The sequence below is a fragment of the Dendropsophus ebraccatus genome, chromosome 2, assembly GCF_027789765.1.
Source record: "Dendropsophus ebraccatus isolate aDenEbr1 chromosome 2, aDenEbr1.pat, whole genome shotgun sequence".
Classification (NCBI taxonomy): Eukaryota; Metazoa; Chordata; class Amphibia; order Anura; family Hylidae; genus Dendropsophus; species Dendropsophus ebraccatus.
Genome location: NC_091455.1, coordinates 96,785,960 through 97,074,317, shown reverse-complemented (window position 1 = coordinate 97,074,317; position 288,358 = coordinate 96,785,960).

Below are 288,358 nucleotides of genomic sequence, written 5' to 3'. Positions count from 1 at the left end.
TCTCGACGTCAGTGAACTAGCCAGACCTTCCCTCCGGGAAGGAACAACCAAGCCAAAGGCGTTCTCCAGTTAAGGAAAACACCTCAGCAAGGTATCCATCCACAGACAGCTGTTTCGGGGTTTTTGCCCCTTATCAGTGTGGAGTAGGTTTCTGGCTAGTGGGAGCAATGACTAGTAAGTGCATGCAAAAGGACACTGGTTGACCTCAGGGAGATCAACCAAAACACCGCAGAGACACCATCACGTGTCTCAACATCAGTGTATTCTAGAACATTGCCCCCTGGGAAATCAAATATGCATATTACAGCACAGGTATGCATATATTCGCTGTGATTGGCTAAGCAGGCTGTCACTACCAAAATGAGTTTGTTTCAGAAGTGGAGGCTCTGCAGTCAGCAGGGAACCACTGTAACATTGCAAGTGGACACTGGACAGGACAGGAGCAATAGGCTCTTTGTAGTTTTCTATATGCCAGCAGCAATATTCTAAAAAGGTATCTAATGCCAGAAAACCCCTTTTTAATAATTTTTTCTAACATAGTATACAGTATGTCTCTAATGGTAGGACTGACTCCAGAATTCAGCCTGAAAGAACTGCTAAAACACTCCCTGAACAAGCTGAAATAGAACTAGCTGATATGACTGAAAATCAGTTGAGGTTAAACCCAGGTTCTGGTCAGTAGAACCCTCAAGGAATCGGCAAGCCACCTTCAAAAGCTTCTAATGTCATTGGTGCCACGCCCCCAGAGTATTGCTAGCTGCCCAATTAATCAGGGTAGACGTAGTGGTGAAAAAGAAGAAATGCAGCAATTGCAAGAACAAATTGACAATGACCGGGAACATGAAATGCAGGAAAGGAGGCAATGAAAGAAGTTTTTTAAGAGCTTGGCCTTTCAGATATGTTATTTTGCAGGAGGCATACCTTATTTGAAGGAATTGCCGCATGTCCACATAGCGCCTAATCATGCACAAACAGGCTCTTCTACAAACAACCTTAGGTAGACAGATAGACCACTCCCACATTAGTCGCATGATTACATCAAATTTTAAGGTGGAATGCATGAAACCTGTAGAAATGTTCTTTAGTTCCCATAGCAACCAACTGCATGTAAAGTTGAAAGGAGTACCTGCTGCAATATGCATTATGCTATCGGCATAAAAGGCACCACAGAACAGAGAGAGTAGATGACATATGTATTCCATGCTTCTGTACAAGAATGAGTGTGGACACATACATCCAGTGTCTGTCTGGGATACTTGGGGCCTACCATTTGATCTGATTCCTGGGACTCAACTACGAACACAAACAGTGAAAAGCAACATGATAAACTTGTTCAGTTCTGTGTTGATGTGTGTTACACAACTCCAAGTATTAATAAGCTTTTCATACAATATTTTTGAAGCTCTGAGTTGTAGTTCTCATTTAATTAACCCCTTCCACCAATATGAAAAGCAGGTCAATACTGCATTATGATTTACCCAGACGTCATGCTGTTCCTGCCCCCCCTCTGCTGTACCTATCCGGAGTTTGGGTGGTGGGAGAAGGCTGCTGCACATTTCCTCCTCCGAACGCTACTGCCTGGAGAGGAGCCACATTCCCTCTGGACAGATAACCCCATAAACGCCACAGTTGGTTGCGACCGCAGCCACTATGGGGAATCTGAAGGAAGATTTGCTCCCTCTTCCCCCACCTCGCGTGAGTGATTGCACAGCTTTTTTTTTATTTAAAGTAGTCAAATAAAACAAATATTATATATAGCTGTAGGTTTACTGGCCCAAAGAATACAGACAACAGTTTTGCTGTAACGTGCATGGCTTAAAAAACATTGCATTGTATTGCTTATTTTTTTCAATTTCACATTACAATTTTTTTGTTTCTGTTTTCTTGTACATTTTATGCTAAAATGAATGGTGTCATTAGAAAGAACAATTTGTCCAGCAGAAAAAAAAACATATAGCTCAGTGAATAGAAAAGAAATTGACATAAGTTTTCAGTAAATTTTCTTGATCACTTTACAATGGTTCTATTAAAGGTTAGTTTTCTGCCTTATTAGTCTTTCATTTACCTCATCAGTAGTGCTTTTCTTTCGGCACTGGCCTTAGACCGCGAATGTTTTATTTGGCCAGATGTGGACATGCAGTATGGGCCATATAATAGCTCAGTATACCATAACTTTAAATATTTCCAGGGCTGCAGTATACCCATGTTCCTATGGTGTACTCCTTTAGATTTAAGCATTTGGCCTATTTGGCCTAAAATCTTTCCTATTTTCTTTCAATATATGCATTTTTTTCCTTTTTCCTTTTTTGTGGTGTTGATTACATTAATGGGCAGTTGTTTAAGATCACAAAACAACACCATCCTTATGCGTGGCCTTTTTCTAGAACTGGAGTTCAACCATTTTTACTTCATTTGACTTGGAGCTGGTGTAGATTTCAATAAAGGTGCATGGGCAGCTCAGATGTGCCCGGATTTATGCACTTCTAAATAAGTCCAACGTGCCTTTGTACTGGGAATGGGCTAATTAAGACCGGTGTGTGAGATACTGGTCCTAATAATTCCTCCACAATATATTAGTTGCTATGTATCCCCACTTAACCTCCTGGAGGCCAGACAGTGAGCAGCTATCTGTATAGATGCTGCATACTGTAAAGGAGCAGAACACCTTTCAAAATGATAGGTGTTCTGCTCCTGTCTTTTTATTTTTCAGATATCGGTATCCTGAGGACTGTCGGATTTGATGGAATTCGTTGATAAGATGAAGATTTTTTTTTTTTTATTAAAATAAAATTGCCAGTGATGGGTGTAAAAAAAAATTCAAGTGTGCAATTTTTTAAAGCACTTTACAGGCTTAGTAGTGGAAGCCATATCATTTACAGCATCCTTTTCTAAGCAAGGACCTAGTGTTAGCCCATAAAATGGCTAATACTAACTCCCACATTATTACTCCAGTACCCACTGCCACAGTAGTACTGGAAAGAGTCGTTATCAGTAGTCCCGGAGCTTCAAGAAATTACTTTCCTGGACTGCGTGGTAGTAGGCTGTTATTATTAGGCTGGAAAGGAACAGAATAAATGGCTCTTCCCACCCTGGTATTACTAGGCTGCGGCTTATTTTTTAACCTTTATTCTGTTTCCTTAAAAGGAAACTCTGGTCAATAAAGTTTAAACTCTGTTCAATCCCCACAACTCTATAAGTTTGTTTGTAATAGGTCTATTACATTAAATGGGCTGTTTGTCTGTATCACATGCTAACTCACACCCTGAAACTGCTGAAAATCCTCACTTCCTGGTTAACTCGGTCTCAACTCCCCTGTCCTTCCCCTCCCTTCTGGGACAGAGGTCACATGTCTCTTCTGATAGACAAGCTGTTACAAGTTTTCTGTAACCCCGCCTACCACCGACATCACACCTATCAGTGATCACCTGGCCAAGGGTCAGGGAAACTATAGCCTTTCCTGAGTAGTATAGGACAAAGGAAACACTGCAGTTTTTTATTTCTCTCTCAAACAATCGTGAATGTTCGATGAGTGCACCAATATGTTTTTTCTTCCTTTTTTTAATGGGATTGCTAGAGTTCCCCTTTAATTGTTGCATTGTCTGTTTTGCATACATTTAACATACGGGAAACAGATAACTGATCTCAGGGAGACCAAAGATAACACTGTTGGCTGCCAGTTAAAGCTCCCAATACGGTGAAATCCTAGGTGCATTGCTCCCTGGGAAATGCAAATATGCAAAAAAAATTGAGCCCATGGAGCCTCATTTGTATGGTACCCTTGTGAGTTTTAATGCATACAGTACAGTATATCTGTTAATGCTCCCTTACACTTGTCTAGATCAGACTTGCTTGGTTCTATCAGGTTCTGTGGGGGGTGTAAATACAGTGAAGTACACTCATTATGGTGGATGGGATCTGTATCTTTTCTTTTTTTTAAACTTAAGGGTAAAGGCAAGGGCCAATTATTTGTAACGAGCTTTGCTAGAAATTCTCATTTGTACAATAATCAGTCTATGTAAAAGTTTCACTGATCAACCAAAGAGTGGGAAAACACCCACTTTTTGCCTTTTTTTTTTTTTCACAGCCCCCAAAATAATTGTTTATCAGTGGCATTCTTCGCTGTGTAGACAGCAATGTATTTAAATAGCTGCATAAATGACACAGGGATTGTTTGTGTGACCCAGTCACTCAATTATTGTGCTGTGTAAAGGCACAGCAAGCGAGTGCCAATCTCCCTTGTCGGCGCTCATTTGCACCTGCGGATGGCTGAAGATTGCCAGGTGAAAAAGGACCCTTAGTTGTACATTTCATTTTCAGGTTGCATTTGGGAGACACATGTATAACACATGTAGGAATATACTGAGCCATGAGAGTATTTAAAGGGGTATAACAAGCACCTGTCTGTTCACGGCCAGAAAATGTGGCTGGGAATTGAAAACAGGAGATGGAAATTTGTGTAACTCTCATTGAGTTTAATGTGGCTATCAATACACAGTGGCCTCAATTTATCAATCTGTCTGTCATGTATGTGCCTGTTCAGACCTCATCACAGTCCTCTTGTCATAAAATATATCAGACTACGTTTTTAGCCATGTGTAGTGCCTGAATTGTTTAAGTCTGAACTCTGTCTTATTCCAGCACTTGCTGTGTGGTGATTGACAGGTTTCCACCACACTGGTCTGGGTTTGTGCTAGCCTAGTCCTTGGCTGCAGATAGTTTAGCCTGAGTTGTGATGGACTGCTGCCTTTGCCACTCATCTCTATTCCATGTCAATCTGTGTTCTGTGTGACTGGTCCAATCACACCAGGACTATGACATCCTATGAGAAGTCCACTTGTGCTCTGGGACCTTGCTTGTTATAGTGTCTTGTAGCTAGGCTGGCTTTTCATGTTGGATTGTCTTCCTTGGACTTCTGACCTCTTTGCCTGCTGTTCTTGTACCGTTCTGCTGCCTTACTATTCTTTGTGTTTTCCCGTCTTGTCTCATTCTGTGTTTCACATACCTAGCATAGGGACTGCCACCAAGTTGTCGCTTGTGGCCTAGTGCAAGACCAGCCAGTAGGTAGGGACAGTACTGGGGGGCCAAACATGTGGTCTGTCTGTCCCTGTCTTCTATCTAGATCCCGGGGTCCCTTACACTTACACTGATAGCATCTTTTCCACAGACTATCATATAACAAATTATTATATTACAAAAACACAGTTTGTTAGATTTATTTTATGTTCCTTTTGGGATTTTTATTTTTGTGTGTCAACCCAGCCTCGGGTGGCAAATTTTAAACAAATTAATTCTTTACAATTTTTTTTCACGTTAGTTTATATTTGATCTCTTACTTGTCTATACAAATAAATATGGGTTATTTTTGAAAGGGTAGAAGAGTTTTTGTTTTCTTGATATGTTTTATCTTACTTTTTTTTTTTCCCTTGTTGGCAGTGGTGAAAATGGAAATAAGGGGCATGGGTGTCATTACAAAGAAACATGAAAATTGAACAAAAGGGGCTAATTATTTAATTAGCAAATGTCTGCCTGGTTAATGACATATTAATGAGTTTTTGAAATGGTCATATAATTTAACATGAAAGACCCATGTGTGTAGCGCAACATTCAATGAATGATTTTGTAATGTGTCTCGGGAGACCTCCATACACCATTTAAAATTCCTCTCAGCTATCATACTTTCTTTTCCATCAACATGGTATGGTATCAGTATGGTAATGTCTTTAAAGGCAATACGTTCAAGTACTGATGATTGCTAATAATAGCTTGTATAAATGTGATTCTTTGTGTGTTCTGTGATTTGTACAATACATAGTTATTTAGCCTTAATTAGGTCAGAAGAATGATATAATGTTATTCGCCTAATATAAGTATCCATATTTCAAAGATAAAACTTATGACTGGTCAAAACTCACTAGGACATTAAATATTGCTGAACAAAAAGGTTAGAAAGGTTTTCTTATAAACACAAACCCTGTCCTTATTGCATATTAGTACAATATGGTATGGGATGGCACTTTGTTTAATGGTGGTGCTCGTGGCAGGGAAACCCAACAGGTATATAAGAAGAAATCACGACACTCACCAATGTAGTTTCTGCAATTTATTTACATTCCAGTAATATAGTCACAAAGTCACAATAGGATTTATTGTGGCTTGATGACCTTCATCAACTAGCTAGTTGATAGAGTAAATTGAGCCAAAACACATCCTATTGTGACTTCTGTATTACTGGAATGTGAATAAATTGCAAAAACTACAGTACTGTCAGGAATGTGCAGTAGCCTGGTGCGAACTGGGCCTGTTTTTTTTGCTTTTGTGTGACACACCCGATTGCTTTTCAGCTTCCTGCAATGCAAGAGTTACACTGAACTCTGCTAGCCTTGATTGCCGAACCTGAGCAAGTCTATTTGATTGACGTTCTTCTCTATCTGTCTGCAACCTGGAGGATCAGAGCACCGGTCCAATGGGGATCCGGACCGGGCTCTTGATCCTCATAAAAGAAAGCTAAACCAGTCTCACAGCGCTGGCTATTAAAGGGGTTATCCAGCGCTACAAAAACATGGCCACTTTTCCCCCTACTGTTGTCTCCAGTTCAGGTGCAGTTTGCAATTAAGCTCCATTTACTTCAATGGAACTGAGTTTCAAAACCCCACCCAAACTGGAGACAACAGTAGGGGGAAAGTGGCCATGTTTTTGTAGCGCTGGATAACCCCTTTAAGGTTCATACCCTGATCCCAGCTCCCCCTGTCTAATTCTGCGATCCCCGTACCTAATCCCTCTGCTCGATTTACCTGTTATCTGATCTCCCGCCTGACCTTTGACTATCCAACTGTTTACTGATTTTGTACTGCGTTGCCTGTTTGGTTTGGACTTTGGCTTGTTTGACTCTCCCTATACCAGAGCAGGGGCCGCCTTTGTGGTTGTCTGCGGCTACCTAGGGCCGTTTAAGGGAAGTAGGTAGGGACAGTCAGTGGGCTCAGTTGTAGGGCTCTCTGTTGTGTCTTGTCCCTACCTCCCCTGTCCTGACAAGTACATTGATGAGTAACAGGATTTCTTCTTTTTTCATATTAGGATATATGGACACCATAGATAAATTTTTCTAGAATTAATATTTGCTCTCTATGGGTACGTGCACACTACGGAATGGCGACGGAAAACCGGTAGCACATTCCGCGCATCTCCGCCCGTGTACAGACTCCATTTTATACACGGGCAGATTCCTGTTCATTCGATGAAATACAATGGAATCCGCCCCGTGCATAGAATGGAGTCTTTGACACGGGTGGAGATGCGCACGCCCACGACAGTCCGCAAGCGGGTGCGAGCTGCGGAATGCGCAACGGGTTTTCCATTCCTATTTAGCCGATTTAAGCAGTCGATGGACTACAGTGGTCCTGCAACCAAATATTTTATTGGCAAAGGCAAATTCAGCTGTGTGCCAGGAGGAAAAACTTGAAGTAGTGAAATTGTAATGCAAAAGATTAAATTTGCAGTATACTAATAAAGGTTTACTCCAGTGGTAAAAATCTTTTTTTAGATCAACTAGTGGCAGAAGTCCTCCAGTACTTATCAGCTGCTGTAGTCGCTACAGGAAGTGGTGTTTTCATTTCAGTCTGAGAAGGTGCTTTTTGCTGCCTCCCGTTTTTCCTGCCTCCCCTGAGATGAGTGAACCGGTTCGGCCAGTATGGGATCCAGTTAGGATTTTCCCAAAAATCTGAGTCTGATCGGATTCGGATTTTTGGAAATCCGCTCCAATTTGTTTTTTCTTCTTGCTTTCTAAAATGGCAGCCGCCATTCTAGAAAGCAGGAAGAGTTCCGGGCGGGAAAAGCGCTTTCCTATGATGCTCGGAACACATCCAATCAGCAGGGATCTTGCACTAGCCCACCCCCTGTGTGACGTCGGTATTGCTTTAAAAGGAGCGGTCACATGACCGCACCATGCAGTGTGTAGAGAGAGAGGAAGCAAGCTGCTACTGAGACTACTGAGAAGATATTGTGGAAAAGGAAGGATTAGAAAAGCGGAAAGGAGAAACATCTAGTGATTGAGAGAGAAATATAGAGAGAGCGAAAGATAGATAGATTAGGCATTGGACAGAAAAGGGTGCATGGAACCAAAACGTGCTGTACTCAACTGGCATTCATGTTGACTAGGCCTCCATGTTGGCTACTGCTGCTCCTGCCTGGCCTCCATGTTGGCTACTGCTGCTCCTGCCTGGCTTCATATTGACTACTGCTGTTCTTGTACTGGCCTCAAATGACTATTGCTGGACTTCCACTGGCCTCCAATGACTACTGCTGCTCCTTCACTGCATTTGTGACCTTTTTCCTGCATAGACCCTGTAATGGTGAATTTCCTGCATAGACCCTGTAATGGTGAATTTCCTGCATAGACCCTGTAATGGTGAATTTCCTGCATAGACCCTGTCATAGTGAGTTTCCTGCATAGACCCTGTCATAGTGAGTTTCCTGCATAGACCCTGTAATGGTGAATATTGAAGTCTAAAAAAAAAAAAAATGACTTTGAGATATGGAAAAGATAATGATGACATGTAGAGCCCTAAATTCAACCAAATACACTACCCCTGTATCATATAGATGCTTTAAACTATGAAATCTGAAGAAATCCGAAATTCGGTCGAACAGAACTTTCCAAAAAAATCTAAAAGTCCGGTCGGACCGAACTTTTGAAAAGTTAGCTCATCTCTATCTGTGACAGGAACTGTCCACAGCAGAAGAGTTTTTTTGGACTGTTCTAGTGACAAACGTGAGCAGAGAGCCCCTTCTCCGACTGTGAAACCAATGACAGAGGGAATAAGATAAAAAATAACTTTTATTGGTATGCGATAAAACAGTAGATCATATTTACAGTGCAATAGACAGAGATAAAATAATCAATATGCTGGTAGCACTATGTGGTATTTACAGTGTGCATAAAGCACTATGACTCCTCTTCAGGAAAATCAATGACAATGCAACAAAGTCAATCGTAGAAACTGAGTAGGCTGTAGCAAAGTCCCCAGTGGTCCTCAGTCGAGGGAAGGGTGAATATGCCAGTCAACAAGATCCACTACTTTGATATAACGCTATTGTCCAAGTTAAGTCGGGTGCAGGTCACTATCTGTTTAAGGGAGAAGCAATCCCAATATGTCACAGTGTGTCCTGTTACCGTCAGTACCGTCACCTTTATCCTACGCGTTTCTGTCATCAGGGGTCAAGAGGTGCATCAAAAGGAGGTACAAGTATAAACAATAAACAGAGTTATGGTCATCAGAGCCGTAAATATATTATCGCCGTGATAGGGTACAATATAGGCATCTGAATGACAGTCAGAGCCAAATACTAGTTCTAGCAATGATAAAATGCTCAGAATATGGCATCTGTAGGATGAGGATGAGGAGATGATGGAAGCGTGTTACTCACTGTGTCCATACATCTGGACCCATAAGCAGTATGTCCTGTAGCGGCAGTGGCCAATTTTTGGACCTTAATGTGGTGTAAATATATCCTGTCAGTGAATGCCCGTACATGTGACACATACCAGGAAACTGTAATAAGGTAGAGTACTTACAATTCTGCTGGGTCAAAGGGAATAACAGTGAGTGGTGCCGTGTTCCCAGTATAGCCTCCCTATAAAGAACAATACTGTGCTTAATTTATTTGGCAGGGGCATGATTGCCAAAGGTGAAGGCTAGAGGCGTTGAGAAACACTCACCCGTGTTCTCCTGTATACCGGAGATGTCCTCCAGTCAGGCTGCAGTGGCAGACTAACGTGAGGGGAGCGTCCGCAGCCTATTTACCGGCTGTGCAGAAGCCGCGCGTGTTACGTCACAGAACGTGGGAGAAGCGCGCCAAGACATCCGTACGTCCCCCCCACACGCCCAGGGGTGTGGCGTCCCGAAATAGTGAGTGTACGGAAATCTGATGCTAGGCAGGATCGCTGTCCAAGGAATGAGCAGCACCTACAATGTAGTGAGGGCGCTCAAGGTTCTTTAAGGCTATGAAGGATATAAAGCCGGTTTAAAGATAAGTAGCTGATGTAAAGATTGATAAATCCCAGCTGGGGAAACGGAGGCATAGAAGTATAAGTATGGATGACAGGCTATTGTGTAAGCATAACTACCATGGACCATGGGAGGGAGGACGCCAGGTTTTGGAATGTAGGAGTAGGGGTGGGAACAAGGCTCCTGCTGTCTATGTACACTAAGGAATGTAGGGATGCATAGAAGCAAAAGACTAATGCTGTCTACAAATTATGTAAGTTGTAGGTTAGGGTAGAGGGGCTATCCTGTCCCTGACATACCCTGCACTAGGGGCCCTGTGCCTAGGTGGGGTGGCTGTCCTAATAAGGACAGTTGTGCCCTCCAGTTCCCTAATTGTAGAGATGAGAGGGGGGGAAACAGCCAGTCTGATCTGACTAGAAAAAGGGTCCACTAGGACCCCACTGTCTAACTAGTACCACTGGCTCGGATGGGGTAGGTTCATAGCAAAGGTGTGTGTGTGTGTGTGTGTGTGTGTGGAAGGGTATACGAATGTATGTCCCAATGTAGTGTTAAATGAAACATGAGAAATTCAGAATCTCATTGAGTCCTTTTGGGGATACCGTCTGCAGGGTAAACATCCATCTGGTTTCTTTTTGCAAGAGTATTTGGTCCAAATCCCCTCCCCTGGGTGAGGGTTTGACATGCTCAAGTGCCGTAAAGGTCAGGCCCTCCGGGTTCCCACCCCAACATTCACTGAAATGTTTGGCTAGAGGTGTATTCCTGTTATTTCTGATGTCGCCCACGTGTTCTAAGATCCTCCTGCGCCATTCTCTGATGGTTTTCCCTACATACTGGAGGGAGCATGGGCAGGTTGCCAGATAGATGACTCCTCTGCTGCTACAGTTAATAAAAGAATTTATTTTAAAGGTACGATCCATGTCCTTGCCTCTAAAAGTCTTGGTTTTACAGACAAATTGGCAAGCCCTACAGTGTCCACATTTGTAGCAGCCTTGGCCTTGTGAGGTGTCTAACCACGTGGGAGGTCGTTGTTCCGGTGCCAGGTGACTGCGTGTTACCTTGTCCCCTATGCTTTGTACTTTTCTATAAGTCACTAGGGGGTAGTCGCTAAGAGCTTCTTTCAGGTCCGGATCAAGTAATAATATCCCCCGATGTTTTTGTAGGACCTCCCTGACTTGTTCAGCTTGGTTGTCAAAAGTCCCAATAATGCGGAAAGGTCCTGTCTTGTCATCCCTGGGTTGAGTGTCTAATATGTGCAAAAAAGAATCCGTCTTCAGTAAAAAGTATATGCAAACTTTATTTAAGGCATCATATAAAAAATGGTAACTTTAAAAACACGCCGATGCGTTGCGAGGTAGGCACCTCTTAATCATGGCAAAGATAGACAGAGTTTGCAAGGTATAAATACATACACACTACAAGGAATGAGGCTTCCTGCGGGAAACACCCACAGGTGTAGGAACCACCTGGATGGGAAAGGTCACGTGACTTAATCACATAATGTAAACGAAACATATGTAAAACAAATGTATATAATTATGAAAACTGTGTGAAACAAAAATACAAACTTAAATACAAAATTAATAAACATAGAATAAATCATTTTTATAATTTAAACCATACGGAAACCTAGTATTAAACTTAAGAATCCAAAAAACTTCACGTTTCCTCAACAGACTCTCCTTGTCTCCTCCCCTCCTCGGGTTGGGGACTCTTTCTATAGCACTTAAACATAAAGTATCCAAGTTGCCACCATGGCAATCAATAAAGTGCTTAGAGAGGCCCGATACAGATCTTTTTCAGTTTTCTGACACTTTTTATTTACAATTGGTGGGCTGCCCGATGGGAGCCAGTTTTTCCCCGTCATTAGCTAACATCTATATGGCATACTGGGAGGAGGTCGTCCTGTACAGCACCCATAACCCCTATTTAGGGGTTATTGGGTGGTACGGGAGGTACATAGACGACCTCCTCCTGGTATGGCTGGGAACAGAAACACAAGCACAAGATTTTTTACATTACATCAATTCCAACACTCTTAATTTAAAGTTCACATTTGAAAAATGTCCTTTTTGGACATCACTCTGAGTTTATCAGAAGGGAGAATTCACACTAGCCTTTATCGAAAACTCAGTTCAGGCAATGGTCTTTTACATGCGAAAAGTAGTCATCCCCCACACGTCACCCATAATCTCCCTATTGGAGAATTTATCAGAATACAACATAATTGCTCTGAACCAGATAAATATAGGAATAGTGCACAAGACTTATATTGGACTATACGGGATACGGCCCGCAATACTCAGTCTCTCGTGCTCTAAACCTGGAGAGCCTTACGTATCACATGAGAAAATATGGTAAGCTGACTTATTTCTGTTCCTGTTTGAGGAGTGTCTCCCTACTCATATTCATTGCTGCCTGGTATGCCCTTCGCAATGTGTAGTCCGGGTATCCTCTTGTCTGGAATCGTAGTCTTAAGTCACTAGCCTGTATTTGGAAATCAGAGTTTTTGGAGCAATTCCTCCTGAGACGGAGATATTGTCCCTTGGGTATACCACGTTTAAGTGGTTTAGTGTGACAGCTCTCCCATCTCAGGAGACTATTGGTCGCAGTTTCCTTCCTGAAGTCAGTAGTCTCCAGAGTACCGTCTGAGGTTTTAGTAATCCTAACGTCATCCTATGTATGTATGACCATGATAGGACCTTGTCAGAGAAGTGCTCACATTCGTCACTTAAAGCAATGGTAGCCTCCCACCAACCCAGGAGCAAATTTGTCGTAGGTGGGTGCACAAGGGCTACCCATGGCCGTGCCCCTGAGTTGGTGGTAGTACCTTCCATTAAAAAGAAAAAAGTTCTTGGTATGTCTGAACTCCAGAAGTTTGAGTATGAATGTATTGTGGGCTAGCATGTGTGTACCCCTTGTTGATAAGTAGTGGGCGGTGGCTTCCAAACCCCATTTATGGGGAATGGAGGAGTACAACGCCTCCACATCTATGCTGCCCAATAGGACCTCGGGTTCTACTGTGAGGTCTTCTAATTTCTTTAGGAGATCCATAGTATCGCGGGTATACGATGGTAATGTGAGCACAAATTCCCGTAGTTCTTTGTCCACGTATATACCGATGTTGTGGGAGATGCTACCTATGCCAGATACTATTGGGCGCCCTTTAAGGGGAGTTGTTTCCTTGTGTATCTTTGGCAGTGAGTAAAATGTAGCTGTGGTAGGTGTCTTAGGATAGAGGAAAAGAAATTCATTATCATCTATGAGTCCCTCCCCCTTCGCTTGCAGTAGAATTCCCTTCTCCGACTGGAAAGAAAACACAACTTCCTGCAGGATGTACAGCAGCTAATACTAGAAGACATAAGATAGAATAGAAATTGAAAAATAAAAAATATAAAATAGAAGCAATTAAAAATCTCTTTAACTTGCTGACACAGCTGATTTGCAAACATTTTCTTTTTCCAGAGTACCCCTTTAAATTATATTTAGAGTTCAGTAGGATTAAGAATTTGTCTGGATTTCCATAGTCTTAAAGCTTGTTGATTTGCTGTTTAGGAGCATTTCAACAAGCTCCAATGTTTACTGGGCACCTGAACACCATGAGGTGCTCAGTCGAAAATCAAGCTCTTTCGAGCAGCCCGATGCTTGACCAAGCTTGCTCGCTCAACACTTATCCCGACTGATTAAAACTTTTGACATATCTCTGTGATGTAAAAACAAAGAGCAAAAAATGTCCAGCACTCAAAATTGACTGTTCCCACTGTGCAGGATGCACACTGCTGTGGCTTATATATGGACAAAAACATAAAAATGCTACAATAACCTGCAAGTGACAGAACTTACCATATACTTTCCCTCTGCCATACATGCAATAGAAAAGCAGTTAGCAAACCATTTGATCAAACAGAGAGTACCATCTCACCATGTTAAGGTGACCTCAGATCAATGGTTCTTAACACCGGCCCCTCTTGGGCTAATAGTTATCTTTTATTTCATGTCCATTAAAAGTGTATACAAACAATTAAAAAAGCACACTTTTTTCATTGTATTTGCTTTTAATGGACATGAAATAAAGTTTCTACGATTTTTCAACTGCATGAAGCTGTGGACCCTATCCTGCTTTATTACTACTTGTTCCCTGTGGAAGGTCCGGGTTGATTATCCACCTGCTCTGTACACTCCTGGGAGTCACCACTAACAATACCCCAAGCATGGGAGGCGGATGTTGGTCCCATAGAGGAAGGTCAATGGAAGGAGATTCTAGAAATGACTCCTAAACTATCCCTGGGGGAGCAACACCGCCTTTCACATCTCTATCTATTACACCGGGTGTATTGCACACCACAGTTTCTCTTCCGTATTAATTTCCGGGACACACCCACGTGTCCGAGATGTCACATCCATGAAGGGGGTCTCTTACATATGTTCTGGCGATGTCCCAAGCTGTTCTGCTACTGGAGAGGGGTGGCGTCAGCTATACATAGAGCATATTCGGTGGAGCTGCAGCAATCTCCGCTGGTTTATATATTACGATACGTAGATGACTTAGCTTTAAATGTAGTGGAACAAACTGCAGTGGTCCCCATTTTGTTTATGGCACAAAAACTTATTGCCCAACACTGGCTTGATGAGGCCCCCCACTTGGTGTCAGAATTTGTGGGAAAGGTTAATTGGTTGATCGGTATAGAGAAGTATGCATATGCGAAACGAAAAGCTACTAAGAAATTTGAGAAGCTTTGGGGTAAATGGATGGCTACTCCTGAACTTGCATCCCCAGGTTCTAGCCTGCCAGTAGACACTATGCAGCCTTTGGCCTGGTCCTTCTCAGTCGGTTGTCAGACCATACATATACTGCACAGAGACTTCATGATTCCCAAAAAGTTGCTCTTTATGTTTGTTTGCATAAATTGTAGAGCTGGTAGGGTTGGGAAGGGATTGGGATGGAGGGTATGCCCTCTTGGGGTGTTCTGTTTGTAATGGGAGAAAACTTGTTTTGGAAATTTTTTTTTTAAAAAAAACCTTGATTAAAAAAAAAAATACCCCAAGCACACGGTAAGCTCGAACGTACCTTTTTTTAGACTTGCTAATAGTGATCCTACAAAACTGGACATCAAGGATTTAACTTGAACATTGTAACATATTCCCCCCCCACACACACACACACAAAATGCATCAAAACCAGCACCAGAAAAGCCTGCTAAACACCAATAGAAAGCTGCACCTACACCCCTGTGTTTCCACCCCTGTGGAGCTGGGTTCCTGCCCCTGTGTTTCCAGCCCTGGATGAAAGTTAAACCACAGTAGAGAAAAGTATGACAGGAGGTTGCCAATATGGTACAGGTGGTCGGAGCAAGGTGCTTACTCAGAGTCTGGCTGTCCATAGGTGTTTATGGGATCACCTGAAGAGAATGAGGAGCCCTGGCCCCCACTGGAGGATGAGGAGCCCTGACATCCATGAGTCCTTATGGGGTGGCCTGAGGAGAAGGAAGACATGACGTCACTGCAAGTGTTTCCCTTGACACCACCAACCAGCTACTGAGAGGCTATCCAGTTTGGATGGGATGAGCAGCCAGTTCCACTCACTCCACCACCACCATCCTAAAGGGAAGGTGTATTGGGTCCGGAGTCCAGAAGTCCCTGAGAGGCCATCAAGCTATACTGAGTGTTCAGCTGTCCCAGACAGGCCGTCAAGTGCACCTGAGTGCCAATGAGGCCGTAAAGCCATACTGAGCATACAGCTGTTCCAGTAAGGCCGTGCATGCCTTACCGTGTACCAGACTCACTGAGGCCTTAAAGCTATGCTGGGTGTGCAGTAGTCCCACCGAGGCTGACAAGCCATACTGAATGTACAGCTGTCCCAGACAGGCCATCAAGCCATACTCAGTGTGCAGCAGTCCCAATGAGGCTGTCAAGCTATACTGAGCGTACAGCTGTCCCAGAGAGGCTGTCAACCTTGCCCTATCCACCTCCAAGGGGCTTAGGCCAAGAAAGCTGTCAGAGACACGGACAGCCCCTCTGACCCCCACCACAGAAGTATAGGAGCTGGTTCAGAGGAAAGAGAACGCAGAAGTGAGCAGTGCAAGGCTTCTGGAATGGCTGAAACCAGGAGAACAGTTTCCTGTACAGAGATAAGCCGCAGCCCCAGAATTTGATAAAGTATAAGGATACAGCTTTGTCAGGGATCACAAAAATAGACATTCTTTTTCTTAGGATCTGCTGTACTGTGCTACTGCGCCACAATGATAACGTCGGCACACTGATGTGATGGAGGGCTTGCTTCTTTATGACCTCATGTTAGCACAGCATTTTGAATCAAACCCAGAGGGTTCAGATCTGACATGCCCAGGGGATGGTGACTACTTGCTAAAAGAACAACGTCCAGGTGACTAGTTGGGGCTCATTTACATAGAATGTATAAGTTTACATGTTTGGGAAGTGTGCTGGGTGATGCATCAGCACATTTCCCTAGTGTTAGGCATTTTAAAGTTTAAGCTGTGGTAACTTGTGCTCACCTATACCCAAGGGGTAAAATACAAGCCTGACTATAACAATGCCCTGAGTCTGGTGGTGTGAGGTCATAGATGTGGGGCCTAGCGCATCCCTGTCATTGGCCTGCAGCACCTCTCTCTTCTTGCTATCCACCGTTGTTCTTTTAGCTATGCCTAAGGGCTTGGGATCTTGGAACAGATTTGCTTTAACCCCTTCGTGCTGCAGCTAGTTTGGGCCTTAATGACCAAGCTAATTTTTCAAAATCTGACCTGTCTCACTTTATGCTCTTATAACTCAGTGATGCTTTAACGTATGCTAGCGATTCTGAGATAGTTTTTTTGTCACAAATGGCACTTTATGTTAGTAGCAAAATTTGTTCACTACCTTGTGTGTTTTTTGTGAAAAACATCAAAATATCATGAAAAATGTAAAAAATTTGCATTTTATGAACTTTGAAATTCTCTGCTTCTAAAAAAAGAAAGTTGTAGCACATAAATTAGTTACTAAGTCATATTACCAATATGTCTTCTTTATTCTGGCATAATTTGGTAAACATATTTTACTTTTTTAGGGTGTTATGGGGCTTAGAAATTTATCAGCAAATTAGCACATTTTCGTGAAAGTTTCCAAAACTGATTTTTTTAGGGACCAGTTCTTTTTTTTTAATGGATTTAGAAGTCTGGTATCCTGAAAACCCCCATAAGTGACCCCATTTTGGAAACTACACACCTAAAAGAATTAATCTAGGGGTATAATGAGCATTTTAACCCTACAGGGGCTTGAGGAAAGTATTCACAATTAGGCAGTAAAAAAATGGAAAATTAAAAATTTCCAGTAATATATATGTTTAGATTAAAGTTTCTCATTTTCAAAAGGAACATGAGAGAAAAAGCACCCCAAAATTTGTAACGCAGGTTCTCTTGAGTACAACAGTACGCCATATGGGGGCGTAAACCACTGTATGGGCACACAGCCGGGCTCAGAAGGAAGGGAGCGCCAATTAGCTTTTCCATTGCAGATTTTGCTGAAGAAGTTTCTGAGCACTAGGTGCGTTTGCAGTGCCCCTGTAGTGTCAGCAGAGAGAAAACCCCCCATAAGTCACCCCATTTTTGAAAGTGAACCCCTCAAAGAATACATCTTGGTGTGTTGACTATTTTGACCCCACAGGTATTACAGGAAAGTATTCAAAAGAAGACAGTAAAAAGGAAAAACTCGAATTCTTCCAATAATATGTTTGTTTAGTTTCAAATTTCTCAATTTCACGAGGAACAAGAGAAAAAAAGTACCCCAAAATTTGTAACACAGGTTCTCCTGAGTAGAACGGTACCCCATATGTGGGCATAAACCACTATATGGGCACACAGGAGGGCTCAGAAGGGAAGGAGCGCCAATTAGCTTTTTCAATGCAGATTTTGCTGAAGAAGTTTCTGAGCACTAGGTGTGTTTGCAGTGCCCCTGTAGTGCCAGCAGAGTAAAATCTCGCCATAAGTCACCCCATTTTGGAAAGTGCACCCCTCAAAGAATTCATTTTGGGGTTTGGTGAGTATTTTGAACCCACAGGTATTAGAGGAAAGTATTCAAAATTAGACAGTAAAAATGAAAAACTCAAATTTTTCCAATATTTTGTTCTTTTAGTTTGAAATTTCTCAACTTTACTATGAACAAGAGAAAAAAAGTACCCCAAAATCTGTAACACAGGTTCTCCTGAGTAAAAAGGTACCTCATATGTCAGTATAAACCACTGTATGGGCACACAGCAGGGCTCAGAAGGAAGGGAGCGCCAATTAGCTTTTTCAGTGCAGATTTTGCTGAAGAAGTTTAAGCACCAGGTGCGTTTGCAGAGCCTCTGTAGTGCCAGCGGAGTAAAATCTCCCAATAAGTCACCCCGTTTTGGAATGTACACCCCTCAAAAAATAAATTTTGGGGTGCTGTGAGCATTTTGACTTCACAAGTATTAGAGGAAAGTATTCAAAAGTAGACAGTAAAAATGAAAAACTCGAATTTTTCCAATAATATGTTCCTTTAGTTTGAAATTTCTCAATTTCACGAGGAACAGGAGAGAAAATTCACCCCAAAATCTGTAACGAAGGTTCTCCTGAGTAGAATGGTACCCCATATGTGGGCATAAACCACTGTATGGGCACACAGCGGGACTCAGAAGGAAGGGAGTGCTAATTAGCATTTTCAGTGCAGATTTTTCTGAAGAAGTTTCTGAGCGCCAGGTGCGTTTGCAGTGCCCCTGTAGTGTCAGCAGAATAGAATCCCCCCAAAAGACACCCCATTTTGGAAAGTACACCCCTCAAAGAATTCATCTTGGGGTGTGGTGACCATTTTGACCCCACAGGTATTAGAGGAAAGTATTCAAAATTGGCTAGTAAAAATGAAAAACTTGAATTTTTCCAATAATATGTTGGTTTAGTTTGAAATTTCTCAATTTCACGAGGAACAGGAGAGAAAACGTACCCCAAAATCTGTAACGCAGGTTATCCTGAGTAAAAAGGTACCTCATATGTGGGCATAAACCACTGTATGGGCACACAGCGGGGCTCAGAAGGAAGAGAGTGCCAATTTACTGGATCAAAACCGCAGCTAGTAAAAGTTATTAGAATAGCGCAGTTACTAAAATACAATAAAAAAAATGAGATTACAGGTAATGCGGGGTGTTTCCAGACAGTCTGGGGTGGTTATGGGCAACCTGAGGTGGTTACAGGTAATCTGGGGTGGATACGGACAACATGGGGTGGTCACGGGCAACCTGCTGTGGTTACGGCAACCTGGGGTGGTTACAGGCAACGTGGGGTGGTTACGGGCAACGTGCGGTGCTTATGGACAATCTGGGGTGGTTACGGGCAACGTGTGGTGGTTAAGGGCAATGTGGGGTGGTTACGGATAAACTGAAGTGCTTATAGCATGGCATGGTTACCGCAATCTGGAGGGGGTCATTGGCAAATTTGGGGTGGTCAGAGGCGACGTGCGGTGGTCAGAGGCAAAGTGCTGTGGTTACGTGCAATCTGGGGGGTTACATGTAATCTGGCGTGATTACGGGCAACCTGGGGGGGGGGGTATGTGCAACCTGGAGGGATTACAGACAATCTGGGATTGTTACTGATAAACTGAAGTGCTTATAGGTAATCTGGGGTGGGTACATGTAATTTGGGGTGTTTACGGGCAATCTGGGGTGATTACAGACAATCTGCAGGGGGTCACTGGCAATTTGGGGTGGTTACGGGCAAATTTCGGTGGTTACGGGCAAAGTTCGGTGGTTACGGGCAAAGTTCGGTGGTTACGGGCAACGTGCGGTGGTTACAGGCAACGTGCAGTTGTTACGGGCAACGTGCGGTGGTTACGGGTAATCTGGGAGTAAACTGCAATTATTACTATAATATAAAGTGTGTTTTATTTTTTTTGTGTGTTTTTCACTTTTTGTACTTTTACACAGTCATTTTCTCTATATTACTATGATTACTGTGATATTTTCTATCACAGTAATCATAGTTCAGTGACAGAGACCAAATTGGTCTCTGTCACTTTAAATTTTCAGAGATGACTGGTTCTGGAGCGCATGCGCACTTCAGAAGCAGCCGGGACGCCGAGGAGGAAGGACCTCCCTAGATCCGGTGAGTATATGGGGCAGGGGGGGTGACTGGGGGACGGGGGGTGACTGGGGTGGTGGAGGGCGACTTTGGGGGGACGGACACATCACTTTTTATCCCCTGTCATCAATCATTTATGGTGACAGGGGATAAAAAGTGCCGGCAGCACATGGTACAAGGGATCAGCGGTATATAGTATATACTGCTGATCACTTGTACCGGAACCCTGCAGGGGGGTCCCCGATCACTGCCCCATGCTCTCCGCTACCTCCGGTGGCGGAGAGCATGGGACTTAGATTTATTTTCACTTTTCCATCGCTGTGATAAGACAGTCTGTTCACAGCAATGGCGGCGGCCATCTATGAAATGATGGCCGCCGGGGGAGGGGGGTAAGTGACTTCCCTACTAGGGGGGGCTGATCTGGGGTCTGAGGGGACACTTATTTTATCTCCCCCCGCCGTGGATTCACGGCGGGGGGAGATGAAAGGCAGAGGCAATGCCCGTTACCGATGGCCGCCGCTATAACGTCAATAGCGACGATCGTCGGTAAGGGGGGCGGCTGGGACAGACCCCACACACTGCCCCAACCCCTCAGCTACCTCCGGTAGCTGGGGGGATGGGGTGGGGGCCTTCCCGGCCCCGCAATCTTATTCTGTGCCATCGCCGTAAAAAGCTGATGGCAGCAGAATAAGGCCCATTAGTGACCGCCGTAAAAAGCCGTAAAAAGCCGTATTGGCGGTCACTAAGGTGTTAATGTAACCATTTAATATAAGGGGTCATTATGGACGCAGTGATACCAAATATGTGTATCTTATTTATAGGGGATCATTTATAAAGGGGGGATGGGCAATGTGTATATTTATTTATATTTATTTATAAATATAAGCTCCGGGCGGGGGGGGGATCTGGGGGAGGCTGAAAGCTCCGGGCTGTGTGACACAGCCTCCTTCTGCTGCCCAATCTCAGTCAGGGACAGAGGGGGGAGGCAGGGAAAGCATGACGTCCAGGGACGTCATGATGCATTCTGGCACTGCTTTTCATGACGTCCCTGGACGTCATATTGGGGGAAGGGGTTAAATCCTTAGCAGTTACATGCAATAATGTGTTTTTTTACAAGAAGAATTTGCTCTTACACTACTTATTATGCTACATAATTTGTAGTAAAAGTAAGATTGATGTTTAGTATATCTAAGTATTTTTAGATGAATGTTTTATTTCAATTATACGAGGGGCTGCTGATAAGTCTTTGGCTTTACCCAGAAAGAAATGAGATAGGATGATGAAACTTTACATTTATGCAACATACTTTCCACTAATGTCAAAACACTTCTTACTCTTACATCAGTATTCCAAATTCTGTAAAACTGAAAGGATTTCAGTTGTGTCCAAAACCAGTCATCTGTAGCAGTCATGGCATCAGAAATTGTGTGAAATTTGATGCCCTTGAGGTGTTTCTTGAGGTTTGGAACAAGATGATAGTCGAAAGGAGCTAGATCAGGTTAATATAAGGTGTGTGGTAAACCAGCTAGAAGACTAGCTCCTAGCTTTTGCCGTGGTCGCTTGTGCAGTGTGAGCGGAGGCGTTGTCTTGCAGGAACAAGGTTCCTTTGGACAGCTTGCTGCATCTTTTGGCCTTCAGAGCTGCCTTCAATTGGTCCAAAAGTTCAGTGTAGTACCTTGCTTTGGTGGTGGAACCATTTGGAAGGTAGTTCACTAGCAGTACACCCTCCTTATACCAGAACACAGATGCCATCACCCTAATGGCTGATTTTTGCACTCTGACCTCTTTGGATCAGGAGAATCACTTTTCCTGCACTCCTTTGACTGCTCCTTGGTTTCAGGGTCATACAAATAAATTCAGGTCTCATCCCTAGTGACCAGTCAATCCAGGAAGTTCTTTTCAGTCCATAAATGCTGACAAATGGAACATGAAATCTTCGCTGACATGCTTTTCCGATCTGTTGTCAAACATTTGGGGACCCACTTTGCAGATAGCTTCTTTATGTTTAAATGTTCATGGATAATGACACAAACACCTTCCCTTCATAAGAAATCCCCATGATGTCTGCTATTCTTTTAGCTGAAATTCGCTGATTCTCCAGTATGAGTTTGTGCACAGCATTGACGATCTCCGGAACAACAACCACTCTTGGTTGTCCAGGACGTTCCTCATTATTGGTGCTGAAGTGGCCTGTTTTAAATTTGGCAACCCAGCTCTTACCTGTAGAATATGAAGGACATTGATCCCCCAATGTCTGCGACAAATGAATATCCTCCACGGACTTTCCTTGCAGAAAGAAGAATTATATCACTCCTCTGCTCTCATTTGCTGTGAATATCGCCTTAGACTCCGCCATTTTGTTTTCCTGCGCGCCCAGATCACTGTTGCCATAAGCTACAAATGCACAACTTTGAAAACATATATTAGACACATAAGGCTTTCATGTGATGTACCATTTTTTTTTTACCATAGAACCCCCCCCCCCCCACAAAGCCAAAGACTTATCAGCAGCCCCTGGTATATGCCTTTTAATATCATAAGTTGAGTTAAAGCTGTATATTATCTTAAATATAGCTTCTTCAGTGTTTCCACTCATAAATGCCCATAAATAGGGGTTAAGATATAATAATTCACCGACCATCCCTCAGGATATCATTTTACCATATTCTGTATTTGTAAATGAATCTGTGCCATGTGCCCTTCTGACTTCTACATATATGTTCACCAATGGGCCTAGCTTTTTGATACAGATGTATTACTTATATCATAGATACAAGAACATATTCTGGCGTTCTTTTCATTTGCTAAAAGTTTCCCTTTACAATGATATATTTACCTTCTGCATTGGCCAAACTTGTTTTTTTTGCAATGTAATTAGTAATAGTTGAAAAACAGCCCATGTTCATTGGCACTAATGTGTTTTCTATAGATTTTGGTGACAAAACACGGGATATAAATGTTGTCAAGCTGTACCACTGCTGGAAGGCACATTGTACACTAAAAGGTTGCATTTAAAATTATGAAAAACGGTTTTAACAAATGTTTCTTATTCTCTTGATTTTGTTTTTTTTCTAGTGTAAAACCAAATTGGCAGAAAAGGACAGCACCTCTAGGGCTTGCGTGGTTGTCAGCTGATTCAGATGCATGGCTTTGTTCTAAGCAAAATAGAGTAAGGGTCTACTTGACATTTTAATTACAAAAAATTATACATTTGATTGTGTTTGCAGCAGTAAATTTTACCTGAAAACATTCTGTCATTGGTTTTCTTGAATGATTCATAGGTGTAGATCATTGCATATATATTATATCGGAATACCTTTGGGGCAAATATGTCTCACTTATTATTGTGTATGTAGGCACAGATATTTACAAATAATTGCTGTGTGCTTACTATGCCATATACATAAGTGATAAATATATAAAATTGAAAATGTATGAAATGATATAGTCGTATAGTGTTAATGGCCATTGTTGTAAATGAGTCATCAGCTTTACTAATTGATACAAAATGAAATAGAAATGATCTTCTTATCATTAGTTTCTGCTCACCATAACAGATGTATAATTATTGAAAACCACTTATTACCAACATTTAAAATGAAGAGAAAGTTGGTTGTTTAAAATGGTATAAATATAGCTAGGGTAAGAACAATGTAAATTTTATATAACAATTTAAATATAGTTCTGTATATCTGGCTCTACACAATAAATACTTGACAACATCCTTACATTCCCATATGAGCTCTGGTCACACTAGTTTCATGACTTCTATCCATAATAGAGACTTGACAGCAATTCCTGGTTCATTTTCTAATGCGTTAAGCCTGATAGTTCCCATTACCTTAGTTTACTGTGGGGGTTCTGAAATTTTCAGCTAAATAAATTGTACTGCAGACTGAACTATTCTTCCTGTCAAATATACCATAACCCCTGAATAATAGGGGAAATGTAACGGTAAACCTAACCCTCAGAAACATGTACTCCTTTGTTTTATTCCCAATAGTTATATATTTTAATGTGTCAATCCTTAGTTGAAATATTCCTTAGATGCTGTGGAGACATTTAACAGGTATCAGTCCTTCTCATATTGGCTGAAGCTGGGCATTATCTGAGTGGGGCAGTGCCTACAGGGATGACGCATCCCCAGGAACCAGGGGACACCAGTGACCACTGGGGACTGGAAGCATTAGTTTAGGGCTCGCATAGGGGGATATTACTACTTTATTGTTTATTGTTACACCACCCCCAGACCTATATATATATATATATATATATATATACAGTACATAGGGATGCCTGTATTTCTTACAGCATTCAACATTCAGGATAGCATAGTATTGTATTAGTCTGAACTTTTATGGACTTGACATTACCAATTACAGATGTGTCAGGGCATTACCACCTATTTGCAGCAGTATGCTCTCCAGACACTCTGGCCCAGATTTATCAGTCTGTCTGAGGCACAGATGTGTCTGATTTTGGTCTCACACAGACTAGCTTATTTTGAGAAACAAACGCTGAGCTGTGATTGGTTGCTATGTGTCTGGAAAAAAAAAATCTGACACATTTTTGTCTCGGACAGATGCGAGCCAAACTTTCAGAAATTTCCACACTCTAAAATCTTGTGAAAACCTGTGAAAGTCCAAACTGATATTGAAGTCAATAACCAGTATTAGAAAAACATAGTTGCCACTCTTAACCTTATTTTGTGGTTTTGTTGATGTGAAATAGGTCAGATTTAAAGATGAGCAAACCTCAAGCGTGCTAGGGTTTGTTCAAAACCTAGCAAGCAGTATTTGATTATGGTGGGTAAAGAAGGTGGATGCAGCCCTAAGGCGGTTCTTAAAAAACATGGATACCGCCATAGACTGTGTCCATGTTTTCCAGCACACCCTAGGGCTGCATCCAACTTCAGCCACTGGTAATCAAATGCAGCACACGTCCTCGAGGTTCGCTCATCTCTAGTCAGATTGTAATACTGCACACAACCTGTGTGATGATCATAATTAGAAATATATATATATATACACACACACACACACACACACACACTAAATAACACCCATAAATGCATTGATATATCTTATGCTATGTGTGTTTCTTGTTCTGAAACATAGCTGCTAAAATTTTGGTCTATGCCTGTTAAATTCATAATTTTTAATAATATTATTGTTACTTCTATAGGTATTATGCTCAAACATTTATACCTATTGTTTTTATTATAGTGTTTTCCATTTGTAATTACTGTATGCAAAACCTTGTGCTGCTGTAGTAAGTGCTGTAGAATACAGTGGGCCATATATGTAGGTATGTAGCTATAACATTAATCCCTATCCTATAGTTAGCAGTCCTTGCCAGATAGCAACAGGAGATAATGTATTTCTACTACAGGTGCAAATCAATAAAACATCAGTTGTGTATGTAATGTTAAATGAAATAAGTGAAGGTTTCCTTGGGCTATTTAATTCTTTTATCCATGTTTCAATAGTTCAAACCTTCAATTAAAACTGATATTGTTAGAAACCAGAAATATATGCCACATCTCCTCACTAGCTACAGGCTCAGCAGTATAGTGTTGGTACAAAATACCCTTACATGAGCAGAGTTCTGTTTGCTTTATGTTTACAATTATTACACAAAGCAGAAAACTAGATAGAAAATATGGTAGTGCCATAGTATAGTAAATGTTTCAGCACTTTCCTTTTTCAGATTGAATTTATTTATTTATTTATTTTTTTCACCTTTAAAATTTTGTATTGTGATTCTGCGCTTAACATAATCTGATTTCTGTTAATTGTCCTATGCAGCCTATGGTTTTTTTTATTCGTTCTTTAAATTGTTTCTGTCATTTAATTTTTTAATAGTACAAGCGATTTTAGAAAACTCTGTAATAGTTATTAGACAAAAAAAAAAATCTTTCTTTACTCAGAAAGCTGTTTTCCCCCCTCCCCCCCTCACTTATCTGTTCATTATCAGGCAAAGCCATCTTCATTATAGAGGAGCAAAGGGAAGACGGTTTTGTTGTGTCCAGTGTAACCTATGGACAGAGGAGATAGCTAGGGGGATAAGTGAGCAGGGAGAGAAGACAAGCAGCCATTCAGGCCTATTGACTCCTATTGGTGATAGCAGCCGGTCATGAAGAGAGCTCATGAGGTTGTTTCATAGACTATTTGGAGCCCTGTAAAGTATGTGGAAACAAAAAAGCGATCTACAAAACAGAGCAACAAAGAAATAATAAGAAGATGCGTAGCTTGACAAAGTGCTGGAAGGGCACGAAAAAGGGCCGTTGCTGCTTGATGCGCTCGCATGTGCTTTCCATCCCATGCAGTGATTTTAAAGATTGAATAAAGGATACTTCCCACCAGAAGAAGTGGTGAGTGCCACTTCTCATTATTTCTTTGTTGTTCTGTTTTAAATAACTTCCTTTATTTTGAGTATCAAATAACAGCTGTTAAAAACTGTTGTGTGGACATAGCCAGAGAGTCTTTTTAGTGACTAAGGGTTCTTTTCAACACACAGATTTATCGGACAGATTTTTGAAGCCAAAACCAGAAATGGATTTAAAAAGAGGAGAAATCTCAGTCTTTCCTTCATTACCTGTTTCCTGTAAGAACTAATTATACAGGTGACGCAGCACCAACAAGTGATTGAGGAGCAGCAGAGGGCTCATCTAGAGGCAATGTATGCTTAACCACAAGAGATGTTGGAACAGCAGAGAGTGTTTATATGGGGAAATGGAGGCTCGTCAAGATGATTCAACCGCAGATATAAAAAAAAATAGAAACAATTACTAAATAATTTGAAGCCTTCAAAAGATCCCCAGCACCAGGGAGGAATTTAGAGTACTGTGGGCCCTGTGCTGTTCATTAACCCCTTAAGGACAGAGCCTGAAATGGCCTTAATGACAGAGACAAATTTTATGAATATGACCAGTGTCACTTTAGTCATTAATAACTTCGGGATGCTTTTACCTATCCGGCTGATTCTGAGATTGTTTTCTCGTGACATATTGTACTTTACATTTCTGGTAAATTGGAGTCGATACTCATAACAAATCTTTATGAAAAAAACCCAAATAATGTGAAAAAATGTGAAAAAATGCATTTTTCCAACTTTGAAACTTCTTTGCGTATACAGAAAGTGGTTATACCACATAAATTATATATTAAATAGCATTAGCAACATGTCTACTTTATGTTGGCGGCATTTATTAAACTATCTTTCATTTTTTTTAGACGATGGGAAGCTTAAAACATTAGCAGCAAATTTCCAAATTTTCAGTAAAATTTCAAAATCAGATATTTTTAGGGACCTGTTCAGATTTAAAGTGTATTTGAGGGGCCTGTATGTTAGAAAGCCCCACAAAGCACCCCATTTCAGAAACTGCACCCCCCAAACTCTGCAAAAGCACATCCAGAAAGTGTTTTAACCCTTTAGGGGAGTCACAGAAATAAAAGCTAAGTGTGTAAGGAATTTGAAAATTTAAATTTTCTGTGCAGAGATTTTATTGTAATCCAATATTTTTCATAATTATAAACCTATTACCAGAGAAATGCACCCCAATAATTATTGCCCCGTTTCTGCAGTTTATAGAAATACCCCATATGTGGCCCTATTTGACACAACCACAAGCCTCAGATATAAGGGAGCGCCTAGTGAATTTCAACGCCTCCGTTATATTTGGTCATTTTTGACTGTACCACTTCAGGTTGGCAGAGGCTCTGGGGTGTCAAAACCTAAAAAACACCCCTAAAGGGACACCATTTAGAAAACTACACCCCTCAAGGAATGTAACAAGGGGTGCGGTGAGCATCTGGACCCCACAGGTGCTTCACAGATTTTCCGAACAATATGGCGTGAAAAAAGAAAAATTTATTTTTTACACTAAAACGTTGTTCTAGCCTTCAATTTTTCATTTTCTTAAAGGGATAAGAGGCAAAAAAAGACAAAAAATGTGTAGCGCAGTTTCTCCCGAGTACAGAAATACCCCACATGTGGCGATAGAGTGCCAAGGGGGCGCAGGACGAGCCTCCAAAGGGAAGGAGCGCCAATTGGCTTTTGGAAGATGAATTTCACTGAAAAGGATTTCAAGGGCCATGTCGCATTTACAGAGCCCTCGTGCTGCCAAGACACTGGAAACCCCCCACAAGTGATTTCATTCTGGAAACTACACCCCTCAAGGAATCTAACAAGGGGTGCAGTGAGCATATGGACCCCACTGGTGACGGGCACAAATGTGGAACAATGTGACGTGAAAGGGAAAAATTTCATTTTTTCACTTTCATGGCACAAATGTGCCCGTCATCAAGGGGTCCATATCCTCACTGCACCCCTTGTTAGATTCCTTGAGGGGTGCAGTTTCCAGAATGGGGTCACTTGTGGGGGGTTTCCAGTGTTTTGGCAGCACGAGGGCTCTGTAAATGCGACATGGCGTTCATCATCCATTCTAGCCAAATCCAACCTCCAAAATCCAAATGGCGCTCCTTCCCTTCGGAGGCTTGCCCTGCGCCCACATGGCGCTTTATGTCCACATGTGGGGTATTTACGGACTCGGGGGAAATTTCTCTACACATATTGTGTGTTTTTTTCTCTTTTAACCCCTTGTGAAAATGATAAATTCAAGGCTAAACCAACATTATAGTGTAAAAAATGTAATATTTCATTTTTACGCCACATTGTTCCACATTTGTGCCCGTCACCAGTGGGGTCCATATGCTCACTACACCCCTTGTTACATTCCCTGAGGGGTGTAGTTTCCATAATGGGGTCACTTGTGGGGGGTTTCAACTGTCTTGGCAACACAGAGGCCTTTTGAATGCAACATGGCCCCTCAAAATCCATTCCATCCAAATCCAGCCTTCAAAAACGAAATGGTGCTCCTTCCCTTCGGAGGCTTACCCTGCACCCGCATGGTGCTTTATGTCCACATGTGGGGTATTTACGGACTCGGGGGAAATTGCGCTACACATTTTGTTTTTTTTCTCCTCTTTTAACCCCTTGTGAAAATGATATATTCAAGGCTAAACCAACATTATAGTGTAAAAAATGTAATATTTCATTTTCACGCCACATTGTTCCACATTTGTGTCCGTCACCAGTGGGGTCCATATGCTTACTACACCCCTTGTTACATTCCTTGAGGGGTGCAGTTTCCATAATGGGGTCACTTGTGGGGGGTTTCAACTGTCTTGGCAACAAAGGGGCCTTTTGAATGCAACATGGCCCCTCGAAATTCATGCCATCCAAATCCAGCCTTCAAAAACCAAATGGCGCTTCTTCCCTTCGGAGGCTTACCCTGCACCCGCATGGTGCTTTATGTACACATGTGGGGTATTTCCGTACTCAGGGGAAATTGCTCTACACATTAAATGTTTTTTTTATCTTTTAACCCCTTTTGAAAATGAAAAAACATGACAAGATTAATGATTTAGAGTAAAACTTTTACAAAAATTACACTAAATGTTGGTCTAGCCTTGATTTTTTTCCATTTCCACAAGGGGTTAAAAAAGAAAATGAACACAAAATGTGTAGGGTAGTGTCCCCTGAGTACGAAAATACCCCACATGTGGGCATAATGTGCCATATGGGCACAGGGCAAGTAACCAAAGGGACAGAGCGCCATTTAGAGGCTGGAATGGAGGATGGAGGCCATGTCGCAATTACAAAGCTCCTGTGCTGCCAGGACAGTAGAAACCCCTGACAAGTGACCCCATTCTGGAAACTACACCCCATAAGGAATCTAACAAGGGGTGCAGTGAGCATATGGACCCCACTGGTGACGGGCACTTACGTAGAACATGTGCCGAGAAAATAAAAAATACAATTTTTTTCATTTTCACGTCCCAAATGTGGCCGTCACCAGGGGGCCATATCCCCGCTGCCCCCCTTCTTAGATTCCTTATGGGGTGTAGTTTCCAGAATGGGGTCACTTGTGGGGGGTTTCTACTGTCCTGGCCGCACAGAAGCTTTGTAATTGCATCATGGCATCCTCTAATGGGAATGGCGGCCATACCTACTTAGCTGGGGAAAAGGGACAATTCTAATTTATTTGGGGGTATTAGGCCAATTATTAGTTTATAAGGTTGAAAATGACAGGTGTCCATCAAACTCAACCTGTGTTGATCCAGAGGAAGGCAAAAAAAAACCCTCGTAAGGCAGACGACAGTAGCCTCATCACAGGGGAAAATTCCTTCCCGACTCCATAATGGCGATCAGAATAATCCCCGGATCAAAGTGACCCCTGAAATAGGAATAAGGGACAGAATTTAGATAATGTAGAACCCCAATGACGTGTGGTACGCCTTGATGCGGTCCTGTATGCAGAGGCCGGGGTTATCAGGACAGGTGTCACACTGGAAAATGGCGTCCTTCCTGATCCCCCTGTTACGCCACACTCTGCACTTCTTCTGGGGTCTCCCTTTCTCCAGTGTGGGGGGCGTCACCTGGAAAATGTTGTCCTGGTGCGATACGGGGTCCCTCATATCCAGAAGCGCTGGATCCTCTCCATGGCTGCTAAATATTAGGGCGCTATTACTACTTCTGATATGTTCGGATCGTGCCGCAAGCTACAGGGCAGCGAGGGACTGGAAGAGGGGGCGCTGGTATAAAAGTTATCCCCGTACAGGTGGTAACCTTTATCCAGCAGTGGGAAGATCAGTTCCCAAACGATCTTCCCACTAACTCCGAGGATGGGGGGGGAGGGGGCATCTGGGGGCTGCATTCGGGTGTCCCTTCCTACATACACTCTAAGGGTACATGCACACTGCGGAATCGCGACAGATAACCCTTCGTGCATTCCACAGCTGGCACCCACCGGCGGACTGATGCAGGCGCACGTCTCCACACGTGTCATAGACTCCATTCTATGCACGGGCGGATTCCGCTCTCCGTCCAACGTATTCATTCTTTGGATGGATGATGGAATCCGCTCGTGCATAACATGGAGTCTATGACACAGGGGGAGACGCGCGCCTCCATCAGTCCGCCGGTGGGTGCCAGCTGCGGAATGCACAAAGGGTTATCCTTCGCCATTCCGCAGTGTGTACGTACCCTAAATCTGTAAGTGTACCCTGAGGTACTGTCACAGAGTGTGTAGAATTTCACACCATACCGCCATCTCTTATTGGGACGGTACTGGCGGAAAAGACGTGTCTGGGGGGTAGCGTAGCATACGACACGTCACTGGATGATGAGGATGATGAGGATGAATGGTGGAAAGAAGGATCCCCCCATTCATCCTCACTGGCTGTTTCGGTGTCGGAGGCAATAATAACGTATTCCTCTGACGCCGAAAACACCCTGGGGGCCATTTGTATACGGGGATTGGTATATGGGGTATGTAGTGGTGTAGTGTCAAACTTTATTCAATGTAGTGTGGTGTAATGTAGTGTTTTTTACGTGTTTTTTTACAGTAAGTATAAAAAAAAAAACTACGCCAACAAAGGAGTTGCTGATAAATGCCGCACTTATGTGCGGCACTGATCAGCAGACCGTGGCAGTAGAATATAGAAAAAAAACACCCTACGCCAAAAAGGAGGAGTTGCTGATTAGCAGCGCACTTTCGTGCGATGCTGATCAACACTCAGCGGTGATAGGGTGCGGAAAATAGAAAAAAAAAATTTGAAAAAAAAAAAAAAAAATTTCTACATTCTGAACATCCCTGTAGCTGCTGATAAGTGTATTACACATATCAGCCGCTAGAGGGCAGCAGAGCGCAAAATACGGAAAGAGCCGACGCTGGAGCCGAAAATAGCCGAGAGAAGCCGAACGTGACGTCACGGAAGAAGCCGAAGACCCGAACGAAGACGAGGATGCCGCGAACCCGGAAGACGCCGATCAGGAGCCCGGGACAGGTGAGTAATGTACAAATACCTGCCCTGGACCCCTCAGCTAGGTAGCCGAGGGGTCCAGGGCAGGTATTTACTATTTTGTGGGACTCTGATCGCCGTGCCACCGGCCCGATCGCTGTGAACGGCCGGCCGGCCGTTCACGGCGATCGGGCCGGTGGCACGGCGATCACCATTACTTTTTACAGTAATGGCGGTCGGTGCCGTCCTCGGACAGCACCGACCGCCATTTTTTTCCGGGTCATCGGGTCGCCGATGACCCGGAAAGGTTCCGATCGCCGCTATTGGCTGATCTGAATTGATCAGCCTATAGCGGCGATCGTAAGCACGGGGGGTGTTAACCACCCCCCGTGCCGTGAAGCTAAGATGGCCTGCTATGATTTATAGCAGGCCATCTTCCCCGACCGCTGTGTGTGAACACGCAGCGATCGGGGAAACATCGGGCGTAAATTTACGCCCTGATGCGCCAAGTACCAGGGCACGAGGGCGTAAGTTTACGCCCGATGTCGTTAAGGGGTTAAAGGGGTTGGCCACTTAATAGTAAATTTGCTCAGTGTACAGTATTAGTAAGTGTACTCACTGTATATACAGACAGCAGCCCCCTGTGTACCTCATAGAGCTAATAGACATTCCTCCTCCAGGCTGGGCTGCCCTGCTCTGTGGGGTTTTGGTCCCTAAGATGGCCGACATGGAGGAGCATGTGACCATGCCCCGCCCCCCAGTGTCCACCACTGAGCCTGTATATGTCTATGGAGGACACAGGGGACAGGGCATGGTCACATGCTCCTCCATGTCAGCCATTTTATGGACTGAAACAAAACAGAGCAGGGCAGCACAGCCTGGAGGAGGGGAGTCTGATTTTAGCTCTATGAGGTACACAGGGAGCTGCTGTCAGTATATACAATGAGTACACTTACTAATACTTTGTACTGACCTATTTTACTATAAAGGGGCCAACCCCTTTAAGCTTTCAACCCTTTCGCCCCTCTTACAGTTCCTGGACAGATGTGGCGGCAGAAAGCACTGTATTGTTGTTGTTGTTGTTGTTATTATGGACTAACTATTCATTGACTGAGAATTTGGGGGGTAGGTCTGCACCCGATAGAAAGGGATTCCATGATTAGTGGTTAGATGGCCTAGGGTTTTTGTAATCCTCTTTTATTGTTGATTCAAATTTCTTTGTCTGGATAAGAAAAAAAAAGTTTTAGGCCACTTTAGAAAAAAAAATGTGCTTTGTACTAAAATTAACTTGTAAAATGGTGTAATGATGAGCATACATAATCCAGTAATCCACAATCCCAAAAACTGTTCCCCATGAGTGTCACAACATGTATAAAAACATAAAGGCAGTTGTGGCCATGATTGTGTCATTTGTCCTTTAATGTCTATTCTGAGTGTTAGGGTAGCTTCACACATATCGGAGTTTGCAGCGAAATCCACTGCGAATCCTGGTATAGTGAAGTTGAATGGGTCACATACCCACAGAGGAATTTTCATTCCGCTGCCAGTATGTGACCCGGTGGCCTTGGGCTGTGTTCACACAACGTATATTTTCATAATTATTATTATGAAAATATACATTACCTTGCCATCTATGGGATCCTGCCTAGAGTGTATACACATAGTATACCCTCCGACCGGGATCCCTAGTGGCGCCGCAAACAACCGACATGTCAGTTTTCTGCGGCCGCTATTCATTGAATAGCGGCCGCAGAAAACCATGTCAGTGCACACTATGTAGAGAGCAGCTCCAGCCGCACGCTCCATAGTGTGCTTTGGGGAAATCTGATGCGGGCGCACACAGATGCCCCTGCATCAGAACTCTGCGGGGCTAAAGATCATCTGGACTGTACTGCACGGGTCACGGAATGGCTGGTCTCTTACATAATGTGAACATAGCTTTAATCAGTATAAGGAAATCTAGCCTCTAGCCCCATTTAAAACTCTTACTTTGTTTCCTAATGTAGCAATGCCCTCATGGTCTGCAGGACGAGACTGCTTATCATGATGTGGATACTGCCTGCTGCTCATGATGAGCATATTCTGCTGTCTGTTAGTTTCATTTGGAATATTCATTTGGCTACTGTAGTTTGATATGAGCAGTTAATGCATGGTATGCCATGTGCCGGGATAGCAATGCTGTGTTGTAGCAGCTAGGAGGGTGTTGGGTCACTTGGGCACTTGTCACGGTGGCCAGGAGGGGTATTGGAACCCACCCACCCCCGACAAATGGGCACTGCGCTGGTAGGAAAGGATAACCTAAGTGTAGGTGCAGGTGCGACAAAAATATGACAGAGTCCAGCACTTAACCAGATGAATAGTTTACTTGAAATCTTCAGTGCAATAAAATACAGTACCAGTATAACTTTAAGAGCAGGTGCAGGAAAGAAGTAGTAAGGAGTAGTGGTGCAGAGCAGAGAGTTGGAATGCGTCTTGGGGGCCTTTTCCAGGTAGTTGTGTACTCTGCCGGGATACTGTGTAGAAGAAGTATAGAAAAGAATACTCGTACTCACATTTAGTACAACTGGGTATAGCAGACTTTCCAAGACTTTCCAGAAGAGCCATGCAGACAGTAGGATACGTCAACTTTCCCGTTATTTGTCCTTCTTGGGGCAGTACCTATCTGTGGTGGTTACTGCCCTTAGGTTAGGAGAGATCCCAGGCATGGCCAAGGTTTCTTTAGAGGACGGCGACCCCTCCCAATGGTTAAGTACTGCATGTTAATGCAGGTTACTTTGTAAGTCTCTATGGTCCCAGACAAGGGTCCAGGCTTCACTGCAGTAGGGTCTCTCTGTCTGTGTCCCCCCCCCCCCACTGACAAAAGACCTCCCACCAGGAACTAACCTCCCTTTTATAGGGGTAAACTAAGCTGTGTGATATTTGGTAGGCTATGGACAGAGGAGAAAGAAGTGTAGTAGGTAAATTGGAGCTTTAATTGGACAGAACAGAACATGTGACAAACAACATATAACCCATTATACCTTCAGTTGTGTTTAATACATAACATACAACAAGAAGGAGAGTGACATCTAGTGGGGAAAACACATAACATCTCTTTCATCCCCTTTGTACAATACTTGACAGGGATACTTTGCTCAGGTGTAATAAAACTTACATGTAGCTATTCTTTCTCACCTAGATGGGAAGCTCAAAGGACAGAGATGACATAGAGGACAGACATAAGAGATCATTTCTGAATGCCCCTAGAACAGTTACCTCACCTAGTGTGAGGTAACAGAACATATTCCTAGAGGAACATGGTCAGTAAAAACATGTCAGCTATGTGTACGCAACATTTTTTTTTTTGTTGAAAATATGGCCATATTTGGATTATTACTGATGTAAATAATGATCATGCTCTTTATTTACTAACCATAAATATAAAAAATGGCCAAATTTTTGCCTCACAAAAACATGTTAACATAGCCTTTCTATAGCCTATACACTAATTATAGAAGCAGGACAGTAGTATTGTTCAGACAATGTGGATTAAAGGGACTCTATCACCTCCAAACCATCCTCCTCAAAACCTTAAACTAAAGTCATCTGTATATAGGATAAAGGATGCTGATTCCAAATTTGTAATTTGTAGCTTTCTACTCATTTGTATTTCACTGTTGTAAGCCTACAAACTGGGCATGTAGATGCACTTAGCTCAAGAATATAATGGGGAGGACTCCTTCAGTTGTGGACTTATAGAAAAGAAATGCAAGAACATAGAAAGATAAAAATGGCAGATATAGAATCAGCGTTGTATACTCTAAGGCTGGGTTCACACTACGTATATTTCAGTCAGTATTGTGGTCCTCATATTGCAACCAAAACCAGGAGTGGATTAAAAACACAGAAAGGCTCTGTTCACACAATGTTGAAATTAAGTGGATGGCCGCCATATAATGGCAAATATTTGCTGTTATTTTAAAACAACGGCTGTTATATTGAAATAATGGCAGTTATTTACTGTTATATGGCGGCCATCCACTCAATTTCATCATTGTGTGAACAGAGCCTTTCTGTGTTTTTAATCCACTCCTGGTTTTGGTTGCAATATGAGGACCACAATACTGACTGAAATATACGTAGTGTGAACCCAGCCAAATAATTATGTATAATCTATTTATAACTTAAGTTTAGCGGGTGTTTTGGAAGTGACAGAGCCCCTTTTGAGTCAAGAGATTTTGGTCAAAATCCATGTCAAGCTGAATTCCACTGAATGTCTGAACCTAGCCCAAACTCCACCCCTACCAGAACAATAAATCATTTTGATAGTTGATGTTTCACTAAATTAGGAATACAACCCATACCTCAAGAGCCACACAGGAATGGTTGTGAGGAAGAAATGGTTGTCTTTTAACCAAACTGCACACTGAATCTGTATTTAATTCTAACAATATCAAGAATCTGGATAATATTCTTGTTAGAAATAAATAAAGGCAGCTCTATGCATATTCTTTTCAGGAAGGGCTTTACTAAATCTTATTAATAGTGGTGCTGTGTTATGTGTTACTAATGAAAAAGATATAGAATATTTACATACATGATTTTTAGTTTTTGTTTAAAGTGCAAAGAGTTGCCAATCAGGTCCTAATTATTTTATTTTTTTTTTTTACACAATGAGAAATATAAAAAAGATATATATTTTTTTTTTTTGATTATTTTTTTTAAAAAGGAATTTTAAAACTTATTAGGACCTGATTGGGAAATTTTAGCATTTTTAAAAAAGATACAAGAATGAGAAAAATTAAAAAATAAATAACTACATTTCATTTCCATCAGAGGAATCAAACCAAAGAAAAAAAACGTTACTACCATGTTTCCCCGAAATAAGACAGTGCCTTATATTAATTTTCTTTCCCAATGAGGCACTCTGCCTAATTTTTGGGGATGTCTAATTTCTTGGGAGCGGCACCAGACAAGCATGTTGAGGGAGATTGATGAGTGGCATGGGAGGGAGAGGGGTGGGCAGCACGGGAGAGAGAGGGGTGAGCGACATGGGACAATCACGGGAAGGGATGGGGTGAGAGGCGGCTGGTGGTGGATGGCCTTACTTTTAGGGAGCGCCTTACTTTTGGAGTAGGGGTGCCTTTTTTTCGGGGGGTGCCTTAGTTTTGGCTACTTTGTAGATTTGTTGGGGTCTCTTATTTAAGGAGCCCACAACTCCCACACTAGCTAGGAGATTCAACTATATCTGATTGCAAATCAGTCCTTTGTTGGCAGATACTGACTGATAGCTAAGTTAGCTGGAGGCCGGGCAGCATTGATTATTCACGAGGAAGGAGGGTAAGGCGTACCAGAGTGCAGTATAAAGGCTGAGCCACAACTTCTTTTTGACTCTTTATTACAGTAGGAGACCTGAGATTGTGCGTAATCCACTCCACTGACAAATCACCAAAAGGTAACCTGCCACACCTGAGAGGACTCTGAGAGGACTGCAGCACTGTAGCAAGGATTTTGCCCATGTGCCTTAAGGGTACAAACCCACTTGACGTATTTGCTGCGTTAATCAGTCTTAAAAATAAGCAGGCAAAACGCAGGTTGGCTTTATACAATTGTTCTGCGTTAAAATACGCAATTGTGTATTTTTGAAGCGTGAAGCTTGTTGTTAGCAAAGCATCAGTTGTTAACAACCTGTGCGAAAAACGCATGTAGCTTCACGCTTCAAAAATACGCAATTGCGTATTTTAACGCAGAACAATGGTATAAAGCCAACCTGCGTTTTGCCTGCTTATTTTTAAGGGTGCAAACACACACACCGTATATGCAGCAGATACGCAGCAGATCTGATGCTGTGTTCAGTTATTTAGATCTAATCTGCTGCGTATCGCAGCAGTAAATACGCTGCATATACGGTGTGTGTGTTTGTACCCTGAGACTGATTCACGCAGCAAATACGTCAAGTGGGTTTGTACCCTAAGAGATTAAATCTTCTACCATTCTTTATTGGTTTAATGTTGATCGACATTTGCTCTAGTTACTATATAGGCTGGATGAGAACTGCAACCTTTAAACCAGGCACTGTAAAATTATCAGATGTAGTGTAAAGCTGTAATTGCACGCTAGGAGCTTAGCTAATGTGTTAGGCCTGAATTATTTATTATACATAGATTACACTATACTCCTAGGAAATTAATATGAGAGCTCGTAGTACAGATAATTGTAGTAGATGTCAAGGGGCAAACAAGGATTTGATTCACTTGTTGTGGAGATACCCTAAATTGTCAAGATATTGGAAGTTATTACTGTAGGTCAAAGAGTGGGGCAATAGCTAAAAACAAAAATTGGGCTTTAACTAAAATTGGCATTATTGGGCGATTTTTTTAAATACATTTTCTCCCCATGTTTTAAATGTACAAGGTTACATAAGGGGATATTGGGCAAACTGTTCTTTGCCGCAAGGAACTGTATTTTAAGTAAATGGATATCAATGCAGGGACCAACAGTAGAGCAGGGGAAGAAAGAATTAAATAAGCTAAAAACCGTTGACTCTATAAAGGTGGTACAAACAAGTGGGGTTCAGGAGTTTAAAGAAAAAATGTTGGAATGGTGTGTTGGCAATATGATTCAACTCTGTGGAGCTGGGGAGAGAATAGAGAGAGGGGTAAAAAAAAAAAAGATGGTAGGGCTCACAGTGACAGGCTTGTTGACTGTTGCCAATGCTGACCAGTAGAACTGTTAATCATGAAACATTTGCAATTATTGGTTATTCATATGAATTCAACAGAACATATACTGCACAGGAATTTAAATCTCATGGTTTCAACAAAACATTATTTAATCTGGGCTTGCTTTGAATTTCTTTGAAAGTTTTCTATTGATTAACTTAGCTATAAAGTAGACTTACCTACGTGTATACAGTTATACTTCCCCCCAGCTGTTTTTCCATTGTTATCAAAGTCTAAGAATGTTAATAGCATGAGAAATAAGTTGTGGCCAGTAGATGGCAGTACATGAGTGAGGAATAGACAGCCAACAGTCTTGCAGATTAAATTATTTGGACAAGGATATTTTCACTTCAGTCAGTTCATTGTTAGTTAGCTTAGTCCCAGAAAAATATCCAACAAACCACAGGTGCTGCTCTGCAAGTGCTTTATCTAAAACACAACTGCTGCTGCTCTTACAGCAAAGAAGGGGAACATGTGTTTGTTATTCATTTATTCAAAGCTATAGTTTCTGTCAATCATCCTTTAAATCACTGCATGCCGCAGGAAAGGCTCCTCGTAAGAAAACAATTGCTGGTACACAGGAGATTCTAACATGTGCTTCCTTGGTGTCATACTGACAAAGTATGAAACATTTTTACTGGAGATCTCAGTATGTATAAATCAATTTGCAAGCGAGCTGAGACTTCTGCCTTTCTAGAGACCTTTTTGGCCGAGAGGGAAAAAGTGTAACGTGATAAACACAACTCTAGTACTTGGAGTTTATTCATCACTTTTGTTGATATATTGCCGGATTTGACACGGAATGGACAACTAAGGTCCTTTGAAAGTATGGTACCTTTTTTTCATTACTATGTATTTTTGATCACTTGCTCATAGTCTTGTGTAAATTGTGTTTTTGATGTTTATTATATTCATATTTATGACATTTTATGTAAACAAATTTGGCCACCATATTTGGGCAGGAGTGAGTTGAGATTGGAGACAATGAGGATTGTAGGGAGTGTATGAGTTGGTAAAAAAATGTCTATACCACACAGATTTCTGTATATGTATGGGGAAGGAATGTCAAGAGGGGCACGGATGTTAACATTGATTGTGAAGATACCTATGAGCAATCAGGAGAATAATATATATTATATTTATTAAAAAATCCTATCCCGTATTAAGTTTTAAAATCATCCCCTTTTCCCATTTTATATATAAGAAAAAAAACCATAATTGCTATTGCCACATGCGGAATGGCCCAAATGATTAAGTTATCACATTCCTGATCTCTTACGGTAAATGGCATAAGCGCCAAAACATGCAAAATTGAAGGTTTTTGGTCACATCTAGAGATGAGCGAACCTCGAGCATGCTCGAGTCCATCCGAACCCGAACTTTCGGCATTTGATTAGCAGTGGCTGCTGAACTTGGATAAAGCCCTAAGGCTATGTGGAAAACATGGATATAGTCATTGGCTGTATCCATGTTTTCCAGACAACCTTAGAGCTTTATCCAACTTCAGCAGCCCTAGCTAATCAAATACCGAACGTTCGGGTTCGGATCGACTCGATCACGAACCCAGTTCGCTGATCTCTGGTCACATCATATCCAGGAAAATTTTAATAAAAAGTGATCAAAAAGTCACATACACAAGCAAGCTACCAAGAGAAAGAACAGATCATGGCACAAAACATGATGACTCAAATAGCCCCATAGACCAAAAATAAAAGCGTTATAAGGATAGAAATAGAGCAATTTTAAACAATTAGGCCTTATTCACACGTTCAGTATTGTTTTCAAATCTGTAGTGTCCTCCGCTTAAAATTACAGATTGGGCATCTGTATTGCATTTGTATTTCTGTAAATCCGTTTTTTCCCCCTACTGCTTGTAAACAATTTAAACATTTTTAAAAAAAAACTAAGGCCTTATTCGCACGTTCCGTAATTTACGGATCCGTATTTCCTTATTCGAGTTAGTGCACATTTTTGTGTATTGGGCTATTCACACTATCAGTGGCTTACAAGGATGCAAACCAATGCTGAGAAAAAAAGGACATGTCCTAGTGCGGACCCAGATTTTTTTTTTACATATCCTCTCATAGAAAACAATGGGATCCCCTATTTTTTACAGATTGTAACCTGTTTGGCATTTTGTATTTCCGTAAAAAAATACGGATAACTCATAGGTCATAAGGTTGTGTTTCTAAGCAACCACAACCAGGAAGAAGGATCTGCAGAACATGTACCTGCAAACAGAAAGAGAGAGTTAATTAACAGAATTGTCCCACAGTAAAACAAACCAGAAATGGCAAAGTAAAATGGCTGACAAACGATCATGTGACTTTTATTTAGGGGTTGGGCATACTGGTACTAGCTTTTTAACCTACTCAATTTTATTAACTAGTATTGTGCAGTCAGTAAAAAAAGTTTTTTATCTTTCTAATTGTACTGACTTGATAAACAAGGAAAACATGTCAGTTTTACCACAGGTCGAAATACGTAAAAAAATGAAATAGTACAGAAAAATGAAACATGTCAATGTAAAGTACAATTGGTGTTGCAAAAAACAAGTGCTGATTGAGGTCTGTAGTTTAAAAAATGCTAGTGCTATTGCCTTTTAACCCCTTAAGGACAGAGCCCAAAATGCCCTAAAGGTCTGCGCCAATTTTTATTTTTGCGTTTTCATTTTCCTCCTCGCCTTCTAAAAGTTATAACTCTTATTTTTCCATCTACAGGGCCATGGGAGTACTTTGTAATGCAGCCTTTCAATCTACCATAAAATTAATGACGGAACCCCCAAAATATAATTTATGGGGGTTCAGTGTTTACGTAATGCACTTAACGGTAAAACTGACAATTTATCTTTATTCTATAGGTCAGTCTGAGTACAGAGATATGCTTGTTTACATAGCTTTTCCAATGTTTCACTACAGTTATTAACAATAAAACTTTAAAAAAAAAAAAATAGGTATATTTAAAATGGCCCTATTGTAACTCCTATAGCGCATTTATTTTTTCACCTACGGGGCTTTATGGGGTGCCATTTTTTGCACCATGATCTCTAGTTTTATTAGTACCATATCTGTATAAATTGGATGTATTGATCACTTTTTATAATTTTTTATATATAAAATATCAGGGGTGTAGTCATACACCCCTATCCCTATGTGCCCCCTGTATAGTCATACACCTCTATGCCTATGTACCCCCTGTATAGTCATATACTTTTTTTCCTATGTGCCCCCGGTATAGTCATACACCTCTATGCCTATGTGCCAGGGTCTGTGCCCCCTGTACAGTCATACACCCAGTCCCTATGTGCCCCCTGTATAGTCATACACTCCTATCCCCATGTGCCCCCACCTGTATAGTCATACACCTCTATCCCTATGTGCCCCCTGTATAGTCATACACTTCTATTTCTATGTGCCCCATGTATAGTCTACACCTCTATGCCAATGTTCCAGGGTCTGGGCCCCTGTATAGTCATACACCCCTGTCCCTATGTGCCCCCTGTATAGTCATACACTCCTATACCTATGTGCCCCCTGTTTAGTCATACAGCCCTATCCCTACGTGCCTCTCTGTATAGTCATACACCCCTATCCTTATGTGCCCCCTGTATAGTCATACACACTTTATCCCTATGTGCGTGTGCAGCTTTTCTTGTGGAAAACCCCATGCGGCCCAGATTCATCCAGACCTCCAGTGGCCCCTGGGTAAATTGAGTTTGAGACCCCTGCTCACAGACACAGCAAATCTTCTTGCTCGCATTGATGTGCCATCCTGGACGAGCTGCACTACCATAATTTAAATCTGGAATAGTCATAAATTATTTACTATACACTTGGATTTTACAGTTAACTGGAGGTAGTAAGCATAGTATTTATAGTAAGTAGTAAGTAGTAAGTATATATATATATATATATATATATATATAATTTTTTTTCTGGTAATACATTAACAACATTAATAAGCTCATAGCAAAACTCATTCTGTTCCAGAGTATGATCACAGTATGGAATCGGCTAGGAATTGACGTGTCAATTCTTTGGAGGGATCGCACTTGAGTCAATAGGAACTTTGCTTCAAATTCTTCACTGATTCCGTAGTGTGAACATACTTTTAGTCCCCAAACTACTTCTCTGTTCACTTGCTCAGCCCTATTTCCCGATGAGCTTGTATAAGACATGGCTATTACTCAGCCAAACCTAGATTACTCATAAAGAAAACACTAAAAAGGTTTTAATCGAATATTATGGTGCATGTAAATGATTTCAGAATAGACCGGGTATACTGGCGTTTCCTCTTAATGAGAACATTTGTGCTGTTATTCTAAATAGTCCTGTGGGAAAAATATGCTAACTTGATGCCAAATTGAATACAAGGACTCTACGCCTTTGCTGACTCTACTCTATACCTTTACTGCTCAAACAATGGTATGTTCTCATATGAAAATCCGCTATAGAATCACTGTTTTTTTATTCATGTATTCCAAACCACAACTCTTGTAATAATTAAACTTTAGTAAATGGTTATTACAGGACTTTCTGTGTTCTAGATATATGGATAGCTATTTTCTCACGGTGTTTTAATCAACTTCAATGTTAGTAATTAATATTATGTTATTAATATTATCTTAATTGTAGTAATTGTAAAAAAAAATCCTTGAGACTTTGAAGGAGTGCAAAATATAATGTTATGGAACTATTCTAAACATGTATACAGTATGTACAGTATGAAACAAATTCCAAATACAATTTTACAATATAAGACTTCCCTAAGACCAAATGTAATGCTAAAATGTTAACAAAGAAAAAGTGATAAAAGCGGTGGCTTTCCTGACGCAGTCCGTCAGCACCAGGAGTCTGATGTCTGGATTACTGGGTTTTTTCAATGCTACCACACACTGACTCCACGTTCTGGTGAAAAAAGTTCTTTATTTGCATTCAGCTACACATTTCGAGGAAGCCACCCTCCTCTTAATCAGGCATCAACAAAGAAAACAAATATGGCAACAATACTCTGCATTCTGTCATTACCAAATGAGAAGAAACCTCTGTGTGCTTGTGAGAAAACTGTAAGAATTCATTACTACTCTGAGAACCTCCACTGTTTGTTGTATTCTGTTACTGTATGTTGTATTTGTAAATTGCACAGATGATGCACTGTGTTGGGAGACTTGTGGATCTGTGGATGACACACTGTTATGGGGGGCATCTGTGGATTATGTGCATTATGGGTATCTCTGAATGATGCACTGTTAGGCTATGTTCACACAACGTCTTTTCATCTCCGTTTAAAAATTACGTCCGTCATTTTTAAAGAGTCTAAAATAACGGACGTTATTTAGCAGCCTGACCTCCCCTTAATGCACTGACTGGTGTTTGTACATTATTCTAGTTTGGAATTACTAATTGGACTTTGGATGAGGCTTATTTGAAAAGTCCATTGAATTTAACAGTAAAAACGAAGACAGAACGGTGACAAAAGGAAAACTGTGTGTGAACTACAAATAAAAAACGTCCGCTGTTTGCAAAAGCCGTCCGAAAATAAAGATTATGTTCATTATTTTGACGCCCCCAGCAAAAACGTCCGTTATTCAATACGCTGTGTGCATTGGACGTCCGTCTTCCCATTGACTTCAATGCATTGCATTGCAGTCAGTTAAATCTCGGCAAAAACGGACGTTATTTTAAATATGAAAATCGGCCGCCTTTTTAACATTTTTGACGTTGTGTAAACATAGCCAGAGGCTATGTTCACACAACATTTTTTCAGCTCCATTTAAAATGAAGTCCGTTATTTTGAGTCTAAAATAACGGACGTCATTTAGCTGTCTGGCCCCCCCTTAGTGTAATGACTCTTGTTTGCACATTATTTTAGTTTGGAAATACTAATTGGCCTTTGGGTGTGGCTTAATTGAAAGGTCCATTGAATTTAAAGGGGTTGTTCACCAATTTTTTTTTTTCTTTCAAATCAACTGGTGCCATAAAGTGCCAGAGATTTGTAATTCACTTCTATTAAAAAATCTTAAGTCTTCCAGTACTTATCAGCTGCTGTGCGTCCTGCAGGAAGTGGTGTTTTCTTTCCTGTCTGACACAGTGCTCTCTGTTGCCTCCTCTGTCCATGTCAGGAACTGTCCAGAGCAGCAGCAAATCCCCATAGAAAACCTCTCCTGCTCTCCAGACTGGAAATAATACAACTTCCTGATGGGCATACAGCAGCTGATAAGTACTGGAAGGCTGAGATTTTTTAATAGAAGTAAATTACAAATCTCTGGCACTTTATGGCAGCAGCTGATTTGAAAGAAAAAAATTTTTGGTCTACAACCCCTTTAATAGTAAAAACGGATAAAGAACGGAGACAAAATGAAAACTGTGTGGGAACAACTAATTAAAAACGTCCGCTGTTTGCAAAAAAAGTCTGAAAATAATGATGATGTTCATTATTTTGATGTCCGCGGCAAAAACGTTTGTTATTTAATGCATTGTGTGCATTGGACGTCGGTCTTCCCACTGACTTCAATGCATTGCCATTGCAGTCAGTTAAATCGCGGCAAAAACTGAGGTTTTTTTAAATAGCAAAATCGGACGTCTTTTCTCTATTTTTGATGTTGTGTGCTCATAGCCTTATGGTAACATCTGTACTAAGGTTTAATAGGTTTAATTAAAGCAGCACTATCAGCAGGTTCTTCCCAGAGAACCTGCTGATATGCCACAGTAGCTATGTTCCCAGGAGCAGATCGCTGATAATTAGGTGCCTCTGCTCCCCCTCACTGTTTAGTAAATTGGTAATTGCTCTTATGCAAATTGATTGCTTAAGAGCATTTGGGGCCTTGCTGACTGGCTCCGAGCACTGCCGCATCCTGCCCAGCCTGTCCCCTTCCCTCCCGCCCACTTTTTTTGATTGAAAATATCTTTATTACAATCAGTCGTCGTCAGGCATACATAAACTGTGACGCAGCACAGTTCAATAAATAAGACACTACATACTCAGCACCATGGTACAACATACAGCACAGGCTCCCTACGCTATACATCATACCACCCGCTACACTAGCATTCCCGCATACCTTAACAATCCTAAAACAACAAGCAATAAAGCAATACAGACAAGTGATGGGGTAAGGGGGGTGGGAAAGAGGGGGGTAGGGAGGGGAAATCACAGGCCCGAAGCTTTATTGAAAGACAACACAACACAAGGGGAGAGGGGGAAGGAGAGGGGTATCAATCCTCTTCTTCCTGGTCCGATCTGTCCCTCCCGCCCACTATGTATATCCATATATGCATAGTGGGCTCTATGTAGGGCACTGCCGCAGGAAAGCAGTCTGGTCTGGACCTGCTGATAGTTCCTCTTTAAGCTAAAGAGGTTTTTTTCTGTACTCAAAAAGCCCCCCCTCACTTATCTGTGCATTATCAAGGCAAAGTTATCTACATTACAGAGGAGCAAAGTGAAGACTGGTTTGCTGTGTCCTTTATAACCTAGGAAGGGGCCAAGGGGGATGAATGAGCAGGAAGAGCAAACAACTTGTGCAGTTTGGAAACTCTCTGGATTCACAGGTCAGACTGTGCTGGTCTGGTAACTTGATGAGATAAGATTGCAGGGTGTTGTGCTGCCTTCTCCTCTCCATGCTCACTCATCCCCCCTCGGCTGCTCCCCCTCGAACCCTCCACCTTCCATAGACCATAATGGACACAGACAACCAAAAATAAACATTTGACCTATCAGAGATGTGTGACACAGAGCAAGGAGAGGACTACGCTGAGCTGAACACTCAGACCCTAATTGATCAAAACTTTTGACATGTCTCTCTGACATGGCTAAAGTTTATTTTTGTGACAGTGTCTCCTTACATCGTGGATCATACAGTATGCTATTATTAGAGAATAATGTACAGGTTCTCGTATATGCCTTGTCCTCAACTGTTTTAGCTGATGTGACAGGCTGTGTTTTTCTTCCATTCTAATTCCAAATTCATCACTGAAATGATTTCATAATGCAGGCTACATTTCTAACAAATCCTCTGGCCTTGCAGAGAGTAGGGATGGAGTCTCATCACTGCAGCGCATTAGCTTATTAGATGATACATCGACCACATTTTGATTGTTTGGTTGGGCGATGTGTCGTCCATACCACCTTTAATGGACATAATAAACAACGATACATACAACTTTAAGTTTACCTTCGAGGTGGGGGAGAGGAGTTTGTCATTTTTGGCCCTAAAACTAGAAGGAAATTTGACTAAGGGTTGTGTGAGCACATCTCTTTATAGAAAACTGCCTGCAGGGAATACTGTAATACATGCAAACAGTGAGCATCCAAAACATACTACCAGAGCCATCCCTGTAGGGGAATTCATCAGAACTATCAGGGCTTGCTCAGAGCCAGAGGTAACAGTGCGACAATTGGAAGAGACTGAGAACAGATTGAGGGAAAAGGGAAATACACCCAACATACTAACAATTACAAAAACTAGAAAAGAACTATTAGAAAAGAAGAACAAACAAACTAGAACGACAAGTAAGAGAACAGGGAGTGTATTTTTTGCTCTCCCTATAACAAGGACTACATTGCCATAAAAACATCATACAAGAACCCTAGGGATATAGTATCTGTGTTAGATGAGGGCTGTCATTTTATATCTAGGAGGAGCCCATCCCTGGGTATGATGTTGTCCCCGAATCTGTATAAGAGCACTAAAGTAGAAAGACATACTAGATCAGTAAAAACAGGGGTTTTTCGACCATGTAATGTGGAATGTGTAAATATACAGGTATACATACCTCCTTCAGATCCAGTGATGGGTAACCTTTAACATTAAGCAAAATATAACCTGTGATTCGGACCATCCTACCTAACAGGATGCAGGAGCTGTCATTTAATGTATGTAGGATGCTCCATTAGGAAGCTGAAAACCAGAATATCGGTACATATTTATGGGATAAAAAAAGAACGGTACACAGCTCTTCGGGACATTGAAACATTTTATTACAGAACATGATTGTAAACTTGACACATTCCTGTTATGGAATAGATAAATTAGATAGACCGATAAGAAGAGGCAACTGGAGGAAAAAAATGCTAATTAGAGAGGCCAAATGAATCTTCAAATTAGGGATGAGATCCCCAAAAGGATTGAACATAAAAAACTATCTGATGTATCTATACTAAACTCGGCCTCCTAGCGATAGAGAACCAATAGAATATAGTAACCACTTTGTATTATTTTTCCTCTGGTTTTGCTTTCTTGTCTCCTTTTTTCTTTTTTCTCCCCCTCCCTCTTGTTTCCTTCCCTCTTTGTGGTTGTTTTTGTTTGTTTTTGCTTTTATTAATCATAGATATGAGGTTTTTTTATACAGCAGTTATTGTGGACAATCCCTGTACAGTCAACATAGATAATCGTTAGATTAAATTTTTTCCTGTGATCATCTTGTTCAGTTTGGATATGCAATAGACATAGATTTCATTTCCCTATGTTTCTGTATTATATAGTATATCTGCATTAATATTGGTATACTAGATTGGAGGAGCTGGAATGCAAGAAGGTCATGTGATTCAGGGGAGACATGCGCTCTGGATAGAACGCATGGATCTATATTCAGATGGATGAGTTCCAGTGAGGAACATATACAGTCATGGCCAAAAGTTTTGAGAATGACACAAATATTATATTTTCACATGTTCTGCTGTCCTCTGGTTTTTATGTGTGTTTGTCAGATGTTTTTATCTTATACAGAAATATAATTGCAACCATATTATGAGTAACAAAAGCTTATGACAGTTAGAATGAGTTAATGCAGCAAGTCAATATTTGCAATATTTGTCCCTGATGTTTTTTCTGGAGAGAAGTGGCTTCTTTGCTGCCCTCCTTGATGCCAGGCCTTGCTCCAAGAGTCTCCTCCTCACAGTGCGTGCAGATGCACTCACACCTGCCTGCTGCTATTCCTGAGCAAGCTCTGCACTGCTGGTAGCCCGATCCCGCAGCTGAAACACTTTTAAAAGACGGTCCTGGCGCTTGCTGGTCTTTCTTGGGCGCCCTGGAGCCTTTTTGGCAACAATGGAACCTCTCTCCATGAAGTTCTTGATGATGCAATAGATTGTTGACTGAGGTGCAATCTTTCTAGCTGCGATACTCTTCCCTGTTAGGCCATTTTTGTGCAGTGCAATGATGACTGCATGTGTTTCTTTAGAGATAACCATGGTTAGCAGAAGAGAAACAATGATGCCAAGCACCAGCCTCCTTTTAAAGTGTCCAGTGGTGTCATTCTTACTTAATCATGACAGATGGATCTCCAGCCCTGTCCTCATCAACACCTGTGTTAATGGAGCAATCACTGAAACGATGTTTGCTGGTCCTTTTAAGGCAGGTCTGCAATGATGTTGAAATATGTTTTGGGGGATAAAGTTCATTTTCTAGGCAAATATTGACTTTGCAAGTAATTGCTGTTAAGCTGATCACTCTTTATAACATTCTGGAGTATATGCAAATTGCCATTTTAAAAACTGAAGGAGTAGATTTTGTAAAAATTAATATTTGTATCATTCTCAAAACTTTTGGCCATGACTGTACGTAGTAACACTTCCGAAGGAAGTTCAACACAGCATTATTCGGATCTTTGATGCATTTGGATGTGCCAGGCGTCACACACATATCCCGTACAGGATGCTGATTTAGGTATGTACCCTTATTATCTCACCCACTATATGGGACGGCTAGCTAGCAATAAATATTAAATATAAAGATTAGAGATGAGCGAATACGATTAGACCGAGTAGGTATTTGATCGAATATTGCGGTATTCGAAAGATTCAAATACAATCAAGTAGTGTGTCAAATTCGCGGCAAACATTCAAAAGCCCTCTTATCGCACTTGGTGCTTTTTTTAATCCAATCACCATGCAGGGAGGCCGTGAGGGACCCTGGGAGTACGCACGCAGCACGAAAATGGCGTCTACCCTGATTGGATGGCTGAACCACATGACCTCGAATATTTAAGACTTGACTTCTGCCTCATCACCGCAGATGCGCTTTCAACCTAGTCAGGAAGAGTTCTTTGAGCAGGGAGAGATTATAGAGGTTTTAATAGCGTTTTGGTTAGGCAGGCTTACTACTGGTCCCAAAAGTCCTTTTCAGGGCTAATATCCAGCAAAAAAAGTCATCTGTGGAGTCTGCATCCAAAGCACTTCGATGATATAACAGAAGCAGCATCAGCTGTATTTATTCCAGTAGCCTGTGTGTACAAGTGACTTATAGTGTCCCTGGTTTAGCCAACTAAGGGCGCGTTTTGTGCCAGTAGCCCAGTAAAAGGCACGTGACACCTATTGTGCCAGTTGCCCAGTAAAAGGCAAGTGATACCTATTGTGCCAGTAGCCCAGTAAAAGGCACGTGATACATATTGTTCCAGTAGCCCACATAAAGGCATTTCATACATACTGTTCCAGTAACGTTTGTACAGCATGATGCGTGATACGCGCGAAAAACATGACGCTCTACAGACGCACATTGGAATCATGTATGTAACAAGAAATACAAACGAAATATGTAAACATTACCGTAAAGTGTTTGCAAATATTTTTCCTTTGCAACTGCGGAGAGTGGCATTATACCGCGATTTTGAGGTGTTGGGTGCATCCAGTCATGCTCCCCCTAATGTCCCAGTGTCATTCCGGAGGTGTTCGCTTTGTTTAGGGAGGTTTCATGGGGGACTTGGTGACCTCCAAGTGGTCGAATTTTGATTTCCAAGTGGCGAGAATTTTTTTCCCCATAGACTATAATAGGATCGAATGTTCGTTCAAAAAGTCGAATCTCGGTGCCTATTCGATTCGAATTCTCGAAAGTCGAATATTTCACTACTTGCTCATCTCTTATAAAGATATGTATGCTTAACATATAGAACGATACTTAACAAATAATGCTGTCTTCATAACATTTTTTTTAGACGCCATCTTGCCGTTCTATGTTATACAGTATATGGACTGGCTTGAGAGGACATTAATATTAAAAGGTAAATTAATTTCCTATATTCATTTCATACCTAAAATTGCTAACCAATTCACATTGCTGTATGGATATAACAAAGGTATACACTTTTTTGGGAGTAAACCGATTATTTCTCTGTATAATGAATAATTAGGGAGATAATTGATTTACATAAACATAACATCATGGGAGATGCAAAAGATATCTATTGTCAATGGTTATAATGCATCTGTGGAACTGGTGTATAAAGTTTTATTAATGTATTTGTATATACACACATGTATATGTATTTTTTTTTATGTTTCTTATGTCACTAATTTATGTATAACACGTGTCACTAACTTATGATGGAGGTAATCACTGTTGTCTATGTCTGTTTGGTAAGAAAACCATGACTAAGGACCCAGTGGGGTCTGAAACACGTCGGTGTTGTATGAATACTGAATAAGGCATTGAAAATTTCTAGATCTGGAGAGAATTTTCCTGTTTTCTTCATTGTGAATTACCCCGGAGTCCAGGGGTGTCTCTCACGTGCTCTACCTGAAAGCAATTCAGGTGTGCTGACCTTGATTATACCATTTGACTTTTTTCATTAGCTAATTAGGCTACAGGTGCTAGTGTGCGGGCAAGTGACTTGCTCAGACTTGCTCAAGTGGGTTTATGAAAAGGCATAAAAAAGAAAAATTGGGGAGCGATCTTTTCTCTAGCAACCAACATTTAACCTTGATATCCTTGAAGTAAGTGGGTTACTCACGTCTCGGAGGGGAGATTGGTCAAACTCCCCCCCCGCCGCCAGGAAATCTCGTAGCCGCAATACAGCCAGTCGATGTTGCACTTCGCAGTGAAGGACAGGATTTCTCCCCAGATCTTCAATGTGCAGCCTATTGAGTCTTCTGTTGAGCTTTACCGCTTGGACCGGACAACAAATTTATTCTTTGTCCAACGCGTATTGGAATACCCAATTCCTTCATCAGGGACATAGTAGCAAATAACTAGAAGTGCAACATCGACTGGCTGTATTGCGGCTACGAGATTTCCTGGCAGCGGGGGGGAGTTTGACCAATCTCCCCTCCGAGACGTGAGTAACCCACTTACTTCAAGGATATCAAGGTTAAATGTTGGTTGCTAGAGAATAGATCACTCCCCAATTTTTCATTTTTTTTATGCCTTTCCATGTTGGACCGGTGACTTGGATCCTCCGGAGGGTGTAGCGATCCCGACAGAATTTTGTTAATAATCTCTTGGGCGTTGGTCTGCAGTGAGTGGTGAAGCTTCACCACTCACCAATTGTAAGTGTTTTATTTCCTAGAGTCCTGTTCCAACCATAGGAACGTTACCGCTCCCAAAGTGCATTTTTTCTTTTTCTTTTTACTCAAGTGGGTTTATGTCAGTTCACATCATGTGCAGTTTTTATGTGTTTTCTTACTATAAGGGTCTTTTTCTAAAGGAAATAGGCATGAGGCAAAGTGACTTGACCCATAATCACAACTAAGCAGTTTTATAAAGATTTGAACGATTTAGGCTATGTTCAGACATTGATTTATTTATTTTTTTAATCCAGGATTTTAAAAACATAGTTGCTTTCTTCAGAAAACAGCTCTACACCTGCCCTTAGGTACTTGGGTTGTATGTGGTACCATTTACTTATTTACTTCAATGGAATAGAGCAGCAATACCATACATAAACTGAGGATAAGAGTGGTGCTCTTCTGAAAAAAGCAGCTATATTTTTATAATCCCTAAGCACTGAGATTTTTTTTTTTGTGAGTCAGATTGGCAAGCACCTGACCTACAGTAATGAAATGCATGCACTATATACTAAAAAAAAGGACTATTGATGGTGAGTATGCTTAACCCCTTAATGACCGCGGGCGTAACTGTACGCCCCCAAAACCTGTGCCTTAACGCAAACGGGCGTACATTTACGCCCGCGGTTTCCCCAATCGCTGCGTGTACACACGCAGCGATCGGGGAAGATGGCCTGCTATAATGTATAGCAGGCCATCCCTGCTTGTCGGCACGGGGGGTAATTAACCCCTCCCGTGCTGATGATCGCCGCTATTGGCTGATCAATTCAGATCAGCCAATGGCGGCGATCTGCAGCTTTCCGGGTCATCGGTGACCCGCTGGCCCGGAAAACAATGGCGGTCGGTGCTGTCCTAGGACGATATAAGTACCACATAAAAGGGTTAAATACCTGCTGTGGACACCTCAGCTAGGTAGCTGATGTGTCCAGAGCAGGTATTGACCCATACTCACCGGATCCAGCGTCCCGATCGCGTCTTCCGGGTTTCGATCGTGTCCTCTTCTTCGTCGGCGTCTTCGTCTTTTTCCGGCGGTCCCCATCGGCAATCATCGGCTCCAGCGTCGTCAAACTTCGGCTTTTTTCGGAACGTGCGTTCTACTGCCGCCTAGCGGCTGATAAGTGTATATAATACACATATCAGTAGCTATAGGGTTGAAGAAAGGTTTTTTTTTTTTTTTTTTAATTTTTTTTTTCCGCACCCTATCACCGCTGAGTGCTGATCAGCATCGCACGTAAGTGCGCCGCTGATCAGCAACTCCTCCTTTTTGGCGTAGGGTGTTTTTTTTCCTATATCCTACAGCAGGCATGTCCAAAGTCCGGCCGGAGGGCCATTTGCGGCCCGCGTTCCGAACTTTTACGGTCCCCCAGGTATCCAGCTTGCTATTATCTGCCTGTGTTATAAAGCATATAGCATGTAGCATGTAAAATGGTCGGCCCTCGCACATGTTCACTTTATCAAATTTGGCACTCTTCGAAAAAAGTTTGGACATGCCTGTCCTACAGCCATGGTCTGCTTATAAGTGCCGCACATAAGTGCGGCATTTATCGGCAACTCCTTTCTTGGCGTAGTTTTTTTTTTTTTTTTATACTTAATGTTAAAAAAACATGTAAAAAACACCATTACACTACACGGAATAAAGTTTTACACTACACCACTACACATTTATATACCCCATATACCATTCCCCGTATAAAGATGGCCCCCAGGGTGTTTTCGGTGTCGGACGCATACGCTATTATTGCCTCCGACACCGAAACAGCCAGTGAGGATGAATGGGGGGAAATTTTCATTTTCACGTCACATTGTTCCACATTTGTGCCCGTCACCAGTGGGGTCCATATGCTCACTGCACCCCTTGTTAGATTCCTTGAGGGGTGTAGTTTCCAGAATGTGGTCACTTGTGGGGGTTTCCAATGTTTTGGCAGCACGAGGCCTCTGTAAATGTGACGTGGCCCTTGAAATCCATTCCAGTGAAATCCAGCTTCCAAAAGCCAATTGGCGCTCCTTCCCTTTGGAGGCTCGTCCTGTGCCCGCTTGGCGCTTTATGTCCACATGTGGGGTATTTCTGTACTCAAGAGAAACTGCGCTACATGCTTTGTGATTTTTTTTCCTTTTAGCCCTTTGTGAAAATGAAAAATTGAAGTCTAGAACAAAGTTTTAGTGTAAAAAATACTTTTGTCTTTTTTCACGCCATATTGTTGGGAAAATCTGTGAAGCACCTGTGGGGTCCAGATGCTCACCGCACCCCTAGTTACATTCCTTGAGGGGTCTAGTTTTCTGAATAGTGTCCCTTTAGGGGTGTTTTTAGGTTTTGGCAGCCCAGAGCCTCTGCCAAGCTGAAGTGGTACAGTCAGAAATGATCAAATATAACGGAGCCATTAAAATGCACTAGGCGCTCCTTTATATCTGAGGCTTGTGGTTGCGTCAAATAGCGCAATAGGGCCACATATGGGGTATTTATATAAACTGCAGAAACGGGGCAATAAATATTGGGGTGCATTTCTCTGGTAATAAGTTAATAATTATGAAAAGTATTGGATTACAATAAAATCTCTGCACAGAAAATTAAAATTTTCTAATTTCTTACACACTTAGCTTTTATTTCTGTGACTCCCCTAAAGGGTTAAAAAACTTTCTGGATGTGCTTTTGCAGAGTTTTGGGGGTGCAGTTTCTGAAATGGGGTGCTTTGTGGGGCTTTCTAACATACAGTCCCCTCAAATACACTTTGAGGCCAGGTTCAGACTATGTAACTGTGCGGCTGTATTTGCGGCTGTAATTGTGCGGCGGTATTTTTGGTGGTTCATGCGTACGCTGGAAAGTATAGGATATACGGCTGCACAGTGCACACTATGTATGAATCTACGGCCCGATCGTAAACGGACCCGTAAAAAATGAACAAGACCATTGTTTGCGGCTGGACATGCGGCCGAGGATTGACAGGCGGCCCGTACGGAGTACTTCAAAAATAGCCGGCAATGATGCCGAATGCCGATGCCTCTAATAGTTAATATATTAAATTAATAAAACACATTCTCTTTGTAATAAAGTCCCTTTCGTTGGTCAATAATTTAATTCTAACGAATCCATCATTTTGCAATTAAATATACTGTTAAAATAAATAGATATATAAATAAATGTATATTTATATATATATGTATTTTTTGACAGTATATTTAATTGCACAATGATGGATTCGTTAGAATTAAATTATTGACCAACGAAACTGAATTTATGTCAACGAAATTGTGTTTTATTAATTAAATATTAATTAGTACAGGAAGCTCCTTAAGCCGTTAATTCATATTGCCGGCAATAGAGCATTCTGTACTAATCATCACTTTACTTTAATGAAAACATCAAATGTTTCTTCTAATTATGTTATCACAATATCATTATTAGAAGAAACATTTAGAATTATATGTGCGCTCAGCTGATTGGCTTATCGGCTCAGCGCACATATAATGAGCGGGTCCGCAGCACAGTGACTTCATTGTGCTGCGGACCAGCGAAGAGACAACATCGGGGCAGGGCCGGTTTTAGACTAAATGTGGCCCCGGGCAAAGTTGAAAGTGGGACCCCAAATGCTGAAATATTGTAGCAGCAATTTAAGGTTCCCATACACTTTACACTTTTGTTAGTAGTATCTGCTGCTCGTGGTGGGTTCGGCCATCAGTGTAAGCAGTATGAGGCTCTCTGGACAGTCCTCTGACAGATGATATCAGTGGACATAGGGGGTTAGGCTTGATGAAAAATCAATGCCCAACCTCTTTGTTCTCAGAGAGACAAGCCGCCATCAGATCTCTATCACATTAGTGATGTGTGTGCAGCCCTTGCTGTATATAGTGAACAATAAAGATATATACTACCTGATCACGTTCCCCGGTGTCCTTGTCTGTGCGATCCCCCAGTCCTAGCTCTCACTTCTGGTCCTCTCTCTGAAGTGGGGCCTCTGGGCCAGGTTCACTTTACACCATGTTTGCTAAATCTCCCCCAATGACTCTATATACACTATATACAGACCAATATTACTGCCATAGAGTGACCGCCACATAATGACTATATACACTATATACAGACCAATATTATGTGGCGGTCAGTCTATGGCGGTTATAATGGTTTGTATATAGTGTATATATAGAGTCATTATGCATTATGTGGCAGTCAGTCTATGGTGGTAATATTGGTCTGTATATAGTGTATATGGAGTCATTATGTGGCAGTCACTCTATGGTGGTAATAACTCTATATATACACTATATACAGACCAATATTACCACCATAGACTGACCACCGCATAATGACTTTATATACACTATATACGGACCAATATTACCACCATACAGTGACCACCACCTTATTTTTTTCTCAATAAAATACACCGTATTACCTTAGTGACATCATCATACACTATACATAGGAGCTGCAGCCAATCACCGATCACCTGCAGCAATTACATAGGACTGATGAGGCCAGAGAACGGCTGCAGCTCCTATATACAGTGTATTTACCTCAACACTTCTAATGCACAGTGGAGTCAGCAGGGGTGATACACACACTAATTATATTATATATATACACACACACACACACACTATATATGCACACATATACTATATATATATATATATATATATATATATATATACACACACACACACACACATCCATGAAAACATTATACAGATCCAAACCATCCAGTCCACACACTACACACATGACATGTAACACACACTACAGTCATCCATTATACACATAGCATTCATACACACACTACATGTACAGTATACTTACCCCCTCTAACAGCATGCTGGGTGTAGTTGTCCTTGTCCATGGAAGCAGCAGCAGCAGGAGGCTGTGCTCCTCACCCTGCAGCCCTCTCCTCTATCGTCCCGACTGCCACACCAGCCTCACCAGGAAGACCAGGTCACATGGTGCAGAAGGGAGGGGGAGGGGGAAGCTACACACTCCGGTGCAGAGCGTCCTGTAGCCTCTGTGTGACCCCTGATAGCAGCCATCAGCTGCAGCCAGGGATCACTGAGAGAGGCTGCAGGACGCTGTCTGTGCGCTCCTGCACCTAACACTCACTGTAACTGGGGCAGGGGGCCCCTGGGGGATGGGGGCCCTGGGCAACTGCCCTCTTTGCCCCCCCCTAACGCCGGCCCTGCATCGGGGTGAGTATAGAGCTCTCCCCACCCCCTCCCCAGCACTGCACCCCTCCCAGCAAGGAAGGGGGGGTCAGTTAACCCCTTCCTTGCTGGGATGGGTGCAGTGTGACATCAGTCTGGCCCCCAAGGGGTTAAGGGGGATGCAATACACCCTCCCTTAACCCCTTGGGGGCCAGACTGTAAGCAGCGATCTGTAAAGATGCTGCATACTGTAAGGAGCACAACACCACTCACAATGATGGGTGTTGTGCTCCTGTTTGTGTGTTTTTTGTGTGTTTTTTGTGTGTTTCTCCCTTTTTGTTTTTCAGATATCGGTATCCTGTGGATTACGTCGGATTCCGTGGACTACGTCGATGACCAGCGTTTTTTTAATGTTTTTTTTAAATAAAATGGTCAATGAGGGGTGTGGGGGTGTTTTTATTTGAATAAAATTTTTTTTTAACTTGTGCGTTGTCTTTATTTTGTTACTTTATAGACTTAGTAGTGGAAGCTGTCTAATAGACGGAATCCATTACTAAGTTGGGGCCTAGTGTTAGCCGGTATAAAATGGCTAACACTAAGCCCCTATTATTACCCCAGTACCCAATGCCACCAGGGGTACTGGGAAGAGCCAGGTGCCAGTGGTCCCGGAGCGTCAAAATTGGCGCTCCTGGACCGGGCGGCAGCAGGCTGGTAAGATTTAGGCTGGGGAGGGCCTAAACCAATGGCTCTTCCCACCCTGGTGTTACCAGGCTGCTGTCGTTTGGTTTTTAACCCGGCTGGTTATAAAAAATAGGGGGGACCCTATGCGGTTTTTTTAAAATAAATAATAAAAAAAAAACGCATAGGGTCCCCCCTATTTTTATAACCAGCCGGGTTAAAAACCAAACGACAGCAGCCTGGTAACACCAGGGTTGGAAGAGCCATTGTTTTAGGCCCTCCCCAGCCTAAATCTTACCAGCCTGCTCCTGCACCACTGGCACCCGGCTCTTCCCAGTACCCCTGGTGGCATTGGGTATTTGGATAATAATAGGGGGTTAGTGTTAGCCATTTTATACCGGCTAACACTAGGCCCCAACTTAGTAATGGATTCCGTCTATTAGACGGCTTCCACTACTAAGTCTATAAAGTAAAGAAATAAAGACAACACACAATTTAAAAATTTTTTTTATTCAAATAAAAACACCCCCACACCCCTCATTGACCATTTTATAAAAAAAAAAATAAAAAAAAAACGCTGGTCATCGACATAGTCCACGGAATCCGACGTAATCCACAGGATACCGATATCTGAAAAACAAAAAGGGAGAAACACACAAAAAACACACAAACAGGAGCACAACACCCATCATTGTGAGCGGTGTTGTGCTCTTTACAGTATGCAGCATCTTTACAGATCGCTGCTTACAGTCTGGCCCCCAAGGCGTTAAGGGAGGATGTATTGCATCCCCCTTAACCCCTTGGGGGCCAGACTGATGTCACACTGCACCCATCCCAGCAAGGAAGGGGTTAACTGACCCCCCCTTCCTTGCTGGGAGGGGTGCAGTGCTGGGGAGGGGGTGGGGAGAGCTCTATACTCACCCCGATGTTGTCTCTTCGCTGGTCCGCAGCACAATGAAGTCACTGTGCTGCGGACCCGCTCATTATATGTGCGCTGAGCCGATCAGCCAATCAGCTGAGCGCACATATAATTCTAAATGTTTCTTCTAATAATGCTATTGTGATAACATAATTAGAAGAAACATTTGATGTTTTCATTAAAGTAAAGTGATAATTAGTACAGAATGCTCTATTGCCGGCATATGAATTAACAGCTTATGGAGCTTCCTGTACTAATTAATATTTAATTAATAAAACACAATTTCGTTGAAATAAATTCAGTTTCGTTGGTCAATAATTTATTTCTAACGAATCCATCATTGTGCAATTAAATATACTGTCAAAAAATAAATATATATATATAAATATACATTTATTTATATATCTATTTATTTTAACAGTATATTTAATTGCAAAATGATGGATTAGTTTAAATTTAATTATTGAACAACGAAAGGCACTTTATTACAACGAAAATGTGTTTTATTATTTTAATAGATTAACCATGAGAGACATCGGCATTAGTGCAGAGGATCGCAAACCCCGGTAATAGCAATTCATGTAAACTGTGTTCCCTGCTTTCCCAGATGCATCCAGAGGTGTTTGCTTCACTTTCTTAGGATTTTATTTGTTATTTTTAGTTCAACCAGATTTCAAAGTAAATGACCGTATGTTTTGAGCCGCATGTCTATTTTTTCCCACGGCCGGAGTTTCATCCGCACATTTACAGCCGCATAAAAAATACAGCCGCACAGTTACATAGTGTGAACCTAGCCCCCGGCTAAGATTTAGGCTGGGGAGGGCCTAAACCAATGGCTCTTCCCACCCTGGTGTTACCGGGCTGCTGTCGTTTGGTTTTTAACCCGGCTGGTTATAAAAATAGGGGGGACCCTATGCGTGTTTTTTTTTTTAAAATAAATAAATAATTTAAAAAACGCATAGGGTCCCCCCTATTTTTATAACCAGCCGGGTTAAAAACCAAACGACAGCAGCCTGGTAACACCAGGGTGGGAAGAGCCATTGGTTTAGGCCCTCCCCAGCCTAAATCTTACCAGCCTGCTGCCGCCCGGTCCAGGAGCGCCAATTTTGACGCTCCTGCACCACTGGCACCTGGCTCTTCCCAGTACCCCTGGTGGCATTGGGTATTTGGGTAATAATAGGGGGTTAGTGTTAGCCATTTTATACCGGCTAACACTAGGCCCCAACTTAGTAATGGATTCCGTCTATTAGACGGCTTCCACTACTAAGTCTATAAAGTAAAGAAATAAAGACAAGTTAAAAATTTTTTTTATTCAAATAAAAACACCCCCACACCCCTCATTGACCATTTTATTAAAAAAACAAAACAAACAACCGCTGGTTATCGACGTAGTCCACGGAATCCGACGTAATCCCCAGGATACCGATATCTGAAAAACAAAAAGGGAGAAACACACAAAAAACACACAAACAGGAGCACAACACCCATCATTGTGAGCGGTGTTGTGCTCCTTACAGTATGCAGCATCTTTACAGATCGCTGCTTACAGTCTGGCCCCCAAGGGGTTAAGGGAGGATGTATTGCATCCCCCTTAACCCCTTGGGGGCCAGACTGATGTCAGACTGCACCCATCCCAGCAAGGAAGGGGTTAAGTGACCCCCCTTCCTCTCTGGGAGGGGTGCAGTGCTGGGGAGGGGGTGGGGAGAGCTCTATACTCACCCCGATGTGTCCTCTTCGCTGGTCCGCAGCACAATGAAGTCACTGTGCTGCGGACCCGCTAATTATATGTGCGCTGAGCCGATGAGCCAATCAGCTGAGCGCACATATAATTCTAAATGTTTCTTTTAATAATGCTATTGTGATAACATAATTAGAAGAAACATTTGATGTTTTAATTAAAGTAAAGTGATGATTAGTACAGAATGCTCTATTGCCGGCAATATGAATTAACGGCTTACTGGAGCTTCCTGTAGTAATTAATATTTAATTAATAAAACACATTTTCGTTGAAATAAAATCAGTTTCGTTGTTCAATAATTTAATTCTAACGAATCCATCATTGTGCAAATAAATATACTGTCAAAAAATAAATATATATATAAATATACATTTATTTATATATATATTTATTTTAACAGTATATTTAATTGCACAATTATTGAACAATGAAATTATTGAACAATGAAAGGGACTTTATTACAAAGAAAATGTGTTTTATTAATTTAATATATTAACTATTAGAGGCATCGGCATTCGGCATTATTGCCGGCTATTTTTGAAGTACTCCGTACGGACCGCCTGTCAATCCACGGCCGCATTTCCAGCTGCAAACAATGGTCTTGTTCATTTTTTACGGGTCCGATTACGATAGGGCCGTAGATTCATACATAGTGTGCACTGTGCAGCTGTATATCGTATACTTTCCAGCGTACGCATGAACCACCAAAAATACCGCCGCACAATTACAGCCGCAAATACAGCCGCACAGTTACATAGTGTGAATCTAGCCTAAACCTGAACAGGTCCCTAAAAATATCTGATTTTGAAATTTTACAGAAAATTTGGAAATTTGCTGCTAATGTTTTACGCTTTCTATTGTCTAAAAAAAATGAAATATAGTTTAATAAATGCCGCCAACATAAAGTAGACATGTTGCTAATGCTATTTAATATATAATTTATGTGGCATAACCATTTTCTGTATAAGCAGAAAAGTTTTAAAGTTGGAAAAATGCATTTTTTTACAATTTTTCACGTTATTTTGGGTTTTTTCATAAAGATTCGTTATAAGTATAGACTCCAATTTACAAGAAATGTGAAGTACAATATGTCACGAGAAAACAGTCTCAGAATCAGCCGGATAGGTAAAAGCATCCCGAAGTTATTAATGAATAAAGTGACACAGGTCATATTCATCAAATTTGCTCCGGTCCTTAAGGCCATTTTAGGCTCTGTCCTTAAGGGGTTAATAAAGGGACCCCCGCCCCCTAAAAAGAAAACCACAAAAACCCACAAAAAACTGCCTTTAGTGAATTTGGCTTGTCATTTCAATTCAAAAGGAATCATAACCTTGTATGTAAAGTTTTCCATAATTAAAATGTAATGTAAATTTCTTTTAAACAATGCAGAACATATGCCAATATTTATACAATAGAACATTATTCCTTATTTTGGAGAGTCAAGAACAGATCACAAGGTACCAGTGAGAGCGAGGCACCATGCCTGGAATAAGGCCAATAATAAATACTCATTTATCTCAATACAATGGGCAAAACGCTACAACATGTCTCCAATTTAAGTATGACTTTTATTTATATATTTATTTTATTGTGACACTGCTGTTGATTGTATTCCAAGGGCACCTAGAAAATCAATGTTGTCCTATTAATTTGAATACCACATTCATCTTAGCTATCTTTTCTTGGCAGTAAACTGACACTTAATTTCCCATACAAATGTTTTTTAAAAACTGTGTATAAAGCAAGTGTTTAACTTTTTTCTCTGCAAACATAAAAGTGCACTTCAAATTAAACCCCATAGATGGTATTGTACAATAAAAACAGCTGTTTGTTGGAATTATGACATACATAACTGGTTGTGTATTTGCTAGTAGCTTTGGATGCGTGGTTGAAATGAAGGGATATATAAGGAGAAAATTAAACTGTATCCACCTTCTGTAGGTGAAGTCAGGTTAACCCCTAGACGACCCTGGACGTAGGGTTACGTCATGGAAGTCTGTCCCCAGACGACCCATGACGTAACCTTACGTCCTGGGTGTTTTTCCCGCTATGAAGCGCGCTCCGGAGCGGAGCGCGCTTCATAGCAGGTGGGGGCCGGCTGCAATCAGCAGCCGGGACCTCACCGGTAATGGCACGCTGCAGCGATCGCGCTGCCGCGTGTCATTAACCCCTTAAACGCCGCGATCGCGGCGCGACCGCGGCGTTTAAGTGTAAGTGACAGGGGGAGTCCCCTGTCACTTACCGATCGGGACCCCCGCAGTGTGACTGCGGGGGTCCCGATCGTTGAAACGGACTGCCGGAGGTCTCTCACCTGCCTCCGTGCGGTCCGATCGGCGATCTGCTACACTGAGCCTGCACAGGCAGGCTCAATGAGCAGATCGCCGATAACACTGATCAATGCTATGTCTATGGCATAGCATTCATCAGTGTAGAAATCACACAAGTGTATGTACAAGTCCCCCAAAGGGACTTCAAAAGTGTAAAAAAAAAAAAGTTCAAAACACTATTACACTACCCCAAAGCCCCTCCCCCAATAAAAGTCTAAATCACCCCCCTTTCCCATTATATAAATAAAACATATAAAAATGAATAAATAGATAAACATATAATATACCGTAGCGTGCGTAATTGTCCGATCTATTAAAATATAGCAAGCGTCATTGCGACCGGTAAACGGCGTACACGAAAAGAGGGGAAAAAGTGTGCAGATTACCGATTTTATGTTACATTATATATTAAAAAAAATCAATAAAAAGTGATCAAAACGTCCGATCTTCACAAATATGGTATTCGTAAAAACTAGAGATCATGGCGGAAAAAATGACACCCCATACAGCCCCGTAGGTGAAAAAATAAAAACGTTATAAGCGTCACAATAGGCCCATTTTATTAATATTTAATTGCCAAAAAAAAGGATTTCATAAAAAAAATACATATATAACATTAGAGAATCTGTGTAACCTGCATATGGTTGTGTTCGGACTGACCTATAGAATAATAGTGTCATGTCGCTGTTACCATATAGTGCATTACGTAGACACAGGAACCCCCCAAAAGTTACCATATTGCATTCTTTCTTACGATTTCACCTATTTATATCTTCATAAATAATATATTTGGAATTCCATCATACATGTTATGGTAAAATGAAAGACGCCATTACAAAGTACAACTATTCCTGTAAAAAACAAGCACTTACATGGCTTGTAGATAGAAAACTGAGAGTGCTAGAGCTCTTAGAAGGGGAGGAGGGAAAAACGAAAGCACTAAGATAAAAATTTGCGCCGTCCACTGGGTCATTTTGGGCCTGGTCCTCAAAGGGTTAAAGGGAGTTTCTGGTATTTAAAAAGCTGCATATAGGCAAGGATTATTTGGGTCACAACTGTCCCTACATACGTTTTGCCAACACAGGCTTCTTCAGGGAAGAAGCCTGAAGGAGCCTGTGTTGGGGAAACGTACAGATGTATGTACCTAGGGACAGCTGTGACCCACATAATAACATGGGTGAGTGTTAACACTACTGAGGTTTATGTCTGTATATAATACTGCCTAGACATTGTTTACCAAATTGGGACTTTGTTTAGATATTGATTGGGCACCTTATTAGACATTAATTAGCACTTACATTTTGTCAAACCATTTTTCTATGTGGTCTTTTTTAATTATATGTAATTTTACTTGTGTGTGGTTGTTTTTAAGTAAAAGCGTTTTTTGATATATTTTAATGAAAAAATCTTTCTTTATATCATGTTGTTAGTTAATCATGGTAAATAAAGATATTGTGATTATTCAGACTTTATGCCCATAGTTATTGTTTTCTATCTTATTGATAGGTTGTTCTGACTTTTTGGTACAGTGATACCCAGGGGTGCAGTGTGGTATTGCGCCTTTTATACTATTATAAGGTTACTAACTCCCTTTATCATGAGCCTTTTGTGTATATTTATTCTATGCCATAGCATAGATCAGTGTTATCAGCGATGTATGCATAGAGCCTGCCTGAGAGCAGACTCTATGTATGGATGGGCGATCCGACAGGACAATAAGTGGATTACCCCCGCCCGTTGGTACAAGTGTTCGGGAGCTTGTCCTGTCACTGAGTACCTTAAACACCACAATCGCTATAGATTGCAGCATTTAAGGGGTTAATGAGAGGCAGCTGCGGGATCGCAGCTGCCTGTTATTATCCTCAGCTCCTGAGACACTGATGTGGGTGGGACAGCTCTCACTGCAATGGTCTCGCGCACATCAAACCCCTTAACAGTCAGGAACGTATATATACATTCCTACTGCACAGAGTATGCACAGCAGGAAAGTATGTATACGGATGCTGACGTGAAGATGTTAAAGATTTCCCCTAACCCACTTCTGTTTATCGCAGGATGCTAAAACTGAACATGTAATTATATACAGTAAGTCTCTATAGGTTAGATTGCCTTTACACAGACAGATTTATATGACAGATTTTTGAAGCTAAAGTCAGGAATGGATTTGAAAAGAGGAGAAACCTCAGTCTTTCTTTACGACCTGTTCTCTGTGTATAGTCTGTCCTCGCTTTGGATTCAAAAATCTGTCAGATATATATTTCTGTGTAAAGGCACCCTTAAGTTCTAATTTGTAACTAAAACTATAACTGGAATTGTGGGAGTACCTATGTGAAGATTTCACAAGATCATCAAACTGCAAATCAGTCTTTTACTCCCCAGTATCAGCAGAGCAGTATTAGACTGAATTCTCTCTTTTTAACCACTTCACTGATGGATGGCCTTATAAAATATTGAGTTGAAATATTATAGACACCATCTGTCATGTAGATGTATGGAGCAAATCTTCCAATAGAAGTTTGTTGTCCATGATTCAGTGATTTTTTGATCATGGGTAAAAATGATTACTTCATTATTTAGAGAAATAAGTGAACCTTAACCCGTTACATTTCTATTGATATATTGTTCTCAGCTGACATGTCGTGAATTATAGATCAATATCAGATTAATGTGTGATCTTAACAAGGAGAATGGGCCACTTTGAAATTCATACAAGAAATGTCAAGATACATTTAGTCATATTAGCACATGACTCATAGAAATATAGTAATAAATGGTTTATTAAAGTAAAGAAAGCACTGTGTATCTTCTGCGTTGATCCTGTTTAACAGTCAAAGGAAAAGAAGTATTTCAGCTCACCGAAACTTGCAATCCTCTGGTGCCCAGATTTGTGGCCAGTGCTTGTCTGTATTCCACAAATAAAAAAAATGGTAATCCGGCACTTGCAAAAGAATGTGCTTTTATTTTTCACAATGCAGATAACAGAACATCAGAGTGCAGTGACCCCACAGACTTTAGATGCATGCACCGCAAATGCGCTTGAAACGTGTCTGAAGTCTGTGGGGTCGCTGCACTGTGATGTTCTGTTATCTGCATTGTGAAAAATAAAAGCACATTCTTTTGCAAGTGCCGGTGTAAGAAACCGAACGGCAGGGACAAGAAAAGACAGTGAGCCCTGACGCTGAACCCACCAACTGTCCCTATCTACTTGCCTTAAACGGCCCTAGGCAGCTGCGGACAACCACGAAGACACAAGCGGGCAGAGACAAAGTCACTAACCAGCAATGAGTGCACAGACTGGGGTTAGTTATATTGGAGGCCAGGGTTCTGATCCAGAACGTAATTGGACCATTCCCCTGATCTCTAAGCACAGACACCTGAAAACAAAACAGATCCACTGGAAGGGAGACAGTCAGTCTCAGCAGAACCAAAACACATATTAACCATAACATGGCCAGACAGAATTCATCAGGTGAAGTCAGGTGTGTCTCCCAAACCAAAAGAGCAGATAAACCTGTGTTCACACACAGCAAAACAAAACACAGAAACAGAATACAAGAAAATCAGCGCCTTCTCGGCCGCACAGCGCGAGCCGAGGGGCGCATCATACTCTGCAAAGATACAATCCTAACAGTACCCCCCCCTTTTATGAGGGACCTCAGGACCCTCACAGGACTCAACTTCACTTAATCCGGTATCCTAATTTTTGGGAGCTAGCGCCCTCCGTTTAGACTATGGAATACTTCAATTCTGACTGGCGTCATATCTTGGAAAGAATGAAAAACCAGATAAGTCTAAATATGGAAGCAATCACTATCTCCAATTGGGTTTTTGAAACCCCATGTCTACCTATACCATCTGACTATAATTTGGAGGACCTTAATAAAGACTTTGATAAACCGTCGAATGTATATTTACAAACCAAGAGATTGTCTAACGATTTGATTAGACACACAGTGGATTGGTTGTATTTATGTATATGCCAAGCAAATAAGCTGATACCGAAAGGACTTAAAATGCCTTTTCATTCTGCATTTCCATGTGATGTTTCCTTTTCAGGTGAATGGGAGATGATGATGAGTACTTTTTCTGGCCTTATGATTGACAAGTTGATTGAGAAGAGGAAAACTCTCCTCCACATAACTTTGGGTCAGATCCTATTACATATTCCACATCTACATGATGATGACCATACATCCTTAAATAGATCTATATATAGGAGTGAAAAATACTTCTTTGATAAGAAGATATCTAAACTATGTAGAGATACTAAAACTATATTAACCCATTCCACTTCTGGGGTATCTCAGAATCCATCCCAGAATCCTCAGTTTAGACGGTACTCAATCCCATCCAAACCCTTCCGGCCGCGGACACATATGCTATACAATACATCGGTTTCACAAACACAACCACCAATATCAACAAATACTTCACCACTACCCAGTTTTGCAGAAATAGTACAGAGATCCATTCCCCCCGAAACTACTCCATATAAATTATTTAAAGGAAGGACGTTCTATAATAGTCAATTCATTCACAAACATAAAAATAAAAATAAAAATAATACTAATCATATTAAAATTTTAGAATCCAGACCCACTATACCTACCAGTACAATAGCAAGCACGGTGGTACCTCCGCTATCCACTAAATATATTACCTCCCCTTTTTCCTCAGAGACTCACATTCAGGAGAACACTATCTGTGCTGTTGGCCTATTGCCTGATCTGACCGAGCCTCCTAATGATTGTACATCAACCACTATCGGAGGAGACCCAGCCAACCAACTTCCACTCAGCCCATCCATTATAATAGTTACATCCACTGGCCTGGAAGAAAAAGATAATAACTCGACTTTTTTAGAAACAGCAGCCTCCATCTCTTCCCAATTAGATCCAGAAATCTGTCCTCCCAAAACCCCACCCCTTACCAATATCACTATAATGGAAACACTAATCCCCCCAGTCAACATGAGGTGCACCACTCCCCTTCTAGTAACATCAAAGATCACACAGTTCTACAGTCCGATAGGATTGTCCAGAAAAAGACAAAAAAGAACAGAAGAAAATGCAGAGGAGGAAGGAAACATAAAAAAACTCAAATTAACAATACAGACACCCACAAACAGAGAGACAAATCACACCAAGGAGGTATCTTCAACCTCTCGCGACAACAACTAACTACTGATGAGATCAGTGTCCTTAATAAAGGACTCTCCTTTAGTCCGACTAGTGGGGCCAATTTATTTGAACTTTTTGTTGATCTTAATCATTTTATTCGAAAATTAACAATTAAAAGACATTTTGCCATGAAGGAAGTGGCAAAAAATCCCGAACTAATACCGATTGTAACCAACTCTGAGAATGATATAATCCCAGTAGTAGACATTAATGAACTGGCAGATATAATTATGGAAGAACCGATATCCACAACACTAAAACCGAAATCTTTATTCTATCCCCTTGAGAGTAAAGGCCCTATAATTGAAACATTCTATAAAAAAGTTATGTCAGATTTGAAAAATATGACTAAAGAAAAAACTAGATTCACAAAAAACTTAACTTTGGCACAAAATATAGCACTAAAAAACTTGATGAAAAATAGAGAATTAGTAATCAAAAGTGCAGATAAGGGGGGAGGGATTGTCATTATGGACCAGGAATATTACCATAATGAAGCATTGAGGATCCTATCAGATCAGAAATACTATTGCAAGTTAGATATAGATCCAACCCGGGAATACAACCACCAGCTCCAACTACTCTTGGAGGAGGCCCTGTCCAATCAATGCATTTTAAAAAGGGAACGTAATTTTATTTACACATTGATTCCCAATAAACCTTATTTTTATTTTTTGCCCAAAATTCACAAAAATCTGACAGCCCCACCAGGACGACCGATTATAGCCAGTATGGACTCAGTTACTGGAAATTTATCAGAATATATTGACCACCAACTGCAGAGATTTGTTATTAATTTACCAGCATACCTCAGGGACACTACCCATCTTCTTTCACTGTTAAAAGATATTAAATGGGATAATGATTATTTATGGGCCACACTAGATGTTACCTCGTTATACAGTAACATCCCACACGACCTAGGGATTAGAGCCATCCATACATTTTTAGATGAAGATCCACTTATGCCACAGAAACAAAAGAAATTTATTTTAGACGCCATTTTATTTGTATTAGAACATAATTATTTTACTTATATGAACCAGTTTTACCTACAAACCTGTGGTACAGCTATGGGTACTAAATTTGCACCATGCTATGCCAACTTGTTCATGGGGGCTTTTGAGAGATCCATGTCCAATCCCAACATTGTATTTTATAAACGTTATATAGACGACATTATTTTAATTTGGAAAGGGGATATAGAGTCTTTAAAAGGTTTTATCGAGTCTATTAATAATAATGAATGGGGTATAGAATTTACGAGCCACATCAGCAATACTGAAATTGTCTTTTTAGATCTTAAAATTTATGTTGAAAAAGACGCTATTGAGACAGCTACAAACTTCAAAGAAGTCGATGCTAACAGCTATCTAGACTTCAATAGCTGTCACCTAAAGAGCTGGAAGAAAAATATACCTTTTGGTCAAATGAAACGGATAAGAAGAAACTGTAGCACTAATCAGACATGTGAACAACAACTCACAGTATTAAGTGAAAGGTTTAGGGAAAAGAACTATCCAGAGTCCCTGATTAAGGGAGCGAGACATAAAGTCTCCGCACTTACTCAAACCTCTAGCATGGTACCCAACGAGAAAGATGATAAAAATCCAGACGGGAGGTTCCAAACGGCTTTCATCACCCGCTATAATACTAATCATAACCGAATTAAGAAAATAATACAAAATAATTGGAAAATTTTGGGGAATGACCCGTATCTGTTAGACCATATCACAGAAAAACCGACATGTATTTTTAGAAAAAATAAAACTTTAAAGAATCTTTTAGCTCCATCAGTACCCAGGTTTGAGAATGCAAGGAAAAATATTAGCCAATCAGCGATAAGTGGGGTATATAAATGCAGTAAACCACGATGTAAATGTTGTAGCCACATTACACATAAAACTAAATATATAAATATTAAAGATGGAGAAAAACCGTTTCTCATACAACAACACTTAACATGTGAAACAAAATATTTAATATACATGTTGGAATGTCCATGCGGCCTACGATATGTGGGTAGAACCATCAACCCACTCAGACAAAGGCTAAACAACCATCGCTTTAATATTAAACATGGCCATATGAAGCACAGTGTCTCTAGACACTTTGCACAGGTTCATAATAGAGACTGCACTTTATTAAAAGTTACCCCTTTAGAAAAAGTTAATCAAGAAACATATGGGAGTTTGTGCAATAAAGAGATGTTCTGGATATTCCGTTTAGATAGTTTACATCCCAACGGGCTAAATGAATCCTTAGAACAGATTTATTAAACACTTAGTTAGGATACTAAATAAATTCACTTAGCATTAAAAATGAAAAAATACAAAAGATTTTATTCTATGTCCCTTCTCTCCTTTATATACAATTTTATTCTGTATACTGTATATTTATCTGAATATGTAGATATAGTTTTTAGATATTTATAATTAGATTTTTTAGAGTTGTATAGAGTTTATCTATCTATATAAGGAGGCATGTTTTATGTAAATAGGAATTTTGTGTTGTGTGTAATGTTTAACATTATGATTATTCCATGTGCGTTCCAAGCTGGAGCGCATGGATTATAGTGACGCCATCCAGATGCGGCGGGCGCGGGAGGTGACGTGACCTCTCTTCTCTGCGTTCCACAGTGGAACGCGCGCGGCGTGCATGCGTACCTAGCGCCGCGTCGGCCGCGTCCGACGTCCATCGACTCCGTGGGACAAATGGCGCGGCGGATATGATGCGGCAGATGGGATGAGTGGCGCGGCGGAAGTGATGCTGTGCGGTTCAGCATGACACGCACGCGGCGTACACTCTTGGAAGTTGCAGGGGGAGGGCGCCGGTCCCGCACCTGGAGGCACTTGTAAGTTATTATTTATATATAAAATGGTTGTCTGTTATTATGTTTGGTTGACTTGAGAAAGGTGGCCGCTATGCCACTGAAACGCGTTGTCAAATAAAACTTCAATTACTTACCCGGTGGCTGCCTGTGTGATGTGGGATTGCATAGACTGGGACATCCCGTTTACTGGCTTCCTTGGAGGGGGATTAGACGCTGGCTGTCTGTCCCCCAAGTGAAGTAGGTGTGATTCACTAATTTTTCCTGACACTTTGGTTCATTGTGAGCGCAATCCTTCAGATTTTGTTCTTTGTTTCTTGTTCTTGTCACCGGTGTGGAAAACTACACTCGGGCACTGGACCTGCGCTCTCCCTGTGTGGATGTATGACCATTGACGTTCCTGGCTCTAGGTGTTGTGGGTGTTCTGAGTAATACCCACGAACACCGGGTGAGTGTTATCTTGTGTTTGTGCATGTCTATATTGGATGAGCGCTGCTCTATACATTACTCCTCAACTTCACTTAAAAAATTGCCATCTGATTCCCACTCGTAACAAGAGTCCACGGCATGGAGAACAGTCTTACTGACAGGATGACCTGAACAACATGATAAATTCACATCAGATACAGGAATATCAGGTACAGCAGAACTAGAAATATTGATTTTGCAGAAGGATACCTGTGCGCCCAAGTGACTTTCCTGGGAGTCACCTGGACGCTGATGATCTGGGAGCAGGTTTTCTTGCCGCTTGGGACGCTTGTGGCAGAAACTGATGAAATGGTCACTGTCGCCACAGTAATAACACAGACCACTGCGTTTCCGGTGTTCTCGTTTAGTCCTGGCGTCCAATCGTCCCAGCTGCATGGGCTTGTCCTCAGGAATATCAGGGATAACAAAAGGGTTTTTTTTACAAAGCAGGAGACAGGGGTATTAGAGTGGTCAGAGCCTACTTTCTCCCTATGTCTGTCACAGAGTCTACAATATATGCGAATGGCCAGATTCATGACCTGCTTAAGGGTGGAAGGATCTAGGTGTCCTGTCCAGGCATCCTTAATGCCATCAGACAACCCCTGCTTAAACTGGCATCTAAGTGCCGGGTCATTCCACCTGGATGGAACGCACCACTGGCGGAACTCAGCACAATAGTCCTCCACTGGTCGCTTGCCCTGTCTCAAAGTTGTCAACTGCCTCTCAGCTGCTGCTGCCTTGTCAGGGTCATCATAAAGTAGTTCCAATGCCGAAAAAAACTGATCCATAGAATATAATTCAGTGGCATCTGGAGGCAAAGAAAAGGCCCACTTCTGCGGAGGTCCTTTTAAGAGTGACATAATAATGCCCACTCTCTGGCTCTCATCCCCAGAGGACCGGGTTCGAAGTCTAAAAAACAACTTACATTCTCTCTGAAAATTCGAAACATTCTTCTATCGCCTTTGAATCTTTCAGAAAGCTGCACTGGAGGTTCTGGGGGAGCAGCAGCAGATAGCACAGCATTCTGGCCCAGGAAAGGCTCTACCTGCTGCACACGTTGCGCAAGGTCCAGAACAAGATGGTTGAGACTTTGCAGTTGCTCAACCAGAGCTATCATAGGGTCCATAGCCAGGTGGAAAGAGAGAGAAAAAAGTAAGGCTGGTTATTCTTTCAGGCACCGCACAGCAGGGACAAGACAAGACAGTGAGCCCTGACACTGAACCCACCAACTGGCCCTACCTACTTGCCTCAAACGGCCCTAGGCAGCCACGGACAACCACAAAGGCGGTTCCTAGACTAGTATAGGTGCACACAGAACAAGACAGACAAACAAACACAATAAATAATAGTAAACAGTCCGGGTCACAGCAATCGGTAACCAAAGGTACAAAATCAGAATTAAATAGGTGTAGTCAAAGTACAGGCAATATGGTCAGGGGCAGGCGGCAAGCAAGGGAGGTCAAAGATACAAGGCAAAGATCAGGAGAAGCAAATAGACAGAAGACACAAGCAGGAAGAGACAAAGTCAATAACCAGCAATGAGAACACAGACTGGGGTTAGTTATATACCAGGCCAGGGTTCTGATCTAGAACGTAAATGGAACATCCCCCTGATCTCCAAGCACAGACACCTGAGAACAAAACAGATTCACTGGCAAGGAGACCTGTCAGTCACAGCAGAACCAAAACACATATTAACCATAACATGGCCAGACAGAATTCAGCAGGTAAAGTCGGTGTGTCTCCCAAACCAAGTGAGCAGATAAACCAGTGTTCACACCCAGCAAAACAAAACACAGAAACAGGAAAAAAATCAGCACCTTCTCGGCCGCACAGCACAAGCCGAGGGGCGAATCACGCTCTGCAAAGATACAATCCTGACAGCCGGATTACCAGTTTTTTCATTTCTTGATCCTGTTTAACATTTTTTACTACCATGTTTCCCTGGAAATAAAACAGTGTCTTATATTAATTTTTGCTCCCAAAGATGTGCTATGTCTTATTTTCAGGGGATGCCTTATTTTTGAATGAAGAATTAACATTAAGGCTATGTTCCCACTACGTGAGAGACAGGCCGTTCCGAGACTTGGCCGGGTCACGGAACGACCGGTCTCTGCAAAGATCTTTCCGACCGGTACTTCAGCGCGTGGCTGAAGCCGCTTGCTTCATTGTGTGAACTGACAGGTCTTTCTGCGGCCGCAATTCACTGAATTGCAGCCGCAGAAACCTGACATGTCAGTTCTTTGTGGCGCTGTACGGGATCCCGGCCGGAGCGTATACTATGTTTATAGGATCCGGCGGTTATCCCATAGCAGTAAAGGCAGTGTTCCACACCATACAAACTACGGCAGTTGTTGCACATAGCCTAATTGTTGAATAAAAAAAAAATGAAAAAAATTAACATTTATTATATACTATATAGTAGTTGTCATCACAAACCAGCATAAGCCTGGCTGCAGAGGGGGCCTTATTTTCGGAGGATGTCTTATTTTCGGTGAAACAGGGTATCAGTTAACCCGAATGGCGATAAAGCATTATAAAAGAGTTAGCAAAGTGAGATTGTATTTGAAGGTTTGGACAAAAATCTAAAGGACCTAATATTACCCCTTAACGATCCAGGGCATTCATGTACGCCCCTTAGCTCTTGGGCTTTCCTGATGGAGGACGTACGTGCATGCCCTTCCGGAGTATAGCGCCCAGGAGCTGAGCTCCCTTCATAGCGGGTGAAGACTGACTGCTATCAGCTGCCCACCATTAACCCCTTAAACACTGCAGTGTTTAAGGCTAAGTGAGAAGAGCTGCCTTTTTTTTTCTGAATGCCAGAGGAGTTCTCCTTACCTCTGGTCAGTTCGACATTTTTCTGATGCTATGGCATAGCATTCATCAGTGTATGCAACCTAATAATTATTATGTCTCCAGGGGGACTTAAAAAGCATTAAAAAAAGATTGTATAAATGTCAAAACCCCTCCCCCCAATAAGAGTTGAAATAACCCCCTTTCCCATTTTATAAATAAAACTTGTAAAAATAATAAAATAAATTATATATGTTTAAAATAAAACAATATTGTAAACAAAAGGCGTTCAAAAATGCCAGGATTGCAGATTTTTTTAAATTACATTTTAATAATAAAATGTAATAAGTGATCAATATATCTCATCTACAAAAATATGTTACTAATAAAATCTAAAGATCATTGCACAAAAAATGATGCCCCATACAAGCCTCATAGTTGAAAAAAATTAGTATCATATTGTTGTAAGAGAAAAATTTGGATTGCTTTTTATAAATTTTTTTCCTAATATAATTTAAAAAAAAATCATCAATCCTGGTGTGTTTTCTTTTTATTCCGTTTACACCATTCACCGTGCGGGAACAATAATTTTACTGACCTTAATCACAGCCTTAAAAAAAGGAGGGAAAACCCCCCAAACAATTGACATAACATAATAGCACTTCTATAGTAAAAATCATAAATAACAAATAGTAATGAAAAATTTACACAACTACAAGAGAGAACATAAAATGAACCAATGACTTAAAGATACGAGCTATATTCGTATTGTTATGACTGGAGTCCTTGATCCAATGGACTGCCCTTAGCGATGGTGTAAGCAGCACCAGGGGGTGGATTTTAAGGGCCCTATTACACCAAGAGATGTCTGACAGATTATTTGACAGATTTTTTCAGCCAAAGCCAGGAACAAACTATAAACAGGGAACCGGTGATAAAGGAAAGACTGAGGTTTCTCTTCTTTTCAAATTTGGTTGAAAAAATCTGTCCGATAATTTGTTAGGCATCTCTTGGTGTAATAGGGCCCTAAAGCTAGGTGGTCTTCACCAGAGCCCACTGCAAGGCAGGATGTGCTTGCTACGGCAGGCTTCATGGACAGGACTCACAGCCAGGAACCACGGGAAGGAATCACAGGCAGTGTAGGACTGGAGTATCTGGGGACCACCAGAGGAAATGATCCAGGGGGCCCACCAATGAAGAACCAGTGAGAAATGACATGTCAGTCAGTGTTTGTTCAGGTTCATAAGCTGGGGGCCCACCGGAGGATCCTCCGGTCCTCTGGTGGGCCAGTCCGACACTGATCACAGGTAAACAGGGCTGGGACCAACAGTACCAGCATGCAGAAGCTCCAGGGAGCCAGGACAGGGCAGCCTCTAAATATGCACAGGCTTAATTTGCAGCCAATTAGGAGTGCACTGGCTCTTCAAGTCATACTGAGCCTGCGCACATCTGTAACTGTAGCCCTTCTTTGGCCTCCTCCCTTTTCTTACTTGTGGAGCAGGAGAGATGGATTTACTTGAAAATCTGTTGAGACTCACTGTGCTTTAGAAGAGAAACATGGAAGGAAGTCAGGATAAGCATGGTGGGAGGCAGACGGAGTTTGTAGATAACAGGGTTGATTGCATTTGAGCAATAATCGTACCGTGTAAACACAGCAAACGATCAAACGATGAGCGAGAAATCGTTCATTTTGATCTTTCAACATGTTCTTAAATCGTCGTTCGTCGTTCGCTGAAAATTCGCAGATTGCTTTGTGTAAACAGTCTTTCACGGATTTACCCTATGTAAAAGATAGGCTTAAGTAATCTTAACAACGATTTTTCTAACGATTTATTCATCTAAACGCTGATCGTTATAAAAACCAAATCGTTGCTTCAACATCATTAACCAATAGATTGGGCGAGTTATCGCTCCGTGTAAACGTAGCATAACTCCCTCTGATTGCTCGACTTGTTATCTGACCTTCCGCCTGACTTTTGACTATCCGATCTGGTTGCTGATTTTGTACTGCGTTGCCCGTTTGGTTCTGACTTGGCTTGTTTACTATCCCATATTGTGTTTATCTGTCTGTCTTGTTCTGTGTTCCACATATACAGCATAGGAAATGCCTTTGTGGTTATCCACGGCCGCCTAGGGCTGACTGATTCAAGTAGGTAGGGACAGTGGGTGGGTTGAGACCTAGGGCCCACTGTCTTTTCCTGTCTGTACCTCCTTGTCATGACAGAAAGGATGTGAAGTGGCAAACCATGCAGTCAGAAGATGTACTGGAAAAATAGACTGGCAAGAAGACGGGCAGAAGGCAATCTGGGAAGATCTAGTAAGACATCTTGGAAGAATTATCTGTGACCACCCAAATAACGATGTATTCTCATTCTAATCCTGAGTGCACCAAGGTCTTGCCAGGAGGCACATTCTGTAGCAATTATGTTACAATACGTGTCTTCTTGACCAAGTACATCTGGAGCCCGTGAGAGCCAGCCATCAACTTCTCTGCCGGACAAAAGTGACTGAAATAGTAACATCTGGAAAAGAAAAATGACCATCTGGCTTGTCTGGGATTAAGACATTGGGGCATCTGGAGATAGAGAAGGTTCTTAAGGTCTGTAAAGCTGTTGATGGCATGACCACTCTTCTAGAGCTACCTTTATAGCCAGAAGTTCGTGATCACCTATAGTGTAATTCCTGTAATTCTGCAGGAGAGAAGGTCTTTGAGAAAAAAAAAACCCACAACTTTCCTTTGCAATCCGGCTTAGAACCATTCCAGCTCCTACCAAAGAGGCATCCACTTTCAAGGAGAACAGCATGTCAGGGTCTTGGCAATACAGAGGCAAAGACAGTCTTCAGTCTGGAGAAGGCTTGCTCAGATTCGGCCAGCCACTCCTTGGGGTTAGAGTTCTTTTTAGTAAGAGCCACAATTGGTGCGACAAGGGTGGAAAACTGTAGAATAAATTTACAATTATAAATTGGTGCAACTCTTCAAACATCGAAGAAACGCCAAAAGCTTGGTTGGATCCATTTGTAGACCATGGTTGGAGATGATGTACCTGAGAAAAGGACTGGTCCAGTGGAACTTACACTTCTATAACTTAAAGTAGAGACAATTAGCTCTTAAGCATCTCAGTACTTGCCGTACTTGCCACATGATTCTGCAGATCAGTTGAAAAGATCATAATATCCTCAAGGTGCACAATGATCATAAGAAAGGTGTACAAGATCACAGAAAAGGTCATTGACAAATTCTTGAAAGATGACCATAAGCTGAAAGGCATCACTAAATATTCAAAGTGTCCATCTTGAGTATTAAAGGCAATCTTCCACTCGTTGCATTCATGAATTGTGATCAGATTATAAGCACCCCGCAGGTCCAATTTCGTTAACAACCAATTGCCACAAAGACGATTGAATAGTTTCGAGATTAAAGCAAGGGATACCGGTTCTTCACTGTCACCTTGTTGAGACCTCAGTAATCAACACGGACAGAGACACATCCTCCTTCTTAACAAAAAAGAAATTGTCTCCAGCTGGAGAGGATAAAGCTTGCGGATAAAGCTTTTGTGCCTTAGGTAGACATAGCTTCAGTCAGTGGAACCAAGAGTGGATACACTCTTACTCGAGGGGGGGCGTAGCACCTGCTGCTAGGAGATCAATGGAGCAATCATATGGGTCAAAAGAAGATATCGTTTCAGCTTGTTTCTCTGACAAAATATCTGCACAATCCTGGTACTGAGCTGGGAGACCAGGCAAAGGCTTGGAGGAGTCCGGAAGTGGCAAAGAGGGCCTACAATGGGAGTTCTGCAGACAGTGGTTAAAGCAGTCAGGCTCTAATTTAAGGGTATGTGCACACTAGGGAACCCTGGAGGATCACCCGCCGCAGATTCCGCAGCTCGGAGCCGCACACATCTCCACCTTTGCCATAAACTCCATTCTATGGTCAGGCAGATTCTGCCCTCCGCTCGAAGAATGAACAGGCATTATGCTGTCACATTGCTAATGTCTACAGTAAACATATACTCTCAATGTTTCCAAGTACGACCCTATCATGGTAGAAAATGGTAAACCGACCAAACAGAAGTTACAATGTGTTCAAATCAATATAGGCAAGTTCTCACCCATTGCTATGCCAATTTCCTGTGTGTTGTCTTCTTAAAAAAAAACTTAAGGGGAATCTGTCAGCAATTTTTCAGCTTCTGAGGTGCTGACATTGTGGGGAAGGTGTGTGTGAGGAGAGCGCGCCGCACAGAGCCAGGGCGCATGCACGAAGTGACACGGGCGCACATGGCCTTTTCAGCAACAGATAACATCGCCAGGAAGCTGGAGCCAGGCCTCAATGAATATTCACATGAAGCTGGGAAGAGGAAGTAGTTGTGAGGCCCGACGAAGTGCGGCACAAACGCGGCACCATCACTCTTTTTTGGCACTTTTGCTGCAAGTTACAGAACAGATTGTGGACCAAGTACAGCAGCTACCGGAAAAAGAGAAGTAACACACACACTAACAGAAACACACCTTCCTCACAATGTCAGCACCTCAGAAGCAGGAAAAAGTGCTGACAGATTCTCTTTAAAAAAAAGAAGAACAGATTAAAGGGAAGCTATCATTTTTTTTTAGGTTGCCTAAACCACAAATCCAGATGATCCTTAGTGGCATCTGCCTTCCTCCATCTTCCTTGATTGAGAGATCATTCCTTATACCCAAACAAAGAGAGATGAGTCAGTCAAGGCTGGTAGGATGGGGAGAAGCAGCCTCTGGGGACTGCACCATTGACATGTTGTTACGGCAGTATGACAATGATTACAGGTTCCTTTTTAACATAAAAAATTCTTTATGTGCTTAGAAATGTTTGTGGAATATAAACTTAAAGGGAACCAATCACCTAAAAAATCGATATAAAGGCAATAATCTGTGCTAATACACCCCCTAACACACTTTCCAGAAATGTATCTATAGCAGCTTCCTCTGCCCCATACACCCCAAAATCATACTTTGATCTTGTCCCCGCTGTATGCTAATGTGGGAGTTTGTTCAGTTCAAGTTGGCACGGCCTTGGGGGGCGGGGTATCGCTGTAATCACACCTCTATGGGCATCATACACAGCCCCCTGTCACTGCATCATCTTAGGGCGCGGGGCCTGGGACTGTGTAACTGAGATACAGCGGCTCCTGCTGTACTGTGTATGTGTGATCTATCATTGGCATCTCATACAGGCAGCTCGTCCCTGAATCAATGATTCTAACCCTAATACAGCCAGCAGCACAAACCAAAACTCTGTTATTCCTGTGTGGCCCGCTTCTTTCCCCCTCTCACCTTTCCTCCCCCGGCCGCAGATCATCGCTGTCTGGCCGCGGCACTCTTTCAGTGTCGCACCAGAAGCACAAGTGGAAGGAGAGGAGGGGGGCTGCTGCCGTCAGTGAGGGAGAAGGGAGACAGAATGCAGCGGCTAGACAGCGATGATCTGCGGCCGGGGGAGGAAAGGTGAGAGGGGGAAAGGAGTGGGCCACAGAAATTGCCGGAGGGGGGATAAGAGCTTCACTGAATGAATGATTTTAACCCCGCAGGGCAGGGGGGAACATAATAAACAGGCACAACTTACCTCTTCCCGTGCCTCCAAGCACTGCATCACAGGCTCCATGATTCCCACCGGAACTCATTTTCAAAACAAGGGTGGGTTCAGACTGAGGAATTCTCGTGGATAAATTCAGCGGAATTTCGTCGCCTGTACGTGCGCACGGCCGTGCGCCTTTCCGCTGGCTCCATAGACACCATTCTATGGGACGGCTGATTCCGCATTCCGCCGAAAGAATTGACGTGAGAATTCCTCAGTGTGAACCCACCCTAAAGGGGAAAATGTCCCACCCAGCTGATGGATCGCACATTCAGCCAATCAGTGAATGGAATGGTGTCCCACTCCATTTCCAGATCAGTCATCTGAGTCGTGATGTCGCTGGAGCAGCAGATCCCCCATTTTCTTGCCCAAGTGATAACTTTTACACCAGAATTTAAAAAGTGTTAGATTTGGTCCATTTTTGGACCTCTTAAAATGTGAATTACACTTTAGCCACAGCTCGAAAAATCTGATCCCCTATAATAAAGTTACTTAATTTTTCTTTCAACCTGTAGGATGACTACCAGAGATTGTTAGTTACAACTACTGAAACAACTGCTGAGAGTGTTAGGCATGTTATGACATCTTTTGTTTATTACACAAGTGTTTTAAACTGTGGACTGTGTTTAGGTTCTGCTTGTTTAAGTTCCTTGTCACAGTATAGCGGCAGGCCGTATGTGTAACAGCTTGAATCAGTTGGCAGTGAAAGTAGGAATGAGCAATGCTACCAAGCAGTGGATGTACATTTGAGTGCAATTGGAAGAACTAGCTTCAGCACAATTCAAAATGTATTAGCCTATATACTGTACAGTTATGATGCTTATTGTGATTGTAGAGAGGTTATTCGGCTCCTATTGTACGCTAACTACACTGCATGCTAACTGCATTTCCTGAATGTAACTGTTATTGAAATAAACTGTTTTTCTTTTCTTTCTATTGCTATATAAACATATATGAACAACTGTTTGTTATAATCTGGCAAGACACCATAATCATACATTGCATTTCCTTTGTGATTTAATTAGAATGTTTTCCTTGCACTTGACATGTTTATGTGGCATAGGTAAGTAGGCAGTTCATAAAACTGTCAATTTGCCCTGAAATTAAAGAAAAATTGACACTTAAGCTCATATTTGCTGTGATACCAGTACTGTGAGCAAGGGATAAAAAAGAGTCTATTACAATGTACTGACGTGTGAGTTATTAGTATTAAAACAATAAGCAAAATAGTCTTTTCAATAGAATTATATATGAGCTATAATAGCATAATGCTCTATTCAATGAAACTTGCAATTTGACTTTACACAAGCACTGATGCTATTTTTACAAGGTTTGTAATAATATGGCAAAAAAAGGTTTCAGAGTGTAATATTTTCCTATTACTATATAACACTTTTTCATTGTTTATAACATTAAAACTTGGCATAGTCTATTAAAGGAAACCCAGATTATGCTGCCTCCACTGAAGGCAGGATAACATAGCGACAGACATGCTTGGCCTCATTTACTAACAAATCTGTCAATTTTAAAGTGTCAATGTACAACAAACTTGTCATAGAGACATCTGTTACCAACAAAATGCCTTGCAATATAGCACCAGCATATAGATATAAAAAAAAAAAAAAAGTAAATCGTTTACATCGGCGCTCGTTTACATCGTTGATTGGGCCCTGCTTGGCCCGTGGAATAGGACCCCAAGTTCACACTTAAATAGTCCACTACATTCTGGAAAGATTGCCATGTCAGTAGAAAAATATGCAGATGTATAGCGTCACCGAGGATGAGATGTAATTTTGGTCTTCAAAGCCTAAAAACTGATTAAAAATCAGCTGATGACATGTTTAAAGTAAAGACTAATCTTAATCATACATGTGCTGAGCCCATTGAGTTCACTAGGGATTATGTTAATTTAATGAGCAAATACTGTTATTTTCTAGGGCCCCTCCTGCATTTTTGAATCCTGTTAAATATTAAATTATGTTAAAAAAAAGGTCAAATGTTGTCCCTTTAAATGCTGCACCCTAGTGGACAGAGGTGGCATTGCAGTGGTGGTCAGGGGGAAGCAGCAAAGACTGGGAGAAGTGAGGACATCGGCTAACCTTTTTGGTGTACACCACTCCATATGCTGGCATACTGTAATGCCGCAGAGTGGCCCCCAAAAGCGTCCCGATACCATTGGTGGTGCCAGAAGTCTAGCTTCCGCATCCTGCAGCAAGGATGTATGTTGATTTACTGTTTAGCAATTATGCATTGCACTTTTCAGCTATATCACAAGGGTCATATAGTAATGCACTGGTTCCAGGAACATGACAAACAAGTTTCCTGCAGAATGATTTAAAATATAGAAACATAGCTGGGTCATGGAACGGCTGGTCTCAGAAAAGATCATCCCAGCCGGTACTGCAATACCGGTTGGATGATCTTTAGAACCGCTGAATGCATCTGTGCGAGCCCGCATCCAAATTCCCCGCTGCTCACAATGGAGCGTGCGGCCAGAGCCGCACACTCCATTGTGTGAGCTGGCAGGGTTTTGTCAGTTTCTTGCGGTGCCATGTTCTTGAAACATGTCAGTTTCTTGCAGCACTGCTAGGGATCCCGGCTGGAGTGTATACTATGTTTGTACACTCTTGACGGGATTCCCTAAGCCCTCAGCACAACATAAGTTCCGTACTAATCACAGCCGTTGCAACAACAGCCGTGATTAGTACGGAACTTATGCTGTGTGAACATAGCCTTAGGATAGATATTTATCAAAGGCAGGTTTACATTCTCTTATTGCAGTTTTACCAACCTTATCTGCTAGAAGTTTGTTCCAAGCATCTACTACTCTTTCAGTAAAGTAATATTTTCTCACAATGCTTCTGATCTTTCCCGCAACTAACCTCTCACTGTGTCCTCTTGTTCTTGAGTTCAGTTTTGAACACCTAGTGGAATCTATACCATGATTTGCTGCAGTTCTAAAGACCAAAGAAGGTTAACACACTACTAGATGGGCATCTATAATAAAGTAGACATTCAGTATATGATAGTGTGCGGACATGTTTTGCACTCAGCTTCTGCCTACAGCGCTATACAACCACTGCCTGCCAATCACCATTTATTACAGCAGGTACTGGACTTTGAGCTGCCACATCTTCTGCACATAACTTGAACATGCCTGCCACATCTTCTGCACATAACATGAACATGCCTGCCACATCTTCTGCACATAACATGAACATGCCTGCCACATCTTCTGCACATAACATGAACATGCCTGCCATATCTTCTGCACATAACATGAACATGCCTGCCACATCTTCTGCACATAACATGAACATGCCTGCCACATCTTCTGCACATAACATGAACATGCCTGGCACATCTTCTGCATCATCAGATACTCAGCCGCGATTGGCTGAGCATAACTGTGCTCAGCCAATCGCGGCTGAGCAGCTGATGACGCGGCAGAGGGCGGCCGGCACTAGGGACTGTTGAAGGGTTTGGCCGTCCGTCCAAAGATGACATCATTGGCACAAGATGGCGGAAGGGGGTCAGCAAGAGACAGGTATGTATAGAGCACTACACTTCCGGGTCTGGTGTGGGTGGGGGGAAACACGGGGAAGGGGGCGATTCACTAACATAACATACATTACAAAGTTGTATAACTTTGTAATGTGTTTTATTTAGTGAATAATTGTTTAGTGCCACACTACCCCTTTAAAGAAAACATGCGGAGGACCTTGTATATGCCTTGTGTGTAGCTGTTTAAGTTGATGTGCCATTCATGCACACCTGAATTTCTTCTTTTCCTCTGATATAGCTCTTCAAATACAGCCTACATTTCCCATGATGCTTCTGACTACAGAGACAGAAGGGGTAGAGTCTCATCACACAGTACCACTGAAAGAAACTAAGATGAAGGGCTACAATTGTGTTCCTAATTGGCACTTTATTGTGTGTTCCACTGCAGGATAGTAGTCAGATTTTTCAGGTTTAGGATTAACGTGGGTTTTTATTTATTAAATAATAGATTGTGACTTTAAAGGAGAACTCCAGGCTGGGGTGATTTTTGGCAGAGTACTGGTAAGGGGGAGAATGAAAGAAGTAACATGTTCTCACCTCCCCCGCTCCAGCGCTGGTGTCGGTATCCTGCAGCTCCGGTCCCCCAGTCTCGCATGCTTCTGGGTCTGAGAGTGACGTGCCAGGTCCACTCAACCAGTTAGCTTCCATAGCTGGGTCCCACCTCGGCTGCAGAGTGGCTATGCAGGCCAGATCCAGGGCCAAAAATCACCCCAGCCCAGAATTCTCCCTCAATATGGATTCTATTTGATTATAGTTTTTTTTCTACTTTATATACTGCAGTGTGTGATTTGTGTAATATTCCCATACACTTCACATGACCACCGCTCATTTTTCTTATATGTAATGCTCAAATTTTCATTAATTTTTTTATTGGATACTAATGAAATAAAGCTAGTTTATGAATATTTCCAAAGCTATAGTCTTTATGAGCTTATTTCTCTGTAGGTGCTAATGGATTACATTGTATAGGTGCACTCTACCCAAAGAAAGGCTAAAATGATGATAAAGAATAGATTACTAAGCCACTTGTGAGACAAATGGAAAAACAAGCAAAAGGGCATCTACTTAAAAACTTCAAGTGTATTTTAAAAGTGGCAGTCAGTAAAAAACCCGAAACCCTTTTACATGTCAGGGAGAGGTAGGAAAGTTTTTATCGATCAGCAGAACAAGCCAGGAGATGACCATTCTACCATGTGCTCCTCTCCTCTGCTCTGTGTCTGGGACTTAGATGGCCCCATAGACTTGTATTGAAAGTCTGTCTACGTCATGTGACATGGCGTCGGAAGTGAATGCGCTGCACATTGACTTCTCTTGGCTTGTTCTCCTGATCAACTCCCTGACCAATCAAAAATTTTGACTTCTTTGCATATGACACACAAACTACAGTATTTAAAACTTGAGAAGTTGATCAAGCTGTAGTGTAACCATTTTTTATTTTATTTATCCTTTTCCTTATCCTCACTTTTTCTTTTTCCTCTTTAAACTCTGTCATCCTGAACATTGTAAACATTTTAGCAATCTCTGTATTACTTTACATCTTCAGTTTGTTCTTGTCTCTTTTCATCACAAGTGACAAATAAAACAGAGGACCGATACTTTTAACAATGTCAGCTTTTATTTTAGCAAAATATTTGACAAGAGGCCTGTTTATAAGTTTCCATGAATCTACTAGCCAACAACCACTGCAATAAACATAATATTCTACTGTATAGATGTATACATTAAGTAAAACCTTGCTAAAGGCTTTGGGGTTGTCTTGAGAAATGTTAAGAAATGCAGAGGCTGGGATCTTCTAATATAAAGGAATATGGCATTTTCACAGACAATACCATTAACTATGTTTTGTATTTATGAAACACAATTTGTCAATGGACATCACCGATTCTAGCCAAGTGCATTATTTATTGCTTCTCCTTCACCCAAAGGAGCACATGTTTGCTCTCAAAAATGTAACATAGCCATGATAGAGCAGAACTATGTCAGTCTAATACTTTACTGCAGTTATTAAAAAAAGGTAGTTGCTAAATGGAACGCTGAACAGTTTAAACCACTGTCTTAACTTGAGGGCATCTTTCTTGAAGCATATTTTCATTTCACTCAATAAATTATTCCATCCTGTTCACAAAACACAAATTACATGCGCTATTAGCATTTTCTAAGGCAACTTGAAGATCACAAGTGTTTTTTAATGTGGTGCATGGTACTTTAGGGGCTTTAATAGCTATTTGACAAGAGATTAAAGGCAGAAATATGGCATTTTATTAAAGTAAACATATCAGTATGCCTAGCATGATAAAATGAGCTAGTTTTCTTCACACACAAAAGTTTCTGTTGAGTGATACCTTAGAAATCCCTCCAGGGCACCCTATTATTCACTTTGCGCAGCAGAGAGAGCAGCAGAAAATGGCCTCTAATTTTCAAAGAGTATTGCCTGGCCATTCTTTACTGTCAAAATGAAGAAGAGCATAAAAGTTGAGTCAATAAAGTAATATGAAATGCTTAATATAAAAATTCAAAAATGAATGATTAACCATAAAGATCTTACAGGAGCTACTGCAGCAGGGAAAAAAATTAACATTCCCCCTGAAACCTATTAACACTACCGATATACAATATCATTTTATGAAATATATTACTTTGCCTCATGCATTTTATATAGCGTTTTCCTAAACCAATACATCATTACGTATATTTACTTTTACTAATATGAAGCTTGTTGTGAAGTTGCTGGTTTAGGCGATCAATATCATTGCCGTGCTGGATATAAGTAGAAGATGAAAGAGTTAAATTTTGGTGGCTGCACATATTACCCTAATGTCCCCTGGCAAAAATAACTGTCAGACTCTGTTCAGTTCATTAGTATTTTTAAAGCAGTTTTGAGGTCATTTGTTAACTTGAAAAACATTGATATAATATCAGAAGGAAACTTACATTGTTGTTCTTGGTGATATATATCATAAGAGGGTTATTTTTCAAAGTCAGTCAACTACAGCGTTCTACCTACAGATTAAACATGGTCTTGCTTTCAAGAGACGTTTAGGTTAACTAGTACCATTTGACTATTATAAGTCTTTTATTGTGACTTGCATAGGCTACAGTCAAATTGTTTGCATTAAAGGGGTTATCCAGCGCTACAAAAACATGGCCACTTTCCCCCTACTGTTGTCTCCAGTTTGGGTGTGGTTTTGAAACTCAGTTCCATTGAAGTAAATGGAGCTTAATTGCAAACCGCACCTGAACTAGAGACAACAGTAGGGGGAAAAGTGGCCATGTTTTTGTAGCGCTGGATAACCCCTTTAAAGCACATTAACACAGTTATATTGGAAGTATTATGTTCAGTAGTGCATATGAGGAGATGGAGAATCAAGCACTCACCAATGGAAAGTAGCTCTAGGTTTATTGTCCAGTACACCGGGAGCTCCGGCTGGGAAGGGGGAAGATATTAAGCAGGTGCGTTTGTTGGAGCACCTGCTTAAGATCTTCCCCCTCCCCAGCCGGAGCTCCCGGTGTACTGGACAATAAACCTACAGCTACTTTCCATCGGTGAGTGCTCGATTCTTTATCTCCTCATATGCATATATTGTCTTTCACTGTCTGAGCACCGCTATATAAGAGGTTTTACTACACCGCTTCAGCTGCACACCCCTCACCCGTCAATGTTTGTTTCAGTGCTACATATAAGCTGGTGCCAATCGGATCTACCTCAACCAGTATATTTATTATGTTCAGTTATATTATCAGTATTATCCTAATAATCTAGTTTTTTTTTACATTTGTGCAAATTGTTTGTACTACATAAAGGCATATTTCGACTGAAAATTGTATTTACCTGAAATCACACAGTGCATTTAGACTGCACATTGGAGGTGGGGCTCAGGCAGATCAGAGCTCCTCTTTGGCACTTCACTGCAACATAAGGCTATGTTCCCACAGCGTATTAGACCGGCCGTTCCGTGACCCGGCCGGGTCGATTATTTGAAAATAAAATATATAGTGATCCTGAGGATGCCTATACCATTGGCGAATAGAGTTTTATAGAGTCACAGACATTATTATATACAAAGTGGGAAAATAGAGAGCAGAAATCAAGCCCTTCATTCTGTTGTGTCATCTGAGTCATGTGAGTTCATCTGAGACAGGTGAAATGATCCTTACTCTTAACAAATCCTTGAAGAATCCCTGCCCAAAGGTTTGTAGATGGAAAATGTTGTGGTCTCGTGTAGATTCACAGAAACCCAGATTCATCAATAGAGATTCCAAAAGATGGTGAAGTCACATTCCAGTCTCATCAGGAGGGAAATCCCTTTAAAAATCAGGCTTTCAGATGTATCAATTGTGATGCAGCTTGCTAATAAAGACAAATTCAAAGAGGAGAAGAGATGTAAAAAATCATCCTAAACTTGATAATGGATGTGTCCCTCACCCAGGGCTTAAGGATTAGCTGATTGACACATGCCCATACCCCTCCCCCTCAGGCACCCACAGGTCCCCAAAGGGGAAAACCCTCCATATGCAACCCCTACCATCAACCCCCCATGCACCCACCAACCAACCCCCCACCCCAATCACAACAGTGAAACAAAAACCTCTAAATTTGATATAAAGTTACTAATATGGTGTACCAAGTGTACATATTAAATTAAGTAATGTGTTGATCATCTGTGTATATAATAAACAACAAATGTGACACCCCTAATAAATCTTTAAATATCAGTATTAAATATGAGAATATAAATATCAGTATTAAGTATCAACATATAAATGGCAGTAAAGAGGGACACAACGTTCACCCTTGAGAAAGTCCTGGTGACGGAACGCGTGGGGGTTTTCTGTTCTGACTGTATCCTTAGTGGCAGCTGGTTTATTCCTTGCACTTCTTATGGTGGTTTTTTATTATACTTTAGCTATATTTATTCAGCGTTCATTTTTTGTCTGATTTCGGGGTCTGAAACACTTCATTATTTGTGATTTTGCATCATTTCTTGCATTGATTTATTATTTAGCTGCCACTCCATGCATTTGTCTATAGTCGGTCAGTTTTTGCTGTGTTGTATTAGAACCAGCAAACAATAATATATTATGTGTTTTTTAAGTGATTTTAAATGTCTGTCCCTCGTTGTTATGTGATTAAATAAAAATTTGAGAATTTTTCTACTATAATTTAGGAGGTGCAGTCTAATATTTTCCAACTTTATTGTTGGTGGTTTTGTATCACTGTGCTGCTCATGCTTCTGCATTTCACTTCTAGATGGTGAGCGGGCCTTAGTTCAGTTAGTTTACTCAGCTGCAGCAATGTAGAGGGATATGAGACACCTAATGGACAATTTTATAGCACTGTCTTTCATATAGAAAATAGATAAAAATTAGAGATGAGCGAACCTGGAGCATGCTCGAGTCCATCTGAACCCGATTATTCGGCATGTGATTAGCGGTGGCTGCTGAACTTGGATAAAGCCCTAAGGTTGTCTGGAAAACATGGATATAGCCAATGACTATATCCATGTTTTCCACATAGCCTTAGGGCTTTATCCAACTTCAGCAGCCACTGCTAATCGAGGTTCACTCATTTCTAATAAAAATAGAAAAAAAGAAAAATGAGGAGAATTGCAAAGATGTTGAATATCGCCTCCTGTTGATTTAACATTAATTATTAATAAATACCATGCCCATTTAAATATTTCTATACAGTGACATAATACTGCATAAACATGCCATATACAACTAACTAGCTAAATATAATGCACTATTCAATTAGTATTTTAAAGTGCCCACACATTTCTTCAATTCAGTACCTATATAATACTACTAATCTGGCAGCTTAAAGGTAGCTTCAGTCTATTTTCTATTGGAACTGATAGCAAAGGGGAATGCCCCTGGGAACCTCTTGAGGACTTGAGGAGCAAACAAGCACTCGTTTGCTCCTGTTTCCCTGCTCACTGCCACTGCTATTCCACGCGGCAGCAGCGAGCGGTTAAGTTCGGGGGGAGCTGAGGGGGGCAGCCCATAGCATACAGCAGCGTCTGCTGCCGCAGCTCCTATTCCACGGAGCACCATATCGTTGCTGTATCAGTCGGTTTTTTTTCAACATGTTGAAAAACAATTGACTGCAACAATCAGCCAACATGAATGATGTCGGCTGATCGTTGCCTTCTATTCCACAAGATGATTATCGGCCGTAATGGGCGATATCAGCTGAATACGGCCGATATCTGTTCCGTGGAATAGGGCCTTTAGGGCCCTATTACACGGGTCGATTATCGTGTGAAAAATCGTTATATCGTTCGAGTTTGAAAGATAATCGTTTTGTGTAATTGCAGGCAACAATCGAAAAATCGTTCAAATGTCGTTGATCGTTCATTTAGATCTGAACCTAAAATTATCATTAATCGTTCTCTGTAATTCCACATTTGTTCGCTCAAGTTCCGCGTTTTTTCACTAATCGTTCAGTGTAATTGCACTTAGTTCATTGTAACTAATGACTATCGTTCTGTGTAATATGGTGAACGATTTCAGGTTAACGATAAACACTCTCGTTTGCAATCGTTTATCGTTAGTCGTTAATCGTTAAAAATCGCTCCGTGTAATACAACCATTGCAAATGTGGATCGCAAAAGCAACCCGGTTGGGCAACCAACAGCAGGTTTGAGGACCTAACTTGCTGTTTTATTTCCATAGTGCACAGCATGATTAGAGGTAGTTTCAAATTAACACTCTTTAATTGGTGCTGCAGATACCCATTAATTAGGCATTGGGGCAGAACTGCAGCGGCATGTAATCATGCTGCCTCTGGCCTCTTCCCAGCCATTCACACTTGATTGACAGCTGGCAGCTATGTTCCCTTAGTTCAGTGCTGCAACTACTGTAAGTTCCCAGAGCTCAGGCTGCCAGTCAAATATGAGTGGCTGGGAAGAGGTGGAGGCAGAGTGATTACATGCATCTTTGGCTCCGCCTTAATACCTAATTACCAGGTGCAGGGAGTTATGCTTAAAGAATGTTATTATAAAATAGGCACCCCAGCAGGGCCTGTTAGACACAGTGTGGGAGAGCTGTGCCCAGCATCTATAAGGTACTGGGGTCAGTTCACACTCCACCAGGGATATGACCAGTTCCCTTTAAATGATATAAAAATACTTAAGGTCCCCATACACACTAGAGAAATGTCAGTGGAACCTGCTGATTATGGAAAAGCCCTCCCTTAAAAATCTTAGGGTGAAGATATTGTATGTCACTATTAGAATGTGCTGAATTGTTAATCTTCATGGAACTAATTGAAGTCTCCCAGACAGAGTTCTAACTCAGACACAGAGCTGGCCCATATCAGAAAGATGTCATCAATGTCCATGTCAATGGACATGTCTCCAGAACAGATGGACTTCCTCCTGGTGCTGTTGGAGTTCATCAAATTTATTGTGCGTTTGTGAATGAATTTCTTCTTCAGCACCGCGGATCCTGAATGTGGCCATTTATTCGTCACCTTTCGGACAACATGTCCGTTGTTGGCTAAGGTACATTGATGACAAAGGGGGACATTGTAGTTATAGGTGACTTAAACATGCCAGATTTGGATTGGAATATGCCTTCTGCACTTACATGTAAAAGCAAGAATATAATAGAGACCCTTACAGGGGCATCTCTAAAACAGCTTGTGAAGTCACCAACCAGAGGAGAGAACATTCTAGATTTAGTATTTACTAATGGGGATCAGTTTTCTGAAGTTAGAGTGGAAGAAAATTTAGGTTCCAGTGACCACCAGTGTTTATGGTTTGACATACAAACTGACTGCGTCCAATCCCACACTACAACAAGAGTATTGGATTTTAGGAAGACAGATTTTAAGAAAATGGGGGAGTATTTAGATAAAGAATTAAGAGGGTGGGATAAAACATCGGGAGCGAGCACTCAGTGGGCAGAATTAAAAAATGCGAGAAGTTAGCAAAAGTAAAAGGAAGAAGAATCCATTATGGTTTACTAGAGAGGTTAAGGCCATTGTAAAGGGAAAAAAGACAGCGTATAGGAAGTACAAAGAGACTGGGAATGAAGCTGACAGAGAGACGTAAAAAATTATACAGAAGGAGGCAAAGAAGATTGTAAATGCTGCTAAAGCCTCAAAAGAAGAAGAAATGGCAAAATCTGTTAAAGGTGTAGTGCGGCGGTAAAGAATTATTCACAGACTAACACACATTACAAAGTTATACAACTTTGTAATGTATGTTATGTCTGTAAATGGCCCCCTTCCCCGTGTCCCACCACCCCCACCCGTGTACCCGGAAGTGTGGTGCGCTATACTCACCTGTCACGTGCCGACACCAGTCTCCGATCTTCAGCGAGTGAAGTCTTCTTCGGGCGGCCGGCGAACAGCTCCCACTGTCCCGAATGCCGGCCGCCCTCTGCAGCGTCATCTGATGCTCAGCCGCGATTGGCTGAGCATAACTGTGCTCAGCCAATCGCGGCTGAGCACAGTTGTGACGCGGGGGAGGGGGGGCGGGCGGCAGCGACTCGGCCTTCCGTCCGAAGATGACGTTTGGCACAAGATGGCGGACGGCCCTCGACACGGATCAGGTAATGTATAATGCACCAACACTTCCGGGTACACGGGTGGGGGTGCTAAGACACGGGGAACGGGGCGATTCACAGACATACCATACATTACAAAGTTGTATAACTTTGTAATGTGTGTTATTCTGTGAATAATTTCTGAGCGCCGCACTACCCCTTTAAGGAGGGGAATAAAACCTTCTTCAGATATACACTACCGTTCAAAAGTTTGGGGGTCAACCAAACAATTTTGTGTTTTCCATGAAAAGTCACACTTCTTCACCACCATACGTTGTGAAATGAATAGAAAATAGAGTCAAGACATTGACAAGGTTAGAAATAATGATTTGTATTTGAAATAACATTATTTTCACATCAAACTTTGCTTTCGTCAAAGAATCCACCTTTTGCAGCAATTACAGCATTGCACACCTTTGGCATTCTAGCTATTAATCTGTTGAGGTAAGCTGGAGAAATTGCACCCCACGCTTCTAGAAGCAGCTCCCACAAGTTGGGATTGGTTAGATGGGCACTTCTGGCGTACCATACGGTCAAGCTGCTCCCACAACAGCTCAATGGGGTTCAGATCTGGTGACTGCGCTGGCCACTCCATTACCGATAGAACACCAGCTGCCTGCTTCTGCTGTAAATAGTTCTTGCACAATTTGGAGATGTGTTTAGGGTCATTGTCCTGTTGTAGGATGAAATTGGCTCCAATCAAGCGCTGTCCACTGGGTATGGCATGGCGTTGCAAAATTGAGTGATAGCCTTCCTAAATCAGAATCCCTTTTACCCTGTACAAATCTCCCACCTTACCAGCACCAAAGCAACCCCAGACCATCACATTACCTCCACCATGCTTAACAGATGGCGTCAGGCATTCTTCCAGCATCTTTTCATTTGTTCTGCATCTCACAAACATTCTTCTTTGTAATCCAAACACCTCAAACTTGGATTCATCCGTCCACAACACTTTTTGTCCAGTCTTCCTCTGTCCAATGTCTGTGTTCTTTTGCCCATCTTAATCTTTTTCTTTTATTGACCAGTCTCAGATATGGCTTTTTCTTCGCCACTCTGCCTTGAAGCCCAAAATCCTGCAGCCGCTTCTTCACTGAAGATGTTGACACTGGTGTTTGGCGGGTACTATTTAATGAAGATGCCAGTTGGGGACCTGTGAGGCGTCTGTTTCTCAAACTAAAGACTCTAATGTGCTTATCTTCTTGCTTAGTTGTGCAATGCGGCCTCCCACTTCTTTTTCTACTTTGGTTAGAGCCTGTTTGTGCTGTCCTCTGAAGGGAGTAGTACACACCGTTGTAGGAAATCTTCAATTTCTTAGCAATTTCTCGCATGGCCATTTTGAGCGTTTAATTGACCCCAAAATGTGATGCTCCAGAAACACAATCTGCTCAAAGGAAGGTCAGTTTTGTAGCTTCTGTAACGAGCTAGACTGTTTTCAGATGTGTGAACATGATTGCACAAGGGTTTTCTAATCATCAATTAGCCTTCTGAGCCAATGAGCAAACACATTGTACCATTAGAACACTGGAGTGATAGTTGCTGGAAATGGGCCTCTATACACCTATGTAGATATTGCACCAAAAACCAGACATTTGCAGCTAGAATAGTCATTTACCACATTAGCAATGTATAGAGTGTATTTGTTTAAAGTTAGGACTAGTTTAAAGTTATCTTCATTGAAAAGTACAGTGCTTTTCCTTCAAAAATAAGGGCATTTCAATGTGACCCCAAACTTTTGAACGGTAGTGTATAAGTGACAGGAAGAAGAAGAAGAATAGCTGCAGCAATACTAAAATCAGTAATGGGGAGAATAAGTTTATTGATGGAGATAAGGTGGTCGCTGGCTATTTGAATAGTTACTTCTGCTTAGTGTTTTCAGAAGGAGGCCTTCACAATCACAGGATGGTTGGACATAGCATTGCCTCCAGTTATATGGGTTCAGCTCCAGTATTTTCAGAGGCTGAAGTTGCAGAGGAACTTGCCCGTTTAAAGCTGAATAAGACAATGGGTCCAGATGGGATCCATCCCAGGGTTCTTAAAGAACTCTGATCTGTGATTGTTGCCCCCCTGACAGATCTGTATAACCAATCCCTGCTAACAGGAGATGTCCCCGATGATTGGAGAACAGCCAATGTTATACCCATCCACAAGAAGGGGAGTAGAGAAGAGCCCAGTAACTACAGGCCAGTGAGCTTAACATCTGTAGTAGTGAAAATGATGGAAACTCTTCTAAAAAAGAGGATAATGGATCACCTAAGAATCAACAACTTGATGGATCCAAACCAGCATGGCTTTACTGAGGGTCGATCATGTCAGACTAATCTCATCAATTTCTTTGATTATGCCACAAAAGTGCTGGATGAAAGTGGTGCTGTGGATATCGCCTATCTGAACTTCAGCAAAGCTTTTGATACAGTTCCCCATAAAGAGCTGATAGAGAAGTTGGAGAAAATTGGACTTAATCCCTGGATAGTTCATTGGATTTGTGGTTGGCTGAAGGAGAGATATCAGAGGGTTGTTGTTAATGGTGTATATTCTGAGCAGAGACTGGTTACAAGTGGTGTGCCACAAGGGTCTGTTCTGGGGCCTATTCTTTTTAATATGTTTGTAAGTGACATATGAGAAGGTTTGGTAGGTAAAGTTTGTCTGTTTGCTGACAACACAAAAGTGTGCAATAGGGTTGATATTCCTGGAGGTGTCAGTAATATGGAAAATGATTTAGCCTTGCTAGATAAGTGGTCCAAACATTGGAAATTGAAGTTCAACGTTTCCAAATGTAAAATAATGCACTTGGGGAGGAGGAATCCTCTATCCGAGTATCACATCGGCAGTACTGTGTTGGAAAAGACTTCAGAAGAGAAGGATTTAGGGGTAGCGATTTCTGACAGCCATAAAATGAGTCACCAGTGCAACCAGGCAGTGGGGAAAGCTAATCGTATGCTGGGGTGTATAGCTAGAGGTATAACCAGTAGGAAGAGGGAGATTGTGATCCCGCTGTATAGAGCTCTGGTGAGGCCACATCTGGAATACTGTGTCCAGTTCTGGAGACCTCACCTAAAAAAGGACATTGATAAAATAGAACGGGTCCAAAGACATTGGAGGGTGTGAGGCATAAAACATATCAGGAAAGACTTAAGGATTTGAATTTGTATAGTCTGGAGGAAAGAAGGGAAAGGGGGGACATGACTGAAACCTTTAGGTATGTTAAAGGACCAAATAAGGTTCATGAGGGGAGTATTTTTAGTAAAAAACTAAGCTCAAGAACAAGAGGACACAGTGAGAGGTTACTTGGGGGAAAGATCAGAAACAATGTGAGAAAATATTATTTTACTGAAAGAGTAGTAGATACCTGGAACAAACTTCCAGCAGAGGTGGTTGGTAAATCTACAATAACAGAATTTAAACACGCCTGGGATAAACATACATCTATCCTAAGATAATAAGAAAGAAAATACTAAAAGGGCAGACTAAATGGACCCAGAGGTCTTTTTCTGCCGACAATCTTCTATGTTTCTAATATATGGTATTTTTATCTCTGCATTCTAACACATTGTGTGCTGCTACAAACAGGGAATGCCTGTGGGTGGTTTTATTTGACTTTGAAACATGTTTGTATGTAAATAAAGTTTATATTTTGTTCTGTTTTGTAATAATTGTTGGTGATTTGGTAATTGATTATGATATTATGTGCCTTTCTGTTGGTTACCTGATATATATATATATATATATATCAGTGTCGCCAGCGCCAGAGGTAATGACAAGCAACAGAGGTCACGCATTTATTCCTCAAGCGCTGCAATGCATAGCGATCGTGGAGTTAAAGGAAGTCAGTGACAGAATAAGCATTTTCTCCTTTCCCATTAAAAGAATATGTAAAAAATAAACATATTTCGTAGCATGTGGAATTGTCTGATCTATTAAAATATAACAATATTGTTACCACATGGTTAACCACGTAAACAAAAAGAGAAAAAAAAATAAAAAGTAATCAAAATTTTTCTTCAACAACAATATGATACCAATAAAAACTAGAGATCATGGAGCAAAAAATGACACCCCGACAAGCCCTTTGTGTGTGTGTGTGGGGGGGAAGTTTTATGTGTCTTAGAGGGCGAGGAGGATCATTACCTCAATTAGACCTGGACATCCGTGCATCAATGACCTTTGGCATGAAGGGGTTAAAGAAGCAAAAGCAGACATCCCCATATTGTGTATCGTGATAGTGAGTCCTCAATATCCTCTCTTTTGGTTACCACATGATGCCCGCTTCTATACCGCTGTACAGCATTACTATAAATGAATGCATGCTTATTCCTTTATTTCAAAAAGCAAGTAAAATTATTGATCTATTAGATTTATCAGTTTTGACATTTGTTAGTTAGTTACATGTATCTGGTTAGATGAAATATGTGCTTGTTACTATGTCTATATTAGGGACATCATTAGTAATAATGGACAATCGAAGTTGAATTATCTGTTACAGCCTCCTCACCATCAATCACGCCGCATAGTGTTTTTGGTAGCCGGAGTCCTAGTAATGAGCACGGTACGGTCTGTGTCCCAGTTGTTCACATTGATTCTCAAGTCACTTTTCCGGCACCAAACTCAGGAGAATTGTACTTAGTGTATTTCACTGCACATTTTAACACAACAGGAAGCAAACCTTGTGAAAGCTGTTGGTGCCTATCAAGGTCACAAGTTAACACGGTCAACTCCTAAGGGAGCTGGTCTTTGTATCCAGTCTATCAGACAATACCGAGTGCATCTTTTCTGGGAATTCCACAATAAAATGACTGTTATTTATCATTACAAACCTCTTTATCATTTAGTCAATAAAGGCCTCTCTCTCACTTTTTTCCATTGTGAGCACACAGAAATCTGTATTAGTCTCTCCTGGCCTGAAGGCAGGAGATGTCAAAAGCTAAATCATGATCTGCACTGGCTCTCTGGCTAAATTGTGTATGAAGACCTGAGGGGAAAAAAGGTGCATTTGCTCATTATTTGAAACAGAAGGATTTTTGACCTCACTTCTTCATATTGGGACATAACATAACACGAATATGCATCTGGAGTAGGAGACTTGAGTAATGCCAACTGAACTTAAACTGTCTTAATGCATTAGAGACAGATGCAATTTTTTACTACATGAACCTTCATAATTGGTGAATATTTTTAGATAATTTTGGTATGTTTGAACTTTTGTAGTCCAAATGTTAGATATAGAGTAATTTAGCACTGCATTATGATCATTATAGTAAAATGAACATTGACACTTTTTTTTCATGCAGTGCACTACAGAAATATATAAAAATAAATATATATATATATATATATATATATATATATATATATATATCCTTATACATATAGATAAATATATACACTTTATTGGGAACGCAAACTTTCCCATAAAAAATTATTGACACAGACAATTCATTCCACAACCCAAAGATGAGGTAGGTGAGGATTTCCAGATCAATAAAGAACACTGTATCAGTAAATAAAGGGTGGATTAGTTAACTCTTTTTCCACACACAACTCCCCAGGTGGCTGCAAACCTGCTGGTACTAGTGCCGGCTGCCTGGAGCAGCTGTCGGTGAAGGGGTTAATTTAAAGAGCCTGTCCAGCGAAAATCTTTTCTCTCAAATCAACTGATATTAGAAAGTTATATAGATTTGTAATTTACTTCTGTTAAAAAATTTAAAGTCTGGGTTCACACTGCGTTTTTGCAATCGTTTTGCTTTTCATCTTCATTTATGTGCATCCGTTTTGATCCGTTTTTACATTGACTTCCATTGTAAAAAAAAGGGATCCATCTTTTTTTGACGGACACAAAAACGTAGCTGACACTATTTTTGTGTCCGTTAAAAAAAATGGATCCGTTTTGATCCGTTTTTTTTTTTTTTACAATGGAAGTCAATGGAAAAACGGATCAAAACGGATGCACACAAATGCATCTGTTTTTTTCATCAGTTTTTCATCTGTTTTTTTGCAAAAAACGGATGGAAAAAAACAGATTGCAAAAACACAGTGTGAACTTAGCCTAACTGAAAAAGATGATGATAAAATATGAGCAATCAAGTCTCTTTCCCAGACATGCTTATCTAAACTTTAGACAACTCTCTTATAATGTGTGATGGAATTCATGTTAGCTTGTTTTTTCTCTTATGCTACTTTCATATTCTGTATGCAGAATATGCCATATGGAACATGCCCTGGATGTATCTAAGTGTAAGGCACAGGTGCATTTTTCTTTTGGAAAATTAAGCAGGGGAACATATGACAGAAATACCTGCCTTATACACAGGGGCGTAGCTAATGTCTCCTGGGCCCTGGTGCGAGAGGCCAACTTGGGCCCCCCCCCTCCTTTCACGACCAAGTGATGCTATTGTTGTGTGTGTGTGTATATATATATATATATATATATATATATATACACAGTGGTGCCTTGGATTATGAGCATAATTCGTTCCAGGACCGTGCTTGTAATCCAAATCCACTCTTAAACCAAAGCAAATTTTCCTATAAGAAATCATGTAAATGCAGACAGTTGGTTCCACACCCCAAATATATTTATTATTCTGTACTGTACAGTAATGGAGCGGATGGGAAACACAAGGGCTGACAGAGACTGCAGGAAACATGAAGGAATGAGCAGGGCAGATGTGGGCACATACATGCAGCACTCTCTGTCCGGGGAGAGAGGGGTTACAGCTATGGAGAGATTACCCCCCCCACACACAGTCCTGTCCCCTGATGTAAGCCCCAGCCTGAAGGGGATCTGCTATGATTTGGAAGGTGTTTAGAGTACAGTGCTGTAGACCCCGCTATGCAGGCCATGCCCCTTCTCCACTCGCGCTCCCACCCAATACAGGAAGGTTTTAAACCAAAGCAATGCTCTTAAACCAAGTCACAATTTTGAAAAACTGTGAGCTCTTAAACCAAAACGCTCTTAAACGAAGTTACTCTTAAACCAAGGTACCACTGTATATATATATATATATATATATATATATATATATATATACACACACACACACCAAGACAGATATTACCTATTACCGCCATACTGTTACCGACCAAATCCTGTATACTGAGACCAATATTACCAGTAATACCAGTATATAGGGAGGAAACATTACCGCCACACCACAACCATCACCACCATATTGTTACTGACCAAATCCAGTACACTAAATCACCTCATCCAGTCATATAGAGGTGGCCCCAGCTCTACACAGGTTCTATACACCATATACATTACAGTGCAGTTATATCAGGTGACTCACAGGAGATGTCTTTTCTGATCGGAGTTCTTTCCTTTTCATCTTCTTCTCCATCCGTCCTAGGCCGTTATGAGAACTTCTCCGAGCCACGAATCCACAGAATCTGCCAGACAGACATATTAGGCTCCACACTCTGACACCATCTCCATCTCTCTACACACTGCACATCTGTACTGTCCCCTTTACACCCTCATTTAGTGGGTAGCCTGACTCTATGTGACCTCCTAATATATGCCCCCCTCTGTGTATTCCCTCTCCCCCTATGTTGCCCCCCCAAATAGATGCCCCCCTCTACCCCCTCCCTTATAGATGGCCCCCTCTACCCCCTCCCTTATAGATGGCCCCCTCTACCCCCTCCCTTATAGATGGCCCCCTCTCTCCTCACCCTCCCTTATGGATGGTCCCCTCTCCCCCCACCCTCCCTTATGAATGGCCCCCTCTCCCCCCACCCTCCCTTATAGATGGTCCCCTCTCCCCCCCTCCCTTATAGATGGTCCCCTTCCCCCCCCCCTCCCTTATAGATGGTCCCCTCTCCCCCCCCCCTTATAGATGGTCCCCTTCCCCCCCTCCCTTATAGATGGTCCCCTTTCCCCCCCTCCCTTATAGATGGTCCCCTTTCCCCCCCTTTATAGATGGTCCCCTTCCTCCCTCCCTTATAGATGGTCCCCTTTCCCCCCCTCCCTTATAGATGGTCCCCTTTCCCCCCCTTTATAGATGGTCCCCTTCCTCCCTCCCTTATAGATGGTCCCCTTTCCCCCCCACCCTCATAGATGCCCCCCTCCTTTCCCCCCACCCTCATAGATGGCCCCTCTTTCCCCCCCACCCTCATAGATGGCCCCCTCCTTCCCCCCACCCTCATAGATGGCCCCCCTCTTTCCCCCCACCCTCATAGATGGCCCCCCTCTTTCCCCCCACCCTCATAGATGGCCCCCCTCTTTCCCCCCACCCTCATAAATGCCCCCCTCCTTTCCCCCCACCCTCATAGATGGCCCCCTCCTTTCCCCCCACCCTCATAGATGGCCCCCTCCTTTCCCCCCACCCTCATAGATGGCCCCCTCTTTCCCCCCACCCTCATAGATGTCCCCCTCCTTTCCCCCCACCCTCATAGATGGCCCCCTCCTTCCCCCCACCCTCATAGATGTCCCCCTCCTTCCCCCCACCCTCATAGATGGCCCCCTCCTTTCCCCCCACCCTCATAGATGGCCCCCTCCTTCCCCCCACCCTCATAGATGCCCCCCTTCTTTCCCCCCACCCTCATAGATGCCCCCCTCCTTTCCCCCCACCCTCATAGATGGCCCCCTCCTTTCCCCCCACCCTCATAGATGCCCCCCTCTTTCCCTCCTCCCTTATAGATGCCCCCCTCCTTTCCCCCCACCCTCATAGATGCCCCCCTCCTTTCCCCCCACCCTCATAGATGGCCCCCTCTTTCCCCCCACCCTCATAGATGCCCCCCTCCTTTCCCCCCACCCGTACAGGCTGATAAAAAAAACAAAACTTAACTCACCTGACATCGCGCTCCCACGTTGATCCTCACTCCTTCGCCTTCGGTCTGTCCCCGGCTGCTGCGCGGCTGCCGGGGGTGTCGCGTCTTATCCCCGGCAGCGCGCGCATCCCAGAACTCCCTGCGTGACGGAAACAGGAAGTCAGGGCCCAAGGCGCGCAGGGAGTTCTGGGATGCGCGCGCTGCCGGGGGTAAGACGCGACACCCCCGGCAGCCGCGCAGAAGCCGGGGGAAAGAGGGAGCCAGTCTCTTGTGACCGCAAGCAAAACAATGCTTGCGGTCACAAGAGTGATTGATCGGGGGGCCCCGCGGGCCCCCCTTGTGGCGGGCCCGGTCGCGGCGGCGACCCCCGCGACCACGGTGGCTACGCCACTGCTTATACATACATGCCTTATACCCTCTCTACCTACTATGGACTACGTGCCTAATAGGGAAACCTAGCTGCTTTTTGGACCTACTCCTGAGGGCATAAGCCTACCTATTGGGGGCACCTATTTACCTACCTACTTACCTTACTGCTATAGAACCTATTTACTTAATGGGGGACCTATCTATCTAATGAAGATCGAGTCTAATCCTATCTAATGGATTTTTTCTTATTTATGTATCAGCAGCAACATAGTATGACATTTTTAATTTCATGGAATATTCTTCTCTGGGACCCTCAAGAATGAATTACCTTTGCAGTATCAATTGTACTTTCTAACGACACCCTACATTTAACATAAAGTATACTGCAAAAAATTTATTTGTGAGGTGAAACTGAAAAAAAAAAATTGCAAAAAAGAAAATTGCTTTAAATTGCAATGTTCTGACCCTGATAATTATAACGACTTTATTTTTACATATACAGAGCTGTTTGGAAGCTCATTTTTTTCGCCATGATCAGTAGTTTTTATTGTCACCATTTTGGAAGAGATGGGGCATTTTGATAAGTTTTTATTCAATTTTATAAGAGATAAGCAAACTTTTGAAAAGTTAAGTCCGACAGATTTTTTAAATTTTGGGGTAAAATTCGGGTTTACATGAACTGAAGTTTAAACAAATTGCACTAAAGCAGCTAAACTATGGCAAATACACTAGTGGGACTATTGTTGCAGTTTTAGCTCCCCCACTGTATGCAGCGACCAAAGATTCTCAAGTCTGAATCTTAAGTTTTTCAGCACCTGCCATATGAAACGACACCCGCTGTATAGGATGATCCCTAACCTTTGAGAAGATTTTCCAGGGTTAAAAAGTAGTCTTATATGCAGGAAAATACAGTATATGGCTATGTTCACACTACGTAAAAGTACGGCCGTTGTTACTTTACACGAGTATGCACATTGCCTTGCCTTCTATGGGATCCCGGCCGGAGCGTATACACATTGTATACGCTTCAACGGGGATCCCGTGCGGACCCGCAAATAACTGACATGCCAATTGAACTGAATTCAATGAATTGCGGCTGTAGGAAACCCTGTCAGTTCACACAATGAAGCGAGCGTCTCCGCCCGCTTGCTTCATTGTGTGCAGGGGGAAGTTCTGATGCAGGGGTGCGCTGATGCGCCCGCATCAGAACACTACGGCCAAAAAGATCTTCCGTCTGGTACTTAATTACCGGAACGTCCGGTCTCTTACTGTGTGTGAACATAGCCTATATATATATATATATATATATATATGTGTGTGTGTGTATATATATGAACTTTCCATGTCAGGAACTGTCCAGAGCAGGAGAGGCTTTCTATGGGGATTTGCAACTGCTCTGGACAGTATATATATATATATATATATATATATATATATATATATATATGTATGTATTCTGTCCAGAGCAGTAGCAAATCGCCATAGAAAGCCTCCATAGAGAGCACTGTTTCAAGCTGGAAAGAATAAACCACTTCCTGTAGGACATACAGCAGCTGATAAGTACTGGAAGGCTTGAGATTTTTAAAGAGGGTAAATTACAAATCTATATAATTTTCTGACACCAGTTGATTTGAAAAAGTTTTATTTTTTACACCGGAGTTCCCCTTTAATGTTATTTGTACCACATAGTAAATACCATAAAAAATAAATAAAAATTCCACAAAAGTGATCAAAACATTATACGTATACAAAATTATATAAAAAGACAAAAACAAGCCCTCACACAGCTCCATTGGTGAAAAATAAAATAGGCACGCATACTGTATATATAGCAACACACAGATATGATCTTATCAACAATTTTTGTAGTATAAATGTAATAAAACATAATAAGAGTACCCAAAATTAGGTATCACTATATTCGTAGTGACCAGCAGAGTAAAGATACAACATAATTAATACAGCATAGGAAACAATGTAAAAAACTATTTAAATCACACCACATTTTTTTAAATTCATGCCACCACATAAAAACTAAAATAAAAAGTTTTCAGAATGTCACATGTGCGCCAAATTACATCAACTTGTAATGGTTTTGTACCTCAAGGCCTTAGTAATTTGATGTGATACCCCGTAATATAGCCTAAAGAAAAGGTAGCCCCCAAATCTACTAGGTGCTCCTTTATGTCTGAGGCCTGTGTTTGAGTCATGTTTGTCATAATTAGGAGAATAAAAACTAAGTTATGGTTTTTAGTTAACATTTGCTAGATTACTAAAAATGAACAAAATGGAACCGCTGCAAACAGTACAAAAATGTTTAAATTTTGCTTCCACTTAGCTTTTTATTTCTGTACAAGGGTTTGTGAACACTATGGAAATCATGCGGATAACTTGCCGTGGATTCCGCTGCTCGACCCCCCCACTTGACTCTCTGCCCATCCCATAGGCTCTATTCTATGCTCAGGCGGATCCTGTCATGTGCTCAAATAATTGCCATGTCAATTCTTTGGGTGGAAGGCGGAATCCGCCTGAGCATAGATTGGAGCCTATGGGATAGGTGGAGAGTCAAGTGGGGGGCGAGCAGCAGAATCCACGACAAGTTATTCACATGATTTCCGTAGTGTGCACAAACCCTTGCACAGAAATAAAAATCTTAGTGGAAGCAACATTTACAAATACCATGTGTCACCAACATACCCCTTAGATGCCGCATGTGTCACTACCATACCCACTACATACCGCATGTGCTGCATACATAATGGACACATACGATTTATGCTATTCTCACACTAACCCCATTAATACATTAGAAGCATGGCACACAGGTCAAAAGAGTGCAAATCATATGTATACTGTACATATACAGTACATACACACATCATATGTATACTGTACATATACAGTACATACACACATCATATGTATGCTGTACACATACAATACATACACCCACACATACATTTCATACACAGATATAAACAAATTTATGTGACATTCATACATAATTGTATACATTGTATTCACACACATATACATGCTGGTTTTTGGATCACAGGCCCACAGGGGGATTACCAGTTTCCCTAGTGGGCAAGTCTAAGGCTGGTGACTGCCTGATCTTCCCCTGCACAGCCGTCTATAGCCTCTATAGCCTGTGAAGTGCAGTGAGCATTGTGCAGAGGAAGATAAGATCGGCCCACCTGGCACATCGGCCCCTCTGCCAGATGGGCAGTACGGCCCTGCCTTTAGCCTAATATAGCATTCCCTAAGGACTCTACCATCGCAGTTAGACAAAATGGGATGTTAGGGGCATCCACGTTGTGCTAGGCTCAGATTCCAGTGGCTGGCCTTTTCAATGTCATATTCTGCCCTAAGGGTATGTGCACACTATGGAATGGCCTCTGCTTAAAGTTCCGCCCGTCTAATAGACTCAATGATATTTGCCGGCGAATTCTGACGTCCACCCAAAGAATTGACATGTCAATTCTTTGGACAGATGGCAAATATCATTGAGTTCATGGGATGGGAGAAACTTCAAGCGGAGGCAGCGCGGTGGAATCCGCTTGAAGTCTCCACTTGTATTCTGTAGTGTGCACATACCCTTAGTGTTAGAGTGGTTAGGTTGAACTTAATACATGTTTACTCCTCTTCCAAACAATTTGGGTACTGACCTTGCACTACTATTCCCACTCTGTAAAACGTATAAGAAGTTGGATAGTGCAAAAAATAGGTTTTAAGCAGCACAAGAAAAAAAATATATGTGGGTGCAAGTCTCACCACACTGGACCCAGGTTCGTATATAGTATCCAAAAAGATGTAGGAGACCGCACTTCCAAAGGAATATCCACTTTTATTCATACCAATGCATTGCATTGGTGTGAATAAAAGTGGATATTCCTTTGGAAGTGCGGTCTCCTACATCTTTTTGGATAAGAAGTTGGATAGTTATACATAGATTCTTGATTTCTTTTTGCTTTGGTTCACACTATTTTGGTGGATTCTATTGGAGATACAGAATGTGCTCTATAAAATTGTTCTAAATTCCTGTACTGTGTTAAAAGGAGCTCCTTAGTTACCTAAATTCTTCATGCATGCTTGAAGTAATCCAGCTGGCCTCTTGCAGTTATACCATATATACTTTTTCATCAACACTGTCTTTCTCTGCAAATGCAAATGTCCCTGTAGGAAAATGAGCAAGACCAGATTACAGATTGACTAAGGCTGGGTTCACACTACGAATATTTCAGTCAGTATTGTGGTCCTCATATTGCAACCAAAACCAGGAGTGGATTAAAAACCACAGAAAGGATCTGTTCACCCAATGTTGAAATTGAGTGGATGGCCGCCATATAACAGTAAATAACTGCCATTATTTCAATACAACAGCCGTTGTTCTAAAATAACAGCAAATATTTGCCATTAAATGGCAGCCATCCACTCAAATTCATCATTGTGTGAACAGATCCTTTCTGTGTTTTTCAATCCACTCCTGGTTTTGGTTGCAATATGAGGACCACAATACTGACTGAAATATACGTAGTGTGAACCCAGCCTAAGGCTATGTTCACACTGCGTATGATTCTGTCCGTAATGCGAACCGCGAATATACGCACGTAGTTTTGAGGTTGATGCGTTCGCTTGAAAGTATACGATATACGCCCGCACAGTGCACACTATGTATGATTGTTTGAGGATGGAAATGTTCCAACTCACGGCCGTGGATTTCCATGCGGTCCCGTACGGAGTACTTATTTCAGCAAAATTGAACTTGATTTTTCGATCCAAAAGGTTCTGTGAGTTTTATTGGGCTGGGCGAAGATTTCCAGGTAAATGACCTGTTTCAGATCGCTTCGAATCAAGCTAGGGAAGCATAACTGTACTACAGGCGTATGTTCCCGGTTCGTACGCATCCGGCCGCATGTCGATTTTTCCCACGCCCGTAGTTTCAGCCGCACAGGTACGGCAGTGTACGAACTACGGACGGAATCATACGCAGTGTGAACATAGCCTCACTGTTGCATGCATCCAGGAGATTGCTCAATACATAAAACCTATAAGTCACTTACTTCCATCTTGTCAACATCCGGTGAAAAAGACTTTCTTCATTTTGTTCTGGAAAAATAAACCAACCCACTTGTAATTATTATATCTATGACCTTGCACTACTTTTTCATCATGATGTCAAGTTGCAGCTCATATAATAGTACTATGTTGTATTGCATACTGAAATAGTATAAAAGTGTGTACCTTTTCCTAAAAAATGTTGTATACCTGCAAAGGTAATGCATAGTTTGGCCAGACTGCTTTATCTGGACCGGTGTTTTGTCAGCATGGCTGGCATGTCTCTAGGTAAAGGACATGATGAAGCGATGAAAGCTTGATTATCGTTGTCTTGTGGTTGTTTCGGGGCTCTGATGAATCCTTCAAGCTTTTTTTTTTTTACTATCTACAGTCCACAGATGCTGGGGAGGACAAGAAAGACTCATAAAGATGACATGTTTGCTCTCCAGCTCCCTGATGGGGCTTCTATGTATTACCTGGATCTAATTATCTCATCTCCAGTTGACAGAGAGGTTTCCATAGAGCGCTTTCCATCACCGGGAACCTTACCCAGGCTTCCAATGTTTTAAATTGTTTAAAAACACCAGGGAGATTACACTGTGCAACCTATATCCTGGGCTGTCTAATGACTTGATATATTTTTGGACCTTCCGCTCATTGGATGAAAAAGCCAGAGCAAATCATGTATTGACCTCAAAGCATTTATAAACTGTGGAACATTATATTCTCATCAGAGCCATAGGGCCAGTAAACTATAGCTTCTCAGCAGTGAAACATGGTTTTGGTTATGCACTGTGTTCCTAGGGATGCACCAAAACAATAATATATCATTCGAGGCACACGTCGCCTTCTTTATTGAAAGGCAAAACAAAGAGTTGAGGACAAAAATCATTACTTCTTTAGCAATTTTTCACAAAATGCTTTTGTTTTATACTTGACACACAGAGGGGACTATACGCTGCAGTGAAAATGATGTATAGCTTGGTGACAAATGTAATTTTCTTTATAAAGCGGGAACCATAAGGATATACACAGTTCAAGAAGTTATTTTTCCTTTTGAATTCATTTAAAAAAAATGCATATAATCTCCTTACTTACAACACAAGGTTTACATGCACAGCCACTTTGTAAACATGCTATTCAAAGGCCTCATTGAGAATGTAACAGTTTTATTTCACAATGAATGTTTCTCTTGCCTAGGGCCAACACAAACTCATATCCCAAGGAAGCATGCAAAGGAATTAAAGGCGATTGCCTAAGTGATATAAGCAGCACAAAATATATATATATATGTCAACCTACAAAGATAACATTTTCTTAAGTGATATTTGCTACAACTGGTCCCAATGGAAGGAAATGTATTTTTGTTTTCTGTATATCTGCAAGGAGGGTGACAGGTATTCAGAAACATTAAACCAAAGGAAATCAGAACAGACTCTAGAGACAAATGTTTATTGCTGCATGGCAGTAACTATATATATATATATATATATATATATATATATATATATATATATACATATTTTAGACAGATGCATATTATTTTATTATTTTACAAATATTGCACACAGAATTTTATGACAGAATGAATGACAATCTGTGCAGTTGTATAGCATACAGAATTTAGCGTCAAACATGTTTGTTTATTCTTGCTGTTTTAAACTGTTGGATCTTTCTGTAAGTATCACAATATACTGTTCGTATCATATACATTGATACATGAGACAAAGGGTGTTCTCATTTACATATATATATATATATATATATATATATATATATATATATATTACAATCTTCTATCTATCTATCTATCTATCTATCTATCTATCGCCTTATTTTTCATTGCCTATTTGAGTTTTTCCCACATAACAATATACTGTAGCCACAAGATGGGATTACTTGTTTGATACAAAAGAAGAAGCTAATAAAAATATTTGTGTACAAAGCAGAACTGATCTTTATGCTCCTTGATGTGCAAGTAAACATAGTTATTTATCCAGGGACACAGGTGACTGGACTTATAAAAATCACCGCAAGACAAGATGTATTGAAACCTGGCACCAGATGACAAATACGGGCGAGGTGCACCAAGAAGAGATGTATTGATTTTTAAATGATTAATAAGGAGAATATAATTGTGTTTCATTAAGATGGATGGGATTTCATTTAGTCTGTCTTCTCCTTTTCCACTTCAGATGTGAAAGGAAATCAAGCCATCATCAGTGGCACATCGTGTTAGCCTGCCATGGCAACAAGGTCATTGATTGAGTAAAAGTACTTTTGGAAAAGGCTAGCTATTTCTTAATGTGGATTACTTGTTACTAGAACAGCCAAAGTGTCTGGGAAAATGGACCAAGTTTCATATAATGGCTTGGATAGTTACAACAGACTCCTAAAGCAGCTCTGTCTCATTACACATATAGTTTTTACTTCTTTTATGAGTTTACATGGGGTGGATTATAGATGAAAGTGTTATTTACACAATTTAGAATTTAGGATTGTGTATGCAGAATAGTATAGTAAATTGCATGAAAGCATTTACTCTAACGTATTGTCAAGAAACCAAAAGCAACATAAGAGATCGTTTTTTTTTCTTCGAGATTTTATAGGGGGTTGTAAATGTTAGTATTCAGAATAGAGTACACATTACTACACCAAAAAAATAGTGATCTGTCTTGTTCACTGTGTCAGCAGCATAGCTATAGGGGCTAACAGTTGCACATTGGCCATGTTGATTGAAGGATCCAAAAGGCCCCTCTGCCACATAAGACACCAGTATTATAAAGGGCACATGGTAGGTGAAGGGACAGAAAAGTTTAACACTATGCCCTTACACTATGCTTTTGTGTTTAATGTAGTTTATTGGCTTAGAGAATAGTAATATTTTTTTCCAGCTGTATTTATGGACAGCAAAAATACAGCTGTATTTTGATAATTATGTGAATAAAGAGTATGATAACTTTTTACAGCTGTAGTTATCAAAATACGGCTATATTTTTGCCTCAAAATGACAGCCGTCCAAAAATATTAACAGAAAAAAACAAACATTGTTTGAGCATAGCCTTAGGGTACTTTCACGCAATGTTTTTTAAGGAGGAAATACAGCCATATTTTATAATTATGGTCGTAAATAATGATCATGCTCTTTATTTTCACCTTGAAAAACATTGTGTGAACATACCTATAGTCTGTACTTGAGGCTTGAGTCCAACTCTGTAGTTTGTTACTAAGCTTGCCTTGTTCCTAAATTTATTTCTTTTTTGTTTTCTTCTAATGCTAGTTCTCTGCTTCAGACAAGAGATGTGATTGTTGCTAATTCTGCCTAAGGTAACAGACCAGATAAATTATGTTAAGCCTCTTTTACATGTTCTGTAGGCTGTCAGCAATTGTGGACCCACCTTGTGCTTTCACTTCTGTAGTGCTGCACGTGGCTACAAGTCCGCGACCACAGACAGCTTATGGAAAGTGTAACTGTAGTCTTAGAGGACATTCTCATATGGTTAAAGATCACTTGCGATTGATGCAATTTGTCTGGTATAGGTATGGTATCCACAGGAAAAGTCTAGAGTCATCTTCAAGGGCTTACACAGTGTACACAGGATCATCCTCATGGTTCATGTGAGTATGAAGACCATGAAGGCAAACAGTCTCTTTAAAGAAGGTCTGAGCCAACCAAAGAACAGACAGTGAGACTTAATTCCATTTTACAGAAACAGTATACAACCACGCAAATGGTAGCCAATCCCTAAGCAGGAACATCAGCAATGGTATAGAAACATAGAAGATTGTCGGCAGAAAAAGACCACTGGGTCCATCTAGTCTGTCCTTTTAGTATTTTCCTTCTTATTATCTTAGAATAGATATGTTTATCCCAGGCGTGTTTAAATTCTGTTATTGTGGATTTACCAACCACCTCTGCTGGAAGTTTGTTCCAGGTATCTACTACTCTTTCAGTAAAATAATATTTTCTCACATTGCATCAAGTAGCCTGGTTGGAATAAACAATCACTCAAATATGCTTATCTTGATGGTTTAAACTGGGCACATATGGTGCAGGAGGAGAAAAAAATTGATGTATTGTTTCCAGCCCAGCCAATAGAGGTGGAAAAAGAAATTGCAGGTGTACGTAAATCCTGTATGGTCTGGCAGCAGAGATGCATAAGCTCAGAATAAAGCCTCTCTGCAAAGGTCAGGGGATACAAAGGAACATTCTCTCAGGGACTGTTCAAGAGAACTATAGAATGAAGTAAGGATACAATTTGGGCTGATGACATGTGAGAAGTCTCTAAAATAAAACTAAAGTCTCAAAGGACATGGAAAAGGTATGTCCTATGATTCTTTTCTGCTGTCATATAGGTAAGGAAGAAGTTAAATATGAAAAAGGTCCCAATTTACTTGTCATGTTTACGTTATCTTCTTATAGTATATGTATATGGTCACATGAACCTTTTCACTGCTAGTAATTCACAATCATAAATCAAGTATTCAAAGAATTGTTTTGGAAGGATTTTCTTTTTAAAGAAACCACATGGAAGGTACTTGTTTTTCCCTGACTACTGAGAAAAAAACAAGACCAACTCCAGTTAAGAAAGTGTTAACCCCTGCAATATGACAGTTCTTGATTTGGATGACGAAAGATTGGAGGAGAGGAGAAACAAGATTTGAGATAATAAAAAGCCTGGACTGTAGAAGATGCATGTCTTCTGTATTTCCCCCTTTCTATGTTAGAGTTGAGATCAGTGACAGGGACTTTATCTGGATTCATGCAAAGTCTCCCATGCAGGGCCGTCTTACCCATTGGGTAGGGTAGGCGGCTGCGCGGGGGCCCTTGCGTCCTGGGGGCCCCTGCCCTCTGGGACACACCTGTATTTTTTGCTTTATAAGACGCACTTATAAAACTAAGTGCGTCTTATAAAGCGAAGACGGCTTCCAAGCAGTGCTGAGCACCGCAAGGAAGCCGTCCCGCCCGCCCCCTCTATTGCCGCTCACTAAGCATATGCATAGTGAGCGGCCCTGAGCCACCCCCTCCGCCCGCCCCTTCTATCGCTTCTCAGCTGACAGCCGATCAGAAGCCCAGGAAAGTGCAATGAGCAGCACTTTCCTGGGCTTCTGATCGGCTCAGCTAAGTGGCGATAGAAGGGGCCGGCAGTCCTGGAACTCACTCGTCCGGCGGCCCCAGCAGCTCCTCTCCCGGCAGCACGCTCCCGTCATCCTCCGGCACAGGCAGCGGGGTACAGAGATGCTGCCTGTGTCCTGGATGTGTCATGCAGCAGGTCACTTCCGGCACAAGCAGTCTCTCTGTACCCCGCTGCCTGTGCCGGAGGATGTCGGGAGTGCGCACTGCCGGGAGAGGAACTGCTGGGGCTGCCGGACAGGTGAGTAACTGGTTTGTTGTTTTGGGGGTCACTGGCTACTATGGGGGGCACTGGCTACTATGGGGGGCACTGGCTACTATGGGGGCACTGACTACAATGGGGGCACTGGCTACTATGGGGGGCACTGGCTACTTTGGGGGCACTGGCTACTATGGGGGGCACTGGCTACTATGGGGGCACTGGCTACTATGGAGGGCACTGGCTACTATGGGGGCACTGGCTACTATGGGGGGCACTGGCTACTATGGGGGGCACTGGCTACTATAGGGTTGCTGGCTACTATGGGGGGCACTGGCTACTATAGGGGTGCTGGCTACTATGGGGGGCACTGGCTACTATAGGGGTACTGGCTACTATGGGGGGCACTGGCTACTATGGGGGGCACTGGCTACTATAGAGTACTGGCTACTATGGGGGGCACTGGCTACTATGGGGGGCACTGGGTACTATAGGGGTACTGGCTACTATGGGGGGCACTGGCTACTATAGGGGTACTGGCTACTATAGGGGTACTGGCTACTATAGGGGGCACTGGCTACTATGGGGGGCACTGGGTACTATAGGGGTACTGGCTACTATGGGGGGCACTGGCTACTATAGGGGGCACTGGCTACTATGGGGGTACTGGCTACTATGGGGGGTACTGGCTACTATGGGGGGCACTGGCTACTATGGGGGGTACTGGCTACTATGGGGGGCACTGGCTACTATGGGGGGCACTGTCTACTATGGGGGGCACTATATGGGGGAATTGGCTACTATGGGGGGCACTATATGCAAAGATGGGGGGGATTTGATGGCGGCGGTTGGGGGGGGGGCCAATTCGCACCTCTGCCCAGGGGCCCATAATGCTGTTAAGACGGCCCTGCTCCCATGCTTTATATGGCCTGTTGATTTAGATTTTGAAAGTTATAATGACAGTGACACTTTAAATTTACCTTCAGAGTCACCATAGGGAAAGTTAAACATTACAATGGGTCCATGAAAATCTGGAAATATAAATATATAATTCAGGAAAGGACAGGGTTTTCAGGGCAAGTGACTCTTTGAAACAGCTCTCAGGAATATTCACAGTTCATGGTATTAAATATGTGCACAGGTCCACAATGCTAGTTTTATGTGTTACCAATAAAGGACAAGGGACCACTATTATTATTATTACTGACTAATGGCTGACTAATACTGCTTTACTGTTATTGACTAACATCTACTATACAGAGACAAATATTCCCAAACACCATAAAGAAGTAGACGTTAGATACAGACTGTATATCCTGTAACTGTATACCTGTCTGACTGTATACCCAGTAACTCATGGGTGATGCCTTCTCTAATTGAAAGTAAAAGAGTTTAAGCAGCACTTATCTTAAGGTTCTTACATAGTATTAGGCCTTTACATATTAGTTAGGCTCCCATATTGCCCCCTATATAATATTAGGTCTTCATACTGCCACCGTATAGCTTTAGTTCACCATACATTATTAGGCATTCATGCCACTACATGTAATATTAGGCCCCCATACTTCTCCCATATCTTCTCCCATATAGTATTAGGGCCCTGTAGGGCCCCCATATTGCTCCCATTTAGTTTTAGCCCCCCCCCCCCCCCACACCGTATAATAGCTAGGCCTCCACGCTGTCCCCATATAATTTAAGGCCTTCATAAAGCCCCATATAGTATTGGGTCTTTATACTGCCCTGATATGGTATGAGACCATCAATCTGCGCACATATATTATTAGGCTCCATGAAAAGAAAAAAAAAACTGAGGAGGATGAGGCTGAAACAGCAGTATTAACCCCAAGACAACCCTGCACATACTTGTACACCCTGGCTGCCTGTCACCAGACGTCCCTGGGCGCACAGGTACGTCCTGGGTGTATAACCCGCTGTATATCCGGAGCAGAGCACGCTTCAAAGCAGGTGGGGGCCAGCTGCAATAAGCAGCCGGGCCCTCACCATTAATGACAGGCTGCACGGATCGCGGCATTTAAGTGTAAGTGACAGGAGCAGCTCCTGTCACTTACCGATTGGGACCCCTGCAGTGTGACTGCTGTGGCGGACCGCTGAAGGTCTCTTACCTTCCTCCGTGCGGCCCAATCGGTGCTCTGCTCATTGAGTCTGCTACAGGCCATTAATGTATATTAGTACTATGTATGCCACTGTTGGAATTTTTGTGTTGCTGGATTGCATTTCCTGTTATCTGAACTGCTTCAATACAAATGGTAAATGTAGTTATACAGAAGTTTATACTTGATGCTTTGAAAAACTGCCAGAAATGTAGGCATTTCAGTTGCTTAGACAACTGTGTAGTGCCAGAAGCCTTTACTGCTCATAGTTGGAACTACCCTTTAAATAGAAACTATTGTTATACACTGGATATAAAAGGTTTACACATCCCAAATAAAATGCCAGCTTTTTGTCATGTAAAAAGATTTGAGATGAGTGAGTAGTAAAATATTTGAAAGTTGGAATTTCAGTTTGAATAGACGATGCTCGAAAATTTGATTGAATATGGAAACTCAATGGGAGTCAATGGGAGATAAATGCCCGTTTCTTGGAAACCTAAATTCGACCACTTGGAGGTCACCAAGTTCACAATGACACCTTATTGACATTGATGCAAATAACTCTGGAATGCAATTGGGACAGCAGCGAAGCAAGCCTGGTCGCAACTAACATGCCCAAAACGCAGTATTAAGCCAAATTGTAAGCAAAGAATTTTCCCGCACCCCTTTAAACCATTCAGGATCGGGCTAATTTTCATTTTTGTGCTTTCGGTTTTCTCTCCTCGTGTTTAAAAGGCCATAGCACTTCTTTTTTTTCACCCACAGACCCAAATGAGCCCTTATTTTTTGCGTCACTAATTTTACTTTGCAATGGCAGACTTAATTTTTCCATAAAATATGCTGCGAAACCTGAAAAAAAATTATTTGTGCTGTGAAATTAAAAATACTACGCATTTTTTTTAAATTTGGGTTTTTGTTTTACACCGTTGTACTTTCACTACTGCTACACTACTATATACAAATAACCTTAATAAATAGCTTAATGTGAACTCCCTGGACCAGTTGCATTGTGCATAACCTAATACCACCAAAAACAATTAACTAAACACGATCAATATCTCTCTTTCAGTGTGGGGGCGCAGGGAAGGATGTTCAGCTGATCACCAGAGCTACTTTACATGCTGTATTGTCTCTCTGCTGTAAACTTGCCTTGCTTTGTGCAAAATCAAAGCTTTTTTTTTTACCACAATTTCATGATCCTGCTCAAATCAAGGCAAAACAGAAGCCAGGAGACAATACAGTAAAGTTACTGTAGATGTTAAAAGACCTTGACTAGTGACTAGGATTTTACCACAGGTCCTGTACACTCTACATTATGGAGCATGAAGAAAGAAGATATAGGTGTGTGAAAAGGGTTGAGACTAGAATGTAGTTGCCAGAGGTAGGTCCTACCCCTCAAGTCAAGAATCTAGCCCATTCTCTTATGAGCATGCTAGAATGTACTTGCCAGAGGTAGGTCCTACTCCTGAAGTCCAGAATCAAGCCCATTCAGTATGAACATCCTAGAATGTAGTTGTCAGATGTAGGTTTTACCCTTGGAGTTCAGAATCTAGCCCATTCAATACTGAGCAGGCTAGAATGTAGTTGCCAGAGGTAGGTCCTACCCCTGGAGTCCGGAATCTAGCCTGCTCTCTACTTAGCAGGCTAGAATGTAGTTGCTAGAGATAGGTCTTACTCCTGGAGTCCAGAATCTCGTCTGTTCTCTACTGAGCAGGCTAGAATGTAGTTACAAAAGGTAGGTTGTACCCCTGGAGTCCGTGGTTCTCGGTGGTAGGTCATACCCCTGGAGTGCGGAATCTAGCCTGTTCTGTACTAAGCAGGCTAGAAGGTAGATGGCAGAGATACAGTCTGTCCTATTTCTGGAGTCCAGAATCTAGCCTGTTCTCTACTGTGCAGGATAGAATGTAGTTGCTAGAGGTAGGTCCTACTCCTTGAGTCCTGAATCTAGCCTGTTCTTTACTGAACAGGCTAGAATGTAGTTGCCAGGGATAGGTTGTATCCCTGGAGTCCATAGTTGCCAGTGGTAGCTTCTACCCCTGGAGTAGGAATCTAGCCTGTTCTGTGCGGAGCAGACTAGAATGTAGTTGCCAGAGGTAGGTCCTACCCTTGGAGCCGATAGTTGACCAAGGTAAGTCCTACCTCTGGAATCCCTAATTTAGCCTGATCTCTACTGAGAAGGCTAGAATATTGTTAACCAGAGGTAAGTCCATAGTTGCCAGTGGTAGGTCTTACCCATAGAAACCAGTACCTAGTCTGTTCTGTGCTGAGTAGGCAATCTGGAATCTAGCCTGTTTTCTACTGAGGAGGCTAGAATGTAGTTACCAGAGGTAGGTCGTAATCCCTGCAGTCTGTTGTTGCTATTGGTAGGTCCTACCCCTGGAGTCCGGAATCTAACCTCTTCTGTATTGAGCAGGCTAGAATGTAGTTGCCAGAAGTAGGTTATTACCCTGGATTCCGTAGTTGCCAGAGGTAGGACCTATTCCTGGAGTCCGGAATTGATGACATGATCAATTAGATGACATCATTGATCCGATGACATCATCAATAACATCATTGATGACATTATCAATAATATTATCAATGTCATCATGGATTACACATCATGGCATCATCAATGGGATTATCGATCTGATGGCATCATCAATCCGATGACATCATCAATCAAATGGCATCATAGACCTATGACATAATCGATGACATTGTCCATGACATCATTGATCTAAAGACATGGTCAACATAATCGATCCAATTACATCATCGATTACATCAATCCAATGATATAATTGATTACATCATCTATATGATGACATTATCGATCCATTGAAATCTTCGATAACGTCATCGATATCATCATTGATCCGATGGCATCATCGATCCTATGACATCATCGATCCGATGACACCAGCGATGACATCATCGATTTAGTGACACCGTCAATGACATCATCGATCTGATTACATCATTGCTAACATCATCAATTCTATGACATCATCCATATAATCATCAATGATATTATCGATCCGATTGCATCATTAATATCAATCCAATTATATAATTGATTACATCATCTATACGATTACATCATTGATCCATTGACATCGATCCTATGACATTGTCAATATCATCATTAATGACATCACCAATCCTGACATAATGACATCATCAATCCAGTGACACCATCAATGACATCATAAATTATATAATCAATGACATAATCGATTCAATTATACCATCAATGACAAAGACATCATCACTGACATGATCTATTCTATATCATAAATGATGTTATCGATGATATCATCAATCTGATGACCTCATCAATGACATCATCGATGACATCCTTGTGACATCTTGGGTGACATCATCGATCAGATGACATCATCAACCTTATGACATTATCGATGAAATGATCAATTAAATTCTTGAGAAGATAAAATCATCGATGACATAATCGATCCTATAACATTATTGATGACATTCTCGATGACATAATCGATGTCATCATTGATCCAATGACATAATCAATAACATAATTGATCCAAATACATCTTCAACTCATTGATCCAATCACATCATCAATCTGATTACAATCCAATGATATCATTGATTACATCATCTATACAATGACATTGATTGGTTGACACCATCGATCCTATGACATAATTGATTACATAAACCATGACATCATTGATCCTATGACATCATCGATATTACTATCAATGACATCATTGATCCGATTACACCATTGATGACATCATCATTGACATCATCGCTCCGATGACATTGCTTACATAAGCGATCTGATGACATAAAGCTATTGACATGTCATTGATCTAATGACCTCATTAATAACATCATTGATTTGATGACATCGTGACATCATGGATGACACCATCAATGACATCATCGATTTGGTGAAATCATCAACCTGATGCATAATCAATTTTATGATATTATCGATACAATAAAATCACAATGACGTAATCGATTACATTATCGATCTGATGACATCATCAATGACATTGTCAGTTCAATGACATTATCGATTACATCATCAATCTAATGACATGATAACATCATAATTCTTATGACACCATTAATAACATCAATAAGATAAAATGATCAATGTAATCATCAATAACATCATCAATCTGATTATATGATCGATAATATAATCAATTTGATGACATAATCGATGACAGCATCAAGGTTATCATGAATCCTATGACGTCATCGATGACATCATCAATCCAAAGACATGTTCAATGACATCATCAATGACTTTGTTAAGGACATCACCAATCTGAGGACATCATTGATCAGATGACATTATCGACCCAATGACATTATTAATGACATCCAATGACATCATCAATAACATTATTGATCTTATGACATAATTTATGACATCAATCCGATTACATAGTTGATGTCATCAACGATCTTATGTCATCATCGATTACATCATTATTGACATTATCAATCCAATGCCTTTATGACATTGATCCGATTACATTGTTCCAATGACCTAATTGATTTAATGACATCAGTGATAACAACATCAATCTGATGACATCATCTGATTTTATCATTGATAACATAATCAATTAAATAATCAATGACATCTTGGTTTCAAAGACATCATCAATGACTTATTTGATGACATCATTGATGACATTATCGATAACATCTATTCGTTCACCTAATCAAAGGCATCAACGATCTGAAAACAGCATTTTTGACATCATTAATCCGATGACACCATCGATGGCATCATCAATCCAATGACACAATCAATTACATTATTGATGACATCAATCTGATTACATCATTGATGACATAATCGATTCAAGGACTTTATCGAAGGCACCATCAATGTCATCATCAATCTGATGACATCATCGCTTACATCATTGATCCAATGACATCATCAATTACATTGTCAATTATATCACCGATCCAATGGCAAAATCGATGACACCATCAACCCATCGACGGCTTTGGCCGTTTTTATGGACCTAGTGGTCTGACCAACATATTCCTTCCCACATGGGCACTTCAAAAGGTACACTACCTGTGGGAATAACATGCAAACCACCCTTAAGTTTGATCTTATTTGCTCTCATTGGGTGGGACACTGTGTCACCTTTAAGTTGCAGTTTAAGGCTGGGTTCACACACTGTATACTTCAGGCAGTATTTGGTCCTCAAGTCAGGTCCTCATAGCAACCAAAACCAGGAGTGGATTGAAAACACAGAAAGGCTCTGTTCACACAATGTTGAAATTGAGTGGATAGCCGCCATATAACGGTAAATAACTGCCATTATTTCAATATAACAGCCGTTGTTTTAAAATAACAGCAAAAATTTGCCATTAAATGACGGCCATCCACTCAATTACAACATTATGTGAACATAGCCTTTCTGTGTTTTCAATCCACTCCTGGTTTTGGTTGCTATACAGCCTCACAAATACAGCCTCAAATATACATAGTGTGAACCCAGCCTGAGCATGGCAAGTAGGCAAATGTCCCAGATTTTAGCTCTCAAAAATTGTTGTCTTGTCTTAGTTTTCTTTTTAATACCCGCCCTCACTACCTGGTTTGCTACCGATTTTCCTTTTCTATACACAAATCTAGGAGGTTTCTAAAATACCCTACCTAATTTGGGATCATTTTTCAACATATCCCAATATTTGGTCACCACTTTCCTTACCAGCTTAGCATTGCCATCAAAAGTACTAATTAGCAAAGGGGTCTTGTCTTTTTTCTTATTAATTTCTCTCTTCCCACGTACCTTCTCTCTAGGTGTCTTACCTACTTCCTCACCTACTTTCTCAACTTCTTCACGATCATAGCCACGTGCAACAAATTTCTCTAACATCATATCCTTTGTTTTATGATACTCTTGGTCATTACTGCATATTCTTTGAGCCCTTACAAATTGACTTTTAGGGATCCCTTTAAAGGAAACCTGTCACCCTCCGTGCCGGGGTGACAGGCTCCTGACCCCCTGTTAGATCCCCCTATTCTTACCTTATCGCGCTGGGTCCCGCTTCCTGAGCCGGTCGGGTGACTGAGATTTCAGCGCCCGAAGTCCATCGCACGCGCTCACAGGAGAGTCCGATGCCCATAGAGAATGACGGAGCATCGGACTCACCATTCATTCTCTATGAGCATCTGACTCTCCTGTGAGCACGCACGCCGGGCTTCGGACGATGAAATTTCAGTCACCCGACCAGCTCAAGAAGCGGGACCTAGCGCGATGAGGTAAGTATATTGGGATCTAACGGGGTCGGCACGGGGGGGGGGGGGGGGGGGTGACAGGTCCTCTTTAAATGTGGAAGGAGCATGATAACTATCTCTTAACAGTAAATTATTACGATCCGTTTCCTTACTGTACACAGTGGTACTCAATCCACCCATTCCATCTTTGCTCACCTTCACATCAAGATAATTTATAGTTTCATCCTGGCAATCTAATGATATCTCTATCAAAGAGTGGGGGCAGAGATCGAGTTGGGGGCAGAGATGGGGCTGTTCCAAAAGCATAATCACAAACCCCTTTGAACCCCCATGCAATACAAGAGAAACTTTATGTCTCACAGGTAATCATGTCCCTTTTTGTTCAGGAAATAATAAAAGATACTCACGTTACCCTGATCCCACATTGAGCAAATCAACTAAGACCTTATCTGGCCTGTGAAGTTATTGTCCTGGTGCTGTGTTTGCTATTTTAGGATAACCTTTGAGAGAACTCATGGTTAATTGCCAGTTTTCCACATAATTATGTTCTCGGTACAATATATTTACCTTGTAGTGGTCATCTTAGAGCAAGTTAGCAACATGGACCACTGTTAAGGAAAATAATATATATATTTTTTTAATATTGAGACACATATAAATATTATTAAATATATACATAGTTAAACTTATGCATAGACTTTGACTATGCTTGGCTAAGTTCATGGTCAAAGTAGAGTGCAATATAATCTGTGCAAAATTCACTTAGCAGCAGATCATTTACGTTTAAAAGAGAAAAGCAAGAGAGAAAAAGAATAGGTGCACATTGCTTCTATATTCCTGCGGCATCCGTAGCAGCTGCCTAATGACACATGTATCATTATATCCTGAAGTAGTTGCAGGGCATAAAACAGACTTGATTACACTACAGACAATTGTTTCACAATAATTCTGGGCTATTTTTCATTAGCCGTCGTTCCTTACAGCAATTTAGGGGATCATTTTTTAAAATGGAAAAGAAATATAAAATACTACACCTCTCATAGATTCTCTTACAGTCTGGGATTTTTAATAATTCATCATGTGAAACATCTTAAGCAAAATTTTGTTTTTTTCCAGGCAAAACCTGAAAGGAGATAAATGGAAATAACTTGTGTTATATACACTGTGCATTAATGCAAATAATTGGTCCATTTGTTGTTATTGTAAATTTATACATTGCACTTTACTTTCAAGTCCACAGGCTATTGTTATTTTGCTACAAAAAAAATAGGGGAAATGATTACAGAAAGTGCCCTTCTCTATATTTCTTTGATAGGACAACCCCTGTTACTTTGGACAATGTTCAAGCATCTCAAGGTTGCATAAATCCATAATTAAAGTATCTCAAAAATGTCCCTAGCAACTAGGTGATAAAGGGGCTATCATTATAATTACATGTTGCTGTAAGACCTGGTTGTTCTCAACTATAGATCCTTATAGACAGATTGATCCACCGTTCTTACAGTTCATTGACAAAAAACACAATGCACAGGGCCTAATACAGTAAAGCGTGACTCTAAATGACGTGGACATACCTGAAAATATTAGGACAAAGGATCACCCATATTGGGTTGTGCTTGCATGACAAAATATATGTCTTTATTTATTAAGTAAAATTGATTTTTTTTAAATCCTGTCATTCTAATATAAAACATTTAACTGAATGTAGTAGAATATTTGTTTGAAATTATTATATTAGAAAAAACTGATTTGCAGTGTCCCAGAATCCTATTTGCTACTGCTGCTCTATGTATATCGAGTCTAACCTTTATTTTATGTAGGGGGTAATCTGTGGATGAAAGATTTTAAACTACATTTTGCCCATTTTCTATTCACTTACAGCAAGCACATGCTGAAAGTACAAAAAAGGTTAATTGTGTATGTGACTTACTGCATATTAGCTTCTGGTGGCAGTCTGTCAGTAACCCCCCCCCCCCCCCCCCCTTTCCTGCATCTGGGCCTATCACTATGTCAAATTGGTGGAGGGTGGAAAGGACAACTTTCATTTAAGTGAACATTTAAGTGAACTGGAGCTAAGCTGAAGTTACGGGTCACCACTGTTACACAATAAATGCAGGCAAGCTAGTCTCTTCACATGAAGTCACACCCCTTGTTCAAACCCCACCCAAGAAAGCATATAGGCAAATCTCACATACACAGGGGTTTTGCACAACATTTTAGGCAATTTTGTGGGTGCATACATGCTTGATTTGTACTGAAAACTTCAGCAATCCATGCTTTGGAGTTATAGACAGAACATGTATATGTGTGGAAAATGACCAGTCACTTGCTTACTAAGTTTGGGCCATTAAAGTCAATAAGAACCATGCTGGTCAGTGCATGGGTATGTTGGCATCCAATTTTGACACGTTGGTGATGTATAAATTCTTCAGAAGACACAATCATTTTGTGAACAAATCCTTAGAGCTAGACATATGGCTGCACCTATATACCTCTATAAAAAGTGACCCATGACTTGGCCCCCATAATGATACCAGGTCACCATACAGGTAAATGGTAGAGTAAGAACTAGGGATGGTCCGAACCTGCCGAGGTTCGGGTTCATATGAACCCGAACGCTCGGCAGCAGATTCCCGCTGTCTGCCCGCTCCGTGGAGTGGGCGGATCCAGCGGGAGGACCGCCTGGAAAACTGGGATACAGCCATAGCCATAGGCTGTATCCCAGTTTTCCAGGCGTTCCTCCCTCTGTATCTGCCCGCTCCACGGAGCGGGCAGACAGCGGGAATCTGCTGCCGAGCGTTCGGGTTCATATGAACCCGAACCTCGGCAGGTTCGGACCATCCCTAGTAAGAACCCATTAATAAAACTTTTGTCAACAAATTACACATTATGTTTAATGTGTAATAGATTATCACATTATACTATAGGTTTAAAGGGGTTCTCCAGGATTAGAAAAAACACCAGATACTTTGTTGCAAAAATAGAACCACCCCTATGGTATTAGAATTCACCTCCATTCACTTCAACTAAGAACATGGAACTAAGCTGAAAGAAGACACCCAAACTGAGGACAAGATTGGTGCTGTTTATAAGAAAGAAAGAAAAATCCATGTTTTTCTAAGTCTGGATAACCCCTCTATGTATAGCATAGATGAGAATAGTCTTTTTAGGTGTACTTTATATAATGTATGAGCATTAAAGTTAATACAATGGTGAACATACTGATGAGTGAAAGTTCTTGTCTGTATTGTGCACCATGACATTTTGTTAAACACCTTCCAGGTTTGGTTAATAGAATTTGTCAGAAGCGACCTCTTAATATTAATGCATTGAATTATAGAGGATGAGTAGCACACAAACCTTGTCACCTCAAATGTTAATAATGTAATTTCATATAGACTAATTATTCATAAAAGATAACCAAACAGTAAATCAGCCTTGCCTAATTCAGACTACTGACATTCAGGTTTTAGAACCTGCCCTAGTGTTAAATATTAAATATGAATAATGGTGTATTTTTATACAAAAGAGAACATTACTTATATTGTACAGTAGTCAACTGGGTGTCACTACTGTAATGTGGAAACAAGAGATGGAAGACATATGGCAACTGTTCTACTCCTAACATGGAGGCCCCCTTATTACCAAAAAATGATCCATAGAGCAACAGAGAAGTTAAGACTTAGGGCCAATTCACACTGAGGAATCAGCGCTGAATAAGCAAGGAAATGTTCAGGACAGAAAGTATTCTCCCAGAAGTCCAACCCCCCCCCCCTCCCCAATATTTTCCTTTCCCAAAAAATAAAAAAATAATATATTTTTTTTTGAAATGGTGTCATGAAATATATATATATATATATATATATATATATATTATTTTTTTTTTTTTTTTTAAATTGTGTCTTTGATCCCTCTTGGTGGAATGCAAATATTCTGTACGTATACAAGATCACTCTTGTATAAAGAGAGTGGGCTGATCACACAATGTAAGTGAATCGTTTGTTTTGTAAAGTAAAAGTAAAATAAAACATCTAATTAATAATAACAATAATCATAAACATTGATAAAACAACACTTGTACAGTCAGGGACTAGTTTCTGTGACAGATGCGTTTTACATAGATGTTACAGATACAGATAAGCACTCTGGACATCTACATCACAGAATACATGTTATATCAAAACTAGAGATGAGCAATCCGGGTTCGGGTTCTAGTCGATCCGAACCCGAACGTTTGGCATTTGATTAGCGATGGCTGCTGAACTTGGATAAAGCTCTAAGGTTGTCTGGAAAACATGGATACAGCCAATGACTATATCCATGATTTCCACATAGCCTTAGGGCTTTATCCAAGTTCAGCAGCCACCGCTAATCAGATGCCGAAAGTTCGGGTTCGGATCGACTCGAGCATGTTCAAGGTTCGCTCATCTCTAATCAAAACCAAACAAAATTATTTAGTACTTTTCACTTTTTTTTGCCTTCCCTTGTTCACCCTTATTTGTACATGTTTTTTTTTGGCCCATTTACCGATCCTATAGTGGCAGGCTTAGTAGAAAAAATGTTGAGCTTTCTTCTTAAGCATTATAGCAATGTGTACGTGAGGCAAATGGCACTTATATGGTATTGATATACAGTATATGCTAATATAAGGGGATTATTTTGTTTGGTTAAACTAGTAAAGTTAAATTTTACATGGTAAGCCCTCGTGGGCAGGATCTTCTCTCCCTATGTATCAGTCTATCATTTATTTTATTCTTGTTTTCTTGATTTTGTTACATTCTGTAAGTGTATGTCCTGTTATATTATGTTAACCCCTTATCCAATGTACAGTACACTAGAATAAAGCAAAAATAATAATAAAACTAAAAAGAATAATACATTACACAGGAAATTGTCTTTTTTTTTTTTTTTTTTTTATACCCATTTTCTCTAATATAAAATGTTTAATTCTTTAATTACCATATAACAGACTCACTTATGTTCAGAGTATTTTTAAGGTATAAAATAAAAAAAAATGCACCCAAAGATTATGGCATTCTAAAATGTTAAGGGATTAAGAAGGGCTGGCAGCCCTAGGGCTGCATCCAACTTCTCCAGCCATCAGGAGTCAAATGCAAAGTGTTCAGGTTTGGAGAAACCCGAACGTTCAGTAGCCATGTACTGTATGCAGTTTGGCACATCTTTTCTAGCTATCAGTTTCCCTTTAAGAACTGATCTCATAGATTGGTGCTCCTTTACAGAACCTATTGCACGTCTTGATTATCTTGGAATCTCGAGTGTTAGTGTGACCCTAGTGTTAATTAGCTGTTGGCTTCACATCTTGTATTATACAGGAAAATGTGCTACCTAGGGTAAATTTTCTGCCTAATTGGGCAAATGATTAGCCCCAGTAATTGGGCTTTAACTCTGCATGTCCAGCTGAACCCTCAAGTACCCCTCTCACAGACACATACCCTGCCCGCACCTCCTGTGTTATACCACCTAGCAGGTGGAAGGGTGGCATCATATACCTAGGTAGAGAAGACCCCCTCTCATTGTAAATGGTTCCAGTTGTAGATTTCTAAATATAATAAAAGTCACTGATGAGTATAACAATTTACAGTGCTAATACCACAAGAAAGAAACCACATAAAGAAATTACACGGACCAGGCGCAGTCCACTGTGACAGCTATAACACGTCCATACGGGCTGTCATTCTTTTGTACTACTTAATACAAATGGAAAGTGGTCACACTTTCCAGCAGGATGCATTATAATTGTGAAGTACTATATATGCCTGTAAGTAATTATGTGATAAATATGTTAGCATGGCAGTTCCTAATAAACAAAGAGCTGTAAGTACTGACATGTCATTTCAATAGCATTCACTTGCATCCATGTTAAAGCCTGAGAAAATTTCTGGCGTATTTTGAGGTTAACCTCAAAGCTTGTTGGAATCAAGTTTTGACAGATTCCGGTAAGAGGAAATCCTTTTTCCGAAATCACTTAAATGAAATATATTTGTTCAGAATCTGGACTCGAATAATGTTCCCATTGTAAAAGACGCAACATCCTACATATCTTCTTTAATTTGTTCTGGGGCTTCATTGTTGCATAAGGAACATAACTAAATCTTGGAGGGTTTGTTCAGAATTATACAATGAAGTCACAGTAACTAACTATGAGTCTGTACATGTACATGGGAGTTTCCCTTCAAATATTTATAACATTCTAAACATACCAATTGTAATAATACAATACAATATTGTGACATTGGAAAATTAATTTTTCATAACAATTATTTTCTCAGTATACCTGAGATAAACAGTTGTGGTTGCCATAATGACAAGCCAATACTGAGATATCTAAAGTAAGAACAAAAGCACCCTATGTTAGACTGCACTTATAGCTTCATGTAATTTTACCTTTTTTGTAAGTTACGGCATATCGCTAAGATATGTATTACCTACTGATTTGTGCTGGTCTTAGTGCAGTGGCCTCATCATTAAATGTCATGGAGTTACAGTGTCTTTCTGCATAGCAAGTCATTTGGGATATGTTCCAGTTCCTTATACAGAGGTTGTCCAGCAGCACAGATGTGAAGGAAAAAAAACTCTGTTCCCCCTATAAGTTAGTAGGTCCGAAGGGTCAGATCACCACTCAGTGTCATATTATTTATGGAGGCAGTCCACATGGCTGCTGTGGGTGGAATGGGGGGCTGGTATTAAATAGCTTCTCCTGCCTCCAGCACAGTTATAGGGTTTTCCCTTAGCTTGTACAGGAGTTCCCCTTTAAGCTCCATTTACTTCAATGGAAATGATTTGCAAAATCACACCTCAATTTAAAACAAGAATCATGATGTTTCTGGAAGAAAGCCGCAATGTTTTTCTTATCTAGGACACCCCTTTAATACATGTATCCTCCCATACCTTTCTATTAATTCTGCTAAGGGTTTTTTTCCAAGACTTTTGCATTGTGATCTTCACTGTGCAGTAAAAATAACATTGTCATTTTATTATTATCAGTACAACTACAGTGGTGGAGAGTGTAAAAAGATAGATCCTAAAAGAAACAGTACTGTATAAGATTGTTGGAGTGCATATACAGTACAGTAGTAGTGCAGTCAGTGCACCACCATCTCCCATCTGTTACAAAGCTGGGATGGGGGGGACTCTATACAGTAAAGGATGAGTGAGGAGTTAGTGACTACTGTACTATAATTGCTGGTTTTGTTAAAAATTTCTTGTTTAAAATGTACTGTACAGCATAGTGCTGTTCTGTACTATATTGCAGTGATTAAACTAGGCACTTTTTAATGTAATAAATAAGTATTGTAGGTAATTGTAGGTAACAATAACAATATTTCCTATGAGAAGACACTGCTTGGTTCTCAAACTGCCTTCCTGAACCAATTAAGTTCGAGAACCGAGGTACCACTGTATTTGTAATTAGAAAAGTTATCAGGTTGAGTAGAGAGACTAAACAGAGAAAGAAAGACAAAGGGCCCTATTCCACTGGACGATTATCGTTCAGATTATCGTTAAATCGTTCGAATCTAAACGATAATCGTTCGGTTGAAATGCAGTTAACGATTAACGACCGAACGAGAAATCGTTGATCGCTTTATAAGACCTGGACCTATTTTTATCGTTGCTCGTTCGCAAATCGTTCGCGTTGAATAAGACATCGTTCGGTCGTTCGCAATAGATACGAATGCAATAGCGAATAAATAGCGAAGAAAAAACGATCGCAATTACGATCATAAGTAACGATTATCGTTCAATGGAAATGAGTGAACGTTTTCAGGTCTTTCGCAATAGTGGTCGTTTGCGATCGTTAATCGTTAATGATATGCAAACGATAATCGTCCAGTGGAATAGGGCCCAAAGTCACACTGGTAGGCGGTAGGAAGAATGTAGTATTGGGGATTATCTACCTACTTGGGAGCATCTACATAAAGGGGGGGTTAAATACCAACTGAAGGTATCCATTGGGGGAGGGGGGATCTAATTTGTGAAGATAATTTATATCTACCTACTCAGAGCTTATACCTAATGGGGATTACCTACCTACTAGAGGCATTTACTTAATTGGGGTGGATTACCTAGTGGGGGCTTCCACATAATGGTAGTGGGAATAATCTACAAGCTGGGAACATCTGCCTAAAGAGGAAAGATTTCCTGCCTACTGGGACCATCTACAATACCTAATAGGTGCAACTCCTAAAAGACGCCACTGGTGAGTCAACTGGTGTACACTGTAATATGGTAACATATGGTATGGTATGGTGAGATATGGTCTACAGAGTCTGTGAAAAGCTGGAATCACCACGATATGGGCACTATATGAGGGAATTTTGATTGTGTACAGTTGTTTTAATTTAGTGGTCATGGTGCGGCAGAATTATTTTTCCCTTTGTAAAGTGGTGTTATTGGTTATATCAGTATGTGTATAGTGGTTTCTACTTAACCCTTTAAGGACATGGCCCATTTTCGTTTTTACAATTTCGGTTTTTCCTCCTTGTGTTTAAAAGGTCATAGCACTTGCATTTTTCCACCTAGAAACCCACATGACCCCTTATTTTTTGCGTCACTAATTGTACTTTGCAATTACAGGCTGAATTTTTGCATAAAGTACACTGCGAAACCAGAAAAAAATTCAAAGTGTGGTGAAATTGAAAAAAAAAACGCATTTCTTTTATTTGGGGGAAATGTGTTTTTACGCCATTCGCCCTGGGGTAAAACTGACTTGTTATGCATGTTCCTCAAGTCGTTACGATTAAAACGATATATAACATGTATAACTTATATTGTATCTGATGGCCTGTAAAAAATTCAAACCGTTGTTAACCAATATACGTTCCTTAAAATCGCTCCATTCCCAGGCTTATAGCGCTTTTATCCTTTGGTCTATGGGGCTGTGTCAGGTGTCATTTTTTGCGCCATGATGTGATCTTTCTATCGGTACCTTGATTGCGCATATACGACTTTTTGATCGCTTTATATTACATTTTTTCTGGATTTGATGCAACCAAAAATGCGCAATTTTGCACTTTGGGATTTTTTTGCGCTGACGCCGTTTACCGTACAAGATCAGGAATGTGATTAATTAATAGTTCGGGCGATTACGCACGCAGCGATAGCAAACATGTTTATTTATTTATTTATTTGTTTACTTTTATTTAAAACCTGGGAAAAGGGGGGTGATTCAGACTTTTATTAGGGGAGGGGGCTTTTTACTATTAACAACACTTTTTTTTTTTTTTTTACACATATACTAGAAGCCCCCCTAGGGGACTTCTAGTATATACACTTGGATCTCTCATTGAGATCTCTGCAGCATAGATATGCTGCAGAGATCCATGAGATCAGCACTCGTTTGCTTTCGGTTGCTGCAGCCGGAAACAAACGAGTGCCGAGCCGAGGACGGCGCCATCTTGGACGCGTCCCCGGCCGGCATCAGTAACGGAGATCGCTTCTCCGGGACAAGGTCCCGGAGGAGCGATCTCCCCCACTAGACCCCAGGGAAACGTTGCCTCCGGTAATCGGAGGCAGCTGTCAACTTTGACAGCTGCCTCCGATTAGCTAATTAGCGGGCACGGCGATCAGACTGTGCCCGCTAATAGCAGCGGTCCCGGGCTACTCGCGGCACCCGGGATCGCGGCACTTCAAAGCGGGGCCGCCGCGCGGCCCCCCTTTAAAGTGCAAGTGAGGACATATGACGTACGCATACGTCCTATGTCCTTAAAGGGAACCAATCACTGGAAAAAAGCATATAGAGCTTTTGAAATGTGCTGTTAGAGCACACAGCACACTTGCCACACGTGTTTCCATAGCCTCCGTGCCTTCCCCGTGTAAGCCGCAAAGTAACTTTATAAAACTGGTGCCCCGTATGCTAATTACCTGAGGTAGTCACCTGGGCGGTGTTCGGCTAGCAGGTAGTCACTGTAGCCTGGGCGTTCTACCGCTGTAATCACGCCCCTCTGGGCGTGATTCAAATGGCCGAGTAGCTGTGACATTCTGATGCCGGACGCCGCCGCACATGCGCAGTGCAGCCGCTTCCATTCCGGCGGTACTGCGCCTGTGCAGAATAGCCTCGAATAGCCTGTTAGCCGGAGTTCGAGGCTATTCTGCACAGGCGCAGTCCAACCGGAATGAAAGCAGCTGCACTGCGCATGTGCGGCGGCGGCCGGCATCAGTACGTAAGCGCGCCGACGTTGGGCACGGCGTGCTCCCGAGTGACGCCACAGCCACTCTGCCATTTGAATCACGCCCAGAGGGGCGTGGTTACAGCGAAAGAACGCCCAGGGGACCGTGACTACCTGCTAGCCGAACACCGCCCAGGTGACTACCTCAGGTAATTAGCATACAGGGCGCCAGTTTTATAAAGTTACTTTGCGGCTTACACGAGGAAGGCACGGAGGCTATGAAAACACGTGTGGCAAGTGTGCTGTGTGCTCTAACAGCACATTTCAAAAGCTCTATATGCTTTTTTCCAGTGATTGGTTCCCTTTAAGAGGTTAAAGGGGTTACCCAGCACTAAAAAAAATGTCCACTTTCTTCCAGAGAGAGCACCACTCTAGTTTGCAATTAAGCTCCATTCACTTCAATGGAATATACAGAACCCCACCCAAACTGGAGACGAATGGTGCTATCTCTGGGAGAAAGTGGCTATGTTTTTGTAGTACTGGATAACCCCTTTAAAAACAGTATGATTGTATTATTTAGCCACAGCAGTGGTAATATGACCTCCTGGTGTGAAGGTATTATTTTCTTTTTTGAAATGCCTAACACTTGAGAAAATCCTAAGGGTGTCTCTGGGGTGGGGAGTGGTGATACAAAACGTTCATTATCCAGGTGTATGTATGTGTATGTGTGTGGCAATACTTAGCCTTGACCCGGGTGATACCAACCCATGCTGTGCCACTGGTAATTTAAAGCCCTAGTGATCTTAGGTAAATAAATGTTATTTGTAGTCCAGTCCCTTTAACCTTGTTTTATTTTAAGGAAAATATACAATTAAAAATATAACATCTGCAAAATGAAAAAGATAAGCCCTTTTTAGCCCAGTAAAACTAATAAAATGAACTTTATTATAAGGTTGTACCTAATCAACTTTTGCTATCCTTCTCTGCTTTTATTTTGGAAGAATTATATGAAAGTGATAAACAATATCAGAGAAGCAAGGCAAATAAATTGTAACAACGATTTAAAGGGGTACGTCGTGATTTTCCACTCTAATAAATTACTAAACCATGTACTTTAAGCTGCAAGATTCGTCTCTAATTTGAAAGCTATACATTTAAACATTTTTTTAGTATGTTAATATTGTCCTGATTAATTATACTATCATGATCTATCTATCTATCTATCTATCTATCTATCTATCTATCTTCTATATATCTATCTATCTCTTATCTATCTATCTATCTATCTATCTATCTCCTATCTATCTGTCTGTCTGTCTGTCTGTCTATCTATCTATCTATCTATCTATCTCCTATTATCTATCTATTTATCTATCTATGGTTTCTCTATCTATCTCCTATCTATCTATTATCTATCTATCTATCTATCTATCTATCTATCTATCTATCTATCTATCTATCTATCTCCTATCTGTCTACAGAAATGCAATGTGAAATGCAACATGTTACAGTATTTTTATTTTTTTTTGCTTTTGCACTGTACTGATCATAAATGGTAATATGATCTAGCAAGTACTCCTCAACACCGGTACACAATTAGTGCTTAGTGCTTAGTCCTTAGTGCTTAGTTTATCCCTTTGCTGTCCACTAAATCATCAAACAAATGAAAGTACACAATTTGGTTTACATTTTAATAAAAACGCACTAATATAGGTTCACGCAATGTGTTATTGAGATGTTGCCTTTCCCTGCTATGTTCTTTAAGTGGGAACATAGCCTAAGGGTACAAACCCACACACCGTATACGCAGCTTATTAACTGCTGCGATACGCAGCAAATACGCAACAAACACGCAACAAACACGCAACAAATACGCAGCAGATTAGATCTAAATAACTGGACACAGCATCAAATCTGCACCACCAAATCTGCTTCAAATCTGCTGCGTTTTTGTTGCGTATCTGCTGTGTATACGGTGTGTGGGTTTGTACCCTTAATGTGGATGTTACTTTAACATGTTTTATCTACATAAACATTGCTGCAGACCAAGCATTCCTTGGCAACAGTATACCCTAGTAGTAATGAGCGAATAGTATTCAGTCGAATAGCTGTTTGATCGAATACACAATTTGAACTATTTGTTTTAGTTTTTAATCAAATACTCAAAAACGCAGTAAATTTTTAGCCAATAAGGCACTAGGAATAGGCAGAACCTAAAATAAAATCTTTAACTGTGATTGCCTGGCTAAACCATGTGACCTCCTGATTTATCGAATAGGGGATTTAAGATTTGTGTCACTTGCTGGTTGGAGCTAGGGAGGGAGGGACTGTATACCAGGGAGAGTTAGCTTTTAGGTGAATTTAGGTAGGGAGGGACCCCCAAAAGCCCTTGTTCAAAAAATTTTGCGGTTATATTGTGTTGGAGTGTATTGTAGACAAGCTGTGATAGTGGTGTAATACTGCAACTTGCATTCCATATGCATTCCAGAGGTGTTGGCATCATTTCCTGAGGTGTCATTGGGCACTTGGTGATCTCAAAGTGGTCGAATATTGATTTGCAAGTCCCAAGTATTTTTCTCCTTTAGATTATAATGGGATTCAATATTTGATCGAATAGTCAAATACCGGGGGCTACTTGAATCAAATTTAGAATTTTTGAATGTTTCACTATGCGATCATCTCTATTCCCTAGTACAGCATCATTCACGTAACCGCAAAATTTGTCAGCAGTTGCGGATCTGTGAAATAATACACTCATCCACACTGCAGACATTGCTCCTGGGTGATTTAGTGAACATGAGAAAGGCTTCAAGGTGTTGACGTGACCTCTAAATCCCCCACCTGCAGAGGTCTTGTGAAGTCTTTGCCTTGATAATTCAGACATAACTTGGTGGCAATTAAAGAACTACACAATATAAAAGTCTCTGTACTGAAATGGACAGACAAATTCAAGATTCTGTGCATTGATGTAGTAGTTTGTTGCTGAAAGGAAATATAATTGTTGTCCTGACAAGTGTTGTTTTCATTAGGATTTTGCTGAATATTGAAATAAAGCATATATAGGATTGCAGGCGCAAGTTAGTATTGTGTATGACCACATTGTGATATGCTGATTACCTTTTTAGGCAGGACAATACGGAATTACACTTAGGGGGACATTTATCAAACTAATTGCGCCAGTTTTTAGTCTAATATATCTAGTTTGCGCTCCAAATAAATCTTATATGAATTTATGAAGCTTTTTTAGACAAGACTATCTAAATTAGATGCGACTTTTTGAATACGATTTTTTGTTGATAATTAGATCGAAAGTGCGCCAGAATTCTTTTTTAGCTAAATTTCTTAACTGCTCAATTTTTAAAAAAGTCGCATATATTGATGCATCGCTACGTCTCCTCCGAACCAGGTGAATTTATTAGACTAAGTAAAAGACCATTATTTTTAAGACACATTTACTATGCTATTAGACAATTTACATAAATTTGACGAAACACATTAGATTGGAAATTATGCCAAAACATCTTTGACAAAATCGTGTTTTTAGATTTGTTAGTAAATATCCCCCTTAGTGAGCAATGTTGAGATTATGTCCTTACATATTGTAACGCCCGGAGTAGTGGATCCACTGGACCGGCACCAGCGATGGCACAAACCTCACCAGGGAGCGGAGTCTAAGGGGCCGCTGGTTTTCACCAGAGCCCGCCGCAAGGCGGGATGGACTTGCTGCGGCAGGCGACCCCCAGGTCGCTACCCCTGGCTTGGTTGCTGGTGTCGGCAGGCGAGGCGTGGCAGGAGATGGCACAGGCTATAGTCTGCAGATGAGAGAGCACGTGACAGGCTGGACACGGGAACAGGTGGCGTGACAGGGGAACAGGAACCAGGAACGGGGACTTGGGACCAGGTAACGGACAGGACTCAGGAACAGGGACTTGGGACCAGGTAACGGACAGGACACAGGAACAACAGGGAGCTGGGCCAAACGCTAAGGGAAGCATGTAGAGGCTCCAACACAGGGGACAGGGCATGCTGGGATTTATAGGGGAGTGATTGGGTGCAACTACCAATTAGGAGCGCACTGCCCCTTTAAATCTGAGACAGCCGGCGCGCGCGCGCCCGAGGAGGCGGGGACGCGCGCGCCGGCCGGCACAGACCGCGACATGCACGGAGGAGAGGTGAGGCGCCCCAGGGGCCGAAGCAGCAGCAGCGCCGGGTCCCTACACAAGGACCCCGGCGGCTGCACGGGACAGGAGGCGGTCGCGGCGGCAACCCGGAACGCGGGAAGCCGCCGCGGCCGTGACAGTACCCCCCCCCTTTGGCCTCCCCCTCTTTCTTGCCTGCAAATGGCACAGGAAGCCACAAAGTCTTTGACATCTTGGGATAGGCTAGGCCACCAGTAGTGGCGAGAGATCCGTTGGCCGGTCTTACGGACTCCAGGGTGCCCGGCCTCCAACGAGGAATGTCCCCACTTCAAAATACCTCTTCGAAGCGCAGGGTGAACATGAGTCTTTCCGGGGGGTACTCTCTGAGTGGAGGTGACGACTGGTACTAGGCGATCAGGCGGTATAACGTGGCAAGGGACTGTGGGTCTGTGGACGAGGACCTTCTGTAAGTTCTTCCGGTGGTGAGAGGACACGACCTTAGTCTTGGGTACGGGTAGGGGGAACACCTCGGCAGGGAAGGCATCCGCCGAGTCTTGGTCTTCTGCCGGTAGGCCGGATAGAGGCTTGGCCGGGACAGGAAATGACATAGTACACTTGGTCTGAGGTGACTTGAGACACTGGTGGGAACAGTCCTGACCCCAACTGAGAATCTCCCCGGTTCTCCAGTCCAGCTGAGGGGCATGTTCTTGTAGCCACGGGAGTCCCAGGAGGACCGCGGGGGAAGAATGGGGCAGGACGTAGAAGGATATCTCTTCTTGATGTAAAGGACCCACCTGGAGGACTAAAGATGCGGTCTGGTAGTACACACGGTCGGTAAGAATTTCGCCCGTGACCGAGGAGATAGTCAGGGGCCTGGCTAGTCGGGTCACGGGTAGCCGCCATCTTTGGACCAATGTTGCCGCAATAAAACTGCCTGCTGAGCCAGAATCGAGGAAGGCAGTAGTCTGATGATTTTGTCCTGAGGGAGTCCGGATGGAAACTGGCATAGACAGACTTGGAATGGTGGCATTCGCACCTAGGGACACCTGTCCCACCGGACCCAGGTGCGAGCATTTTCCGGATGTTTGGGGACGTAGGGGACATCCCAGCCGGAAGTGATCGGAACCACCGCAATAGAGACAGAGATTCCGCTCCAGGCGCCGGATTCTTTCATCAGGCGTCAGGTGAGCCCGTTCCACCTGCATAGGAATCTCAGGAGAGGGCTGGGACATCGAAAGGTCAGGATTCTGGAAAACCGGCGCCAGCTGGGGATGGCGACGGGAACGGCTTAGTAGATGTTCATGCCGAACCTCCTCCTCCCTCTCCGAAAAACGAGTATCAACTCGGGTGGCTAGTAGAATGAGTTCGTTCAGGGAGGTAGGCAGGTCTCGGGCAGCGAGCACGTCTCTCACTCGACTAGACAGACCCTTCTTGAAGGTGGCAAATAGGGCGGCCTCGTTCCAGTCCAATTCAGCTGCCAGGGTGCGGAACTGGATGGCGTAGTCACCAACAGAGGAGCTGCCTTGAGAGAGGTTGAGGAGAGCAGTCTCGGCTGAAGAAGCACGGGCAGGTTCCTCAAAGACGGAGCGAAACTCGAATAGGAAGGCCCGGAGATTGGCAGCAACAGGATCATCACGGTCCCACAGTGGCGTGGCCCAGGCCAGGGCTCTACCTTCTAATAGGCTGATGATGAAAGCCACTTTAGAGCGCTCGGTGGGAAACTGACTACTCAAAAGTTCAATGTGCATGGTGCACTGAGTCAGGAATCCTCTGCACAACTTAGAGTCCCCAGAGTACTTGCTTGGGAGGGCCAGTCGGAGTGAAGAAGCAGCGTCAGGAGGTGGTGTGCGCTGGGCAGTAGTCTGCTGCTGTAAGGCGGCAGTGAGTTGCTGGATCTGCTGCGACTGTTTCTGGATTTGTTGCGCCTGCTGAGTGACCACTCTGGCGACGTCACGGAGATCAGGCACCTCGCCGGGATCCATGGTTGGAGCCTACTGTAACGCCCGGAGTAGTGGATCCACTGGACCGGCACCAGCGATGGCACAAACCTCACCAGGGAGCGGAGTCTAAGGGGCCGCTGGTTTTCACCAGAGCCCGCCGCAAGGCGGGATGGACTTGCTGCGGCAGGCGACCCCCAGGTCGCTACCCCTGGCTTGGTTGCTGGTGTCGGCAGGCGAGGCGTGGCAGGAGATGGCACAGGCAATAGTCTGCAGATGAGAGAGCACGTGACAGGCTGGACACGGGAACAGGTGGCGTGACAGGGGAACAGGAACCAGGAACGGGGACTTGGGACCAGGTAACGGACAGGACTCAGGAACAGGGACTTGGGACCAGGTAACGGACAGGACACAGGAACAACAGGGAGCTGGGCCAAACGCTAAGGGAAGCATGTAGAGGCTCCAACACAGGGGACAGGGCATGCTGGGATTTATAGGGGAGTGATTGGGTGCAACTACCAATTAGGAGCGCACTGCCCCTTTAAATCTGAGACAGCCGGCGCGCGCGCGCCCTAGGAGGCGGGGACGCGCGCGCCGGCCGGCACAGACCGCGACATGCACGGAGGAGAGGTGAGGCGCCCCAGGGGCCGAAGCAGCAGCAGCGCCGGGTCCCTACACAAGGAGACACATATCCACCTAATCCACAAATGGACGGATAAATTGCGCACCCTTAACGGGACTATCACGTGTGAGGCACTATAATGTCAGGAGGGATGAAGGGTGAGTGCAGCCCTGGAACTAAACCCTCCCGGGATCCCTTCCTACTTGACGAACACCCTTAACAGTGGCCCCCAACTTGGCAACAGTCCGTTCCTAAAATATTGTGAGGGATAGGGAAAAGGACAGAACTAACAAAGTTAGACTAGCAAGATCACACCAGGACAATACATCAGGAAAGCAATCACAAAACTGAGACAAAGTCAGATATCAAGATGAGGTCAGAAAGTCCAGCAGAAGTACGTCAAAAACCAAATCACAGAGACAAAAGGAAATCCAAGGTACATGCAGAGCTTAGTAGAACAACAGGTATCAGCAGGTGTATAAATGCTAATGAGGCAAAAGAAACCAAGTCAACTCCCATAAGCAGCTGAAGTCTTATATAGAGCTGCTCAGTCTTCCAGATTAAGGAGATCTGGAAGACTGAGACCGGATCTGACTGACCCGGCACTTCAGTCCCCTAACAACAGTCACATCGCACAGCAGGCAGATAAATAGACCAAAGTTTCCTTATGCCCGCTACCCTCGCAGCCTGGAGAAACTGCGCTAATTTGTTAGGTGAGGGCAATGCTACCACGGGCGAAGGCAAGTTTGTTACAGGCCCTATTGACACTGAATGTATCTTTCGGACATAAGGGGACCTTATTGGTTTATTGTTGTATTATTGTTGTTGTATGATCTTGACAATATGGGTATGAAATTATTACCCTAGTTGTATTATGCCAAAATGTTATAAAATGTAAATAAAAACAAATAAATCAAAGTCTCTGTACAACATTTTGTACAAATAAAGAAATGTTATGTTGCCCATTAAATACAAATAGATCAGTTTTATGACAATGCTAAATAGGCTAATTGGAAGAGAATCCTAACAAGTCATATCAGCCATCAGGCAATAACAAAAGATCAGAAAGAATTCCCATCAGTATTTGTCCAATGCCAGTACTTCAAGTAAGGCATTATATACATTAGATTATTTCAAGTACATATATATGTAAAATACTTCCTGCTTGTGGAAAATGGCAGAACAATTATAATGGCATGGTTGATTTATAATCACCTGGTGAACAGACCTACAAAAAAATAACAATGCATCAAATTGCAATAGCCTGTCTTTAGCCCAATGTCTACATTGACTTTTTCTTATTTCCTAACTTTCTCCTTTATTACTGTAAAACTACAGTTATCTATTACAGCTGTTCTCGGATCCCTTGAGGATCTAGTCAATATATTTGGTAATGACTTTTAGAAAGGAAGGCAAACAAAGATTTTCTTCTGTTTTGATAAATGCACATGTGAACTCTCATTTGGATTTTGCTTGAAGAGCTGCATAGAACTTGCAGAGGCAAAAAAAACGTGTTCACTGGTAGAAAGTCCTGGAGATAGTGAACAAAACATACAAACAAGCAAACTAAACAGCTAAGATCAAATTTCTAAGTCATTTTACTTAAAGGGGTCTTGTTGGCTCTTCTGAAATGTCTGTTTTAGCAGATAATCATATTCCTCAACAAATAGCAATGCCAGGCCACCTTTTCGTAGAAGCTTGAGTTGTCACATTCGTCTGACATTCTTATTGAAAATGGATAAATAAATTGTCAATAGTGTGTTCCATTCCCAATGTGTTGGTAGGGCAAGTCTGGCAGTACTGAGCCTTTCCAGGAGAGACATTTTATTAGGAAGTTTCCCATCTCCTCTTGGATGTAACATGTATAGGTAAATAATTTTTTAGGGAAGTTACTCCTTTAGGCTATGTTCACACTACGTAAGTTTCCCGCCATAGCGCGTTCTGTGAATAAGCGGCCGGAGACTTACGTAGTTTGCGTACAATGGAAAGTAATGTAGAAAGGGAAGAGACGGCACTCCGGAATAAAGTGAAGGTATATTTTATTCACCCAACACGTGTGGCAACGTTTCGACTCTGCTCTAGAGTCTTTCTCAATGGAAAGTATACGATGTACTGCTGCACAGTTCACACTACGTACGAACTTACGCCCGGATCGTACGCGACGCTGTAAAAAATGAACCAGACCATTGTTTGCAGACGAAAATGCCGTAACTTACGCCCGTAGGGTTACATGCGGTCCCATACGTAGTGGTGATTTCTTCATTTTTGCAGCTTTGTGTGCCATTCCAAAAGGTTCTGTGGGGTGTCCGGGGCTAGGCGAAGCTTTCCAAGTAAAAGACCGCTCTCAGATCGCTACGTAGGGCGCTCGGGAAGCGTAAGTAGACTACGGGTGTAAGTTCGCTGTCCGTACCGGCCGCAAGTAGCCGGCCGCAAGTAGCGTAAATCTCCGCCCGGAGTTTACTGCGTATATGTCCGGCCGCGACCGGACTTATACGCAATGTGAACATAGCCCAAATATGTTGTCAAATAAATGAATCCTCTAATGTTGATTTGATCATCAAAATGGATTAGACAGGCTGATCGGTGGGACCCCCACTGATCCTGAGAGCGTGGACATAATTGACCCTGGAATGAATGGAGTGTAACAAGGGTACATGGCCACTATTCCACTCACTCTCCAATACCAATACAAAAATGTAAATATGAAATAGAAAAATGGATGAAACAAAGTTACCAGTCCCGTAGTCTACCACAACTATAGTCCATGCAATAGCAAAAAAGCTATGTATGTATGTATGATATGTATGTGCCACGAGGTAATAAAGCACTTTTTGCTTTTTGCACTTTAAACTGGCTGGATGCTGTTACCTTTTTTATAGCCTAACTCCCACAATCCCTATGTAGGGGACCTGCGTAGCCTTTTTCTACCCCAGCCATAGAATAAGTACCCTTAATGGTCATCATGAAAAGAGGTAGTGGTCATTAAGCAATCAATAAGCAGCCATTTTAGAAAACTTACACTGCAGTTTTTGTGCCAAACCCAGAAGTGGAATCAAATGGGATGAAAAATATAAAGTGAGTACTTTTTTTCTGTTGGATCCTCTTTTGGTTTTGGCACAAAAACTGCAGTGGCGGTTTTCAAAAAAACTGCTGTGTGTTTCTGACCTTAAAAGGGCATTTTTATTTTTTATATTCAATCTTTATATTAAGGAGACTGTTTGGAAGGACTATTTGTGACTATTTAATAACAGCCCATGAACTTAAGCTGCTCTGTAGCCTCTACAAGGACAGTTTATCACTCTAAGATTCTGTTCACACAATGTATGTTTTTGGCTTTATTTTTGGACTTCAAGGCAAAAATATGGGAATATTTTAAACAAGGCCATAATTATTTTAAAAAAACAACAACCATATTTTCATCTAAAAACTACTATCCCACAAAGGTCCGCCCATGCAGCCTCAATAGGTGCACATCCTGCTCTGACACTGCACCTACTGCAACTGTGCAGGACCTAGAGAGGTGTAAGTTATTATTTACGCTAAATTATATTTTATTTTCTTTTTGTCCACAAGAAAATATCAGACACAAGACTTAATAATGTCCTTGAAAAACTTGCCATGGATGTGGAAAAAACATTGATGCAATCTGTAATCTTTGGGCTGAAACAATAATGCCTCCCTATCAAGACTTTCTCTGGAATCTACACAAACCTAAAAAAGGTTCTGCTATTGGGTTACTGTGAAATGGGACAAGATAGTAGTAAAAATCAAATGACAAGATAATCTTTCCACACAGGAAAAAACCCTCAACAAGGTACAGTCATAATTTTGGGTCAAAATAAAACAATGTGTGAACAGGTTAAAAGAAAAAGGTCCGTTTTTTGAAAAAGCTTATTTATTTTTGAACAGCCGTAATCAGTTATGCGACTTTGAAGTAGATAGTGGAAGCACTCACCAGATTGTAGCAAAACATAAATAAACTTTATTCCTTCATATGGCAACACGCGGATAGAGGATGAGTATCAGGCTTACAGCTGTTTCACACGTCACTACGTGCTTGTTCAAAGCCCTGACGTGATCACGTTTCTCTATCTTTCAATACACTTCTTAATTAACATATTTAAAAACATATACACATGTAGAAACAATGACATCTTACACAATGCAATACTCAAGAAAAACTTGCATGTACATTAAATATACATGTAGCGGGACTACCAGCAAGTACCGTGGACTCCTGATCGATCGTTGAGACCCAAAGGGCCCAGTGCATTCATTCTTAGAATGAGTTCCTTTTGTAATAACTTGGTCTCACGGTTGCCCCCTTCCGATCCTTGTTTTACCTGCAGTAAACCCATAAAGCAAATATCAGCCGTATCACCATTGTGAACTGTACGTATATGGGCAATAAATCGCAGGCATCCCTTGCCTGTACGTACAGAGCAAACATGTTCAGCAAAGCGTTTGTACATGGATTATATTGTCTTGCCCAAATAATAGTATCCGCAAGTAAATCACCGCATTACCACAAATGCTGTACGGCACGTAATGAAGTCCTTAACAATCCATGTATGGCCCCCTAGTGTCACTCTCTTTACATTGTTTAACTGTTCACAGTTTTGGCATTGATGGAATTTATGATTACCACTGGTATCACTACCTCTACCTAACCACATAGATTTTTTTCATAATTCTCTCTATTGCTAAGTCTGCCTTTCACCAATTCATCTCTAAAGTTCTTACAACTACGGAACGCTACCAGAGGACGTTGAGCTATTACCTTAGTCAATGCTGGTTCACCTTCACAATGAATTTAATATGACATTCACCTCCGAGTTTTTCTTATGTTTTCTAGAGCATTTTTTCAGTATGGATGCTGGCTTAAGACCAAACAGCCCTTTCATTCTGTTTTTATATTATTTTTTCTTCTACTTCTGTTTGGTGAAAAATATATTTTATCTCATTATTTATAATCTTGCCCTTAATAAAAGTCTGTTTTTTTTTTTTGTAATATTTTAACCTTTGGGGAATAAAGAAGAAAATGAACATTCAGCTTGTATGTCTTGGTTTCACCCTTATACTCGGTTGTGTAGCTTGAAATTTATTTAGAGATATTTAAACACACTCCACGATCCAAGTATTAATAAGGTTATAATGCAACACAGAACAGAAAACACATTCCAAAATTAAATTCACTGATTTAAAAATCATCATTTTTAAATTCTATTATTATGACTAAAGGAAAAAGAGGAAAAAATACACTTTATAGTAAAAAAATAAATAAATAAACATTAATACTAGAGATGAGTGAACTTCTCCAAAGTTTGGTTTGGCAGGTTCCTGATTTTTTTATGCAAAATTTGGATTCATCCAAACCTTAAACGAACTGCACTAAAAAAGCTAAATAATTGCAGGTACTTAATTGTTTTGGTGTGGTTCAACTGTTCACACATTTCTACTAACCTGTCAACGCTCCCCCGGTGTCCTCGGTCTCTGGTCTCCTGTGTCCTCTGCAGCTAATATTTTCATAGTAGGTTTACCTTAAGAATGATCCCAAAGTAACCTTTGGAAAATTACTAACATTTGCAACTGGATATCCAATCAGTGTTTGTAGATTGCATATTGTTTGTAGTTAAAGGGATTCTATCAGCTTTAATTCATGTCCAAAACTGCAGACACTGTTAGATAGCTGTTAGGACAAGGAACACATGTTACCTTTCATATACCCAGCTGTGCTTCCAGGATGTAGAAAAATGCAAGTCCTTAAATAGCTGTAAGGTGTAATGCCTCCTCTCTCCCCTCCCAAGCATGTGAATAGATAGTAGTGTGGCTCACCCCTCCAATCACTGGAGCCGAGGTCAATAAAGTGTCACTAACGTTATAATTTTCAAAATCTAAATCAACAGTAGATGTGACATATAGCAAGTTTGCAATTTACATTCATTATTTTCTGTTTTGTTTTGTTATGGAAAACACGGCACTCCCTGTTTTGACTCTTTTTTTCCTCAAAAAAAACAGGAAACTGACAGAAAACAGGAAGTCCTGTGTATCCCAGGCCATCTGAGCGCTCACAGAGAGAAGGCAGTCATGTGATTGTTGGACACATTGAGCCGTGACTCTCTCTACTGGCTGGAATTCCTGTGTTTAGTCTGTTTTTTACAACCAGCAGAAGTCTAAAAACAAAATGATGTATAATATAAGTGTACAATAAATATAAACTGAAAATAGAAATATAATCAATCCTCAAAGTTCCAGGTTAAGGCTATGTACACACCACGTAAAACTACAGCCGTAGTTCTCGCCGCAGAACTACGGCCGTAGTTTTGAGGAGTTGAACATAGCTTTATTTGCAATGGCATCCCGGCCAGAGCGTACACACATCGTATGCGCTCCGGCCGGGATCCCATACGCCGCCGGAAAAAACTGACATGTTTTCTCCTGCCGCTTGCTTCACTGTGTGCTATGGGAAGCTCTGATGCGGGCTCGCGCTGATGCGCCCGCATCAGAGCTCCGCGGCGGGAAAGATCATCCGGCCGGTACTTAAGTACCGGCCGCGATGATCCGAGCACAGACCGGCTGTTCCGTGACCCGGCCGGGGTCACGGTACGGCCGGTCTGATACGTAATGTGAACATAGCCTAAAAGATACAAGAAGTCCAGATAAAATGCCAAAAGTACTTTATGAATCACACCATACAGATGGGCTGTATAAAATATACAAATAAGAATCATTACATGTGGTTTAGTGGCAACAAAACTGTTTTCCTTTATACCAGATAAAATGTTACAATATGATCCACTGTCTGATGCACAGCACCCCTCTCTCCTTCCAATGTCTGGAGAGGCCTTGATCCTGGTTGCAGTGAGTAGTTTCAAATGGCGATGCAGCTTATCTGGTAGTGTGCACTTTGACAGTCTCCTCTAATACACTCCAAGCAGGATCAGGTATGAGAGGAGGGAGTCAGGAGGTGTTACAGCTTGCTGGAAATTTCCAATGACAACTCTACTTAAAGCGTAACTGTCATTTCAGGGTCATTTTTTTTTAAAACATTAAATATCAACAGATCAAGCGATTTTAAGAAACTCTGTAATAGGTTTTATAAACCAAAAGAGTTTCCTTCTGTACTGAAAAAGCCTCCATTATGTGGCTATGGAGAGGGGAGGGGCTGTTAGGAGTGACTGAGCACGGAGCAGTCCTGCACAGCACAACACCATGCAATCTTCTCTCAGTAAGTTCATAGATAAGCACTGACCTTTCTGACACCTGAATTTAGCGTTTTAGGTGCCCAGAGAGTCTACAAACAGCTGACCTTCATGTCACCTCTTCCTGCTCCCTCATCTCCCTCAGCTCCTCCCCCCTTCATAGGCTTACAATGGAGAGAGCAGAGCCCGTCTTCACTGGCTTCTCTGTAATGAAGACGTGTTTGCCTGATAATGCACAGATAAGAAGTCAGGGGGGGAGGCTGGGAGATTGCTTCTTGAGTACAGAAGGAGGCTTTTTTGGCTGATAAAACCTATTACAGAGTTTCTTAAAATCGCTTATACTACTGATTTCTGCAATAAAAAAAAATATGACAGTTACGCTTTAATACCAAAACAACATAGCCACACCACGACAATTACCATTACCAATACAGACTGTACAGGCATATATCAGATCATAGTATAGTTTCATCCAGTAGCTCAGTCAATCTTGATCTCCATTGCTTGCTATTAAAGGGGTTGTCCGGCGATAAAAAATTATTCACAGAATAACACACATTACAAAGTTATACAACTTTGTAATGTATGTTATGTCTGTGAATGGCCCCCTTCCCCGTGTTTCCCCCCACCCACGCTAGACCCGGAAGTGTGGTGCATTATGCTCACCGCATCTCGTGTCGTCCACGGTCTCCGATCCTCAGCAGTGACGTCTTCTTCGGGAGACCGGCGGATCTTCCCGAGTGCCGGCCGCCCTCTGCAGCGTCATCCGAAGCTCAGCCGCGATTGGCTGAGCATAACTGTGCTCAGCCAATCGCGGCTGAGCAGCTGATGACGTGGCCGCGTCATCAGCCGCTCTGCCGCGATTGGCTGAGCACAGTTATGCTCAGCCAATCGCGGCTGAGCTTCGGATGACGCTGCAGAGGGCGGCCAGCACTCGGGAAGATCCGCTGGCCGCCCGAAGAAGACGTCACTGCTGAGGATCGGAGACCGTGGTCGGCACGTGACAGGTATGTATAGCGCACCACACTTCGGGGTACACAGGTGGGGGTGGTGGGACACGGGGAAGGGGGCCATTCACAGACATAACATACATTACAAAGTTGTATAACTTTGTAATGTGTGTTATTCTGTGAATAATTTTTTATCGCCGGACAACCCCTTTAACAGCTTAAAAATGCTGGTTTCAAAGCTAACACTTCCATTTAAACAATGTAAATGCACATTGTGAGTGGTATAGGGTGATTGCAGACAATAGGAGCTGATCCACTGCCATGGCAGGCTGGGGCTTCTACTAGGCTTCTGTGGCTGCTATTCCTTCTAGGAATTCTAGGCTTCTACAGGCTGCCATAGAGTTTACTAGCAGATCGCAGTCTTCACTGATTCATGTAATGCTATAACAATAGTCAGTATGAGCAATCAAGTGATTGTCCATACAAGTCCCCTAAAAAAGAAGATATATTTGGTATTACCTGAATATATTTGATAATTGTCTAAATAATTAAAATATAATAGAGACATGTCAGTTTAGCTGTATGGTAGATTACATAAAAGCAGCCCCCCCCCCCCCTTAATTTTGAAAACTTCTTTTTTTGCCACAATTTTACCTCACAAATAATTTTTCTCCCAAAAAATATTTCTCATGTTGTGCTGTAGATTGAAAAAAAAAAAAAAAAAAGACTTATGAGGAAAATGAGAATTAGTCTGCATTAGTAACAAGACAAGTGTCTATTAAACCCCTAAGTGACATAGTCATTTTAGGCTTTAAAGTGACACTGTCACCCCCTTTGTGTATTCTTACGTCTCTACACAGGTGTAAAGGGTAAATTTAGCGTTTTTCATACCTTATTTCATATCATACGTCATGGTGTTTGTTCAAGTAAAAAGTCATCTTTTATCAACTGCAGATTGTATTAAGTGGGCGTGGTCTCGCGGCATTAGCGCCACTTAATCCCGCCCACAACTGCACCGTTGGCCCCATCCCCTTGACGCCCATTGGTTGGCCGACATAAAATGGGTGGGGTCTAGACCTTTGGGCCAGCCTGTTCCAATGGCCGGAGAGGGGGTGGGGGCAACTGTGGCGTTGTGGGCGGGGCTAAGTGGCGCTAATGACACGAGGCCCCGCCCATTTAACACAATCTGCTGTTGATAAAAGATTACTTTTTACTTGAACAAGCACCATGACGTATGATATAAAATAAGGTATGAAAACCACTTAATTTACCCTTTACACCTGTGTAGAGATGTCAGAATGCACAAAGGGGGTGACAGTGTCACTTTAAGGATAGGTAAATGATTTTCCTTTTTCATAACAGTTTTTTATGTTTTTTGAAGTGAATACACCATCAGGTACATCGTTTTCCTTTTTTTTTTACATCCTCTGATCGGTGTGGGGAATCAGGTGGCATGGTCCATTTTTTAAAACACCGCCTGGATAATGGATAATCCCTTGCACCCGTTAAGTGACAGTATTGTAACTAAACATGCGCCATGTTTAGCGAATTTGTTAACGAATTGTGCAGAATTTACTTCATTTTAGCAGCTTCGTTGGAGTCGCTTTGCTCATCTCTAATTGTTACCATAAAGGAAACCATACATGTGGGAGGTAGAGGCATAGTATTGAGAACTTACCTGAATGAAACATGAGATGCTGTTTGTGTGCATTGCCATAATCAATTTTTGTTATCATGTTTTTATGCAATATAATATTATAATTTGTAATTATTTGTTTCAAGCATGCTAAATTCAGCCTTGATCAATATAATTGTGTTTAATAACACATCAAAACAATGTGATAATTAAAAGATGCAGGGAAGGTATCAACTTGGTCAAGTGGTAAATATCTCATCTGTGAATTTTACCTGAGGCACAATTTAATTTTAACAACATACGACAAGCAGAAGTGTTAGACAAGGCCATTTGTGCTGTACGTGTGAAATCCTAGATGTCACTCGCTAAAGTAATGATTTCATTCATGCTGTATGGCAAAGCTCTGAAAAGCAATTCTGACTCCTGCAGACAGAAAAAGTATCAGTATATTCACAAAGCAATGAGTGCAAACCTTGACTAAAAATGTGTGAAATGCTTTCAGTGCAGCAAAACTGCATAAAGGAGTATACACTAGTATTTAAATATACTGTTACTGAAAAAAAAACTGGCCTGTGGCAAAGTACAGGCTAATAAACTATTAGTAGTAGTAGTAGTAGTAGTAGTAGTAGAGCATACGAAGCTGTGTTGTCAAGCTGGTTGTTTTCAATAACACAAATGCCACAAATTAATCATATTCTATCCATATAGATATAAAGTGTACAGCAATAACATGGTGGTGGCTTGTTCATCTATCCTGCTATCACCAGTGGCTTCATTTTAGTCATAACTATTCATTAGTTCATGCGGCCTGGGAAACAGACTGAGGTTAAGAAAGGTGGAGTTCTGATCTGGTAATATGTAGAGGTTAGGGCAGATGAAGTAGAAGCAAATATCATAAATCATGTCAATGAGTTGTTGAAGAATTATCCTGATCCAGGACCTATAGTGCTCAATGACATCTCAGTACCACTTTTTTTGTGAATATGGCCCTTACAAGAGATGTAAATTGCTGCCTTTAATGGCCACCGATACAGCTTTTCCAAGCAGTCAGTAATGGCCTTATTCGGCACTTAAATGAATATTGATCCTAGTGATCATGTGATCGCAGGAAGACAGGCTTCATAACCATGCCACTGGGTCCTATTGGACCAAGCATAGCTCGATTCTAATGCAACTTCAGTTATATAGAAAATCTATATAAGAGCTGTTTTTGGGGTTCATTTTTGCCCCATGATCTGTAGTTTTTACCTTTACCATTTTGGTATAGATGGAACTTTTTGATCACTTTTTGTAAGTTTTTTCCCCCAGATTTTTTGTGATGTGACTAGTAGCTTAGACAATTCCACGCGTGGGGATACCAAATATATTTACATATTACATATGTTTATATGGAAAATGGGAAAAGAGGGGTGATTTGAAATTTATTATTAGAGGTGTATACAATATGTAATTTTCATAAACATTTATTAGGTTTATAATACTGATCCATGTAATGCTATGACAAACTCTATTTGCAGAGTCACTTAGGCAACCATGGATGATAAGTAAAGCACTCCGATCAAATGCCAAATTGGCAACCGACAATCATGGGGGTGCTGATTAGACACCCAAAAGGTGTGGCACCTGACACTTGGACATTTAAATGTCATGAATTTTATTAATGGCAGCAATTAAATGGTTAAATGACTGACATCAGTGAGATCACTAATGTCAGTCATTAGTAGCTGGTGCCTGCTGCCCTGTACTCACAAGCATGGTCTTTACATCACTGGCTAGCTTATTAATTAACACAGGGCAGTCAGGAAGAGTTAATACTAATGGCATGCTTCTGTTTTTAATGGAGAAAAGAGAAAGCATATGTAACACTAACAGAAGGAAAAAGGTGTATATAGCAGACTTCTTTGCCTTGGTATGGAGAAAGGTTCAGGGCGGCACTCCGTGTAAAGTCTGGTGGTGCGTGTGGATAGGAGCACAATCCCAGCAAACAAATTCAGTTCAAGGACCTGGCAGTCACTGATAGCATATTTCTTTAATCTTTAATCAGTATCCATTACCATACAAGCATGAACGTTCAACAGAGCAGAATGCGTTTCGGCATAACCACCTTTGTCAACTGCCTACTGCTCTGCTGCCAGAGATGGATTCACAACAGGCCACTTAATGTAACCCTGCAGGCAGGGGCTGGCAAATTTTAGCCTGAGGGGCAAGCACACTGCACTGGCCCATGAGTAGGAATTCCCTGTCACAAATGACCAGAAGGGAAGGAGACGTTACCCGAATTGTTGGAACATCGCCACTGGCAGAAGTACAGGCCCGGGGTGCCATCTACCGTCCCTGCACTGATGTGGGGAGGGTAATAATAGGTAAGGGCTGGAGTGCTCCTTAAAGGGAACCAATTAGCACAATTGTGGTGACATGGTTTTCAGCTGCACAGTATAGATATACTATGCAGCTCCCCGAGGCTACCAGCCACTGAGTATAAGATGGTGGGAAAGCTGGATGACCTCCATCTTACTGAGTATAAGATTGTGGGAAAGCTGGGTGACCATAATATACTGAGTATAAAATGGTGGGAAAGCTGGGTGACCATATTATACTGAGTGAAAGATATTGGGGAAGCTGGGTGACCTCCATTTTACTGACTACAAGATGCTGGGAAAGCTGGGTGACCTCCAACATACTGACTACTATATAATATGCTCCAAAATACCCTACAAAATGTGTATATTGTTCTGTATGAGTGCATATTGTTCTGTATGGGTGTATATTGCACTGTATGGTTCTGTATGGGTGTATATTGTTCTGTATGGTTCTGTATGGGTGTGTATTGTTCTGTATGGGTGTATATTGCACTGTATGGTTCTGTATGGGTGTATATTGTTCTGTATGGTTCTGTATGGGTGTGTATTGTTCTGTATGGGTGTATATTGCACTGTATGGTTCTGTATGGGTGTATATTGTACTGTATGGTTCTGTATGGGTGTATATTGTTCTGTATGGGTATATATTGTTCTGTATGGGTGCATATTGTTCTGTATGAGTGCGTATTGTTTTGTATGGGTGTATATTGCACTGTATGGTTCTGTATGGGTGCATATTGTTCTGTATGGGTGTATATTGTTCTGTATGGGTGCATATTGTTCTGTATGAGTGCGTATTGTTCTGTATGGGTGTATATTGTACTGTATGGTTCTGTATGGGTGTGTATTGTACTGTATGGTTCTGTATGGGTGTATATTGTTCTGTATGGGTGTATATTGTTCTGTATAGGTGTATATTGTACTGTATGGTTCTGTATAGGTGTACTGTATATTGTTCTGTATGGTTTTGTATAGGTGTATATTGTTCTGTATTGGTGTATATTGTTCTGTATGGGTGTATATTGTTCTGTATGGGTGCGTATTGTTCTGTATGGGTGTATATTGTTCTGTATGGGTGTATATTGTACTGTATGGTTCTGTATGAGTGTAAATTGTTCTGTATGGGTGTATATTGTTCTGTATTGGTGTATATTGTTTTGTATGGTTCTGTATGGGTGTATATTGTTCTGTATGGTTCTGTATTTTTTTTTTTGGTTTAAATATTTTTATTTATCACTATAACCGCTTAAACACAATTCATGTTCAACAAAATTAACATAATCCCAAAACACACTTCATAATCGTCAAAATTAATACAATACCAAACCCCCCCCCCACCCCTCACCCACCCCGCCCCCCATTCTATAGGAGAGAGAGAGAAAAAGGGGGAAAAAAAAAAAAAAAAAAAAAAAAAAAAAGGAGAAAGAAAGAAAAGGAAAAAAAAAGAGAGAGAATAATCTATATCCAAGGGTCACTAGGACCGCAACCATAATTCTTGGGTTTGTTCATCCGCCCTACTGATCCAAACACCCCATATTGAATTGAAGATCTCATTGCCTTTCTTTTTATACTGGGACTGAATCATTTCATACCCTTTAACCCTACCCACTGCCTCCCACCAACAATCCACGGCTGGAGGAGTTGCCGCGATCCAGCTGCGCAGGACCTGCAATCTAGCCAAAAACAGAAGTTTAGAAACCAGACGCACCTCCCTGCCCAGCTGAACCGTACAGCCCAGGATAGTATACAAGGCACCACAAGGAAATAGCACACCGGTCACAGATTTAACAACATTCGTTATACTCTCCCAGTAGTGCCTCAACTTCCTGCAGCTCCACAACATGTGGGTGTAATTCGCATCTTGTTGGCCACATCTAGGGCACACCCCACCCACATTCCTACCCATCTTACTTAAGATAACCGGGGAGTAGTGCAGTCTATTAATAATCCTAAGTTGTATTAACTGATGGTTCTTATTAATAGAGGCCCTACTACTACTTGCTAGAACATTGTCCCACTCTTCGTCAGAGATCGGGCCGATCTCTCTTTCCCACGATTGCTTCTTAGTCAGCAACGGCCTGCGAGCCCGTATCTCCCTTAATTCGTTATATATATTCCTCATCTCACCCCGTCTAAAACCCAACGTGTTCTTAAGAGTGCAAAGAAACTCTACATCCACTACTATAAGTCTATCCCTGTCTATAATAGAAGCAGCGTGCGCTAACTGGTGATAATAGAATCTAAACTTGTCCGGAAGCAAGAACTGTTCTTGCAGCTCAAGGAAGGGCTTAATTACCCCCTCACTAAAAACTTGTGAAATCTTCAAAATACCCTTATCCTTCCATAACTTTGAATAACCAATATCGTGAAAAGCAAGAAAATTATGATTCTCCCACAACGGGGAAAAAATCGTGGAGGCATCTATACCTACCAATTTACGTATCTGTGCCCATATTCTATCCCATACCTTTAACTTAGAAAAAATATAAGTGTTACTAAACTGCGATCTATGCCCTTCCAAATATGTGAAAAGGGACTCTGGGCTCGCAGGGCGTCGCTCCAAGAGAAACATGCCCAGCGGGGAGTGCATATTTCTGCAGATCTGAAGTAGATTGATCGCGTAGAAATATAACAAAAAGTCCGGCAGGTCAAACCCTCCCCGGTTTATGGGTAATGTGAAAGTAGAGTACCGGGTGCGCGGCTTCTTCTTCCCCCAAATAATTTTATTCAAGACCCTCTCCAGTGACCTGAAGAACCCCATGGTAATCCAGGTCGGGGATGCCCTAATGAAATACAGAACCTGGGGTTGTATGACCATTTTTATCAGGGCCGCCCTGTCAGCCATCGCAAGAGGTAATTTTGCCCAGACCTCCGCCTTCCTTCTTAACCTAGCCAATAGAGGATTAAGGTTACAAGAGAGGTAGTTAGAAATATCTTTCGTTATGGTGATGCCCAAATAATCTATTCTGTCCTCAACAACCTGGAGGCCAAAATTCTCACCACCGTCCCTCGAGGGACCAAGCAAGTTCATCAAAAGAGACTTGGACCAGTTTATCTCGAAACCCGAGTCCCTCCCGAAGTCCCTACACGTTTCCAGGATATGTGGCAAGGTGTTATCTGGATCCTTAACAAAAAATAATAGATCGTCGGCATAGAGGAGCAACTTATCCTGCCCTCCTTTTAGCCCAAAACCCTGTATGTTGTTATTCATTCTAACCATAATGGCTAGCGGCTCGATATATAATGCAAATAGGAGCGGAGACAGTGGGCAACCCTGACGGGTGCCCCTAGATAACTGAAACTTAGTTGATAACTCTCTGTTCACAGACAATCGAGCTGTAGGCTGGGCATAAAGCATTTGGATCCATTTAATAATATTGCCCCCGAAATTATAGCCACTCAAAACCTCCCAAAGGAACCCCCACTCCACCCTGTCGAAGGCCTTCACAGCATCAATCGACAGGATGGAGCGGGGGATCCCATCCTCCATCTCAAGGTTCAACAGGGCCCTCTCTAAATTGGTGAAAATCGACCTGCCCGGGACGAAACCTGTTTGGTCGTCACCCACCAAGTCGGGAACCACCCTCCTAATCCTTGCTGCCAGCAGTTTAGAGAAAACTTTCGAATCCGCATTTAGCAAGGAGATCGGGCGATATGCACCCATGTCCAATCTATCTTTATTCTTTTTTGGGATTAAGATTATAGTAGCCTCACTCATAGAGGGGGGAAGGTAACCCGTTATACAGGATTCATTAATGAGCTCCTCTATCATCGGCAAGAACACTGTTTGATATTTTTTATACAGCTCAAACGGAAGGCCATCTGGGCCAGCCGCCGAGCCATTGGGCAGTGAGCGAAATACACTAGAGAATTCCTCCCTAGTGAAAGAGTGTTCCATGGCTTCACTTTCATCGTCCGATAGTTTAGTCAGACCGACTGATTCCAACAGGTCTTTGGCTCTACCCTGCGACGTCCCATTCTTTGCCCTATAGAGCTCTTCATAAAAGGAGACAAGTATGGTTCTGTATGGGTGAGTATTATTCTGTATGTGTGTATATTGTACTGTATGGGTGTATATTGCACTGTATGGTTCTGTATGGGTGTATATTGTTCTGTATTGGTGTATATTGTTCTGTATCGATGTATATTGTTCTGTATGGTTCTGTTTGAGTGTAAATTGTTCTGTATGGGTGTGTATTGTTCTGTATGAGTGTATATTGTACTGTATGGTTCTGTATGGGTGTATATGGTACTGTATGGTTCTGCATTGGTGTATATTGTTCTGTATGGGTGTATATTGTTCTGTATGGTTCTGTATGGGTGTATATGGTACTGTATGGTTCTGTGTTGGTGTATATTGTTCTGTATGGGTGTATATTGTTCTGTATGGGTGTATATTGTTCTGTATGGGTGTATATTGCTCTGTATGGGTGTATATTGTACTGTATGGTTCTGTATGGGTGTATATTGTACTGTATGGTTCTGTATGAGTGCGTATTGTTCTGTATGGGTGTATATTGCACTGTATGGTTCTGTATGGGTGTATATTGTACTGTATGGTTCTGTATGGGTGTATATTGTACTGTATGGTTCTGTATGGGTGTATATTCTGTATGGGTGTATATTGTTCTGCATGGTTCTTTATGGGTGTATATTCTGTATGGGTGTATATTGTTTTGTATGGGTGCGTATTGTTCTGTATGGGTGTAAATTGTTCTGTATGGGTGTATATTGTTCTGTATGGGTGTATATTGTTCTGTATAGGTGTATATTGTTCTGTATGGTTCTGTACAGGTGTATATTGTTCTGTATAGGTGTATATTGTTCTGTATGGGTGTATATTGTTCTGTATGGTTCTGTACAGGTGTATATTGTTCTGTATGGGTGTATATTGTACTGTATGTTCTGTATGGGTGTATATGGTTCTGTATGAGTGTAAATTGTTCTGTATGGGTGTATATTGTTCTGTATGGGTGTATATTGTTCTTTATAGGTGTATATTGTTCTGTATGGGTGTATATTGTTCTGTATGAGTGCGTATTGTTCTGTATGGGTGTATATTGTTCTGTATAGGTGTATATTGTTCTGTATGGGTGTATACTGTTCTGTATAGGTGTATATTGTTCTGTATGGGTGTATATTGTTCTGTATGGTTCTGTATGAGTGCGTATTGTTCTGTATGGGTGTATATTGTTCTGTATGAGTGCGTATTGTTCTGTATGGGTGTATATTGTTCTGTATGAGTGCGTATTGTTCTGTATGGGTGTATATTGTTCTGTATGGGTGTATATTGTTCTGTATGGGTGCGTATTGTTCTGTATGGGTGCGTTTTGTTCTGTATGGTTCTGTATGACCGTATATTGTTCTCTATGAGTGTGTATCATTCTGTGTGTGGGGGCACAGCAGTCTGAAATGTGTGTGTGTGGGGGGAGAGGTGGGGCAAAGCAGCCTGAAAAGGGGGGGGGGGGGACCGCAGCCTGAAGGGGGGGGACCGCAGCCTAAAGGGGGGCACAGCAGCCTGAAAGTGGGGGGAGGGGCACAGCAGCCTGAAGGGGAGGCACAGCAGTCTGAAGTGTGTGTGTGTGTGGGGGGGGGGGGGGCACAGCAGCCTGAAAGGGGGGGGAGAGGGGCACAGCAGCCTGAAGGGGGGGCACAGCAGCCTGAAAGGGGGGGGGGGGAGAGGCAAAGCAGCCTGAAGGGGAGAACACAGCAGTCTGGGGGGGGAAGGCTCACACAGCAGCCTTAGGAGGTACATATCAACTACAGGTGCAGAGGGGCAATGCAGCCTGTGGAAGAGGGTGCAGCTATAGGGGGTAAAGGGCAGCAGCTACAAGGGGTTGGGGGAACAGATGCTAGTGTGTGTTTGCCTCTGTCAGCCCAGCTCAGCAGACAGCCCTCTCCTCTCTGTCCCGACCTCCCTCCTATCTACAACCCGAAGTACCTGCATTTATAGCTGCTGAGCAGAGAGCAGGACACGAGGGGGATCGTCAGGAATCAGGAGCCTGTAGCTGGAGGTTAGCAGCCGGCCTCCTCCTCTCCACACTGTGTAATACAGGAAGTCCCGGGCCAGGAGGAACATGGGAGGGTACACAGGGGGCGGGGCTTAACGGGGGCGGGGAGCAGCTTCAGCTGCCACTAGCATCACAGACCGGCCCTGCAGCACAGGCAGAGATGAGAGCGCTGGGGCGGTAAGCAGCCTCAGCACGGCCCTGTAATGTACTGGGGAAGGCCGGCCCGGGGGGCACCCTGCCCCCCGGCCCAGCCCGCCCCTGCCTGCAGGTACTTCACAGGATTAAAGGGAATGTGTCATCAAAAAATTATTTGAATAATGTTTAACATTTTTGAAGAGTTGTTGATATGTTTCCCCCCTCCCCCCCACACACACACACTTTTTATTTTAATTATCATTCTCACCACTAGGGCAAAAAAAGCTGAGACCTGTTGATCTGTCTGTGGTGATAAGAGGAGGCTGTTGTAAAGTGATTAATACAGCATTACAGTGACATGTGACACCAGTAGAGTAGACAATAACAGCTCCCTGTGTAATGACCTCTTCAAAGGTCACAGAATATGCTCAGTGATGTTTTAGATTTAGGGGACAGATTCTGTCTATTGTCACCTATGTCTTGCTGTAAAGCATGTCGCTAAAGGCTTTAAAAATATCCCAGGCAATATGACAGCCCTCATAAAAATGTACAAAAACTGAAACAAAAAAATGACAGTCAGAAAGATGGAAACAGATTAGAATAAAAACATATTTTTGTATCAGATCCTAATCAGTAAAAGAAAATTTCGGTGTGACACATGCCCTTTAACTTCACCAAGGAGAGCTGTGAACAGTGGTGAATCACGCCAGTGATCAACAGTTGTCCACAGCTTTTCAAACTCCAGGTCCGGGTCAGCAACTGGCCTGTAAATTAACTTCAGCCACTAATTGTACCTGAAGAATACACAGGCTAGCTTGATGGCCTTACTGGGACTAATAGGCTCTAGTCACTTACTTGAGTGGCCATGCCACATGTTGCCTCCCAGTATAATGGCGGATCACGAGGAATTGCCTCCTAATCCCAGCTGGACTCAATAGCCTCCCTGTAGCTGGGCAATGATGACAAGAAAGCCACCTACCATGACTCCATGTACTAGCCAGGCCATCCTAAAACCTCTTGTGGATGGCCAGACCCCAGGTAAGCATTTAGCTCATGATTACTTGCACCATGTTGCCAACTGATCGCCACACTTACTTTTCTCTAGTTTTACTTTCATGCAGGGGCTGCTGGGGAGCGGAACAAGTAAGTATACATTACCGACATAACCTCGCAGCACTGGCAGGATGCCCAATTATCTACTTATTATGGATTAATTTTTACTATATATGGAGCTTGAGAGCAGAATTGCATGTAAGAAAAGTGACAATTCATTTATTTTTACACGCAGTTCTTTGTCTCCTATTGAATTGGATGGGAGAGGTTTTTTTGTGAAATTGTGTGGTTTTTGACCTGAAAATCAGGGAATTCTTCTGGTGGGTCCACAACACTCCGGTCTGACACTGAGAGTAGCTAAAAGCTCATGGGCCCTGGTGCAAATATTATGTTTTCCAGTCCTCAACCACCCCCTACTGCGTCTATAAGTGCTACAGTGCAGTGCTAAAATGTAGTTAAGTGACACTTTGCTGATTATTGCAGTATGCTGAAACTTCTATATGTCTTAATAGGATACATGGAAAGCAGTTGTTGAACCCCTTTCACATTAGTTTGGCTGTTTTGGTTTATTGTGTGTATTACATTGCAACTGTATCAGGACACTGTAAAGGTTGAGTGCCTGTTCTGTATTTAGAGCACTTGCAAATCCAGAGCTATGTTAACTAGGTCTGGGGTTAATAATGTGTTAAATGAGATCAAATGATGAATTAGCATAGATTAAAAACAATTACTCAGTAGCAATAAGTCCAAGCAGACATTAAATACTTCACTTTATACTCACTTTTTCCCCATAGATCTGCATTTCATGAATGTACATTTACAAATACAATTGCCCCACAGCCATATCACATGACAGTAAAATTCAGTAGTCACTAGAGGAATTGTTTATATGTATATATATATATATATATATATATATATATATATATATATATATTTTACAATAAAAATAATTAAAAATAGATATTTTTAAATGTTATTTAATAGGGTATCTTACGAAATATTAATTAGTGTGAGACTGTAATTAAGATGTGTAAGGAACATATTCATTTAATTCTAAAGAGACCAACACTATGTATAGAAAAAAGTAATCAATTTGCACCTCTTCCCTTTACTTTAGTACCAACATTTTTTTTTACATGTTTTTGCTTGTAATGTGTTTCTCTGTTTAACCCCTTCCCAAAATTTGACTTATGTTTTTTTTCATCCTCACCTTCTAAGAGTCGTAATGTTTTTATTTTTCCACTGACAAAGTTTTAAAATGGGATATGTTTTGCAAGCTGTACTTTTTTCTTGCATCATTTATTTTATGTTGCACAGAAAACATGGTACACACATAAACAATAACCCATTACCTCCTTTAGCTGTGCATAGAAATAAGTACATAAGAAATACTGACACTTAGTGGGAAAACGTAATACTTCATCATTGACTTAACCTTTTTGACAGGTGCACAGAGTAAGAGAAAACACCAGTGGTGGGACACCACATATTCTGCTCTGTTCTCTCCAAGTCAAAGGCAGGCAGAAGCAGTAAACGGCAAGGGACCAGATGTCCTCGGAACAAGAGCTGTGGAGGGACAGGGCAAGGTAAGTATTACATTAATAAGATATGAATAAGGAGAGATGAGAATAGAACATAGTTATAATCATAAAATAAATATCTAAAGGTATATTGGGAGAAACTCGGGTAGGTGCATCTCATGGTAAAGAACTAAATGTATGTTTAGGGATTATAGATAAGTAAGAGAAACAAAGCCATTTTCTTTTACAAATAATGGGATACTCTAATCTCTGCATTTGTAGAGCTTTGTTTTATATATGTAAGAGGATGTTAAAAAAATATAAAACAAATAAAGTATTACTTGTTTGTTATATTTATTTATGCCCAGCAACAAAAAACAAACACTTTTTTTTGCCCCTTTACGTCTCCTATTGTACAGGTATAGTGGCAGGTGGGTTCAGATTTGATTAATATGTGCACTAAGAACCTCAAGTGTATGACATTTAAAGCAGTAATCCAATATAGATTAATAAACATATTGCATGTTTACACATTTCTTAGCTCCTGCAGAGAGCTGTTGCTTTTTTTTTTATTTGCTAGACCAGGGGTACTCAACAACTTTTAGTGAAGGTCCACTTACCGGGGTCTATTGTCAGGTGAAGGTCCGAGCTGAACATCAGTAGGAAACGTGTTTTGTTACTTTGTCACAAACGTTCAGCTATTTATATACAGAATTGCTGCTTATTAGCGGGAAAACTGTCATTTTTTTCTCTCTCACCAGGCCTTTGATATTAGGTACAAAGGGGGTGACTGCCCTGGTAGTATATAGCCCCCCTGTTGCTCCCCCAGTAGTGTATAGCCCCCCCTGTGCGCTCTCCCTCAGTAGTATATAGCCCCCTGTTGCTCCCCCAGTAGTATATAGCCCCCCTGTGCGCTCTCCCCCTGTAGAATATAGCCCCCTGTGAGCTCCCCCTGTAGTATATAGCCCCCTGTGCGCTGTCCCCCAGTAGTATATAGCCCCCCTGTGAGCTCCCCCCAGTAGTATATAGCCCCCCTGTGCTCTCCCCCTGTAGTATATAGCCCCCTGTGAGCTCCCCCCAGTAGTATATAGCCCCTGTGAGCTCCCCCCAAGTAGTATATAGCCCCCCTGTGAGCTCCCCCCTGTAGTATATAGCCCCCTGTGAGCTCCCCTTGTAGTATATAGCCCGCCCCCGTGCGCTGTCCCCCTGTAGTATATAGCCCCCTGTGAGCCCCCCCCAGTAGTATATAGCGCCCCTGTGCTCTCCCCCCAGTAGTATATAGCCCCCCTTGTGCTTTCCCCCTGTAGTATATAGCCCCTGTGAGGTCCCACCTGTAGTATATAACCCCCTGTGCGCTCCCCCCAGTAGTATATAGCCCCCTCAGTAGTATATAGCCCCCTGTGAGGTCCCCCCTGTAGTATATAGCCCCCTGTGTGCTCCCCCCAGTAGTATATAGCCCCCTCAGTAGTATATAGCCCCCTGTGAGGTCCCCCCTGTAGTATATAGCCCCCTGTGTGCTCCCCCCAGTAGTATATAGCCCCCTCAGTAGTATATAGCCCCCTGTGAGGTCCCCCCTGTAGTATATAGTCCACCTGTGCGCTCTCCCCTTGTAGATGCCCCCCAGACAGAAAAAAAAAATAACAAAAACAACTCACCTAGCACCTCGTTCCCCGCTGCGGCTGTCTTCTTCTCTTCCCGTCGGTCCGGCCCCCGGCTGATACGCGCTCTCTGGGGATGTCCCGGGGATTCCCCAGCAGAGCGCGCATCAGTGACCTCAGCGTACGCCGCCGGCCTGCACTTCCGGGAAGGACAGGCCGGCAGCGTACACTGAGGTCTGTGGTGCGCGCTCTGCTGGGGAATCCCCGGGACATCCCCAGAGAGCGCGTATCAGCCGGGGGCCGGACCGACACTGCCCCCGGCCCCACAGGCGTACTGACATCTAAGGACAGTACGCCTATGGGGCGGGAGGCAGTGCGGTGGGGAGCGGGACCTCCTAACCGCCCCGGGACGGACCGGATCCGGGGGACGGACCGGATCCGGGGCGGTTAGGAGGTCTGACCAGGAGTCCGGACAGCTGGCCTCCGCGGTCCGGGTTCGGACCGCGGTCCGCCAGTTGAGGACCCCTGTGCTAGACCATCGTTATGGGAACAAAATGATAACCTGCCCTATACAGCCAAGGCCCCAAATGCTTTGTTATTGGGTAATTTTATTAAATATTTTTAGAGAGTTCCCCATTGTCACTTACAACTGTTTGATTCGGTAAACTAGAATTACAAGATTGTGCGCAGAATATTGAAGAAATATTTCTTAACTACTAACTGAAAATAAAATATTTGTTAGCTAGAGAGACGTGTGCCACTTCCCATCAGGCATTAAGTTTACTGTAAAACCAACTTGTCTGCATCTTAGAATTTGCTGACCACTTTTTCTCTTGGTATATTTTTATTAGAAACCAGAATCCTCTGAACAGCGCAGTGAGCTGGTCCACTAGAGTGCCTGACTGTCCAATTATGTTCATTAGCCATATTTTTCATTGGATGATGGTTGTTTGGCTTGGAGTCGGCATGAGGAACAGATGTAATCTGAACAGAGCAATGTTTACCTCTTGTCTAACAGATATGCTGAGCATGTTTAAACCCAGAGGGAGGGAAAATAAACACTTGAAATGAAGGTACCTGTGTGCACTTCAATCTCTAGGCTGCCTTTTTGGTCTTAGGCCAAACTCTGAAAGCTTTAACTTGAGTCTTTCAGCAACATTATGCCTGTGCACTGTAGATATAGACGTTTTGTATAACATGTAGTTAATAAATTATGCATACAGTGGAAAAAAATATTAAAAATAACTATTAATAAAATGCGTGGATGGTAAAATTCTTGGGAAATGTTCAGACTTGGGAACTCAGTGGCTTCAAATGCACCACACTTAATGATTATATGTCAGCATAGACGTTATGATCGGATTTCACAAGAGCTATTAGAACCTGTTTGACAGAAGAGTTGATTCATGTCTAGTAGCTCTTTAGACAAAATTCAAAATGTAAATCACCGTGAAGCTGGAGTGTAAGTGTAGAACTTCTGTACTAAGAAGTTCAGCTCAGTTAAAGAATATAGTTAAAATGTATAAAGAGTAAATAAAGGTGAAATATGCTAACTAGATTAAAATGGGGGAAAATATAAAAACAGGATGGCTATCTAGTCTGCCCTTATCTTATTTCCTTTCCTATTATCTTTGGATAGATAGATATTTTTATCCCAGGTACTGTATGATGAAATTCAGTGTCCAACCACATCTGCTGGAAGCGTGTTTCAAGCATCCACTACTCCTAAAGTAAAATAATATTTGCCCATATTGCTTCTGATCTTTCCTTCAGATTGTGTCCCCTTGTGTATAGCTTCTTATTATTAACACTTCCCTCCTGAACCTTATTTACTCTTTAACATATTTCAGGGTTCTGATCATGCCCTTCCATCTATTTTTTAGACTATACACTACTATACTATTTAGATTCTTCCTTGGTTTATGCTTCAGAAGGTCCATCAATTCTGTAGCCCGTTTTTATCAGTTTTATTTTATCAGTATTTTATTGCAACCCTTAACAATGCAGTACATATATGAACACAAGTCCAGCATAAAATATCGAGCCAGTTGTACATCACACACGCATCAAAACAGTTTGTGGTGATGCACCAGGGCTCAGTCTACTTTCCAAATACATGCTATAGAAAAGATACATTTGCCATTGAGAGATGGCAATATCTCTCTCCTAAAAGACAGGGAGCCGTTTTGGATATTACACCTAAACACGTGTTTTCTGCACTGTATAATTTTACATGGAGAAATGCTTATCTATTATTAATCTACCATATGGCGTGTGTATATATTTTTGTATATGCATTCTTTATTTCTGCCATATACATCTAATCCTGCTATAATGATATTATAATCTGTATTATAATATAATTAGGAATCTGAAGTATAATGTTGTTGGTATTAACCATTGGTTATCCACAATGTGGATTGTAGGGCCCATTCATTAGTATCTAGGTGTGCTCTGCTTCACATCATCACACAGCCAGCATGCTCCACACATACTTGGTTATTTAATACTGCTAAACGCAAGAAACATGGTGTAAAGTGAAACTGGCTCAGGTGCCCCTAGCAACCAATCAGAATCCACCTTTTATTTTCCAAAGAGTCTGTGAGGAATGAAAGTTGAAATCTGATTGGTTGCTAGGGGCAACTGAGCCAGTTTCACTTTACTCCATGTTTGATAAATCTCCCCCAAAGTTTTTATGTTAAACATATTTTTAAGAATTTTTAGTGATTTTGTTTTCTAATTTTCTATTTGTCTATTTTTTTTTTATTTATTTTACTATCTATATTTTAGATGTAATACTATAGGTCATAATACATGGACACATTCTTTCCTAAAGAGATCACATTCAAAGAGTATCCTCTTTATTATCACAGAGAGGAGTACTGTAAAATAATGTTCAGAGCTTAGCCTCTGCACAGGTCACAGAACATCCCTAAAAGACTATCCCACTGTAGTGAATAGATTCTGTTCCAGTCTTCTGTGCTTATGCCCCTGGGGCTTGCTGTAAAGAATATCTGTGAATGCACTTTTTAACAGCTTTGGCAATATGGTGCCGCTATAGTAACAAAAACAAACAACTAAATAAATAAATATCTGGCTCTAGTCTAGACAGTACAAAAAAATCTAAGTAATGCATTCACTTTAAACTAGGCAATCTAAGCATGCAACATATATTAAACAGCAAGAGCCTTTTTGATAAATTTGGCTCATTTTTTTGGCTGGGTTCACACTACGTATATTTCAGTCAGTATTGCAACCAAAACCAGGAGTGGATTAAAAACACAGAAAAGCTCTGTTCACACAATGTTGAAATTGAGTGGATGGCCGCCATATAACAGTAAATAACGGCCATTATTTTAATATAACAGCCGTTGTTCTAAAATAACAGCAAATATTTGCCATTAAATGGCGGCCATCCACTCAATTTCAACATTGTGTGAACAGATCCTTTCTGTGTTTTTAATCCACTCCTGGTTTTGGTTGCAATACTGACTGAAATATACATATACTGACTGAAATATACGTAGTGTGAACGCAGCCCGAATATGTATATTTCAGTCAGTATATTTCAGTCAGTATTGCAACCAAAACCAGGAGTGGATTAAAAACACAGAAAGGCTCTGTTCACACAATGTTGAAATTAAGTGGATGGCCGCCATTTAATGGCAAATATTTGCTGTTATTTTAGAACAACGGCTGTTATATTGAAATAATGGCCGTTATTTACTGTTATATGGCAGCCATCCACTCAATTTCAACATTGTGTGAACAGATCCTTTCTGTGTTTTTAATCCACTCCTGGTTTTTGTTGCAATACTGACTGAAATATACTGACTGAAATATACGTAGTGTGAACCCAGCCTTTGACTGTTTTCCAATCTAGGTTTATATTGTCTAAGAATTGGTTTTAGTAAATCTGGGCCACTTTTCTGCCGATTTTTAGGTGCTCTGTACAGTGCCCCTTATCCCTCCTCCTTAATGCTGAGGTATATTGTAACACAGCACTCAAAGGTTTATACCAGGGGTGGAAAACATCTAGCCTCCATACAGTATAACCTCTGAGACCTTGTAATGCAGCCCCTGGACATTTGTGCCCCACACAGCCCCCTCCTGTGTCTGGCTGGTGCCACAGTATAACATTTAGTGCGGCGATGGCCACCAGACACAGGAGGGTGCTGTGCGTTGCATGTGCGCATATCATACACCGCCAGCATAGTGGATATCATTATTTTGAGTGCACTCTACAGGCCAGTGAGCTTAACATCTATTATAGTGAGAATGATGGAAACTTTTCTAAAAAAGAAGATAATGGATCACCTAAGAATCAACAATTTGATGGATCCAAACCAGCATGGCTTTACTGAGGGCTGATCATGTCAGATTTCTTTGATACTGCCACAAAAGTGCTGGATGAAGGTGGTGCTGTGGATATTGCCTATCTGGACTTCAGCAAAGCTTTTGATACAGTTCCCCATAAAGAGCTGATAGAGAAGTTGAAGAAAATTGGACTCAATCCTGGATAGTTCATTGGATTTGTGGTTGGCTGAAGGATAGATATCAGAGGATTGTTGTTAATGGTGTATATTCCGAGCAGAGACTGGTTACAAGTGGTGTGCCACAAGGGTCTGTTCTGGGGCCTATTCTTTTTAATATGTGTGTAAGTGACATAGGAGAAGGTTTGGTAGGTAAAGTTTGTCTGTTTGCTGATGACACAAAAGTGTGCAATAGGGTTGATATTCCTGGAGGTGTCAGTAATATGGAAAAGGATTTAGCTTTGCTAGATAAGTGGTACAAACAGTGGAAATTGAAGTTCAACATTTCCAAATGTTTCCATTAAAGTTAAAGTACTGTGTTGGAAAAGACTTTAGACGAGAAGGATTTAGGGGTAGTGATTTCTGACAGCCTTAAAATGAGTCACCAGTGCAACCAGGAGGTGGGGAAAGCAAATCGTATGCTGGGGTGTATAGCTAGAGGTATAACCAGCAGGAAGAGGGAGATTGTGATCCCGCTGTATAGAGCTCTGGTGAGGCCACATCTGGAATACTGTGTCCAGTTCTGGAGATCTCATCTAAAAAAGGACATTGATAAAATAGAACAGGTCCAAAGACAGGCTACAAAAATGGTGAAGGGTGTGAGGCATAAACCATATCAGGAAAGACTTAAGGATTTGAATCTGTATAGTCTGGAGGAAAGACGGGAAAGGGGGGACATGATTAAAACCTTTAAGTATGTTAAAGGACTAAATAAGGTTCAAGAGGGGAGTGTTTTTAGTAAAAAACTGAGTTCAAGAACAAGAGGACACAGTGAGAGGTTAGTTGGGGGAAAGATCAGAAGCAATGTGAGAAAATATTATTTTACTGAAAGAGTAGTAGATACCTGGAACAAACTTCCAGCAGAGGTGGTTGGTAAATCTACAATAACAGAATTTAAACACGCCTGGGATAAACATACATCTATCCTAAGATAATAAGAAAGAAAATACTAAAAGGGCAGACTAGATGGACCCAGTGGTCTTTTTCTGCCGACAATCTTCTTTGTTTCTATGTACCTGATCTCCAACGTGACATATTTCGATTGCAAAGCTATAATGAGCTGAAAGCAAGGTACAACCTCCCACTGCTGGACCTCTATAAATGTTATGTGAGCAGTGAGGAGTTTCCTACTTTTAAGAGACCTGCACTAAAATATCCATCTCTTTGGAACCACTTACACTGTGAGTAGTTTTTTTTGTCAAAATTTGCATTTCCAAAAAGCCGTGTTTGATCGACATGACTGACACAAACCTGGAGAACCAGCTCCGAGTAACAACTTCTTCACTCCCAGGGAATACCACCTGTCTTGCCAAGGAGAAACATTCCATTCATCTCATTAAGGGTAAGTAAATTAAATGTTTACAAAAAATAGCAGGCTCCTTTTTAGGCGGGGTTCATGCTATGATTTTGCCCATCGTAATCGGGTGCCTTTGTATCATGTACTGGTAGGGACCCGATACTGCTATAGCATAAATATACTCAGCTAGTGACTATGTCTAGCTAATTTCAACATATGACTTTTTACTTAAAAGCTAAGCACACTACGCTTTTAACCCCTTAAGGACCCATGATTTACTGATACGTCATGGGAACCTGTCACTTAAGGACCCATGACGTATCGGTACGCCAGTGGGTTCGGCAACAGTATGAATTGAGCTATCAGCAGCCAGGTCCTCACTGTTAATAAAAAATTGTAAAACATTAAAAAAGCTATAAAAACTGCATATTTCTGTGCTCATACTGACCTACAGAATGAATATATGAAGTGAGTTTTACTCTAAAGTACAATAACATGGAATCCCCCAAAATTTGCAGAATTGTATCCCCCCCCCCCAATTTCACCCATAAATAATATTTTTGGGGTTCTGTCATACATGTTATGGTAGGTTGAAAGGCGCCATTACAAAATACACCTTTTTCTGAAAAAACCCTCACATAGCCCTGTAGATGGAAAAACAAAAGTGTTAGAGCTCTTAGAAGGCCAGGAGCGAAAATTGAAAATTGCTCTGTCCTTAAGGGGTTAAATGAATACGTAAAAAGAAATCCCCAAAAAATTACTCAAACATCAGTACTAGCTGACCTCAGAAGGCACTTGAATCATTTGGTAAATACCCAAATGGCCCTTGACGGGAAGAAAAGGTTCCCGACTCCTGCTTTATACCATAAGTTCATGTGAAAACAGAAAGAAGCTCTGTACATGAAATCAGAAGAGGGCCACAGTACAGAAATCTGCGGGGGTCATATTATGTCTCTGTATAAGAGAAGTTGCTTAGTAATAATATGGCCAGGTATGTAAGGCATAGGTAATGTGACTGTTTACTTGCAAACATTGCAAGACCACATATCCACAGCTATATTGAAATGAGTTGAGGTACATAACAAACTATTTTCTACTACAGCTACGCTCTCCTTACTGATATAACCAACCTTTTTATTCATCTCAATAAAACTAACATACTAGCACACAGACAAGCATTCACTAAAACATACATATTGGACAAATATTAAGCTCTTGTTTTTCTTCATATTAATAAATGGTTTAAGCAAACAGATTTTTATCAAAATCTAAAAACAACTCCACTGCTTCTCAAATACTGTATGTGCATTGAATTAGCATTTTCCTCACATAAGATATCATCAAATTTATTCTTTTTGTGTATTTGTTTAACTTAGATTTTGGCAAGTCTCCCAGCAGTCCATTGAAAATATAATATTACTTGATATTTCTGACAGGTTGGCATGGCATGGTATATGCTATAGAGTGGTATTTTTTGTGAAATGGAAGTACGCACAGTGCTGAAGGACAACTTATTAGTATGGATAAAATTGGTCACTTTATAAATATGATACTATGTTATTATTAAGAAAATGAAATACAATAGGCAAATTGAAGGTAAAAATTTGCAACATAGAAATAACTGCTTACACTTCATCCATTGTCACTTGAAACTAGTGCCATGAATAAAAAGCATACAAGAAACAGACAGAACTGCGTGATTTTGGCAATTAATGTAGACTCACATTTAATGGCAAAATGTTGTAGGTTGAAAACTGAAGAAGGAAACTAATAAATGCTTTTTATCTTCGACGCTATGAGTTCCAGGGTGCCTAGTGAAGAAGTATGGAAATAGGTAAGTATGGCTTTACTGACCCAGTATATAGCTGTTAAAATTTGCTACTCAGGACATGAACAGGGCTCTGAGTGATCTTGGTGGTCCATTGGTGCTTATTAAAAGATTTCTCTCTATTAGCACATTTTATTTCTCAGAAATGGCTCAATAATTTGAAGTAAATATGTTATTGTGAAAGGCAAGCCACTGTTTCCTGCTGCACATGATTTGGTTAGCAGGAAACCAGTGGCAAGTTTTTTTTTTTTAAGTGATACCATCACCCCCTGCAGGCCTGTGCTGATTCAGGCACTGCCAATGTGTTGTTTGTAATATATTTTTGACAACGGGCCCTTTATGTTGGTGTCCATCTCTCAATTTAGTCAAAAACTATCCTTTCAAAAGTGCTAGACAGAGGTAACAGAGGTGGGGCATATCGGATTATCCCTTCACCGTCCTGCCTCAGCCCATCTCTGTAAATGACTTCCCCTGGTAAGACTTGGATTGGTGACATCACCTAAGGAAATCTCGAGTAGGCACAGTGATTTTATCCGGAGGCACGCAGTGTCCAGGCAGACGCACATGTGTCTGCCTGGACACAGGATCTGGAGGAGACCAACGAGTCTGCATGGGATTTTCTCCCGCTTTGGGTGATGTTACTGGGCCCAATGTCATTATGGGTTGGGGGTCTGATTTCCAGGGAGGTGACAGTACTACTTTAAATAGCAACTGTCTTAGGAAACCAGCGGGATGTTGATATTGGAAGAACTGGGTACAATTAGATAGTGTAAATAATTCTTTTTAAAAAAAAATATTATAGCAACATATTCAGCAGCACTTTACAAAGCGTATTGTGATCACTTAATGTCCCCACCGGGGCTCACCATGTTCACTATGTTTGGGACTGTAGGAGCATAACAGGATTGGAGTAAAATGAAGCCCTGACACACAAAGCCCACCAGCCCATAAGTTATATTACCCTCCCTCCAATATTGCAGGAAAACATGGACGTGTAATGTTCTGCAGCAAATTTAGCAGTATTTCATCTCATCCTTCCCCACTAAACTAAATTTCACCATCTAAATGGGAAAAGTAGGAAAATAGGTGGAACATGTAACTCACTTTTTGAGCTGGTATAGTACACGATACTGCTATGTGAGCACCGATATGAACATGTAGTGACCATATAGAGATTACAGTATAGTAACTGTAATCTAGTGACAAATTTCCTTTTCCTACTCTCCTCCATTTGGCTCAGACTAACAAGAATGCTTGTTCTAGCAAAGATTCATATCTGTAAAATGTGATAAACATCTTAAACTCCTTACTTTTACAGCACTCTCACCATTTTTTTTTCTTTTGTGCCGCTAAACAATAGTAATATAGACTACCCCACCTTTTGGTAAATAGGTAGGCCCTCTCTATTATAGCTCATAATATGTCAGTAAACTATGTATATTAGGTAGTATCACCATTTTAAATGGGTAGCATGTCCCCCTCATATTAGGTAGGTAGCCCTATATTAGCTAGGTAGATATGAAGCCCTTAAAATTAGCTTGGGAGACAGATGGCCTCAGCATATTAGCTAGGTAGGTAAGCAGTCCACAATATTAGCTCAAGTTAGATGGTTAATCCCATATTCGATTGGTAGAAGATATTCCCTATTTTATCTAGCTAGGTAGGAAACGCCCCATATAAGGTAGTAGTAGGTAGCCCCCCCCATATTAGGTAAGTAGTAAATAACTCCCACTTATTAGCTAAATAGGTAAGTAGTATTAGCGAGCTAGGTAGGTAATATTATTCCTCCTTTTCACAAAATTGTAAAAAACAAAACAAACAAACAAAAAAAACTAAGAAATCTACACACCTTCTCCATCCTCCCACATAGAACAGCTGGTGTGCAGATGGCATGGTAATATGACATTGCACTGTAGTGCCTACTTCAAGTCACAAACATCCTGAGTGAATCTGGATTCTTATAGTCCACAAGTGTACGCCCACAAGACAAAAAGTGGAAAAGCTCCTTACAGCTACACCACAGAAAAGAGTGGGATGCACTCATAATATCATGATGCTAGCTAGCCATCGGACTTTGTGTGCTAGATTGGGGGGGAATTCTGATAGGGACCTGGCCCACTGTGAGACCAGGAAGTTTGACCCACCTGGATTATGCCCGGTTGGGCATATGATTATTCTGGGCTAGTCTGTGACATCTTCACCTGCACATTGTTCTCTCTTTAATACACAGCTTTCTACAGCCATTGAAATACAGTGTGCTGTGCAGGGAAGAACTCGGAAGGCAGAATGAACTGGTCTGCAGAGGGGATTGGTCCATATGATATTTGCCTGAAATGCCAGCCCAGTCCTGGTATACTACAGAACTGTGTTACTCTTAAAATATATCCTTTATTTGGTAGTCACTAAAAAGCCACAAAGACAAAAACAAAAAAACAAATATTTGGGTATCGAGTCAAAATGTGAGGGTATGTACTTTGCAGTCTGCAGTCTGTGGATGGATGCCTAGCCTTGGTAACCCTTGTCTTATGTCGTTATAGTCGCCACAGAGTTAGACTTTGACTTACAGGGGCCACCCTGGTGTTTCCCTATTTAGGTCCCAAAGCTCGCAACAGAGTGAGGACCTGAGGGACTACGTATCAGGGTGGTTTGGTGCTCTCCCCACTAGGAGGCACCCCTTGGCAATGGGCTTCCTTCTCTGGAGAGAGGGATATCTGGCTATTCCCGTGTTTTGAGACTCGTAACTGAGGCTCCACGAACCCCTTTTTTGCATATTCAAATTTTGTATGGGACAATCAATGGAGACTCGTAAATGAGTACTCAATTGGAATTTTTCACTGTTCTCCCTGAGTTCAGTGATTGTTGTGTTTTGCTGGTCTATTTATCCTTGCCCCCGGTAGCCAGAATCCTACTCCACACTGATGAGGGGCAAATACCCAGAAACTGCAGTCTGTGGATGCCTAGCCTTGGTAACCCTTGTCTTATGTCGTTATACTCACCACAGAGTTAGACTTTGACTTACAGGGGCCACCCTGGTGTTTCCCTATTTAGGTCCTAAAGCTCGCAACAGAGTGAGGACCTGAGGGACTACGTATCAGGGTGGTTTGGTGCTCTCCCCACTAGGAGGCACCTCTTGGCAATGGGCTTCCTTCTCTGGAGAGAGGGATATCTGGCTATTCCCGTGTTTTGAGACTCGTAACTGAGGCTCCACGGACCCCTTTTTTGCATATTCAAATTTTGTATGGGACAATCAATGGAGACTCGTAAATGAGTACTCTATTGGAATTTTTCACTGTTCTCTCTGAGTTCAGTGATTGTTGTGTTTTGTATGTACTTTGCTAAACAAATCCTGATTGTAATGAGTGATAATAGCAACAAGTGAGGTAACTGACCTCAAACCCTATTCCCGAGCTATTCCCAAAAATGCCCACTGGTTATTATTTTATTTATTATTATTATTATTTATTTATAAAGCGCACTTAATTCCAGAGCGCTATACAGGCGACAAGGGTAACAAACAAGAACATTACAAAATCAAAACACATTACATGAAGGCAGATGGCAGACTGATACATGGGGAAGAGGACCCTGCCCGCGAGGGCTTACAATCTATAGGGTATAGGGAGAGAAACAGGAGGTAAAGTGCAGCCTTTCAAGTGTGATGCAGAGTTATTGTAGGTTGTAGCCTTGTTTGAAGAGATGGGTTTTCAGGTTACTTTTGAAGGACTTGATGGTGGATGAGAGCCGGATGTGTCGGGGTAGCGAGTTCCAGAGTATGGGGGAGGCTCGGGCAAAGTCTTAGAGGCGGTTGTGCGAGGTACGAACAAGGGGGAAGCACAGACGGAGGTCACTGGAGGATCGAAGGTTGCGTGGTCCCAACAGAATAACCCTTTGCAGGGTTTATCAGGGACAAAATGCATTATGTTGGTCTTGATTGGTTTTGAACTCTGGACCTTAGTACAATCACAAAGGAAGCCACTAAAATATGTTTCTCTTTTTATAAACTGTGCATCCAGTCCAATATAAATTAGAGTAGAAGGGTTAAAATGGGATTAGTGCTTCCTAAAAGGTGTTTTCATCTCTTATATACATTTTTTCTTTATGCACTTCATAGGAATACATTCAGCACCAAACATAAATACAACCTTATGCTGTTTTATTACTATTCTATGCTCTAAAATTAATGGAGCTATTAGGAAAAAGCTGAGGTGTAGGTTGCAATTGAGCCTAATGTCCTTACCCTATAACCTTAGGGTCAAGGAAGTAAACTGAATTTGAAAACATACACAGAACCTACAAACAATACTACAAGTCACATAAATCTTGGTGTAATGATTTTTTCCTGACAGCTAAATTCATTCTGAGGTTCACATGTTTGTGTTAGCTCTTAAGGGACTCCGAGTGTAGCACATTATTTATACAACGTTCTTCAATCCTTGATTATTATTAATTACTATCCTGAATAGCTTCCAAGTCTAGGCTAACTCCCCAAAGAACTTCATCTAAGGCAATTGCCTACACCAAATGTTTTTCACTCCTAATATATTTTATATGCTGACTTTCAAAAATTGCATTTTTCTATAAATTTAATTTTCCATTTTATATATGCAAAAGAAAATATCTTAAATTATGAAATCTGGTAAAATATAACTTACAATTGAAGTTAGTGGTTTGTGGAAACTATGCTTTCATCTTGAAGATGTCATTTACTTTTTTTAGGAACCTAGAATCTGTACTGGTAGGAGTTGCAGTTCAAGGCTCAAGCCCCTGAGAGACCCTGGCTCTGAAAATAATAGCATGGCCTACCTATAATGCAATTGGGTTCCTTAAAACCACCAACCATACATCAATACTGATCATGAGCATAGTAACTGAATCTTAAAATTTCTTACCACTACACATTTAGGACATATGATCTGTAAGGTTTAATATATTTGTGAATTACCCCATAAGCAATAGACACTAGTAGTGTGATTTGTCTTTAAATGGGGGTAAACATTTGAAACCATTATTACGCCTACCAAAGGATCTGGAACTAATTTCTTTGTTGCTTTGCTGGGGCTGTAGGGAAAAAAAAAAGATAAAAAGGATACCTACCCCCAATCCTTTGCAAATCCCTTTGCAGTACCGATTTTGCATGCTTCTTCCTTCCTTTCACAACTGGACAATCACTAGCTGCAGCAGTGTCCTGCATTCAGCAAATGATTGGCTGAACAGGCAGATCCTGCTCAAAGCTCTTATGTCAGAAGCAGTGGAGGAAACCAGATCTGCAGCTGGACCTGCAGGTGACCATGGGTAGGTAAGTATTGTTTTTTTCCCTAGAGTTTCAGCAACATAGAAATGATTTTGAAATGCCAGAATACTACTTTTATACCACATTTGTCAGCATCTACAGCTCATAATAGTTGCTTTGTTTGCAGTATAATGTTTAATGGAAACATAAAACTGTGTGATCTTGCATTTTTTTTTTAGCTAGTCACCCACTAGGCATGTTCGCTTTGTAGTATAGGAAATAGTTATATAAATATACCTAATAAAACTATTAGAGAATGGTTATTGAGGTGTTAAGCTCAGTTGAATTAGATCACCTAATAAATTGCTAAGCAATGTTTATAAGGATGTTCTCATGTGTGATAGCACTGCTTGGCAAACCTCACCTTACACTTCTTTTAAATGCATTGGAGCTGCTTAGCCATTAATTGTGCACATAATACCTAATCGTGATAAAAAAAACTACAAATCATGGCACAAGAAATGAGCTTCAAAAGTTATAGGGCTAAGAATATGGTGATTTCATTATTTTTTTATAGTATTGATATTTATTGGTATTGTTAGAATCGTACTTATCAATCAAATACATTTAACATAAAAAACATTTTAGGTCTTAGATGGGAAGGAGGAAGAAAACGTGGGACCCTGATTTAAATTTGGGGGTTGGGAATTGGTTAATGACTTACTCAACTTATATCTTATGTATTAGAGATAAAAAGTGACCTTAATTTTTTTTTACACTTTGATTACATTGACGATAACCAGCTTGTAATCTAATAATGTTTTTCCAAAGAAGCCAAAATTCTGAAATAATCCGGTCTTGTTTCATGAATGCTATATGATATTGCTGAAGTTTTCATGCTTATATGACATAGATTCCTGAAGTCGTAATAAAACACTACCTTGGATCATCTCTTACAGCAGAGAGACAAACAGTAAATGTGAGATTCTATCTCTAACAGCATAACTTAGAGTATATGTAGCATAGCCCCAGGGCTAGAGAGATGTGATACATCTGTACATCACACTACTGTAATTTGGCTCTACATTCCCTGCATTGCAATTATCACCACCAGGTAAATCAGATATATGCTGGTGTGGTAATATTCACAGGAAGTATAACTTTTCTATTTATTTGTCTAAACGGTAAGATTCACAATATGGTATAAACTGTACTTGTATTGTAATCCAATTAAAATTAAATTCACAGGATTTCTATTAAAAGAGTATAACTCACCATGGGTGCATCTATAATAAGTAAGATTTGTGAAATTTGTAAAAAACATAGGTCTAATTGAAACTGATACTTTCAATGTTCATTGTCTACTGATAATGGAATGTGAAGGGGATCATAAACCTTTTGCAGATTTCAACTGAGACTAATGGGCCTATTACACCGGTCGTTTAGAGGAGCAAACGAGTGCTCTCAGTGCTCGTTTGCTCCTCGTTCCCCGCTCGCTGCCGCTGCTATTCAACGCGGCTGCAGCGAGCGGGTGAGTGCGGGAGGGGCGGCGGGGAGCTGCCGGGGGGCTGCCGGGGGATCGCTGATCGTCCGGGCAGCCCATAGGATACAGCAGCGTCTGCTGCCGACGCTCCTATTCAATGGAGCGACGGCAGCAGATCGCTGCTATATCAGTCGCTTGTTTTTCAACATGTTGAAAAACAAGCGACTGCAACTATCAGCCGACATGAACGATGTCGGCTGATCATTGCACTCTATTCCACGGGACGATTATCGTCCGTAGCGGCCGATATCGGCCTAATACGAACGATAATCATTCCGTGGAATAGGGCCTTTAGCCTCTTTTGACTTTGTAAATTACAGTGTCTATCACAGGTATACTTTTAGAATACCTGATGTTTAATGTAAATCCCCGACTAATGTCACAAAGAAATCATCAGGCTACATGGTATGTGTTTTTCTTGTATACCTGTCCCAATGAGTCTAAAGAAAACTTTTTGGAATGGATGTCTATGGACACGTTTGATAAACGAGCAAAGGGCTTTTCTGAGAAATGCTTCAAACATATACTGCACACACAGTGTGAAAATAGCCTTTGTATTCATACAAATAATTTTCTGTATATATGGCACATAAATGTAGCAAGATTTAAATCAGTACTTCTCAAACTGTGAAGCGGGCCTTACCAGTGAGGCCCCTCCTAGTTGTTGGTGAGGCGCCCCCCCTAGTTGTTGGTGAGGTGGCCCCTAATTGCTTGTGAGGCCCCCCTAGTTGTTGGTGATGCGCCCCCTATTTGTTGGTAAGGCCACCCCTAGTTGCTGGTGAGGCACCCCCTAGTTGCTGGTGAGGGCCAGCTTGAGAGGCAGTTCTCCCAAAAGTGACCATAAGCTGCACAGTCCTTTCCTGTAACAGTCTCTGCTTTAGAAATATTATTGCCTCATTTTGTACATATTGTACTTATTTAATGTTATACAGACATTAGGAGACAAATGGAGGGTAGACTGAGCAATAGTTTTTATAGTTGCACGGACTTCTACCATAGATGGTCTCAGCATCCTCTTGGTCAGTTTATCCTCTTTGGCATCATTTTGTCTGTTGGATGAAGCTCCAAGTTTGAGAAGCCCTGATTTAAATAAACATTAAGCAGCATGACCAGCTCTCATTGTGATGAAATTGCAGTAAAATTGTTTATTATATTCACTGCCAACAAGTAAAACAACGTTTTGGGCGATTCAACACCCTTCCTCAAGCTAGTGTTGCTGCATTTATATTTATGTCATGTTGATTGGTACAGGCATAAGTGGAAGGTTAGCTGTCTGATCTCTGTCATCTTACTCTTCAAACAATGCTATTCACAGTGCAAACAGAAGCAAAAAGGGAATATCAGAATCTCCATGCCACCTACACTTTTTCCTCAATATTTTTAGGCATAAAGAAAGAATAATAATAAACTGACTAGATTTCCTGTTTTTTCACCTTTTATACATTTTATCTATAAAACCATGATGTGTAATACACATACTATACATGTTACTTTATTATTTCCACCTCAGATGTTTATGGTGGACTTCTATTAATGACAGGGCCTGCAGACCCATCCTGCTTGCTGTGGTAGCTACTAGATACTGTATCCAGGGGGAAAAAGAATGGAGAGGTGGCTGCACTTATTTTTATCGGAGTTTCAGAAACAGACAAGCAAGTTTGCATAGGTAATGGTGGTATACTCATTCTTTAGATAGCTGTGACACCTGCATGTATAAGATATTTATGGCATAGAAATATCTGAGAATACCACTTTGGGCCATGTTCCTACTGCGTATAACACCGGCTGTATTGTGACCGGTGTTATTGAAGATCATCCTGGCCGATACTGCAGTACTGGCCGGATGATCTTCATTTCTGTTGAATTCGGATGCGGGTGCAACGTATGTTTAGCATAAATCACGGCCGTTGTTGCAAATTGCAACAACGACCATGATTTATGCTAAACATATGTTGTGCGAACATGGCCGTAATGTATATTATTGTACAGTATATCCGAAAGGGCAGAAGTGTCATATTTAATGAATCATTTAGAAAACTAAACTATAGTTTTCATTTTCTTCATTTACAAAATAACATGTTTTCTTAGTGTTAATGTTGCAGAAAGACTAACAGAAGCTCTGAGATTTTAGGCTCTTCTAATATGGTAAATGGTTTTAGTGTTTGTTTGGATAGACTGGTTTACAAACAATGATTAGCATGGCATAATCAATCAGTTCCATTTCACTGTGATGGTTATTTCAACAGGCCATGTCTTGTAATACTTTAGTGCCAAAGGGAGCTACAGTAAATAGCTATGTAATGGCTTCAATGTCCATTTGGCACTAAAGTAGTTAGCACCAACATGTCAGCTTCCATGTGACGGTCCACATTTACATTTGATTAATTAACACTCTGCTTCTGCATTTATTTTGCTCTAACTAAGAAGTACTACGAAACACTCTATTTTATAGAAACTTTTAATAGAAGTAGCTGATTAATTCTTACACAATACTATGTTTAGATTATGATTAAAATACAAAAATACAGTGGTGCCTTGGATTACGAGCATAACTCACTCCAGGACTGCGCTTGTAATCCAAATCCCCTCTTAAACCAAAGCAAATTTTTATTCTGAATAACATGTAAAACAGCTTGGGGCTGGGTTCACACTACGTATATTTCAGTCAGTATTGTGGTCCTCATATTGCAACCAAAACCAGGAGTGGATTAAAAACACAGAAAGGATCTGTTCACACAATGTTGTAATTGAATGGATAACTGCCATTATTTCAATATAACAGCCGTTGTTTTAAAATAACAGCAAATATTTACCATTAAATGACGGCCATCCACTCAATTTCAACATTGTGTGAACAGATCCTTTTTGTGTTTTTAATCCACTCCTGGTTTTGGTTGCAATATGAGGACCACAATACTGACTGAAATATACGTAGTGTGAACCCATCCTAAACAATGACAAACAGCTGAATATGTTATATTATTAGTTACTGTACAGTATAGCAATCCCCATAATGCAGTAGCGCAGTACAACAGGCTAGAATAGACAAGCAGGACTGCTGTCAGAGGTCTGTGTGGACAGCATGACAGGGGTTCAGCACTGACCAATCAAGAAGTGAGAAGCACAGAGCTGTGCAGGAGGACAGTTACAGAAACTTTTCTATACAGCAGTGTGAATGGCAGTACAGGGACATTATGCAGGCACATTATAGCAGCAGTGTGTATAGCTGAGCAAGAGTGTAGGTACATTATAACTGGAATGGAGAGGATGGGAAACACAAGGGCTGACAGAGACTACAGGGAGCATGAAGTAGGAATGAAGTGGATCTGCCATGATTTGGAAGGTGAGGGAGACTTCCTGAGTCAGGGTACAGAGCTGTAGACCACGCTATGCAGACCATGCCCCTCCCCCACTCACTCTCCCACCCAATACAGGGAGCTCTTGAACCAAAGCAATGCTCTTAAACCAAATTAAAATTTTGAAAAACTGTGAGCTCTTCTTGCAAAACGCTGTTAAACCAAGTTACTCTTACACCAAGGAACCACTGTTATCATATTTGATTATTAGATATGAGCGAATTTACAGTAATAACGAATAACAAATCTGCTAATCAGCCTGCTGCCGTTTAACTCCCTGCTGCACTATGATGATTTTTCCTTGGTGCTGGGAATAGCTGGATCCAGTCCTGTGAGAATCCTCCCAGTTTCTGAGGGCTGGATCCAGCTTTTCCCAGCACCACAGAAGGAGCAGCACAGTGGCAGTGAGTTAAAAAGCTGATGAGCGGATTGTAGAGATAACAAAGCGCTTCGCTAATATTGTAAATTCACTCATTTTTAAATTGTCATGTATTATTATTAGAGATAAACTAACTTTTCAAATGTTTGGTTCGGCTGGTTTACTAATTTTTGGCGTAAAATTCGGGTTTGTCAAAATCGTATCTTAAATGAACCGCTCTAAAACAGTTAAACTATGGCAGTTATACTAGTGGAACTGTTTTGCTGCAAAAACCATATACAAAACACACATTCTTTCATGGCAAAAAAGTGCTTCTAAACTTTACATTGCTTCCTATAGGTAATGTGGCCTTTTGAGTGTTTCTGTGCGCAATTTTACAGCATACAACTTTCCCATGTATTGTATCATGCCTCATGCTGACAGGCAATAGCCACAGCCACCCCTGTCACCATGAGGCACCTCCATGGTGACCCCGGGGGCCTTCATTAGGACCCCGATCACCATGGAGACAACCAGGACACCGGATGGCACTGCGGGACATCGCGATCGTGTAAGTGACCCACGGCGCCATCCGCGATCCACCGGGACCCGTTAGATGCCGCTGTCATGGTTTGACAGCGGCATTTAATGGGTCAAACTGCCCGGAGCGGAGAAACCTCCGCTCAGGGCAGTTACAGGGGGGGGGGGTCAGCTGTCACACTGACCGCTGATCCCCCGCTCTGCCGCCGGGGCGGCAATTCATTCCAATGCGTACACCGTTAAAAGGCGTACGCATCGGAATAAAGCCCATTAGTGATCGCCGTTAAAAGTCAGCATGGTGGTCACTAAGAGGTTAAAGGAAATCACAAAATGACCTACTAGCCTGGAGAACACAGAAATGGCTGCACAATGCACCTATGGTTGATACTAACTTGTTCAGCTACATTAAAAACCAACACCAGAAGTTAGTATATAATTTGATCAAACCATATTGCCTCATATACCATGTGCAGGTCTTTCAGATCTGTTCACACTAGGTGTTGGCTACCGGCCACTGCCTCTGCTTGTCGTGTCTGTGGGGCGGTGCAGCTCTTTCTGTGGGGGTTTGGTTCTGCGACACTGGGGTCGCTGGACCGCTGGGCTACTCCCCCCTGTGAGCACTGGTTTTGTGGCGGTGGCTAGAGTAGGGACTCTAGAGTAGGGATGTGTATCTGAAGACCTGCACGTGGTACATGAGGCAATATGGTTTGATCAAATTATATACTAACTTCTGATGTTGGTTTTTAATGTAGCTGAACAAGCTTTTGTATCAACCATGGGTGCGATGTGCAGCATTTTTGTGTTCTTCAGGCTTGTGCACAAAATTACCTACTATTTAAATCATATTTAAATTTTTTGGGTGGTAAAATCTATAGCTATAGGCCGCACATCTCCCTGTGTATAGTAATACATTTAATTAGCCAAACGAACATTATTGTAATCGTTCTTGCAGCCTGGCCACACGATTACTTCTGAAAACACTGCAATCGAGTGCAAGATGGTAGCTGCCATTATATTTTATGAGAAACTTAAAAAAAATTAAAAAGTACTATCAGAAAATGGAAATATATATATAAAAAAATGTTCCAGTGTTTATCTTTGATCAGTAAAATGAATCTCGATGATTACCTTTTATGAAAGGACTCTTCTATAGTATATGCATGAAGTGGCTTAATTCTATCAAAGGATCTATATACTTACAAGCAGCCTATGAAATATCGTTCTTCAATGAATAGTTGATTATCCGTCTGTGACTGTAAAAGCTAAACAGGAATAAATGCTTACAATGTGCAATGTATAGTGTTTTCAAGAGAATTAATGAACATTTTCACTGCCAATAATTTGTGCCAAACAATGCATCTCAGAAGGTTCAATAATTTTCTATTTAGTCAAGATTTCAAATGCAAGTAGCACACCGTGAATGTTACAGATAACATGCTAGTTTTGGTACCTGTAAATTAACTCAAAATTTAAAATGAAAATGAAAGCAAAGAAAATAAAGGGAAAAGAATATAATTAAGACATGGCACAGGTGTTATTGTACTGTATGCATTACATTGTATCTGTGTTACACCCTGTGCATAGAATGAAACTGCATAGGTGAAATGGATGAATGTACCCTGGATTTGATCATCAAGATCTGCAGCACACTCTTACTTCTATGGAGAATTTGTTTGGTGTATACTGTATATAAGGTTTGCCCCCCCCCCACACACACACACAAACACACTGTATCATACTTTACTGGGTAGTACGGTGACTCAGTGGTTTGCACTGTTGCCTTGCAATGCTGAGGTCCTGGGCCTACACCCTAAGGACAGCATATATACATAGTATATATACAGATATGGTAAATTTGGAATTTAGATTGTGAGTCCTAAAGGGGACTGGAGCAGATATGAGCTATGTAAAGCACTGCAGATTAAGTAGGCACTAGATAAATAAAGGAATTGTTATTTTTACTGTAAATTTCTTCAATGCAAATTCAATACATTTAGTCCTGTCTTTAGCAACACACTATGGTTTCATATGGCAACACAATTATTTTCTTCTTTATGAGGCTATGTTCACACTACGTAAAAGTACGGTCGTTGTTGCCATCGGCAACAACGGCCGTACTTTTTGCGGAGCGCAACATAACCTTATCTGATATGGGATCCCGGCCGGAGCGTATACACATCGTATACGCTCCGGCCGGGATCCCATACGGGGGCGCAAATAACTGACATGTCAGTTTTCTGCATCCGGAATTCAGTGAATTCCAGCCGCAGAAAGACCTGTCAGTTCACACAGTGAAGCGAGTAGCTCATGCGCTATGGGAAGCTCTGATGCGGGCGCACGCTGATGCTGACTGTTCCGGTCTGATACGTTGTGTGAAAATAGCCTCAATCTGTGAGAAAAATACCTCTTTTTAACTCCTTTATATATTGGGGCAGTACAATACATCTGTAATGTGGCCACATGCCTAAAGATTATGATATTTTCTACTTTTATAGATAGAGTCTTAAACATACTCCATTTACTACTGTGCAAAAGTTTTAAGCAGGTGTCTAAAAAGTGATACCTTTTTGCCCAACAAAAAATTGTTCGAATTGTGAGCTTTCGGAATTCAAAAGATCTCTTCATCAGACAAGTTCACAAATTCGCAAACTTTGCCAGGTTGTATTGCTTAAAAAGAGGAAACCATTGAAAAAGTACATTAATTGGATATTTCCATTATTGTACCAACCTGCAGAATATCATGTGATTTAGACTGCATAAAGAATACCAGAACAAATAAATAAACCAAAATTCCCAGGCGTTCTATTTTCCAGCAAACACCTGTAGGGATCAAATGCTCACTTTATGCATAGGTGAATATACTTAGGGGTGTAGTTTTTATAACAGGATTATTTCAGGAGAGTTTCCACTGTACCGGTACCGCAGGGGTTCTACAAATGTGACATGGATCCCGAAATAATTCTAACAAGATCTGCACTAAAATGCTAAAAAGAGCTTTTTTTTTTCCCTTCCAAGCCTTGCCCTGTCTCTAAAGTAGCTTATAATCACATATGGTTTATTGCTGTACTTTGGAACAAATCTGGGTATGCCTCTCCTATGTTTTTTTTTTTATTAAAAGGAAAAGTTTTCAGCTAAGCCTATTAATTTTAATTACCAAATACTGATAAATTCTCCCAAAAAAACTTGTGTGGCCAAAATACTTATGAAACATCTAGCTTAAGGGGTGTATTTTCTTGTACCCCATGGCCTACTCAAACTAAATTGGCGCCTGCAAAATATCGTAAGAAAAAGTAGGCCCCAAAATTCACTATGTGCTCCTGCATGTCCGAGGCCTTTGGTTGAGTCAAGTAGCTCTCTAGGGCCACATATGAAATATTTATAAAAACCTGAGAATTGGGGCAATAAATATTGAATTGCACTTCTCAACATTATTGTCAACAGAAAAAAAATAATAAAATAGGATATCTGCAAAAAAATAAAATAAATACATTTTTAAAATGCACCTCCATTTCGCCTTAACAATCTGCCTAAATATAATGTTTAAAGGGGTATTCCCCCCAAAATTATTTTTGCATTAATACGTTGCCCACCCGTAGCTTTCCATCTTTCCAATATAAAGTTAGTATGGATTCTGCACAGTTTTGCTGTTATCCAGCTGCATTCACCTCCACGGATTGCATAGAATCATCAGACCTCAGTCCACACCGACACCGCTCCCTGCTTCTGGCCCCCACCCTCCGTGTCGGCATCACATGTCCTCAGTCCCAGCACAGTGAAGTGACTGAGAACACTGATAAGGTGGCTGCTGTTACAGAGGGAGACAGTGATCAGCGCAGCTGTGACTGCATCCCTCTCTAACAGCAGCCACCCGGTCACCTTCAGCCCAGAGCTCACCCCCTGTGTCCAGAGCCTCCAGACGCACCGTCCAGCACTCACCCGCAGCACGCAGCCCCCTGCCCCCCCATCACCCGTGGAATCCCTCACTCACCCGAGGCATAGCCGCTGCACTTACCCCCGGCAAGCTCGGCCCCCCGCGATCGCCCGCGGCAAGCTCCGCGCCCCCCCCCCCCCGCGATCGCCCGCGGCAAGCTCCGCCCCCCAATCGTCCACTGCTCTGCTACACTGTCCCCCCCAATCATCCATGGCTCTGCTACACCGTCCCCCCCAACTCAGCTCTGCTACGCCGTCCCCCCCAACTCAGCTCTGCTACGCCATCACCGCCAACTCAGCTCTGCTACGCACTGCCAACTCAGCTCTGCTACGCCGTCACCGCCAACTCAGCTCTGCTACGCCATCACCGCCAACTCAGCTCTGCTACGCCGTCACCGCCAACTCAGCTCTGCTACTCCGTCACCGCCAACTCAGCTCTGCTACGCCGTCACCGCCAACTCAACTCTGCTACGCCGTCACCGCCAACTCAGCTCTGCTACGCCGTCACCGCCAACTCAGCTCTGCTACGCCGTCACCCCCAACTCAGCTCTGCTACGCCGTCACCCCCAACTCAGCTCTGCTACGCCGTCACCCCCACCTCAGCTCTGCTACGCCGTCACCCCCAACTCAGCTCTGCTACGCCGTCACCCCCAACTCAGCTCTGCTACGCCGTCACCCCCAACTCAGCTCTGCTACGCCGTCATCCTCAGCTCAGCTCTGCTACGCCATCCCCCCAACTCAGCTCTGCTACGCCGTCATCCCCAACTCAGCTCTGCTACGCCGTCATCCCCAACTCAGCTCTTCTACAATGTCACCCCCAATTCAGCTCTGCTACACCGTTCCCCCAACTCAGCTCTGCTACACCGTCCCCCCAACTCAGCTTTACTACACCGTCCCCCCAACTCAGCTCTGCTACACTGTCATCCCCAACTCAGCTCTGCTACAACGTCTCTTCCAACTCAGCTGCTTTGCTACACCGACACCGCCATCTCAGCTCTGCTACACCGTCATCATCTCCTTCATTGTCTCAGCTCTGCTACTTCACCATCATCAGGCAGAAGCATTGCATGATGGGAAATGTAGTTTCCTATCTTGGATATAGATTGGCTTTTAGAAAAACTTGTAACTGAGGAACGGCAGTAGCTAGAAAGATGGGAGACAGCTCAAAATACTCAGGGGGACTTGGTGAGTAAGGCCAGCTAGGTTTGGGAGCATTTAATTTTTTTAGCTCTTGGGGGGAGTACCCCTTTAATACTTTTAAAGGGGTAATTTTGTAAAAAGGAGTGATTCATGGATCCTCAAATCTACTTTAAAGGGGGGTTCACACTTATCATATTGCAGCGGATCTCATGCTGGGGGTTCTGCAGCATCTGCCTGGCTAACAAGCAGATACATTACCTGTCCGTGCTCCTGCTTGCGTCTCTGGCTCCCGGCTCACTGACGTTTCGCTCAGCCAATCGGTGCGCTGTTCTGCTGCAGCCTCTGATTGTCTAAATGGGGCAGCAGTGATGAATGCTAAGGGTTGCATTTATTATTGTTGCACTACTGGCGTACATCATGCAAAAGGCGCAGATTCTAACCTTTTCTGTGGTGTATGCTAACCCTAATCCCTGCTCCCCTGATGTGGGGAACACAGCATTGCGGGGAAGTGGTTTATGTCTGCAAGAATCTACACCTGATATTTACACCCGTAAATATGTGTGTTATATTATAATTTAGGGGCATGCCCCTATCCTAATCCCCTAATTTACAATTTATGATATAATGCAAATAAGAGAAAGATCATAAATCTCTACATAATCTTTGAGTTTATTCAGATATAAAATTTACTTTGTAACAATGTTATTGGAAAAGCTCAAAGATGCAGCTTTGCTTTCTGTTGTATGTACCCATACATACATAGTATGAGCAAATACTCTTAGCTCTACCCCCATGCCGTGGACCATATTTGTCAAAAATAATTCATCTTTGTGACTCAATTCTATTTAGATTTGTGTAAATCTTTTTTGCTTCATAACCTGTAAACTAAGTCTAAAAGCAAGTGAATAATAGTGTCACTTCAGTGAAATATTGCCTATTAACATGTTGTTTTCACATTTAGATTGACGGCAGTGTAATATTTAACCACTCGGGTATAACTGGAGCCAACATATTGTTCTATACATCAAGTTCTGAATACGCTCACTGGCAGAGGACTGAAAACATAAACAGGGAAAATCAGTTAATTACAAGTCGAAAAAAAACTGTCTTTGTGGCGGTGTAATTGAACCTCAGTAAAATAAATGAAGCCACCAGGGAATCCTTAATGAATGTTTAAATGCTAACAGTAGTGATGCACTTAAACAGCTAAGCTGAGGGTCTCTAACCAAATTAAATAACATCAAATCAGAGTTTCTGGCATTTTTACTAACCAGATTTCTTGGCATTTACACTATTATGTATTTCTCAGTAAATAAATGTAGATTAGTGCTCAAGTGATGCATTGGCAAGCTGGCAGGAAAAAACATGGTTTATTTTATGTGGAAAAACAAATAAATGGCATGGGCTGAACAACTTGCATGGAGGTCCTTGCACAACTTCATTTTATCCACTTGAAAAAAAAAACTGATTAGTTCTGCACAAACATTTCTCAATGTCACTACTGCTTTATGAATCAGAGAGTTCCTAAAATAGATATAATATCTTCACTAAACAAAGAGGGAAGATAATCTTACGCTAGATATTAGAGTGAAAAGTAAACATTCTAATAACTCTTAAAGATATTTTAATCATCCTTAGAAAGGAAGATATTATTCTTTTTAACCCTATGCTTTTTTGACAGGCATTGAGTTTTTTTGGGTGCAGATGTAGCATGTGATAACTTGTGTGTAATGGTGTTATATCATGCTAGCACAGTATATTAGCGAGCGCTCGCAAGGGTGCAATCCAGACCCCTCTGTACATGATCAGTGTTGTGCACACAACTGTATTTTTGCTGGGCTGGGTACTTAGGCACTTAGCCCAGAGAATGTGATATGATGGGAGCAGAAATGCATATATTGTACTTATCATTGCTCAAGGTACAAGAGCAGGTCTGTGGGGATAAACAGGAGACCCTGCTCCTGTATTTAAATTTCATGGCCAATGGCATATTACACCACAGAGCCAGCTTAAAGGGTTTGTATGAATACAGCTGATGTCTTCTGCTCCCTGGGGCTCACCTTCTTCCTGTTGTATATCCCGATCATTGTGTGCAGGCGAAACCACACCCGCACCTTGATTTCGTCGCAACATCCCTTCATGGTTTTTTGGTTGTAGAATTCTTGTATTCGCCTTGTGCCTCTTACTGAATTCGGTGGAGGAAAAGGGGGCGTGGCCTAATTTTATACCTAATTTATGAGTACACCAGTCTTCATTAATCCCCCTCAATAGCGTCTGTCTAGACAGGTGAATAATCACACCCATGACATGACCCATGACTAGGTTCTGGAATGTTTGCATGGTTTAACCCTTAAATATATAACAATTGTATGTCCTGTAAGTGACTTATCACCTGTGCACTTACAGAAATATCCAATTCACCTCTTGATAGACATCAGTAGAGTGTAGTAGATACCCAGGGCCGTATTTACCACTAGGTATCCGTGGTCCGGTGCCTAGGGCATCACTTTGCGGGGGGGGGGGGGGGGGGGGGGGGTTGCAGTACCAGGGAGCAGGGAGAAGGAAACAACTTTTTATTTTTTTTATATTTTTAGTCTCCCACCTCCTGTTCAGACTTGCCAGTAAATCTGGTATCTTTTTGAGGAGGTTAGGGGGGAAGGTATGGTCAGGTCTGGTATGGCGGTATTGGTCAGGTCTGGTATGGCTGTGACGCCTGGTGCTACCAATCTACCAAAACTGGGTACACCTAAGGGAAAATATCTGTTATCACAATTCTGCTTCCACTGGCGGGTGACAGTTTATAAAAACTCTTATAGCACCTCAAAGAGGCAATAAAAGTAATGACATATATGGCCATTGCACTACTTTGCACTTATGGCCATTGCATTACTGTAAAATACCAAATTAGCCAGACCCTCATGATAGGTTCTCTTTAACCCCTTCCCGTACGAGGGACCGCAGCTATTAGCAGGCACGGTCCAATCGCTGTGCCCGCTAATTAAGTTGACAGCTGCATCTGAAGACTTACTGCAGCTGTTCCCTGGTGGTCTAGTGGGGGGATCGCCCCCCCCCCCCCCCCCCCCCGTGACGTTGTCACAGAGGAGCGATCTCGGCCTCTGATGCCGGCTGGGGTCTGTGCTGTATTGGCGCTGATCCCAGCTTGGCATTCTATTGCTTTTGGCTACAGCAGCCAAAAGCAATAGAACACTGATCTCATCGAGCTATGCTGTAAATCTATACAGCATAGATCTCTATGAGAGATCAGTGTGCGTATGATAGAAGTCCCCCAGGGGGGCTTCTAGTATATGTGTAAAATAAAAAAAAAAGTGTTGTTATTAATAAAAAGCCCCCTCCCCTACTAAAAGTGTGAATTACCCCCCTTTTCCCATTTTATAAATAAAAATAAATACTGTAAATAAGCATGTTTGTTATCGCCACGTGCGCAATCTCCAAAACTATTAATTTATCACATTTCTGATCTCGCACGGTAAACGGCGTAGGCGCAAAAAAATCCTGAAATGCAAAATTGCGCATTTTTGGTTGCATCAAATCCAGAAAAATTGTAATAGAAAGCAATCAAAAAGTCGCATATGCTCAATCAAGGTATCGATAGAAAGAACACATCATGGCACAAAAAATGACACTTCAAACAGCCCCATAGACCAAAGGATAAAAGTGCTATAAGCCTGGGAATAGAGCAATAGCAATTTTAAGTAACATATATTTAACAATGTTTGAATTTTTTACAAGCCATTAAATAAAATAAAAGTTATACATGTTACATATTGTTTTAATCGTAACGACTTGAGGAACATATATAACATCTCAGTTTTTCCATACACACAGCGTAAAAACGAATCCCACACAAAGAAAAAGAATTGTTTTTTTTTTCAATTTTTTTCAATTTCACTGCGCATATAATTTTTTTCTGGTTACGCAGCATATTTTATGCAAAAAATCAGCCTGTCATTGCAAAGTACAATTAGTGACGCAAAAAATAAAGGCTCATTTGGGTCTGTAGGTGCACAAGGAGGAAAAAACGAAAACGCAAAAACAAAAATTAGCCCGCTCCAGAAAGGGTTAAAGGGGTTGGCCACTTTATAGTAAAATTGTTCAGTATACAGTATTAGTAACTGTACTCACTGTATATACTGACAGAAGCCCCCTGTGTACCCCATAGAGCTAAAATCAGACTCCCCTCCTCCAGGCTGTGCTGTCCTGCTCTGTTTTGTTTCTGTCCATAAGATGGCTGACATGGGGGAGCATGTGACCATGCCCCGCCCCCTGTGTCCTCCATAGGCATATAAAGGCTCAGTGGTGGACACTGGGGGATGGGGCATAGTCACATGCTCCTCCATGCCAGCCATATTCTAGACAAAAACACCACAGAGTATAGCATCACAGCTTGGAGGAGAGGACTCTAATTTTAACTATATGGCATACACAGGAAGCTGCTACCAGTATACAGTGAGTACACTTACTAATACTGTACACTGAACTATTTAACTATAAAGTGGCCAACCCCTTTAAGTTGTCTGTTCATATGTACTACAACTCCAAGCATATCCTGAGAGGTACAGGCTGTCAGTAAATGCTGGGAGTTTTGTTTGCATCTGTTGTAGTTGGAGGGTCCTAGGTGCGTTTTACACTAATTGTATTATGGAAGATCTGAATACATAGGGGGGAATTTATAATTTCTGGCCCTGGCATACATCAGAGAAAAGGTGTAGGTCCCGCATTAACTAAGAGACATGCACCTCCAAATCCAACAGTGTGCATAGGGATGAGGCTTTTTTAAAATTATTACAGTGACACCTTAATGCCACTATTTGTAAGGGCCCTTTTACAGACACTTATTTTTGGCAATGAGCTTTCGTAGAAATCAACTACTTGGAAACCTTCGACAATGGGCCATGTAAAGGATGGCCCTATACTGTGAATATCACTTCTTTGGCTCCTTCAGTTTCTTCCCATCAAGGACATTTTCATTGCAGCAAACAAATAGGTTTAACCCCTACAGTGCCTAATGTAGGCACCGAGGAGCACATGACAGGGGGCTTTGTAATGTTTTTTTTTTTTTTTATGCCATTGGCGGAATACCCCTTTAACATGCCAGCTCTGTCAACGCCTTTTGGATATACCTAAGAACCTGCTAGTTCATTATTCCAGTTCAAGTTCCTTCTAAGGCATCAGCTACCACTGATGAAGCAATGCAACTCAGTGCTACCATAACGCCACAGGATCAAAGAATCAGGATAAGAAGGGGTCTCCGCTTCTGTTGCAGCAGTGCCAATCACCTGTTTAGAGGCTGTCCTAAATGGCTGCCGCTGTAAACTTCAACGCCTTTCTAGGTATTAGAAAGACCGCCTAAACGGGCAGGTATTTTCCAAAGTCTCCAAGAATAATCTATTATGTATTACTCTTATGTCTTGTGAGCTTTCAGGTTTTACTTTCTTTAATTCTGGTTCAGCCACTAATTTCATTGATTTGAAATTAGCACCTTCCTTGGATCTACCTTTACTGACTGATCAAACTACAAGTTATGTGGCCCTGAATATTAATCTTGCAATAACAGAGCAATCATGATGAAATCTAATCATAATGGGATTCTGTGTGCTGTAGTAGTCTCTGTTTTGTTGCTATAGTCATGCATGCTTACTGGTCATGAGAAATGTGTCAGATGATTTTTTTAGAATACCAATCCTATTATGTGTCTGACATATGTAACGTCATCACTTGGAAATTTTAACAGTCTAAAAATAAATGCTATACGATCAAATACAAAGAGGCTATTGATGCTACCCAGACGTTTTGAGAAATATCACTGCTATATTAGACATTGAACTACAGTATGAAGAATTGCTTAAAAGGGTATTTTTAGTTGAAATAATTACAACTTTATAGAAAAAGAATTGCTGTTCTTGTATTTATGGATAATATCTGTAGTGAACTTGATCTATCTAAAATTAATACATATGAGTTTTTGATTTTTTTTCCAGTATGAACCTATGTTTACACACTGTTGTTTAGAGTGAAAAAAAAGAAGCCATCTTTTAAATAATAATGGCCATTTTTTGATAAGGAGTCGGCCATAAATAATGTTTTTTTTTTCTAAAATTATTGTAAAAGGGGCACTGAGGATGAAGGCATGTCTCTGGATTGGCACTTAGGGGGCAGTGATCCAAAGAGCCTTACCAGACATAGGACCACATTGAAACTGCACAGCAATGGAGCCAAAAATTAAGGTAAGAGACATATCTTCATCCTCAGCGCCCTATGCTCAATAGGGATTTATCAGCAGGTTAGATTCATTTAAACTGCTGATTGTTCCCTTTTAAAAATGGTATGTGAACATAGTCATAATCTTTCCTCTATTTTATTTATAGATTGGAAATGCACCCTAAGGCTATGTTTACACAGTCAAATAATAGCAAAATAAGGATGTAATTTAGAGTAAAAAATACAGCTGTAATGAAATATGATATGATACGATCCACTGAAGTCTGCAATTTCTTGTTTACAAAACAGCTAACAACTTCATTTTATATATATATATATATATATATATATATATATATATATATATATATATATATATATATATAATTGTAACATTGCAGGGAGGTGCCTTGCAGCCCATTGCCCTGGTGTAAAGGGATTACATTTAACCCCTTACCTTGCAGCCCATTGCCCTGGTGTAAAAGGATTATACTGTATATAACGCTTTGACTTGCAGCCTATTGTCCTGGTCTAGGGGATTATAGATAACCACATGGACCCGCTCTTTTGCTATAATGTAATATGCTATGTGCAAGATGCCATTTTGGATAAACTTCGGGACAAACTTTCAAAACTTTCAGTTTGATCATTGATCATTATTAATGGAGGTCATTATAAATAAAAACTGCAGTTATTTCACCTAAAAAGATGTTGTATGAACATAGCCTGTATGAGTACGATTACATAGCCTGTATGAGTACAATTTTTTTTTTTTTTCTGTCATGGTAAAACACAATTAAGCTAGATTGTAACACAACATATCAGCAGCGAATTTCACGCTGTGAGTTTGCAGCAAAATCCGCCGCAGATCCCATACTTTCATTTTCAAAGAGATTACAGTGAGTTTTCAATGAAATTGTCATCTCCCTGCAAGTATGTAAATTCTGGCCCTCTTAACCTGCCGCCACCCGCAGCATACTTTACCTGGTCTGTGCTCCAGCCGCATCTGAGGCCCCTAGCTCCCGTAGGTCCCGCCCAGCCAATCAATGACTGCAGTAGGGTCGTGCACTGATTAGCTGAGCGGGAACTACTGGGCCGGGAGCCTCAGAGGCAGCCGGAGGGCGAGTATGTAATCTCATTGGAAATGATTGTTTGGGATCTGCGACGGATATCGCTGTGAACTTGCATTGTGAAATCCACTGCGGATCTGTTGCGTGTGAATCTAGACTTAATAAAAATACAGTCTGGAGTATTGGGAAACAATACCTATCTTTTGTATTAATGAGTGAGTAGAGTTTAAAAAAAAATGACTGCCTAGATGAGAAAAAATTAAAAAGGCTGTGTACAAAACATTTTTTATTTCAGTAAACATGACATGTATAATACCCATATGATAAAAGCATCTATTATGTGGATAATTGGTAAGAAAGTTATATCTGCCTATGTATTATAAGAAAATCATTTGAAATATCCCTGCAGTCACAGCTCATAATCTTTATTAGGTGTTAATTGATCCACATATTAAGATTTAATACCCATTTAACTGTACACGTTAAGAATGTCAGTCCATTAGCATTATAGTAAGAGACTGAATTATCATTGTTATAGGTTCAACAGGATCACTTTAGTTAATTTTTCAAAAGTGGGCAAACAGAATACGCAATTGTTTTCTAGTAAAATAAACCCCTTGTCTTCAAACTAATTTCTGACATGTCACAGCAGTTGATTTTTTTTTTTGAGAGACACTGACTTTGACAGGGCATAATTTAGCAGGGCATGGCTTGTGGGTGGGTTTACATAGAAATATAGAAGATTGTCAGCAGAAAAAGATCCAGAAAGACGGCCCATATTATTTTCTTTATTGTTATCTATTAGGATAGATATATGTTTTCCAGGCATGTTCAAATTCAGTTAGAAACATAGAAGATTGTCAGCAGAAAAAGACCACTGGGTCCATCTGGTCTGTCCTTTTAGAATTTCCATTCTTATTATCTAAATAGATATACAGTATATTTATCCCAGGCAGTTTTAAAGAGGATGTACCATCAGGTACATCCTCTTTAATATGACCCACGGATAGAAGAGTGCTGTCAAGAGGAAGCCGGTGTCTTGGTCTGTTTTTTGAACCCTGGCCCAGTTACCGTGTATGGCACCGTTCTACCCACGGGTACCGGGCTGGGTCTGAAGCACAGGAGGCGGGCCGACCCACCCCCAGTGGGAGGGATTTCCCTCCCCTCTATGACTCAGCTCCGTGGCACTGGCTTCCCCGTGACGGCGCAGTTTAATCCGTGGGTCATATTAAGAGGATGTACCTGATGGTACATCCTCTTTAAATTCTGTTATTGTCAATTTATCATCTAGTTACTGTGTTTTTTTCTAAGATTCTAATTCAGTAGAATAATACTTTCTTGTATTGCTCCTGATCTTTCCCACAACCCACATTAGCAGTGAGACTGTGGAACTCTCTGTCACATGATGTTGTTATGGCTAATTTATTAAATACTTTCAAGGGAGGCCTGGATGTTTTTCTAGAAAAATATAATATTACAGGTTATGGGCTTCAGATCTCTGGTGATACGTTACTCCAGGGATTATTCTGATTGTCATAGGAGGCGGGAAGGAATTTTCTCCCTGTGATGGTGCAGTTGTTATCTGTTATGTTCTTGTGTTCAGTTTTCTAAATTTAATTAGCCCTTTAATCAAAACCTAAATGTAAAAGTACCTGGTTATGAAGGGATTAATCATTCTTTTTGTAAGTGAAGTCTCAGGAACTGGACATACTAGTCCAGATGTGATTTCAATAGAGCTTTATACAGCAGGCTTACAAATTACCTCTTTCTAATGGTTATACCTATAACTATACAGCCCAGCATATATTTAGCTTTCCCCACCACCTGGTTGCACTGGTGACTCATTTTGAAATCACTACCCATAAATCCTTCTCTTCTAAAGTCTTTGCTAACACAGAACTGTCAATACGATAACTCATTGTTTATATTTGGAAACATTGAATTGCAGTTTCCATTGTTTTAACCACTTATCTAGTAAAGCTGTATCTAGCAAACAGACAAACCTTACCTACCAAACCTTCTCTTACTCTTCATATGGTTCTCCTCACCATCTACAAGCTTAGATGCCGCACATTCAATATATTCCTGTATAACACTTGTCTGCTCTACAATTGCTTCATTTTATCAATGGCAGTGGCACCTAGGTGGGGCTTTATAGAAGTTGTGTCATCTCACCTATATGGACAGTGGCAGTTAGGCTGTATCTCCAGGGTGGGTAGAGTGCCTAACTGCCATGAAGCCGCACCTAAGTGCCACTGTCCACTGAGAGTGAAGTAATTATAGAGCAGAAAGAAGACACAGACAAGTGTTATACAGGTATATACTGAATGTGCAGAGTTTAAGCTTGTAGATGGTGGGGAGAACTGCACGTAAAGTAAGGGGGTGACAATATCACTTTAACATTTTAAAAAAAGAAACAGGATCTATTGCAGAACTTTGTTGCACATCATCTGTGTGCTTCACAAAAAAATATTCCTGTAGTCTATTTGTTCATCCCAATATCACCCATCACCCACTGATTCTTCATTACCAACAATAATTTTCACCATATTACAAGATAATTGTTTCTTTATTTTCTCAGATGGTAAAGCTGCCCATTCTTCTTTGCAAAAAGCCTCCAGTTCGTGTAAATTCCTGGGCTGTCTTGTATGAACTATAGACTTGAGATCTCCCCAGAGTGGCTCAATTATATTGAGACTGAGATGGCCACTCTAGAAGCTTCACTTTGTTCTGCTGTAGCCAATGACAGGTTGACTTGGCCTTGTGTTTTGGATTGTTGTCATGTTTGAACATCTAAGTACGTCCCATGCGCAGCTTCTGGGCTGATGAGTGCAAATTTTCCTCCAGTGTTTGCTGATAACGTACGGTATCTTTCTTTCCTTCAACTTTGACCAAGTTTCCTGTGCCTTTGTAGCTTACAAATCTCCAAAACATCAGTGATCCATCCCTGTGCTTTACAGTAGAAATGGTATTCCTTTCATCATATTCATCATAGGCCTTGTTAACACCTCTCCAAATGTAACGTTTATGGTTTATGGTTGTAGCCAAAAAGTTCGATTTTGGTCTCATCACCCCAAATGACCTTGTTCCAGAAGTTTCGAGGCTTATCTCTGTGCTGTTTGGCGTATTGTAGGCGAGATACTGTACTTTGTGGCATTTGTGTAATCACTTTCTTCTGGCAACTCGACAATGCAGCCCAATTTTCTTCAAGTGTATTTCAGCTGATGTTATTTGTGTTTTTTTTCTTTGCATCCCAAACTATTTTCCTGGCAGTTGAGGCTGAAATTTTTGTTGATCTACCTGACTTTTGATTCCTTGATTTTCCATTTTTTAATCACAGTTTGAACACAGCTGACTGGCATTATCAATTCCTTGGATATCAGAACAAGTGAAGGTTCTGGAGTGGCCTGCAGTCCTAAGCCTGCAGTTTAAGCAAGACAGCCCAGGAACTTACTGGAACTGGAGGCTTTTTGCCAAGAAGAATTAGCAGCTTTACCATCTGAGAACATATAGAGCCTCATCCACAACTACCACAAAAGACTTCAAGCTGTCATTGATGTTAGAGGAGGCAATACACAATATTAAAACTTTTTTGTGTAATCATTCATATTCTCTGAAGAAAGGAAAATTCTTCAGGGGTATGTAAACTTTTAAGCACAACTGTACATGCCACTTTCTCCTAAATAGACTAGATTCATGGCTCCATTACGTCTTATCCAATAGATCTTCTACATGATGGACAATGTAAGCAACACTTCCCTGTATAGACCCACCTTAATGACATACTATATTCTTGTCCTCATCCAAGATGTAGCTTGCTAATATCATACAAACAACAGCACTCCACTTGTAACCAGTCTCTGCTCAGAATAAACACAGTTAACAACAACCCTCTGATATCTAAAATAATACTAAAATATAGTCGTAAATAAGAATGCCATTTTTTCCAAATGCAATAATGTGCTCCATTGAGGTCTATGGGAAAATGGCTGTCAGTGCACACACAATAGAGAAAAACAGTTGTACTATTGGTGTTAAAAAAATGAACATGCTCATTCCCTAGGGCCTGTTTTTAACACCAAAAAACATTCAATAAACAGTTGTATTCTTAGCAGTGCAATTATATTCCAAAATATAAATCATTAGATGAAAAATGACAAAAAATACAAATTTCTCTTTGTCAACATAGCAATATACAAAATACATAGTAATATAATACAAAATAGTAGGTTGAACTACATGGATTGAATGTAATCTTTCCTGTCCTTATGGCAGGATATTTCATAAATGTCTGGTGGGCGTCTCACATCTGTCCTATAAAAGTGAATAAAGAGAGCTGCACAAACTCACAGAGGTGGGACCCAGATCTATCAGATATTAATATCCTATCCTGTGCGCAGGACATAGGACTAACCCCTTTTTATTTAATGCGACTCTGTACCCACAATCTGCCCGCCCACCCCCTCAGATAGCTGCTTTTAATCCAAGATCTGTCCTGGGGTCCATTCAGCAGCTGATGCAGTTATTGTCCTAAAAAAACAACCTTTAAACTTGCAGCCCTGTGTCAAATTGGTGTCGCCAAGAGTACCCATGCCCTAGGCCTACAATGTCTCTCCATCACTCCTCCCTGCCCTCTTCACCATTACAAATGCCCCAGGCAGGATTTCTCCTATTCATCATTGTCTGAACACTGCAAATGTGTTGCATTATTAAGGCCCATGTGCAGTGTTCAGACAAGTGGTGATTAGGAGGAATCCTGCCTGGGGCATTTCTAATGATGAAGAACGCAGGGAGGACAGACGGAGAGGCAGAGCAGGCCTAGGGCACAAGTACTCAAAGCCATGCCAATTTAACACAGGCTGCAAGTTTAAAAGTAGTTTTTTAAGAACAGTTTTTGTTCTAAAAAACAACTTTTAAACTTGCAGTACAATAACCGCATCACCTGCCAAATGGACCCCAGGACAGATCTTGGATTAAAACCAGATATCTGATGGTAGGGGCAGATTTTGGGTACAGAGTCACTTTAACCTACATAAGAACTGAGGTGATCCAGTGGTACTCTACTGCAAGAATATTATTCCTTATGCTTTCTAAAGCAGTAAATTGTTATCAGACTGTAACTGATACAGATATCAGGGCTTAGTGTTTGAAAACTGAATGAAATAACATGTATTGTCTGTTGACAAGTGGGATTCTATACAATTCTTGATACTCTATTGGTAGAATTTATACATCATGGTGTAAAGTGAAACTGGCTTAGTTACCCCTAGCAACCAAGCAGATTCCACCATTCATTCCTCACAGACTCTTTGGAAAATGAAAGGTGGAATCTGATTGGTTGCTAGGGGCAACTGAGCCAGTTTCACTGTACACCATGTTTGATAAATCTCCCCCAAAATTTCCTGTTGTTGTTATAGTATATAACAAAATGTAAAATATCCTCTAGAACTATGCTTTCCTATCCCTATAAAATAATAATAATAATAATAATAATAATAATAATAATAATAATAAATTGGTCCTTATAACTGATCTGTTATTTGTTACTATAACTAATATTATTCTTAGTATTCTTCTTAGTGTAACTACATAATTGTAACTACATAATTGTTTTAGCCACCACATGTCACAAATTGTGTAAATCAATCACACTGTTACTTATGGAGAATAGATGCAACATAGATGATTTTATTGGCTATTGAATTTTGCTTTTCATGTATAATGTCTGTCACTGGCACTTTAAACAATCTCAGAGAAATATTTCTTTTAGGCATCAGTATTATTGTATGGACATATGTAACTTATTTCATATATAAACCCTTCCATAATACCACCTAATTGGTCTCATTTACTCATATGTTTTTGATCTCCGTCAAACAGTAAGGAGGAAGTAAGATGTCAAGCTGTTTATTTCATCGCTAATATGTTATCTTATAATAAAGAGTAAGCATAACTGAATCTGTCATGCGTAGTAACCTGAGGAATGTTATTTCTGGCAGCACCTTTCTCTTTAAATGAACTTTATCTCTATGGGTTTTGATAAATTGTTTTCCAGTTTGCTTCTAATAAAGTTGCATAAGTTACTCTCACTGTTTTGTTCCATGAAAACTGCACAGATGGCTACTATTGTACAAATGTAGATCCATGTGGTCCAGGCACTGCTGAACACCAGCTGGTGCTTGCAATGACATGCACATGGATTTCAGATATATGAGCGGTGAAATGCATTTCCACTGGGCCTTTTCACCAACAGTGAAGCGTATCATGTCATAGAATAATACAAATGCAAAAGTACTGTTTATACATAGCTAATGTCTGAACATATGTAGAGGAACCATTCTTTTAACAACATTTATCTGTTCTTAAATAATAATAGTGTTATGGCCACAATATTGGCCTCTGCACATTCCATGTTTATATGTTGTTTTTTATGAGCTCAGTCCTAAAGGAGTAGGCATTATCTGTTCTCTTTAACTCAGAAGCACTGCACCTTGTCCTCCAGCCCACATATCTGTGCCAGCCTCTGCATATTTGCCAGCCTCTCCATACTTGCCAGCCTCTACAGATCTTGTTCCCCTAAGACATACTAGCAACAGAGTGATATATAGGACATTTTAAATTAGATTAGATTTTTCTCTGAAAATGCTAAGAATAGACTTGTGTATATACAGTATATGCGAGAGAGCTTTCTTATCATTCTTCTCCCATAGCTTTTCTCCAGGTTTGTTCTGTGTAATATGATTCCTTTAGTTAACCCCTTTGTGCTGCAGCTAGTTTGGGCCTTAATGACCAGGCTAATTTTTCAAAATCTGACCTGTCTCACTTTATGCTCTTATAGCTCAGTGATGCTTTAACGTATGCTAGCGATTCTGAGATTGTTTTTTCGTGACATATGGCACTTTATGTTAGTGGCAAAATTTGGTCACTACTTTGTGTGTTTTTTGTGAAAAACATCAAAATATCATGAAAAATTAAAAAAATTTGCATTTTATGAACTTTGAAATTCTCTGCTTCTAAAAAAAGAAAGTCGTAGCACATAAATTAGTTACTAAGTCACATTACCAATATGTCTTCTTTATTCTGGCATAATTTGGTAAACATATTTTACTTTTTTAGGGTGTTATGGGGCTTAGAAATTTATCAGCAAATTATCACATTTTCGTGAAACTGATTTTTTTAGGGACCAGTTCTTTTTTTAAATGGATTTAGAAGTCTGGTATCCTGAAAACCCCCATAAGTGACCCCATTTTGGAAACTACACACCTTAAAGAATTAATCTAGGGGTATAATGAGCATTTTAACCCTACAGGGGCTGGAGGAAAGTATTCACAATTAGGCAGGAAAAAAATTGAAAATTTTAATTTTCCAATAATATATACGTTTAGATTAAAGTTTCTCATTTTCAAAAGGAATATGAGACAAAAAGCACCCCAAAATTTGTAATGCAGGTTCTCTTGAGTACAACGGTACCCCATATGTGGGCGTAAACCACTGTATGGGCACACAGCAGGGCTCAGAAGGAAGGGAGCGCCAATTAGCTTTTCCAATGCAGATTTTGCTGAAGAAGTTTCTGAGCGCCAGGTGCGTTTGCAGAGCCCCTGTAGTGTCAGCAGAGAGAAAACCCCCCATAAGTCACCCCATTTTGGAAAGTACACCCCTCAAAGAATTCATCTTGGTGTGTGGTGACCATTTTGACCCCACAGGTATTACAGGAAAGTATTCAAAAGAAGACAGTAAAAATGAAAAACTCGAATTCTTCCAATAATATGTTCGTTTAGTTTGAAATTTCTCAATTTCACGAGGAACAAGAGGAAAAAAGTACCCCAAATTTTGTAACGCAGGTTCTCCTGAGTACAATGGTACCCCATATGTGGGCATAAACCACTGCATGGGCACACAGGAGGGCTCAGAAGGGAAGGAGCGCCAATTAGCTTTTTCAATGCAGATTTTGCTGCAGAAGTTTCCGAGCGCCAGGTGCGTTTGCAGTGCCCCTGTAGTGCCAGCGGAGTAAAATCTCGCCATAAGTCACTCCATTTTGGAAAGTGCACCCCTCAAAGTATTCATCTTGGTGTGTGGTGACCATTTTGACCCCACAGGTATTAGAGGAAAGTATTCAAAAGTAGACAGTAAAAATGAAAAACTCAAATTTTTTCAATATTATGTTCTTTTAGTTTGAAATTTCTCAATTTCACGAGGAACAAGAGGAAAAAAGTACCACAAAATTTGTAACGCTGGTTCTCCTGAGTACAATGGTACCCCATATGTGGGCATAAACCACTGCATGGGCACACAGGAGGGCTCAAAAGGGAAGGAGCGCCAATTAGCTTTTTCAATGCAGATTTTGCTGAAGAAGTTTCCGAGTGCCAGGTGCGTTTGCAGAGCCCCTGTAGTGTCCACAGAGTAAAATCTCCCAATAAGTCACTCCATTTTGGAAAGTGCACCCCTCAAAGAATTTATTTTGGGGTGTGGTGAGCATTTTGACCCCACAGGTGTTTGAGGAAAATATTCAAAAGTAGACAGTAAAAATGAAAAACTCGAATTTTTCCAATAATATGTTCCTTTAGTTTGAAATTTCTCAATTTCACGAGGAACAGGAGAGAAATGTCACCCCAATATATGTAAAGCAGGTTCTCCTAAGTAGAACAGTACCCCATATGTGGGCATAAACCACTGTATGGGCACACAGCCGGGCTCAGAAGGGAAGGAGCGCCAATTAGCATTTTCAGTGCAGATTTTTCTGAAGATGTTTCTGAGCGCCAGGTGCGTTTGCTGAGCCCCTGTAGTGTCAGCAGAATAGATTCCCCCCAAAAGTCACCACATTTTGGAAAGAGCACCCCTCAAAGAATTCATCTTGGTGTGTGGTGACCATTTTTACCCCACAGGTATTAGAGGAAAGTATTCAAAATTGGCCAGTAAAAATGAAAAACTCGAATTTTTCCAATAATATGTTGGTTTAGTTTGAAATTTCTCAATTTGACGAGGAACAGGAGAGAAAATTCACCCCAAAATCTGTAACGCAGGTTCTCCTGAGTAAAACGGTACCTCATATGTGGGCATAAACCACTGTATGGGCACACAGCAGGGCTCAGAAGGGAAGGAGCGCCAATTTACAGGAGCAAAACCGCAGCTATTAATGGTTATTAGAATAGCGCAGTTACTAAAATAAAATAAAAAAAATGAAATTACAGGTAATGTGGGGTGGTTATGGGCAACCAGGGGTGGTTACAGGTAATCTGGGGTGGTTACGGACAACATGGGGTGGTCACGGGCAACCTGCTGTGGTTACAGGCAACGTGGGGTGGTTACAGGCAACGCGGGGTGGTTACGGGCAACGCGGGGTGGTTACGGGCAACGTGTGGTGGTCACGGGCAACCTGCTGTGGTTACGGCAACGTGGGGTGGTTACAGGCAACGTGGGCTGGTTACAGACAACGTGGGCTGGTTACAGGCAACGTGGGCTGGTTACAGGCAACGTGGGCTGGTAACGGGCAACGTGGGCTGGTTACGGGCAACCTGCTGTGCTTACAGACAATCTGGGATGGTTACGGGAAACGTGGGGTGGTTACGGGCAACCTGCAGTGCTTACAGACAATCTGGGGTGGATACGGGCAACGTGGGGTGGTTACGGGCAACCTGCTGTGCTTACAGACAATCTGGGGTGGATACGGGCAACGTGGGGTGGTTACGGGCAACCTGCTGTGCTTACAGACAATCTGGGGTGGATACGGGCAACGTGGGGTGGTTACGGGCAACCTGCTGTGCTTACAGACAATCTGGGGTGGTTACGGGCAACGTGGGGTGGTTACGGGCAATGTGGGGTGGTTATGGATAAACTGAAGTTCTTATAGGCAATCTGGGGTGGGTACCTGTAATCTGACATGGGCACCGCAATCTGGAGGGGGTCATTGGCAATTTGGGGTGGTCAGAGGCGACGTGTGGTGGTCAGAGGCGACGTGTGGTGGTTATGGGCAATGTGTGGTGGTCACGGGCAACCTGCTGTGGTTACGGCAACGTGGGGTGGTTACAGGCAACGTGGGCTGGTTACAGACAACGTGGGCTGGTTACAGGCAACGTGGGCTGGTAACGGGCAACGTGGGCTGGTTACGGGCAACCTGCTGTGCTTACAGACAATCTGGGATGGTTACGGGAAACGTGGGGTGGTTACGGGCAACCTGCAGTGCTTACAGACAATCTGGGGTGGATACGGGCAACGTGGGGTGGTTACGGGCAACCTGCTGTGCTTACAGACAATCTGGGGTGGTTACGGGCAACGTGGGGTGGTTACGGGCAATGTGGGGTGGTTATGGATAAACTGAAGTTCTTATAGGCAATCTGGGGTGGGTACCTGTAATCTGACATGGGCACCGCAATCTGGAGGGGGTCATTGGCAATTTGGGGTGGTCAGAGGCGACGTGTGGTGGTCAGAGGCGACGTGCGGTGGTCAGAGGCGACGTGCGGTGGTCAGAGGCGACGTGCGGTGGTCAGAGGCGACGTGCGGTGGTCAGAGGCGACGTGGCGTGGTCAGAGGCATCGTGGCGTGGTCAGAGGCATCGTGGCGTGGTCAGAGGCAACGCGCGGTGGTTACGTGCAATCTGGGGGGGGTTACATGTAATCTGGCATGATTACGGGGAACCTGGGGGGGTTATGTGCAACCTGGAAGGGTTACAGACAATCTGGGATTGTTACTGATAAACTGAAGTGCTTATAGGTAATCTGGGGTGGGTACATGTAATTTGGGGTGGTTACGGGCAATCTGGAGGGGGTCACTGGCAATTTGCGGTGGTTACGGGCAACGTGCGGTGGTTACGGGCAACGTGCGGTGGTTACGGGCAACGTGCGGTTGTTACGGGCAACGTGCGGTGGTTACGGGCAACGTGCGGTGGTTATGGGCAACGTGCGGTGGTTACGGGCAACGTGCGGTGGTTACGGGTAACGTGCGGTGGTTACGGGTAATCTGGGGAGGGGTTAGGGGTAATTTGGGAGTAAACTGCAATTATTACTATAATAAAAAGTGTGTGTTTTATTTTTTTGTATGTTTGTCACTTTTTGTACTTTATACATTCATTTTCACTGTATTACTATGATTACTGTGATATTTTCTATCACAGTAATCATAGTTCAGTGACAGAGACCAAATTGGTCTCTGTCACTTTAAATTTTCAGAGCTTGGCTGGTTGTGAAGCGCATGCGCACTTCATAACCAGCCAGGACGTCGAGGAGGAAGGAGCTCCGTGGATCCGGTGAGTATATGGGGAAGGGAGGGTGACTCGGGGACGGGGGTGACAGGGGGGGTGACAGGGGGGGTGACAGGGGGGGTGGGGGGCGACTTGGGGGGTGGGGGGACATCACTTTTTATCCCCTGTCACCAATCATTTATGGTGACAGGGGATAAAAAGTGCCAGGAGCACATGGTACAAGCGATCAGCGGTATATAGTATATACCGCTGATCGCTTGTACCGGGACCCCACAGGGGGGTCCCCGATGACTGCCCCATGCTCTCCGCTACCTCCGGTGGCGGAGAGCATGGGGCTTTCATTCATTTTAACTTTTTAATCGCTGTGAACCGACGTTAGTCGGTTCACAGCGATTGCGGCGGCCATCTTGGAAATGATGGCCGCCGGGGGAGGGGGGTTAGTTATCGGGGCACTAGGGGGGTCTGATCTGGGGTCTGATATACACTTATTTCATCTCCCCCCGCCGTAGATTCACGGCGGGGGGAGATGAAAGGTGGCGGCCGCACCGGTAATCCTCTTTACCGACGGTCGCCGCTATAACGTTAATAGCGGCGATCGTCGGTAAGGGGGGGGGCCGGGACGGACCCCACACACTGCCCCAACCCCTCAGCTACCTCCGGTAGCCGGGGGGATGGGGTGGGGGCCGTCCCGGCCCCGCAGCCTTATTCTCTGCCATCGCCGTAAAAAGCTGATGGCAGCAGAATAAGGCCCATTAGTGACCGCCGTAGAAAGCCGTATCGGCGGTCACTAAGGGGTTAAAGTAAAAGCTTCAACAAATTTTATTTATTATTTCAGTGTTTCTGAATAGTTAATATACACAGAAATAGCCAGGTATAGTGGGAAAGAGGTGTCTGATAATTTTTGTTAATAAAATAAAATACAAAGTTTATTTTTGCATGTGCTTGATTTATGGGAAAAAGTTAGGTAAGTGATAAAAAGTTTGTACGAACCAGTACAAATTGGTCGCCGTACATTGGACATTACATTATCAAAAGCCCAGGTGCAACAGATTATCCATATTCCCTTGAAGTCGGACAATGGACTGCAAGGAACTCCCCTGTGACGTTACACTTTTTCCTTCACTATATATTTTGTAGCAAGTCAACTCCAGTGAGTTGAACATTCACTGGAGTTGAAGCAGGGTTAGAGGGTTATTGTTTAGGTATCAGGAAAAGATAGAGGATCATGTGAGGGTAGTAGTTTAAGCTCTGTGTCTGTGAAATGGCTCCTGTCCTGTCACTTTGTGTGTACACACTGTCCACAGCTCTCCTGGGTGAGGTTAAGTCAGTGAGTAGCCTTTCAGGTTATGTCTGGTGGCCTCTTCTAAAACACTTACTCTGCTGTCAGACATAGTTTTATAAAAGACCAATTGACGTAACCTGACAAGTGACTGACAGATGTAACTTCACCCAGGAGAGCTGAGGACGTTGGTGGATTACTGACATACGATGCCACCATACTTTTCTTTATTGTAGTTTCACTTTCATGCAGGGCTGGAAACATAGTGTCACAGACACAGCTCGCAGTTGAAGTAACATAGGGATGTAGATGCAGCATTCTATTGATGTTTTACAGGCTTTTCTGTTGACGGTCTGGATGCGTTTTTGTGGAAGGTTTTAAGCTGCAAAAGCAGAAGTAGAAACACTTAAAACAACCGCTTTACCCATTAAAAAGCACTTTTTTGCCATAAAAAAAATAGTGTTTGATACACGCTTTTCAGTGCAAAGGAGTCCAGCTAGTCCCTTTTGTCTAGCAGCCATAATTTAGCTGTTTTAAAACCAGACCAGAATTTTATGCCAAAATTTGACAAACCTGAACCGAACTTTAACAGTTCATTCATCTCTATACGTAAGCTTTAATCTCTTTTACAATTTTTATTTATATATTGCTTTGAGAAACAGCTGACTTAGGGGACACAGGGGTACCATTCCTGGGAGGTTGTACACATCTGCCATGCACCTGTGTATGAGCGCTTAGTGAGACTAGTGAGACAGAATCAGGGCATTGCTGGCACTGCTGTTAGGGGCTCTGGCCAAGATATATATATATATATATATATGTATATATATATATATATATATATACTGTATATATGCGCTATTTGCTGATGTGCTCCACTGCCCCCTGCTTGGTATTTTCAGATAATTTAGAGGAACTATCTCTGCAACCCTGCGGCCTGTACTACTGGGTCTGGCACTCTGTGATCTCTCCAACATTAGACAGGACTTCGTAGCCATGAGTACAGGTTATTTTAACTGTAGACAGGGTTGTCAGAATCACCCCAAAAGAGTACTGTGCATAATTGGACTGGCCCCCCATTTCCTTGTAGTTCCCTAGCCTTATTTTAAGTCTAAGCTCCTCTCCAAATCTTAACAGAGATTTTAAGAACTTAGGTGTATCTCAATAATAATAATAATAATAATAATAATAATAATTTTTATTTATATAGTGCAAACAGATTTCTCAGCACTTTACAATTCTGGGGGTACATACATAGACAGAAATCAGACATTACAGAGATATACATATAGTTATCCATACATGAGGTGTGAGGGCCCTGCTCGCATGCATCAGCTTACAGACAATTAGAAGGGGGTTTGAGACAAAATGGCAGAGAGGCAAAGTCCTCTCTTTTTAGCATGGTCCGGCCATCTTTATAAATAAGACAGTGGAAGTAAAGGTGGGTAAACCAGTCACCAACCAATGCCTGCCTGCTACAGGTCTAAGTGCTTAAATGCCTGGCATATGTATTGTGGGAGGCGGGGGGGGGGGGGGGGGGGGGGGCAATTTAGGGAACCTGGTAAGCCTGTTTGAGCAGATGTGTTTTAAGGGCATGTTTGAAGTTTTTGTATTGGAGGTGAGTCTGACAGTCTTGGGTAATGTATTCCATAGAACTGGTGCAGCTCGAGTGAAGTCTAGGAGACGGGAATGAGAGGTGTGGATTAAGGTGGATGTCAGTCTTAAGTCGTTAGAGGAGCGTAAGGCACGGGTAGGATGGTAGACAGAGATGAGGGAGGAGATGTAGGGAGGTGCAGCATTGTGGAGAGCTTTGTGAGTGAGCAGGATTGTATCCTTTGTTTGATAGGGAGCCAATGTAGTGACTGGCACAGGGGGGAGGCATCGGTATAGCGGCTGGACAGGGAGATGAGCCTGGCCGCTGCATTGAGAATGGACTGGAGAGAGGAGAGTTTACAGGAAGGCCGATTAGTAAGGAATTGCAGTAGTCTAGACTGGAATGAATCAGAGCGACAATGAGAGTTTTAGCAGATTCGACAGTAAGGAAGGGACAGATTTTAGAAATGTTTTTAAGATGCAGATTACAGGAACGTAAAAGGGATTGAATATGGGGAGTGAAGGACAGATCCGAGTCAAACATGACCCCAAGGCAGCAGGCTTGTTGTGTAGGGGCTATGGTTGCACCACATACAGAGATGGAGATGTCAGGTGGAGGATGGTTAGCAGAGGAAGGGAAGACAAGCAGCTCAGTTTTAGCAAGATTGAGTTTTAGGTATAGGGAGGACATAGCGTTAGAGACGGCAGACAGACAGTTACTGGTGTTCTGTAGAAGTGTGGGGGTGATATCACAGGAGGAGGTATAGAGCTGGGTATCATCAGCATAGAGATGGTACTGAAAACCAAACTTGTTGATGATTTGTCTGATGGGTAAAGTGTAAAGTGAGAAGAGGAGAGGGCCCAGTACTGATCCCAGAGGGAACCCAACTGTAAGGAGAAGAGAAGATGAGGTGGAACCAGAAAGTGATACACTAAAGGAGCGGTCAGAGAGATAGGAGGAAAACCAGGAAAGAGCAGAGTCCTTGAAGCCGATAGAGCGGAGCATGGAGAGGAGGAGCTGGTGGTCTACAGTGTCATAAGCTGCAGATAGATCCAGGAGAATGAGAAGAGAATGGTCGCCTTTAGATCTGGCAGTGAGGAGATCATTAGTGACTTTAGTAAGGGCAGTTTCTGTAGAATGGAGAGGATGGAAACCAGACTGAAGGGGGTCAAGGAGAGAGTTATCAGAGCGGTAGCGGGTTAGGCAGGAATAGACCAGGCGTTCTAAGAGTTTAGAGATAAAAGGAAGATTAGAGACAGGTCGATAGTTGGCTGTACAAGATGGGTCTAGGGAGTTTTTTTTTAGTAATGGAGTGATGACGGAGTGTTTGAAAATTGAGGGGAAGATGCCAGAGGAAAGGGAGGGGTTGAAGGTTTTAGTTAGGTAAGTAGTGAGAGCAGTAGAGAGAGACTGGACAAGGTGTGAGGAAATAGGGTCACTAGGGCAGGTGGTGGGACGAGAGGAGGAGAGGAGTCTGGAGACTTCCTCCTCTGTCACTGGCTCAAATACTGAGAGGGAAAAGAAGAAAATACAAGAGGGAATAGGATCACCTGACGGACAGTATCTATCTTTTCCTTGAAGTAGGATTCTAGGTCTTCAGCGCAGAGGTTAGTTATGGGTGTCTGAACTTTGGGTTTGAGAAGGAAGTTGAGGGTATCAAAGAGACGTTTCGGGTTATGGGACAGAGAAGAAATGAGAGAGGTAAAGTAAGATTGTTTAGCGAAGAGCAGAGTAGTAGCTTCTTAGCACAAATTTATAATGTAGGGGGTCTGCTATTGTTTTAGACAGGAGAGCGAAGAGATAGGAGGCAGTTATGACTGTACAGAGTGTAAAAGTATCAAGTAGTATTTCCACAAAATTCACTTAAAAGTACACACTCACAAAAACGTCCTCTCAGGTGCAAGAAACACGCTATAAACAACTCAGTATTGAAAATGCACTTTACTGTTCCTTTAAGAACTCTGCCAAGTAAGCTAATCTGCTCGTTAAGGTGTGGTAACCCAGACGTGCTAGGTGTTGCTTGCAGGGGCAGGTGTCATGGTACCGCTGTGGCATTTGTCACAGAGCTCGATGTGGTGTATGCACTTCCTGGATGCCAATAACAATAATAATAATAATAATAATAATAATAATAATTTTTACTGCTTTTACTGAACTCTTCTTAAAGGTGGAGTACACATTATTCAATTGTGAGTAAGGTGCAATAGAGGTAGCTTGAGAGTTGTCTGGCAGAGATCGTCTTTATACTGGTGACTTTTTGGCTCACTGCTTGTAGCAGGTTAAAGGGGTTATCCAGCGCTACAAAAACATGGCCACTTTCCCCCCTACTGTTGTCTCCAGTTCAGGTGCAGTTTGCAATTAAGCTCCATTTACTTCAATGGAACTGAGTTTCAAAACCCCACCCAAACTGGAGACAACAGTAGGGGGAAAGTGGCCATGTTTTTGTAGCGTTGGATAACCCCTTTAACTGAATATAGATGTTTTTTAAAGTCCCTTTAGGAGGTAGTTACTTGGAAGAAAAGACTTCTCTTAAGAGATAGTGGGCTATGTTAAGGGGGGACCTATCCAGAAACGAAGTACTTAGCTGGAAGGGGCTCTAACCACTTTGGCTTGGTAGCAAATGATCGAGAAACAAAGTGAGAAGCAGGCTAAAAAGAAGAGAAAGGCGCCATAGGGTAATAACATCAAAGATAGGGTAAAAAAGGGGAGCGCATATGGTTATGCTCACCTTTATGTGTTGTACAGAGAGTACAACACCTTGTAGTGCTATCAGTGAAGATAGTAGGGATGTCCGCAGCAGCCAGTCCCAGGGTATGCTGTCAAGGATCTTTAAGCCACAAGATCCACAATGCCAGGAAATAGTAATGTGTCACAGCCACAGAATTTAGGCCGGTCTGAAGCAAAAAGGACCTTGTTCGGCGCTGGACGGTACTAAGTACAATCGGGTATATTAAAAAATAATTTATTGTCTCAAGAACAACGCGTTTCGAGGTGTTGTACCTCTTTATCAAGTTAAAAGAGACATATGAAAACATATATAAAAACATACAGCTATGATCCAGAAACAAAGGCGCCACTGAAGGACGAGTAAGCTGTCAGAGTTCTCTTTTAGGTCCCGGCGAAATGCAGCAGTCTGTTGGCTTAAGTTGCTCTTTTCAAACTACTGTCTGCCGCTTGCTTCATTGTGTGCTATGAGAGTTCTGATATGGGCGCGCGCTGATGCGTCTGCATCAGAACGCTGCGGCCGGAAAGATCATCCGGCCGGTACTGCAGTTCCAGCTGGGATGATCTTCTCAGAAAGTGACCATTCCGTGACCCGGCCGGGTCATGGAACGGCTGGTCTCATACGCCGTGTGAACATAGCTCTAAGGTGAAAAACATGGACTAGCTGTCCATGGCGACCTCTATGGGGATTTGCTACTGCATTGGACAGTTCCTGACATAGACAGAGGTGGCAGCAGAGAGCACTGTGTCAGACTGGAAAAAATACAGATTTTTACCAGAGTACCTCTAAAAGTGCAATACAAAATACAGACAAAATTACTAGAACCCTGAAGGACTACATAATACAGTTAGTGAATCTATTAGATTTGTTAGTATTTGCTTATAATTAGATCCATCATGGCTATAATGATCCTGTTATAAATGGAAGCCATGACACTAGGGTAAACTAAACCTTCCATGTGTAATTATTCATCTGTTTAGAACAAACTCAGAATGTATTGCATGTAGCAAATGGAAACAGCTAGTAAGTTTGTGTCAAAGAAATATGTAACTTTTAAGAGTTTGAAATGAGCATGAACCATGGTAAAGAAAAATATTTGCTATATTACCTTTTGGCATTTTAAAATAACTTACCTTCGTAATAATTTCAGATAATTTATGCATTAATTAATTTTATACCAAGAAAGCCAAAGAGTTCATTACTCCTTTTGTCCCAGTAGAAATGTATACTTGGCATAATGCTAAACAGAACAACACTGCTGTTTAATCAGGTGTAAAATGTTGGCTTCTCACATTTGCCTATAGCATTGTTTTTGTTGGATTGCTTATCTGGATAATAGAAGAAATACAATACATATTTTATAGCTTTCTTCTTTATTAGTAGTCATCAGTGATCAAATACAATACCAATAATATTGCTTCTCACTTTATATACAATGTGTAATACAATGTAACATAACTTAATACACACACACACACACACACACACTTTGCTATATAACAGTAACCCTTAGGATTTAGCCACACATTTAGTGTTTTTTTCTGGCCAGTATATTCTTTTCGCTATCAACGTTCACAATCCGTCGAAAAATATGGATTATGCATTTGTAATTTCTCCGTAGTGCAACCCCAATCTGTACTTTTTTGCAGATGATAAATCTGTACTGTACTAGTTTAAATAAAGTTGATCAGGTTAAAAAAAAAAAAGTTTTCACCAGTTTGCATATTGCAGATCTGCATTTTTTGCGGACCATACGGATGGCAAAAGGTTACAATCCATAAAAAATAGCGGATCCCTTTGACTTCTATTGGAGAATTGGTAAAAAAACTAAAATGATCTGCACTAGGGTATGTCTTTTTTATCCAGATTATAATGCAGACTTGTAATCTACTGATGGTATGTGTAGCGCTATAGAAATCAATGGGTAATAATAACACATGTGCGTAATGGCGGACAAAATTACAGAACATGTAAATAAAGCCTTAATGGGAGTTTTTGCATTTTAACTTTTTTTTTTTTAGTCTTTTAAAAGCTACAATTCTCTTATTGTTCAATCTACAGACCCATTTGTGAGACGATTAGTATTTTATATTGACATCGTTCATTAACTTAACTTCATTATCTTAACAAGATATGGCACAAAATGGGGCAAAAAAATATTTGTGATGTGAATAATAATAATAATAAAAAAATTATAACAATACCAAATTCATGTACCTTTTATTTTCCCTTTAAAGCGACTCTGTACCCACAATCTGACCCCCAACCCCAAACCACTACTGTCGGATCACATAATTTTCCTGCTGCCTTTTGATAATATAAAAAGATTTTAAATGGAGGGCTCAATCCCTCTTCCATTTTAGCTGCTTTTAATCTAAGATCTGTCCTGCGGTCCGTTCGGCAGGTAATTCAGTTACTGTCCTAAAAAACAACTTTTAAACTTGCAGCCCTGTGTCAAATTGGCGTGGCATAGAGTGTCTGTGCCCCAGGACAATTTATCGGTACAGAGTCGCTGTCATGACAGGCAGGCATAGACAAGACAAAAGACAGTGGGCCCTAGATCTGAACCCACCCACTGTCACCTGCCTACTTGCCTCAGTCGACCCTAAACGGTCGTGGACAACCACGGAGTCGGTCCCTACACTGCGTAGGTGAATACACAAAACGTAGACAGACAAACAAAACACAATAGAGGATAGTCAACTAGCAGGGTCAAAACCAAACAGACAACGCAGTACAAAATCAGAAGGAGAGCGGATAGTCAAATGTCAGGCAAGAGGTCAGAATACGGGTAGAGCAATAGCAAGGGGATTAGGACAGGGCACGCTGGGAAAGGAGCAGGGGAGCTGGGACTAGTAACAACTAATAGCCAGCAGGGAACTGAGGGATCTGACTGCTTTTTATCCTGGATCAGAGACTAGGTCCAGCAGCTGATTGGACCAGCCCTGATCCCAGCACCAAGCTCAGCTGAACAGATCTAGCAGTGCAGTAACCCCTGCACTGCCAGAAGTCTGACAGGCAAGGTAGGTGTGGCTGGAAAGTAAAACACAGTTCATTCAGTGCAAACACAGACAGAAATTCAGCGCTTCCTCGGCCGCCCGGCACGGACTGAGGAGCGCAAAGTCACATTTCTAACAGTACCCCCCCTCTTATGAGGGGCCTCAGGACCCTCACTCAAAGGACGAGGCTTAGAGGGGTTACAATTATGAAATTGTCTAATGAGACGGGGAGCGTGGACATCTCGGCTTGACACCCAAGTCCGTTCTTCCGGGCCGAACCCCTTCCAATGAATGAGGTATTGAACGGAGTTCTGCACCCGGCGAGAGTCCAGAATTTTCTCAATTTCAAACTCAAGCTCCCCTTGAATGACCAGGGGATCTGGAGGAATAGACGGCAACACAGGAGTGATATACCTTTTCAATAGAGCCTTATGGAACACATTATGAATTTTCATGACTCTTGGCAATTGCAACCTGAAAGAAACAGGGTTAATTATCTCAGTGATGACATAAGGCCCAATGTATTTGGGTGCCAGTTTTCCAGACGGAACCCTAAGTTTCAAGTTTTTGGTGGAAAGCCACGCCTTGTCACCCACTAGGTATTCTGGGCCAGATATGCGTCTTTTGTTAGCTTGTTTTTTCGATAATTCCTGGGCTTTAACCAAGTTCTCAAGAGCTTGGGCCCAGACTGTGCACAGTCTTCTATAGGTTTTTTCAGCTGACGGGTTAACAGATTCAGCAGCATGCGCAGATGAAAACCTCGGATTAAAACCATAATTGCAGAAAAACGGCGACATTTTGGTAGAATGATTTTCTCTATTATTGAGGGCGAATTCTGCCAAGGACAAATACTCCTTCCATTTGTCCTGGGCACTAGAAACAAAGCATCTTAGAAATTGTTCTAATGATTGGTTGACTCTTTCAGTCTGCCCATTAGTCTGAGGATGGAAGGCAGATGAAAAGGCCAATGAAGTCCCCAATCGACCACAGAACTCCCTCCAGAACTTAGAGACAAACTGCACCCCTCTATCAGACACAATGTTCTCTGGAACCCCATGAAGTCGTAAAATGTGATTGATGAACAGAGATGCTAACGTACGTGCATTAGGGAGTTTCTTAAGGGGAATCAGATGGCACATTTTAGAAAATCTATCAGTTACGACCCAGATAACAGTCTTCCCTTTTGAAGATGGCAAGTCAGTGATAAAATCCATTGAAATGTGGGTCCAGGGTCTCTCAGGCAAAGGGAGAGGATGTAGAAGACCTTCAGGTAATCTACGAGGAACCTTGGACCTGGCACAGACCTCACAGGCCTCAACAAACAGTTTAGTATCTCTGGCCCAAGACGGCCACCAATAATACCGTGAGAGCAGATACTTTGTGCCAGCAATGCCCGGGTGACCTGCTAAAACTGAACAGTGGGTCTCTTCAAGAACTCTGAGTCGAAGGTTGGGGGGTACAAAGAGTTTTCCCTCCGGGATGTTCCTAGGGGCTAGGGATTGTGAATCTACCACCTGGGCGGCAAGGTCAGGTTGGAGGGTGGCAACGACCACACCTGGTGCTAAAATAGTCTCAGGTTCTTCCCTGGGGGCATTGCTGGCCTCAAAGCTGCGAGACAGAGCATCCGCTCGGACATTCTTAGAACCCGGACGGAAGGTAATTTCAAAATGGAACCTGGTAAAAAATAACGCCCACCTTGCCTGTCGAGGAGTAAGGCGCTTAGCTTTATCAAGGTATAAGAGATTTTTATGATCAGTTAAAACCCTGATCTTATGTTTAGCCCCTTCAAGGAAGTGTCTCCACTCATCAAAGGCCCATTTAATGGCCAACAACTCCCTGTTACCAATGTCATAATTACACTCAGTTTTAGAGAACTTCCTTGAAAAATAGGCTACAGGTCTAAGATTAGTGAGGGTCTCGGAACCTTGTGAGAGGACCGCTCCAACCCCCACTTCTGAAGCATCTACCTCGATGATGAATGGCTGATCTAAATCCGGCTGAATAAGCACTGGGGCCTCAGAAAAACATTTTTTCAACTGTCCAAATGCCTGTACAGCTTCGGGACTCCAGTTCACAAGATCAGCTCCTTTTCTGGTTAAGTCAGTCAGTGGTTTGGCAATGACTGAGAAGCCTTTAATAAATTTTCTATAATAATTGGCGAATCCTAAAAATCGTTGCAGGGCCTTAAGACTAGTAGGTCGTTCCCATTTCTCAATAGCAGCCACCTTCAGTGGGTCCATACAGAAGGAGTTAGGGGTGATAATGTAACCCAGAAAAGAGACCTTTTGGATCCCGAACTGGCATTTGGACAGTTTAGCGTACAGATGGTTCAATCTGAGCAATTCCATAACCTTACGAACATGACCTATGTGTGAGGCCCAATCAGGAGAGAAGATTAAAATGTCATCCAGATAAACTACTAAAAATTGACCAAGATATTTACGGAAAACATCATTAACAAAATGTTGAAAAACTGCCGGCGCGTTGCTTAACCCAAATGGCATAACCAGATATTCAAAATGCCCTTCAGGCGTATTAAAGGCAGTTTTCCACTCGTCCCCCTCCCTTATTCTTATCAGATTGTAGGCCCCACGTAGGTCAATCTTAGAGAACCACTGGGCGCCCACAATCTGATTGAATAGATCCGGAATTAGGGGAAGGGGATGTTGGTTCTTAATGGTAATCTTGTTTAGTTCACGATAATCAATGCACGGTCTAAGACCACCATCTTTTTTCCCCACAAAAAAGAACCCAGCCCCTAAGGGAGAGCAAGAGGGACGAATGTGACCTTTGCGAAGGCTGTCCTGAATGTATTCTCGCATGGCCTCCCTCTCAGGTCTAGACAGATTGAAGATTCTTCCCTTAGGATACTTGGACCCTGGCATCAAGTCAATCGCACAATCATAAGGTCGGTGTGGCGGTAGCACCTCCACAGCCTTCTCATCAAAGACATCAGAAAAGTCAGATAAAAACTCAGGAATTGCTCCCTCCACAGGAGAACAATCTGTGACATTCAGCGCAATACAATGAGAAGCACAATTCGGCCCCCATTTAATCAATTCCCTGTTAGACCAGTCAAACACAGGATTATGCTGGTCCAACCAGGGCAAACCCAAAATAATGTCAGAGGATAAGTTATCCATAACCAGAAAATCAAGATTTTCTTTGTGAACTGATCCAATTTGCACCTCAAGATGCGGAGTGATGTACTGGATTTTACCCCGGGCCAAAGGGGTAAAATCGGCACCAGTAATAGTTAATGGACATTTAAGCAGAAGAGGGCAAATTCCCAAGCATGACCAAAATGCAGAACTAATAAAATTGGCAGAAGCTCCAGAATCCACATGAGCATACCCAGAAATACACTTATTACCTAAAAACAACGAGATGGGCAACATCAATTTGTTCTTATTTTCTAGAGGTACCTGTGCGCCTGAGTGACTCTCTCGACAGTCACTCAGACGCTGGAGTCTTTTCGCCGGTTGACCAGGCTTGGATGGACATTCTTTCACCCAGTGACCAGACTTGCCACAGTACAGGCAGAGATTGTGCTGTAGCCGAAGAGCTCGTCGGGTCTGGGTGTCAGCAGCACCTAGTTGCATGGGGTCTTCTTGTGACAACAGAGGAACAGAAGGATTAGATTTAGGAGTAGAGTTAGGGAAAGAAAGAGATTTAGAAGCATCAGAGGCACTCTTTTCCCCACGTCTGTCTCTGAGTCTCCTGTCAACCCTTATTGCCAATGTCATAGTCCCTTCTAACGTGTCAGGGGTAGGGTACACCACTAATAGGTCCTTAAGTTGGTCAGACAACCCCATCCTAAATTGACACCTCAATGCTGGATCGTTCCACCCTGAAGGAACACACCACTGACGGAATTCTGCACAGTACTCTTCTACAGGTCTCTTACCCTGTCGCAGAGAAGTCAGCTGTCGCTCTGCCACAGCGGTTCTGTCTGGGTCATCATATAGTAACCCCAGGGCATCAAAAAATTGGTCCACTGAAGATAATTCCATAGAATCAGGGGGTAACGAAAAAGCCCACTCCTGAGGAGGACCCTGCAAGAGAGACATGACAATGCCGACTCTTTGGGTTTCATCTCCTGAGGAGCGGGGACGTAAACGAAAAAATAATTTGCAACCTTCCTTGAAGATCCTGAAGGCCTTCCTGTCCCCTTTAAATTTTTCGGGGAGCAGAATCGGAGGTTCCAGAGGCATTGCCGCGGTCATGGTCACTTGCCGTGGTGTGGACTCCTGCTCCTGCACCTGTTCTGCAAGATTCTGAACTAGCCTGTTCAGACCTTGCATTTGCTCAACCAGAGCTTTCACAGGATCCATGATGATCCGCAAAAGAAAATTTTTTTTTTTTTTTTTTTTTTTTTTTAGAGGCTGGCTATTCTGTCATGACAGGCAGGCATAGACAAGACAAAAGACAGTGGGCCCTAGATCTGAACCCACCCACTGTCACCTGCCTACTTGCCTCAGTCGACCCTAAACGGTCGTGGACAACCACGGAGTCGGTCCCTACACTGCGTAGGTGAATACACAAAACGTAGACAGACAAACAAAACACAATAGAGGATAGTCAACTAGCAGGGTCAAAACCAAACAGACAACGCAGTACAAAATCAGAAGGAGAGCGGATAGTCAAATGTCAGGCAAGAGGTCAGAATACGGGTAGAGCAATAGCAAGGGGATTAGGACAGGGCACGCTGGGAAAGGAGCAGGGGAGCTGGGACTAGTAACAACTAATAGCCAGCAGGGAACTGAGGGATCTGACTGCTTTTTATCCTGGATCAGAGACTAGGTCCAGCAGCTGATTGGACCAGCCCTGATCCCAGCACCAAGCTCAGCTGAACAGATCTAGCAGTGCAGTAACCCCTGCACTGCCAGAAGTCTGACAGGCAAGGTAGGTGTGGCTGGAAAGTAAAACACAGTTCATTCAGTGCAAACACAGACAGAAATTCAGCGCTTCCTCGGCCGCCCGGCACGGACTGAGGAGCGCAAAGTCACATTTCTAACAGTCGCTTTAAAGAATGTAAAAAATAAATAAATAAATAAATATATATATATATATATATATATATATATATATATATGTGTGTGTGTGTTTAAATGGCAATTTTCTGACCACTCAAACTTTTTTTGCATTTACGTTGCACAAAGAACAGTAGTTTTTATTCCACTTGAGTGGTGGGGATTTACATTTTTACAAAGGGAGGGATTTAAAAAAAAAATTACAAAAAGTTTTAGAACTTAGAAGTAAGATACGGAAAAAGGGACAAACAGAGGTGTTGTATATGCACCATTATCTGTGGTGAGGAGTGCTATATGTAGATGTTAAAGTATGCACACTCAACTTAAGTGGTTGTAATGGAGGTACAACACTTAGCTTGACTGTTTGTAGAAGTAGCAAGGTGCAGAATTATGGGTATCCAGCGAAAATTCCCAGGTATTTTGTCTGTCAGGATAGAGATGCCAATCATACTTACATGTATTTTATTTAATTACTGTATGTACTGCATTGATCTGTGAGATTGCAGGGCCTTCTCTCTCCGCACCTCTCCACTGAGCGGAGAGGTGCAGAGGCGTGCAAGCCCTCTCATAGACAGCCTGTATGACACGGAGGTTGGTGGGATTCTGCAGCGGAGAGTTCCGACGCGGAATTCCGCCTCTTTTACTCTGTGTGGACTGGCCCTGAGTGTAATTTTTTTACTAAAAGAAAAAATGACAGTTTTTAATTTTGACAGTTATAAATGTACCCCATGGTTTGTAGTGCATTTTTTCAGTTTACTTTGAACTGACATGATCAAATTTTTTAACCAGGTAAAAAAACAAACAAAAAAACATCTTTCATAGATAAAAAAAACTATGGGGGGGATCTTTTCAGACAGGTGCCTCCATCTGCATCTCTGATGTGTGTGGCACAGATGGCAGGTGTTTGGTGTTAGGTTCTAACAATAAGCTCCCAGTACTCAGATACAACTAGCTAGAACTTAAATGAGCAGAATAGTGTCACCAATTAACATGAAAAAAATAAAAATAAATAGTAATAAAATTTATACAAGTTTTTATCAAATGTTAAAAGCAAAATAGGAACTATCTCCTAGATGTCAGTAGCCAATGGGGGTTGTAGTCTACTAAGATGGATGAGATAAAATCAATGGAACAACACAGACTGAAGAAAATATCTGAAAACAACAGTAACTTGGTAGACAGAATTCTGCAATACACTAGATAAACCTCCAAAACCCACATAGACAGAAATAGATAAAAATAGCACAGAGTCTATATCCGCACGACACAGCAGAGCTGAGCCAGTGATGTAGCAGAGCCGACACCCGCATGATACAGGAGAGCTGAGTCAGTGAAGTAGCAAAGCTAAGTCAGTGAAGTAGCAGAGCTGAGTCAGTAAAGTAGCAGAGGTGAGTCAGTGAAGTAGCAGAAGTCAGTGATGTAGCAGAGGTGAGTCAGTGATGTAGTAGAGGTGAGTTAAAGATGTAGCAGAGGTAAAGGTACCAAAGGGAAGGTATCAAAGTCGCTCTTAAAAGAGAGGTACCAAAGTCACTCTTAAAGAGACATTACAGAAATCGCTCTTAAAAGCATGGTACCAAAGTAGCTTTTAAAAAGACAGAACCAAAGTCACTCTTAAAGGGACAGTACATGAGTCACTCTTAAAATGACGGTACATAAGTCACTCTTAAAGGCACATTACTAAAGTCAGTTTTAAAGGGACAGTAATAAAGTTGTTTTTAAAGGGTTGGGGCTAAAGTCACTCTTGAAGGGACAGCACCAAAGTTGCTCTTCAAAGGATGGCACCTAAGTCGTTTTTAAAAGGACAGTTCTTAAAGGGGAACTCCGGATAAGGAAAATTTGTTTTCTAATAAAAGTACATTAAAAGTTATAAAGATGTGTCTATACAATGTATTACCGTATCTGTACGGTTCTGCCACACTGGTAGCTGATAGAAATCCAGAAAGTGAAGAAAAATGGCCTCTGTGCCAATCCACTTTGTCTCCTGTTCCCTCTGCTCTCCCACCTTAGGAGACAAATATTTGATGCCTCTGTCTCACATTGTGTGTGTGTTTGCTAGACACAGGCTGATAATGCAAAGAGGGGGCAGGGCGTGATTCACCATCTCTGACCAGCCAGAAGCAGGTGTTTCAACCTCGCTGATTGTGCTAAACTCTGCAGTGAAATTAGGGCTATGTTCACACATGTTGGAGTTTCATTGCAGTACTGCAGCATCTGCACAAAAATGATACAGTAACACAATAAAATTAAGCTAAACGGCAGAGAGGATCAGAGCCTCCACTGCCAATCCCACCTGGACAAAAACAAGGCATAAACAGTATATCCCATGTAAGATAATATCAGATAATTTCCTTATTGTTGGAATGAACTTCAAAGATAAAAGATGTTTGATTATAATATGTGCGTGGAAATGAAAAAAAAAAAAAAAAAATTCTGTGCTTTCTTCCAATATGAGTGTTCTGGAACCTGTAGTACTGAGTACATCTGCTCAACCAGGAAGTACACAAACACAAAACAGGACACAACCCCCCAAAACAAATGGATTTTTGGTAGTTTCAAAACTGGGATATATAAGTAATTAATGCTATATGCTTCTGCAGAAGTTTCATTTTTTTTACCTCTACCTGGAGTTCCCCTTTAAGCTGGTCTTAAAGGGACAGTATGTAGGTCACTCTTAAAGGGTTGGCACCAAAGTCGCTCCTTAAGGGACTGTACCGAAGTCGCTCTTAAAGGGAGGGTATCAAGGGTTAAAGTATCAAGTAAAGTCACTGTTAAAGGCATGTTCTTTGCAAGCACTGTCATTTTACTAGTATAATTTTTACTATTTCTTAAAGGTTGGTTCTGAAAGTGTTTGTTCACATGCGGGTCATTCATTGTAGACAATTCTGAAAATAGAAATAGGCATTGGAGGATATTATCATTTGTGTCTACGACATGCATATAGACAGACTGTGCCAGATTCATCACTATTGTCAATTTGTTGCATGCTTAGACTGTCTAAGGCAGTGCTTGTCAAACTGTGAGGTAGGAATCACCAGTGAGCAGGGCCGGGTTCAGGTTTTTGTGAGCCCATGGGCGTCAGAGCCTCAGCCTCATTCATCCACAATGCACACATCCACTATGACCCCGCTACGGCTGCTGACTAGCTAAGCGATCTAACAAGTCATGTCCCAGGTCCCCACTTAGACCTAGAAGCCATCACGGACCTGGAGGCAGATCGGACTACAGCGGACCCCAGCACTGGAGCCAGGGAGGTAAGTGCATTTTATGTTTAGCCACCTCCTCCCCGGCAGTTGTGAAATAAAAAAAAACAAAAACTGTGCCCAGACCTCGCCTTTAAATTGGTCCAGATTTACTATTGTAAATATGCTGGAAGTTTGCACCACATTTATAAGGGTCATGGTCTGAGTAAAAGAGGTCATGGCCAGAAGGATGAATGCTTTCCAACTAAATCCCCCCCCCTAAAAAAAGGACATTTCTGCCGTGATTTGTGGTGCAAACGCCACAGGTATACATTACTTAGAATTTTGCATCTGGACAGGTACATAACAAGAAGCCCAAAATGAAAATGATAAATAGTATAAAAAATACCACTCACATGATACACGGAGCTGTTTGGTTACTGTACTGTATCTGACTATATATAAATAACTGTGTTTGATTACATGCATCCAAATTTATTACAGTGCCAGCTATGTGCAAGCTATGGAACATGATCTTTACAGTTTCCTGAGCTCTTTTACTCTCCTCAGTTAGGATGTGAAAATGTGGAACTGCAATTCAGCATAAATATGTAGCAAGTGTCTGGAAGATCGTTAGAGTTGAAATGTGACCTAGAAGTCAAAGTTCACTTAACATCTCTGGTTCAGTGACCCAATAGCACCCTTTCCTGATTATGCTGAATGGGAAACTTTTTGTTACGAGTCATTTAATATTGTCAGTTACTTAGTTTCTTATAGTTTTGTTGTGTATTTCAGTTATTTGCTTTGGTACATTACTGATGGATATTACAAATAGATATTTGGAAATTACCCATGCGATACACACATTTTGCTGATTCATACAACATTGGTATTTGTCTTTGATCTAGTTAAAGTTGCTGCATAAATATACTCCTAGGTATAAACCATTTTGGGTGGATATACGGGTATTTGTACAAAAACATTACAGTAACAGATATGTTTTAGTCCTTCAGGGTGCGTTCACACGTACAGGATTTGCTGCAGAACTGCAGCAGATTTGCTGGCGCATATTTGAAGTTGCAGATTTGCTTTGAATCTAATCTGGGCCATCAAATCTGCTGCAGATCTGCTGCAGATCCTGCATGTGTGACCGCACCTTTAGGGTACAAACTCACTGGGTGGATTCCGCAACGAGTTTCTTACTGCGGATTCACAGAGAGACCCGTTGCGGATCCCTGCCCTGTACAGTCTATGGACAGACAAACTTGCAGCAGATGCACATCCCGCTGTGAGTTTGTCAGCAGCCCGCCCCCGTTAACCCCCTGGCCGCCGTAGTGTATACATCACCTGCTCCCCGCTCCGGCTTGCTTCGGGGGTTCCCAGCACGTCCCACTCAGCCAATCAGTGCACTGCCCGCTGCAGTGCACTGCCCGCTGCAGTGCACTGATTGGCTGAGCGGGATGTGAAGACACTGGGAGCCCCGAAGCAAGCCAGAGCGGGGATCCGGAGATGGATATGCTCCAGCCGGCGCGGGGTTAACGGGGCGGGCTGCGGACAAACTAGCAGCGGGATGTGCATCCTGCTGCGAGTTTGTCCCATGCAGGGATCCGCAGCGGGTCTCGCTATGAATTCACACCGAGAAACTCGCTGTGGATCCGCACAGTTAGTTTGTACCCTTAGGCTATGCTCACACAACGTAAGTTTCCTATTAATCACTGCCGCTGTTGCCAATTTTCAACAACGGCCGTGATTAATAGGAAATTTACGTTGCGATTCCATCTATGGAATCACAGACAGAGTGTACAATTCAGCACAAATGAAGATCTTCAGTAAAACTGGCCATTCTGTGACCCGGCCGGGTCACAGAATGGCTGGTGTTTTAAGCTGTGTGAACCCGGCCTTAGGTTGCATATACAAATACAGGATCTGCAGCAGATTTGATGGCGCAGATTCAAAGCAAATCTGCAGCTTAAAATCTGCGCCATCAAATCTGCTGCAGAGACTGTATGTGTGAACGAACCCTAAAGGGGTTGACAAAATTTTTTTTTTGTAAAAAAAGACTTTGTAAATTACTTCTATAAAAACAAATAAATGAACAAGCCTTTAAGTACTTATCAGCTGCTGATTGCCCTGCAGGAAATAGTGTATTCTTTCCAGTCTGACACAGTGCTCTCTGCTGCCACATCTGTCCTTTTCAGGAACTGTCCAAGCAGCAAAGGTTTTCTGTGGGTATTTGCTACTGCTCTGGACAGTTTCTGACATGAATAACTTTCTGGTACCAATTGGTTAAAGTTTTTTTTCTCTGGAGAACCCCCTTACAGCAATTATTTGGAGTATTAGGGTACAGAAAGATGGGCCCATTCATAGTTTTGCTGCTCAGTCACATAGTAAAACACATTTTGAGTTCATCCTTGTGCTGTCATATATTGAAACAGCGCCACAGCACTTTGGTTTGTCTCCCCCTCCCAACTTTGTCAGTATCTCACTGATCAAGGGCCTGCAAGGGGCCTAAATAGAGTAATATTTGCAGCCAGAATCCTTTTCAGCAGAGAACAATATATTTTGTAAAGGCATTGTGGGTGATGAAACTGCTCTTCTAATTCATATCATATCAGGGTTGGCATTCCTTTATCTAACTCTCTTAAAATAGATACCAACAACTTGCTCTAGTGGAAGTGCCACTTACACAGGGGCAAGTTGGGGGTATCTATTTAAAGAGAGTTAAGATAAAGGAATGTTTAATAAGGGAAGAAGAATTGTCTGGATTGTAAGTTATGTGGGTTTGGGGTGTTTTTTTCCCATCTCTCTCTCTCTTTCTCTGTCTCCCACCCTTTCTCATTTCTTCTCCCTTCTAAGAAAAACATAAAATTATGCTTTCTCCCAGGAAAACAGGGGGCACTTCAAAGTGGCAGCACAATAAGGGGCAATCTATTTTACCCAGAGGGGCCTAGAACAAACCTGGAAGTGACAGCACCAGCATTCACATTTAGACCCAAAGGGACCTAGCACAGGGACCTGGAGGTAGCAGTGACAGCAAAAGTATTCTTCTTGATCCTGAGGGGCCTAGCACACAGACCTGGAGGTGGTAGCAGCACAATATCCAGAATATCCAGAAGAGGGAATGGACATAATATGCCAGGTGCTTCAGTGGGTTAACTTTACCCATGAAAGCCAGCAAAAATTTGGTTGGGAACAGTGACACAATTAGCACAATGCCACACATTAAAGTGCTTCAGTGGGTTAACTGACACACTGACAACTCCTTCTCTAAAGCAGACTTGCTTCACTTTCTTTACTCTAAGGGCCCTATTACAAGGGATAATAATCGTGCAAAAAATCATTATATCGTCCGGAGTTCAACGATAATCGCTCTGTGTAATTGCAGGCAATGATCGAAAAATTGTTCATATGTCGTTGATCTTTGATTTAGATCTGAGCCTAAAATTATCGTTAATCGTTTGCTGTAATTCCACATTCGTTCACTCAAGTTCCGCATTTTTTCACTAATCATTCAGTGTAATTACACATTGTTCATTGTTTTTCTGGGATCAGAAGGAATAAACGATCATAGTAACGATCGCAATAACGATTAAAGTAACGATCGTAACTAACGACTATCGTTCTGTGAAAAATGGTGAATTTTTTCAGGTAAACGATAAACAATCTCATTTGCGATTGTTTATCGTTAGTCATAAATTGTTAAAATTCGCTCCGTGTAATAGGACCCTAAATTGCCCTGCCTAAAGCTATAGCAACTGAATGGCGACTTTCTGTTCCTTGCTACACTATATAGAATGGAAGTGGGCATTAATAGGGGTCGACTTTGAGCAGAAATTAGGGCCCTATTCCCCTTGAATAGCAGTTAACGACTAACGACCGAACGATAAATCGTTGATAGTTTAATAAGAACTGGACCTATGTTTATCGTTGCTCGTTCGCAAATCGTTCACATTGAATAAGACGTTGTTCGGTAGTTCGCATTAGTGACTAACGCAATAGCGACAAGATGACCGCAAGAATGATCATAAGTAACGATTATCTTTCCATGTAAATGGGTGAACGATTTCAGGTCTTTTGCAATAGTGGTTGCTTGGATTGTTTATCGTTAACAATTATGCGAACGATAATTGTCCTGTCAAATAGGGCCCTTACACTCACAAAAAGGATTAGGGATAATCCCTCGCTCAAGCCACTGTCCTAAAACACTGTCCTAAAACATCTAAATAAACATTTTTTTTTTCTATCTGCAGAGCCCTGCACTGTACTTTGTAATGACAGCCTACATTTTACCATAACTATGCTGGAAAACTAACATTTTATAAGGATTCCTCAGGGCAGGAAGATTATAGTGATACCTTAAAAAGCTTTCTTTCTTTCTTTTTTTTGTTTATGACAGTGCAGAGTCAATAACGTCATATTTTAATTATTCAGACAACTCTGGATACTTTTAATATCAAATAAGTAAATTTATTATACTTACATTTTTTATATGAAACATGGGAAAAAGGGGGTGACAATAGTAAAATAACTAACACTAGAAGGACTGCTGGTGTAAGTCATTAGCAGCTGGTATCTCCTGCACATAGCAGCAGATGCCTGCTGTGTATGGAGCAGGATCAGCTCCTGAGCTCATTCCATACACCTCCTGACAACTACCGATGTATATATACTATAGGTGGTTGTGAAGAGGTTAATACTATATTTGAAGATTCTAGCACAATTAACATTTCCCTTTTTATAAAATTACTTGTTAATGCATTGTATAAAAACATTCTTAATTACCTTTAACACTGTGATAGCAAATAGTATGCTTTTTAAGTAGTTCATTTGGCAAAAAGATATTGCTTCTTAGCTGAATGCAGATCTCAAGTTCCTGAAGATATTGAAAATATATCCGCACCATTGGTATTAGTTTTCTGCAGGCTCTACTAAAAGATGGGTATCGAGGCTTTTATTTCACCAGATGCAACTTGTAATTGAGGTTCATGAAAACTAAAAAAATATATAATTTCCCCAACAGTTTCACTTCCCCAGGGTGAACACTAGAGGGATACACAGGTGGTCTATGCACAATGGCTTTCATTTATACTGCAGCTTTCAAATGTACTGAGCTTGAAACTTTAGAAAGAAATACAATATACATCAACATTTTATCTTTTAAACAATACACAAAAACAATAAAATGCATATAAAGTGTATTCTAAATTTCTATCCTCTGGATACTACTCTTTTCTTTAAAGTATTGGAAGTAGTTCATTTTCACTTTTATGGTTTAGATGAAATCCTGGCAAATGTATGGGTTTGTAAAAAACTGGCAGGTATGAAATTACCATGTACTGTAGTGAGTTGGTAAAGTGCAGAGAAAGTTTGAATCATAAGATAGTTACAAAAAGTAATCACAAAAGATATGAATGTTTCAGGAAAAACAAAGTAACTGTGAGGTGAAATACCACAACTTGGGGGGTTACTCGGGTGCTCTTTTCGAGTAATGAACCCCATTGAAGTCAGTGGGAAACTCAAGCATTTTTGCAGGGGACCCAAGCTCGACACAGGTTGTGGTTGTGGGAAAACCTGTCAACCTCAGAAAATGATGGAAACACCACGGAAATGGACAGGAAACAGCAGGGGCAGTATGCATGAATGCCTCTGAGGCTGCCTAATCGCACCATTACGCCAAATTATGGGCAACAGTATGGCAGTGATCACACAGTGAAGGATTAAAACAGAGGTAGCATATGAACCACCCCAAAATTTAGCCTGACACAGCATGGCAGTGAGAACACAGGGAACCATTAAAACAGAGGTAGCATATGAACCACCCCAAAATTTAGCCTCACACAGCATGGCAGTGAGGACACAGGGAACCATTAAAACAGAGGTAGCATATGAACCACCCCAAAATTTAGCCTGACACAGCATGGCAGTGAGGACACAGGGAACCATTAAAACAGAGGTAGCATATGAACCACCCAAAAACTTAGCCTGACACCACGGAACACCACGGAAATGGACAGGATACAGCTGGGGCAGCATGCATGGATGCCTCTGAGGCTGCCTAATCGCATCATTACGCCAAATTCTAGGCAACAGCATGGAAGTGATCACATAGTAAAGGATTAAAACAGAGTTAGGATATGAACCACCCCAAAATTTAGCCTGACACAGCATGGCAGTGAGAACACAGGGAACCATTAAAACAGAGGTAGCATATGAACCACCCAAAAACCTAGCCTGACACCACAGAACACCACGGAAATGGACAAGAAACAGCAGGGGCAGCATGCATGGATCCCTCTCAGGCTGCCAAATCACACCATTACACCAAATTCTGGGCAACAGCCTGGTGGTCAACCTCAAGACAATAGTGCTGACCCAGACCAAGATGGGCAAGGCACATGTAACCACAGTCAAAAACCTGAAGGTCACTTTAAAGGTCAAAGGCCTTGGAGAGTGTTCCCCTGCCAGTGCCTGACAAGCTGACTGCTCCCCTTCTCCCCCTTTAATAACTTGTTTTTTTAAGTTACTAGACTGACGGGGGCTGGGGCATGACACCCCCTGACTACTTTAGCAGTTAGGGTAATTTTCACTATATCATGTGACCCACCACTTCTCCCCACTGCTGATTTGATTTTGATTTAGAATTTGAGTTTGAATTTGAGTGGCTCAGTAGATAGCACTGTAACCTTGCAGCCCTGGGGTCCTGGGTTCAAATCCCACCAAGGACAACATCTGCATGATGTTTGTATGTTCTCTCCACATGATCACATGACACCCCCTCACTACTTTTGCAGTTGGATGAGGCAGGCGTGGAACCTCCCAAAAATTATGCCTGACACAGCATGGTGGTGAGAACTAAGTGAACAAGGTAGATAAGGCAGCAGTGCAACCTCACAAAAATTTGGCCTGACACAGCAGAGTACCGAGGGACTGCCACCGCATGAGGTTCCTAAAATCCTGGGGCCTGGTTGGGGGGACTGAAAGAGCCAGCACGTCACACAGGGGAAGGAGCAGGGGTGTGACTTGCATTAACTAAGCGGCCTTGGTTCCACTGAGTGGGGTGTTTAGCACTCATATGCCTGCGCATGCTTGTATTGGTTAGGCTGGTAATGGTGGCTCCCCTGCTAATCCTGGTGTGGAGAGGTTGCACACTACAGTCTGTCTGTCATCAGCAGTCTCTTTAAAGAACCTCCAGACTTGCGAACATTTAGGCCTAGCCACAGAAGTTTGACTCTGTGAAACAGTTGTTGATCTACTTGCTCTTGCCCTGATTTACCCTCTGCCCACCCCTCTTCATCTTCCAACTGGTCCTGTGGCTGAACTTACTCCCCCTTTAGAAGCACTGTCTTCCCTAAGCTTATCCATCCAGCTGGGGTCAGTCACCTCGTCCTCATCCACCAGCTCTTCCTCCAATTCCTCACTATGCTCCCCACTTTGACTTACAGCCATGACAACAACGTCACTGTCCTACAACCGGGTCTCATCGTCATCATCAGACACCTCTTCAAACCCTACTTGCAAGTGCCCACTGTCATCACCCACTGACTGCGTGAGCTGCATAGTTTGGGCACCAGGACAGATCGACTTCTCCAGTTGCTTAGACTTAGGGAAGGGTCCAGAATAGAGTTCCTGGGAGCATGTCGGATCTGAATCCCTCCTTTCCTTGGAGGGGCCAGGCTGTGGGAAAGGAGGCTGAGCTGCTGGAGCAAGGACTGCATGGAAGACTGGGTGGTGGATAAGTTACTGGACATATTATACGCTATCCACATGATCACCTGTTCACACTGCTGCGGTTTCAATAGCAGTGTACCCTGAGACCCTGTAAGTTGCGAGAAGAAGCTAGGAAGTGAATGTCTGCCGTATACCACTGCTTCCTCCTCAATGGGTCTTGCTTTGTCACCCTGCCCAGAACCACGGCCTCTCCCCACTGCATTGCTTGGAACCCCACACCCTCATCCCTTACCCCTGGGGTTCACCATTTTATGGACACTACACAGTCAAGACTGAGATAGCTGCACTACAGATCACAACAAGCCAAAAAAATATATTACTACTTTTGAAGGTAGTCGTATAGAGTCTGTATGTAAGTGCTGCTATATGGTGTATGCCACCCTCTTACACAGAGCAATTAGCAGTGACCTTGGATATGGCTGCACTAAGAAATGAAGAAATAAGAAAATATACTGGTTACACTAGTTTTTGGAGGTTGTCGTATAGGCTGTGTGTAAGTGGTGGTATATGGTGTATGCCACCTGTTACACAGGACAATGAGCAGTGAGCGTCTATGCAGCTGTACTAGAAATCACAGCAATACAATGTAGCACAGCAGCAGCAGCACCAGCCACAAAAACATATAATAGTACTAAGGACTTCTTTGCGGTATGTATGCTGTTCCCTTTCAGCCAGCAGACGATCACCACAGTGTGCTGCTAAAATCGTAGTAGCTGCACTGCAAGTCCCAGCCAACAGTCTGGAGTAAAAAATAAATAAAGATTTTAAGCCCTTACAAGGGCTGTTGGGTTCTTTCTATAGTATCCCTTCCTACTGGAACACTAATTCCCTCCATAACGCTCTCCCTGAGAAGCAGCAGCTCTGTCCCTATTCTCTTCCAGCATGCATGTGAGCTGAGCGCCGCTGGCCCAGATTTTTATATGCCAGGGTCATCTGATCTGGCCAACCAATCGCTGCAATTGACATGTATGGGTCCCATGTGATCACAGGATGTAGCAAAGAGTCTCCTGCATGTTGATTGGCTGAGAAATTGTGCCGAAACTTACAGGAAAAGGATGATGCCATTTTCTTGAGTATTGCGAGATGCTCGTCCGAGTAACGAGTACCATTGAGTACCCTAATACTCGAACGAGTACCAAGCTCAGACGAGCATACTCGCCCATCACTACAGAAGAGCCATCTACAGTATTTTCTCATTTATATAGTTAGAATAGACCCACACACGGTCAATTAGCTGCAGATTTTTCACAGCAGAAATTCTTAACTACAGTATGCGTTATCTTGTTAATCCTAAGTACGGAGTTCTTGTGGATTTTCTGCTGAGGATTTTGGTATACATTATGGAAATTAAAAAAAAGAAAACCTTCAAGGTTTTTGTAGAAAAACCTGTATACCTTTAAAATCCTTTACACTTTGATGCCACTGTAAATGCTGTAGTGGTCCTAATGCTGAGTTGTTGCCCTCCTACAGCCTCCTTCACATCTCCTGGTGTACTGGCCTGACTCCTGGTAACACCTCCAGCCTCTGGACACTACGCTGACAGACACAGCAAACCTTCTTTCCACAGCTGACACTGATGGGAGATCCTGGATATGCTGCACTACCAGAACCACTTGTGTGGGATGCAGCGTCCATCTCATGCTACCACCAGTGTGAAAGCACCACCAATATTAAAAAGTGACTAAACATAAGCCAGAAAGCCTAGGTACTGAGAAGTGGTCTGTGGTCCCCACCTGGAGAACCACTTCTTTTTTAAGTGTGACAATCAATTTCATATGCAATTAGCAAGACAATCAGTGATGCTTCCTAAATTTGATTTGCTTGGAATTATATTGTGTTGTTTAACTGTTCCTTATCCTCAAGAACTATCGAGCATGTATCCTATGGAACAGATTCCAGCTATTGAGAATGGATTCTTTAAAAATCGATTCCAACAATTGAGAACATACTATTGGGAAAAGATTCCTACCATGCCTTGCATTATTATAACATAATGGTAGTTCATACCATATCTCTGTGGTTGATACAACACCTCTGGAGGTCAGTCCCCTGCTCAGGTTTTCTTTATGATCCTTCCCCATGGCTAGTATAAGCTGAGCAATTGAGAAGGTAACACAAAGATGGTATTCCTCATATGCCTGCCTTTTACCATAAAATTGTGTGATTAAAAGGTTAGTGTCATATTTGTTTTGCTTCCATGTGATTGTAAAGCTGCATCAAATACTGTTGGGCTTGGTATAACCAATAGCTGGCAGTCTGGTATACACTGTGGTGCTGCTAGACCCTGCCTATGTCATTATGTGGTGTCCCACTGTTAAGTGCCTTAGGCACCTTTCGTAAAGTTCTCACTTGAGTGGTGATGAAGGTAGTATTCTGTAGTTTCACCACTAGATGTCAGTGTTCTCTATACACCTCTGTTCTTGTTTGCACAGCTGAAGTTAGCAATGGGTTAACGTTACTGTTGTACCATGTGTTCAGTGCTGACCTATAGGAGGTGCTCTCTCGTCTTCAGCCTATCCTTGCTCTGCACACACACACACACACACACACACACACACACACACAACTCAGTAGGAGGAGTTAGTTAGCTCCGTTTGGGAGGAAGTCAGTCCAGTCTAAGACACGAGTGTGTACTGATGCAGCTAGAGACAACCAGTTCTTTCAGTATTCCTACTATAACTACTGTGCAGTGCTAAACACTACAAAGGGAGAAGAGTCTAGGAACATCCTTAGTGCCCTGCACTTTTTAGACTGGTTCAGGGCAGTATCCTGAGACACAAGAGGAACTAGCCTGGATAGGACAAACCTACCAAGGAAGGTCAATGTATCCCCTTTCTGTGGGTGGCGGTACCAATAGTCCGGGTGAGTCAATTGCCACTCAGGACTACCGTGTCAAGAGCCCAAGGGACCCATCACAACCCTGCAGGTCACTGACCATTTTGGGAAGTACAGCCAGCCACAACACAAAGCAGGTACTACCATCGTAGCTGTGTGCTGGACAAGCACTGGTGTCACGGCTATACCATCTTTGGCTGAGTTGTACAGCAAAACTGATAATATCCATCCATCAGTAATGTACCGTTAAAATTAGACATCTGAAAATATGGTTTCCTTTGTGCTACAAAGTTTGGAGGTTGTGTGGGAGGAAAGAAAAATGGACAAGCAGGACAGCACCTTGTATAATCTTGCTAAATATAAATGAATTAAGGTATAGGTATAGATGGATTCTCATCTTATTGCCCCTTGGGCTTTGTGCATACAATTCCAAAATGCAGGGGGTGCCATTCGTTGTGGAGAAGGCTGGGATGCTCTGACTGAGGGGGCCATTTGCAATAGGCAATAGGAGAAGAAAAAGGTTGTCTGGAAGGTATCCTAGCGCTACCACAGAAAATTCTCCAAATGGTAGAGTTGTATAAAGATTATGGCTTTATTGGCATATAAAACCAGTTAAAACAGAAATTTTGGGGTTATAGTTCACTCCCATAAGCATTAGATATATATACTGTGTTAATAAAACTCATACACTGCTGCCTGTTTGTTCATCTCTAATCTAGTCTAATCTGTCTTCCTGTGAATTTATTTTCTTTTGTCTTATGTTTTTATCAAATAAAATAAGATTTTTATGGTAACAAGCCTCATTTTTTGCAATGTATATAAATGTTATAAGTGTGCAGGATCTACAAAACCAGTTAATAAATCTGCAGCCAAATATTCTTTAGGGTGCGTTCACACCTACAGGATCTGCAGCAGATCTGCAGCAGATTTGATGCTGTGTTCAGTTATTTAAATGAAATCTGCTGCAGAAAATCAGCTGCAGATCCTGTAGGTGTGAACACACCATTAAGGATAACTTAATAAACCTGTACATGTTTTCAGAATAATTATAAAGATGTTCTTACCTCTCCCCATAATGTGCCTGCATCTGCACAACTCAGCTGATTGAATGAGCAGTGTGCAGTTCCCTGATACAATTTCTGAAAATTATTATCTTTTTACCCCTTAAAGTGCACCTATCGTTATAACTTTTAAAATCTAAATCAAAAATAGAGAAAGTTTGCAATTTACATTCTTTTTTTTTTCTTTTTTCATTTTTTAGCTTTCATGGAAAACACGACACTTTCTGTTTTGTGAGTTTTTTTTCTCAAAAAGTCAGAAAACAGGAAGTCCTGTGTTTCCCAGGTCATCTGAGCGCTCACAGAGGCAGTCATGTGATTGATGAACACATTGAGCCATGATTCTCTGTACTCATTTCCCAGGGGGCAATGTTCTAGAATACACTGACGTTGAGACACGTGATGGTGTCTCTGCGGTGTTTTGGTTGATCTCCCTGAGGTCAACCAGCGTCCTTTTGCATGCACTTACTAGTCATTGCTCCCACTAGCCAGAAACCTACTCCACACTGATGAGGGGCAAAAACCCCGAAACAGCTGTCTGTGGATGGATACCTTGCTGAGGTGGTTTCCTTGACTGGAGAACGCTTTGGCTTGGTTGTTCCTTCCCGGAGGGAAGGTCTGGCTAGTTCACTGACGTCGAGACATGTGATGGTGTCTCTGCAGTGTTCTTTTGCATATTCGATTTCCCAGGGGGCAATGTTCTAGAATACACTGACGTTGAGACACGTGATGGTGTCTCTGCGGTGTTTTGGTTGATCTCCCTGAGGTCAACCAGCGTCCTTTTGCATGCACTTACTAGTCATTGCTCCCACTAGCCAGAAACCTACTCCACACTGATGAGGGGCAAAAACCCCGAAACAGCTGTCTGTGGATGGATACCTTGCTGAGGTGGTTTCCTTGACTGGAGAACGCTTTGGCTTGGTTGTTCCTTCCCGGAGGGAAGGTCTGGCTAGTTCACTGACGTCGAGACATGTGATGGTGTCTCTGCAGTGTTCTTTTGCATATTCGATTTCCCAGGGGGCAATGTTCTAGAATACACTGACGTTGAGACACGTGATGGTGTCTCTGCGGTGTTTTGGTTGATCTCCCTGAGGTCAACCAGCGTCCTTTTGCATGCACTTACTAGTCATTGCTCCCACTAGCCAGAAACCTACTCCACACTGATGAGGGGCAAAAACCCCGAAACAGCTGTCTGTGGATGGATACCTTGCTGAGGTGGTTTCCTTGACTGGAGAACGCTTTGGCTTGGTTGTTCCTTCCCGGAGGGAAGGTCTGGCTAGTTCACTGACGTCGAGACATGTGATGGTGTCTCTGCAGTGTTCTTTTGCATATTCGATTTCCCAGGGGGCAATGTTCTAGAATACACTGACGTTGAGACACGTGATGGTGTCTCTGCGGTGTTTTGGTTGATCTCCCTGAGGTCAACCAGCGTCCTTTTGCATGCACTTACTAGTCATTGCTCCCACTAGCCAGAAACCTACTCCACACTGATGAGGGGCAAAAACCCCGAAACAGCTGTCTGTGGATGGATACCTTGCTGAGGTGGTTTCCTTGACTGGAGAACGCTTTGGCTTGGTTGTTCCTTCCCGGAGGGAAGGTCTGGCTAGTTCACTGACGTCGAGACATGTGATGGTGTCTCTGCAGTGTTCTTTTGCATATTCGATTTCCCAGGGGGCAATGTTCTAGAATACACTGACGTTGAGACACGTGATGGTGTCTCTGCGGTGTTTTGGTTGATCTCCCTGAGGTCAACCAGCGTCCTTTTGCATGCACTTACTAGTCATTGCTCCCACTAGCCAGAAACCTACTCCACACTGATGAGGGGCAAAAACCCCGAAACAGCTGTCTGTGGATGGATACCTTGCTGAGGTGGTTTCCTTGACTGGAGAACGCTTTGGCTTGGTTGTTCCTTCCCGGAGGGAAGGTCTGGCTAGTTCACTGACGTCGAGACATGTGATGGTGTCTCTGCAGTGTTCTTTTGCATGATTCTCTGTACTGGCCAGATTTCCTGTGTTTAGTCTGTTTTCTTTTACAGCCAGCACAAGTCAGAAAATCTGCCTTCAGGAGACTGGACCTGCATTTCTGGTAAGCTCAGCTTTGTTTTACAGCATGATAATAATTAAAAAAAAAAAAAAAAAAAAAGATGTATATTGGAAACTTGCTTTATATCACATCTATTATTGATTTAGATTTTGAAAGTTATAATGACAGTTTAAGGGCCCATAACATACCCATGACATCCTTAGGTAGGTTCGCTGTAGGGGTAACACCATGACCCCGCTCTTAACCACACTGCTGCTGGCTGCTATCAGCCAGCCCATGCCAGCTAATAGCCACGGCTATTAGCCAGCACAGGCTCATCACTGTGCCCGACTAATTGACCATTTACTTGATGCTGTCACAACAGTTTTTTAACAAAAAAAATCCCATAATAAAAGTTTAAATAATCCCCCTTTTACCATTTTATAAATAATACAATTATCACATTCCTGATCTCACAGAATTCAGATTTTTGGTCACATCAAATCTGGAAAAAATGTAATAAAAACTTATCAAAAAGTTTCATATATGCAAGCAAGGTACCAATATAAACAATATAAAGTAAAAACAATGTCGCAAAAAATGACACCTCAAACAGCCCCTTAGACCAAAGGATAAAGGCATTATAAGAAAAGTATAAGAGAAAGTTTAAACACATTTAGTTAAAAAAAAAAAAAGTTTTAGTTTTTTAAACGCAGTCAGATAAATTAAAAGTTATATAAGTTGTAATTGTACTGACTTGGGGACATGTCAGTTTTACCATAGAGCAAATGGCGTATACACAAAATGAAAAAAAAAAATGCTTTAAAAAATTTTTTTTTAACTGCATTAATTATTTTTTTCCAGTTTCATGGCATATTTAATGGAAAAATTAAGTCTGCCATTGCAAATTACAATTGGTGTCACAAAAAAATAAGGGCTCATGTGCACGCACTATGGCCTTTTAAACACGGGGAGGCAAAAAACTAAAGTGCATTAAGGGATTAATATTTATTTAATCCTTATAAAATCACCACAATTAATACCACCTGATAATCTAAACTTTCTAGATGTATCAGGTTCTCTGAATATTTCAGATATTAGAATGACTATTATCTGCCATACCTGTCAAATATCTGATATAGTAATAATATTATAATCATAGTTATATTCTAATAACTAGGGAGGGATTCTAGTAAACCACTGTTGGTTTATGAAGCAATCTGAAGACGGCTGTAACATGTTAATGACAGGAGTGATGATTATTAGGGTATGGCCAAAAGCAAATTCCGCAGTATAAAAACAGATTTCCCCCCAGATTTTTATATTTCAGAAATATTCTACTATGATATGGGAATCGTGTAAATTCAGGTAATGATTAATGTGGCTTTGGTGACCAAATGTCAGAAGAAAGTTAAATTGTGTATGTTTTTTTGTTATTTTAATATGTAGAATATGTTTATACTATAAAAATATACTTTTAAATAAGAGTATAACAGGGTCTAGACTCTTGAATCCAAAACATACTGTTGTCTAAGTTTAGATAGTTGGAATAATGGGTTACTATTCTAGCCTCCAATAAAATACATTCCTGAATATTGACTAGATTCCATTGACTGAGATGCATGTGATGCACTTGTCATGTATCTGGCACTCAAAGATCCATTAAGAATATTTTCTACAAGTTCACATGAGTGTAAAAAATAGCTAAGTGGTTTCTTTCATGTCATAAGAGGACGGGTCATGTGTTTTAGTTTAACTGATACAATCTAATGAAATGACTTTCAAAGGCACAGACCAAATAAATAATGTTTCTTTCATATAATAGTCTTGGATTGAGTTTATTTTCCTCTTTATTATGTTTTTCAGTTTGCAATCTAACAAAACTATTTAGAGTGCTGTACTTTTTTTTAATTGTGTTTCAGATGCAGGGAAAATAATAAAGAATAAACATTTTAGAATATACAAGGAATGAAAATGACAGTGATGGTTTTTCTTATTAGAGATATTAAAAAAATGTCAGAACTGAAACTTTAGATTGTATTTTAAGTATTTTTACATCATCACTTGAGGGCTTGACTATACCACTTGTAAACCTTTGCTTACATGTTAACCTAGATATACCATCCTGTTATTGTAGGTGGATTATCACTAACAAAAAAAAAACCACAACTGTATAGGGTGAGAATATTAATATTGTTGCACAATGTATCTTATTTCCTATCCCCTCTATATACTAAGGGGTTGTAATGCTACATCAATATGAATACAGCAGAATCCAATTGTAGCTCAAAGAATCATTTTAAATACACTAAAGACAATAAATAACAAAATAATCAACAAAATGCCCACAACTTGATCAGCCTCCTATAAAGTGCTATGCTTATGTCCATACAAAATATAATTGTACCTCAAGGCAAGAGCAAGATACAGTAGTTACCCACAAGGTGTACACAAGTATCCAACAAATGCTCTGGGAAGCCACCACCCCGACGTGTGTTTTGCTGCCTTTCGGCTGGTAGCTTTTTGTATGAAATCTCTTTCAGAAGAAGTGGGGTAGTAAGCAGAGGGGCGGATGGGGGACATTTTTACAATTGTCATGATTGTTGATTTTGTTAACTCAAGTTTGAATAAAAAAAAGAATGGCATAAGATTTAATGTCGTAAGTCCACAAAATATATCCATAACTGTGGATCTGCAATTACGGAGAAAATAATATCCTATAGATTTCTATGTGCCTGTTCAAATCTGCAATTTTTTTGCAGGCCCCTGATTAGGCTGAGATCTACTAGACGTGTCCTAGGACAGATCATGATTGTGGAACAGTCACAACAATAGAAGTCTATGGGATCCAAATTTTGTGTGGACATTAACCCCTTCCCACTTCCCGCAACGTTTCGGCTGACACTCAGCCTTTCTCAAGTGTGTCTACATAGTGCACAAAACCACTCTTATGTGTTTCACAGCAATTAATTACATTAACACAGCAATCAGTGCAAATACAGCATACAGTATCATAATATCAATATCATCTGTTTTTTTCTCTCAGTTTAGCCCACAGTATTGGCATCTTTTCACTTCTTTTTTCCATCTTAAAGATGGCGCCCTAAGCACAGGATTGTTCTCTGCGCATGCGCCAGCCTCTCTTTGTGATGGGCTAGGGCTACGTAGTATGACGCATGCAGGGACAACCCACACATCAGCGTTTGATTATCCTGAGCGCCATGATACAGGGACATGAATGGCGGGTATTGTATATATTCCGTTTTTATACTATATTCACTTAACGGAATTTGGCACAGTTTAAATCATGTTTGCTGGACACACTTGCTTTCATGTTTTGATGGCTGTAATACACAATCCATATGAGTCACTATATGATTATATTATATCACTGTGATATGACACATGATTTGTTTGCTTTTATGATACTGTATGCTGTATTTGCACTGATTGCTGTGTTAATGTAATTAATTGCTGCAAAACACATAAAAGAGTGGTTTTGTGCACTATGTAGACACGCTTGAGAAAGGCTGAGTGTCAGCCGAAACGTTGCGGGAAGTAGGATGTGAATAAACCTCACATTTTTTTCATCTGAGTGCTGTCTCCACGCTTTCATTGGATTTGTCTGGACGGTTGGGATCCCGTTTGGTGAGGCGTGCACCCTGCTAACTTTTGTCTACTTTGCCTAACCGGTGCTGTTCCAACATTTGTGTTTTATTAACCCCTTCCCATCAGCAATACGTAGATATACGTTCCTGCTACACATACCGAGTGCAGCAAAAAGGTATATGCACGTTCCTGACTGTAAAAGGGTTTGATGTGTGCGGAAGCGTTGCAGTGAGAGTGGTCCAGCACACATTAGTGTCTGGGGTGCTGAAGGTAATGAGAGGCAGCTGCGATCCCACAGCTGCATCTCATTAACCCCTTAAACATCGCGATCTATAGCGATTGTGGCATTTAAGATACTCAGTGACAGAACAAGCATCTGTCAGTGAGTGATCGGGACCCCCGCAGCCGGATAGGTGATTTATAAATAGAGTTTGCTCTCAGGCAGGCTCTATGCAAAGATCGCTGATAACACTGATCTATGCTATGCTATAGCATAGCATAGATCAGTACACGCAATCTAATGATTGCATGTTTTACTGTGATAAAAACTAAAAAAAAATTAAGTATTAAAAAATCCCTTATACCCCCTATATAAATATACATATTATATATCGTAGCATGCGGAATTGTCTAATTTATTAATATATAACATTTTTTTAAAAAACACCAGGATTGCTGATTTTTTTAAATTATATAATCCGAAAAAAATTAATAAAAAGCAACCAAAAATTTTCTTTTACACCAATATGACATAATTAAAAACTAGAGATCATGGCACAAAAAATGACACCCCAACCAGCCCTGTAGGTGGAAAAATAAAAGTGCTATGGCTCTTAGGTGAAGAGGAACATTGCATTAATTTGACCTGGACTTTTGTGCATCAAAGGGCTCTGTCTTGAAGGGGTTAAAATATGGATCCACAATTCTAGCTAGTGTCATTTTGACAGTTTCTCCCTTTTTACAAGCACAATAGTTCGACAGGTGCACTAATTTCACAAAAAATTGTGAAAATATGGTATGCAAAAACATACTGCGGCGTGAATGAAGCTTTAGGCCATTTTCACACTATGTATAACACCGGCCGTTCTGTAACCAAACCGGGTCACAGAACAGCCAGTGTTACTGAAGATCTTAACAGCTAGTACTGTAGTACCAGCCGGATGATCTTCACTTCTGCTGAATTTGGATGCAGGCGCACCTATCCAAATTCACCGCTGCACACAATGGAGCAGGCAGCCATTGTGTGAACTGACAGGTTCTCTGCGACATGTCAGTTTTTTGCATGGCCGCTAGTGATCCCGACTGGAGTGTATACTATGGGGGACATTTATGAAGTCTGGCGTTTTTTACGCCGGGCTTACAAATGTCCCTGCAGCTCCGGAGCTCAGGGGATTTATGTAGAGGCGCATTACCTATACATAAATCCCGAGTGCAAGGAGCCCATCCGTGCGAAAATTTTGAACCATGAAAAATGATAAATGTGGTGCACGCTGCAGCACTCCCCATAACGCCCCTTCTCCGCCCCACTGGCGAAGGTGGCGCAAATGGGGAAGATGCGAAAAAAATATAACCCTGACCTCCTATATAACAAACCTCCGTCTGTGCTACCATTGCTGGTTATTGACTTTGTCTCTGCCCGCTTGTATCCTTGGTGTATTTGTTTATCTGATCTTTGCCTTATTTCTTGACCTCCCTTGCTTGTCGCCTGCCCTGACCATATTGCCTGGACTTTGACTAATTGGTTTGTGATTTTGTACTTTTCCTGCCCGATTGTTGTGACCCGGGCTGTGGACTATTCTTTATTGTGTTTTTGTCTGTCTGTCTTGTCTTTGTGTCCCACCTAGCTAGTGCAGGGATCGCCGCCCAGTTGCTCGCCGCCATCTTAGGGTGGATTGTGACAAGAAGGTAGGGACAGTGGGCTGGGTTCAGCGTCAGGGCTCACTGTCTTGTCTTGTCCTGCTGTCCCGATCCTGACACATCCAGAATATTTTTTTAAAAATTCTTTAAAATTTTATTGTGCGACCAAGTACATAGCAACGTTGCAATGTCATAAGGTCCTTGTCTTGCTTGATAGACATTTGTGATACAGTAAGCTGCAAGTGTTATAACAGAAGCTTTTTTAGGATGAGGCAGCAAAAACAGACATCTATGGTCTCTAAGAAGGATCATTTATATTTTTTATTCATACAGCTCAGCAAGCACTTATGCCTTGTGTTTTTTTTTTTATTCCAAATATAAACCCTAGGGGGATTCATGACATACAGTACAAGACACATTGCATATCCTAGTCATTATATAATGTATTTTATGTTTTCTAGGTACTGTTCAGCTTATTCTATGTTTTACTTGAACTTTTGCCTGCTATAAGTACATGAATTTATTGCAAAAGCTGGGAGATGACATATTGACATATAACCAACAACATGACAAATTAGGTATAAAAAGCTTGCAGTGAGATACAGGTCTGCTTTGTCATCAGCTACAATAAAAATCTAAGTAAGGGGTTCCCTCCGACTGTTGTTACAGGAAATGTTTTATAATTAGCCTGGGTCAAATTTGGGAGTCTCTACATTGCCTGAGGCTAGCACAAATAAATCATAGGACCTAAGACTTTGCACACTCTCTTATTGTCCTATATGTCAGTACACCTTTGTCATCCAGTCGCAGTTTAAAAAGCATGACCGATGCTCTCAATCAACGTCTTACATATGGATTACTTATTAGATTTTCCTGAATGGAAGTCACACATATATACATAATGGAATTAAATACTTTTACAGCATTTTTTTTGCCTATTTTTTAGACATTTAGATATAATTAAAAAAAAAAAAAAAAAAAAACATGCCATTGTTAACAAAAGTCCCTTCATTCTTAGAGACTAGGGCAAGAACAACAAGGATTATGGCTTACTTTATTTTTATTGCCTATTACTTTTGATTCATCCTCGGTCCTCACACCCTTTTTTGCTCTACCAAGTTTTACCTTTCATTTTGTTTTAGCCATATACATCACAAATAATGTTCTTTAGTGTCACATAACACTGGTCAATCTCAAGTAACAAAAAAAGTAATACATAAAGGCAATCTGCGCATGTTCCTATTAATTGATGATAAAATGTTTTAATCTAGCATTCTGTATTACGACCTTTAGGGTTTACATCAGGACTGTGCCATGCATGGCATGTATACATTCTCAAACTGTCCAAATGGAATGCCGACATTATATGTGCACAGACAGATATGGGCCCAATAGACTTTAATTGTTCGAATGTAGTCACCTAGTGACATATATGACTGTTGATTCAAAAATTTGGTGTCACTACAGATATATGTCCAGCAAATGACCCGAACATAGTCACTCAATAGTTGATTATACTTGTGTCATTAAAATCAATTGAGCCCCGTGTCTGTATTTGATGTCATCTCATTTTGACAATTTACTGATGTATATGTGCCAGGGACAACACAATCATCATGTGAATGAACCCAAATTATTATTTTTACATCTGTAAAATAAAAAGGGATGGCACCATTAATTACTTTTGAACTAAATAAAATTACACAGTCCCTAAGGGTCCATTTACACAGAAAGATTATCTAACAGATTATCTGCCAAAGATTTGAAGCCAAAGCCAGAAACAGACTATAAACAGAGATCAGATCATAAAGGAAACCTGAGATTTCTCCTCTTTTCAAATCCATTCCTGGCTTTGGCTTCAAATCGTTGGCAGATAATCTGTCAGATAATCTTTCTGTGTAAATGGACCCTAAAGCTAATGTGTGATAGTTTAGTAAGGCCTAGGACATGATTAGTGTGGCTACAGTACTCAGTATAGCACAAGCTTGCAAGTTTTTAGATGTGATTTAGTTGTTGATTTTTTTTAATGTTTAATGTATCCTTTTTGTAATTTGTTTAGTGGCAGTAGTTTAAACTTATAATTTACCTTGTATAAAGTGTCTATGTGAAAATTCTATTGATCTACTTCTCTTTCTGTTACAGAACAAATACTCTTTGTGCCTGGATCACACAGAGCGAGTACTTTGACCCAGACCCATCAATCTACCTCAAACTGGATAATGACCTGCAATCATTTTCTTTCAGGGGAGTCTATAAATTTCCCAAGATCCTGTTCTTTTTTGAAGGAGTCCTTATGTTCATTGCAATTTGATCAAATAGTCTCCTTTTTCAATGGCTAAATATCCAGGCACATGGTCTATTCTGCTGTGAGACACCCGGGTGCAGTCTGTTGATTTTCTATGTTGTGGTCCTTCAGGAAAACATTTAATAGTATATGGCTGAGCACAGAGGGGTTCCAGTTTAAGTCACACCATGTCACATGCCTCTCACTACATTGACCCATCTTCTTGTAATTCATGAGCTAACTACTGAGAACAAATAAAAAGCAGCAATGACTAAATCCTTTTGTATTAGGCAAAAGCTGTGCAACATAATTAAGGGAACTACTGCTCCCAAAAGAGATTAAGACACATTACTAGGTCATTATAAGGAACGTCTCATCAATAAGGAGCTGCTCATCAATAACCATTCTGTCTTTTGTCCTGTTCCATCAAGGGCAGAAGGATAGAGACTCCAGCAATAAATAAGTGGCTAACAATACTATAACATATTTTGCAGAATTGTATTCTAATCACATTAACATTCTCACAGGAAAAAGGGAACACATTTGGCTATGTTCGCACAACGTTTTTTCAGCTCCGTTTAAAATGACGTCAGTCATTTTGAGTCTAAAATAACAGATCTCATTTAGCTGTATAGCCTTTCCTTAGTGCAATGACTGATGTTTGCACATTATTTTAGTTTTCTGTTACTAATTGGCCTTTGGATGTGGTTTAATTCAAAAGAAAGAACAGTGACAAAAGCAAAACTGTGTGCGAACAACTAATAAAAAACGTCCGCTGTTTGCAAAAGGCGTCTGAAAATAATGATCATGTTCATTATTTTGACATTCGCTGTAAAAACGTCCGTTATTCAATACACTGTGTGCATTGGATGTCTGTCTTCCCATTGACTTCAATGCATTGCCATGGCAGTCAGTAAATCACAGTAAAAGGGACGTTATTTTAAATAGCGAAATCAGCCTCCTTTTCTCTATTTTTGACATTGTGTGAACATAGCCCTTGTCTTTATTCTAACACATAGAATGGGTTCCTGATTTTATCTCAATATGACAGTATATTATTTTAATAGTACATGGAACATAAGGTGTCAGGAGATTGTGTGCGCAAAATTACTGGTTTTTACTTTTTATCTACTCTATAAATGGTAGTAAAACCACATTTTGCAGTAATGTGACCTAGTCATTAAGACCTCTGCTTTGGGTTGTCTCGTTCAATTTATCTTCCTATAAGATTATTTAAGAGTGAAGCTTTGGAAAAGATTATGGAGCCTGATTATACTATTGGGCATGATATTTATGAAATTGGATGCTTAGCTTAGACATACTGGTCTGTTCATGTAGTGTTGTTTTATTGGCCCCAAGAGATGGGGTCTGTTTGAAATAAACTTTGACAATGTCATTGGATTATTGAAGATTTCATTGGCTCTAACATAGACCTACTGTAACATTCCAAGATTAAGGAATGGTGAAACATACTTTATCAGCGATTTACAGATTTCCCTGTAGGAGTACACATACAGTAAACTGATAGCTGTCAGTTCTGGAGTACTAGTCATAACTAATCTCCCCCACCCCAAAGGACCATAAAGGGGTACTCTGAAGAAATAAATGTCTCCAAATGAACTGTCAGAAAGTCAAACAGATCGGCAAACTACCCCCATTTAAAAAAAACTGAAGTCCTCCCGCACCCATCAGCAGGGAAAAAGCAGAGCCCTCCCTCCACTCCGACATAGTGCTCTCTGCCACCACCCCTGTCTGTGCTAGGAACTGCTTGCACCAGCAGAAAATCCCAATAGAAAACCTCTCCTGCTCTGGACAGTTGCCACCACAGACAGAATGTTTAACTATACAACTACATATATATGTATATATACACACTCACCTCCTCCTATTCTATAATACTATACCTTCAGATAAGAGTACATTTTTATTGTCACAGGTTTCCTTTAAAGTTTGCATTGTTGCACTTTGAGATGTTTATATCGCAACCCCTTTAAAATAATAAAGCTGGTAATAATAGGTCCAGCAGAAATCATGCAGAAATATGTAAATTTACAATAGTTTTTTCCAGGACGAGAAAAAAAGGAAACCTCCTCTTCTATGTAAAGCAGATAATCTTATTTAATTTAACATAGTTTGTAAAGCCTTTATTTCTTTTGCTATATCCGTTTTGTGATGAAAAATATGTGTTCCCACTAATTTGTGAGTTATTATTTAAATCCCCTTGCAGTCATCTTCTGCATCAATCACACAGCTCAGGCTTGGACCTCCTTCCGCATAAAAAAAAGCATCCACTGTACAGGGGAAACGCCTAAAAAAGCCAACATGTTTCTAGCTTTAACTGCTTTAGTCATGGCTGTTAGTTGAATGATAAAGAACGTGAAATTTTTGTTTTGGCAGACAACATTTAAGTCTCCTTGTTTAAATGCCACAGGCTGTATACATGCATCTGAGGGCACAACTACTGCCTCATTACATTCTAGAGGGATACAATTGAGATGATTCTTAAGATAAAAGATCTGTGACTAGTTGTAGATCAGTGTTTACCAGCCAGAGGCTTGGGAGCCTAATGTAACTCTTGGGCCCTCTACATGTGGCTTCCCAGCATTTTGGGGATTCCAGATACTTCTGCGAACTAAAAGCACCAGAGATGTCAAAGTATTACTGCATTACTAAAAATGTTAAAACCATGGTCAATACTGCATCACTGTTAGTGAATTCTAGTGTAAGCGCCCTATTACACTGAGCGACAATCAGCAGAATCAGGCGAAACAGCTGATTATTACTCCGTGTCATAGAGACAACTATCGGCCAATGAAACAATCATAGGCTGATCATTTCTTTAGGTCCAGGCCTAAAGTTATCGGCCACCGACTGTGCATCGCTACGTGTAATAGCAGTGATTAATGATTGAATAAACTGTTCATACATTACCTGTCAGCACTCCCGGTCTCTTTGCTCTCTTCCTGCAACCGCTTGCTGCAGATTCTCTGGGCTGACAGACTCAGTCAATCACTGTTCAAAATAAACTTTATTAATCATTTCAAAAATTTGTGGTTTGGCTCAGATGTCTCTTCTGTGTGAGAAGTTTTTGGGGTACCTCAGTCCATCACTGGCAGGGACCTCTGCGGTCAGTGATTGGCTGAGCGGCCTGTCAGCTCAGAGAAGCTGCAGCACGCAGTGCCGAGAAGCAAGCAGACTGCAGGAGAAGACCGGGAGCATGGAGAGATGATGTATGAACAGTTTAGGGCAAGGGCTGCACGGACATCACGAACGATGTACGTTCAGCCCTTGCTAAACAATAATCGAGCATTGTAATAGGCTTAGTAAACTGGTGCTGATGTAACAGATCTACACTACACTTACAATATTAATCAGGCTGTCATCGGCCCATCAGATAGGACCCTAAGAGCTTAGTTTTTTTTTAACATTAACAGACAGGCACCAGGATGCCGATGCCACAGTCTTTTTCTTTTTGAACCACTGCTCAGTTCCTGTGCATGCCGCCATTCTATTCTCGAGCACCAGCCCAGCATGAAGCACTGAAGGCGGGCCCGCCGGCCAAAAACCCCCTCCCCTCTGTGATGCAGCTCCATTAGAATCAATGGAGACACATCACAAAGGGGAGGGTAGATTGTCATACTGGGGGCCAGTAAGCCCACCCCCAGTGCCTTATGCTGGGCCTGTGCTCAGGAATAGAGCGGCACCGTGTGTAGGATCTCGGTGGTGGTTCAAAAAAAGGACAAAGGCATCGGCATCCCCACCCCAACACCGATCCATTCATTCAAAAAACAAAAGCGATGTACGTAGTGCAGCTCTGTTCTGTGCAGCTGATTCAGAGATATCCTCCTGAATAACAAGGAGCACCACTAGTCCTCTTCATTATGGGGGTGGGCTCAGTAGTCCTGGATATTCATGAGCACAAACACCCTCTGCCCACTGGCTGCTGTTTGGCAGTTGTCAATTTTATATATATATATATATATATATATATATATATATATATATATATATATATATACTGTACTGTGTATAGGCAGATAACTGTCAATCAGTAGCAGACACCTCTGATACTGTTCTGGCTCGGTGACTCGCCAATTGCTACAGACTGCCTTGAAAAATAGATTTTTTTCTTTTTAAATTTTACCTCACATTTTTTTTCTGGTTTCATAGCATATTTTTATGGGAAAAGGAAAAGTGTTATTACAAAGTACAATTGGTGTAGAAACTAAAAGGTGTAGAAACTAAAAGACTTCTTATGGGTTTGTAGATGAAAATATTAAGGCACTATGGGTTTTAAACACAAGGAGGTAAAATACTAAAGTGCATTATGGGATTAAACATAGCATGTACTCTGATGTATCTCAACAGAATGGCAGAATGCAGTCATTATTATGTGAGGTTTAAGACAGAAGGAATAAATCTATCACCTTAGCAATTCAAGGTTAATTCCATAAAATGTGGTGGCTAAAAATATAGTTTTTCTTTTTTTACCGATTTTCAAATAAACATGTGAAATAAACTGCTGTACTGATCTACACCACAGCCTCTTTTCTTTAAAAACGCTGTGCCTGTAATGATTGCTGCTTCATGTAATACATGTACAGATGGCAGGCCAGTGTGTGACTGTGCTGGTCTGCATGTGTGAACAAAAAAGCCAATGAAAAATCAAGAACAGTTGAAAGGGGAACGAGCCAGCAATGCTGACAGCACAATAACTTATTGTCAGAAGTGTTCCTAAAGGGATGGTAATTAGACTTTGCTGTGGCTTACTTTCTACAATCACCAACATGAGTTGCTTTTCAGAAAATGAGTTTTTCTTTCATCTGTTAAAAAAGAAAAATGAAAAAGAAAAAGAAAAAAAAAAAAAAGCGGCAGGAATAGACTGTTCCTGGCAATATGTACCTAGAATCTATATTAGATAGATAGATAGATACTGTAGATAGGATGATAGATAGATAGATAGATAGATAGATAGATAGATAGATAGATAGATAGATAGATATGCCCTTAAAGGGGCTTTCTAGGCAAAACATACTGAAGAGCTATCTACAGAATAGCTCTTCAGTCACTGATTGGCAAGGTGACAGGTGTCAGTTGTTAGGAGCCAAACTACGTTGGCTCTGCTCACTGTGTAATGGTGATAACACGTAACTTCAAATCAGCTCTCCCATTCAAGTTAAAGGGGTTATCCAACACAGGCCCGGACTGATAATCTGGCAGGCCCGCTGGGCTGCTCAGATTATCAGTCGGAGGGCCGCCGACCAGCCCCCCTGCTAAGTAAACCACGAGCCACCACGCGCTCACGCCCCCCGCCCGCCGCGGCCGTAAGAACTTTGTGTGGCCGCCCTGCATTTGCTGCCGTCCTCTGCCGTTAGCTGTTTACATATTCTGTTAACAGCAGCCCGATGCAGCCCGGCCCCGGAGGCTCACAGCTCCAGCCCCGCGGCGCCTGCATCTCTCTCCTCTCCTGCTCGTCGGCAGACGTGTGACGTCATCAGTTGCTGCCCGCCCAAGCAGGAGAGAAGAGAGATGCAGGCGCCGCGGGGCTGGAGCTGTGAGCCTTCAGGGCCGGGCTGCATCGGGCTGCTGGTAACAGAATATGTAAGCAGCTAACAGCACCAGACCAGAGAGAAACAGAGAGGACCTGCTGGATCCACCAGAGGTGAGTATACTTTTGTTTTTTTGTTTTTTTACATGAATGCTCCTACACAGTGGGAGCTTTACTTGGGGCCTATAGCATGGAGTTATAGACCCCTCTATACTATACTATGTGGGGGCTGTACAAGGGGAAAATGCCATGTGGGGGGCTACAGAGGGATGCTTTTACTGTGTGGGGGGCTTCAGGGGGGGGATAATATGTGGAGATTATTCTATGTGGGGGCTGGCTGCACAGGGACCTATACTATGTGGGGGGGCTACACAGGGGGGGGGGATAATATGTGGGGGCTGGCTGCACAAGGACCTATACTATGTGGGGGGGCTACACGGGGGGGGGGGATAATATGTGGGGGCTGGCTACACAGTGAGTGACATCCCCGTATACTGTGCATATAGTGAGTGACATCCCTGTATACTGTGCATATAGTGAGTGACATCCCCGTATACTGTGCATATAGTGAGTGACATCCCTGTATACTGTGCATATAGTGAGTGACATCCCCGTATACTGTGCATATAGTGAGTGACATCCCCGTATACTGTGCATATAGTGAGTGACATCCCTGTATACTGTGCATATAGTGAGTGACATCCCTGTATACTGTGCATATAGTGACATCCCTGTATACTGTGTATATAGTGAGTGACATCCCTGTATACTGTGCATATACTGAGTGACATCCCTGTATACTGTGCATATACTGAGTGACATCCCTGTATACTGTGCATATAGTGACATCCCTGTATACTGTATATATAGTGAGTGACATCCCTGTATACTGTGCATATACTGAGTGACATCCCTGTATACTGTGCATATACTGAGTGACATCCCTGTATACTGTGCATATACTGAGTGACATCCATCCCTGTATACTGTGTATATAGTGGGTGACATCCCTGTATATTGTGCATATACTGAGTGACATCCCTGTATACTGTGCATATACTGAGTGACATCCCTGTATACTGTGCATATACTGAGTGACATCCCTGTATACTGTGCATATAGTGACATCCCTGTATACTGTGCATATACTGAGTGACATCCCTGTATACTGTGCATATACTGAGTGACATCCCTGTATACTGTGCATATACTGAGTGACATCCCTGTATACTGTGCATATAGTGACATCCCTGTATACTGTGCATATAGTGAGTGACATCCCTGTATACTGTGCATATAGTGAGTGACATCCCTGTATACTGTGCATATAGTGAGTGACATCCCTGTATACTGTGCATTTACTGAGTAACATCCCTGTATACTGTGTATATAGTGAGTGACATCCCTGTATACTGTGCATATACTGAGTGAGATCCCTGTATACTGTGCATATACTGAGTGACATCCCTGTATACTGTGTATATAGTGAGTGACATCCCTGTATACTGTGCATATAGTGAGTGACATCCCTGTATACTGTGCATATAGTGAGTGACATCCCTGTATACTGTGCATATAGTGAGTGACATCCCTGTATACTGTGCATATAGTGAGTGACATCCCTGTATACTGTGCATATACTGAGTGACATCCCTGTATACTGTGCATATAGTGAGTGACATCCCTGTATACTGTGCATATACTAAGTGACATCCCTATATACTGTGCATATACTAAGTGACATCCCTGTATACTGTGCACATACTGAGTGACATCCCTGTATACTGTGCACATACTGAGTGACATCCCTGTATACTGTGCATATACTGAGTGACATCCCTGTATACTGTGCATATACTGAGTGACATCCCTGTATACTGTGCATATAATGAGTGACATCCCTGTATACTGTGCATATAGTGACATCCCCGTATACTGTGCATATACTGAGTGACATCCCTGTATACTGTGCATATAGTGACATCCCTGTATACTGTGCATATAGTGAGTGACATCCCTGTATACTGTGCATATACTGAGTGACATCCCTGTATACTGTGCATATAGTGACATCCCTGTATACTGTGCATATACTGAGTGACATCCCTGTATACTGTGCATATACTGAGTGACATCCCTGTATACTGTGCATATAGTGACATCCCTGTATACTGTGCATATACTGAGTGACATCCCTGTATACTGTGCATATACTGAGTGACATCCCTGTATGTTGTGACTATACTTTGTGGGGGCTGGCTACACAGGGACCTATACTATTTGGGGGATACAAGAAGGGGGGAATAATATGTTGTGGCTATACTATGTGGGGGCTACAAAGGGGGATATACTATGTGGGTGCTACACAGTGGGAAGGGCTATACTATGTGGGGGGCCTATATTATGTGGGACTGCACAGGGCATCTATATTATGTGTGTGGGGCTATATGCCTGACTACTATTTGGAGGCACATATTGGGCCTGACTGCTTATGTAGGAGCACAGAGCGGGCACTGTTACTGTGTAAAGCAATGGGGAATATAAGGTTATGATGAGGTATGAGGTTAGGTTGGTGCTGGAGCGTGGAGCCTAAAGTGTTTGTCTCGCAGATTCTGGGGAGAAGAGTCATGGCTGGAGAAATCTTCATGATGGGCTGAGCCAGATGGAAAGAAAAGGAAAAAACAGACAGCTTTGACTATCAAAAAGTCACTTATGATTCATGTAGAGAAGACGCCTCCTGTAAGTCACTGGATGTAACTGCACAATCATGCTTAATCACTTCACACGTACAGGATCTGCAACAGATTTGATGCTGGGTTCTGTCATTGAGTAACAAAGCTATCTGCAGCATCAAATCCTGTGTGTGTGAACACACTCTTAAGGTCTGTAGATCCTTTGTATAGCTGCATCTCTACCTCTATTTGGTCACTGCTAGAGATGAGAGACCTTACAGTAAGTTTAGGTTCACATGAACCCAAATGCTCTGAACTTCATCTCTGGTCAATGCTGAGGTAGAATATTGCATTTTATATACTGGTGGTATAAAGGGGATATTATTAATAGACAGTACAGCAGTATTATCCAGTCACTGTATGATGGCAGTGGTCATGGTATTATTTGTCCTGTGTATACTCATTTTATTGGTAATACTTGTGTTCACGTAGTGGATTTATTCAGTGACAGCATAGTGGTATTAGTCATGTTGTAGTGATGATGGTAGTTGATGTATTATCTGTTACTTGTATACTGTAATAATGGTAGTATCAGTCTCTTTATAATAGATTGGCCAGTAACAGTAATGATGATATTCGCTTCCTGTATACTGGTGTTTACTGTATACTGTATTTTTTGGTAACTATAATAGCTATTTAGAGATATACAGTATTATCATGCATAGAAAATTGTCTTACCAGTGCTAACATTATACAGGAAATGTGTAATATTATTTTACATATCCTAAAAATATCCCTAGGACCCTACTTATATATATTATCACTGTTGTAGCCTGTTGTTGCATAATAGATAGATAGATAGATAGTTCGATAGATAGATAGATAGATAGATAGATAGATAGATGATAGATAGATAGATAGATAGATAGATAGGAGATAAATAGATAGATAGATAGATAGGAGATAGATAGATAGATAGATAGATAGTTCGATAGATAGATAGTTCGATAGATAGATAGTTCGATAGATAGGAGATAGATAGATAGTAGATTGATAGATAGATAGTTCGATAGATAGATAGATAGATAGATAGATAGATAGATAGATAGATAGTTCGATAGATAGGAGATGGATAGATAGATAGATAGGAGATAGATAATAGATAGATAGATAGATAGATAGATAGATAGATAGATAGATAGGAGATGGATAGATAGATAGATAGATAGATAGATAGATAGATAGATAGATAGGAGATAGATAGGAGATAGATAGATAGATAGATAGATAGATAGATAGATAGGAGATAGATAGATAGATAGATAGATAAAGTAACGATGATCAGCGGCACACCAGTAACGTGAAAAACTGAATTAATTTATTGTTCAAACTTCAGAACATTCAAAATATGCAGCACAGCAAAGCACGACGTTTCGGCGGGGTGTCCGCCATTTTCAAGTGCAAATCAGTGAACTCAATAGCAGGTTTAAATACACACACAACCTTGCAATAACAAATGTGATAGGTGCAGAGATCTGTCGATCAAAGTAAGGGGCCAATTGGTCCATAGAGGTAATTAACAGAATCCAGGTGAGTATATTAGTGATGAGGTGAAATACACTACTTGAGATACAAAGTAAAAATATATACAAATATATACAAAAACAGATCACTTGAAATCGAACCAATATATACGTTAATGAGTGAGTCATTGCAATCGGGTTCTTGGAGAGAAAGATGCCAGCAGTGAACTTGGATTATTCATCAACATGATTAGTAAAGATGTCGATTAGGGAATGGCTAGCTGTCATTCACATAGTGCGTATAACACATAGTGCGTATTAGATCTGCCGCATTATCGTTGTTGAATAGGATATACAAGCCACAGCCGGACCACTCACGGGTGAGAGGCTCCGCCGATCCTCTTCCATTGAAGGACGAGTAGCCAGCGGGTGGAAACCGGATCCAAACATTCACACGGGAACCGCGCAAGGTGTGTGAACCGGTCCCAATCCTCTCCCAGAACGTCAGTGAATATCCAGCTTGGTTGTGGCAGGTTAAGAAGAGGTGTACTTCTGGCATAAATCTTTCTCTCTCCCCGGTGTGCTCGCTCATACATTGTAAGCAGTTTCTGTACAAGACAAAGAACATTAAGGTTAGTAATTTGTGAACATACGAATTATTATAATATAAGGAAAATAAACACAACTGAGTTCACTTAGAAACCTATTCCATGAATTGTAGCAAGATCATGGAGGAATAATAGATGGATAGCTCTATCTGAACATTGATGGAGTAACTTTATATTCCACATTTAAACCTGTGGGTTGAAGGGTATTTAATTCATGTATCCAATACAGTTCTTTTTTCATAAGAATAGCTTGTCTGTTACCTCCCCGTTTTAATGGCTCAACCCTCTCAAGGACTAGAAAGCGCAGATCCCTTTCTGTATGTCCTTGCTCCGTAAAGTGTTTGGATACCGGTAGGTCAAGTTTTTTCTTTCTAATTGAGTAACGATGCTGGGCCAGTCTGGTTTTTAAGTCGTGTGTTGTTTCGCCCACATACAGTTTGTCGCACGGGCAGGTTAACAAGTAGACCACCCAGTCAGAAATGCAAGTCAGGAACTGTTTGATGTGATATTCTTTTTTAGTCGTAGGATGTATAAAGGACGTACCCTTAATCATGTGTTTGCAGTTTACGCAACTAAGGCAGGGAAATGATCCAGTTCTCTTGGTAGTAAGATATGTTTGTCCTGTCTTAGTATATTTATTAAGCCCTGTGGTCACCAGTCTGTCCTTGAGGTTTCTGTTTCGTCTGTACGACATGAGTGGTGGGCGTGTCAACTCAGTAATGTTACTATGATTGCATGCAACAATGTTCCAATGTTTCAAAATAATTTTATTAATCTGAGGAGAGAAGTCGGTATAGGTAGTAACAAATGGAATCCTGTCAGTTTGTTTCTTGGGTCTAACCGTCAAAAGATCCTTACGTTCCGTATGTAATGCTTTCTGTTTACATTTGTTTATCACTGCACGGGGGTACCCTCTGTCACGGTAGTTGTTCCCCATATCATTTAAGGCAGTGGAAAGTCTACTGTCACTGTCTATAATCCGGCGTGCTCTTAACATTTGACTGAAAGGTAAAGAGGTAATGGTTCTCCTAGGGTGACAGCTATCATAGTGGAGGATAGTGTTACAGTCAGTTGGTTTGGTGAAGATGTCAGTGTGTACCTCGCTGTCATGTTTGGTGACCAATACGTCCAAATAGTGAATCTGTTTCTCGTCAAACGTCATAGTAAATTTAATTGTCTCGTCTATTTGGTTGAGATATTCGACAAACTGTACAAGCTCCTGTACCTCACCTGTCCAAATTATGAAAATGTCATCAATGTATCGCCACCGCTTCAGAACATGTCTGAAGTGGTGGGACACATAAATCGACTCCTCCTCCATGTGAGACACCACCGCGTTAGCGTAAGTCGGTGCCACATTGGCACCCATAGCCACGCCCCTTTGTTGAATATAAATTTTTTCATTAAAAGAAAAATAGTTGTTAGTCAGAACCAAATCCAATAATCTCAAAAGAAAATCACCTTCCTTGGGAGAACAGCCCAGTTTGTGTAGTGAAGATTGTATAGCTTTTATACCCCTCTGGTGGTTTATAGAGGTGTACAAGCTAACTATGTCACACGTAGCTAATATAGCTGTAGGTGGAATGTTGGTATGTTGTAGTTTTAACAGAAAATCCGTAGTGTCCCTTAAGTACGATCTGGCATTCTCTGCTAATGGTCTAAGTGTTTTGTCAAGAAAAACTGAAATGTTACTGAGAATAGATCCCCTACCTGAGACAATTGGTCTCCCTGGTGGGTTGGTAATGCTTTTGTGAATCTTCGGCAGGAAGTACAGCGAAGGCATCACTGGATACTTCACTACCAAAAATTCTTGTAGATTCTCATCTATGATGTCAAGTGTCACGGCTTCTTGCAGGATGCAATCTATTTTCCTCTGTATCGAGAATTTAGGATCAGCAGACACAACACGATAGACCTCATGGTCATCAAGCTGTCTCTGTGCTTCCTGTATATATTTGCTCCGGTCCATGACCACAATCGCCCCGCCCTTGTCGGCGGGTTTGATAACCAGATTGTGGTCATGTACCAGAGCACTGAGTGCCAACATGTCAGCAGATGTAACATTAGGGCGTAAGATCTTATCACCAACATTCTCCCTCAGGGCAGACAGGTCATTCTTAACCAACATGTGAAATGTTTCTATAGTAGAGGACATATAAGGTGGCATAAAATCACTTTCTTGGCGTAACCCTAATCTGTTTACATCAAACAATTTTTTAACCCTGTTGTCCCCTGAAGTAGAAACTGGGATTTTATTAAACCACATACGTAAATTTAACCTTCTGATGAATTGTGTAACATCAATATCTAGTTGGAACCAGTCAATATGCGAGCTAGGGCAAAAACTCAAGCCCCTAGATAATAAATGCATTTGTTCAGAGGTTAGTATATGTGAGGAGATATTTACCACGTTGGGACGGGGTTCTTTTTCCTGGTCGCAGCTCTGTTGGGTTGGTTTTTGTTCACACGTGGAGTTTTCTGTTTCACAGAATCTGTTTCTTTTTCTTTTTCTGCCCCCTCGTCGGCTCTGGCGCTTTCTAGGGGGCGAGCTCCTAAAAAAGGCCTTTGTTCATCGCTATTGGATGGAGTACGATTCTGCTCATACTTTTTGTAAGTTGTTTTCCTTTGTCCCTCTTGAAGATTGGTAGCAGTCCATATGTAAACCTTGCCCGTGAGATAATCTTGACAATCCCGGTACCACTTTCTCCGTTTTTCCTCTTGCAGCTCTGTTTTAAAAGTATCAAGGTATTTATTCTGTTTGAGAACATAGCCATCAAAATCATCAGGAGACATTGCTGTTTTTAGTGAGACTTCCATTGCTTGCATTCTAGTATTGATATCACGCAGCTGTCTTTGCATGCTTTCGATATGCAATAATATCAGATCCAAAGCATATTTGTTTGACACCATTTCAAATTTCGCTCTAAACTCCATATCTTCCAACAACATTGTGGGTTTGAGTCTAGAGCGCATGCCTCGTGGGATGCGTTTAACGCTATGGTAGCGACCCAGGGTAGAGATATGTAACCGCAATGAAATGGCTTTCTTAGATAAATATTCATAGTTACGTTGCAGGTCAGCTGTAGTGGGAATGTCCAGAAACTCTGAGTCATCCTCTATTTCCTCCTTGATCCGCTCGGCATCGACATCGGAATAGGTAAGAGTCTGTGTTGCAGGAACCGCAGCGGTACGTATAATACCCTCCATAGTATCATATGATGTCGATGAAATCTTTCTAGTGTGTGCCCACTCCTTGGTCACTCAAATTGGTAGAGATGAGTGGCACTCCAAGTCACAACGTAGCGGGTGCCAGCCGATATGGTTCCGACCACGAACTACAGTCCATAAAGTAACGATGATCAGCGGCACACCAGTAACGTGAAAAACTGAATTAATTTATTGTTCAAACTTCAGAACATTCAAAATATGCAGCACAGCAAAGCACGACGTTTCGGCGGGGTGTCCGCCATTTTCAAGTGCAAATCAGTGAACTCAATAGCAGGTTTAAATACACACACAACCTTGCAATAACAAATGTGATAGGTGCAGAGATCTGTCGATCAAAGTAAGGGGCCAATTGGTCCATAGAGGTAATTAACAGAATCCAGGTGAGTATATTAGTGATGAGGTGAAATACACTACTTGAGATACAAAGTAAAAATATATACAAATATATACAAAAACAGATCACTTGAAATCGAACCAATATATACGTTAATGAGTGAGTCATTGCAATCGGGTTCTTGGAGAGAAAGATGCCAGCAGTGAACTTGGATTATTCATCAACATGATTAGTAAAGATGTCGATTAGGGAATGGCTAGCTGTCATTCACATAGTGCGTATAACACATAGTGCGTATTAGATCTGCCGCATTATCGTTGTTGAATAGGATATACAAGCCACAGCCGGACCACTCACGGGTGAGAGGCTCCGCCGATCCTCTTCCATTGAAGGACGAGTAGCCAGCGGGTGGAAACCGGATCCAAACATTCACACGGGAACCGCGCAAGGTGTGTGAACCGGTCCCAATCCTCTCCCAGAACGTCAGTGAATATCCAGCTTGGTTGTGGCAGGTTAAGAAGAGGTGTACTTCTGGCATAAATCTTTCTCTCTCCCCGGTGTGCTCGCTCATACATTGTAAGCAGTTTCTGTACAAGACAAAGAACATTAAGGTTAGTAATTTGTGAACATACGAATTATTATAATATAAGGAAAATAAACACAACTGAGTTCACTTAGAAACCTATTCCATGAATTGTAGCAAGATCATGGAGGAATAATAGATGGATAGCTCTATCTGAACATTGATGGAGTAACTTTATATTCCACATTTAAACCTGTGGGTTGAAGGGTATTTAATTCATGTATCCAATACAGTTCTTTTTTCATAAGAATAGCTTGTCTGTTACCTCCCCGTTTTAATGGCTCAACCCTCTCAAGGACTAGAAAGCGCAGATCCCTTTCTGTATGTCCTTGCTCCGTAAAGTGTTTGGATACCGGTAGGTCAAGTTTTTTCTTTCTAATTGAGTAACGATGCTGGGCCAGTCTGGTTTTTAAGTCGTGTGTTGTTTCGCCCACATACAGTTTGTCGCACGGGCAGGTTAACAAGTAGACCACCCAGTCAGAAATGCAAGTCAGGAACTGTTTGATGTGATATTCTTTTTTAGTCGTAGGATGTATAAAGGACGTACCCTTAATCATGTGTTTGCAGTTTACGCAACTAAGGCAGGGAAATGATCCAGTTCTCTTGGTAGTAAGATATGTTTGTCCTGTCTTAGTATATTTATTAAGCCCTGTGGTCACCAGTCTGTCCTTGAGGTTTCTGTTTCGTCTGTACGACATGAGTGGTGGGCGTGTCAACTCAGTAATGTTACTATGATTGCATGCAACAATGTTCCAATGTTTCAAAATAATTTTATTAATCTGAGGAGAGAAGTCGGTATAGGTAGTAACAAATGGAATCCTGTCAGTTTGTTTCTTGGGTCTAACCGTCAAAAGATCCTTACGTTCCGTATGTAATGCTTTCTGTTTACATTTGTTTATCACTGCACTGGGGTACCCTCTGTCACGGTAGTTGTTCCCCATATCATTTAAGGCAGTGGAAAGTCTACTGTCACTGTCTATAATCCGGCGTGCTCTTAACATTTGACTGAAAGGTAAAGAGGTAATGGTTCTCCTAGGGCGACAGCTATCATAGTGGAGGATCTTTTGACGGTTAGACCCAAGAAACAAACTGACAGGATTCCATTTGTTACTACCTATACCGACTTCTCTCCTCAGATTAATAAAATTATTTTGAAACATTGGAACATTGTTGCATGCAATCATAGTAACATTACTGAGTTGACACGCCCACCACTCATGTCGTACAGACGAAACAGAAACCTCAAGGACAGACTGGTGACCACAGGGCTTAATAAATATACTAAGACAGGACAAACATATCTTACTACCAAGAGAACTGGATCATTTCCCTGCCTTAGTTGCGTAAACTGCAAACACATGATTAAGGGTACGTCCTTTATACATCCTACGACTAAAAAAGAATATCACATCAAACAGTTCCTGACTTGCATTTCTGACTGGGTGGTCTACTTGTTAACCTGCCCGTGCGACAAACTGTATGTGGGCGAAACAACACACGACTTAAAAACCAGACTGGCCCAGCATCGTTACTCAATTAGAAAGAAAAAACTTGACCTACCGGTATCCAAACACTTTACGGAGCAAGGACATACAGAAAGGGATCTGCGCTTTCTAGTCCTTGAGAGGGTTGAGCCATTAAAACGGGGAGGTAACAGACAAGCTATTCTTATGAAAAAAGAACTGTATTGGATACATGAATTAAATACCCTTCAACCCACAGGTTTAAATGTGGAATATAAAGTTACTCCATCAATGTTCAGATAGAGCTATCCATCTATTATTCCTCCATGATCTTGCTACAATTCATGGAATAGGTTTCTAAGTGAACTCAGTTGTGTTTATTTTCCTTATATTATAATAATTCGTATGTTCACAAATTACTAACCTTAATGTTCTTTGTCTTGTACAGAAACTGCTTACAATGTATGAGCGAGCACACCGGGGAGAGAGAAAGATTTATGCCAGAAGTACACCTCTTCTTAACCTGCCACAACCAAGCTGGATATTCACTGACGTTCTGGGAGAGGATTGGGACCGGTTCACACACCTTGCGCGGTTCCCGTGTGAATGTTTGGATCCGGTTTCCACCCGCTGGCTACTCGTCCTTCAATGGAAGAGGATCGGCGGAGCCTCTCACCCGTGAGTGGTCCGGCTGTGGCTTGTATATCCTATTCAACAACGATAATGCGGCAGATCTAATACGCACTATGTGTTATACGCACTATGTGAATGACAGCTAGCCATTCCCTAATCGACATCTTTACTAATCATGTTGATGAATAATCCAAGTTCACTGCTGGCATCTTTCTCTCCAAGAACCCGATTGCAATGACTCACTCATTAACGTATATATTGGTTCGATTTCAAGTGATCTGTTTTTGTATATATTTGTATATATTTTTACTTTGTATCTCAAGTAGTGTATTTCACCTCATCACTAATATACTCACCTGGATTCTGTTAATTACCTCTATGGACCAATTGGCCCCTTACTTTGATCGACAGATCTCTGCACCTATCACATTTGTTATTGCAAGGTTGTGTGTGTATTTAAACCTGCTATTGAGTTCACTGATTTGCACTTGAAAATGGCGGACACCCCGCCGAAACGTCGTGCTTTGCTGTGCTGCATATTTTGAATGTTCTGAAGTTTGAACAATAAATTAATTCAGTTTTTCACGTTACTGGTGTGCCGCTGATCATCGGCTGGCACCCGCTACGTTGTGACTTGGAGTGCCACTCATCTCTACCAATTTAGATAGATAGATAGATAGATAGATAGGAGATAGATAGATAGATAGATAGATAGATAGATAGATAGGAGATAGATAGATAGATAGATAGATAGATAGATAGATAGGAGATAGATAGATAGATAGATAGATAGATAGATAGATAGATAGGAGATAGATAGATAGATAGATAGATAGATAGATAGATAGATAGACTTGGCACCATTTCTGTCAATAAAAATGAGTTGCAATACAACACAACATGACCTAAGTGTGATATGGTATGTGGGCTGGAGGGGTGTGAGTGCCAGGGCTGATTTTCAGTCCCAGTCCGGCCCTGATCCAACACTACAAAAACATGGCCACTTTCTTCCAGAGACCGCACCACTCTTGTCTCGAGTTCAGGTGGGGTTTGCAATTAAGCTCCATTCACTTCACTGGAACTGAGTTACAAAACGACACCTAAACTGGAGACAAGAGTGATGCTCTTTCTGGAAAAAAGCGGCCATGTTTTTGTAGAGCTGGATAACCACCTTTAACAGCAGTTAAACTGCAGTAACCAATTGCTACTACTACTACCACTACTAATAGCTGCCATGTAATGATCCCTGATGCTGGCTGTTTTAACCGTTTAGATGCTGCTGAAAAAAGTGACATTGAAATTTAACCCCTTAACGACACAGGTCGTATATTTACGCTCTGTGGCCGCCTCAGGGAGCTCAGAGGGGGGCCGCGCGGCGACACCGCTCTGAACCGCCGCGGTCCCAGGTGCCGCATGTAGCCCGGGGTCGCGGCTATTAGTGGGCACGGTCCGATCGCCTAGTCCGCTAATAAAGTATAGTATAGTGGTGGAGATCGCCCCTCCGGAACGTTGTCCAAGAGGAGCAATCTCTGTATCTGCTGCCGGTCGAGGTCTGCACCGCAATGACGCTGATCCCGGCTCGGCACTTGGTTGTTTTCGGCTGCAGCAGCTGAAAGCAATCGAGTGCCTATCTCATTGATCTATGCTGTATTACTATATACAGCATAGATCAATAAGAGATCAGTGTGCTTATATTAGAAGTCTCCCAGGGGGACTTCTAGTATAAGTGTAAAAGAAAAAAAAAGTGTTATTATTGGTAAAAAAAAAAGTGTACTTTATGAAAAAATTCAGTCTGTCATTGCAAAGTACAATTAGTGGCACAAAAAATAATTGACAAGAAAATGGAGAGCTGATCCATTGTCATGGCAGGCTGAGATCTTCTGAAGGGCTTGTGGCTGCTTTTTCCCTCATCATTTTATCCTTTTTATATATTATTAGTGCTTTATATACTTTCTTCATACACTTATATAAGCCTGTGTATGTAAAGAGAAAGAAAATAGCACTACAGGATCCATATTCTCTAAGAGCGATTTCTATGAATTTCTGTGCAGGAATATTCCCTCTCTCTTTCCATATACAGGCTTATGGAAGTGCATAACATTTCTTATGCTTAGGTCATCCAGGGAGCCCATGGAAGATAGCGGCGGTCTGCTGCCGCTGCTCATATTACATGGAGTGACGGCCAGAAGACCATCGCTATCGCAAATATTTTTTTCCCCAGTTTTGCAGTAAATATTTCTTTTAAAAAATTAAGCTTGTCATTGCAAAGTACAATAGGAGTCGCAAAAAATAAGGCTTCATGTGGGTCTGTAGATGAAAAAATACAAACGCTATTAGCTAATTGGTGTGGGGATCCCGGTGGTGCAGGCCCTTTTTTAAACACAACCCAATGCTGTTCTTTTCCCGTGCACCGCCCTAACTTGGCCACTGAGGGCAAGCCAGCTGTGGTCTCACTAGAACTCTATATAGCAGGATCACAATCTCTCTCTTCCTACTGGTTATACCTCTAGCTATACACCCCAACATACGATAAGCTTTTTCTACCGCCAAGGCCCTTAAGACTCCTCTCTTGGAATGTAATAGCGATTGGACTCTATGTTCCAAAGAGATCTAATGAGCTGGTGGTTCATTTACGGAGTCACAAATTACAAGCATGTCTTACCATGCAACATTAACTATAATAGCAGATTTATCATTCTCATTGGCCCCTTTTATGGTCACTTTCTTATGATATACCTAACAGTTCCTATTGAACTCATGCTGGACCCTACTCCACTGGCTTTTCTTGAAAAATGTAACAGATGCTCAGATTGGAAATTGTATCCTTTTCCCTGTATGTTAATCACGTTTTAAAGTGTTTTCATAGATCTTCAATAAAGTTGATTTAAAGTCTCTAAGGAGGTGCAGAATTTCTCTACTTGTTCTATGGAATGTGTGTAACCTATAGTGGCTCTTTTTGTACTGGTCTACTAGCTTTTAATTTTCCAGACCACTCATTTGAAAGATACTGCAACATACTTTCGGTGCAAAATTTTACAACTTGATCGCCTTTCTGTACTTGGAGACCCTAGCACAGATCGCCGATCTTGAAAGACCACCTACTAGTTTCTATAGGCAACTGTCCTAATCTTAAACCCATTCAAATGAAAAATTGTACTCCTGACATAGATTCAGAGGACTGTAGTAATGTTAATAATAATTGCTCTGGTTTTCTTTGTCTCTTACTGAGATAACCTAAAACGGGTAAAACTTCTCCATAGAATATATTACACCCTCATCAATAGTTTCATCGGTTTTAGAGCAATGCATCAGATGTCTGCTGACAATAGGTGTGTTTCTACATATGTACTGATAGCGTAGAGTTATTAAGGACTATTGGCATGATATCTTCTATGTTCAAAGTCTTATCTGGCCACCATGAGTATCACCTATACAAGCTTTTAGCTTTAGGCTACGTTCACAAGCAATTTGCAACAACGGCCATGATTAATCCATTGTGCTGCAGACAACTGGATCCCGGCACATAGTATGCACATAGTATAAACTCCTGCTGAGAGTTCAAGTAGCCGCAACAAAAACTTTCACTATTTAGAGGGCACACAACCCTGACAGTGCACACAATGGAGAGTGCGGCTCCGGCCATACTTTCCATTGTGTGCAATGGTGAATTAGGATGTGGGCACACAGATGCACCCACATCCCAATTCAATAGAAATGAAGTTTATCCGGCCGGTGCTGCAATACCGGCCGGGATGATCTTCACTTACACCGGCTGTTCTGTGACATGGCCGAGTCACAGAACGGCCGGTGTTTTATGCTGCGTGAACCCGGCCTTGTATTGGAGCATGGATCTGTGAGAGGTTATTCAGGATTAAAGAAAACACCACTACTGGCAAAAACAACACCACACTTGTCCCCAGGCTGTGTGTGTGGTATTACAATTTAACTCCATTCACTTCAATAGAACCACAGGAGACAGGACAGGAGAGGTGCTGTTTCTGGAAAGAAGCTGGCATTTTTTTTTCTAAGCCTGGATAACCCCTTTAACAATGTAACACAGATGTACAAACATACATACATGGCTGGCCTAAATGGTCTCTTTAAACTTTGAGATGTTGAATGGATTGTCAAGTTATGACATGTGGAACCTTTCTTGCACTTTTTCCTAATGTTAGATGCTATGGACATTGGGAAGATTTACCTGCATTTTTATTTTTGTTCTACATGGGCTACATACCCATTTTCCCTTTCCCTTTCATCTATCATTGTATGCAGTTGTTCCACTCTTATTGCTTTCCTGTTGGTATATATTTTTGTAGTGATTCCCTATGATGTTACATTACTTACAAATGTTTTACACATATTGTCACTTGTAGATCTGTTTTTATTGCACTGATTGTTTGGTTTTGACTTGAACTGTGCATACTAAAAGATTTTGTAGCCACTACTCTTTTTTGTTATGCAATGGTTTATATGCTACTCCTATGTACTTTGTTAAATAAATGTCACTTTAAACCTTTAAAAAATGTATATAAGCCTTTTGTGGCTCCCCAGATAAATACGGCACCAGAAGCTCAGCTCATTTACTGGCTGTGAGCTTTTCTCTTCAAGAACTCTTTTTTACAGTTTCACACTTTAAAGCCTCTATGTACCAGGAGTCCTTTCCCTTATTCTCTCTATGTGCTCAGCCACCTCTTATATACAGTAAATAACTGTTTTGTTTCCCACTGTGCAACAGTTATCCGCCGCTTCAAGTGTGCCTGCACCAGTTGCATAACCAGATCCTCAATGGTGCTGGACTGGCTTTGTAAGGAGACAGTAGACTAAGAGTCCTATTACACTACCAAATCATAAAGTGTAAATGAGCGCAGATCTTCACCACCAACTATCGGGCAGCAAGGGCTGCACAGACATCTTTAGTGATGTCCCTGCAGCCCTTGCTTTTAATGTAAAATAATAAAGAATTAACTTACCTTACCACATTCCTCTGTGTCCTTGGGCCTTCCCTGGTCTCTAGAGCTCTGCCTTCTGTTCCAGTCTCTGCACTGACAGGCTGACAGCCGCTCAGCCAATCACTGGCCATGGCCTGCCTCAGTCTGTGATTGGCTGAGCAGCCTGTCAGTGCTTAGACCAGAACAGAAGGGAGTAGAAGGCAGAGCTGCAGAGACCAGGAAAGGCCCATGGACACCAGGGAAAGTGTTAAGGTAAATTAATACTTTATTATTTTATACTGCAATCATCAGCCATCGGCTGCACATCTCTATTACACATAGTAATGCTCATCCTATGATTTTAGGTCTGGACCTAAAGAAACAATCACCCGATAATAGTTTCATCAGCTGATCGTTCTATTACACGGATCGATAATCAGTCGAATCAGCCTCATTTGGACGATTATTGTTCCTTGTAATAGGGCCCTAACTAGACAGAAAACAAATCAGTGTCTGGCAATGGCTGCTTCCCGTTTTCTAAATTATAATTCAAGTTTTATGCTTTTGTTATGCTTCCTTTCCAGCAAAGATCCTGCAGTTGTTGGATATGAACAATTTGTTAAGAGGGATATACAGTGCTTTCTAAAAACTCTGGCAATGCACCAGCAGACCTTGTGTTGCATGTAGAAATATATGCTATAGTTTATACTGTTTATTGGTGTAAATCAGCCAGGCTGTGCACTCCCTGTGGAGAGGGTAGTATAAACAACTCAATAAACAATTAATATAAACATAACATAACTAGAGATGAGCAAACCGGGTTCGGGTTCGAGTCCATCCGAACCCGAACGATCGGCATTTGATTAGCAGGGGCTGCTGAACTTGGATAAAGCTCTAAGGTTGTCTGGAAAAGATGGATACAGCCAATGACTCCACTATCTCAAAGGGGTATTCCAATCAGGTAAAATACATGTTGAATGATTCGTTAGTCTCCATACAGGTTATACTAGTTATTACAGTTTCTCTTCCCCAGTTCTGAGCCTGATGTTTTCTGCTGAGGAAACAGCCTCCCTTCTGAGATGAGTCATGTAAACAGCTCCCTGGCTATCTGCATCTACATTCTGTAATGCTGGGAGGGTTAATCACATTTAAATCATCAGCAACTTGACCTCAGATTATGGCTATGTTCACACAACTTTTTTTCTGCTCCATTTAAAATGACGTCCAATATTTTTAGTCTAAAATAACGGACGTCATTTAGCTGTCTGGCCTGCAATGACTGGTGTTTGCACATTATTTTAGTTTGGAATTACTAATTGCCCTTTGGGTGTGGCTTAAAGGAGAAGTCTGGCGAATATTTTTATTAAAGTATTCTATTGCCCCCTAAAAGTTATACAAATCACCAATTTACACTTATTACGGGAAATATTATAAAGTGCTTTTTTTCCCTGCACTTACTACTGCATCAAGGCTTCACTTCCTGGATAAAATGGTGATGTCACGACCCGACTCCCAGAGCTGTGCGGGCTGTGGCTGCTGGAGAGGATGATGGCAGAGGGATGCTCAGTGTCCCTCCAGTGCTCTGTGTCCCTCAGTGTCCCCCTGCCATCATCCTCTCCAGCAGCCACAGCCCGCACAGCTCTGGGAGTCGGGTCGTGACATCACCATGTTATCCAGGAAGTGAAGCCTTGATGCAGCAGTAAGTGCACGGAAAAAAGCACTTTATAAGCATTTCCCATAATAAGTGTATATTGATAATTTGAATTACTTTTGGGGGGCAATACAATACTTAGAAAAGTGAGAAAGAACGGTGAAAAAAGAAAAACTGTGTGAAAAACTAATAAAAAATGTCCGCTGTTTGCAAAAGACGTCCGAAAATAATTTTGCCTAACCCTCCAGGCATTACAGAGTTCAGAATCAGCCAGCCAGAGAGCTGTTTACATGAGCCATCTCGGAAGGGAGGGGGGATGAGGAGGAAATGGAGAGAGCAGCTCACATACGGTTTTCTGTGTTCTCATCACAAAGCAGTAGGCTCAAAACTACTGAAAGGAGACTAAAAAGGTAATGACATGTATAGAACAAATTTTAATTACATTGAATGCGGGTGTTATTATGAACCTGCATTCCATCTTTAAGTATTAAAGTTCTAATTCTTGATACATCCATCAAACTATAGGACATAATGTCTACATTGTTTCTGTCAAAGTTTCCATGACTAAAATCTGATTTTACTTTTATAGTTTTAATAAAATTATTTAAATTACCTATCACTATAATAATGTATGAGGCCACTGTAATAAAAATAAAAAATAAAAAACCTAGGAGGATTCCTGGATCAATCAATTAAAAGACCAATATAGGAATTTGGAATGGTACAGTAACTCTCTGTCAAGAAGCAAGCATGAGGCCATATATTTTTAGGCTATACTGAAAGGAATGTGTCTTTTACTTAGCATTTTATGGTTTACCACAAGATGCAATTTTCTGGCCTTACATGCAGTAGTAACAAAAGTCAGAGAGATTTTATGATAGCTGCCACAGTTCCTAAATGATGGCATATACTAAAATATTTATAGAACTGTAAAATCCTGATTTCTCTCCGGTAGAGCAGATGGGGTTCTAAAACCTGTTCCCAGATTGTCACATTGCTTTACCGTTTGATGACAAAACAGCCTGTTATCACTTTGGTTCCTGTGAAAATTTTAACCGGTATAATCAAGTTCTCACTCTTATCCAATTATCTTAAACATCCCACAATGTATTAGCCAATGTCACCAACAGTACATAGATAATCGTTCTCGACAGCCCTCTCAGACAACCTCTCAGACTTGGGTATATCATGCTTGTTTTGGTCCTCTGACTTCCTTTTGACCTCCATAATCATTGGACATATACAGGAACTGGGGAATTGTTAGTTATTGAATTATTGATTCATATTATTGGAATGGACATGTCTCCAAATAAACTCATTAAAGCAGCTTAGATAAAAAGGATTAGAATATGTGATCAATTTATTTGTGTTGGGAATGTTGATGTTTCATTTTTTAATTCTCTTGTAACTGTTTTTTATGGCCATGAAATTAGAAACCATGTTGCTTCCTGCTGTTGCTTGATACAATACATCTTCTTGCCATTCAGCCATTGTGAGCCTCCAGTGTTTCTGGATTACAGCACTGGCTTCCATTTTCATCTCCCTTTATCTTCTCCTGTTTATATTAGGGAATACAACTGAATATCAGTCTAGGTTTATTCATATTGACCTATAATTGGAAAGAACTAAATGACTTTCTACAGCACATACAGCAGCTGATAAGTACTGCAAGGATTGATTTTTTTTTCAATCTGTATCTGTATTTCTGTATACCTTTATAGCAACTGTTCATTAAGAAGAATCTTGTTGCCAGCAAAATTACCTAGGGGTCTACATATGCAGTATATAGTTCACCATTCTATTATAAAGCTTGGCATTATGGATTATTTTAGTTCAGATTATGGACAATGTAACATTCTACTGAGAGGTTAATTTTTGTCTGGGATTTCTATCCACTGTAGACCTACAGTACTGTAAGAACAATTTACTGCACTTAATATTGAGGAGAATGTATGTTAACTTTGTGGTCAATATAGTATAGGACCTTTAATGTCTTCTGACAATGTTCATCATTATCCCAGAGCTATAGCAACTTCTAACTTCAGAAACTTCCCTCAAATTCATGTAAATTACAGCACTATCTAAAGCCAAGAACCTGGTTGTCAGGGTCAGACAGTCCAGGCATGTCTGTAAGAACCTACTGCAGATGTTAATTTTAAAGGGGTTGACCACCTTAACACACATTTTATAAAACTCCAGTAATGTCTATGGTAGTGCACTCACAGAGAGTGCCTTCACGGAGGGCCCATTTCCTATCACTGTTCTGATCTTCATTTTGGTGCTGTGGAGATGGCGGACAGTTCCTCCATCAATACATGGCTTCCTGTGGGGGAACATGTAACTATACAAGTCAATCTGTGTCCTTCACGGTGCTTGCCCTCTTTGCTTAAAGTGATATTGTCACCCCCTTACTCTATGTGCAGTTCTCCACATCATCCACAGGCTTAGATGTGTCACATTAGATATATACCTGTATAACACGTGTCTGTGTCACTTTATTTCATTGGTGGACAGTGTCGCCTAGGCAGGGCTTCACAGCAGTTGGGCCAGCCGTCCCTAGCAGGGTGATGGGGCTTAACTGTTGTGAAACCCCACCTAGGTGATTCTGTCCACCGATAAAATGAAGTGAGAGTAAGGGCGGGTAGCAGTAGCACTTAGTATAATGCTATGGAGGAGGCAGAGTGACATATTTGTCATATGCCCCTTCATACAAGGCCATGTATGGATATAGGAGCGTACCATTGCCATACCAGTATGGGGGATCAGTGGGGGGCAGAACAGCTTAGTAATAAAGAATGGGTCCAAAGGGAAGGCACTCTCTGTAAGTCTTACTAGAGTTGTACAAAATGTGTAAAGGGGGCCAACCCCTTTATTAGACAATAAAACAATAAAACTACCCATGGCGCTAAAAGCGATATACAAAAATAGTCTAAATCTTAGGCAATGTGAACTAGAACTAGACAGTGTAAGAAATTTACAGTAGGTCACGTCTACTGTGAGTTGGCTTACTGTATACTAAAAATGTGTGCCAAAAGTAGTGCATTTTTGGTGCATTTAAGCTGAGCTGTTTCTAAAATTTATTAAAATTTGTTGTAAGTCAGGTAAGGCTGGGTTCACACTGTGTTTTCGCAGTTTGTTTTTTTCATCGGTTTAAGCAAAAAAGATAAAAAATTGGATGTTTTTGTGTGCATCCATTTCCATCCAATTTTTCATTGACGTAGTCGACCACGTTTTTGTATATGCTAAAAAAAAAAACGGCTGCAATTGGAAACCTTTTTTGATCCTTTTTTTTATAATGAAAGTACTGATCAAAAAGAATGCACACAAATACTTCAATGCTTCACATAAAACTGATGAAAAAAGTGGACGGTGAAAAAGCAGTGTGAACCAAGCCTAAGCCAGTTCTTTGTTGCACAAGACTTCTGGTGCACACAGATTTGATTGTTTTCACCTGTATCTGAAATGACAGTGCCATGTATCTGTCAAATGATCATATAAAACCAAGGTTCTTTTGACACCTCCTGGAACAATCCATAGGACATAGGTTATGTTCACACAACGTCAAAAATAAAGAAAAGGCGGCCGCTTTTGCAATTTAAAATAACTTCCATTTTTGCCGCGATTTAACTGACCGCAAAGGCAATGCATTGAAGTCAATGCACGTCCGATGCACTCAATGTAATAAATAACAGATGTTATTACAGCAGACATTAAAATAATGAACATAATCATTATTTTTGGACGTCTTTTGCAAACAACGGACGTTTTATATTAGTTGTTTACACAAGGTTTTTCTTTTGTCACCATTCTTTCTAAGTTTTTACTATTAAATTAAGTGGTCTTCTTAATTAAGCCACACCCAAAGGGCAATTAGTAACCCCAAACTAGAATAATGTACAAACAGCCGTCATTGCCAGACAGCTAAATCAGCTAAATGACGTCCGTTATTTTAGATTGACCAGGGGATTATTGGTGATTGGCCAGGGGAAAGCTAGCTCCACCCACCTTTTACCCAGAAGGGCTATGTGGTCTTGTCAGTGGCAGTTGGTAGTCTGGCATTGCCAGAGTCACATCTAACCTCCCTACGTCACCTCAGTAATCATGTCAGACTCCATCCTCAGCCCCCTAACCTGTTTCCAGTCAGCCATAAGGACTAGTATGTGTCTTCTAAGTCTCAGCAGGACATCCTCTGTATTTATTATTGCCTGCTGTCGGATTGGTGAAGTGATAGAGGGTCTCCCATTCACCGTCTTCCTCCTACATGATAGTGAACGTCAACAGCGCCAAGTCTCTTCAGTAACTTCAAGTACCTCTGGAACAGGTCTGTCTCTTTGAAATGTATTTATCCACCAAGTCTAAGCTATAGTAACCAAGGTAACCCTCCCCCTGAAGAAAAGGACTCTGATCAAGCCAACAGTTTGCCATCATCAGATGCCCCTGTATTGGATTGTACATAGTTATCCTTCAAGTAAAGTCTTGATATACTTTCACCACTACTGTGTAAAGACTTTTATTAAAAATTATATGTACCTGCGTGTATGCAGAAGAAGACAAGGGCCCCAGCACCCTCGGACCCCACCGTGACAGGAAGGTTTCAGAAGGTGAGCCCTAAGGTTGCACTACACCACCCAGCAACACAATACCCTCAGCATATTACAATAATACCACCAAAGGGACATGATAATTTTTCTTGGCATCACGCATAGGACACTATATGTGAACATAGCCATATAGAGAAAGGTAGTCTGTGCTTTAGTATTTTCTACAATTGCTTCACATCTTCCACATAATGAAATGGTTCATTTGTTTTAGTTTAGCCTTATTCTTTTCTTATCCAGTGGAAAATTCAGGTATTTGAACTAGTGAACTATTTTCACTGACAGATGGACAGAAAATATTTTCTATTATTCTGTCTGGTGATTCCCTTTAACGTTTTTAAGCACCATTATTCGAGCCTCCATCTATAGATAAATATATGCACCCATTATATAATATAATATAATATATATATATATATATATATATATATATATATATATATATATATATAATCTTGCAGTAGTTAGGATTTTGTAGTGTCTAATCGGATTCACTTATAGTATATTTGCACTATGTCTCTTGGATTAAAATGCACATCTCAAGTTACCTCTGCAGACGCAGAATAATCTATCTGAAACAAGCTACACTCTATAGTATAAGCTTAGGTATACATCTCCAGTGCAGCCTCAGTTCAGCAATTGTGTTACTAAATCAAATCACATTACTATTCTATTCCAAAGAACAACAGTGATTGGTATAATCATGCCAGAATTTTCATTCTTGTCAGTTGTCACCCCAACAGGAGCTGACAAGTGATTCATTAGGCTTGGAATGTAGTACACTCTATGTATATTTGCGTGCCTCAGCATGATAAACTATTCTATTCTATTAAATTTACCTGGGATGCTGCATTTTTAGGACATAGAGGATGACAGAAATAGCAAAGAGACTGCTAAAACAATTTATATCTCTTCACAAAATTACAAACGGAATTTCACCCAATATCTCGACAATTCATTATTTCTTAAATGCATTGCAATATTTCAATATATCAAACATTACATGTAAAACATTGCAATTTCATTTAGTTTGTTGTCTTTATGTTTAAGGGGAGTCTGTCCGCAGTTATAACCCCTTAAAAATGACACCACTAGATAAATTGGGGGTAAAGCATATTAACGATACAAAAATAATGTTCCTTACATGATCAAGGAACACAATATTTAGTCCTTCACATGCTGTAATTGCAAGTGTCCTCTAGACTAGACAGTTTTTTTTCCATGTGATGACCTGGGTTCTTCGTATTACCTTCTCCTCAACCCACCCCCTCCTCTCATATTAAGGGCTCTAATGGTTTCCTGGATGACCTATCTCTACTAAGGCATTTTCAAACTGCTTTACCACTCATGTATCTGTCCCTTTTAGATAGTTTTTTTGGGATGTAAATGCTTGCTTTAACAGTGACATGCACTTCTATTATCTAGAGCTGCCTCTTCTCCCCTTGCTAGAAGCCTTGCTGCACCACGAGTAGGGATGCCAGGCAGGATACAAGATTGTTTGGATTAGAGCTATCTCACAAAATATAATTATAGTTTAAAGGAGAGTGCCAAATATCATGTCCCAGACTTCAAGCCCCTCCCTCCCGGGCTAATTTTCATTTTTGCACTTTAGTTTTTTCCTCTTAGTGTTTAAAACGTCACAGCGCATGCATTTTTTTTTACCCATAGACCCACACGAGCCCTTATTTCTTGCAGCACTAATTGTACTTTGAAATGGAGACTTAATTTTACCATAAAATATGCTGTTAAACCGAAGAAATTATTAGCACTGTGAAATTGGGAAAAAAAGCTATTTGTTTTCATTTTGGTGGGTTTCGTATTTTCACCATTTTCCCTATGGTAAAACTTGTTCTCTATGTTCCTCAAGTCAATACAATTACAATAATATGTGACTTGTATAACTTAGGGCTGTGTCAGGTTTAATTTTTTGCACCATGATCTGTACTTTCTTTCAATACCTTGTTTGCCTAAATGCAACTTTTTGATCACTTTGAAAAATTTTTTTGTGGATTTGATGAGACAAAAAAAATTCAGCAATCACCTATATGTTTATTTGTAAAATGGGAAAGGGGGGGGGGGTAATTTAAACTTTTATTAGGGGAGGGTATTTTTTATTAATCCCTACACACACACTTTATCTCTCATAGAGAGTACTGAGACCCAGCAGGGTAAGATAAAAGGATCGTCCCTCCGCAGGTACCTTTAACTCCTTGCCTCTAAGGGTATATTCACACGGGCGGGCTCGCAGCGAGATTGTCGCTGCGAGCCCGGCAGGTCCTGTCAGTTCCCATAAACTACATACTTGCTGCGGTCTAAACGACTGCAGCGAGTATGTAATTATACCGCGCTTAACCCCTTCTACTCCCGCCGGCTCCCCCGCTGTAAGCAGCATACATTACCTGTCCTTGCTGCACGGGTCCGGCGTCCTGCTCTCCCGTCCGGCCAATTAGTGTGTTGCCCAGCCGCAGCCACTGATTGGCCGGGCGGGAGAGCAGGACGCCGGACCCATGCGGCAAGGACAGGTAATGTATGCTGCATACAGCGGGGGAGCCGGCGGGAGTAGAAGGGGTTAAGCGCGGTATAATTACATACTCGCTGCGGTCGTTTAGACCGCAGCAAGTATGTAGTTTATGGGAACTGACAGGACCTGCTGGGCTCGCAGCGAGAATCTCGCTGCGAGCCCGCCCGTGTGAATATACCCTAAAGCCTGTTTTGGCCTTAATGACCAGGCTCATTTTTCAAAATCTGACCTGTCTCACTTTATGCGCTTATAGCTCAGTGATGCTTTAACGTATGCTAGCAAATTTGAGATTGTTTTTTCGTCACATATGGCACTTTATATTAGTGGCAAAATTTGGTCACTACTTTGTGTGTTTTTTGTGAAAAACATCAAAATATCATGAAAAATTTGAAAATGTAGCATTTTATGAACTTCTGAAATTCTCAGATTTTAAAAGAGGAAGTCATAGCACATAAATGAGTTACTAAATCACATTACCAATATGTCTTCTTTATTCTGGCATAATTTGGTAAACATATTTTACTTTTTTAGGGTGTTATGGTGCTTCGAAATGTATCAGCAAATTATCAAATTTTCATGAAATTTCCAAAACTGATTTTTTTTAGGGATCAGTTCTTTTTTTAAATGGATTTAGAAGGCTTGTATCCTGGAAACCTTCATAAGTTAAGTCCATATAATGAGCATTTTAACCCTACAGGGGCTGGAGGAAAGTATTCACAATTAGGCCGTAAAAAAATTGAAAATTTAAATTTTCCAATAATATATACGTTTAGATTAAAGTTTCTCATTTTTAAAAGGAACATGAGAAAAAAAGTATGCCAAAATCTGTAACGCAGGTTCTCCTGAGTACAACGGTACCCCATATGTGGGCGTAGACCGCTGTATGGGCACACAGCAGGGCTCAGAAGGAAGGGAGCGCCAATTAGCTTTTTTAATGCAGATTTTGCTTAAGAAGTTTCTGAGCACCAGGAGCGTTTGCAGAGCCCCTGTAGTGTCAGCAGAGAGAAAACCCCCCATAAGTCACCCCATTTTGGAAAGTACACCCCTCAGAGAATTCATCATGGGGTGTGATGAGCATTTTGACCCCACAGGTATTAGAGGAAAGTATTCAAAAGAAGACAGTAAAAATGAAAAACCTGAATTTTTCCAATAATATGTTTTAGTTTGAAATTTCTCAATTTCACGAGGAACAAGAGAAAAAAAGTACAGCAAAATTTGTAACGCAGGGTCTCCTGAATAAAACTGTACCCCATATGTGGGCATTAACCACTATATGGGCACACAGCGGGGCTCAGAAGGGAAGGAGCGCCAATTAGCTTTTTCAATGCAGATTTTGCTGAAGAAGTTTCTGAGCGCCAGGTGCGTTTGCAGAGCCCCTGTAGTGTCCGCAGAAAAGAAACCCCCAAAAGTCACCCCATTTTGGAAAGTACACCTCTCAAAGAATTAATCTTGGGGTGTGGTGACCATTTTGACCCCACAGGTATTAGAGGAAAGTATTTAAAATTAGACAGTAAAAATGAAAAACTCGAATTTTTCCAATAATATGTTCGTTTCGTTAGAAATTTCTCAATTTCATGAAGAACATGAGAGAATCCACACCCAAAAATATGTAACGCAGGTTCTCCTGAGTAGAACGATACTACATATGTGGGCATAAACCACTGTATGGGCACACAGCCGGGCTCAGAATGGAAGCAGCGCCAATTAGCATTTTCAGTGCAGATTTTTCTGAAGAAGTTTCTGAGCGCCAGGTGCGTTTGCAGCGCCCCTGTAGTGTCCGCAGAAGTAAACCCCTCCAAAAGTCACCCCATTTTTGAAAGTACACCCCTCAAAGAATTCATCTTGGGGTGCGGTGACCATTTTGACACCACAGGTATTAGAGGAAAGTATTCAAAATAAGACAGTAAAATTGAAAAACTAGAATTTTTCCAATAATATGTTCGTTTAGTTTGAAATTTCTCAATTTGACTAGGAAGAAGGGAGATCCTGCATGCCAAAATCTGTAACGTAGGTTCTCCTGAGTAGAACGGTACCCCATATGTGGGCATAAACCACTGTATGGGCACACAGCAGGGCTCAGAAAGGAAGGAGTGCCAATTAGCATTTTCAGTGCAGATTTTTCCGAAGAAGTTTCTGAGCACCAGGTGCGTTTGCAGTGCCCCTGTAGTGTCCGCAGAAGAGAACGCCCCCAAAAGTCACCCCATTTAGGAAAGTACACCCCCTCAAAGAACTCATCTTGGGGTGCGGTGAGCATTTTGACCCCACAGGTATTGGAGGAAAGCATTCAAAAAAGACAGTAAAAATGAAAAACTCAATTTTTTCCAATAATATGTGCGTTTAGTTTAAAATTTCTAAATTTCACAAGGAACAGGAGAAAAAATGTACCCTAAAATCTGTAACGCAGGTTCTCCTGAGTAGAACGGTACCCCATATGTGGGCATAAACCACTGTATGGGCACACAGCAGAGCTCAGAAGGGAAGGAGCGCCAATTTGCTTGAGCAAAACCGCAGCTAGTAATAGTTATTAGAATGGCGCAGTTCCTAAAATACAATAAAAAAATTAGATTACAGGTAATGTGGGGGGTTACGGACAGTCTGGGGTAGTTACGGGCAACCTGGGGTGGTTACGGGCAACCTGGGGTGGTTACAGACAATCTGGGGTGGTAACGGGCAACGTGGGGTGGTAACGGATAAACTGAAGTGCTTATAGGTAATCTGGGATGGGTACATGTAATTTGGGGTGGTTACAGCCAATCTGGAGAGGGTCACGGGCAATGTGCGGTGGTCAGAGGCAACGTGCGGTGGTCAGAGGCAACGTGCGGTAGTCAGAGGCAACATGGGGTGGTCAGAAGCAACGTGTGGTGGTCAGAGGCAACCTGCGGTGGTCAGAGGCAACCTGCGGTGGTCAGAGGCAACCTGCGGTGGTCAGAGGCAGCGTGCGTTGGTCAGAGGCAACGTGCGGTGGTTACAGGCAAAGTGCGGTGGTTACAGGCAACGCCAGTGGTTACAGGCAACGTGCGGTGGTCAGAGGCAACGTGCGGTGGTCAGAGGCAACGTGCGGTGGTCAGAGGCAACGTGCGGTGGTCAGAGGCAACGTGCGGTGGTTACAGGCGACGTGCGGTGGTCAGAGGCGACGTGCGGTGGTCAGAGGCGACGTGCAATGGTTACAGGCGACGTGCGGTGGTCAGAGGCGACGTGCGGTGGTCAGAGGCAGCGTGCGGTAGTTACGGACAATCTGGAGGGGGTCATTGGCAATTTGGGGTGGTTATGGTCAAGGTGCTGTGGTTATAGGCAACGTGCGGTGGTTACATGTAATCTGGCGTGATTACGGGCAACCTGCGGCGGTTACGGGCAAACTGGGGTGATTACGGACAATCTGCAGGGGGTCACTGGAAATTTGGGGGGGTTACGGTCAACGTGCGGTGGTTACGTGCAAATTGGGGCGAATACGGGCAACCTGCGGTGGTTACGGGTAATCTGGGAGTAAACCGCAATTATTACTATAATAAAAAGTGTGTTTTATTTTATTTGTATGTTTTTAACTTTTTCACATTTACACTTTTTCACTTGTGCTTTTTACACATTCATTTTCACTGTATTTCTATGATTACTGTGATATTTTCTATCACAGTAATCATAGTTTAGTGACAGAGACCAAATTGGTCTCTGTCACTTTAAATTTTCAGAGCTAACTGCTTCTGACGCGCATGCGCACATCAGAAGCAGTCAGGACGTCGAGGAGGACAGAGCTCCAGGATCAGGTAACGTATATGGGGAAGGGGGGGTGACTGGGGGGCGACTTGGGGGGGGGGACACTGAGACTTTTTATCCCCTGTCACCAGGGGCGTCCCCGATCACTGCCCCATGCTCTCTGCTACCTCCGGTAGTGGAGAGCATGGGGCTTTGATTCTTTATTTATTTCCATCCCTGCAAACAAACATCGTTTGTTCGCAGCAATGGGGGTGGCCATCTTGGATGTGATGGCTGCCCGGGGAGGGGGGGTTAGTGATCGGCCACTAGAGGGGGGTCTGATCTGGGGTCTGATTTACACTTATTTCATCTCCCCCCACCGTGGATTCACGGTGGGGGGAGATGAAATGCAGCGGCAGCGCCGGTAATGGCCGGTACCGGCGGATCGCCGCTATAACAGTAATAGCGGCGATCCGCCGGCACCAGAGGGGGCACAGAAGGGCCAGGGGGGATCAGCAGTGGCGGCGGGAGGAGGCAACATGCCACAGCCTCCCCCCGCCGCCCGATCGCCGGCCTTCTTTTAAAACTCCCCATTTATGGGGTTTATGGGGTTAACTGCCCGGGGGGAGCGCGGCTCCCTTCTGGGCAGAGGCAGCAGGAGGATGCTGTGTGACACAGCCTCCTCCTGCTGCCAGATCTCACTTAGGGACAGTGGGGGGAGGCAGGGAAGACATGGGAAACGTCATGTTGCGGGAACTACCTGCTTTACATGACGTTTCCCAAACGTCATTTTGCGGCAAGGGGTTAAAGTGACACTGTCACCCCCTTTTTTGCATTCTGACTTCTCTACACAGGTATAATGGGTATATTTAGCAGTTTTCATACCATATTTTATATTATACGTCATGCTGCTTGTTCAAGTAAAAAGTGATCTTTTATCAACTGCAGATTGTGCAAAGAGGGTGAGGCTTCACGGCAATAGCAAAACTTAGCCCCGCCCACAGTGTCACAGTTGCCCCCGCCCTTCATGACGTCTTAGGCACGTAGGCCCCACCCCCTCGCCGACCATTGGAAGAGGCTAGCCTAAAGATCTAGGCCCTACCCCCTCTAGGTCGGCCCACACCAATGGCCTTCGAGGGGGTGGGGCCTATGAGGTCACAGGGGGATTGGGTCATCGGTGGTGCTGTGGGCGGGGCTGTGGCACTATTGCAGTGAAGCCCCTCCCACTTAGCACAATCTGCAGTTGATAAAAGATCACTTTTTACTTGAACAAGCACCATGATGTATGACATAAAATAGGGTGACAAAACAGCTAAATTTACCCATTACACCTGTGTAGAGAAGTCAGAATGCAAAAAGGGGGTGACAGTTTCACTTTAAGTTGGCGAGGGCAATACATGCTGGGAGATATAGTTTCTTGGGTGCGTGCCATGATGTAAAACTGGGATCATTTGTAAAAGTTTGAATGTGGAGCAAAGAGCAGCAAGTGAGTACACATATATGCTTTCTGTGTATTTTATTGTTATGGGATCGCTGGAGTCCCCCTTTACTTCCTAAAGTCAATGTTTATGTATAGGGAAGCTTTGTTTTTCATAAGTGTCCACACCTTATTAAGTGTAGAAGAAAGGAAGATGGCACTTCATAGGTAGGGGATGCACAAGGTGGAATGTAGTAGTATGTATAAAAGAAACCTGGCACTTACTAAATCAGTATGAGCTTATTTATTCAATGCAATATGCACCAGGGTACATCCAGTATGTGTTTCAGTCAGACATGGCCTTGAGCCAAGCTGAAGGCTGTGTCTGGCTTAAACGCATACTTGATGCTCCCTGATGCATATTTCACTGAATAAATAAACTCAAATTGATTTGGTGAGTGCCGGGTTTCTTCTATACACACCTTATTGTCTTCAAAAGATGGTATGTATCTATTTTCCACTCAGTTATAACTAGAGATGAGCGAGTACTAAAATGCTCAGGTGCTCGATACTCGAGTCGAATATTTCCTGAGGCTCTGGTGCTTGTTTCGAGTAACGAACCCCATTAGTCAATGGGAAACTAGAGCATTTTTGCAGGGGACCAATGCTCTGCACAGGGAAGGTTGCGTAAAAACCTGGAAACCTCAGAAAATGATGGTAACCACAAGTAAATGGACAGGAAACAGAAGGGGCAGCATGCATGGCCACCTCTGGGCTGTCTAATCGCAACATTACGCCAAATTATGGGCTCCTGGCTCTCTCCCCTATGTTCCTGTACCACCTCCCTCACTCCAACTTCTGTTCACTGTCGGGCCAGTAATCTCCTGAGTTGATTGATGTCTATCAGGGGTCAAAGTACAGCCTTGGACACACTGATGCAGTAGCTGTACTTCACTGATCCCTGTCTCTTTCACCACGTGCACAGGACACAACACAGTGAGGATACGTATAGTTGAACTACAGATCCCAGCCAGCCAAGAGAATGTCAGCAACAGGACAAATTGACTACTGACAGCAGATTTGGCGGTAGTCGTATAGAGTATGTGTGTAACTGGTGCATTTTTTTTTTAAGGCACCACGTGCACAGCACACAGCACAATGACGATAGATATAGCTGAACTACAGATCCCAGCCAGCCAAGACAATGCCAGCAACAGGAAAAATTGATTACTGACAGCAGTTTTGGGGGTAGACGTATAGAGTATATGTGTAACCGGTTCTTTTTTCTTAAGGCACCTGTTGCACAGGACACTGTACAGTGAGGATAGGTATAGCTGAACTACATATTCCTGCCAGCCAAAGTAATGTCAGTAACAGGACAAATTTAATACTGACAGCTGCATTACAAGTCCAAGTCAGCAGCCAAGAGTAGCAAAAAAATATTTGTTTTGAAAATTTTTAGCCCTTAGAAGTAGACATGGTCCTAACCCTCCGAGGTTCGGGCTCGTATGAACCCGAACGCTCTGCATCAGATTCCCGCTGTCTGCCCCCTCCGAGGAGCGGGTGGATACAGCGGGAGGACCGCCTGGAAAACTGGCCTATGGCTATGGCTGTATCCCAGTTTTCCAGGCGGTCCTCCAGCTGGATCCGCCGCTGCACGAAGCGGGCAGACAGCGGGAATCGTTACCGAGAGTTCGGGTTCGTACCATCCCTACTTAGAAGGACTGTTGCGTTCTTCGTGTTGGATTCTTGCCTAACCACACACTAATTCCCTGCCTAACACTCTCTCTGACAGACAGCAGCTCTCTCTCTATGCTCATCCAGCCTGCATCTGACGCGAGCATCGCAGGACCTGATTCCTATATATGCAGGCCATCTGATCTGGCCAGCCAATCACTGCTATTGATATGTAGGATTCCCACATGATGCTACAAGCTCACAAAGCCTCTCCTGCATGATGATTGGCTGAAAAAGACGCCAAACATGCAGGAAGAGGAAGATGCCATTGTCTCCAGTATGCTCGTCCGAGTAACGAGTACCTTCGAGTACCCTGATACTCGAACGAATACTAAGCTCGGACAAACATGTTCGCTCATCTCTAGTGATAAATGTAATTGGCAGTGTTGACTTAAACATAGTCTTACATACAATAATGAAAAAGAGGGAAAGGGAATTGCTTACATTGAATAACTAGAACATCACTACCTTGTAGATTAGTTCAGGAACTGGTAAACCTATTAGGGCAAATTTACATGTGGCATTTTTGTTTCAGAATGGAACAGACCGAAATCTAGGTACATGATGGGGGGGGGGGGGGGGGGGGAGGTGAGTTTATCTTTCAATTGGATTGGAAAATAATATAATAAAATTCTATAACATTAATAGAGATCAAGTATTTTAATCCCCTCAAGAGGATTTATTGTAATCAAACAACAATACAGTGGTGGTAAATAATCTTTTGGTAATAGAGTTATAAAGTTATTTATTTGCTGTTTATGCAGCAAGTAAATACATTCAGAAAGCCTAAAAATATAGCCTTAAAGTAGACTAAAGTTACATTTCTGAATTCATATATTCTTTGGAGTAAGCTAAAATTTCACTAAATTATGTTAAAACATAAATATGCATTTGCTTATGTGGTTGGCTGAAGCAAGTGGTGGTTTGGTACACAGGGGTTAAAATGTATGTGGAGGGGTCAGGACTTAAAAAAAAATTATTCTTCTAGTGGAAATATTATGGCGGACAATACTTACATCCATGTTCTTACACTAGACCTGCTATTTCATGCTTTTCGTGTGTGACAGGGCTATTGAATGTAAGGCTTACCACTAGGAAATAGATCTGTCATTGAATAATTGACCACTGGGACTAATAATAGCTATGACTCAAATAATACATTCCAGAGCCATTCATACTCATACTTCGTTTTTAGCAAGTATAGAAATTTGTTATTAGTTACTGTTGGTATTGATGAAATATTTTACAGTCAGCCAAGAATATCATGTGACTGGTTAAGCTATGCATAACTGCACTTTTTATTATTATACATGATGAAATATGTGTACAACTTTTAAGTCTATACAATCTATAGAGGACAATATAGATGAGCAAACCTTCATCCAAACCCAAGCGGGCAGCAGCATTCCGAGAAGTTGGATGCAGCCAAAGGGAGTCCTGGAAAACATGGATTCATCCTATGGCTGTATATATCTATTCCAGGCAGCCTCAGGGCTATTGGTAATCAAATGCTGCACATTTGAGTTCAAATGAAACCGAGCGTGGTAAAGATTTGCTCATCTCAGCAAACAGTTATGGAACCACCTTGCTACTGAAACTATTTAGTTTTGGGCCACACCTGGAAGTGGAGTCTAAATGCCAACTAAGTGTGTAGAACATTGACCTCTGCTGCTAAGGGTACCGGGTTGCTTCACGAGTGTGGCCCCAGTGTGGGTAGGGCCTTCCCCAGCAGACCAGATGGTAGCAGTACATGGCATCATTGGGTCAGGCAGGTAGGCATAGTCAGTGGTCCGATTGATACACAAGAGAGTTAAAACAGTAGGCAGGGATGAGATATAGTCAAATATAGGCAGGAGGCATAGGTTGAAGTCAATAATCGGGGTCAGCAACAGGAGAATGAGAATGGTACAGGATGGGTCAGGCAGAATTGGAAGCCAGGAGTGCAGGGTGAGGCACAGAGACTGGAGAGACAGCAACAGATGTCTGGGAGAGATGAGAAGACCGGACACAGCTGGGGAAGAGCCAGAGTAAATGACAGGACTCCCTGCTGGCATTGCATGCAAAGAAAAATGCTAATTCTGTCATTATTTCATGAAATTAATGCATTCATCACAAAAAAATTGTATTGATATCATCCAAAATGTATCACTCACCTAAAGTACAATGTTTCAAAAATAAATAAATAAATCTCAGAATCACATCATGGAGCTATATCCACATAAAGCGATTTAAAAAATGGTCAATGTGAACTCTACAAGGACCTCATATTGGTGTTGCCTTTACATTCACCTCTTCTACTTGACATAGTTAAGCACTTACGTCAAACATAACCAGGTCAACACTACTACTAGTGTAGTGTGAAGGCTTTTCTCACCTGGCTTTATGTGTTGTCCAGCCAGTAACTCCTTTACTCTCATTCAGCCCACTGCATTGTAGACTAAACCTTAGCTGTGACTGTGCTGTGACTTGTAGTACTCTTTTGCTTGTTTTCTTACCCTTTGCTTGTTTTCTGACTTCCCAGTTTTGCCGCCTGCCTTGACCGTATTGCCTGACCCTTGACCATCTGACTGCCTCTGTTTTTGTATCTTGGTTTTCCACCGTTACCAACCCGGACTGTTCACCACGCTTTATTGTGTTTCTTTGTCTGTCTGTGTTCTGTGTTCCACTTACACCAGTGCAGGGACCGCCTTTGTGGTTGTCCCCAGCCGCCTAGGGCTAAATGAGGCAAGTAGGCAGGGACAGAGGGTGGGAACAGCCAGGACTCACTGTCTGTCTATATCTGTCTGGCTGCCCTTGCCATACCTGGTGCTAACAGGACCTCTCTAGGTAACTTAAAGGGGTTGTCCGGCGATAAAAAATTATTCACAGAATAACACACATTACAAAGTTATACAACTTTGTAATGTATGTTATGTCTGTGAATGGCCCCCTTCCCCGTGTTTCCCCCCACCCACGCTAGACCCGGAAGTGTGGTGCATTATACTCACCGCATTTCGTGTCGTCCACGGTCTCTGATCCTCAGCAGTGACGTCTTCTTCGGGAGGCCGGCGGATCTTCCCGAGTGCCGGCCACCCTCTGCAGCGTCATCCGAAGCTCAGCCGCGATTGGCTGAGCATAACTGTGCTCAGCCAATCGCGGCTGAGCGGCTGATGACGCGGCCACGTCATCAGCTGCTCAGCCGCGATTGGCTGAGCACAGTTATGCTCAGCCAATCGCGGCTGAGCTTCGGATGACGCTGCAGAGGGCGGCCGGCACTCGGGAAGATCCGCTGGCCGCCCGAAGAAGACGTCACTGCTGAGGATCGGAGACCGTGGTCGGCACGTGACAGGTAATGTATAGCGCACCACACTTCCGGGTACACGGGTGGGGGTGGTGGGACACGGGGAAGGGGGCCATTCACAGACATAACATACATTACAAAGTTGTATAACTTTGTAATGTGTGTTATTCTGTGAATAATTTTTTATCGCCGGACAACCCCTTTAAATAAATCAACCACATTCAGGCACAAAAACGTAATTTAATCTGCTCCTCTCTACCCTGCTTACCAGCATTGTGGCACACCTGATAATCACAACTCACGTACTTCCATCAGTGTCAGGATCTGCTGATGCTACCTCGTTTTAACTAACAGCTGAAAACAGGGGAATAAAATGTTTGAGCTTTGTCTTACAGCTGTTCTGGGTTTTGTAATCCATAAATTGTCCATCTTTCCATTCCACTGCATAGCTTCCTATTCTGTCTGAATAATAATAATAATAATAATAATAATAATTATTATTATTATTATTATTATTATTATTATTTGTGTTATTACAATTATTATTGCTTTGTCACATCTAAGTTACTGAAAAAGTTGTAGTGACCACATAAACACTAGCACCTTAAACAGCTTATCTTGTATAATATTTTGTAATTAATGAACACATTAAATATTATTCAGTACACAATGTTAAAAGAACATTTTTTAGAACTCATATCCATAACCTTATTGTTATAACATTGATATCCATGATTGTTTGTTTTAACATGATTGCAATCTTTGTAACTGTCTGGATTGAAGCTAAACCCAAGCTATTTTAACACACAGGAACTCAGCTGGTGCCAGCTGGCAGAAGAGCCCACCAGTGAATGCCAAGATATAGGACTTGAATTGCAGTTTACCTTCCGTTGTGAATGTACTGTAACTGTGCAGGCATCCTACAGCTGTGAGATTGGCAGCTGCCAGTAGGTGTGCAGGAGCAGTTGGTTTTCTCCCAATTTGGATACAGCAGGTAAGAGACTGTATCAGTACGTAGCAATTATGAAATTGGCATGCATAAATGTTTATCCAATACAATATTCCTACTGGACTTTATTAAAATACCATCTGTTCAAACAATGAACCAAGCTAAAGTTTGAGAGAGCAAAATGTGTGAGGGTTTTATCATACGTGTTCAAACAAATAGCTGCTATGGTTTAACTGACATCTTTTATATATTTATATTTTTTCCTATTCTATCTGGTACGTTATTGCCAATCAGCTGGCCATTTCTGTAAGTAAAAATTGCTGTGGGTGTGCTTCATTGAGATCAATAAGAAAATCTTCTTCAATGTCTGAGATAGGACATCCTCAGCTAACCAGCAATAAATATATAAATAAAGCTGCAGAATCTATAATACACTGGGTGTATATGGGAAATAAGTTTCAGTTTAAAAATATAAAACACTTTGCATGTAAAAAAAAAAAAAAAAAAGAAAGAAAAAGAAAACAGGAAGAACCCTATATTTAATATGAATGTAGACCACATGAATCATGCATTTCTCTAACATATTATTTAGAGTGATTGCAAACTGGAAATTCACATGATACACTTTGTAAATAATAATAATAATAATATTTTTTTTATTATTTTATCGTAGCTGCATTTACATCAGAAATTGCATGCTAGGGGCATATACAGAGTTTGAAAAACTTGCTGTTGATCTTCCATCCAACTGACCGGCACTGCTGCATCATATCAGTTTAGGCTACAGACATGACATGGATTTCTTGTGGATTTCCTACAACTAAGTAAAATTAAAAACAAAAATTATGTAGCAGAAGTTACTGCAGATTTCTTGTGGATCTATGTTGTACAGAAACACAAAGTCTGGGGAACAGTCTAGGGAATATGGTCTATCTATTCTGCTATTACATGTGGCCTTTTTATTTGATCAGTTATTTTAATGATAGTTAAAGTGAATCTGTCTGTGGCAATTCACATTCAAAACTAGATAGCTAATAGGACAAAGAGATACATGGTACTTTACATTAATCCATCTGCATTTCCATACAATTAAAAAAATGCTTTTATTCTCCTGTGCAAGTGTCAAGGAGACTTTTCCATGCCCCTAAATTGCTGGAAGATGAAAGACACCTTATCCCCCACCTCTTATGTCTATGTTAACACAACGTCAAAAATAGAGAAAAGGCGGCCAATTTTGATATTTAAAATAATGTCCGTTTTTGCCGCGATTTAACTGAATGCAATGGCAATACATTAAAGTCAATGGGAAGACGGACGTCCAATGCTCACAATGCAATAAATAATGGATGTTTTTACCACGGATGTCAAAATAATGAACATGATTATTTTCAGACGTCTTTTGCAAACAGTGGACGTTCTTTATTCGTTGTTCACACACAGTTTTTCCACTGTTCGTTCTCTGTTTTTACTATTAAATTCAATGGACTTTTCAATTAAGCCGCACCCAAAGGCCAATTAGTAACCTAAACTAGAATAATGTGCCAACAGCCGTAATTGCAGGGAAGGCCAGGCTGCTAAATGACGTCTGTTATTTTAGACTCAAAATGACGGAAGTCATTTTAAACGAAGCTGAAAAAAACTTTGTGTTAACATAGCCCATCCCTGACCCTGCTTGACTGACAGTTACTGTAGCTAAAAGCTTTGTCTCAAACAGAGTCAGGTATGGGAGGAGGGGGTAAGTATGCATTATGGTTTGCTGTGAATCAGAGGAATGAAAAGGCCTCCTTGACACTTCCACAGAAGAATAAAAGCATTTCTTTAGGCTGTGAAAGTGCAGACCAGTGCAGACCAGTGCAGTGAGTTAATAAGCTGTCTGCCCCCCCTCCTTCTCCGAAAGTTAAATAAAGTATACATACCAAATCACTGTCGACCCCGTTCTCTTCTCTCGAGCGCCATCTTGGGTCAATGTCGTTTAAGAAGGGGGCAGGCCTGGTCTTCTTCCTTTTTGCTGTCTTCCACAGCAGTGAATGGGAGAGGAAAACCTGGAAGTGAGGACAGTGGACGAAGATTGCAGGGAGGCGGGCGGCGGGAGAGATTCGAACAGTGATCGTCATCGGAGGGATGGTAAGTATAAATGCTGTGTGTGTCTGTTTTTTTTATTTTATTTTTTATTTTTTTTATTTTTTATTTGGGGGGGGGGGGCACCAGAGTACTCATTTAAGAAATCTTATTTTGTTTTTAACATACCAAGTAACTTTACCCCTTACACCAAAAACTAATAGGATAATCCTGTAGCAAATACCCAAAGTCAATTTAGGTACATGGGGAGAATTTTATCAAAGTTTAATAAATCTCCCCCCTCCACCATCTTTAAATTTAGTGCCAAAACATTTCCAACATAGAACAGGATTATCCAGACACATCTTGATGACTATGGTTCACAAAGAGGACATTTCCGTTCTTGTTAACCATAGCCATGGGGTTTTAACCCTGCCATTTGTGGCAAGGAATCTTATCATTTGTGTCCTATTTTTGTGGACGAGCATAGTAACCGGACAATAATTTTTAAAAATATCACAAGGGCACTTAGAGCTCGCACAATGGTTCCTGATAGGGTACTTGTTATGTGACGTTTTAATTGATTTTGTGGTTTTTTGATGGTTTCAAGCTATAAGAAGGGTTGTTGATGCGGTATACTGTACATAAACAAGGATGATGTTCTCTAAATGTGATATAAGAAACCTCTAAAGCTACTACCTGCAGTTATCTCTTGTTGACAGGCAGGTTACTTGCCTTATTTATAGTACATTCATTCATGAATGGTTCCTTCTTGGTTCCTGCTCTCTAAAACCCTCAGCCACCATTCAGTACTATGGGGTGGGCAGATAATTCAAAATTCAGTGCGGAATGACCTAGTTCAACACTTAAACTTCATATTTCCCAAAATCTACATAGTACTGACCACCATAAAGATCTGCTAATGGTTTTATGCGAAATGTGAATGAACCCTCATAGTGAGTTTTTTTTTACAGTGACCAGAGCAAGGGTGGGACGATCACTCTCATACTTTATCAGGGTTGTCCCTGCCCCTGTTTATTTAAGCTGGAGACAGCTTAAACACCCCAAGAGATGCATGCATGGGCTTCGTCTTGCACTTTGTTGAATCACTAACCAGGTGTTGCATGTCTTGGAAAAAGCCAGAGGCCAAGCTTGAGCAAGGTTTTTTTATCACATTATTTCCGCCATATTTTTTTCTTTTAAGATAATACAGTACAGTGGGAAAATTTTCTCCAACTTAAGGTTGTTGGAAAATTTGGCACTCTTTTAATTAATGCAATTAGTAAAAAACCTTCTTGAATCTGGCATTTTCTTTATTCCATTCTTAATCACATGATCCGTGCTTTTGTGGGTAGGGTTTTCTGGTCTATTTAAGTGTATCCCAATTGACTAAGTTTTTAATTTTCAAGTTTTCAAGTTTTACACTGCTCATTTACCAATGCAGTGGATGTTCAAAATAAATTTTAAAAAAGTTTACTTAAGTCAAATAAAAATGTAATTAAAACTAAAATTTAAATAAAACCTAAATAAATTAAATGAAATTAAAATAACTGAAATTAAAATAAAATTGACACTTAAATTGATGGCACTTAAAATAACTTGGGAGACAAAGGCTGCTACACAAGGGGAGCTGAAAGGGTACTTCAAGGGTAATTGAAATGTGTAAAATGTTTTATTAGAAAGGTTTCCACTTTTCTGCCGCTGATGCACTAATGTCCACTGCTGTCCTTTGCAGAAATTGAATGACCGACTGGCTGATTGACATTTTTTTTAAATTGTCATTTTCCAAATTTTGACACTATAAAAACATCTGTTGAAAAAAAATTACTACTCTGTAATAGTCCCACTATGCATCCGATTTGTGAATCTTAACGAGTTTGCCCCCAAATTTATGACTTTTGCTAAATGAATTTTCATTTGCTTCCCTCACCTCTAATTATGATAATATGAAAGATACCATTGTTTTGCTGGTAAAGTTCCCTACCGGTTTGATGTTTCATGCACCTCTACCACTCCTTATAAAAAATAGAATTTAAATCCATAATGGCGGCTCTTCCTCTTTTCTCAAAGCTTATGTCGAAAATTGGACCACCATCTGCCATACCCTTTGCATTTTTGTATGGGTTTTTCCTTACATTTTAGATCTGTGTATATATGTACCTGTATAACCTTTCACTACAAAACGCACTTTATTTGGTGAAAACATAACATCCTTTTCAATATACGTATAAAACATTTAGGGTACAAACCCACACACCATATACACAGCAGATACGCAACAAATACGCAGCAAATACGCAGCAGATTTGTTGGTACAGATTTGATGCTGTGTTCAGTTATTTAGATATAATCTGCTGCGTTTTTGCTGCGTATTTGCTGCGTATTTGCTGCGTATCGCAGCAGTAAATACGCTGCTTATACGGTGTGTGGGTTTATACCCTTACAATGATTTTATCTCTGAATATAAAAATAGCTATGTTTAATATATGACATAGAGACATACAGTATTTTAGCTGGAAATGGTTAAAATGCCTGTGAATCGACTTATATCCATAATAATTTCATTTAAATATTGCTTTTCTATGCCATATATCAGGGATGCAATTTTATAGTTCTCTCTAAAATATTAATTTGTGTGACCTCTTTGAAGCTATTTTTCAGTGCTCCCGGCCTATTTGCTGATGTGCCCTTCTTAAGATTTCTTTCAATTACCTTAAAGTACAGAGACCACAAAATTTTCCATTTAACAGTTTCACTTCTTGCTAACAACATGGTTTATTTAACCAGTGAACATCTCTTTCCAAGTACAATGGTGCCTTGGATTATGAGCATAATTTGTTCCTGGGCCGTGCTTGTAATCCAAATCCACTCTTAAACCAAAGCAAATTTCCCATAATAAATCACTGATATGCAGATAATAGGTGTTTAACCCCGAAATAGTAATTTATTATTATGAATAACATGTAGAACAGATGAAATAAACATTTAGAAACAGCTAAATGTGTGATATTATCACTCTACAGTATAGCAATCATCATGTGGAGTATAATGTTTAGTAAGTGCATAAACCTGAAAAAAACTGCAGCAGTTTGTAGATACAGACTAGAGATGCAGATCATAATGCAGTAGCGTTGTACAACAGGCTACAATAAAGAAGCAGGGCTGCTGTCAGAGGTCTGTGTGGTCACATGGCAGCAATGGGGAAGTGGTGTGTGTTCAGCATAAACCAAACAGGAAGTGAGAATCGCAGAGTTGTGCAGGAGGACAGTGACAGAAACTTTATATACAGGAGTTTGAATTGCTGAATGTGCAAGCACAAATATAGCACCAGTGTGTATAGCTAAGTGCTAGGGCAGGCACATTATAGCAGCATTGTGTATAGCTGAGTATGAGTGCAGACACGTTATGGCAGGAATGGAGAGGATGGGAAACAAAATGGCTGACAGAGACTGCAGGAAGCATGAAGGAATGAACAGGCACAGTATAGCAGCACTCTCTGTTCAGGGAGAGAGGGGTTACAGCTATGAAGAGATTAGCTCCACAGTTCTGTCACCTGATGCAAGCCCCAGCCTGCAGTTGTTCTGCTCTGATTTGGAAGGTGAGTGAGACTACATGGGCCAGAGTACAGGGCTGTAGACCAAACTATGCAGACCATGCCCCTTTCCCACTCCCGCTCCTACCAGGGACAGAGAGCTCTTAAACCAAAGCAATGCTCTTAAATCCAGTGACAATTTTGAAAAACTGAGCTTTTCTTGCAAAAACTCTATCCAAGTTACTCTTAAAATAAGGTACCACTGTATTTCAATAATTTGCATATTTGGCATTCTGATCGGCATCTAGCCCAAGCAGGTAACATTAGAATGTTGAGCCCCCACAATGTAAAGCCCCTCATTTCACCCCTAATTACCTTTTTTATGCTTCCTTTTCTATATACAGTATAGCATTTTATTAGAATGCAAAAAAATTACAAAACACTTGTCACTTCCCCACACTGTGGTCTGTGGAAGTGCAATGAAACAGTCTGTTACTACTATGTCTTGGCATCTGCTCACTATGTCTGCACTTTTTTGTAATTTTTTGATATGAAGAATTAAAGCTTGTTTGAAGACGACATTGGTGAGTGCAACTGCTTTCCCATACTATTGATTGTTGCATTTGAAAGACTTGTTGCTGAAGTTAGCACCACTGACTTTCCTCCAGCCACAACACCAGACACCTGTGACCTGTTATTGATAAGTACCTATAGTGCCACTTTTTCTTCATTACATTGTTGATTTGATCAGAAGGCACATACAGTACCTAAATATAATACTCCTGTGCTGTGTCCAAATAAAGTTTACTTCTTCACTTTTTACATGTCTTTGCAAGATCTCAAAAGTTAATTCACATTACAGTAATGATGTATACATGAGATAAATATCTGCATAATTGACATGCAGGGCTCAGTGCTGTATGCTGAGGTCCTGTACTACAATTATACAGGACGACCCTGGGCGTAACTGTACGACCAGGGTGTTTATCCCACTATGAAGCCCGCTCCGGAGCGGAGCGCCCTTCATAGCAGGTGGGGGCCGTCTGCAGTGAGTAGCCAGCTCCTCATCATTAATGACACTCAATTCTTTTGCGCTCTCCTGACAGGGCACCCAACCTACACCTGCTAGTTTGCAGAGGTTTTAATGGAAATCTATAAGCTCATTTTGAGAAAATGAGCTAAAGATACCCTGCCAGTAGTACAGGACCTACCCTTGTAGTACAGGACCTCAGCATACAGCACTGAGCCCTGCATGTCAATTATGCAGATATTTTATAATATACATATACATAATAATAATAATAATAATAATAATAATAATAATAATATACATAATAATAATATACATAATAATAATATACATAATAATAATAATAATAATAATATACATAATTATACAGCATAACTGTAATGTGAATTAACTTTTGAGATCTTGCAAAGACATGTAAAAAGTGAAGATCAGTTGAAGTCTCAACACTGAGACCCTTTCCAATTATTAGCTATAAAAGGGGGAAGTGCTTGGCAGGGCACTTTGTCCTTAAAGGGGAACTCCAGATAGAGGTTAAAAAAATGAAACTTCTGTAGAAGCATAAGGCATTACTTACCTAGCTATTCCATTTTTGAAACTACCAAAAATCCATTTGTTTTGGGGTTTTTTTTCCTGTTTTGTGTTTCTGCACTTCCCGGTTTATCAGTTGTACACAGTACTACAGGTTCCAGAATGCAATGCTTTCCCTCATCTGTTCCATTACAGTCCTCCACCCTGCCTATTCCCCGCCAAAATCTATTGCAAAACATCTATGCTGTGTTCACACATTGCAGTTTCATTGTGTTACTAAATCATTTGCAGTAATTTATGATTTCATTGTGGTCCCACCCACACAGCACACAGTTACTACTTGTAACACCACACAGCACGCTGTATTCTCTACCTGTAACACCACACAGCACGCTGTATTCTCTACCTGTAAGACCTCACAGCAGGCTGTATTCTCTACCTGTAACAGCACACAGCACACTGTATTCTCTACCTGTAACACCACACAGCACACTGTATTCTCTACCTGTAACACCACACAGAACACTGTATTCTCTACCTGTAACACCACACAGCACGCTGTATTCTCTACCTGTAACACCACACA